The 285977-nt window shown below is 43.6% G+C and overlaps 1 protein-coding gene across 3 annotated transcripts; it reads left to right on the top strand.

Moving 5' to 3' along the window:
• The first annotated feature begins 67145 nt into the window (after positions 1 to 67145).
• Positions 67146 to 258531, top strand: EGFR (epidermal growth factor receptor). 3 transcript variants are annotated; one of them, XM_055293115.2, is made up of 28 exons: positions 67146 to 67657; positions 190869 to 191020; positions 191889 to 192072; positions 195202 to 195336; positions 199915 to 199983; positions 201158 to 201276; positions 202623 to 202764; positions 204446 to 204562; positions 205146 to 205272; positions 205372 to 205445; positions 206265 to 206355; positions 208772 to 208971; positions 210126 to 210258; positions 212363 to 212453; positions 213910 to 214067; positions 219150 to 219185; positions 220959 to 221100; positions 221899 to 222021; positions 222700 to 222798; positions 229963 to 230148; positions 240377 to 240532; positions 241420 to 241495; positions 247377 to 247523; positions 248948 to 249045; positions 249826 to 249993; positions 250376 to 250423; positions 251154 to 251262; positions 252199 to 258531. In XM_055293115.2, the coding sequence occupies exons 1-28, from the start codon at positions 67570 to 67572 to the stop codon at positions 252558 to 252560; spliced, it is 3630 nt and encodes a 1209-aa protein (XP_055149090.1). In that variant the 5' UTR covers positions 67146 to 67569; the 3' UTR covers positions 252561 to 258531. The 3 variants fall into 3 exon arrangements, with proteins under 3 accessions (XP_055149090.1, XP_055149091.1, XP_055149092.1); XM_055293116.2 differs by lacking the exon at positions 195202 to 195336; XM_055293117.2 differs by lacking the exons at positions 219150 to 219185; positions 220959 to 221100; positions 221899 to 222021; ... (8 more) ...; positions 251154 to 251262; positions 252199 to 258531 and adding an exon at positions 218285 to 219012.
• The last annotated feature ends 27446 nt before the right edge of the window (positions 258532 to 285977 follow it).

Genomic DNA, 285977 nt, shown 5'->3' with positions numbered 1-285977 from the left:
CAAAGGTATTATGTATAGAGTCACTAAACTCCTTGCCTCTCATGAGTGGTGAATCAGGAGTATCAAATGCATTTATTTTGCATAACTCTCTAAACAGTTTATGCCAAGGACTATCAGTGTTCTCCATACTATAAGTAGAGTTCTTAGCATTTTGGGGTGTAATCATATTAAACAGCCAACTCCAGAACTCCATCCTTAATATTCTGTTTCTCTAGAACCATTCCTGGTACCAAAATCTGTATTAGTCAGGGTTCTCTTAGAGGGACAGAACTTAAACTAACAGGATACATATATATCCTATTATATAGGATAGACAGAACTAATAGGAGATATACATATATAATATATGTTCATGGGAGTTTGTTAAGTATTAACTTACATGCTCACAATGTCCCACAATAGATTGTCTGCAGGCTGCAAGCTGAGGAGCAAGGAGAGCCAGTCGGAGTCCCAAAACTGAAGAACTTGGAGTTCAATGTTTGAGGACAGGAAGCATCCAGCAAGGAGAAAGATGTAAGCTGGGAGGCTAAGCCCATCTCTCCTTTTCATGCTTTTCTGCCTGCTTTATATTCGCTAGCAGCTGATTAGATTGTGCCCACCAGGTTAAGGCTGGATCTGCCTTCCCCAGACCACTGACTCAAATGTTAATTTCTTTTGGCAACACCCTCCCAGACACAGGTAGTATCAATACTTCGTATCCTTCGATCCAATCAAATTGACACTCAGTATTAACCATCACAACACCAGAGATAGACAATTAAAAAAAGAAAGAAAAAAATGATCAAAAAGATTTGAAATGTCACCCTAAATAATAAACAAATAAATACACATAAAAATAAGAATAAATACCAGGATTTTATTATTAAATTAGGAAACAGCTCTTTTTTCAGAGATGTAAGTAAATCTTTATTGTGGATACTCAGCGCTGTGTAAAACAGACAAAACTGCAAACTCCCCAAATAGATTAGCACAATCCAAGATGCGCAAATCCGAGATGACATAATAAGCAGCTGATAAAAATCAGGATTTTTTTGTAATCTTTGTAGGTATATAGTAGGTGTATATATTTATGGGGTACATGAGATATTTTGATACAGGCACACAAATGTGTAATAATCACATCATGGAAAATGGGGTATCCATCTTAGGAAATAATTTTAATAATAAGACACTCGGGGAGACAAGATGATCTTTGTACTTTGCAAAGTAAAAGAGCATGTTGCAATGCAATATGTGCAGAATATTTCATTTTCATACAAAATAAACACATGTGTATATAATGTTAATTAATCATAGGGTATAACTTTGTATATACAACATGATATACACTATAAGTGAGAAGGTATGTGCACACATACAGAAAAATATTTACATGCAGAAGGAAATACACCAAACTATGGATAATAACTGATCCTAGGCCATGAATTATGGATTCCTTTTCTTATATCTTTATGCTGTCTCTGTTTCTCAAAATGTCAACTGTCAACAGAAACATTTCTGGTGATCAGGAAAACTGCTATCAGATAAAAATGATTGAGAATAAAAATTCCAAAGGAATACACAGCTTACATAAGTACTGATAAAATTTTAGCTGAACATAAAACCAAGCAGCTATAAATGAGGCAACCAAAATTTAAACTTTCTACTCTAGCTACAAATAAAATAGCCCACAAAGGTTTGTAAGGATGTATAATTTCTTTGTGTCATTGTGATATTTATAAAACTAAATTTGCCCAGTTCTATAATATTGTAAGGACTAAATGTACAGCACTGTTCTATATAGAAATGCTAAAATCTGAAATAAATGAAATCGATAGTGATCTACCCAATGTGGCTATCCCTAATCCATGTCCTGCATCTCCTATTATTTGGGTCACTTCCTGAGATTACCCAAGGCAAAAGCACATGCCCCTTGGATGAGAAGGAGCGGGCCAGATCTCTCCTTTGCACAGGAATTGAATCAGCCCTTGAGCTTGACTGACTGGACCTGCAAAAGGGAAACCAGAGTGGGGCCTGAGGATGAACTTCAACACACACCCTGGTGAGGCACGACAGATAGAAACTCTACATTTATCTCCAGGACTTCCTGAAATCCCAAGACATTTTTCAAGAATTTTAAAAACTGATGTCGCTATCTGAATCTTTCCAAAAGAAAAATGGAAACGAAAGAAGGAAGATGGTAGGTGAGAGGTGGCAACTGTGTGAAGACGCCTGAGGCATGTGGACAGGCTTAGGAGGAAGAGAACGGAGGCCACCCTGCAGTGGGGTGAAGAAGGGAAGGCAGCAGAAAGAACAAGCTAGTCTAGGCCCATGGAATCTCTAAAGGCACCACAGCTGGCAGCAGAGCTACCTCTAAAGGCTGGGCTTGGAATGTGGCTGAAGGAAGGGGTGGATTAAAGGTCCACATGAAACAACAAGACCCCAGATGTCCAGTTCCAGCCACAGCACAAGAGGCCATCCCTCTCCATCCTTAGCATGGACCAGCCACCCATGCAGGCTCCTGAAGCAACTAAGAGCAATTTGAGAAACATTTCTTACTATAGATTTTCTCTTATAAGTGAGAATGAGTCCAAATGAATAAAGACATACAGTCCTGGGCTTCAAGATACTGAAATCTGTTGAGTATCATGCTGAGCTTTGATGCAGACTCATCCCTTTAGATCTGGGGGCGTAGACATCAGAAGGTTGTATGAAGGAGGCACCTATATGAGAAGCTTTGTGACCCCTTTTATTTCAAGAAGGCTTCTATTTGGGATGTTGAGCTTATGGTTAATCCACATTTTAGAGGGTATAATTGCATATTAGTAAACAAATCTCTAGGCTTTTATGACTTCCATGTGTCAAAATGAAGAGCAATCAACCAAATGAAATGACTCATGAATATTTTTTAATAAAATAGGACGCAAAATTGACTTAACATGCATTCAAATGCCCTAGAATTTATTTGTTGCACTTTGTAACAGAGGTCAACATGTGCCAAGATTGTTTTCATTTATTTCCTTAATACTAAATCAGCTTTAGCAAAGAGGAATAAAATTCCCAAGTACTTACTGTATCCGAGCCAAATTATTCAATCACCTTGGAACTATTGAATCAGTTTAATTTTTTTCACTGGTAACTTGTTATTCACAGTTCTAGATGTTTATTCATGTAGCTAAACTAAATACATTGAAAACAGCTTCAAATTCTGTGCAAGATTACAACAAGAGGTTGCGTGTGTGTGTGTGTATGTGTGTGTGCAATCTTATATCTGTATTATATACATAGATATGACAGAGAAAGAGAGAGATTCCATAAGTACATTTTAGTTTGTATTTGCTATCTGCTGTGGTCATGTGCAACCACATAGTTGGCACATAATATATGAACTACTTTTATGCCTGCTTTCCAGTCATGCCACCAAATTCAGCCCTTTTACAAATAATATTTAGACTATCTGTTGATGTATTTGGTATGGCTAGAAGAAAATGTTTTTTTATTTCCCAAGTTCTGAAAGCAGAACACCAGTCTCACCTCCTAGGAGCTAACTCTGGAGTAACTTTATAAAGTCAATTAACAGAAAGTTTGAAGGAAGCTGCATTTGCCACAGTGCGGAGAACAAGAAGCAGCAGGGAAATTGCAAATCTTGCCAATTGTGGGTTCTGCCATTCTGGGATGCAGAAATAAAAAAAAATTAGAAGGCCAGTGCTGGCCCCCGGGATTTCTTTTTCTCTGGGTCCAGCATTTTGGACTCCAGTCAACCCTGGCAGCTGGCATCCCAGACCAGTTTTAGTCGGCAGGTTGGAATCCTGGCCATTCCCACTCAGCGCCTTCATCTGTACCCACCACACATAAGGGGCTGTTTGAATGAGACCTTAAGAATCAGAGCTCTGCCTATTCTTCATTTTGGGCAAGATTCATCTTTGTTCCTCAAGAGACAATGGCTGTGCTCCCTTTCCTCTCAGTTGAACTCTTGGCAACCCACAAAGAGTAGGGCATCTGCTTCTGCGTGTTCACTTCCCACACTCACTGTTCGGATTGCACACACCAACTCTCCAAATGCGTTTGAAATAGATCGGTGGCTCTTGAGCGAGTTCCATGAGCTTCACAGCTGAGATGTGTGTCCCTCATCACCAAGTGGATGTGGGAATGGTGATGATGACTCAGAGCAGGAATGAAGCCGTGTTCCTCCCCCTGCATCCTGGAAGCCATGACATTTGATTATGGAGGAAATATGTGGTGGGTCCTCATGTGTATGAGGTCTACACAAGGTGTTGGTGGTGTAAAGTCGGGCGAAACATGATCCCAGCCCTCAAGGATATTTCAATTCAGAGATGAAGAATCTATCAGAATGAGATGCACGCTAGGTCATTCAACAAATACACATGTGTATCTACTACCTGCTGATCTTATGGGAGGTCATTTCAACCTTGACTCCCAGTTTTCCCTCCCACCCACATCCTACTTGTTGCAAATCCTGCCCCATCTTCCATGTGTATTCAGGATCCAACCCTCCTTCGACTGCCTCCAACCTGCCTGGAGCCATCAGGGCCTCTGCCAACTGGGTGCTCAGTTCTACTCTTTTTTTTTTTTTTTTTTTTTGAGACGGAGTCTCACTCTGTCTCCTGTCTGCCAGGCTGGAGTGCAGTCGCACGATCTCGGCTCACTGCAACCTCCGTCTCCCGGGCTCAAGCGATTCTCCTGCCTCAGCCTCCCCAGTAGCTGGGATTACAGGCACGTGCCACCACGCCCGACTAATTTTTGTATTTTTAGTAGAGGTGGGGTTTCGCCATGTTGGCCAGGCTGGTCTCAAAATCCCGACCTCAGGTAATCCACCCGCCTAGGCCTCCCAGTATTGGGATTATGGGCGTGGGCCACCGCGCCCGGCCCCCGTTCTACTCTTTACCTCTGCTATCTGTTCTCCAGGCAGCAGCCAACAATGGTTCTTATAAAATGTGAGTCAACGATGAGAGGTCCTTGCTCAAAATATTGCAAAGGCTCCCAAACAGATGAGAACTATGACCTGAATCTCCCCCGTTGTCCACAGGCCTCACAGGATTGAGGTCACCATCAGCCTGCAGAGCTCATCTCTGGCTCTAGCTGCACTGGCACCCGGCTGGCCGCCCAGCCTTCCTTGCTGTCCTTTGGATGTGTCCCTCCCCAGCGGGCCCCATGTTGGGGCCTGCCCTCCCTGGGGACCCTCTGCCTGCAGCTCTTTTCCCTCACAAGTGCACAGGGATCATCTCACTCAAGTCTGTGTTAGATGTCGCCTTCTCAAGATGGCCTTCTCTGACAGTTGAAAAGTCACGACGCCTCTTCATCCTCCCTCTCCCCTACTCATTTTCTCTCATTTCTCTGAAGTGCTTATGACATTTCAGCACGCTTCACAATCAGCTCTTGCATGGGGTTCGCATGTGCCTCCATGCAGTAAAATGCAAGCTCCCTAAGGAGCAGTTTTGTTTACTGCTCTATTTCCAATTTCTAAAAAAGTTCCTGCGTCAGAGGAGCATGAAAAAAATTGAGCAGGGACTGAGTGTTGGATCCCAAAGCACTTTTCAAAATGCTCACCCCCTGGTGTTGATGATTTAAACACTAACTGGTGCTAACAAGCCCACGCCCCTGTGTCGTGTTACAGGGATGGACATCTTGCAGTGGGGCATGGAATGCACTCGCCCAACTCAGCCTGATGGGATGAGGAGAGTTTCTGGAGGAGGTAGCATGCAGGCCAGGTCTTGCAGCAGAAAATGGGGCTCTTCTAGGAGATGGGGTGTGGGGGAAATGCTGACAGGCAGAGGAAGCCCCTTCCTCCCTCCTTGTCAGTTCTCCTTTTCTTTCTTGCTATAAAGAATGAGAACATGGCAGGTCTGGTGATGCAGCCAGTGAACCAGACATGCAGGATGCCACGCAGGGACAGAGCAAAGCTCCCTTAAAGGTGAGGTCGGCAGAGGTTCCTAGCGGAGATGACCCTGAAAACTAAGTTTTGAAGAATAAGTATGGAATGTTTGGAGGTTCTGCAGGACCTCAAGTGAGAAACAGTGAGTGGCTGAGCTAGTCCAATGATCATGGAGTGAGGAGGACAAGGTTGATAGGAGACGTATTAAGGGGATGGCATCACCGGGCATGGTGGCTCATGCCTGTAATCCTAGCACTTATGGAGACCGAGGTGGGTGGATCACCTGAGGTCAGGGGTTTGAGACCAGCCTGGGCAACATTGTGACACCCCATCTCTACTAAAAACACAAAAATTAGCCAGGCGTGATGGTGGGTGCCTGTAATCCCAGCTACTCATGAGGCTGAAGGAGGAGAACCACTGGAACCCGGGAGGTGGAGGTTGCAGTGAGCTGAGATTGCACTACTGCACTCCAGCCTGAGTGACAGAGTAAGACTCAGTCTCAAAAAAAAAAAAAAAAAAGAGGAGTGAGGGGAGGGATGGAATCTGAGGAGGTGGACACTGACCGGATGTGGTGGGGGCTGGAGGAGGGAAGCCACTCAGATGAAGCCCTGGGGTGCTGCCTGGGTGGCTGGAGGAATAGCAGTGCCATTAGCAGAAGAAACAGAAGCCAGGCGCTGGGCAGAGGAAAGGGCATCTAGAATCAATGACCTGGAGGTGCCTGTGGGAAATAGAAGTGACATCTCTGTGACTACCTGGTGTATGGTTAGATGGGTCTGGAGCTCAGATATGGATGATGTTTAGGTTCATTATTTGCTGATTTATTCTAAAACATTTAGACATATGCTGAGATTAGGAAAATAAGATAGTGGACCCTATATGTATCCATCACCAAGCTTCCAATGTTGTCATTCCACTGCCAATCTGGTTTTATCTATGCCCTCACCTATGCCCAACCTTAACTATTTTGAAGTAAATAGCAGACATCACATCTTTTCATCCTTAAATGTCTCAAGAATGAAGATTTTTTTAAACACACAATACCTCTATCACACCAAAATATTAGCAATAATTTCTTAATATTACCAAATATCCAGTTATGTACAAATTTTTCCCATTGACTAACATGTATTTTTAAAGTTTGAATCAGAATCCAAACCAGGATGTCTCTTAAGGCTTTTGCAGACTCCAAAATCTTTCTCTCTCTCTTTCTTTCTTTCTCCTACCATCTTTCTCTCTCTCTCCCTCTATTTTTTTACCTCCCTTCTTCCCTTACTCTTTCTCAATTTATTTGTTGAAGAAAGTGAGTAGTTTGTTGGTAGAATTTATATAGTCTACATTTTGCTAATTGTATCCCAATGATGCACTGTCTCCTATATTTCCTGTTAACTGGTAATTCATCTAGATATTTTATCACATCCACGTTCAAATTTTTAGCAATAAAATACAAGCAACCCCACATATCTGTGGGTCCTGCACCCATGGGTTCAAGCAACTGCAGATAGAAAATAGTTTTTAGAAAATTGTGTCTGTACTGAACATGTATAGACTTCTTTTTTCTTGTCATTATTTCTTAAACAATAAAATATTATAACTATTACATAACATTTACATTGTATTAGATATTATAAGTAATATAGAGGTGATTTAAATCATATGGGAGAATGTATGTAGGCTACATACTAATATGAAGCCATTTTTTATCAGGGGCTTGAGCATCTGTGGATTTTGGCACCCACGGGGACCCTGAAAGCAGAGCCTGCAGGTGCTGAGGGATGCCTGCCCTCACACAATGCCAGCACTTCCAGCACTAGGCACAGAAGCCTGCTAGCCTCACCTTTCTGGCATTAGCAGACACTGGTGGTCAGGGCCCAACCTATTATTTCATTAGATGTGAAAAGATACTAACAGTCAACTCCACCAATCCTTCCTTATTGCTTATCAGCTGGAAGAGATCACCAGAAGTCACGAAACAGCAGTGCCAGGCCGGGATGAGGACATCCAGGAAGAGGGTACAAGGTGAGGCCTGGGGACCACCAGCACTTCAGGAGAAATGAGAAGCGGGGGATGCTGAGAACAGCCTGGAAAGTGAAGGTCCTGCCAGAGGGGAGAATGCCTTCAAAGAAGCCAAGGTGGAGGAGCGTCATAAGCGATAGGGAGGGCCACAGTACCCGGCATCCTGGCATAACACAGAGATAAAGCAGGAGAATCGCATGGAAACGACAGTTCCCTGACCACAATTTCCATCATTGTATTTGAAGGAATGAAAGGCGATTCACCTTGATTTAGTGCCCTATATAACACTAAATCCAAAGCTGGCTCCCACACAGCCTCCAAAGTCCAGCCTCCATAGCTGGCTTCCACGAAGGAGGCATGACTTTCCCCGGCATTCCCGTTCCCACTTGCCTTCCTCTGCCTGTGGAGAGCAGTCAGGATAATCTAGGCTGATTTGCTTGAAGAAGCAGATGATACATGATTGGGGGAAAAGCAACAGCCTGTCCTTGTTTTTTTTTTTTTTTTTTTTTTTTTTAAGTCTAGTCTCTGAATAAAAGGAAAGTCTCATAAAACATAGTAGCAACCCATTTAGAAGCTGTGATGAGAAATGGCAGTTTCCTCATTGGCCAACCCAGAGAAAGGTTTTCCTCTTCAGGGGGATGGCACAGAGTTGGAAAGGAAATGAAGACGATGCAGGCAGTATCGGTGGACTCCTGAGAAAATGATGACTCAGGCAGTTGGTGGGGAGGCGTGTCACATTGTCTGACGGTGTTCAATTGCAAGGGGGAATTATGCCCCTTTAGTAGGTGGAGCCAAGAGAGGTAGCAAGAACTAGTCCAAAAGTATATATGGATGTGATTAGTCAGATGGCTGTAACAGTCACACAGGGCTCCCTTCCCACCATGGTCCAGGAAGCAACTGACTCCAGGGGCCTGAGAATGGTACTGAAGCAGAACGAAATCCTCCTTGACCCTAACAATACTGAAACAAAGTGTGATTCAGCAGCAAGCCACCCTCAGGAGCCTAGGACCAAGGACTAAATGGATTTTCAGCCATTGTCAGAGTGGATGGGTAAAGTCAAGAACCTGCCTACACAGATGACCCCCACCTACCCGGCATCATGACGACCATGATCTGTGCTGCTTCTATGCAAGCCCCTGACTGTCTGCGAAACACCGGGGATGGAAGCGAGACACAAATCCAAATTAGGTTTCTGTCAAATAGCAAGATGGAGTTCAAAAGGAAATTGAGTTAGTGTTTAAAATAGAGAGGACAGAGGGAGGGAGGGAAGGAAGAAAAGAAAACAAGAAAGTTACAATTCTTGGGAGCGGGGAGGAATAGCATTAGGAGATATACCTAAAGCTAAATGACGAGTTAATGGGTGCAGGAAATCAACATGGCACATGGATACATATGTAACAAACCTGCACATTGTGCACATGTACCCTAAAACCTAAAGTATAATAATAAAAACAAAAAAAAAGAGAAAACAAAAAAAAAGAAAGTTACAATTCTGTATATACAAGTTCATGGCTAGATGTTTATGTATTACACACTCTCCTGCCCACACACACCCACCTCTAAAATTTGGAAAACAATAATTTTGAAAGCCCAATGTTTGCTAATTCTTAATTTCTTCTACTAATAGCAACAAGGAGTTAAATTTTCTTTCCTTCTATTAGGAGGCATTTCTGCCCCTAGAGACCAGCCCACATCAGGTAATAACACGGCAGCCTCAAATTCAGACCCTTCATGTTTGTTGTGCTCATTTCATAATCATTGCCATCTCTGATGAGTCATTTCACCCTCACCGTAAATCATTTATGACACTTGAATATAAATTTGAAAATAGAAAGCTTTATTTTAAAAGTGTAAGCAGGCTGGGCACGGTGGCTCATGCCTATAATACCAGCACTTTGGGAGGCCGAGGTGGGTGGATCACCTGAAGTCAGGAATTTGAGACCAGCCTGGTCAATGCAGTGAAACCCCATCTCTACTAAAAACACAAAAATTAGCCAGGTGCAGTGGGGGACACCTGTAATCCCAGCTCTCCAGAGGCTGAGGCAGGAGAATTGCTTGAACCTGGGAGGCGGAGGTTGCAGTGAGCCCAGATCACACCACTGCCCCCCAGCCTGGGTGGCAGGCTGAGAGTCCTTCTCAAAAAAAAAAAAAAAAAAAGTAAGCAACAAACTCCAAGCTATAAAACTTTTGAAAGTTTTGCATCCCTGAGGCCATGTAGCCAGGCAATGCCTGGGCAGTGAGCACTTGGGTTGTTAGCCTGGTGTTGCTGTTTGTCCTGGGCTCAGAGTTGGGGCTGACAACACATACAAACAACCCACATCTTGGCAAATACATGCCGCCATTGTCATGTTTCCACCAGCTTGAAAGTGAGGTTAAAAAAAATAATCCTTACCAGCCTCAAGCTCTAGGAAGGGAGACTCATTGCAAAAGGATCAGAAGGAAAAATAAATAAATAATTTTATTCTCTTCTCTATAGCTTATCCACACCCTAATTAGCAGCAAGATCCTAATCCATACCCTGCTAATACATATCCTATTGGTTCTGTTTCTTTGGAGAACCCCTGACTAATACATCAATACTCTGCAGAGATTTCTTGATTTAAAATAACATTGATATTTTGGGTGAGAAGTAATTAAATGATTCTAAAGTTTAGAAGAGTTAGAAAAGGGTGTTTGCTATTGCAAATAGTGCTGCAATAAACGTACATGTGCATGTGTCTTTATAGCAGCATGATTTACAATCCTTTGGGTATATACCCTGTAATGGGATGGCTGGGTCAAATGGTATTTCTAGTTCTACATCCCTGAGGAATCGCCACACTGTCTTCCACAATGGTTGAACTAGTTTACAATTCCACCAACAGTGTAAAAGTGTTCCTATTTCTCCACATCCTCTCCAGCACCTGTTGTTTCCTGACTTTTTAATGATTGCCATTCTAACTGGTGTGAGATGGTATCTCATTGTGGTTTTGATTTGCATTTCTCTGATGGCCAGTGATGATGAGCATTTTTTCATGTGTCCTTTGCCTGTATAAATGTCTTCTTTTGAGAAGTGTCTGTTCATATCCTTCACCCACTTTTTGATGGGATTGTTTGATTTTTTCTTGTAAATTTGTTTAAGTTCTTTGTGGATTCTGGATATTAGCCCTTTGTCAGATGGGTAGATTGTAAAAATTTTCTCCCATTCTGTAGGTTGCTTGTTCACTCTGATGATAGTTTTTTTTGCTGTGCAGAAGCTCTTTAGTTTAATGAGATCCCATTTGTCAATTTTGGCTTCTGTTGTCATTGCTTTTGGTGTTTTAGTCATGTTACTGGGTGCAGCACACCAACATGGCACATGTATACATATGTAACAAACCTGCACATTGTGCACATGTACCCTAGAACTTAAAGTATAATAAAAAATTGGATAGGGGGGAAAAAAGAGTGGTGACCTATATTAGTTGTCTATTGTTATGCAAAAAGTTAATCTCAAACTGAAAAGCAACCTTTAAAGGCATTGGGCAGCAGTTTTGGCAGAGTGTTCATATTGTCTTTGGAAGCCATGCACTAATCTGGAAATCATTCCCATGTATTTATCAGGAAGTAAGTCAAGGGTAAGCATAAAGAGTTTCCAAAGTGTTGGAACGTGGTGTTTCCAAAGAGGCAACACATTTCTGCCAAGGATCATAGACTTTGCCAGAATTCTGAGGACAACAGGGCTCCAGGTGTAAACAGAACACCAGTAATTCACATGTCAGGCTGGGAGTTAGAATCCATCACAATATGAATACGGCTAAAGTTTGTTTTCTAATAAAACATTTTCTGTAAGGCAAATAAAGATAACTACTAAGGCCTCACAGCTGATAAATGGCAGAGCAGGAATTTGAATCCTGTTCACTTTGTTTACAAAGCTTGTGATCTTATCACATGTGATGATTAATTTCATGTATCAACTTGACTGAGCCATGGGGTGCCCAGATATTTGGTCAAACATTATTTTAAGTATGTCAATAAGAGTTTTTCTGGATGAGATTAGCATTTGAATTGGTAGGCTGAATAAAGTACCTTGCCCTGCCCACTGTGGGTGGACCTCATCCAAGCTATCAAAGGCCTAAATAGAAGAAAAAATCTGAGTCCGAGTAAGAGAGAATTTGTGCTCTTGGTCTTCACTTGCCTTCAGACTCGGAATTTGTCTAGAACTTAGGACATTAGCTCTCCTGGTTCTCAGGGTTTTGGCTTCCTGGGTCTCCACCTTGCCAACTGCGGATCTTGGGACTTCTTGGCCTCCACAATCACATGCCAATTCCTTATAATAAGTAAATAAATACAAATCCTGTTTCTCTGGAGAACCCTGACAAGTACATCAATACACTACAGAAAATTCTTGACTTAAAGTAACAATGATATTTTTGATGGGGAGCAATTAAATGATACTGAAGTCTGTCTATAAGCATAAATAGAAGAGCTAGAAAAGAGTGGTGATCTATATTCTTTGTCTATTGTTGCATAAAAATCACTCCAATATTTTGACACAAAACAACAAACACTCATCATCTCATGATTTCTTTGGTTTGAGGGTTTGGGAGTGGCTTAACTTAGTGGTTTTGGTTGAAAGTCACTCAGGATATTTGGCAATGATGAACATTTGATTAATGTCCTAAAACTGGGTTGTGAGGTTGGTTAAAATTTACTAAAAATTATTAAATGGATCTATGGTCTGAGCGTTTGTGTCCCCTTCAAATTCTTATGTTGAAACCTAATCCCCAATGTACTAGTATTAAGAGGCAGGGCTTTGGGGGTGATCAGGCCATGACGGTGCAGCATTCATGAATGAGGCTACTGCCTTTACAGAAGAGCCCAGAGGGCATGCATGCCTCTCCCATTTGGGAGGCTGCAGCAAGAGGTGCCATCTATGGAGGGAAGAGAGAGCCCTCACCAGACACAGAATATGCTGGAGCTTGAATCTGCAACTTCCCAGCCTCTAGAACTTCCCAGCCTCTAGAAGGAATACATTTCTGTTCTTGATAAGCCAGCCAGTTTATGGAATGTTTGTTATAGCAGCACATGAGGGTTGAGACAAATGGTAGACTTATGATGGGTGAGTAAATGAATTCTATCTCAGTAAAGCTGTTAAAAAGAAAAAGAAAAACAAAGCTAAAGGTTGTTTCCTTAAAAAAATTAGTGAAATCAGTAAAGTTTAGCAAGACAGATCAAGGAAGAGAAAAGGAGAAAATACAAATTACAAATATTAGGAATGAAAAGAGAAACATAACTGTATATCCTACAGATATTAAAAAGGTAACAAGAGTACAATATAAACAACTTTACAACCTTGAATTTGACAATTTAGATGAAACAGACAAATAAATTCTTTGAAAAAAATTCCAAAGGTAATAGGAAAAGAAATAAAGAATCTTAGGTATTTTATGAAGCCAGAATAACTTAGATACCAAGACTTCACAAGCACCTTACAAAATACATACATGCAAAACTCTTAAATAAAAGTTAGCAATCAAATATAACAATATACAAAAAATACATTATTACCAAGTAAATTTATTCTGGGAGGTTAATAGTAGCTTAATACTTGAAAGATATTCATTATAACTCACCACATATGGTGAAATTCAAATACATCCACAAAGGCTTTAATAATTCCCCTTCAATACTGTGGTAGAACGTAATTCCCCTGCCCTTGAGCGTGAGCTGGACTTACTGACTCCTTTGTAACTAATAGAATGAAACATAGTGATGATATCTAACTTCAGAGACCAGTTTATAAAGGACACCGTGATTTTCTCCTCTCTCTCTTTCTTGGATTATAGTCAACCCTCTGTATCTGTGGGTTCCTCATCCATGGATTTCATTGACCCCACATTGAAAATATTCAAAATAAATAAATAAATAACAATGCAACAATAAAAATAATACAAATAAAACATACAGTATAACAACTATTTACATAGTGCTTACATAGTATGTGGTATTATAAATAACCTAGAGTTGATTTAAAGTATATGGAGGAGAAAGGTATATGTGTGTAGGTTATATGCGAATACTATGCCATTTTATATCAGGAACTTGAGCATCTGTGGATTTTGATATCTGCAGAGGATATTGAAACCAATACCCCACAAATGCTGAAGGATGACTATACTCACCTTGAAGTAACCAAACAGCTTTATGGTAAAATATATATAACATAAGATTTGCCGTTTTAACTATTTTTAAGTGTAAAATTCAGTGGCATTAATTACATCTTCACTGTCTCATTCCAAAATTCTTCCCATACCCCAAGCAGAAACTCTGTACCCATTAATATGTTACTGATTTTAAACAATAAAAGTTTTCATTTTCTTTCATTATCTCATTGGACATAAGATATAGTCAGCAATAACTTAGTTAAAGCGTTTTCTTATATTTAAATTTAATTATAGGTTACTTCTCTTGGGAAGGGAGGAATGACAATTGATTCTAACCATGGTCTAATAACTTTAACTGTTCTGGAGCTAACTTTACCTGTCTTTAGAAGGTTTGGAATCATGGTATTAACTACATCCTCTATTTCATGAACAGCTTCCTTGGGCACAATAGTTATGTTCTACCCATTGAGATAGATACAAAACAGGGTGAGATGTGTTCAGGAAAATAAGCTTGTTATTAATACTTTTAATATAACAAATACTGTTATGGTCCAGACACCAAGCTGAGCAATTTACAAGGTTTACCTCATTTAATCCTCATGACACCCCTATGACATGTTTACTATTTCTATGTGCATTATTCAGAATAAGCTTGTGACATCTCAGCAATGTCACTGAGCCACTAATCCACACACGCACTGTCCTTCAGATAATACCTTCACTACCTAAGGGAGGTGAAAAAGGAAACATAACCATGAGAGCTAGGTCAGGGGACAGAGTGGAATCAAGACACTAGGGTCACCCTTGTGAGAAGAGCATATGAACTATCATGCTAGGATGCTTTGACATCTGACTTGAGTTTTCTTTGTTTGTGTTGGGCACGCATCACATAGCATGGTGTTAAGTACATGGGTTGACTCTGAAATAAAGCCATCTGAGTTTATATGAGAGCCATGGAATTTATTAAGTCTTAGAATTTACTAAAGCTTTTACTTATGAAGGCAAGTTAACAAACCTGTGCAAGTCTCTACTCTGAATAATGCACATAGAAATAGTAACCACGTCATAGGGGTGTCATGAGGATTAAATGAGGTAAACCTTGTAAATTGCTCAGCTTGGTGTCTGGACCATAACAGCAGTTGTTATATTAAAAGTATTAAATTAAAATGAAACAGACCAATAAGTAATTGTCAGTAAGTGAAGGTTTATGTGCTTCTTTTGAGATTCATAAGCATGGCTGAAAAGAGAAGGGGTTTAATGAACAAGACTGTTCAAAATGTCAAGTTTACAGATTATCAAAACTGTTTCTTTAAATAGTGTTTTGATGTCAAGTTTTGGAATGGAACAAATTAAATATTCCTTTCACAGTCTTTCTCTTCCAATTCTAAGATGCCAAGTTTCAGACAAGTGCCTGAATTCCAAGTGACATTCCAACATAGCCCTGTTATAAAGTGCTTTTATGCTCATTCTTCTATAACCTTGATTTAGTCCATTTGTTTTTTAGGGGAGGAGGGTTTCACCTTCAATAGCTACGTGAGAAGTCTAGAGACACATTCAAGTTTATGAGAATTTTGTACTTTGCATTGTTTGTGATTATTCTGACTCAAGCTGAACATCCCATTTCTCTGTATTGCGACAGCTAGGGCAATTGCACACCTGAGCATGTCCTTGGAATGTGTGAGACACAAACATTCCAAATTGTAGGGATGCCAACTATTCCAACTATGTATCCAGAGTTCCCCACACGTATCATAGCAAACAAGAACAAAACAACCTGATCCCATCGCTTGAACATGTTGGGCCACCTCATGTTCTCAGGCCACCATCCTCCACCTCAGGTCACATGGTGAACATCCGTAAGTAAGGATTATTCAGACCGAAGGCTAACAAGTAAATAAATAAATGACCCAGGATAAGCCATGGTATCTAGTTCAGGGTTTTATTAGAGATAGTGGATAGAACAGTTATTGGGTCTACTCTTGATCAGGTCAATGATTTCCCGAAGTCTAAATACATCCAACAGATGTGACACACTAGACTGCCATGGTCTCGGTAGCCAAGGAATTTGCTCCCAAGTGGAAGAGAAGGGAGCAGTGGTGGTTCTCGATATCCTGTGGGCATTCTCAGCCCAGAAAAGGGAGGCTCTTATGAATCCTCTGAGGAATAATACATTCTTTTAAACACAGAAGAATCTAGCAGAAGCTTATACAGGGAGAGGACTGCAAGTGCAAACCAAGACCTAGCACCTGGCAGGCCAGTCATATAACCTGGCCACACTTGGTGGTGGGGAGAGAGGAAGCCGGCCCAGTGTTCCTACAAGCACTGCACAGCTCGATTCCCAGGCCTGTTGCAAAGCACCACATGCAGTCTTCATTTCACTCTGGAAGCTGTCAGTACAGCCCAAGTGTTTTTATTGCAGGCTCGAAAGGGCTGAAACTGCCGGTGGCCATTTGGGGTTGGGGTTGAGAGAGAGGGACTGACACTTGCAAAGCCTTGAAATGCCACCACTACTAATCATAAGGAATGAAAGTATTGCCATGTTGACTATGCAACATTTTGTAACAATAGCACATTTTAAAATTAATGTTTGCTGAATTGTTGCTCAATTAAATTTATGCTGCTATCCCAAAATGCCAAACTATTTCCATTTTTCTGTTGCAGAAAAAAGAACGTCACCTCTATAGTTATAACCTTGACATGGAAAATAAGTATATATTTTGTTTTTGTATTTATGCTAACGTTGAACATATTTTATGTTGCATAAACTCTACAGTTATTATTATAGTAAGTTCTGCATTTTAAAATTTATTTCCATTTTTATCTTATGGTAGAATATTGACGTTGATGCCAATATTTTGCTATTATATGTAAATACTACAGTGATCATCTTTTTACTTTTAGATAAAGTCGCAATAGTAGGATCCTGATCAAAGGTATTTTTACTTGTCAGTATGTTTGTCTGTCAGTTTTCACAGGACAGATGCTGCAAACCTGGCTTCAGTAACACTGCATTCATTACATCAAGTATATCACGGAGGGGACACTTCCTTTACTGCTGACACCTCATTAATCATAAAAGGTATCTTATCAGTCTTTTAAATATAATTGCATTCACACATCACAATGTTAATCATCATTTGATGTTTTCATATTAAAAATATTTCCTACTATGCAAATTTTCTGTACTTAAACTTGAAGCTCTCATTCAATTCTCAATAGTTTGAATAACAAATACATTTTCCTATATAAGACAAAAATATTTTCCAAGTTATCTGTTTTTCCTTTTGATAGGTATTTTTCTTATATGTTTCATGATTTGTATAGTCTCATGATTGGGAGTCACTGGGAGATCTCACCTCTTGCAGCACCCACACTCCCACACTTGACACAATCCTAAAACTAATGACAGCATCATCTCACTTACACACAGGATATAGCAAGGGTGGACTCACTCACGTGCGTAGAGAGCAGAATGGAGGTGACCAGAGGCTGCAGGGACAGGCTGGTGAGGTGTTGGTCAAAAGACACAAATTTCAGTTAGACACAGGAATAAGGTCAGGAAATCCATTGCAAAACATGATGACTATAGTTCCCAACAATGTATTATATTCCTGAATATTGCTACAAGGGTAAGTTTCAAGCATTTTCACCACAAAAAACGATACGTTTTTGAGGTAATTCACATGTCAATTAGTTTTATTTCACCATTCCACAACATACATACATTTCAAAACATGCTGTACTTTATAAATACATACAATCTTTGTCACTTAAAAAATAGTATAAAAGAAGCCACTAAGAGGAAAAAAAAACTCATGCCAAATGACTAATATGATGAATCATTTGAGGAATATTGGTGAAATAAGATTAAGAGAAGATTACATGGAAGAAAGAAAGACCCACAATCCGTCTAGAGGAAGGACAGTCACCAAGGGGAGCTAGCGGGGTGGGGCTGTCAGGACCGCCAGGGCCACGCGTGGAAGGAGGGGATGTGAGGGGCTGCCAGAGCTCACCCTTCTCATCCCTGCACTTGTCGCCCAGGAGGGTGGGCTCCGGGGCAGGATCCTCCCATCAGCCTGCTGAGGATGGGGTGTGGAGGTGTGAAACTCAAGTGTGTACAAAAGGTTACATTTGTATGAAAGCTTGTTTTTGTCTTCTTTTCTGATTAGATTTTTTCTTTCTAAACTGAGCTATCATTGACCTGGTTGTGTAAATTCGGTGAATGTCAATTTCCCCTCCAAGCCAATCTCTATCCGAAGGTTTTCGGTCCTTACTCAGTGTGGTGTGGAAAGTAGGCACCATGTGAACCATTTATTGGTAGATGCTAAATGAATCTGGCACAAGCTGGAGCATGACGTTAGAAGACACAGAAATGTCTTCTTCCCTGTAGTAGTGAAGAAGATATTGATGCTGAAGATGCATGTGAAAAGACTGAATAAATTTTCTAACTAAAAATGAAAGCATCAAAGATATCCTGCAATAGAGTCATAGTTCTGAGAAAAATTTAATGTATTCTGTAACTAAAAAACCCTAAAGTGCAAGAGAGGCAAACTATGTTGAAAAGAGTAAATACTTTTTTCCTTAAATAGACTTACTATAAATTATAAGAAAAAACTTTTAAATATTTTTCTGAGGTTTATTCTACATATTATTAAAAGATATAGAACATCTACGAAACATGTAAGCAATACTAACAAAGAAGCTACAACATACACAGCTCCACTGGTATGGAGAGCCAGATGCTCTGGTCCACACTCACACTCTGAGCAATGCCGCTCCTCTGGAGACTCCTCAGCAGGAGGGACGGCCTCTGGTGTGCTGGGGAAAGAGCCAGAGGCAGACGAAGGGCAAAGGAGATGGGAGGGACTGCCCTGAGGGTGGGCACCCAGTTTCAGGGCAATCAGGACACTGAGCACAGGGCGACAGAGCCATGGGAGTGGGCTCCGGACAGAGTCGGGCTCTCTAGGTGGGTAGCAGAGTCCCTGAACTAATTTCCTGTTGCTGCCACAACAACAAACTACAAACTTGGGCCTCAAAACAGCACACGTTTATCACCTTACAGTCCCAGAGGTCAGAAATCCAAAACAAGCCTCACTAGGCTGAAATCAAGGTGTCAGCAGTGCCGCACTCCTTCTGGAAGCTCTGGGGAAGAGTCCATTGTCTCATCTCTGCCAGCTTCTGGAGGAAAGCCACCGTCACGCCCTGGCTCACGGCCCCTTTTTCCAGTCAGCAGTGTCAGGCTGCATCTTCCTCATGCAGCCATCTCCCATCCTTCTGAATCTCTTGTCCACTTCTATAGATCCCTGTGATTACATGGGGCCCACCTAGATTATACAAATATTTTCGGCATCTGTAAGTTAATCACATGGGCAAAGTCCCTTTTAAAATGTAAAGTTAATGCATTCATAGGTACCGGAGATCAGGATGTGGAAAATATTTGGAGGGGGTCAGTATTCTGCCTGCCGTAGCCCCTATACCTGTGATACTCCCAGGGCTTGATCAAGGCAGATGCACAACCTCTCTGGACAAACACATCCTCCGTAGAGGCCTGCAGGATTCACACACATGAAGATCAAGCAGCAAGCCCACAACCAACACCAGCAAAGACCAAGGAGGCGAGCCACAAGAGAGGTGCAGCAGCAGGCACAGACGGCAGACTCTCACCCTGCAGGAAGTGGGCATAGATGATCAGAAATGAGCATGAAGATATTAGAAAGATCAAAGACACAGACAGAGAGAAAGAGAGAGAGAGTGAGAGACAGACACAGAGAGAGACAGAGAAAATGAATGAAGGAGTGGCAATATTTGAAAAGGAAATGGGGAGAATTTTCAGAAATTATGGGAAAATATACAGATTTATGATGCAAAACATATGTTAAACTGAAAAATAAAGTAAAATGTACAGGACACGTCTTCTGCCCTGCCTCACATCTTCTTGGCCACTGTTTACTATAATAATTGTTGCAGCAACCATCTTTCTGCAGGGACAGCTGGCAGCATCATGCCTCAGCTGCAACTCACATATCCCTTGCTTTTTGTTCCGGTACTTCTCTGATGTACATGGGAACCTGATAGACACCCACACATGCACCTAACCTGAAAATTCAAGGAGATTAGCATTTAATAGAATAATCCTGACCACTGGGGAACAGAAACTGGTGGATAAATGCTCCCTCCCCTAGTGCATGCCCACACAGCCAATTCTGGGGCACATTCTAAAAAGCACTCAGAATATCCCAGAGGGCTTGAGCCCCAAGTTTCCACAAAAGTGATTAGACCAATAACGTACCCTTGCGTCGGGTCTCCCTACATCCTTATTCTATTTTTCCAATATCATTTTTCCTCTCCCTGGCCTCAATTTCCCCAAAATAAACTACCTGCCTTCAAGACTTTGTGTCAGTTAGGCTCTGATTTCTGGGGGGAATCAGAGCTAATTTTAAAAGGTGAATTTCCACATATGTTGGAGAACAACTGCAAAATATCAAATATAATAGAAAGTCTTAAAATTATTTAGAGAGAAAGAAGGAAACATCCAAAAAAGACATTATTGTAAGACATAGCAGACTTCTCAACAATAAGAGAATAAAAACAATAGAAAAATATCTGAAAAGGGTGAAAGAAAACAACTACTAATCTAGAACAGTGTAACCAGCAAAAACATATTTTAAGAGCCAGAGTAAAATAAAAAAAAAATTCTAGATAAATAGAAACTGGAAAGCTTACCATCAATACACCTACATTAAAGAAACTTCTAAAGAATGTTCTTCAGGACGTAGAAAATAAACTTAGAAAGATGTTATCAGATACAAAAGAATGGCAGGAAAAGAAATTGGCAAACATGTATAAATCTAAACAAGCAAAACCTCTAAGATGTAATAAAAATAATGTCTAATTTCAGAGTTAAAAAGTAAAACACACTTAAATCTTGGGCAACAATAAATGTAAGGAAAAAAGAGCATTCAAAGTTAAAATGTTGCAAGTATCCCACAGCAGTGAGTAGAGAGGTTGAGATATTAATTTTAGACTTAGTTCCATATACAAGGTAACATTTTAAAATTTAGCCTGCAGAAAAAGAGAAATAGAATTTTAAACTTCCAAACACACTGAAGACTAAACAGAATAAAAATGAGGAAAAAAGAAACAGCAAAGTAGAATAAATGAAGAGCAAAAAACATGAAATGAGAGAAACAAATTCAAATATATCTGTGACCACAATAAATATAAATGATCTAAACTCTCCCACTAAAATATACAGAATGTCAGGCTGGCTTAAAGATAAGAATAAAATGGGTCTATCTCTATGTGGCTTGCAAAAGGCTTGCCTAAATCATAAGAACACAGAAGAGTTGAAACTAAAACAATTGAAAATTTTACCAAGCACATACTACCAGAATGTATATTTCTAAATGCTTACAATAAAAAAGAAGTACAAAGAAACTTGAAAATAGAAATCAGCTAAATAGAAAAGAAAGATAAAATAGAGAAGATAAGTACAACAACAAAAAGTAGGATCTTAGAAAAGACTGTTTAATAAAAGAGGTAAACCTCCACTGAGATTGCCAAGAAAACAGACTCTAGTATATGATAGAACTGAACAGGGAGGCATGCCCACATGTAGAAAAGAGACTGAAATAATGAAATTACTAAAAAAACCTTATTCCAACACATTCGAAAACAAGTAAAATGAACAAACTTCTAGAAAAATACAGCTAACCAGAAACAAGTTCAAGATGAAATTTTAAAAACTTTAATACTCCTATAATTATAAAGAAATTAAAATAATGTTTCCAAATGTTAGGCTCAAACTGTCTTGCAGACAAATTCAACAAACTTTTCAGAAGCAGATTATTTCAGAAAATAGAGGAAAAAAGAAAAATATTTCATAACTCTATAATTCATATGAAGCCAATATAACTTTATAATAAAACTAGAGAGAACAGTATAAAAATGAAAAAATCCAAATTAATTTTTCTTTACAAACATACGTAAAATAAATCATAACTAAAATTTATAAATATTAATTAAAATCATAGCTTAATCCAATAATATATAACAAAGATAACATATCATGAGCAAATTGCAAATGCCAGGACTTTCACATTTAAAAAAAACTATAAATACCATTCAAGACATTAAATACTTAAAGAGTAAATATTTTATAACCACCAATAAATGCAGAACAAATTTTGATAATTCATCTCTATTCATGATTTTTTAAAAAAATTTCTGGCAAACACAATAGAAAGAAACTTTTTTAGCCTGATGAAGAGTTATTTACAAAAAGGTTATACATAAAACATCAGTCTTGATGGTGATACCTTTGAAATAATATCTTTAAAATCAATAATGTGCCAGGCATGGTGGCTCACACCTGTAATCCCAGCACTTTGGGAGGCTGAGGTGGGTGGATCACCTGAGGTCAGGAGTTTGAGACCAGCCTGGCCAACATGGTTGAAACCCCATTTCTACTAAAAAAATCCAAAAAAATTAACCAGGCGTCATGACGCATACCTGTAACCCCAGCTACTCGGGAGGCTGAGGCAGGAGAGCCGCTTAAATCCGGGAGACGGAGGTTGCAGTGAGCCAAGATCGCACCTTTGCACTCCAGCCTGGGCAAAAAAGTGAGACTCTGTCTCAAAAAAAAAAAAAAAATCAATAACAAGTTAGGGTATTCATTATTACAATCTCATTCAACCTTGCACTGTAGATCTTCCCCAGAGCAGTAATGCAAAATATAGAAATAAAGCCATAACAATTAGAAAAAAAACAAAGCTGTCATTATTTGGATATAACTTTCTGCATATGAAATCCAAAAGAATGCATGAAAAAATTATTAGAATAATGAGAGCGTTTACTAAGTAGCTGACCAGTAAATGCATTATATATGTCATCAACAATCAGAAAATGTATTGCTTAAAAAATACAATGCCTATATATGTAACATATATGTTATATATGTTACATGTATATGTATATGTACATATGTACATGTTATATGTATATGTTACATATACATGTAGAGCCAGATACATATACACTTAGCCATATACATACTTATAATAAAAATAATAACAAAATTTTTAAGTCACCTAAGAAAAAGTCTAACATAAATCATGTTAGATCTCTGAGAAAATTTACAAAAACTTAGTTTACAACATTAAGAAAGACGTAAGTAATTACTGTATTTTGGATTAAAAAACTCAATATTGTGAACATTTTATTTCTCTCAAAATTAAAATATAGAGTGGAAGAAATTCCAATCACAGTTCTCTAGAGCTTGTCCTGGAACTTGACTAGCTGCTTTATAGTTTTACGTGGGAAAAAAATGTGAAAATAAACCAATCAACACGCTCCTGAAGGAAGAGGATGAGAAAGAGAAAGAAGGAAAGGTGGAAAAGGGGTGACTTGGCCATCAGATTTCAAGATTTTCTATAAGGTTTCTCTGGTAATTAAGACAGTGTGGTATAGGTGCAGGAGCAGAAACATGGATCAGCAGAACACAATAGAGATCCCTGAAACAGACTAATGAATACATGAAAATATTATATATGATAGAGATGGAAGTATAGACAATTAAAAAAAAAGGGACTATAGAATTAATGAAGCTGGGAGAAATGGTTGGAAAAAATAAAAAAAAACTTTATCCCTACTTTACACAAAAACAATGTTGATATACTGATAAATAAAACATGAAAGGCAAAATTTTAAGCTTTAAGATGTATATATCATAAAAAAAGAAAAAAAATGATGGGAAGTTGCTTGGCAGGTACAGTGTGCATTGCTCCAGTGATGAATGCCTTATTGAAGGCCCTGACTCCACCACAATGAAATCTATCAATGTAACAAAATTGCACTTGTACCCATGGTTACATACACCTTTAAAAAAAAGTTGAAAGAGAAATACATGTTTTACTAGATCTTACAAAAAAAGGAAAAGAAAAGAAAGAAATTCAAGAGACAAGCCACAGTCTGGGAGAAGACATTAGTGACAATATCCCACAAATAATTCACAAATTGAATATATGAATAACTTTATAAATCTACAAGAAAAAGACCAAAAAAATAGAAAAATGGACAAAAGACATGAATAGATGGAAGACTAATGGGAAAAAGGAAACAAAAGAAAGGAAGCAAGCAAAGAAGGAAGCAAGGAAGAAAGGAAGGAAGAAGAAAAGAAACCTTTCTCAACTTCATTAGTAATTAAGGATGTTTTATTTTCAAAATAAGGACACAATAAGACATTGTTGTCAAAATAAGAAAATAATGATAACATTCTATACCTACTCAAAATTGGTAAAAATTTAAAAGTCTAACATACCATGTGTTAGAAAGAATGTTGATTCAACAAGAATTTATACTTTTACAGTGGGTACATAAATTGGTACAATCATTTTTTGAGGAATAACTGGTATTAATCAAAACAGCATGGTACTAGTATGAAAAGACTCAGAGATCAATGGAACAGAAGAGGGAACCCAGAAATAAAACCACATATTTACAGCCAACTGATTCTGACAAAGTTGACAAGAACATACACTGGGGAGACACGCCTTTTCAGTAAGTGGTACTGGGGAAATTGGATTGCCTTATGCAAAATGATGAAGCTGGATCTCTAACTCTCCATATACAAAAACCAAGTCAAGAGTGATTAAAGACTTAAATGTAAGACTGGAATCTAAAAATAGTATTAGAAAACCTAGGAAAAACTCTTCTGGACATTGGCCTAGGCAAAGAATTCATGACAAAAATCTCAAAAGCACAGGCAACAAAAACCAAAAAATAGACAAGTAGGACTTAATTGAACTAAAAACTTTTACACAGCAAGAGAAATAACCAACAAAGTGAGCAGACAATCTGCAGAATGGGAGAAAATATTTGCAAACTATGCATCCAACAGGGGACTTCCTTGGGAAATTCCAAGGGAATTTCAACTCAACAACAAACACCTCAACAACAAAAAGTCAATCCCCTTAAAAAGTGGGCAAAGGACATGAATAGACATTTTTCAAAAGAAGATGTACAAATGGACAAAATGCATATGAAAAACTGCTCAACATCACTAATTCTCAGACAGGTACAAATTAAAACCCCAATGAGATATAATTTTACACCAGTCAGAATGGCTATTATCAGAAAGACAAAAAATAGCAAATGTTGGCAAAGAATGCAGAGAAAAGGGAGTGCTCATACCCTATTGGTGGGAATGTAAATTAATACAATCTCTACGAAAAACAGTATGAAGATTTCTCGAAAAGCTAAAAATGAAACTACCATTTGACCCAGCAATCCCTCTAATTAGTATCTACTCAAAAGAAAAGAAATCATTATATCAAAATGATACCTGCACTCATATGTTTATTGCAGCACTATTCACAATGGCAAAGATATAGAATCAACCTAAGTGTCCAATAGCAGGTAATTGGATAAAGAAAATGTGGTACATATATACAACATTATTCAGCCATATTAAGAATATTATTCAGTCATAAAAAGAATGAAATCATGTCTTTATAGGGATGGAACTGGAGCCCATTATCTTAAGTGAAACAACTTAGACACAAAGACAAATACCTCATGTTCTCACTTATAAGTGGGAACTAAACATGTGTACACATGAACATACAGTGTGAAATGATAGACAGTGTAGACACAGGAGGGCGAGTGTACAGGAGGAGAGTGGATGATGGGCAATTGCTTCATGGGTACAATGTTCATTATTCAGGTGATGGATACAGTGGAAGCCCTGGCTTCACTATTACACAGTCTATCCATGTAACAAAATTACACTTGTACCCCATAAATTTATACAAAAAAATAAATTTAAAAAATCCAAACATTCACGTACCCTATAACACAACAATTCAATTCTTAGGTGTATACCTAGAGAAACATTTGGGCGTGTTTTTCAGGAGACATGTACCAGCATGTTTATACAGTACAATACAAATGTCCTTAGACAGAAGAATAGTTAAATAAATATCAGTGTATTTGTACAATTAATATTACACATCAGTGAAAATGAATAAACTATAGGTACAGGAAATGACATTGATGAGTCTTAAAAATACTGAGTTGAAAAAGAAAATCAATTCTCAAAAGATTACATACAGTATGTACTGTAACATTTATATAAAGCTCAATAAACAACTATATATATATAAAATCCCTAATATGTATGTATATCACTAATATTTATCTCCCTAAAAATATCCCATATGCATATAGGGATATACCAACCTTCCAAATAACACTTCTTAACTTCTTTCATTTTCTCAGTTAGATTCCTTGGTCTGTCATGTCACTGGCACTCCTGTTAGTACCTTGAACTGTCTTTCATTATATTCTACCCACCTGGAAAAATCCCTTTGCTCAGGCAACAAGTACAGAGAAGGTCCAATAACAATTCAGAGGTTCCTACATAAACTCCAACTGAGCAGTCTTCACGGGCCTCAGTCGTTCTGGCTCCTCCAATCTCACTCTTCACTGCTTCAAATCTGTTTCACTGTTACCCAGCTTACAGCGCCACCCTCATCCTCAGCACTTACAACAAATGCTTACAATTTTTACTTTAAAAATAAAACACACCTTTGTCACCTGGACAGGAAACTGATAAAACTAACCTGTGTACTCACACTTCCTTCCTATTACAAAAGAAACTGCCAATTCTCCAACCTCTTCACCTAGGCTTTGGAGCTTCTCCACCCCACTGATTATTATAGAAGCTTTTGTCGCGTTTGTGTAGTAAGCTTTTCCCTCTCAATAATGCAGAACCAGGCACATAATTTGTGGGTCCCAGTGCAAAATGAAAATGCAGAACAGCTGACTCAGAAGTTATAAAGAATTTCAAGCTGGCAGCAGCAGAGCCTTAATCCAAGGGCAGGGCCTTGTGAGTCCAGGACCACCGCAAGTCAGCTTTATGGCAGGATCCTTCCCAACAGCTCAGAGAGGATCCATTCGAAAACAGCAAATCCACCTCTATCACTGTTCCTGTCCTGCTATGAAAGACCCTCTCCTCCCCCTTAGAAACGTACCTAGCGTTGTCTCTATTTGTTGTACCTCACACCTGCCCACACCTCAATGCTTCCAAGCTGCCTTCACTCCAGTGGCTTCACGGAGAGCATTACGTCCCAGGGCCGCCACGGGCTGTGGGGTTGCCAAGTCAAACAGTTGTTTTTCAGTTCTCTCCCCCTTCTGAAAACACTTTTCTTAGCTTCCATGAGCCACACTGTCTTGTTCTTACCTCTGCAAGAGATTCTTTGTCTTCTTTGCAGAATCATCCTCCTCACCTAGACAGTCAGTGAACGCTAGAATAACTTAAACAAACCAGCCCTTCCCTCTTGCAAATATACCTTCTTCCCTTGGTGTTCTCATTGGAGTCCACATCTTTAGTTTAACTTCTTTATGGTGTTTACGTGATGGTATAGGATTGGCATATTTTTATGTAGCTAAAACTGCCATTTCCCTCCCTTTGTAGTAGATTTACTGGCCTATTTAGGAAGACTTCCTCCCCCAAATCCTAAGAACAACCTATTTGTTTCTTACCACTTTTATGTTTTTTAATTTTTTAAAACACAATTTTTGAATACTATTCCAGCAGCATCTATTTTATATGTGGTGTCTACATTTTAAACCAATTATTTGAGTTTCCAACATCATCTGCCTAGTAATTTGAAATCTCACTTTATCATTTTTTGTAATAAACAAGCATTATTTTTATGATCAGAGAAAGTGACAAGTTTTAAATAAGAAAATAATATTGTATACAATGAAATCTGTTTTTTCTTCACAATTTATCAGAGTCATAAATGATCAAAACTAAATAATTCTTTATCACATTTTCTGATAGTTTTCCAATCATTTCATTTTCTATTCAAATTTTAAATAAACTATAATTTTTAAATTTTTTTTTCTCACTTCAGAATATAAGCTCTGTGAGAGCAGGGGTTTTGTATCTATTGTTCCATGCCATATCCCTACCCCAGAGCTTTGAACAGACTGGCAGGAAGTGTTTAATACACATTTGTCATTAATAGCTAGATAAGTAATTGAATGAATGATTTGGTAGCCAGTTTCTCTAATCTTGTACTTATTTATTTTTTCAAGGTGTTTTAAATCACCTTGAATAATCATTTTTTTTTTTTTTAGACAGGATCTCGCCTTGTTGCCCAGACTGGAGTACAGTGGTGCACTGCTACCTCGGCTCACTGCAACCTCTGCCTCCAGAGTTTAAGCGATTCTCCCACTTCAGCCTCCCAAGTAGCTGGGATTACAGGCATGCAGCACTATACCCGGCTAATTTTTGTATTTTTTGGTAGACACGAGGTTTTACCATGTTAGTGGGGCTGATCTCCAACTCCGGACCTCAGGTGACCCGCCCGCCTTGGCTTCCCAAAGTGCTGGGATTACAGTCATGAGCCACTGCAACCAGCCCGAATAATCAATTATTAAACTCTAATATGTCATTGGTCTATAATTATAATTATAAACCCTATTGGTTCCATTGATTTAATTGTCTAGGGGCATGCCAGTATGACTGCATTCCAATTACTGTGCCAGTATGTTACGTTTGTATATGTTTTGGCTACAATATCAGAACTTCCCAGAATAGTTTCCAACAGTCTTATATTTGAATAAATCGGATAATCATTTAGTTTTGTCAAACAAACATTATTTTGTGACTTCTAGATGACTCAAAAACTATTTATTAATTTGCAAAAGCTTGTTTTTTAGCCTATCCATGTACATAGTTTGCTTTCGGGGATCCAGGGTGTGTGTCAGGGAGGAAGCAGCACAGGCCCATCCCCAGGAGGCCTCTTCCCCCAGGACGCCCTCGGGCGCCGTGGAAGAGAACTGGAGATGCTATGAAGGCAGGGCCACCCCATTGGCCAGGAAGACAGAGGCAAGCGATATCCACGGGCAGAGGGAGCGCAGACATGGGCGGAAGAGCAGCGGCTTCCAAAGGCTGCAAGCAGGGAGGAACTGGCACCAAAAAGAGGGGCTGAGAAAAGGAGCCCGCAGAGGCGGCGCCGGGACCCCGTGCTTAGACAGGAAGAGAGAGAGGCATATGGAGGAAGGACCCAGGAAAATGGAGGAGTACTTTATTTCCTTGTATTTCCTGATCAGAAATTTGACGTTCAGCATAAGAAAATTAGAAAGCAAAAATTTATGAAAAAGAAAATAACATTCACCCATCATGTGAGAAATGAGGACTAATAACTTTTACTTTCTAATGTTTTACTTTGTAGCCAAAAAAAGCTAAATATTTTATAGTTTCACATATATGTTTTCCCCTTCCCCATCCATTTCCTGGACCTAATACTTTCATCTTTTTTTTCCCACCTTTTTTGATCATATTTTAAATCTTTCTTTCAAACAGACGATAGCTGGATTTTATTTTTTAGTTGAATCTGGTACGCGGTCATTTCTAAGCTCACGGGGAGGACCCACAACCAAGACCCCTTGCTGGGTTGTTTCCAGGCCTTGGATCCTTGCTGGCTCTCAGTGGTGAGAGACTGAGTACACAAAGGGACAATGGCCAGAGCATCTAGAATGGTAGAACTCCCACCCACCCCCTGCAGCAGCCAGCCCAGGAGGCTAAGTCGTCATCTACGGGAACCAGCCCAGGAGGCCAGCCTGCTCCAGGCCGGGCTTGTGGGAATTCAGATTGCTCTCTTTAGAAATAATATGCAAAATTAAACATTGCAGTCTGTAATAATCAGACCCAAACAGCCAGGACTTGATTAATAACTCACAGTTTCCTAGATTTCATTCCTGCTTCCAATCTAGGGCCAACCAGAGAAAGCCCAGTATGTCCCCTAGCCAGTCCCATGGGATGCCCACTTCTCACCAGCCGCCCCCGGCTTCCTCAGGCCCACAGCCCCTGCAAGGGCCCCCGAAGCCTCCCCTTTTCCACAGTGAAGCTTCCCCACTCCTTGCCTGCCTGAGTCTGTCAGGATGCAAGTGACGGCCATGGACCCCCTTGCTATAGCAGCTGCGAATAAACCTTTGCCTGCTTATTTGGGTGGTCTTCATTTGTTTCCACAGTGGGAGACATCAGTTCCTTGACACGTGACCCTCTCCACAGGGCAGCTCAGGACATGGCAGCCAGCTCCCCTCAGAACAGAGACAGCAGCCCAAGGCTGGAACTGCAGTGTTCATGTTGCTAACCTCAGCAGTGACAGCCATCACTTCCGCTGTGTCTCATTCTTAGAAACCAGTCATTGGCCCAGCCCACACGCAGGGGAGGGCATTACACACAGGTGCGCTGGCCAGGAGGTGGGGATGACCTCCACCCACCCCACCTAGCGTAGTGACGAATGCACTTGATGTTATCCAATCACAACATGTATGTTATTTATGGCTTATTTTATACGGTTGTCTCTTCCTTTTGTTTTTGACTTTTTTTGATGTTTGTCATATGATTTTCCACCTGGTTATTTTGAATGTCGTCTGTACATTTCAGTTTCATTAATTGTAATTTTCCTTTTCTCTGCTCTCAGAGATAGATGCATTTGATGAGACTATTTTTTAAAAGAAGAGACCTACTATTTTCCCTCCGTGAAATTGGTTGTATCATTACAACGAGACTGTCTGATCATACAATAAGAGGATGCCTCTGAAACAGATCCACCCCTTAAGTCTTTCATCCCGTTGTGATCTTTAAAAGTTGTTCACACACTGCTCTCTCTGTGCTGCCCTAGGCAACTCCAGCGCCTTGCTAATATGTTGGTCATTTGTTAGGATTCCCTTCACATGTGTCTGGGTTTCAAGAGTCCTCATTTCCTACTCCTAAGATGTTTAGTCTTGTCAATTTTCATATACAGACAGACAGAGGTCTGTTTTCCACTGCTATTTCCTCTTCTGTTTCCAAACTCCCATGTTAAAATCTGTCCTCTTGGTTTGTTTTTACATTATTTTCACTTTTTACTGAACAGCAAAGTGCACACATCAAAAATGAACAACTTGATGATTAAATGTAAACACACTTATGTAACTTTCACATGCCAGGAACTAAAACGCAGCCAGCACCCAGCAGCTCCGTGCCCCCTGCCTCAACCCAAGAGTAGCACCATGCCAACTTCTGATGCCAGGGGTCCATTCTACCTGGCTTCAAACTTTCTGTCAAGGGAATAATGCATCATTCATTAATCTGAGCCTGACCTCTTTCACTGAAAATTACATTTGTGGATTGATCCATGTAGCTTTAGTTAATTCTTTTGAATTAACAGATAGCTTTTACTCATATGAATTACCATTTACTCATCCATTCTACTCGTGGTGGACGTTTTTGTTGTTTCTAATTTGGAACAATTACAAAAATGCAGCTATAATCCTTTGTAGGTGCCTTTTGGCACATGTGGGCTTGAATTTGTTAATTCTATATCTAGAAGTTAAATTACCGGTTTACAGGAAATAAATTTTTAATTTTAACAAATAGTTTCCAATACTTGTACGTCTTTGATTCCCACCAGCAATGTCTAAAGGTTCCCTGTTCATTTGTTTTTTTTTCTCTTTTAACTCAGCATTTGTTACGTTTAATAAAGACTTACTTGAATATTGACAACTAAAACAAAAGAATTTCAGGATTCTAAACTTTACAATTATTTACCACAACTTTATCAGTATCTTCAGAAAATCAGAGCCCTGATGTCCTACCCACATTCCCAGTCCCATGTTGAACACTAAGAACAGGGTCAATCAGAAAACTTATAGAACGAGATGCTGTCGTGGCCATAGAATACTTGCTACCTAGAAATTCATTTACTTCTTCTTACCTTTGAAATTCCAATAGTAATTGTAACAGCTAAAATCTGGCAGACCCTAGAAACTTAATGAAGATAGCTATATTCTTTATAGCTATATTGTTTATTTGTTGCTGCTGTTTTAATTTTATTTTTATTGAGGTAAAATATATATGTAAAATTTACCATCTCTACTATTTTTAAATGTTTTATTTTTTATTTTATGGGTACATGGTAGGTGTATATATTCATGGGGTACATGGGACGTTTTGATACAGGCATACAGTGTGCAATAATCACATCAAGGTAAATGGGGTATCCATCACCACAAGAATTTCTCATGTCCTCGTGTTCCAAACAGGCCAATTATACTCTTTTAGTCATTTAAAAATGTACAATAAATTATTGTTGACTGTAGTCACCCCATTATGGTGTCAAATACTAGATCTTATTTATTCCCTCTAACTACATATTTTTACCCATTAACCATCCCCACTTCTCTAACGTCCCCACTACCCTTCCTAGCCTCTGGTAACCATCCTTCTATTCTCTATCTCTGTGACATCAATTGTTTTAATTTTTAGCTCCCACAAATGGGTGTGAACATGTGAAGTTTGTCTTTCTGCACCTGGCTTATTTCATGTAACATAATGACCTCCAGTTCCATCCATGTTGTTGCAAATGACAGGATCTCGTTCTTTTTTATGGCCGAATAGTACCCCACTGTGTATATGTACCACATGTTCTTTATCCCTTCCTCTGTCGACAGACATTTAGCTTGCTTCAAAATCTTGGCCATGGTGAACAGGGCTACAATAAACATAGTAGTGCAGATATCTTTTTGATACACTGATTTCCTTTCTATTGGGTATATACCCAGCAGCGGGATTGCTGGGTCATATGGCAGTTCTATTTTTAGTTCTTTGAGGAACCTCCAAACTGTTCCCTGTAGTAGTTGCACTAATTTACATTCCCACCAACAGCACACAAGGGTTCCCTTTTCCCTGCATTCTCACCAGCATTTGTTATTGCCTGTCTTTTGGATAAAAGCCATTTTAACTAGAGTGAGATGATATTTTATTGTAGGTTTGATTTGCATTTCTCTGATCAGTGATGTTGGGCAACTTTTCATATGCCTGTCTGCCGTTTGTAGGTTTTCTTTTGAGGAATGTCTATTCAGATTTTTGCCCAGTTTTTCATCTGATTATTAGACTTTTTCCTATACAGTTGTTGGAACTCCTTATATATTCTGGTCATTAATCCCTTGTCAGATGGGTAGTTTGCAAATATTTTCTCCCATTCTGTGGGTTGTCCCTTCACTTTATTGACTGTCTCCCCTGCTGTGCAGAAGCTTTTGTAACTCGATGGGATCTCCTCTTTACCATTTTCAAGAGTACAGTTGAGTGGTAATAACTATGTTCAGATTCTTTTTTCTCTCCCTCATCTCTCCCTCCCCATGTACCCTTCCCAGCGTCTGATAGCCACTAATCTACTCTCTATCTTCAGGTGATCCAGTTTTTTATCTGCACATATGAGTAAGAACATGTGATATTTGTTTTTCTGTGCCTGATTTCTTTCACTTAACATCCAGTTACTGCAAATGACAAGATCTAGTTGCTGCACATGACAGGATTTCATTTGTTTTCATGGCTGAATAATATTCCATTGTGTATATACCACATTTGTTTTATCCTTTCATCTGTTCACGGACACTTAGATCGATTCCATATTCTTGCTGTTGTGAATAGTGCTGCAACCAAAATTACTGGACCATAATGATCATTTTATTTCAGCAATTTTCACAATGAGAATGGATAACAATGAATCATTTACTGGGTTTGTATGTGGGCAATTCAGGAAATGTTCAAAAATATTAAATGAGTTCTTCATGACTCACTCAGTCACAGTTGTCGGAGCCAGTCTTGGTGATTTCTTTTAGCTGATTGCAGCCACTCTCACCTTCGATGACTCTTCTTGGTGCAGAATATCACTTGTGCATCTGCTCATTTGTCCAAACATTCCATAAGGATTATCCAGCTCTGTGTCAACACCGCCGGGAGCAGGAGGAGAGCGAGGTGAAGAGGGCCGGGCTCTTCCTATTCAGATGGACCTTGTCATTTTGTTTTATTCCCCCTCCTTGAACGCTTCATAAACAATTCAAAGAAATGTACAAACCCATGTGACAAGCAATGAAGCTCGCCTGTCAGCCACTGCCTGTCTGCGGCCAAGACTCATGTGTGGCTGAGCAGGACAGAGGGTTCCCAGTCAGGAGGCATCAGCCATAGGTTGAGCTGTAAGATGCCCTGAGGTCTTGGGGACAGTGAGTGTCCCCTGAAGACCACAACAGCACCATGGGATGCTAGGGAGAGCTGTGTCAAATGCTGTGCCTATGGACTCCCAGCCAAGAGGGTCTGCCAGAGGCTAAATGAATTGTTATTTCTTATGAAGAGAACAGGAAAAAGTAAACAGAAAATATTCAAAGCTACAAGAAGGCTTTTCTGGAATAAGGAAATATTTCACAATGCAGATTAACCCGCAATAAACACATTCTGGAGAACACACAGCAAGGCACAGCCCGTGAAATTGCTGTATCTCAAGGATGAAGAATCATGTAAGTATTCAGGGGGAAAAAAACCAAGTTACATTTTGGGGAGGAAATAGGGTTCCCTGTAATAACCAGAAATGCCAGAAGATAAATGGAACTATGCCCACCAGAATTGTTACACAGTCAATTTGTCCTTCAGGTAGAAAGACCACAGATGTTCTCAAACACATAAGAATCTAGAGAGATTATTGCATCAATAGTTTTTTTAAATAAGATTTTTAAACACAAAGCACAACAAAAGTGCTTCATAAGATCCCTACACTAATCAAAACACAGCATTTATGGTACTGAGTATTCAATCCATTTAAGTACATAACTATGGAAAGAAATAATTGTGGTGAATAGTGATTATGGAAAAGGATGTAACTGTGATTACCATGAGCACTTAATATAATACCAAACATTTGTAAGGATACAAAGAAATGGGATGGCTCACACATTGTGGTGGAAATGCAAAATAGTCCAGTGATCCCGGAGTGGGGCAGTTTCTAAAGACTAAACCTGCGCATATCATACAACCCAGAAACTGTACTCACATGTATCTATTCCAGGGGAGTCCCTGAAAATCACTCAAAAACCTGCACATGAGTGTGCATAGATGCCTACTGGCGATACCTTAAAACTGGAAACAACCTAAATATCCTTCACCAGGTGACTGGTTAAACAAACAGTGACACATTCATGCCACAGAATAGTATTCAGCAATAAAAAGGAATGAAACATTGATACATGCAACAACATGGATGGATCTGGGGGGATTATGTGGAGTGAAAAAAGCCAGTATCAAAAGGTTAGTTACATAATATGCGAATCCATGTATGTGGTATTCTTGAAATGACAGAATTACAGGGATGGAGAACACATTCTTGGTGCCAAGGCTTGAAGAATCCTGGTGATAGAATTATTCTGCGTCTTGGTTTGTGGTAGTCACACAAATCTACCATGTGATAAAATTGCATGGAATTAAACACATACACATATAAGTACATATAAGGCTCATGAAATCTGAATAAGGTCAGTGGATTGCATCAAAGTTGATTTCCTGGTTGTGATTTTATACTATATAATGTATATATGCAAGACGCTATCTTTGAAGGAAACTGGATGAAGGGTAAACAGAATCTCTGTACTATTTCATATATTTCTTTGTAGATGTGAATCTATAATTATCTCAAAAGTTTTAAAATTAAATAATAATATAAATAAGAAAAATGGAGAGTTATAGGATAATAAATAACTAAAGCCTAATGCTAAAATGCTTAGTTAATCAAAATAATGGTCTTTTAAAGGTTTTATAACCTTTGCTTAAATTTAAAGAGATAATTTAGAATCAAGATAAAAATAAATTTCAGTTGTTCTAATTTCACTTCAGTTTCTTTTAAGTTCAAGTAAAATTAAATGTAATGTAATTTATTTCAAAATAACACATGTAATTTGATTTTATTGTTCTACAATTATTTCTGCCCATTTTTTCTTTCTTGATATCTGCAACTACACATAGATACTAGACTTAGAAAATTTTGCACCTAATGCCAAGAATGATCACTTCTTGTTAATGGGATTTGATCTAAATTTTTAAACTTTCTTTATTATACTTTTAAATATCTGATTTTTATTGTGGATATGTGTTATGTTTAATCCTAAATAAACAACAACCAGGAAACAAACAAACCACCAATAAAAAAGCAGCCTCTGACCTTGAGGAGATCATTGTCCAGAATGATGACAAGCATGTAAACAAAGATTTACAAGGCAGGTCAAAGTCTTCACAAACACACAGAGAAGGAAGAAGCTCAAGCAGCCTGAATTCAGGAGTTAAAGAAGCCTGCCCAGGGGTGATGAAGCATTTACAATATTGTTTTTTAAAACAGTCACTCTTGGTAATTTTACAAGTTCTGACTGGAAAATCACACCATAGTAAATATGGTTTCAAGTCAGACTTTCTGCTATAAAATCCATTTTGGCAAGTTTTGATAATTTATTGACACAACTTTATAAAAGGTAAAACCTGTAAGTAGAAAAGCATGGATTTCAAGGCCAAAATGTGGGCTTTTGTTTGTAATAAAGAACAATTTTCATACGCAGAGCTTTACTTGAATAAGACACTTTTCAAAAATTCATTTCTATTATTTCAAATATCATTTATTTTTATCTTTATAAAGATGCTATTAAGGCCAAACACTGCAGTATACTAGTAACCTACTGTTTTCACTTATACATACAATAAAAGAGCTTACAGATTATTAATTTTCATAATTAGTTGGCAATTTTTCTAATCATTAAATAGCAGGTATTAATTTGGTCCTTATCTTCTTAATCTCTGAATATATAATTCACATATTTTTCCTCAGGACTTGACACCACACCAAAAGCTCTCGTACTTGCAGGGATACATAATCTAAATCTTTCACCAAATCTATGTCTAATATTTGTACAGTTGACTGAGCATGTCCCCATCTATTTACAAGGCCTAATTGTGTAATAAGCTAATTGGCTATCATAAAATCATGGAGGTGGACATTCATCAGTCCAATCTCACCCACAGTCCTAGCTCTCCTGACATACGGTCCCTCAGCTACCGAGTAAGCAGTAGAGTAGGTTTAGGAAACTAGTTCTTCACAATCTAGACAGAAATGTGCTGGTAGAATTGATCTCGTATCTCTGTAGACATACCTTGTGTATTTCATACTATCACAATTTGTGTTCAGGAAGGCTCTGTAGATTGCAAATGACAATAACCATCTCAGTCATGTGAAAGAAGAATGGGGTGGTGAGAGTTCTTTGCAGGGGTGCTGAATGAATTATAGAATCTGGGAAATACTGCCACCACCACCACCAGCAAACGTGAAACAGTCCTTGGTTTTTTTTGTTGTTGTTGTTGTTGTTGCCCCAAGGACTTCCACATCAGTAATTCATGGACCTTCCTTTTGCAACACAGCCATCAACACCTGACAACAAACTTGTCTCTGTGTTTTAGTTCAAATAAAACAGAGAGATTTAAATAATTCGCCAGCCTCTAGGGAGCTGGTGCTTGAGCAGTGAATACCCAGGGTGGAGTGTGAGTTCTGCAGGAGGAGAGTGAGAAGAATACATCAATATATTGTGATGCCATTAATATTGCTAATTCCATTGATTTCCCTTTGTTCACTGAATTGCATATTGGAATGTTGGCTAGACATAGCCATTGCTTATGAACTGTAGCACTGGCAATGCCAACTTTAGTTTCACAGTTCTTCTCAAGTGTCTGCAATAACACATCACACATGTGGATAATTAATGCCATTTTTTATAACAATGAAAATATGGTTTGAACCACTTTCACAAGTTAATAATCCACAAGCAACATATAATTGCAAAATTGTCCACATACTACATAAAAGAAATGTCATTTTTGAAAACCAGATGTGATGACATTTGTGTAGTATTTAACTCAGAATACATGTCACATAGCTGAGTAATGTTTATTAAAACCTCATGTTGTATCTCCTGATTGTATATGTAAATGTGTTTTTATGGGTTTTGGAACTTATGTGCTTCTGTTTTTTTATGGTTCTGAAAATGAGTAGAACAGGGTGGGGAAGAAAACCGAGACCTGTCTCACCCCTTAGTGACTGGTTGTAAAAACCACATTTTTGCACAAATATTATGACAGAAAGTTGCCATGTTTGTTCATTAAGGAATAATATTTGAATTTCATCATGACAAGCAACTACTGTCTCTCAGTAGAAATTCAATAACAACTTGCCATTGGGGGGTGGAGAATTGGAAATTAAGCCAAGATGCCGAGGTTCTCTTCTTAGACAAGAAGTAATTGTGCTGTTCTGTGATGTTGAGGAAATTACTCTGTGTCTCTGAGTTTTACTTTCTTTGTCAATAGGAAATGAAATCGCATATGAGGGGACTAAGACTCTACTGTATGACAAATGATTCACTTACATTATGTCTAAGCCTCAGAACAAAAACGCAGCCATCCCCAGATATTTAACAACTGGCAGATAGAATTGAAAATCAAATTCTAACAGCCTCTTATCTTGCGTGGGCTCTCAGCATACACACCCCTACCCAGCCCTGCCTAAGAAACTCACAGAGGATCCAAGCCCAATGCACGCTCAAGAACAAGCCTGTGTCACCTGGATGTCCACATCTCTGTGACCTGGCACCTCTGCTGTTACTTCCAGCTATCCCTTCACTCCTCCATCTCCCTGGGTCTCACAGGCTCTGCGAGTCCTCAGTCCCTACTCTACTGAGAGAATGTGCCCTACCCAAGGCATTTTTCCCAGGACTTCCAAAGCTGCAAAGCCTTTGCAATAACCCCAGGCATTAAATACTCAAGCATCTCCTTCTGCCTGCTACCGTTTACACTGCCAGCAAATTATATTTTAGAGTTACTTTTTGGAGTTAGAGTAAATATTTATATTTCCTTCTTGCAGTGGCAGTATCCAAAGAACATACAGAAAGCCCTTAGCAAGGGCTATATAATGCCCAACTCAACATGACCCTTGTCTTCCTCTCCAGCCTTATACCCAGCAAATTCCTTGTTCCTAGAAACTCACGTTCTAACAGTAGTGAGCAGCCCATAGGCAGCTTCATACCTCTTTGCCTTGCGTAATCTTGCTCTCTCTCCAACTCCATTCCAACATGGTTGAAAATGTGCTTCCTCCATTCTGAGAGGATCTGGGCAGCAGAGTTCATCTTTGTGTCCTCTGTACCCTATGGTTTGTCCAAACACATTCTGCTATTACCAAATCAAGTTCACAGTTTTGCTTTGTTTTGTTTTAATTTGGATCTTCTATACTAGTCTGCTCCTCAGAGGTCCAGCCAATGTTTACATTCCTTTGGACATCCTTGCCACTTAGCAGAGTGTCTGGCCCATAACTGATGTCCAACGAACAATTGTTAGGGAATGAGTGAGTGAAAAATGAATAAACAAATTACAGTCTTCAAAGGACATGGTAGCAAGGGATCACCATAGGGACCTTCATGGATTGAGCTGAAGGTTGCCCTTGAGAATGGCATGGAGCTCTCCAAGCATCATTGTATTGGTGTAAAAAGTAACATAAAAGGTAAGAGTGCATGAAGAAATGCAGAGAGCACGACCAAGTTCCAAACAATGGCAGCTGCTGGCTTTCTCATGAGAGCCTCGGAGAGCTGAGACACATTAGGCAATGGCCTCTGCTAGGAGCCAAGGGAACCACCAATGGCAGACACACTAGTGATGCTGGTTCGGGAAGGGCTACAACTCCAAGGGCCACTGGGTGGAAGGTGATGGCAGGCTGCCTGCTGCCAGCTCGCATCAGGAGAGCGTCCACCCAGCGGGAGGCATCAAACCCAGGCCACCCAGGACTGCCATCTCTGCCAGAAAACCAAGACCCTCTCCCTCCCACAGGGCATCCTCTCCGCTATCCCAGTGGGCAGGGCAGAGATTGTTTTCAATACATTCTCCTGAAAGAGAGAGAAAGCCATTTTCCCAACAGAAAGCCAGGGAGCAAGAAGATCTCAGTGGGCCTTTCAGCCAGCGACTGGAAGCTTGAACGGACCCAATCTTCACATTTTGGTAGAGGGCAAGGGGCAGGGAAAGGGGTCGGAGCTAGAAACAGGATAACAAGAATTGATGTCATGTGAAATCTAGTGAGAGAAGTGTTCAGTAAAAACCAATACAAACACACACACAAAAGAGAGGAATTTCAAACCAAAATGAGGGTTTAATAATTCTTTTATTGCTGGAAAGAACTGAGTTCTTCCAATTTCTCATCGTGATGTGCCTGATGCCGAAAGTCCAGCAAACCATTTCAATTGCTGAGTTTTCCAGGTAATGGAGTATTTCTTTTGTAAAAGCTAACATTTCCTAAATTTTCGTGTTTTCTTCCTCTGTTGCACCTGTGGCGTATGAAATTCAAACAAGTCACCTAGATTAAAATATTTCTGTGAAGGCTATTAAACAGTGCTGCTCGTGCCTCCGTTTTTTTCTTTCTTTTTTTTTTTTTTTTTTTTTTTACTGAAAGCAAGTTTGTGGTATAGAAATTAAATATCTAATGCAAATTTTTAGAAATAGATGTGAAGTTTTTCTTAAAATTCACTAAAATGTCCAGGGTGCTGTAATAATTTTGCTACTGTGACTGTTGGATCTAGGAAGAAATTCACCTTATGCTTAAATACAAAGTATTTCAAAATAAACTAGTGTTTATTGATCATAAAGCAGTAAATACTCTTTAAACAAAAACATAAAAATGCAGAGAAGTAGAAAAAAGAAAACAATCACTTCTTAGTGCCATTATACAAATACAACCATGTTTTTAAGCGTACATTTCTTTTCAGCGTTTTCCCTCTCTGTAAAGGGGTCTTGTTTTCAAAGTTGTCATCAACTCTATGTACAATTTATGTGATGACTTTATACAAAATGTCAACTTAATTATAAATGTCACAATAGCAATAACAAGGCTGGGAGTGGTGGCTCATGCCTGTAATCCCAACACTTTGGGAGGCCGAGGCAGGCAGATCACCTAAGGTCAGGAGTTCGAGACCAGTCTGGCCAATGCGGTAAAATCCCTTTCTACTAAAAGTACAAAAATTAGCTGGGCATGGTGGTGGGCGCCTGTAATCCCAGCTACTTGGGAGGCTGAGGCAGGAGAATTGCTTGAATCCGGGAGGTGAAGGTTGCAGTGAGCCGAGATTGTGCCATTGCACTACAGCCTGGACGACAAGAGCAAAACTCTGTCTAAAAAAAAAAAAAAAAAGCAATAACAATGACTACCATCTGTGGAATATTTTCATTTCATAGCTGCTTTATATGCACCATCTCTAATCCACTCAATCTAATGCAGGAAGTGAAATTCTTTCTCATTGTAGTGACTACAGTAGTCCTATGTGAAATATGTAAGTGTATTTTCAGGGCCTCCACAGGTTCACTTGTAAACTTACACTAGCCTTAAAAATGCCTTATTTATACACAAAGACAGCACTTCCAAGCTGAAAGAGTCCACAGCAGTTGCTGGTGTGCAATCTCATTTTTAAAAAGAGGGAATTAGAGCCAAAATAGGTTATGCAATTTGCTCAAAGCCACACAGTGACTCAAGGTCTTGGAGTCAGCCTGCCCTAAGCCTGTTGATTGCTCTCTAGGGCCTTCTACAACTTCCACCACCTTCCAATCAGTGCCACTACAATTAGCTTTCAGTAGGGGAGGCTGTTTGGAGCTTTCTTGTCCCTCATACCTCTTCCCAGTTCTTGCTAGGGAGCTCTCTGGAAAGCTATATCTGGAAGGCTGTAACAGAAATATAGTATACATTATGTAAATACTACTTCTCTGTCTTGAATTCATACATAGTTCCTGCCAGAGAGATGCAAATTTGTCCTAAGGCTCTCTTGAGCCCTCTTTGGGGCTGAAGTCTTTGTTTTCTGAAGAGAAAGACATTTTCTGTAATTTTACCACACAACGAGAAGAACATTTTAATAACAAGAGCAAAATCATCTCAAACTCGCATCTCTCCCGCCTTCTTCTGTCTCTCCAGTAGGCCCTGGAGTGGAGTGATCTGAAGCAGGGTGGCATTCTTGGGGTAGAGGATGTAATCTACAATGATAAAAAAAGGAGTCCTGTGTTAGAGATACTATAACAAAGAGGCAAGAAACACAATCACTCTTTTTTTTTTTTTTTTTTGAGATGGAGTCTCGCTCTGTTGCCCAGGCTGGAGTGCAGTGGCACCATCTCGGCTCACTGCAAGCTCCGCTTCCCGGGTTCATGCCATTCTCCTGCCTCAGCCTCCCAAGTAGCTAGGACTATAGGCACCCGCCACCATGCCCGGCTAATTTTTTGTATTTTTAGTAGAGACTGGGTTTCACCGTGTTAGCCAGGATGGTCTCGACCTCCTGACCTCGGGAACACAATCACTCTTGATTCTCTTTAAAGACAAAATCATTTTAGAATTTGCTTCCCTTTTACCCACCATCGAACTCTCTTGTGGGAGGGGAGAGTTAATTTCAGTTGCAACTGTGACATCCCTGGAAGATAAGTTGCTATAAAAACATTCTTTTTCTGCTCCTTCTCCTGTGTGCCTGGTCAAGCTGAAGTTCAAATACATGGAAAAGATCTCCAAGTTTCTAAATCAGTGCTTACCAAGCAGCCATGCACTTGACAGGAGAGATGAGACACTTGCATATTTTTCCACCCCATTTCTTTTTACATCAAACACAATTCTCCTAAGCTGGGGTGTCTGTCCTGGAGAATGCAAAGATAGAGATCCTTATTTGGGTGGCGAGGGAGGAACACCTTATCACATGGGAGAAGTGGCAGTCATCAGTGGAGGGACAGAAAACGACAACATCAGATAGAGAGCTAGTCAGTCCATTTGCCCAGGGCTCTCCCAGGTCTACAGTGAATCCCTTACACCCTAGGGCCCTACAGACCTTGGCCACCTAATTTACAAAGGTAACCTGTGTCATAATTGCTTAGGATTGCACAGCAACACCTCTCTTGCCCAGAGGCCACTTACCTAGAACCTCACTTGTCCAGAACTTAGCCAAGAACTCAGGAACAAAACTGGTCTCTGAGAAGTTTAATGAGTGCACTAGTACACAGCTCAGGCTCTGAAGTTTGGTTTACGACACTCATAGGAGAGACCTCATCCAAAGCCAATGTCATCCTTATGTAATTCTAACCAGCACAATTGTTAGATTTCACAGCCACAAATAGATTAGAAATCTCAAGTGTTTAAAAGGTGATGATTGACTTGCTCACCTGGCAGATGATGAAAAGGAAAGAAAAACATTAAAAGTTAGTGAATGCATAGCCGCCCAGATGTAGAATCAATGTAGAGGCGAATACACTTGCACATCAGTAGCTTCTCGGGGGTCTCCACAGATAGCTCCATCTATCAATGAATGCCAAGAAGGACAACTGTCCTTGGTTCCATCATGCCTTTAGATAGCAGCTTATACATCAAATTTTCAGAAAAACCTTCCTCCATGACCTCGCTTGAAGCATCCCAAGGCCCTCATTCTGTTTCTCAGCCCCTGCTGTTTCCTTCCCAGTGCCTATCACAGTTCATAGTCATGTTCTTCATGACTCTCCTGTGTTCCACACTTGCCTACCTCCTGCGCACGTGGCACATGGCTGTGTCCTTCTTGTTCATGGCTGGCTGCCCATCCGAGCTCTGTGCTTGTCACATGGAAGGTGATTGATAAATGTTGGATGAATAAAGAAATGTCACTGAGAAGCATTTACATTCCTTGACTACAATACATCACTTTAGAAATACTCATTTCAATCTACAAATGCTCCACAGAAAGATAAGTACAAGGACATTCATTTCTCAGATGGACAGAAAAGGTGGAAGGAGGTAACCAACATTGATTGAGCAACCATCATGTACCAAGAGCTTTAATTTTCACAATGATATAGTAAAATAGGGGTTTTAGGTCTCACTTCACTGAGGAAGAAACTGAGGTTGAGTAACTTTCCAGTTTTATGCAATTAGTGGTCAGCTGAGCTGAAGCCTGAGCCCCACATGCCATGACTTAGATGGGTAAGCTTCAATTACCCTCACTTAAAGGCTAGCTCATGCGTTGTCAGGGTTGCTCAGTGGGCCAGAACCAAGAATTGGGTTCCAAAGGGAATAATTAAGCTTGTAGCAAAACCTTGTAGATTGGGGCTGAGTCGTCTGAACATCAAAACAGAGCGACCAGGTTCAAAGAGCAGACGTGGAATCATAAAAAGATAGAATCAAAAGACAAGAGTCCCATAAAAACAGGATCTGAGTCAGTCTTCAGCCCACTTAAATCTGTCTTCCACCCCCAAACTTTCCCAAAACGGCACTCACTAAGGTCACTAATGACTCCAACGTAATCAAATCCAATGGGTAATACTTTGTCTTTCTCTTCCGTGGCTTCTCAGCAGCATTGGCATTCTGAGCACTTCCGCCTTTGTGAATCATTGTTTACCTTGGGCTTCCCCGTCTTCCTCTTACCTATCTGTCTGCTTCATCTCAATCTCATTTGCCACTTCATCCTCCTCCACCTCAGTCATAAATGTGGGATTTTCCAAGATCAATGTGAGACTTCCTCTTTCTCTTTCTCTCCATCTCTCTCTTCTCCCCCTGCATCCCCCCTCCCCATAAACTCATTCATTCCCCTGACTTTAAATATTATTGACAGATTGATGACTTTTTAAAATTTTATTTCCCATCCTACACCACACCTCTGAGCTTCAGACTTGATTTTCCTACTTCCTACTTGGCATTGCTTGCATATTTCAAGAGAAGCCCAAATGTAATGATTTCCAATATAAATTCATCATCTTGATCCTCATTTTCTTCAGTAGCCCAACTTGAGAATGACCCCATCTACCCACTTGTGCCAGCCAGAAATGCAGTATGCATTCTCATTAGCTCCCTCTCCCTCAATCCTCAGATGTAAATCCATCCATTTAAAACTTCTAAGCATCTCTAGACTTTGCCCATATCTCTTTCTCTCTAGCCACAATCCTGGTTAAATAAACTATCTGTTTTGTTTTTGTTTTTGTTTTTGTTTCCAGCAGAACCACCCCTGATTAGCCTCTCTACCTCCACTCTTGGGCCCCCCCAGTTCATTCTCTATGTTGCCAGGAGAGACATCTTTTTAAAATATAAATCTGATTACATGATCCCACTAAATATAGAATAAAATTTCAAGTTTTAACATGGTCTATGTGTCCCTGCATGATCGACTTCTGCCTTGACCCCTGCTCAATCTATGAGACTGGAGAGTGACAGGTGGGTCCCCAGCTCCAGGGGTAGTGAGTGACCCACTCCTGGACCATCAGAGCACTCTGTCATGGAGACAGACCCCACATCCAAGCCAGACCAATGGGACTCAATCTCAGTTCTTTGTGCTGAGTGGGAAAGAGAATTTCTCCTTCCCCTTTCCTCTGCTGAGTGGGCCGGAAGCTCACGTGTGATGCTGCCACCCTCTTGCCCACACAGTATGAAAATGGAGCCAACACACAGGAAGGCAGTGGGGGCAGGTAGAATGATGCCAGTGGATGTAGCTCAGTGCTAGCACCATTGAGCTTCCAGGGCAGGGCCACAGACTTTCTCTGTAAAGGGCCAACTAGTAAATCTTCTAGACCATGTGGGCCATGCAGTCTCTGTTGTGACTCCTCAACTCTGTTATCCTAGCATGAAAGCAGCACAGTGTGTAAACAAAAGGGCATAGCTATGTCCAATAAAACTTTGTTTATGGACGCTGACATTTGAATTTTCACATGCTCTGAAAGACTGTTCTTCTGTTGATTTTTTCCCCCAACCATTGAAGAGGTGTAGGAACCATCCTTAGCTGGCTGGCCCTCCATCAGGCAGAGGCCAGATTTGGCTCACAGTCTGTCACAAGCTGCACCTGCCACTTGCTCTGGGCTTTTAGAAATGGAGCCTGTAAATTCTCTCTCTCTCTCTCTCTTTTTGGCTTAAGCCAATTCTGGATATTTTGTTTTTCTGTCACTTGTAAGTGAAAGAGTCCTGAACTTCTTATTCTTCATGTTTAGTATCTGGGATTTAGTTTCTCTCTTTTCTTTGCTTAAACAGCCAAGAAATCTAAAACAAACAAACAAACAAAAACTAATAGAAATGAGTGCTTAAGCAATCTTTTCACATTTGCTAAGATTAAAAAAAAAAGTTTGATAATACCTTAGCTGGTAAACTGTGGTGAAGCTGGGACTGAATGCATGTTTCAACACTAATATGAACAATTCATACATAGAAACACCAAAACAGTTACTTATAAATTTACTAACTTAAAAGCCTGAAGTGTGATAAAAAGAATTTATTTTAAAATGCCATATTTGTGTTTGACACTTTCAGGGTGAACACTCATAACTAGAAAATATATTAGACTTTACTAGTAATATTTTTGTCATTGCCTTAGGTGGAATTTATTACCAATGCAGAATACATAGTTAAAAGTGTTTTCAACAATACTTTCATTCATTTACCCCAAATTCAAGTTGTCTGTATCAACTCTCCATTTATCTTTCTTTCTATCCATTACCTCTTTTTTGGTCATTAAGTTGGTTTGCAGTATTTTAAAAACTGATCTTTTAGTTTAAAGTAGCAACAAAGGAAAATGAACAAATAATTCTGATAAATTTATCTCTATGCCAATAATTAACCTAATACAATCTACAATATTGAAACACATGCTTAAAATTACTTCTGAGAAAAGAAAAGTTATTTTCGTTGCCACAGTGCACATCCTGAAGTGAATTCAGATGTGCAAACTCATGATGAAAGGAGATTTAGGTCATGTACTGAAAAGTTAGCAGAGCATTAACTTTAGTATTTGGACTACTCCTATATAATAGCTTTAATAGTATACTCAGTGGGCCCAAGGATACATTTTTGTGGATCCTGAAGTTTTTTCCATATTGGTCTCAAAAATTTAGAAAGTTACCAGCAAGGAGTATGTCCAGTTTCATCTTGACCTCGCCAGCATTATATAAACATATATTATATATATAACATATTTACATATTTATATATACATTACTGAAAAGTAATTTAAGTTTCCTCTTCTCTGATTCCTAAGAAAGAAAAATATTTTTAATCTCTATTTGTCTTACTCCTATTTGAGTTAAACATTCACACTTTTTGTCCATTTTTTATTACGATTATTATTGTTTGAGACAGGATCTCACTCTGTCACCCAGGCTGGAGTGCAGCAGTGCAATCTCAGCTCACTGCAGCCTCCACATTCTGAACTCAAACCATCCATCTTCCATGTCAGCGTCTCAAGTATCTGGGACCACAGGCACCCACCACCACACCCAGCTAATTTTTTTGCATTTTTTGGTTTCACTATGTTACCCAGGCTGGTCTTGAAGTCCTGAGCTCAGGCAATCCATCTGCCTTGGCCTCCCAAAGTGCTGGCATTACAGAAGTGAGCCCCCAGCCTCGTGTCCATTTATTTTAAGGCCTTTTGCTTCACTCTTCACTGTCATTTATAATTTGGTTTAGATTATTCTCTAGTTGTCATTCTCTGCTATCTTTTTCCATCATAGCTTTTTAAAATATATGAATTAGGCTCCATTTAGTTTTATATTTTTATATTAGATAGGTGTTAAATATCTTTTAAATACCACATTTACTTTAAGCCCTCTCAAATAGATTACTGTAATTTATATGCCTAACAAATCAAAAATATTAAGGCTCCTATTGGGTTGGTAATTAACATTGTATTATGTGTGCACTTTTTCTAATCTCTATTAGTTTAATTGTAAATTCTGACATCTCTGTGATTTTTATTTCAACTACAGCTAAACATTTAAAGTAATTTAATTAGCTTTTTTATGAGAAATAGGCAGTGCAATTTCATTAGCATTTAGTCTCCACATGGTTTTCCAAGAAGTCTGAAAAAGTGCCCCCATCCCCACCCAAGAAGAGAAATTGGTATCCAATTTTAATTTACTAATTAATACCATGGTTTCCATCTTAAGTAGGATGTAGGCAAGAGATGTACACTTCTCATAAATTCTAGGTGACTTGTATTCTTTATCAATCAAATATATTTGACTACAAAGTGATACCCACTAGGAAATAACTTTCTGTTGTTTCATTTCATGCAGGTTTAGGCACGGCAAGGAGATGGCAGGGCACACACCCTCCTGAGGCACACCACGGTTATCCAACCAAACCTACTTCCAGATCTTACCTAAAGAGAAACTAGTCAAGGCCCGAAACACTCAAGAAAAGCATCACTGTGCCAAGGTTTTAGAGTCTGATGAGATAAAACACTATTTAGAGAAATGTGTCACCACCTTCTTTTTTAACTAGTGGTGAATGGATAAACAAAAGGCGGTATAGCCACACAATGGAGTACTATGCAGCAGTAAAAAGAAACAAACTACCAATAAATGCAGAAACATGGAGGGAGATTATTGAGCTGAGTGACAAAAGCCAAACACAAAATGCTTCATACTGAATGATTCTTTTTGAACTTATAAAAAATACAAACTATTCTGTAGTGACCTAAGATAGATCAGTAGTTGTGTGAGGCCACGGGCAGAGGCAGAGAGTTTTGCAAAGTAGCATGGAAACCTCTTGGGGTGATGGAAACATCCTGCACCTTGATTGTAGCAGTGCTCATGGTGTCACAGCACAGTGAATGGACACTCTAGATAGTGCAGCCTTTTGCTTGTAAACTATACCTCGATTAAGTTGAAGATAAATGTCTAATTAGTACATGAACAAAGCTTGATGCCATTAGACAATAAAGAAATGCAAAAACAAGATAAAACCATTTCACGCCTGAATTTTATTGCATAGAAATTTATCTTAATTTTAAAGGTGCAGATCTTTTAAAAAGAATATAAATAAAAAATTTTTAAATTAGAAACAAAACACTCAGAAATTCTACTTGCAAATATGTGAAATTGTATTACAGGTTATTCGGTTAGCATTGTATGGAAATGCTCTAAGTGTCCTTCAGTAGGAAGCCAGGTAAATAAATTAGCTTCAACTTAATGGAGGTATAGTTATATACAATAAGCCAGATCTATTTAGAGTGTCCTACATAGATAGATAGATAGATAGATAGATAGATAGATAGATAGATAGGCAGAGAGAGAATATGTGTGTGAGAGAGACAGAGAGAGAGAAAGAAAGAAAGGAAGAAAGAAAGAAAGAAAGAAAAAGAAAGAAAGAAAGAAAGAAAGAAAGAGAAAGAAAGAAAGAAAGGAAGGAAGAAAGGAAGGAAGGAAGGAAGGAAGGAAGGAAGAAAGAAAGAAAGAAAGAAAGAAAGAAAGAAAGAAAGAAAGAAAGAAAGGAAGAAAGAGAAAGAAAGAGAAAGAAAGAAGAAGAAAGAAGAAAGAAAGAAAGAAAAAAAGAAAGAAAGAAAGAAAGAAAGAAAGAAAGAAAGAAAGAAAGAAAGAAAGAAAGAAGAGAGAAAGAGAGAAAGAAAAGAAGGAAAGAAAGAAAATACTGGGCAATAAATAATGAGTAACACTTAAGTATTGATATGGAATGAGCTCCAGGATATACTATTACATATTTTTTTAAGTGCAGAAAGAACACTGTATATATAGAAACTATCTCTGGAAGGACCCGTCTACGGTTTGAATGTCCTCTCCAAAACTCATGCTGAAACTTAATTTCTAATGTGGCTGTATTAAGAGGTTAATAGATTAGATTAATGAATCAATGTGTTATAATGAGAGTGAGGCTTGTGGCTTTATAAGAAGAAGAGGAATCTGAGCTAGCATGATATGTAGCACGCTCAGCCCCCTTACCATGAGATGCCCTGCACCACCTGGGGACTCTGCAGAGGGCCTCACCAGCAAGAAGGCTCTCAGCAGATGCAGTTCCCCAACCCTGTACCTCCCAGCCTCCATAAATGTAAGAAATAAATTCATTTTCTTTATAAGTTCCTCAGTTTCAGGTATGCTGTTATAAGCAACAGAAAGCAAACTAAAACCCCCAAGGAGCTGATGAGAGTGATCATCTCTAGTGATGGCCGGAGATGGGATGGGGCTTTTCACTGTACAGTTTTAAAACTAATTTTGAACCAAGTGAATTAAGTATTCAGATTTTAAATGAAATTAAATTAATAAAACGTGGACATAAACAGAAGCAGGTGACTTTTCTCAAGGGTCCATCTCATTCACCGTTTCTAACGCAAGCCTTGGTAGTGATGCCTGCCAGCCACAATGTTTCCTTTCTCCTCCTTCCTGGCACCCTTAGACACTCTGCTTTGATGCCCGCCCCTTCAGTACCCTCACTCCCCGTTGCAGTTGCCTGAACGATAAGCACTATCCTGCCATCCTCCTTCCACAGACACCTTTCAGATCCCTGGCACAGCAAACTTTTCTCTTGATGTCTGCCTAGGAAATACATGAAAAAAAAAAAAGACATCAATGGGAAGGCAATATGAAGATTTAATATTATAAGGAGGTACAGAAAATATTGTAAAGATATCAATACTTCCTAAATATTCCAATAGATTATTAAAATTCCAACTAAAACCCCACTCAAATCAGACTCTTTCCTCATCACTCTCATGAATCTTTTCCTTGATAAGGACACCAAGGATATTCCATTTGCTGGAATCCACTGACTTATCTGCAGCTTTGGATAAGGCTGATTAATGGCTGCTCTTCCCCTTTCTCTAGGACAATCACATCCCTCCCTTTTGGTGCCTCTGCTCCTTCCTCATCTCCTGGGTCTCTTCCCCTTGCAGGGCTCCAGGGCTCAAGACTCGATTCTCTTCTCCATGTCCTTTATATTCTCTTCTAATCTCTTTATGATCTGGCTTAATCTCAAGACTTTAAATAGCAACTGTATATTAATGATCCCAATTTTTACCTCTTGCCTGGGCCTCTCTCCTGAAAACCAAGCTCATGTATCCAATCCCTTGCTCAATACCTCCACTTGAAAGTCTAAACAGTACCTCAAACACAGGAGACTCTTGGGTTTCCTCCTTCCAAACCTCTCCTCCCTCTCTGTTTTTCATCTCAGTGAAGTCTCATCACCAAGTTGCTGATCAAAACCTTGGAGTCGCCCTTGACTTGTCTGTCCCTCATGCCCCAGATGTGATCTGTCAAGAATTCATGTCAGCTCTTTCTCCAAAGTACAAGCAGAATCCAGTCATACCTCTCTGCCTGCTCCACAGCTGCAAGCCAGTCCTGTGTCTCACCTGAACTATTGCAGCAGCCTCTTACCTGCCTTCCTTTCCTGTTGGACACAACTGGAAGAAGGATCCCATTAAGACCAACTTGATGATGCATGACACTTGTCTGTTACAGTCTTCCAATTTTTTCTCATCTGTTTTTTATTTGTTTGTTTTTTGAGACAGGGTCTTAGCTCTGTCACCCAGGCTGGAGTGCAGTGGCATGATCATGTCTCACTGCAACCTTGGCCTCTGGGGTTCAAGCAATCCTCCTATCTCAGCCTCAAGTGTAACTGGGACTTCAGGAATGTGCCATCACACCTGGCTATTTTTTTTTATTTTTTGTAGAAACAGGGTCTCGCTATGTTACCCAGGCAGGTCTCAAATTCCTGGGCTCAAATGATCCTCCAGCCTCAGTTTCCCAAAGTGCTGGGATTACAGGTGTAAACCACCTCCATCTATTTTTTAATAGAAGCTGAAAACATTACAATAGCCTACCAAGGCCCTACAAGACCCCTCCCCTACATCATCCCCTTTCCCCCCTCCCGTGCCCTCCCCCCCCCCCCCCCCACTGAGCCACATTGGACTCCCTGCAGTTCTCTAGGTAAGCAAGGTAGAGTCCTGCAACTGGGAAGGCTGCTCCTCCCAGACACACACAGCCTTCTCATTTAGCCCCTCCCTGAGCATCTTATTTAGAAGGTATCCGTCTCTGTGCCCCTTCCTTACTTCATTTTTCTGCATAGCACCTATCCCATAATATCTATGATTACTGGCTGTTCACTGACAGTTTTTTACCCACTGGAATATGTGCTGGGCACTATTTTAATAATTTGGGGTTTGGACTGCAAGCAATGCCAAAGCCCGTCAACCAAGTTCACGAATGCACCTACAACCGAGGCGTTCGTGACACAAACGAAACAACTTCACCTAGAACTGGAACGAGCTAAAGGCCATCTCCCACTCATTTTTCTCCCTAACCCCAAACAAGGCCTGGAAACAAGGCAAAGGTCTATTCTGCACGGGTCCACGCCCCACATCTCCTGTGAGAGGTGACAGATCAATGAGCATTCACGGCTTTCTTGAGTGGGACCAGAAGAGAATCCAGGCTACCTCTGGAGATAAAAAGGACTTAGTGGCTTCTGTGAATGAACAGCCTTGAGGACACAGCCTCCTGAGGTGGCTCCTGGGTCAAGCTAACAGTCTGTTCAAGGCAGAGGTGCAACTGCTGTGCCCTGGGTCAGGCAACATGTCAGAGCCAGAACCCTAGGCTTGGAGATGATGGGGGAGGCGGTCCCGCAGGGGATTCGGCCTGCTGGAGTTCGCCAGCGAGCAGAGGGTCTGCATCCCCAGAACAGGCTTGCCACTGTTCCACCCCCTGAGCAGCCTTCGGTCCTGTGCAAGATCCAGCACTGACCAGCGCTGGTCCTTGAAACCGTCCCATGACACAGAATTTATCTTCATATTGACCTAGAGCTTGGGGTCTTTAAGTCTCCTAAAGCCAAGTAAAGGCCTTGCCTGAGTGAACACAGCCAGCTGAGCTCCCTGAGGCCCTGCAGTGTGGAGCAGCCAGCGTGGGTGTGGGCAGCTTCCCTTCGCGGCCCTGCAGCTTAGGAGCGAGTGTTTCCTCTGGAAGATGGGAGCTCCTCGGAGATACTCGAGCCTCCTTGAGGTCGCCCTCGGATCAGATGGGCTGTGGAACCGGGTTTCCGGGCTCCTGTGGGGCACTTCTCTGAGGACCTCTTAGCACTGTGTCAAAGGACCAGGTCTGCCTATTCACACTTCTTGGAGAATGAGTTAAATCTGGTGGCCTGGAGGGACGTTGATGTGTCCCCTCCTGCGAACCCAAGGATGGCATTTCCTGGATGCACTTCTGTGAGCCCCGCGCAGCCAGAGCAGGGGGTCCAGGTTCGCCGCGGCCGCGGGGAGCAGGGCGGGCCTGGTTGAGGCCCGCGCGGAGGCCCCGAGTCCGCAGGAGGGACCCCTGTGCCCGGGCGGGCTGGCCAGGCGCCGTCGTTCAGTCCTCAGAAACCCTAGCTCAGAAAGACCCATTAGAGAGAAGAAGGCGATCTCAGGGCTTGGCTGCGGAGTCACCGTGTCAGAACCTGGCCCTGACGGTGGGGCTGGGCGCTGAAGCCGCTACTGCCTCCTGGCCCCGAGGGCTGAGGCATCTGCCCTTCTCTGCCGCCCACGGAGGGGAGACCCCAGCCAGATTCCAGGGCGACTTGTGCGACCGCTCGCTTCTGTGCCAGGTGCTGGGCAAAGCCACTGCAGACCACCTAATAATTAGAAAAACAAATTCTAGAAACATCCCAAATTCAGAAAAGGAAAGGAGGCAAAAGCATCCAATACCCCTGCCCCATCCCGCAGAAATCAACCCACCCTGGCCAGTGAGGCCTCCAAGTCCTCAAATAAGACAGAAAGATTTAAAATAAATAAACAAAAAAGTTCCGGGGCGGGGGGAGGGGGAGAGCCAAATTGGTAAGACAAAGCAGTGAGAAACCGAAGCTTATTAGCAAAGGCCGGGTAAAGAGCCAGGCAATGAACTCTGGCCACATCGGAACTCACTGCCTCCCGGAGCACGGCCTCCGGAGGCTGAGAGGCCTGGGAGGCAGGGCCGCGTCCTGCGGGCTCCAGCAGAGCCCTGTGAAATGCCAGTCAGATCCTGGCCCACTGCCCGAGGTCCTCCTGCAGCCTCGGCAAAGCCCACCCCCGGCGCTGGAAATCTTCCCCTGCCAGGCGCGAAGGCCGCGCGCAAGCACGCAGCTCACAGTCACCGCCACCTGCTCTGAAACCCCAGGTTCAGCCCAGAATCAGAGTCCCCCATCCCCATCCCACGCGAAGGGAGGCAGGATTGACAGCGACCCTGAAGAAAATGCAGTCGGGAGCTATTGTGAAAGGGCGCTGGCCCTGAGGCCCCCCAGCCCGAGCAGGACAGGCCAGTTAATCGCCTGGGTCCCAGGCCCCTATTAGCGTGTCCATCTGCGACAGCAGGACACGCCTGCCCGTGCCAGCCGCTTTGGGGCCCTTGCGGCCCCTTTTCCCTCGCAGCTGCTGCAACAAATAGCAGTTCTTTTGAGGGAAGGAACAGTGTGGTCCTCAAAGTTCATAATGAGTAATCTCGGAGAAAAGTCATAGTTGCTAAGCTGCGCCATTGGAGGCTTGAAGGGTTCTTCTTAAAAAAATTAATGACTAATTATATGTTTTGATTGTTCATATGACGACTAATTAAAGAAGAAATCTAATGGGCTGGACTCCACTTCAGGCTTTTTTTGCTCTGTCTGCATATATGGAGCTGCTCACACAACTTCCAGGGAAAAGAAAGAACAGTAACCCTTTAAGGGGTTTATATAGGCAAACTTTCAGCTGGAAAAAAACGCCTGCGCAGAATGGTTCTGTCAAGAATTCACAACGTGCCGCGTGCTGTCCCTGCATTATTTCAAGCCAGAGCAATCCTGTGTACAAACACGTATGCCAGTCCACAGAAGATCGCACAAGGCCGTTGCTTGGAGAGATTGAAAAAATATCATGTGCTCAAAGCCACAGTTAATGGCAAATGGCCCTGGCATTTTTGGGTCCCTGTTCATTTGGATACTCCATGTTATCTCTCTCTCCTCGCCACAAATACATAGAATGAGTGTGTGTACAACGAACATATTATAGAAATATATAATGTATGATAATATAACGTATGTTTATATATTAAACAAAGTAATTTAATCCTAAGTATATATAAAATATACCGTTTAAATATTTAACAAGGGGTTGACTACCTTCTTGCATACATTCAGGTGTGCTGTGATATGATGAGTGACAAACAACCTGCACCTCCCGTGAGCCTAATGAGGGGGTGTTTCTCTCTCTACACACCCATCGTTAGAATGCCACCTATGAGTCCAGCCCAAGGATCTGCTCCCCTCCCTCTGGTCCCAGGCTGAGGAGGAGGTCGCTGGCCAACAAGAGGCAGGAGGAAGTGACCTGGGGAGGCATGGCCTGGTTCAGGGAGCCTCTGCCCCAGAGTGACAGGAGTCCTATCATCAGCAGATTATGCAAGCCTATGGTGGACTTCCAAGGACCGCCGAGAACCATCCACCAAAGGGAAGAAAAAAACAGATGCTTCTGATCACAGAAACAGTCTACACTTCTCCTTTAGGCTACAATTAACTGGCCTTGGTGAGATTACTTAGAAGGAAAGGCAGCGCACACCTGCCAAATGATCTTAGCAGGTGACAAAACTAAATGCCACAATGTCAGAACAACTCCCTAATCTCCAGTGACACAGCAATTACCCTAAATGCAGGCACTGATAATTCTAATGCTTGTGTCACCACTAACTAGTTGTGTTTGACATTTATTTTAACAGTGGATAGCAAAACATCCTATTTTTTATGGTGTTGAGAAACCAGTGAAATTATTGATTATGGAAGAGTAGAAAGACTTCTCGTGTTACGCATACACACACACACACACACACACACACACACACATCCCTGGTTAGCTTAGGTGACCTTTTGTAGATTGACTGTAAGTTCCGCAAGGGCAGGAACTAGTGAGTGACCTCATATACACTGCCACCTCTGGCTCTTGATAAATGAGTGTTGAGTAAATGCTATTTACTCCAACTCTGAATTTTAATCAAATAGCCAACAACCCTGAAAACTCCCAATGTGTTTTATTTTATTAATAAAATATTATTTATTAATCCTTTGTCTCTTTCTGAAACAAATAATTTGGACAAGGTGTTTACCTTGTCATCTAAAAAATGGCGAAGAACTATCTGTGAGGTCCCTCCCAGGTTTGTTTCAACGACCGAGGCTTTGTAAGCTCAGTCCCTTAAAAGTAACAACTGCAAGAATTTCTGCGGATTTTTTGGAGGGGCCCTAGAAACTCTAATTTTCCATTCAATTGCAGAAATAGAACACCAATTTGCTTTGGATTTCTCTAGCCCTGTCATTTTTAACCTACTTTTTTTTGACCTTGCAGACCCTCCAGATTTTCTGCCATTTAAAAATGCCACTTGAAATCTAACTTCTGGAGACCTCCTCTCAAAAGCGATTTATTTCCTTCTATAGTACAGGTGGAAGTTTCATTCCCTCTGTTTATATTCCTTGTGAAAAAAAAATAAAGTGACACAATTTTCTCAGTTGGTGACCTGCCTTGAGTTTCTCCTTAGAAGAATATAAGCTTGAGAATAGGTCTTTGCTCCAGGACCTTTACTACATAAGGTGAGACATAATTACAATAATTAAAATAATGAAATCAGACATAGCTAAAATGCTTCAAAATGTCTCTTTAGTTGTGTCCTAATAAGCACTCATTCTCACTTATTACACTTTATAGACAAATTAGCCAGACAAAATTTGCTGCTTTGTAAGATTGGCAGTGAAGTTGACCCCAGCCACCTTCCTAAACCTCCATCTCCTACCCCTGATTACCTGCAAAGCCAATTCATGTTCAACTCATGGAACATGGTCATTCCACATGTACCATAAATTAATGGATAGATCTTTTTTTCTCTGTTCTGCAGCAGAACTGAACTTGCTTCCAGAAATGTTTAACTGGTTTTTAGAAAGTCTGCCTATAAGGATAATCATGAGCTGTGATAAACATTTGTGCTTGAATATTACTCCATATTTGAAATATGCAATTTCAAGAGATGTCTATCATGATATATAATGTATTATGGCATCTGGACAAAAACCTGTCAACAAAAACATATGTACACATATATGAGATGAGAGAGAGAGATGAAGAAAGAAAGATAAGGAGAGGGGAAAAGCAGAGATAGGAAGCATACCTATAAAGTGGCACTATCATGATTTAACCACAGGGGATGAGCTGCAAACTCTAATGCTTACAGTGACCTCACAGACCCATGAACAAGAGAATCAGGATGGCAGCTCCAGCGTGAACTGGAGATCAAATGTACCTCCTAAAGGGAACAGTTACCATTTAGTCACTTGCCATCTTCCATGAAAGCAAACACAGTTGGCCAACAATTCCCATTTTTCGAGAGAAACACAAAATCTACAGTTTAAATGTAAAATCTTCTGATTTTTAAGTGTTGTCATTAATTAAACTAAAACAAACATTGAATGAACTTCACAAAACTACATCTGTACCCTGAACTTGGTTTGCAGACCACCAGTTACAATCTCCAGGCTAGTGTTTCTAGTAACATCTGTCCCTGAAACAAGCTATAATACCTTGAACAAAATCATTTAAGCTCAGTTGTAAAATTGTCACTAGGGGAGAAGCATTGTGAAGGATACAGAAACTTTCTACAAGATCCCTCTGCAAAGTAATTAACAAACATCTCAACGATGCCGAAACTAGCATTCAAACATGCAGTCATGCTTTTTTATTGTTGCTGTTAATTCATAAACTTTATTTTTAGAGCAGTTTTAGGTTCACAAAAAAGTTGTGCTAAAAGTATAGAGAGTTTTTGTATACCCCTGTGCACACACATACATAGCATCCCCCAAAAAGTGGTGTCTTTTTACAACTGATTACCAGCATTGACGCATCATTATCACCCAAGGTCCATAGTTTATGTTAGGGTTCCCTCTTGGTGTTGTACATTCAATGGGTTTTTACAGATGTAAAATGACAGGTATCCACCACTGAAATATGGTATAGAATGGTTTCTCAGCCTTAAAAATCCTCTATGTTCTGCCTATTCTTCTCTCCTTCCTGCCAACCACTGGCAGCCACTGATCACCTTACTGTTCCATAGATTTGCCTTTTCCAGAATGTCATATATAGTCATGCATCACTTAACAATGAAAATATGATCTGAAATGTGTGTCATTAGGTGAATTTGTCATTGTATGGTCATAACAGAGTGAACTTACATAAGCCAAAATGATATAGCCTACTATATGTCTAAGTTATACGGTATAATCTATTTTTCCTAGGCTACAGACCTATCTGACATGTTACTGTACTGAATACTGTAGGCAATTATAACATAATGGTAAATATTTGTGTATTTAAACATAGAAAAAGCACAGTAAAAATATGGTATTATAATCTTATGAAACCACTATTGTATATTGGTGCCATTATTGACTGAAATGTCATTACGTGGCACATGACTGTAGCAGGAGTCATAAAGTATGTAGCCTTTTCAGATTGGCTTCTTTCACTTAGCAACATGCACATAAGTGTCCTCCATGTCTCTTCATGTCTTGATAGCATATTTCTTTTTAGCACAGAATAACAATCCATTGTCCACATGTACCATGGTTTATTTATCCACTCACCCACATGAAGTCGTCTTAGTTGATTCTAAGTTAGGGAAGTTATGAATAAAGCTGTTATAAATATTCATGAGCAGATTTATGTGGACAACAGTGTTCAACTCATTTGGGTAAGTATCAAGGAGAGAAATCATTGGATCATATGGTGATAGTATGTACACTTTTATAGGAAACTGCTAAGCTGCCTTCCTAAGTGGCTGTACCATTGTGCCTTCCCATCAGCAATGAATGAGACTTCCTATTGTTCCACATCCTCATCAGAATTTGGTGTTATCACTGATCTGAATTTTTTCCATTGTAACAGATGTGTAGTGGTATCTCACTGTTGTTTTAATTTGCAATTTCCTAATGACATATGATGTTGAACATCTTTTTATATGCTTACTTGCCATCAGTGTATCCTCTTTGATGAGGTGTTTGTGTAGGACTTTGGCCCATTTTTAAATCAGGTTATTTATCCTCTTATTATTAAGTTTTAAGAGTTTAGTTCTTTGCATATTTTGGATAACAATCCTTTATCAGATATTTCTTTTGCAAATTTTTCTCCAGTATCTGGCTTGTTTCCTTCTCTTGGCATTGTCCTTCTCAGAGCAGAAGTTTTTAATTTTAACAAACTCCAGCTTATAAATTATTTATTTCATGGATTGTGCCCTTGGTTTTGTACTTAAAAAGTCATTGTCATACCTAAGGTCATCTAGGTTTTCTCCTACGTTATCTCCTAGGTATTTTATAGTTTGCATTTTACACTTATATGTATGATCAGTTTTGAGTTAATTTTTATGAAGTGTGTAAGGTTTGTATCTACATTCATTTTTTACATGTGGATGTCCATTTGTTCCAGCAATATTTGTTGAAAAGACTATATTTGCTCTATTGTGTTTTGTTTCTTTTTTGTCAAAGATCAATTGACTAAATTTATGTGTGTCAATTTCTGATCTCTCTGTTCCACTGATATATTTGTCTATTCTTTCACCAATACCAAATAGTCTAGACTACTGTAGTTGTCTATGTCTTGAAGTCAAGTAGTGTTGATCCTCCAATTTTGTTCTCCAATATTGAGTTGACTACTGTGGGTCTTCTGCTTGCCCATAGAATCAATTAGTCAATATCTACAAAATAACTTGCTCAAATTTTGACTAGGATTAATCTACAATTCAAGTTGGGAATAAGTGACATTTTGACATTATGGAGTCTTTCTGACCATGAACACAAACTATTGATCCATTTATTTAGTTATTTGATATCTTTCACCAGAGTTTTTTTGTTTTTTCTTGTAGATCTTATACATATTTTCTTATATTCATACCTCAGTATTCCATTTCAGGGTGTTAATGTAAATGGTAATGTGTTTTTAATTTCAAATTCCCTTAGTTCTTTGCTGGTACATAGGAAAGTGATTGGTTTTTGTATGTTAACCTTGTATCCTGCATACTTGCTATAACTGCTTATTAGTTCCAGGAGCTTTTTTATTGGTTCTTTTGGATTGGATTTTCTAAGAGATAATTATGTTATCAGTGAACAAACATAGATTTATTTCTTCCCTCCAAATCAGTATTCATTTTATTTATTTTTTTGTGTGTTATTGCATTAGCTAGGACTTCTAACACATGTTGAAAAGCACTGGTGAAAGCAAACATCCTTGCTTTGTTCCTGATTTTAGCTATAGGTTTTTGTAGCTGTTCTTTATTAAGTTGAGGAAATCCTTCTCTATTCTTAGTTTACCGAGAATTTTTATCATGAATGGGTGTAGGATTTTGTCTGTTTTCTTCTGTATCTATTGATATGATCATGTAATTTTTCTGTATCTATTGATATGATCTTTTGATGTGATGAACTACATTAATTGAGTTTTCAAATGTGGAACCAGTCTTGCATATCTGGAATAAATCTCAGTTGGTCATCATGTATAACTTTGTTACACTTTGTTGCATTTGATTTTGTAATATTTTCTTGAGAATTTTTACACCTATGTTCATAAAAGATATTGGTCTACGGTTTTCTTTCTTTTCTTGTAGTATCTCTGTCTGGTTTTGCTATTAAGGTAATTCTGGCTTCACAATATTAATTGTGGAGACTTCCCTCTACTTCTAATTTCTTGAAGAGATTGTAGAGAATGGATATAATTTCTTTCTTAAATGCTTGATGAAAATCACCAGTGATCTCATCTGGGCTTGGTGCTTCCAGTTTTGGAAGGTTATTAATTATTTATTCAATTTCTATAGTGGATATAGACCTATATTTATTGTCGATTTCTTCTTGTATGACTTTTGGTACATTCTATTTCAAGGAATTCGTTTATTTCACGTAGGTTGTTAAATTCGTGAGTATAGCTGTTCATAATATTCATTTATTATCCTTTCAATGTTCATGAGATCAGTAGTGATGTTCCTTCTTTCATTTCTGATATTCATAATTTGTGTATTCTCTCTTTGTTTCTTAGCCTGGTGAGAGGCTTATAAATTTTATTGATTTTTTGAAGAATCACCTTTTGGTTTTGCTGATTTTCTTGCTTAGATTATAGGCGTGAGCCACCACTCCCTTGCTCATTTTTTCTATTTTTGTTTTCCACACTTTTTCTGCCTCTGTGGGTTTTACATAGCATTTCGTATAATTCGATTTTCTCTCTTTTCTTAGCATAGCAATTACTTTAGTTTTTAACTTTTTAAAATCAGTTGCCCTAGATTTTTTTCTCCCAGCACTTTGAGAGGCCAAGGGGGTTTGAGACCAGCCTGAGCAACATAGCAAGGCACTATCTGTACAAAACATAATTTTAAAAAGTCCAGGCATTAGCTAGGACTGTGCCTGTAGTCCCAGCTACTCAGGAGGCTAAGATGAGAAGATCACCCGAGCCTAGAAATTTGAGGCTGCAGTGGGCTGTGATCGTGTCGCTTCACTCCTGCCTAGAAGACAGTTAGACCCTGCCTCTAAAATAAACAAGCAAAAAAATAAAAAGGAAGAAAAGAAGAGCAAGGGCAGCAAATAGAAAATAGTAATAAATATGGCAGATATTAATCCAACTATGTCAATAATTACCTTAAATGTTAGTGGTCTAAATATACTGCAGTGGACTGAAAGTTTATGTCTCCCCAAAATGTATATGATGAAATGTAAATTCCCAAAATGATGTTATTAGAAGAGAGTGTTTTTGGGAGGGGATTATGTCATGAGGGTGGAGCCCTTACAAATGGGGTTAGTGCTATAAAAGAGACCACGGAGAGCTGCCTTGTTCCTTCTGCCATGTGAGGGCACTGTGAAATTATGGCCATCTATGAAGAAGTGGGCCCTTATCAGACATTAAATCTGCAAATACCTTGATCTTGGATTTTCCAGCCTCCAGAACTATGGGAAATAAATTTCTGTTGTTTATAAGTAAATCATTTTATGTTATTTTGTTACAGAAGCCCAAAAATATGAAGACATACACCAGATCACTCCATTCTCTTCTTGCTTGCATGATTTCTGAGGATACGGTGGATGTAATTCTAATATTCTCTATAGGTATTTTCTTTATGGCTCCTCTACAGGTAAGGTGTTTTTTCCGTTTGGCTTCATTTAAGAATTTTTCTTTAACCTTTGATTTTCTGAAGTTTGAATATGTTATGCCTAGGTATCATTTGTTTGTTTGTTTGGGTTTTCTTGGCATATATCTTCTTGATGTTCTCTGAGCTTCCCGAATCTGTGATTTGTTGTCTGACATTAATTTGGAGGAATTTTTGGTATATTGCTTTAAATATTGCTTCTGCTCCTTTTTCTCTTTCTTCGACTTACAGTATTCCCATTACATGTAATTATCCCACAGTTCTTGAAAGTTTTGTTTTGTTCTTTTTGTTAGTCATTTTTCTTTCTGTTTTTCGGTTTTGGCAGTTTCTGTTTACGTATCTTCAATCTCATAATCTTCCCCAGAAATTCTTTCCTCAAGCATGTTCAGCCCACTAATGTGTATTTCAAAAGCATTCTACATTTCTTTTACAGCGTTTTTGATCTCTAGAATTTTTAAATTCTTTCTTAAAACTTTCATCTCTCAGGAATTCAAGACCAGCCTGGGTAACATAGTGAAACTCTATATCTATAAAAAATTAGCCAGGTGTGGTGGTGCATGCCTGTAGCCAGAGCTACTCAGGAGGCTAAGGTGGGAAGATCACCTGAGCCTGGGAAGTTGAGGTTGCAGTGAGCCAAGGTCATGCCACTGCACTCTGGATCGGGCAACAGAGCCAGACCCTGTCTCAAAAAAAAAAAAATTCCATGTCTCTGCTTATATTGTCCATCTGATCTTACATGTTGTCTATTTTTTCCATTAAAACTCTTAGCATTTTAATCATAATTTTTTTTATAATTAATATCCCTGATGTGATAATGTCTTAGTCCAGTTACTGTGGTTATAACAGAATGCCACAAACTGGGTGATTTATAAACAAAAGAAGCTGATTTAGAGGCTGGGGAGTCCAAGAGCTTGGTGCTAGCATCTGATGAGTGCCTTCTTGCTTCATCATAACATGGGAGAGGGCATCACGTGTCAAGAGAGCTTATTCTTATAACAGCCACTCCCACAAGAATTAACCCACCGCCATCATAGCCATGTGAATTCATTCATGAGGACATTGGGTTAAGTTTCCAACATATGAACTTTTCGGGGACACATTCAAACCACAGCAGTTAGTTGTAACGTTCCTGTCATGTCTCATTCTGGTTCTGATGCTTGCGCAGTCTCTTCAAACTGCGTCTTTTGCCTTTTAGTGTGCCTTGTAATTTGGTTGTGGTGGACATGATGTACTAGGTAAGAGGAGTTGCAGTAAAGAGGCTTCTAGTGATGTAGTGACAAGCTGTGGGGAGTGGGAGTGTTGCACAGTCCTGCCACATGTCACAGTCTTGCAGTAAACCTGTGTCCCTGGACTGTGAACTTCATGCTTGCTTCTCGGGTTCCCCAGCCCCTTAGATGGTACAGAACAGTTGGAGGGGGACGAAGTTGTATATTTCCCTTGCTCCGGGTAGGTCACAGTCTGGTAAAACACTAGGTTAGGCCTCTGGTGAAGTAATTTCTCTTGAGGGCAGACCTTCTATTAATAATAGAATGTTCCCACCTATTTCAAAATGGTTCCTCTTCTCCTTCCACTGCCAGAAGCATGATAAGATATTCCCCCTAATATTTGTTGTGAGGACCTGGCAGAGCTCCAGGAGGTAACACTCTCAAGTGTCTCTAACCATCCTGCCCCATGACTGGGCTCTGCTGGAGTTCTTAATTCACAGAGCTGCCCACACTGAGCCTCCCACAATTTCTCAATTACAGGGCAAACTTTCCCACCAGGCACTGGGTCCTTGGAGGTTTCTGTCTGCTGGTTTCTGCCCCTGGAGGTTGTGCTTCTGTGTTTGCCTGTCTCTCCAATTTGGGGAGCAGTGGTTTGCCCAATGACCTCAATTCTCTGAAAGAGCTAAGAAGAGGTGTTAATTTTTCAGTTTGCTCAGCTTTCTACTTGTTGCTAGAATGGAGTGCCAATAGTGCCTCCTATAGTGACATGTAACCCTCAACTCTAGCGATGATGAAGCATACTAATGACAAAGGAGAAATGCTTCAGCAGTTTTCTGTCAGCACGTTACCCCTTGAAAAAGCTGCTTCTTCCACATTCTGCAAGAGATGGGTCTCAACTCAGAGCTCAAGGCAAATGACCTCCTTCAAGGAGAAGGAATAAACAGCCTCGGAAACCATGAAAGCCTGCCCCCAGGAGTGTCTCTGAACCTCAGCAGGGGCCACACTTACCTTGCAGAAATAGGTGCAGCATGCTCCCGGTACAAAATCCCAATGGTATAGAAGGACAAATAATTGAAAAACAAGTCTCCCTCTAAACCCCTGACCCGAGCTACCTAGTTCTCCTCCAAAGAGGCAAATCTATTACCAGGGTCTTGTATCTCCTTAACATATATCCTTAGAAGAGCTGTCAAGTGAACATATCTTTCAGTGAAAACCTATTTTAGAAATGCATTTTCTTAAGGAACTTTAGGGTTAGAAGGAACCTGTGTCAGTCCTTAATTCACAACCTCCATTAGTACTTATTGTTCTTGCACAAAAATCTTTCTCAAAAAACCCCCTTCCACTCTGACATAGCTTATCCTACTTTTACTTAGCTCCAGTAGTTTATAAAACATATTTTTGAAAGTCTAAAATCTGCCACTATGTTTTTTTTCCTAATCAATCTTTACTTTGACCTCTAAGCCAGGAAAACAGGTGGTCAAATGCCTTTTGCCTCAGATGGAACTTAGAATATTTGAAGACCTCAGATCTTCACCCTGCCAAATAACCTGTTTCTCCTCTCCCTTTCACAGAGCATTTGGTTTTAGGAAATTCAGAGCCACATTCCTTATGGACGAGACTAAACTCTTATTCAACACACTCAGAAACTTCTTCTAAGAGGATAACCACTCATCAGAGGAAAAAAAAGTTTCTCATGTACAGCTGGCAAAGGGATGGAACCATCTGTGTTATTAAAATTGACAGACACTTATGAGACTTATAAGGGAAATACTAGAGTCTTAGTACATACTTGCCAATATAGCATACATGAAGGCTTTATCTATAATTTTTTTGGCCAAGCAGAAATTTTAGTATTACTCACCCCAACAAATTTCCAAGATATTATGAAATAGAATTTTAGGTCCTGACATCACCATTTGTCTCAGGTTTTGAAGCATTGCTGGACAAGAGAGATAAAACACGGCTCTGCCTTGGGTTCAAAATTGGCCTCTCATGCTAGCAAGTATACTTTGGGATCCTGGTCACTTCTCCCGGCCACAGCATCACATTGCTATAAAAAGAAGATGCAAGTATTAACCAGCTCACAGGTTATTAGATAAGCTTAGTCTGACCAATGCTTAGCACAGCAACTGGGCCACTATTGTCATTCCTATGGTGGTGGCACACAGCACCCAGCCTCTGTCCGGACCATGGTCTGGGACCACCCTCCACAGAGGCTGTAAGCTACAGCCCTAACTGTGCAGGGCCCTAACTGTGCCAGGCTCCTTATCTCCCTTAAGAGGACATCATTACTGCCTGCTTGGCCATACAGTTTTTTTTACTTACCAAGTAACACAGTTATCAGCACACTCCAGGTACTAGCCAAGGACTACAAAATCAACATGAATGTCAGCTTTTGTATCAAAAGCTCAAAGGAGAAACTCAAACTTTACATAGATGTCCCAGGAGGATGTTCAGCAAACTCATTCTTCTCTGTTCCCTGGAATCCATCTCAGTATTGTGCTATGTGTGTGTCTAGTAGCTCTTTACAAAATGCTCTGTTTCTTGTGATGCCATCAGATCACATCGAAGAATATACAAGCTGTACTTTGAAGGCTGTTGTCTCATATAGTCCTAATGTAGTGAGAACTGATGTTCTTACATACTGTCTTTTTGGACACTCAAAGGAGAAATTCCTGTGCAGTCTTACAAATCAGTTGTAGCTTAAATTGATTTGTGTTGTGACTTGTGCACACAGGTCACATTCCCTTGACAGAAAATATAGTTTAAAACCAAATTTGCAGCCCTTGTTAAGTGAATGCACAGGACTTTATCGTATTCAGGTCTTTTATTGTAAGACTCACTCCTGTCTTCATTTTATGTTCCACTGTTGTGCTTCCCATTTGCCTTTCTCTAGTTTTGTTTTCTGTCTCTGTGTTTCTATGGTCTGCTCTCAGCCCAGGTGTGCAGGAAGCACACACATGCCTGCAGAGCCTTCACGGCCTCTGCATTCAGGGCCTGACTTCAACGCACAGTGGCTGTACTGATTTGTTAAAAGAAAGGAACAGATTACTTCTCCTAATTCACAGGGAAGTTCCAGGTTGTGCGGGCGGTGAGGAGACCTGTGTCTGTCTGCACTTGCCCTGGTGAAAACCCCACCTTTCAGGCTGCAGGGTGCGAAACCCAGGCACAAACACTTTGCTGGATGCGGAGGAAAGATGTAAGGTTGCTCCCCTTCAGAGACAGCAAAGGGCAGGTCTGTAGCTCCACTTACTTCAGGATTGTGATTTTTGACAGAGCCGGGAGATCAGGGTTGTTGAACCAGGCCTGAAGGTCCTAGTGAATCTCGTGAAGAGAGGAGGGGTCTGGCTGTAACATGGACCTAGAGGACATTTTTACTGCAGGAGAAGGAAGAGTGGGGATGGGGTGGACTTGCCAAAGGAATATAGCTCAAGTTCCTGCAGCCCAAAGAAGCTCAGTTTCTTTTGGCCAAAGCTTCCGTGAGTTTCCCTGGCATTTCTCCTGCGGGAGCTACCAGGGCAGTGGGACACTTAGCCTCTCTAAAAAGCATCTCCACGGCTGTTTGTGTCAAGCCTTTATTCCAAGAGCTTCACTTTTGCGAAGTAATGTGCTTCACACATTGGCTTCAAAGTACCCATGGCTGGTTGCAATAAACATTAAGGAGGCCTGTCTCTGTACCCGGAGTTGGGTGCCCTCATTTCAGATGATTTCGAGGGTGCTTGACAAGATCTGAAGGACCCTCGGACTTTATAGCACCACCTCGGACGCCTGGCACCCCTGCCGCGCGGGCACGGCGACCTCCTCAGCTGCCAGGCCAGCCTCTGATCCCCGCGAAGGTCCCGGAGTGTTGCAGGGGAGGTGGAGACCAGAATAAAGGAGCAGTTTCCCCGTCGGTGCCATTATCCGACGCTGGCTCTAAGGCTCGGCCAGTCTGTCTAAAGCTGGTACAAGTTTGCTCTGTAAAACAAAAGAAGGGAAAGGGGGAAGGGGACCCTGGCACAGATTTGGCTCGACCTCGACATAGGCTGGGCCTGCAAGTCCACAGGGACCGGGTCCAGAGGGGCAGTGCTGGGAACGCCCCTCTCGGAAATTAACTCCTCAAGGCACCCGCTCCCCTCCCGCGCGCCGCCCCCCTCCCGCCGGAGACCGGGTCCCGCGGGGGCCACCGCTGTCCACCGCCTCCGGCGGCCGCTGGCCTTGGGTCCCCGCTGCTGGTTCTCCTCCCTCCTCCTCGCATTCTCCTCCTCCTCTGCTCCTCCCGATCCCTCCTCCGCCGCCTGGTCCCTCCTCCTCCCGCCCTGCCTCCCTGAGCCCCGGCCCGCGCTGGCTAGACGTCCGGGCAGCCCCTGGCGCAGCGCGGCCGCAGCAGCCTCCGCCCCCGGCACGGTGTGAGCGCCCGCCTCGGCCGAGGCGGCCGGAGTCCCGAGCTAGCCCCGGCGGCCGCCGCCGCCCAGATCGGACGACAGGCCACCTCGTCGGTGTCCGCCCCAGTCCCCGCCTCGCCGCTAACGCCACAACCACCGCGCACGGCCCCCTGACTCCGTCCAGTATTGATCCGGAGAGCCGGAGCGAGCTCTTCGGGGAGCAGCGATGCGACTCTCCGGGACGGCCGGGGCAGCGCTCCTGGCGCTGCTGGCTGCGCTCTGCCCGGCGAGTCGGGCTCTGGAGGAAAAGAAAGGTAAGGGCGTGTCTCGCCGACTCCCTCGCCGCCCCCGGATCGCGCCCCGGACCCCGCAGCCCGCCCAGCCGGGCACCGGCGCACCGGCTCGGCGCCCGCGCCCCCGCCCGTCCTTTCCTGTTTCCTTGAGATCAGCTGCGCCGCCGGCCGGGACCGCGGGAGGAACGGGACGTTTCGTTCTTGGGCCAGGAGAGTCTGGGGCGGGCGGAGGAGGAGACGCGTGGGGCACGGGGCTGCAGGCCGGGCGGGGAACGGCCGCCAGAACCTCCGGCGCCCCGAACAGTTCCCAACTTTCTTCCCTCACTTTCCCCGCCCAGCTGCGCGGGATCGGCGTCAGTGGGCTAAAGCCGGGTGCTGGTGGGCGCCTGGGGCCGGGGTCCCGCACGTGCGCCCCGCGATGTCTTCCCAGGGCGCGGCGGGGTTCTGGCGCGCACGCGAGGGGCGGGCGCTGCCCACCCGCAGAGACTGCACTGTTTAGGGAAGCTGAGGAAGGACCCCGAAAATACAGCCTCCCCTCGGACCCCGCGGGACAGGCTGCTTCCTGAGCGGACCTCCCCGCCTCCGCCATCCGCGCAGGTCTCAAACTGAAGCCGGCGCCCGCCAGCCTGGCCCCGGCCCCTCTCCAGGTCCCCGCGATCCTCGTTCCCCGGTGTGGAGTCGCAGCCTCGACCTGGGAGCTGGGAGAACTCGTCCGCCACCACCTGCGGCTCCCGGGAAGGGGTGGTGCTGGCGGCGGTTAGTTTCCTCGTTGGCAAAAGGCAGGTGGGGTCCGACCCGCCACTTGGGCGCAGACCCCGGCCGCTCGCCTCGCCCGGTGCGCCCTCGTCTTGCCTGTCCAGGAGTGCCCCCCTCCTCCCGGGGACCCGAGCTCCCTCCTGGGCGCCCGCGCCGAAAGCCCCAGGCTCTAGTTCGATGGCCGCCTCGCGGAGACGTCCGGGTCTGCCCCACCTGCAGCCCTTCTGTCGTGCCTGGGCTTCGCGGTGGAGCGGGACGCGGCTGTCCGGCCACTGCAGGGGGGATCGCGGGACTCTTGTGCGGAAGCCCCGGAAGCAGAGCTCATCCTGGCCAGAACCACGGTGTTTCAAAATGGGGCTCACAGCAAACTTCTCCTCAAAACCTGGAGAGTTTCTTTCTTGGATGTTTCTTTTTGCTGTTTGAAGAATTTCACATTGAGCCAACCAAAATATTAAACCTGCCTTACACACACACACACACACACACACACACACCGGATTGATGTCCCTGGTTCAAGTGTGCCAAGTGTGCAGACAGAACATGAGCGAGTCTGGCTTCGTGACTACCGACCATAAACCCACTTGACAGGGGAAACATGCCTCGGAAGGTTTAATTGCACAATTCCAACCTTGAGCTGCGAGGGTTCCAAGAGCCAGGCCCGTACTTGCTGTTGATGTCACTGGCTTGGGGAGTTGGGGTTTGGTGCCCAGCGCGGTTGTTGGGGGAGGGGCAAGGCATAGAACAGTGGTTCCCAGACTTTGCTGCACATTGGAATTACCTGGGATTAAAAAAAAAATCAAAACAAAAACCAGTGTCTGGCTCCCGCCCCCAGACATTCTGATTTAATTGGCATGGGGCAAGACCTGGACATGAGATTTTTTTTAATGCTCTTCATGTGACCTGTTGGGCAGCCAGATTTGGGGATCACTAGACGGAAGAAGGATTGTTAAAGTCTCCGGAGAGATTACTTGCCAATGCAAAGAGCTCTTTGAGGACATCTGGAATTGTTACAATATTGCCAAATATAGGAAAGAGGGAAAAGGTAGAGTGTGATTCCAATAATAAAGGATTCCTCTTTTCATTGAAGGAACTGGTGGAAAGGTTTCTTCTCTGCTGAGCCTGCAGGGTCCCTCCTGCCTGCCTGGGGTGCCCGGGAGACGCGAGCCTGCTCCGGAGACTGCTGACTGCCGGTCCTGTTAGTCAGGTGTCAGCCCTGTCTCTGCCGAAGAGACTCTTCTCTTTATTTTAAATTAAACCCTCAGAGCACCTCCAAAGCATCACTTTTCTCCCTCCAGTGGTGTTCTCATTCTTTGATGTTACTCGCTTGAACACCACTATTAGTGGTTGGAGATTTGATCCTGAGAAAAATATAAATACCACTTAATTTGCCTGTTTGTCCCGTATTCACTCAAAACAATGTTCCTGAAGACAAGAGAGAGAGTAGGTGAACAGACGCTATTCCATTACAGTAACATAAAAGACTGGATTTTCAGGGGCAAATTATTAAAATAGGAGATGGGCTCTTTAACAGAAATTTGTTTAAGGCCTGTGTCTATCAAATTCAGTGCATTTTATTCAAGATGCACTTTGTTTAGTGGGGGTTTTGTTTGGTTCTGGGACATGCTAACTTCTGGACTTACTGCTCTTAGAGGTAATGACTGCCAGACACCATTTCATGAGTCCTAATCCCCACATTAAGCATAAGAGGTGCACACTCTCCTCCTATGGGGGAAACTGAGGCACGAAGAACTAAAGTGACTTTCCCACAGCTGGTAGGAGGCAGAAGGGAAATTAACACCAGAGGCTTCTGACTCCAGATCTGTCTCTCAACTTCCAAACTCCACTGCCTTGTCCGAGTTCTGGTTTCAGGAGATCCAAATCAGGTGTGTGCAAATGTCTAATGTCAGAGCTGGCAAGGAGAAAGGGCCCAGGGAGCTGGATCATGAAGATGAGCCTGTCTGAAGCTTCAACGCAGGCTGTCCGGCAGTCTGCATTCCTGCTGAGGTCCTCAGCCCTCTGCTGGGTCACCTTCCATGGAGGCAGCTTAGTCCTCAGTTCAGTGAGCATGGAGTGGAGACTGCTTGAGGGGCGCTGAGCAAAGCCCTGCCTCTTACGGGATGAAGGTGCTCTGCAGAAGGGGCCCTGGAAAGTATTGCAAGGCGAGTCAGAATTCCCAACTAAGGGAGCTTTGTGGAAATAAGCCTGCCCAGCCCCACTTCTGGAGACGTTCCCATTCAGTAGGTCCGAGCTGTCTTAAAGAGAAACCAAAGTGGGGATATTAATGGTATCCAAAGTGGAATCTACCCCACCCGCCCTCCTCAAAGGAGGTCAGATCAAGACAGCCCAAGCCCGGCCTGGCAACTGGGACCTTTCTTCTCACTCCACCCGGGGGTGAAGGTGGACAAGTCACTTTGACCCTTCAGGCTTCTGAGCTGTTGTTTCTGAATTCAGTGAATATTTACTGAGTGCATAGAATATGCTAGATATTCTGGGCTAAAGGGTGAAGGGGGGTGAGTTTTAAGGGTTTCTGCTCTTGCTTCCAGATTGCTTTCAAATCTGGAAAGAAGACCGGTGGTTTCTGTGTTAGACCCACACTGCCGTAGCACAGAATACGAGAAACTGGCTGAGAGCTCCAATAGGCTTTTTACAGTAATTTCTGGCTTCACGTATTTAGTTTCATAACTCATAATTTTTCAAAAATTTCTGGTTTGAAGACACCGACTGCCAAAAGTCCATTGTGCTGCATAATTACACTTGGTCCACGTGACAGCACTAACATGTTCTGAAATGTTTTTAGAAGTAGGCTCAGCAAAGATGAAGGACTCCTCCCTGTTTGAAAAGAAAATATTCTTTGTTTTTTCTTTGATCTAAGCTCCAAGACTAGCAGCTAGCATCTGAAACTTTTTTGATGAGAGTGACAAACCAACTCTAATATTAAAGGCAATTGATGATTATGGGCACTGAAGGGAAGGTAACCCCAGGCTGGTGCCCCGGAATAGGGATGGGTCACAATGTTGAGGACATTTCGCCTGTTGCAGAACCCACCTGCAACACAATGTGGCCCTTGCCATGTGACTTGTGTGTGTGTCTGTGTGTCTGTGTGTGCACGTTTTAATTTTGACTTCGTAAGTACTCTAGTTATGAGCTTATTTAACATTAGGTTTTACTAACAGGGGTATGTTTTAAGAAAATTTCAAAGTTTTAGAATATGGTTCACCCACATGTTGCTTCCCTGTAAATATAATTTTTAAAACCAGATTCTGGGCCAGGCATGGTAGCTCATGCCTATAATCCCAAAACTTTGGGAGGCCGAGGCAGGCAAATCATGAGGCCAGGAGTTTGAGACCAGGCTGACCAACACGGTGAAACCCAGTCTCTACTAAAAATACAAAAATTAGCTGGGCATGGTGGCAGTTACCTGCAATCCCAGCTACTCAGGAGGCTGAGGCAGGAGAATTGCTTGAACCCGGGAGGCAGAGGCTGCAGTGAGCCAAGATCACGCCATTGCACTCCAGCCCGCAAGACAGTGTGAGACTCCATCTCAAAAAAAAAAAAAAAAAACAGATTCTCTTCCTCAGATCCATTCCATTTTTGTTTTCTTTTATCACTTATGAACATTTGAAATTATGGTAATAAACATTGTTAGTCTCAGTTAATTATTACTGGTTTATTCTTGAACCACTAACCCGTAGAGAATAGAGTATAAATCTTAACTTGTTCCTGTAGGTCATCCCCACTAAACATCATAGTGTTTTCTCATTCGTTCGTTTTTGTTTTCCTCCTACAGGGCTGAATTTTCTAAGAAAATTCCAGCAGTTGGCTCTTTGGACGACATCTCTAGATTGTCCTCCATTGGGCCCATAGGCACAAGCTGGCCAGTTTGAATTTGGGCGAGAATGCAGGCATTGGAACTTATTCAAATAACTAGTTTGCCTGTAATTTTCGCTTTTTCAGCGTCATCTGGTAAAGCTTTCTTGCTACACATTTAGATAGATACACTCAATCCAGTTGTCTAGAAAGTTCCCTGAGCCAGCTGGGAGCAGGAGGGGTAGTTGGGGCCAGGAATATTGGGGGCGTGTTTACTGAGCCCCTAGAAAGTAAGTGCTAGATTTGACATTTCAATCCCTGAAGGCCCTGAAGTTCAGTATCAAATGACTGGTCCTGTGGACTGAGCATCTGTGAATTGCATATGCTTAGAATAAATTTTACTCCTACCAGTTTCAGCAGCTTGCTTTAGCAAGCAGTATGGAAACACTAACATGGGGGAGTAGAATTTCTCTCTCTGATCCAAGTTTTATCTCATTCTGGTGGGTTTTCAGGGAGAGACCCGGAGTCCAAGTGTCCTTTCTGAATATATCTGGAACTTCTCATTAACAAAAGACTCAAGTTATAATTTAGGGGACAAGGCACCCAATGAGAATGCCTTGCAGGCAGCCCTAAGTACACCTGCAATTACACCATTACTAGCGGGGCAGCACACATGGCCCTGACTTAGTTTAAATAATTACGTAAGTCAGCCACAATTGTTTGCCCTTTGCATAGAAGGGCAAGTATTGGTACCTGTTACAACTTAGGCTTTTTTTTTCTTTATGTTTGAGCCATGATGAGTGATTTACACTGTTCCATCCATATGTTGAGATGTAAGAATAAATTAGACTTGGTACTTGCCCTTAAGTGTCTGGAAGTCAACTGGGGGAAGAGAGAGCTAGAGACAATGTCACAGAATCAATGACAGAACTCTTCCCAGGACAAAGGATGACTTTTGAGTTCAGTCTTTGCCTTTAATTCTACATGGGGAGGAGAGCACGTTTAGCCATAAACGGAAGGGATTACTCGTTTGAGCTATTTGGTTATATGGTTATTTCCCCAGAGAATAGGATGTGCGGGGTATTACACAAGCAGTGCCAATAGGAGCAAAGTTCTTGAGTGTGCTAGTAATTCAAATGGTAGGAAGAGAAGGAATAAATGGTAAGGCTACCTACAGTTTACAGAGAGCTCCATCCTCACTGTGGCTTTGGATTTTGTCCTGTGTGAAAGAGAAGTGACTGTGAACTGACATGCTGTGTTTGGTGTTTTAGAAAGATGGCTGCAGCAGCGGTTTGGGGAATGGACTGCAGAGGTGGCATTGGAAACAGGGAGGTTCATGACTATTGCCAGAGACAGAGGATGGAGCAGGAGCAAGGAAGATTCAGGACAGGGGACTCCGGGGCTGATCAGGAGGCAGAACTGGTTGATAAGTATATGTAGCAGCATAAGAAAGAGAGAATCCCAGATTGACACCCAGGCTTCTCACTTGGAAGCCTGGATAGATACTGAATGCAATCACAAAGGCTGGGAAGTCAGTGGGACTGCAGGGAGGGGAAGGGCAGGAGGGTCCAATATGAATATTCAGCTTTTAGATGTGTTGAGCTTGAAGTGCTCAGATGGAGAAGTCCAGGAGGCAGTAGAATATGGTGGTCCAGAGCACAGGAGAGCAATGTGGCTTGAGTTGTCATTTGCTCACATATTTCCACGTCAGTCACTTGTCTTAGGTCACAGAACAACTTCTCCTCTCACAGTTTCCTGACTCCACCTGTCTCATGCTCACCATCAGCATCGAAATTGAGCCACACCAGGGGTTCTAGATACCAGCTTCTCTCTAGATGGGGCTGCTATAGTCAGCAGCTGATTAGTTGCAGTTATCAGCAACTGGTAATATAATATATTGTGCATATAAGTGTACAAAAGTCATGTTTGTATATTGCTGCAAATCCTCGGAATGGGGATCTCTTGTTCCATGCTCACGACGGCATCACATTACCTGGTTTTGTATGTTAGTGACTGAACCAAAAAAAGTAGGAGATGATTTTTTTTCTCTTTTCTTAAAGCAGTAGCTTTTGAACCTTGACCATGCCTTGTAACCAGCTGAAGGGCTTTTGAAAAAGAGGGTGCCTTACTGTGCCCAGACCAGGACAATCAGTATTTCTGGGGAATGGAGGCTGGTACACACACATTTCTTAAAGCTCCCTTGGCAATTCTGAGGAGTGGATTACATGTTGTATATAGCTTGTAACAGAAGAAATTTTGTCTTTGCTCTCAGACCCCCATTTCTTACTCATCTCATGAGCTCCTTCGAGATCCAGAAACAGTTGCATATGTCATTAGTAAATCAGTTCCAGAGTCACATTTTATTTCACAAGTTAGTCCATTAAAAGTTCCCTGCACTGAGGTAGTAGCCAGAAAGAACACGCCGCCCCTCCTCCTTTTTATAACTATAGGGTCTGGCTCGACAGAGCAGGAGCATCGCCATCTTGGACAAGCCCTTCATTCTAAAGTTCACCTTAATAAAAAACTGCCTAAATCCAAAGGGCATCAGCCTAATGGCTAAGGTCAGCATGACCATAAACCACAAATAACATCTCCAGCCAGAAACATTCCAAACTCCTCCCCGACCAGAGACATGCTAACCCCCCATCAGAGACATGCTAGTCCCGGGATAACGCCCCTCCAGCCAAGAAGATGCCAGTCTCCAGATAACCCCCCTCTGGCCGGAAAGATGCTTGCCCCAAGATAAACTCCCCTCCTCCCAGAAGAGGAGGGGACTCTGATAATCTTCCTCACCCTAAAACCAATATATACTCCTAGTCTGTAAGAGAAAGCGCTCTTGACCAAAATTGGCCAGGAGTGCCTCTCAGGTTTTAACTAAAGAAAACTTGTCTTTAACTGACAAAAAAAAAGAAAAAAAAAGTTTTCTGCAGTGGCTCTCAGCAGGCCCAGCACAGCAGCAGCACCTGAGAACCTGTTGGAGATGCACGCTCTCGGACCCCACCCTGGCCTCTGAGTAAGATACTGGAAGGGCAGGCCCCGGTCTGTGCACACAAGTCTTCTGGGAGATTCTGACTGATGCATGCCAGAGTTTGAGAACTACTGACATACTCCAGGCACATCGCATGCTGGGATCTAGATACACCAAGGGAACAAAATAACTGTACTTGTCCTCCAAGGACCAACTTACCTTTTGGAAGGGCTGAGAGAGAGAGAGACATACATGATCACTCCCTGTAACGCAATGTTTTATAACAGATGAGATTTGGGATTTCAGTGGGATCCCAGAAGAGGGACTGACTAATTCAGCCTCTGCTACAAGGGGAGTTTCTCAGAAACAGAATGCTTAGCTGGGCCTCCAGGCACAGGGACAGGAATGAGGAAATACTTGTAGGTCCTGTGTTCCTTCAGCAAACCCTCAGTTTCTTGTTATTTTTATAAATGCAAACATCTTATTAAAGTAGATGCTAAGGTGTTAGAATTTCCTGCTTTGTTTTTCTAAATGACCATGAGGAAACCTGGAATGTCAAAGGTAAGGTGCAACACATTCTGCATTTAAAAATTAAAATGATCCTTTTTTAAAGTAGCAACCAGATGTGAAAAATTGGACTAGAGTCTAGGTTATAGTTGATAGCTTTAAGTTTCTCCCCAACAGCATGATTTCCCCTAAAATGTGTTATGAATAAGTAAAATGACTGCTTCCCATCCTTTAACTCTTCCTACAGAAATCTAAGAGAGAAATGAAACAAAAGTTTGCACAGGTCTAGACGCAATAAATACATGTGAAACCACACAACTCAGAAAATGCCCCTTAAATTAATTGAGCCATTGGTACTTGTGAATTAGAAGAGACATCTATGTTCTGATTCACTGTTGAAAGTTGTACAATGTTACCTACTTATTTGCAGAGATCATTTGGAAACAGACAGGTAGATTTGTAACAAATTAAGAGTAGAGGCCGGGCGCGGTGGCTCACGCTTGTAATCCCAGCACTTTGGGAGGCCGAGGCGGGCAGATCACGAGGTCAGGAGATCGAGACCATGGTGAAACCCCATCTCTACTAAAAATACAAAAAATTAGCCGGGCGTGGTGGCGGGCGCCTGTAGTCCCAGCTACTTGGAGAGGCTGAGGCAGGAGAATGGCGTGAACCCGGGAGGCGGAGCTTGCAGTGAGCTGAGATTGCGCCACTGCACTCCAGCCTGGGCGACAGAGCGAGACTCCATCTCAAAAAAAAAAAAAAAAAAAAAAAGAGTAGAGTACAGCTGCTTATGTTACCTTGTATATTCATGCCTTTATGCAAAAATACATATGGAGGTAAAGACCACTCCTTGCTTTGCAGCTCTTTTAAGAGCATTCATGAAGGATTTTATTTTATAAGCAGAAATGTGATATCTGACGATTTTACCACTATGTACTTGCAGGCCAGTGCACAGCAGATTACGTCATGATCGTTTTAGCAGTCCTACCGTTTTACTTATGATGTCATTACAACCTTTTGCTAAAATTTCTTTCTTTTACTCCAGGTTTTGGATAAAATTGATGCATTGCACATAATCTCTCTGATAAGACAAACTGGCATTTGTATGTGAAAAACTGTGCATGTTTTAGTGTCTCTGCTGATACTCAAATTATCCATTATTTTAGTGCCTGGAATAAAAACAAACCACTTAGTGAATTTGTGCAGGTCCTTAAGGACAGGAAAGGTGTCCTGAGATTTTCTCATCATTGTATACCAAATTTTAGAAACTTTTTCAAAAACATTTTTTTAATTTCAGAAATCTGGTTTTGTTTATTTACCAGCAAACACTGAATACCTGAAAGCTTTCAGGAGATTTTATTACAGTGGTTTCTCTTCACTTACAAAATTATCTCCTAGTTCATTCTCATACACTGTAAGCCATTGTAAATGCTTTAAATTGTGCCGAACAAGATAAGCTAGACAAACTATTTTAAGTTTGTTCTAGTGCCAACTTGCAAGATCTAATGGCTCCAACTAGATTTTTAAAATAAAGTATATTTTAATATATTATTAGAAAGTTAAGCAATTATCTGTTTATAGGTAACAAAAACCCCGGAACCCGCAATGTCAGATGTCATCCACTTTTGATTAAGTCCAAATATATGACAGATAAACAAAAGGTGGTTGGCTGGGCTCGGTGGCTCATGCCTGTAATCTCAGCACTATCAGAGGCCGAGGCAGGCGGATCACGAGGTCAGGAGTTCGAGACTTGCCTGACCAACATGGTGAAACCCGCCTCTATTAAAAATACAAAAAAACTTAGCTGGGTGCAGTGGCACGTGCCTGTAGTCCCAGGTACTCAGGAGGCCGAGGCAGGAGAATCGCTTGAACCTGGAAGGCAGAGGTTGCAATGAGCTGAGATCATGCCACTGCACTCCAGCCTAGGCAACACAGCAAGACTCAGTCAAAAAAAACAAAAAAACAAAAAGGCGGTCATTGGAGAATTATTGTGTCACCGATTGTTTTTTAACGTAGTAATTTTGAGGGGCTTTTAAATAGAGTGAACTATAGAACTTTTTCTTGGCTTCAATTTGCTATAATGTTAATACAGAATCAGAAACCTTATCCTTATAGATGCTTCTTGATTATTTTAATTTCTGGTGACATCTATGAGTGAGAATAGTGTATTGCCCTGTTTTCTTTCTTTACTCCCCTTTCTTCTTCCTTCCTTGCTTTCTTTCTTCTTCCTTCTTTCTCTTTCTCTCTCCTTCCTTTTTGCAAGCTGTTATGAATTAGCCTTCATAGAGAAAGAAAAATTTTTTATAAATAACTGGAAATGAAACTTCTCAAAGGACTGCAGATGAAAAACTTTGTCAAATGACTGTAAAAATATACTATATAGTTTTTGAAAGTTAGAAAGTACCAAACACACTCAGTATTCATGGTTATACAAGTATGCATACACATGTATTGTTCCCTGAAAAGTGGTGTTGCTAAGGGAGTTTCTCTTAGTACATGGCTTAACATTTTTTTCTGTAATTTGTTGTTAGTTATAATGGGGAGAGAAAAGAGGTTAGAGTCTCCCCTCTCAGTTTCACCTTCCATAAAACAGCTAAACTAGACGATCCTCAGACTCCTTCCAGCTGAAAACATCTGTGAAATTAAAAACAAATCTAAATGTATGCAAGATATGTATTTAAACACGCTGGTAATAAGTGTGCTGTCCCTATAATTTAGATGCTAAAACATTGGTGTCATAATAATAACAACACCTCGCATTTGTACAGCACCTCATAGTTTACACAATGCCTTAACATTCTTCTCTCTGAGCCTCCTACAACCCCACAGGATTGGGATAGCTTTCCACATTGGGAGGTGAGGGACCCAGGCTCAGAGCGATTCTGCTGTTGTCCATAATCACCAGGCTGGTGAACACTGGGCACTGGGTGCTCTCCAGCTACACAGCACTGTCTCTCAACATGCAGCTCAAAGTCACTTATTCCTCCTTCAAGATGTCATTGGGTTTTTTAGCTATTGATGCCCCTATCACTTTTAGTTCTGTTTGTGAATCAAAGGCTAAATAAAATATTCCTCAAAATTTGTTATACTTCTATTACTAATGCTTAATGTCCCTGACAATTTCTGTATATTTCTGTCAATTTCCGCTCTGTTTTGGTTCCTTTCCCAGGTTTCTTTTCTGTTATGAAGTAGTTTTTAGACTCAAGTCTCTTCTGTATGTGTTATAACTGCCCATTCCATAAGATGCAGGGCAGTGAATTTGTGAGCCTTGAAAATATTTACTTTAGAAATGAGAAGTATGACTTTTCAACGTCATGTCATTAACTTCTGTAAATTTTCCAGACCTATAAATACTTGCAGAAAAAAAATGAAAGGAGAAGGCAACTTGACTTAGCAGTTGGGTCAGTTAGCAATGCCTATGGCAAGCTGCAGTAATTCCCTTACATAGATCTGTAAGACTCATTTCTATGATTTAAATGAAGGCATACACTTAACCTCTTTAGGGTGTGAAACAGCTTTTACAAAAAGAGACAAACTTAAGAAACAGTGTGGCCCTCCAAGAGTGTTCATTTTCCATATCATACCATTTGTAATCAGCCATTCTGGCTGGGATTTACTTGCAAGCATTGGCTTTTAAGAAGAGATGGTTTCACACATCAAATTATTCACTTGGAGGTACTTTCTGGGTTGAAGGAATGGAATGGAGAGTGCAGCAGTGAGTAGATCTCTCAGTGACGGTGATGTGCCTCTCCCAGAAGAAATTTCAAAATGCAGTGTTCATTTTCCTCCACAAGAAAGGAAGAAACTGTTTTGTTATTGTTTATTCCTAACATAGTGGAAACTTTTCAGTAATCTGGCAGAAATTTCCCAAAAGCAATTTTCTATTTCATGATTATAAAGTGGCAAAGGAAAAAGTCCCGCACTCCAGCTGAGCAATGGATCTCCAGTTGTTATCTAGGTGCTGCAGGTTTAGAGAGTATTGCCAGGAGAACACATCGATTTTTCAGGCCTGTGATGATGTATCTCTTGTTGAATAAGTAAACCCTTCCAGTAAACAAACAGTTAGTATATTGATTTCAGGGTGGCTTTAGTCACTGAATCTCTAAGTCTTGCAAAGGTTACTTGGGCAAAAGTGTCATTATTTTACCTGTAGTCAACAAAAATCTACCTGGCCAAGGCAGGAAAGAAAGTCCAGCAATTTGATAAAGTGGGACAACATGAAGAATCAGGTGAGTTGCCTACTTTTTCACTTCACTTTCCACCTTTAGAGATTCTTGTTTAGATGCAGAGTAGTGACGTGCCTGGTGTCGGGGAGAGATAGTTGAATGAGAAAAGTTCCAGAAGGGCAGAAGACTTGGGTGATTATCTGAGTCCATCTTTCTTTATCGCATGACAGAGTTCTTAAAGTCTTGGCTAGGAATGCTAGGCTTTTAGATTTATTGGGCAATGGCTACTAAATGTTCATAATGTTGCTCAGTTGCAAAAACAAGACATTCAAACTATAGCCAGGGAGATAAGTAGTCACGAACTCAAGGCCTAAACTCTGCTGATGGAGCCAATGAGAATTGGGTGCTAAGGCGAGGAGAGTTGCCAATATTATATTCTTCGGGGTTTTGTGTTTTTATTCTCATTTTGGAAAAGGAAAATATTAGCATTCCTCTGACTTAATATTGAGAAGACGTTGGGCACTCTTTTTCCTCCCACACTTGTCTTCTTTCACTAGGTGACAAGGGAAGAGGTAGCATGAGGTGGTGGTCACAGGTGAGAGAGGCTGTTGTGAGCACAGGCATGTTGACTGCACATTGGTCACCTAGTAGAAGTTTTACAGGCTTGGTGACTTCTGAACACTGTTTTCAAGGTTGATTTTTAGTTGAGAGAACCTCTAGGTACCACGCACTGTTATAACAGTAGTACAGATCTCACAGCTGCCCTATGTCCCATTCACAAGATGTTCCGCCAAGCCATAAAATGCCCAGTTAAGTTTAAGAGAAGTCTCAAAAGTAACAGATAATAATTAACTAATACCCAGTGATTTTGAAATTTAGACATCAAACTACCAATTCAGTGGTATCATCCTTAGAAGCAGACAGGGGATGATTAAATCATTCAGCCAATCTCTGTCTGAGGACGCAGCTTAGCACAGCATGGTAGAGGCTAAATGGGCCTTAAGGGAAAAAATGATGTCTGAAGATGCAATTTATTTCAAAAAGAGTTTGCTCCCGTGAAGTTTCACTCTCGCTGTAGAACAGCACCAGCGCACACTTTTCCTGGGCCTCTGCATGTGTGGCAAGCAGCGGCCTGGCGTCCTGGGGAACTGAATGAGGACGCAGATGACCCAGACGTGTTCACAGTTTGACACATCTGACTCCCAGATCAGGGACAGCTAGCTCTGCTGGCTGGTTAAGCTGATGATTCCATCTTTGCCTTGTTCTCTGACTGTCTCATGCTTTCTGTTATTATTATTTTGCAGCAGATATTTCTGCTCATTTGTCAATCATATATGCATCCTGGATGGTATAGAGTTGATTCTCCTAACGAATCAGTGTCCTTTGGTATTTTTTTCTGGCCATAAGATAGAATATATATGTCATTTATTAAAATTGGAGAAAATGTTCAGGATTTTCTTGACTCAGAGAGGGAAAAGGGATACTCAGGGCACTTTTTCAGCCAGGAATTTACTACGTTTGTAGGGTAAAGGGGACTCACCACCCTGGAAGTCAAAATAAGCCACCAGTACCAAGTGTTGAAAGCCCTTAGAATCATAATGCTCTTAAAGCAAAGTCTTCAATGCTTGAAAACTTCCACTGGTTCTCAGTATGTCCAAAATTGTCAAGTCTATGAATGATTCTCTCAATCTGAAAATTTTTATAGCAGGCTAAAGAATGTGATAGGTCAGTGTGATTCTAGAACTAATCATTAACATTCAATAGATGACTATTTTGTTCTAGAAAAAGCAGCAACTTTCTATTTACTCTCTATTTTGATGGTAAATTCTCTGTAAGTAGAAAAAGCAAAATGTGGACATGGACTAACATATGAATACACAAAGCAAATGTACCAAAAAAATCTTAAGACCTACCTTGTGGTGTTTTTTGTTGTTTTGTTTTGTTTTGTTTTGTTTTGTTTTGTTTTAATTAAAGTGACTTGTTAGCCTCTCGCTCCCTGTGAAGCACAGGGAGGTGACGTGATGTGCGCAGGGCAGACTCTGCCACATGCCCTGGCCTTGAACTCAGGCCCCGCTGGGGCTGCAGGGGATGCTGGCCATGCTGAGCAATGCCTGTGGGTGTCAGTTTCCTCATCTGCAGAATGAGGGTAGGCCTGGTGCTTATCTCATATGGTCGCAGAGGGGATTCAGTGACAGGGTGGTGTAGAGGCTGGAGCGCGCCCCCTGTGTGCACGACAGCCCTCCCACTAGGGGAGGCGGGCCTGGACTCTCACCAGAGAGCTTGTGTTCTCCATGGCTACATGACTTTGCCCCAGATGTCCTTCCTGTGATCTGGACCCTAGGAAGTCGCCAAGAGCCAGACAGAAGAAAGGTTCCACTTGGCTCGCCTCTTTGGTGACCATCCCTTGCCTCCATGGCGGGACTCTCAGGTGACATCCCACCAACCCTCACTTTCCTTCCCTGGTGGGTCTCACTTTCCCTCAAGAGTGTTGCTTTTTTGTTTCCTGCATAGTCCTGGGCCAGTTTTGATAACCCTCTTCATTTCATTTCAGAAACCTTGATGCTTTCTTCCTGTGCTCTTTTTACCTTAGGACTTTTACTATGACGACTGTGAATGGCCAATTTCTTGTTTTTTCTCTTGCTCCGCTTTCTCCCCCATCATCACTAAAGCAGATGTGGCAGTGATGACCATGCACACTTTCCAAGGGTCCAGCTGTAGATCTTCACGGTTCCCCAGGTGCCTGGACTGTCTTGCAAGGAGGGAGGCAAACACTCCCTGCCTGGAGCACTTGGCCCTTTCAGAAATGTTTTGGCTTCCTCAAGTGAGAAAAGAATGGATTTGTTTTCTCCCTCTCCATTATTGTTTTTGTTTTGTTTTGTTTTGTTTTGTTTCGTTTCGTTTTGTGACAGAGTCTCACTTTGTTCCCCAGGCTGGAGTGCAGTGGCATGACCTTGGCTCACTGCAACCTCCACCTCCAGGGTTCAAGTGATTCTCCTGTCTCAGCCCCCCGAGTAGCTGGGACTACAGGTGCCCGCCACCACGCCTGACTAATTTTTGTATGTTTTGTAGAGGCGAGGTTTCACCATGTTGGCCGGGTGCCCATTATTATTTGATCTGGAATTAATTGAGCTACTGCAGGAATTGCTTGATTCACTGATGACTGGTGTTGAGCCAGTCCACACCCACACCCAAGGACTGTGACTGTCATCTGGGGTCCATCCTCAGAAATTCCTGTCTCTTCACCTAGTGTGTAATAAGGCCTGCACATGTTATACGGAACTGTAAAAAATGCGCCAACCATCTGTCCTTCCTCTTTATCTGATTACTTATCATTGTTCTCTAATTTGCAGATTAATAGACTGATCATAAATTAATGCATGCTGGAGACTTGCTGTTTCCTACTAGCAGCATATAAAAGTTATTTTTAAAGTTGTTTTAAATCTGTGAGTAAAAATAAACTGCTTTGCTGCAAGAAACACCAAAAATGGAAAAGCTAACAGTTTAAAGTTAATAATTTACCTTATGGACATCACTGGTGGCATAGTTGCTTTAAACAGTGAGAAGATTTAATAGATATTTGATTTGCAAGTGGGATGAAAGGTGGTCTACCCTTTGTCCTGTGTTTACCTTCCATGAGATCCTAGAGGTTGTACAGCACAGTAGTGGCATGTGACACACTTGAGAGTGCCTGTTCTGTTTGGAAACCTGGAAGCTATGAAGGGAAGTGGCCTTCGAGCTTAACACATACGCCTTGGGAGGCAAAACCTTTTATTCTCTTTAAATATTCACTTTAGGATAAGCATTTTTTTAGGTGTCAGGAACAGGGAAAAATGTGTGGTTACGAAGGAAGAAAGAAGAAAGTTAACTGTTGTACATTCCCTAGGTAATGTTTTTAAGCATTGTTACTCACTTTCAAAACACATTTTATTTATTTGAACTTAATATTTTGATATTATTTTTTCAATTTCTCTTAATTTAACAGACAGGATGAGTTTTTTTTTTTATAGTTGTATTACTTAGAAATTATACTAAAAATGGCTGAGTGTGGTGGCTCACACCTGTAATCCCAGCACTTTGGGAGGCCAAGGCGGGTGGATCACTTGAGGTCGGGAGTTCAAGACCAGCCTGGCCAACATAACAAAACTCCATCTCCACCAAAAAAAAAAAAAAAAAAAAAACTAGCCACACATGGTGGCAGGCGCCTGTAACCGCATCTACTAGGGAGACTGAGACACAAGAATCACTTGAACCCAGGAAGCAGAGGTTGCAGTGAGCAGAGATTGCACCACTGCACTCCAGCCTGGGTGACAGAGCAAGACTCTGTCTCAAAAAAAAAAAAAAGAATAAAGAAGTCGTACTAAAAACAAAACAGAGTGCTGACCACCTTATAGAAATAGAAATAGTGGTTTGCTGTGATAGCAAATTTTCTTGTTAACTTTTTATTTTTAAAGAATTGCACATTCACAGGAAGTTGCAAAAAATCTACTGGGAGGTCCTACATACCCCTTCCCCCAACCTCCTCCAGTAGTAACATCTTAGTAGCAAAGTTTTGTATATTTATTTTGATATCATTATCTAAGTTTGACATCATTATCTAATATTAACTTAAGCCAAAAGCCCACTATTTTAATTACCTAGTGATGCAGTGGTATAGAACTCATAGCCTTTCACGATATTATTTGGAAGTTAATTTTCTTAAGTGAAATGTTTTTGGTCTTTAAGGTTTGGAGGCCATGGAGGCATGAGGAGAAACGGGAGGAGGGAGAGAGAGCTAAGACGGATAAACAGAGAGAGATGGAGAGATCCATTGATTCGCTGAACAAACCAGATACTTCCTTGTAGTTTTTGGATTAACTTACATGAGCTAAGTTTATATTCTGTTCAGATCACAAGTGGTCAAGTTTGTGTGTGTGTGTGTACCACTCTACCCATCCTATATTTATTGTCCTGTATTTGGTCTGTTCTGCCTTCTTTATTTTCAGGATAGGTGTCCTAAATGAGGGTCTTTGGAAAGCTGGTGAGGCTATGTTGCCCGTTTCAGGTGCTCCGTGCTCCAGTGTATTCATTTCTTGAAAAATTCAGGGAGTGCACACTTTTGTACATTTTCCTATGTGTATATGATACCATTATAAAAATCTTAAAAATATATATGGTTCCCCTGAACCCCCAGCCATTTGGTAGAGAAGATAGAAAACCTACAGAGGAGGCTAAGATTTTATTAGAAAATTCAGCTTCTCGACAGAGGTATTGGACTTTAAAGTCAAGGCAATGCATCTATTCTTTCTTTTGATATAACTAGCTAAAAGATCTCTTAAATTCAAAGTGGCCCTCATCTTACTGTTACTGCAATTTACTCTTAATTACAAATTATATAAAAATAGGTTTTGAAATGCTATAGCAACAAAGTAACATACCCCTTCTCCATTACATGGATAAAACCTCTAAGGAAGGCGCCTCTCTTAACAGGTATTAACCAACAGCAGAAACTGCAGAAGGACAGGGTTATTTGGGAATAACTACAGCTCCCTTCCTTGTCTGTTCCCTCCCATTGTCAGGCTTCTGTGGAGCCATATTCAGGGCAACATAGGGAGGGGGAAGAGAAAATCAACCCCTTGGTGAAGGAAAGCTCCCAATTCACAGTACGTCCCTATACTGGAGTCCAAAACATGGGTACTCTTGTTTGTGGGAGCTCCCAGGGCCTCCCAGCTCACCGAGCATTCTGAGCCCTGATCCTTACACTAATTGTATTATGCAACCATAAATGATGTTTGCTGTACCAGCGGGGACAGTTTATTTCAATAGATTGGTATAACTTGGCAGAATCTTATCTGCATGTTTCATCTTGGATTTTTAGCTCAGTTCAACTCAATAGGCATGTGTCAAATGTCTACTGCAGGCTGCACACCGAAAAGCTGCTGGGTACAGGGTTACATGGATAGAAAACATAGCCTCTGCCCCCTAAGGAGCCGGTAATCCCGATCCCCATTCTTTCCATCCCATTCTCCCAAGCAAGAATTTACCTAATGTGGTTTGTGAGAATTTAATAGCTGAAAAGGTGGTCAGGAGAAGCCAGAATGGGTTTGCTAAAATGTGTCTATATGATTAAGCGTAATGTAGCTTTGCAGCACACTTCACAGCTTCCTCAGGGCCTTCCACACACGGTGTCTCATTTGAATACTTGTGTGAGGAGATAGCCTTATTCCCCTCTGGGAGCTCTTCATGGAGTGATGCAGTAGACAGCAAGCCTCACACTTCTATGCTCACAGAGGACCAAATTTGCCTTGAAAAATATGTATAGTCTCTTCATATTTCTAAGTTGACATTAAAAATCAGTTACCATAAAATCCTAATAGTTGAAGAGATGTAATTTCAATTATTTGGTAAAGCTGACCTTCATTGTCAAAGCAATTACTCAACTCAGATTTACTTTCTCCCAGATAATAGATTCTGACTTCTTTTTTCCTGATTAAAAAACTTAACACCTTCCTCAGGAGATCTATCTCAGTTCTGAATGCTGATTCTAACTAAGAAGGATATTTTGCTACATGCTGGGAAGAGGGGTACTGAGGCACGCTGCGATTCCACTCCAGCGTTTCCAGTTAGTCGGGTGCCTCTGCACTCCCGGTGTTCCAGCGCCCAGTTAGTTGTGTACTCTGGGCTGTCCCTATACTGGAGTCCTAAAACACTTACGATTGCAGATAGGGGGCAGGATTTTCAAAACCTTGATCTGAAAAGCCATAGAAGGGAGGTAGAGAAGGGGGAAGATGGAGCCAGGGTACATTCAGATGGATCAGTTTTTGGAAACAGTACAAACTGGAGGTGAAAACCTGGAAATTGATCTGTCATTCCCATACTTCATGCTGAGTCCTTGTGGACCCACAGAGACACACTAGCCCCAGTTTGAAGGCTGCTAACTTGATTCCGAGGACACCAGTGAGGTGGTAGTGTGCAAATGACGTGTGAGGAAACTTTGGAGGAGTCTCACCCTACCTGGAGCATGTGGCCCCTACAACAGTGCAGCCTCCCAAAGACAGAAGATGTGGACTAGTGAGAAGCCAGGTATGGTGACTGCTGCCGGATGAAGCTTGTCCCACCAGAGGCTCGAGTGTTTCATTGAGCACCTACTGTGTGCTTGTGGGATGCAAACACACGTGTGGTCCCTGCCCTCAGGTTAATAGGTAGGGGTGGAACAGTTATGAAACTGCTCTAAAGTCATTTTCTCAAACTGGGAGTGACAAATGTATCCACTGGGAAAAGACTGAGAATTTTATAAGATTTTTGAATTTTTGTTTATTCACATTGAGGAGAACCTAAATTCTTTTGAACTTATGTATAGCTTTCACCATTTTATAGTAATAAATCAGTCCTCGTGTGTTTGTGTGTGTGTGTGCGTGTGTGTATGTATGTAAACCTCACCTTACAATATTATTATTTTAAATAGCCACTTGCATCTTAAGGAAATTAAGAGGACAAAAGAAAAGCTGCTGTTTTATATGTATCCACATATTTACCGGGGGCTTCCCTGCTGGCAGGTGCTCTGGTTCTGCACTGCCTGTTGTCCCTTGCCTGAAAACGGTTGCCTCCAATATTTTGCTCAGTTTTCTGATTGTTTACAGTGGCAGAGGAGGGTAGATCTGGTACCAGTTAGTAATGGCCAGAGGTGGAAGTCTGTGGATGAAATTTGCATAACGTGGAACGTTAGTTCCACAGTTAATGCTACTCACATTGGAACCCATGGAAATAATTTTTTGGTGAAAAGGGCCCATGCATTATGAAATTTGAGATCCATCACTATAAGTGAATGTAGGCCCTGGATACAGTAGGAGCTCAGAAGAGCAAATCAGTTGGTCGCCTTGCTCAACATATTTTACTAAGGGCATCAGTAAGGCTTTCTATGACCTGCTCCTTCAATGCTTGGTTGACATTTGGGGAGCAAAGATAAACTAAGGATTCTAAGTTCTGTCCTGTGATGCTGTGAGGGGAACCTCGAACCTCCAGGTGGAGGAGCACGGAGATGACCAGGATGGTGGAAGCCTGCAGGAGAGCTGAACACCTGAGGACACCCAATGGGAAGACCAGGACCTTTAATGCCCATATCTGCTGCTCAAGGCTGGCAGAGAGAAGCGGGTTTGTGATGAGAAAAGGTGGTGAAAGGCACAAGGAGGCACAGAGCATGTCAGGTCCCATATCCCAAGAGGAATGTGCTTGGGTGAGGGAGAGCTCCTCCAGGGCTGGAGGCGTTCAGAGACCAGGCAGTCACTTGTGGGTCTGTGATGAGAGTGAAGTTCTTTTATAAAGGGAGTGAGAAGAGAAGGTCTGTGGATATGTGAGTATATCGGTAATTAAGAAATAAATTGTGAACATCCCATTTCTTTCCACATTTTCCTGGGCTGTCACAGTGGCTGCAAAGAAAGCAGTCTGTGAACTGAACTGTGATCCCAAACAGTCAAGCACACCAGGAATCTCTTCTCAGCTGTTGAAAATGAGGGAGCGCTGGGGAGAGAAATGGGGTCCTCTTTGACTTTCCTCTGTGCCGATACCTTTCTGTTTGTTAAAACAGCTAATTAAACACTGAAGCAGTATAGCTCTCTTACTATACACTGGTAGTCATAGTTCTCTTACTGTTCTCTTCACTGACTGTTCTCTTACTATACACTGATGGCGAAGCAGAAATTCAGAATTCCCTGCATGTGTCCCGGTTTGAAAGCCGCTGTGCTTTGCTGTGGATTAGGATCAGAGAGTTGAGTCTTGTTCCAACAAGGAAAGTTGCTTATTGGAAAGTTTTGCTGCAGGGAGCCTTGAGTCTTCTGCATCAGGCTTGGAAGTGGGCTCTGTGGAGGTCAGAAGGAGGATCCCCCACCCGCAGCCTCAAGAAAAATATGAAAAGTGGATTACGCCTCTGTAGCTATATTGCCTGTAAACTTTCTGCAGAATTACTGTATTCATATCCTACATTTTTTCAAAGCGATATTAATCCTGAGACCTGCAGCTAAAGTCAAGTAGAATTTAGCGATAATTAATAGGAGAAAGGTGGGGTTGGAAGATCTGCATTATAGTCCTCTGATATAACTGGAAAATTCTTTCCATTAGCAAGAAGCTTTGGTTAATATAAAATGGACAGATTAGACCTAGGCAATTTATTTTACTCATTGCTGTATTTTTATTTCAGAGCTGGTGAAAATATTACAAAGTAATATTTTAAAGTGCTTATCTAAACTCTTTACTCTGCATTTTATCATTGGGTTATGAAATGACTGGAGAAAGACTTTTCTTGCTTTTATTTCTCAGTGTCTACTTGTAAACATGTTTTTTGAACTGCTGTTTTTGTGACATGCCTTTTTCCCAGAAAATCTCAGGTTAACATTAAATAGGCACTGGATGTTTATCCGATCTTGTTTATAGAAACACAAGAAAATTTTAACCTTGTATACACTTTACTCAATTAACTAGGTAAGAGGTCATTGAAACATTTAGAATTCCACTCTACGTTTCAATAATTATCAGGTGAAAGCTACTGCATCTACATCAGAAGATGTTTGTAATTTATTTAAGAATAAAATTAGCTATGCAAGAAATAGTATGTGGCGTCCTATGTGGAAATCACAGAAACCCTGACAACTCGATGATCTTTCCGCAAGCTAAAAATATCACTCTGGATCACAGCAGTAGAGGACTCTGTAAATTTAATCTGTGTGTCTCCTGTAAATAAGTGCATTAGCAGTACACAGGTGGTGTCAGAGTCAGTGATGATGGATAGAAGTTCTACATAAGATCCAGGCGCAGTGGCTCACGCCTCTAATCCCAGCACTTTGGGAGTCCGAGGCTGGTGGATCACCTGAGGTCAGGCGTTTGAGACCAGCCTGGCCAACATGGCAAAACCTCATCTCTACTAAAAATACAAAAATTAGCTGGATGATGGCACATGCCTGTAATCCCAGCTACTCAGGAGGCCGAGGCAGGAGAGTCTCTTGAACCTGGGAGGTGGAGCTTGCAGTGAGCGGAGATCACACCATTGCACTCCAGCCTGGGCAACAGAGCGACACTCCATCTCAAAAAAAAAAAAAAAAAGAAGTTTTACATAAAAACGTGGAGTGAGCCCAAGGTGCCATTCATCCAACCCATACACATCATACCATGTACAGAGTGGACACCGGATAAATACATTGACTGCATGCCACAAACATATGTAGGCACCGTTGCATTCAAATAGACATCTGCAGTCCTAACACGTCTTTATTTGCTAACAAGCATCAATGTATTTAAAAACAAACAAGAAAAGACATGTTTAAACTAGTGAATGATTAGATTATAATGATCTTAATTCATAAATTTTCTCATTGGCCTTTTGTATACTTCAATTGTAATACCGAGAAAAACAGTTATGTCCGAAGGAGTGAATAGGCCTTATCTGAAACAAGTGAGCATGACAAGTGTTTTCTTACTTATTTTACTTTTCAGATAATTCATCTTTAAAGTATATTAGTTTAAAAGTACTTTTAAGGAAATAGTCTTGGATTAAAACTGGAATCATTGTTAAGGAAAACTATACCTTAACTTCATGTAATCACAATTAAACCTCTTCATATAGAAGGATCTAAGAATTTTCTGCAGCATTCACCAGCACCAAAAAGCTCAGAGACATATATTTCTTTCTCTGTATCTGTATTTTAAATTCAAGTTAGTACAAATTGACAGGCAGGTCAGAGTAATATATGATCTTCTGAGTCCCCTTAGTAATTAAAAGAAATGATTATTTTTGCATGAAATATGATAAAGTGATTTTAAGTGCCTGATAAAAAGTTTTCACCATGACAACCATTAAAGATTACATCAAAGAAAAATAAGTTTGACTTTCATTTACCTTGGAAACAGCTATTAACTGGTAACCTCAAGAAACACCATGAAGAGTGAGTTTGCTCCACGCATGTCTTGTAAGAGTCAAATAACTGGTGGTTATCCAGTAATGACAAGAGGTAGAAGTCACATCCTTGCTGTCTGATTGAACCTTCTCAGAGCTGGCACAAGGTTGGGAAGACCATAGCTGCTAAATGAGGAACTACTTAAAGAAATAAAATGGAATTTCACAGACAAGAAAATCTGTGTCCATTTGGTTCTGTGACCCGTATCCTATGTATCCTGTGCTTTTTTACACTTGGTACATGGTTGCAAGATTGCCCTTGTTTTCTACCTATAGTTCCGTGTGGCACAGATGTGGGGAAAAGTCTCCTCTGCAAAGGGGGTTAATGCAGGTCACTCTACATATGTGCATGAGGTCATTAAAAAGCTCAAAAATATGGACTCACCAACCAGGTGATTTTTTTAATTATCCAACCAGAAGACATAACATATAGGGGAATCAAAAGAAATCTCTGAATAAAATAATGATAACAGGTCAAACTTTGCTGTCCCACGTGAGGCTGGAGATGCGTATTGTCTTGACTTTGCATCCACAAGTTTAACAAATGATACTTTCCTAGTTTACCTCTGGAAATGGAAATTAGCATTGCAAGTGACTTCATGAGGAGGTAGAAGCTATCTGTGAATTTCCTTTCGCTGTGTTTATGATAGACTCTCACATCTAGATGTGTCATGTGTTATGATAAATTGATATCTCTTGAAGATATAAAGCACAGCCCTCTATAAGTATATATATTCCACCTCTTTCAAATCGGATGGTGTCTATCCTTCAAACTGCTATTTAATGACTGTCTGCTATGTTCAAGGCACTGCTCTCAATGTTAATACTTGATAAGATCGGGTGCGTTCAAGGTGGCGTGGCCGTAGACTCAATGTTAGTACCTGAAATATGGCCTACGAGCTGAGTTGTGAATCAAGTGAACAGATTTTCGGAATGTTAAGGTCTAAACCAGTAGCTCTTAACTGAGACAATCCTGTCCTCATCTCACCTGGGAGACATTTGGCAATGTTTGGAGAACCTTTTGGTTGTCACACTGGGGCATCTAGTGAGTAGAGGTCAGGGATGGTGGTAAACAAGTTTTTTTGTTTGTTTGTTTTGTTTTGTTTTTGAGACAGAGTCTCACTATGTCACCCAGGCTGGAGTGCAGTGGTGTGATCTCAGCTCACTGCAACCTCTGCCTCCTAGGTTCAAGCAATTCTTATGCCTCAGCCTCCCAAGTAGTAGCTGGGATTACAGGTGTGCACTACTACACTCAGCTAATTTTTGTATTTTTAGTAGAGACAGGGTTTTGCCATGTTGGCTAGGTTGGTCTCGAACTCCTGGCCTCAAGAGATCTGCCCCCTTCTTGGCCTCCCAATATGCTGGGATTACAGGTGTGAGCCACCGTGCCCAGGCTAACATTCTTTAATGCATAGGACAGCCCCCACCACACAGAGGAATCCCTAGCCGGGAATGTTAATAGTTCTAAGGTTGAGAAACCCAAGGTCAAGCCAAGTCAACTTATCTATCTTCTTTAAAATTGCAAAAGAATGCAGTCCTGTTCTTCATTCCTCTTGCTTTGCAGTTAATGATCCTTTGCCTGGACTTTCTAAGTGCCCAGAAGAGCAACAGCCAGCATGCAGGATGGCATTCCTGACCAGTTGCACTTGGCCTAGCATTCCAACCTCACCTGCCTCAGCTTGTTCAACCTGAAAACCTACCAAGTGAAAGCAAGAGCCACATGAAGATGCCTTAGTTATATGCACCCACCCATACACTTGCTCAGCAAGGAATCAGTGGGGCCCTGGCCTTAGAAACTGGCTCCTTCACTGCTGTAGAAACAACATAAAGTTAACATAAAACACGTGCTTTTCTTTTTTCTTCTTACTTTTTCCTGTCTTGGCAATGCAAGGACGCCATTAGGTAAAGAAATCCTTCACCACACTAATCCTGCAGAGCCAGAAGAGAAACCAGCTTGTTCTAACCCAGCTTTGTCATGGAGAGAAGGCAGCTGCTCCATTCTGAACTATTCTTTCTTTTGGTAGCAGCCTGCCCAAGGGTGAAAGTGTGTTTAATAGTTTGAATTACACAAGTGAACAGTAAATGTATGCCTGTTTCTGCTTTATGGGACTTTGAAATAATGTTGTTTGTGCCAAGGTTTTAGATTACTACACCTAACAACCTAGAAAAATAAATGAAAAGGAAGCCTTCTGCCAGGCAGAGGTCACTAAGGGCCTGGAGCTGGGCACCTGACTCAGCAGCTGCCCAGATCCCCAGAGGGCTGAGAAGTCACCATGCATTTCTGGTGCTTCGAGCGAGTTACCAGAGTCCTGGAACAGAGCAGCACACCTGTGGGGTGTCCCCTTGGCATTTGGGCAGGGCAGGTGACCAAGGGTCTTGTTGGAACTGAAGTCCAACTTGAAAAGCAAATCTGGTTGTGAGCTAGAGTCAGTAACACTTGTTTCCCACCGCCCCCCGCCCCACCCCATAACTTGTGTGTGTCCTAAAACACAATAATTTCTTGAACTTCAGTCACTTACGCCTATAAGCAGGCATACAACAGGGGCACAATAAATGTTTGTTAAGTGAATGAATTCTTTCAGAACTAGATGGGATCCTAGTCCAACTCTCTTATTTAACAAGGTCCACAGAGGTTCTAGGATTGTCTAAGAAAGAAGGCTGTGTTCATGGCCTTGTTGTTTACGTGGCCCTGTGATTCTCTTGGCTCCATGAATGTCCTGATGCAGACACTCTGGCCATCTAGAAAGGCATGCAGACAAGCCATCCAGCTGGCGTGATCCTGAGTCCAGCTTTCTTTAAAAGAGCTTCCAAAACTGCTTAAGCTTTGACTGCACAAAACCTGCATCACCTCTAGTTGAGAAACTCAAGAGAATAAAGAAGTTATGGAGTTGGAGACCCCAGATTAACTGCTAGTTTTAAAATAGTGAAATCAACATTTTCAAATGTTTGACTTCATTAAGATTTAATAAAGTTTATTAATCATATATTATGAGTTATTGCTCTCTCTATATGTCTGTAATGCAGTTGTTCCTTTCTGTATAAATTAATAAGTTGTAGAGACCCAAAATGAGAATTTTAAAATAAATTACATATATTTTAATTAAGTTTAATTTGACTATATCTGGCTAAATAATTGATTGAACTTCACTTGATTTTCTATGATAGGTTTTTTGTTCTTAGTAAAAGACCCCAGTTTTCTCACTTGTAAAAAGAAGGGGTTAGACTTCATGATAGCTAAGGTTCCTTCCATCTCTAACAAAAGTGGCCTGAAGAGAGGCTTCTAGACTATACTCATGGTGGGTTCTTGGGACCCCAGAGTCAGCTCCATCACTTAAGTGGCTGTGCGATTGAGTGGAGACACCTCAATCTCTTTGTGCCTCAGTTTCCTCACCTGTCGAGTGTCAACATGATGGCACCTAAAGCTGTTGAGGCTTTGGAAAGGTAATGTGTGAAAAGTGAAAAGTGCCTGGCATCCAGGAAGTACTCAATAAATACTAACTATTTTATTGCTGCAGCTATTCTTATAGATATGATTTCTAGAACATTGCCTTCTAATAGGGTAGCCATGGGCCACATTTGTTGGCTGTTGGGTGTTTCACATATGGTTAGTCCCAACTAAGATGTGCTGTGAGTCTAAAATACACACTGGATTGTGAAGACTTAGGACAAGGAAAACAATGTTAATAAAATCTCGTTGATAATTTTTAAATTAATTACATGTTGAAATGAAAATATTTGGGATATATTGAGTTAAATAAAACAGGAAATTAATTTTTTCTGTTTCTTTTACTTTTTTTTATTAGTGTGGCTACTCGAAAATGTGACGTTATGTATGCATCTTGTATCACATTTCTACTGGACAGCAGCACTCTGGACAGTACTATGGGTGGTATCTGTGGGGAGGTTCTCAGAAACATGCCACATTCTCTTTTAGAACCTTAAAGTATTCCGAGTCTCCTCCACTTCCAGACCTTGGCTCTTGGGCCTCGGTCTTTTTACTTTTGTGGCTGTGTTTCTCTGAAGGATTGGCATTGGTAGATTGAAAAGAATAACCATCTAGGGAAATGTGAATTCAGTTTCTTTCTGACATTCTGCTCTCGACAAGGGGATATTATGTACACATAAACCTACTTCCAAAATAATGAAGTGAGGCCTAATTCCTTACTCTTCAGAGAGCCCACTGTGGAAGTGTCACTGACCTTGTGTATGGGCTGCCCTTCACGGCTCTGGGAGTCATTATAAAGGGCAGCATTTGGCATGGTGCGTCCTAAGCCAGTGTTTCTCGGCTCTGTTCCTTAGACATGTGTTAGTGTTAATAGATGTTCTTGGAAAAAAAAAAAAAAACAGCATTCTGAGGTCAAGCATGCTCAGAAAGCTTGGAATCTGCACTACGCTTCTCATGCACATTTCATGTTAAAGATTTTGTAAAGTCCTATAATACAGAGCCCTGCCTAATATTGCCACAACCCACAACTGCTCAAATTTAAATAGATTTGAGTTTATTTACATTCAGATCACCTCTTAAGGCCCCACCTCCCAATGCTGTCACAATGGCAATTAGATTTCCACGTGAGTTTTGGAAGGGACATTCAAACTACGGCAGAGGAAAGCAGGGTACTTGCTGCTTTGCAAGTGTCCACGTCTAATTAATAGTACAGGTCTTACTCTTGTTGTGTCCGGTGATATTAAAAATTAATGTGCCTTATTTAGATAAGTAACATAAAAATCACAAAATGTATGCCTTAGATTTGTATTTATTTATAACTAGTCTATTTCCTGAAAATAGTTGAGACAGCTTGTAAAAGTTACCAGTATGATAGGGCCATTCCAGCAAAGCTGTAAAGTGGTGATAACACAGTCATAAAGAAGAGGAGATAGCTCTGGGAGAAAACGTGGCCCAGAAACCATCTCTGAGCCTCATGGCTGCAGGCAAGGTCTGCAGGTTCCTGGTCCTGATTGCAGGCCATTTGCTGCCTTGAGTGGTGGTTACACAAGGCCAGCCCTGGGGGTATCACCCAGAACACCTGGTACACAAATTTCAATTTAGAGGATGAAGCATTGCTGGAGTATTGTTATGCAGGAAAACTTTTTCCTAAAAATGCCCTGAAAAGAGAGTAGCCTAATGCATTCAATCAAAGTGTTTTTAAGTGGAAAACATATTGTGTGTACTTGATCTGGCCTGCTGCTTTTAAAAGATTAAAACTGGGACTGGGCACGCTGGCTCACACCTGTAATCCCAGCACTTTGGGAGGCAGAGGCGGGTGGATCACCTGAGGTCAAGAGTTGGAGACCAGCCTGACCAAGATGGTGAAACCCCATGCCTACTAAAAATGCAAAAAGTTAGCCAGTCTTAGTGGCGCATGCCTGTAATCCCAGCTAGTTGGGGGGCTGAAGCAGGGGAATCACTTGAACCTGGGGGCCGGAGGTTGCAGTGAGCTGAGATCGCATCATTGTACTCCAGCCTGGGCAACAAGAGTGAAACTCCATTTCAAAAACAAACAAACAAACAAAAAAACACTGGGGCCAAAGAAATCTGTGTGCTGTATCACCTAACCACATTTCATGACACAGCTAGAAAAGAATCATGCAAATAAAAATTTCCAACATGTTCATAAACTAGGAAAGTATTTCACTGGGGAGTGAGCAGAAAAGTAATACTATAACCTCTATATCTAGGCAATTGTGAATTCAGTTTCACATATAAATACATAAGTGAAAAAATATATAAATATAAATAATATGAAATAATGGTTATCTCACCACTTTCTACATCTTTTGTGAATATTTTATTGTGCTCAAATATATTAGTGCACTAGTATATGTACATTACAGTTAAATAACTAATCATTTATTGGGAGGATGTGCTTGTTTTTTGCTAATAAAGATGATAATAAAAAAATCCTTAGACCCCCCGGTCTTGTTTTCAGTTAGTAATTAGGGGTATTTATAAGAATATTTTTAAATGACACATGCCTTGCTCTGGGACGAGGCATCTGCATGGGTGACACTTATGTGTTGTGTGTACAGGCTCCCAGCATTTCCAGGGCCCTGCTCAGAATGTAGGCCTTACTGATTCTTACAGAGTTACAAGCGCTGGTGACGTTGGTGAGGTTTAGGTAAACAGCTGGGAATGCCCCATGGCCTCTGGGTGACTTTGGACATCACTGAACTTTACCCTTAGAGAGGCAAACATGCATCTTTTTTACCCTAATAGGGCCTTCCATGATGCTTTCAAAGTGTTTTTGTCTGCTTTTTGGTTAATAGACTTTCACGGTAGCCAATTGAATATAGTGGTTAAAGGCATCTCTTTATACATAGACTGGATTCAAACTGAGGTTGTGTCTCTCCCTGGCTGTGTGATGTTGGGTATGATCCCAGTGTCAGATTACTCAACTTCAAAATGAGGACAGAGCCTTTCCCTTCTAGGGCTGCCGGGAACACTGAATGAGAGAATGCTGGCAGCTTAGTACAGGTGTTCATTGCTCTTGTATGGTACTGTCTGTGGCACAGCTAGATAAAATACAGTAGCCGCTGATTCAAATTTCAACTGAGGAGTAAAATAAACTGAATAACTTAGAAAAGTTTTCTTCTTTTGAATGACTCTAAGAATTTAAGGAGCATGTGAGTGTTGATGGCTCTAAAAGGGTAACAGAGCTCAACTAGCTCAGTTCTCAGCATGAAGATAGTCATATGGCACAGACTCAATGGAGTGGGTGCACTTCAATAACTGGAAGCACAGATGCCCTACAGCAGCATCAAAGATGGCACTCTAAACTACTTTCAATCCTTTAAAATAAATGGAAATGCACATTTAGTATGCATATGACAACATGAAGGACTTCAATTTTGCTGATGCAATACAGTTTTACAGTATTTTTTATACTCAAATTAGTAAAATTCTGTATTCCATCCAAATTATAAATGATAATATCATCTAGATTGGACATAGGAATAATGACCACTGGTATCTGCACAGAAAGCTCTACCCCTGTTTATAAGCTCCTGCAGGAAACACAAAAAGAAGAGAATTTGAATATAACTTGAAATGACCGTAATCTCTTGCCCCAACTCATTTTGTTACCAAACCGCCTCTTCATTATTTCTCCTGAAGCACAAATCTATAGAGAACTCAGCTGCCCAGTCTCTCCCACCCCACTCAGCAGTGAAAGGGTTAGGCCTAGGCTTTTCAAACAGACCAGTGCTTATATCAGCCCTTAAACATCTCTAGAGAAGGCAATGGGATCCTTCTTTGGTAATTCATTTTTGACAGTTGGGGATTAGGTGTTCTGTATCTGGGGGGCCTTGCTGTCTTCTCTCCTCCTCCTCCCACTGCAGACCCTCTCCTCCCCTCCCCTCTCCAGCTCTCTGATGACTGCTTCATGCTCCTTCCACCGGAGGACTGCCAGCACAGCCTATTGCAGGAACAGCCAATGGGGGGCTGATTGTGCTCTTTTATTTATAAACTTATAAACTCAAGCAAAACCTAGACTATGTGTCCCCAAGATCAGAGGAGCACAAATCCCTTGCTTACAGATTGCACGGGGGGCACGTTCTTTAAAATTAGTCCCTGATCTACACTCTAGCCTGAGAATCATCTTTAAGTTCAGAATTTCCACTCATGACCTCACATCTGTGGGCTCCCACATTGTCTTCCAAAACACACATGGCATCTGGCATCACCTTCACCCCCACCCTCAGAGCCTCATCTCCCTGCAGGTAGGTAGTCAAGACAACCTCTTCACTCTTCTGCCAAGCCTCCTCTCCTTAGCTCTTCCCTTCCTCTCCCTTTTTGAAAATATTTTTAATTGTGGCAAAATATACATAACATAAAATTTACCATCTTAATCATGTATAAAAGTGGAGTTCAGTGGCATTAAATACATTCACGTTGTTCTATAGCCATAAACACTATTCATCTCCAGAGGTCCTTTCATCTTGCAAAGCTGAAACTCTGTCCCAATTAAGCAATGGCTCTGTATTCCTCCGTTCCCCCAGCCCCTGGCCACCATCCTCAGTTTTCTGTCTCTGTGAGTTTGATTACTCTAAGCTCTTATAAGTGGATCTTGATTACTCCACCTCTTATAAGTGGATCATACAATATATCCGTCTTTTTGTGACTGGCTTGTTTCACTTTCCGTGATGTCTTCAAGGTTCATCCATGTTGCAGCATATGGCAGAACATCTGTCCATTTCCAGGTTGAATGGTACTCCTTTGTACGTGTGGACCACATTTCATTTATCCATTCATCCTTGGGAGGGCACTTGGGTTGCTTCTGCTTTTTAGCTATTGTGAATAACGCTGCTATGAACATAGCTGTATGCCTTTGTCTTTTAAAGCCCAAATCTGATCAAGTCACTCCCCAGCGTAAAACCTTCCACTGCTCCCCAGCAGTGGGATAAACATCAGTCTCCCCTGTAGGTCTCTCCCACCAGCCCTGCTCAGTCTTCTTGCTCGTCATCCTTGGCTAGGCCTTGCATTGCCATAGCCCTCTGCCTCTGTTCACGCTCTGTCATCTTGGAGCATGAGCCTTCCATCTTCTCTACCCAGTGAACTCTCATTTCTTCTTTCAAAAAATAAAAAACCCAAAAAACCCAGAGATCCCAACTGTCCTGGTGTCTGCATAGCCTGCAGCACACACCCCCTCCATGGCCCCTCCTCCATAAGCAGAATCACTCCTCACTGTTCCTGCAGCACCTCTTGTGTGCCCACATAGCTGTCCTGGGGTGGGCTGTGTGTGTGAGTGTGCCCCCTCTAGGACCTGAGCTCCTTCCTGGAGGGTGGGCACAGCATCCATTCATTCTGGGAATCCTGGTCGGCACCATGCTAGAACATCTCCAAGTGAGTGCCTTTGGTGCTGGCCCATGGGAGAGCTGTTGGCAAGGCATACTTTTGCAGATTCCAGTTGCTGCTGAGGTTGTTGCTCTTTGCACAAGTTTCTTCTAGTCATCAGTGAAGTGACATGTGTGGCAGGCATGGCCCAGGGAGGCTTTTTCATATAGAAGAGGTTGAATCTTTGGGGCTATGGTTTGAATACGTCCCTCAAGGTTATGTGTTGGAAACTTAATCCCAAATGCAATAGTGTTAGGAGGTGGGGCCTAATCACAGGTGATTAGGTCATAAGGCTCCACCCTCATGGATGGCTTAACATGTTTAGTGAGGCAGTGGGTTAGCTATTGTGAGAGTGGGCTTGTTAGAAAATTGAGTGCAGCCCCCTCTTGCTTGCTGGCTACCATGCTCTCTTGCTTTTCTGCCTTCTGCTGTGGGGTGACACAGCAAGAAGACCCTCCCCAGATGCCGGCACCATGCCCTGGGACTTCCCAGTCTTCAGAACCACGAGCCAGACAAATTTATTTTCTTTATAAATTACCCAGTCTGTGGTATTCTGTCATAGAAACACAAAATGGACTAAGACAATCTTCTTTCATCAAGTTAGGGTACCAACCTTTAAAGACTGCCAGTCCAAGGTTAAAGGAAACTTTTCAAGAGCAGACCAAATATGATCTGGCCCTCAGCTACTCTCCAGGTTCATGCCACCCTATCATCCACTGGCTCACACAGATGCTGACCACTGCTTAGTTTCTCAAACTGAAGTATTCCTCCTCAGGGCTTTTGTAAAACCTTTTCTTTGCCTGGAAAACTCCACCCCCAAATCTTTAGTTGTAGGTTCCTTCTCATCTTGCCAAATTATTAGTTTGCTCTTCAAATAGTCTCTCTAGCTAGACTATCAACTCCAGGAGGGCAGAGTTCTTCTCTGCTTCCTTCACCCATGTGCCCACTGAATCCAGAACTGTATAGCAGTTTGATTGACAAAATCCACAGGGTGGAAGATGAGAGGGCCCTGGATCCCAGCCTCACAGCCTCTTACTTCAGCTGTGTGGTTTTTGTCAAGTCCTTTATTCTTCCTGGGCTTTAGTTTTCTCTTCTCTAAAATATCAGAAAAGTTCCCCCCTCCTGGGTATTCTGGGAGACTCATGTAAAAGGCACTGAGCCAGTGCAGCACTTCTATGACCAGGAAAGGTCAGCTTCCTGCCTTGCATTGAGACACACATTCCCTTCTTCATGCACAGTTATTCATGAGTTAAATATGTATTGAGAAGTGGGTTCTCAGGAGATGATGCATCCACAGTATTGTTTGTATGCCCCTGTCTTTGATGTCCCTGCCTGAGTCCCCCACTTTACAGCCCTTTTGTTCTTCAGAAACCAGACTTTTCTTTCAATAGTTTCAGTAATCAATCAATCAATCAACCAATCAACAGTGATAATAATCATGAGTGAGCCCCTGCCGTGCTGGCTGTGTCCTGCTGAAGGCACACTAAGTGCTGCCCTTCCCAGAAGCCTCAGGAAGCTTGTGAAGCTCAGGTGCATGGGTGCCTGGTGGAATGAGGAAGGGATGCAGCCAGGTAGAGAAATGCCCTGCCACCACTTGCATCAGCATCTGTGAAGAGCTGGCCAGGCTTTTGCTCACAGTGGTTGACACAGTCAAGGAGCAAGGGCCCCGTAGGAGAGGGGAGTCATGGGCTCCTGGTGGGAATGGAGCTGGGGGCTGATGCTGGCTTCTGGGGCACTGTGATGTGACTGAGAAAGGTGAAGGAGCTGTTCTGAAAAAGCAGAAGTCAGGAGCTCGCACAACTCTTGACTCATCTTGACTTCTTTTTCCTGCTTCACCCAAGCAGGTCGACTCTCTCGTGATCTCAGAGACAGAGTGAAGTCATGAGTGGGAGGGGAGCACAGAAAAGAAGACCTTGATTCTCAGCATTGGGAGACTCCCTGCTTCCCTGAGTCTCAGAAAATAGCACCCTTCTAATGTTTTAGGGATCCAGGTTTGATGAAGAGATGTTATTTTGGCTTTTAGATTCTTAGGAGAGATTTGTCTTTCTCAGGTCAGGAAGAAAATGCTGCCCGCTGCACATTCTTCAGGACAGACTCTTCTAATTATTACTAGTTTAATGTATGTTTTGCTTAGTTAAGGAAAACCTCTGTGGTTTCTTGACATGCTTCAGTGTTCTAACTCACAGCTGATTCAGTTCAGGGGGCTGGGGAGATGTCCTCGACCTCTGGAAAGGAGGGTGCATCTCTAGAAATAAGGCTAAGGATGCCACTGACGCTGTCTGCATAAACATGTGTGATCTCAGGTCCAAAGGATGGGGCCTGTTCTATGCCAGGGCCATGGGAAATCATTTTCATGTGGCAACTTGTGAAGACCATTCTGTGACCTTGGTGTCTCTGGGCCTTCTCTTAGATTTTCTAAGTTGGCTAGTCAGTGGAGCTGCCATCCCTCCCTTGCCCTTGTTCTACTCCCAGAGTTCCTCCAAGAAATTGCAGAGCAATGCCTGTTTCATGAGAGCTGAATTTGCTGTGTCCTCCACTTAGAAACAACACTGTGGACCAGGAGGACACACAGCTCCCAGGGCCATCACCACACAGAGTGAAGGCTGGTGAATCCGAGGCTTCTAGCCCTTGCCGGGCCAGGCTTGCAGCACTCCTCTCCCCAACCCAGCCGCTGCTTTGTCGCAGGAACCTCAGCGGGGCAGGGTGTTTCCTCGGATGACATTTGATTCCCAGCCATTCCCTTCAGTGAATCACCTGAGCTCACATTCTTTTTTCTTTTATTTTTGAAGCTCTTAGCCAATCTGCTTTGCGATGAACTAGTTTTGCCTGAAGCAGACAAACCCAATTCTCAGGAGATAGTGATGATTTCTTCAGTCTCTGAGGAAGAGTTTTCATTTTCCCCAACTCGCAAAAAAAGTCAGGTCCCTCTCTCCCTCTCTGTAGAGTATTTTCCATGTGTGTTAACAATGGCTGAGTGTGGTAGATGCCAGGAATTTCTGTCAACCCTCAAAGAGGAAAGCCCTGCCTAATGGTCTGCCCGTTCTTGTTCACTCCCCGCCCCAGGCTCCCCCCGCCTCCTCCCCGCCTTCTTTCTGGAAGGTCTAAAGGCTCCTGCTTATACCTGGCACTGCAGGCTTCGCTCCTTCTGATCTCCTGACTGTCATGCCCAGTGTCTCAGCCTATCCTTCTACCTCTAACTCGACCTTGAGTGACCTTGAGCAAGTTTCTCAGGATTCCACCTCCAAGTCACTCTCCCTTTGGGATGTGCAGCACTAAGTTAAGCTTGCCTGGAAAACATCACTTGAAGCTTGAAAACCACTTTTAACACAGTGGGAAAAGCTATTTGTTCAGACAGGAGTGGGGTGGGTCTGGGCAGAGCACAGCTCTAACTTGGCCATGGCATGGTAGCAGCTCCTTTAATGCCACTTTTTCCTGGCGCGCCGGTGGGGCCTGGAGCTCAGAAAGAGGGGAACACTCCCTCATCTCTCAACAGTTGCTTCAGACAGGTCAGCAAACATGGAATTCAGAATGTTCATTAAACACTGACTGTGTCTTTTGTGTTCAAAAGCAAGACACTGTCTCTGAACCATGGCCCCACAGAGAGTGCAGAATGTGTGAAACCTGCCGGGAAGGTCTGGACCCCTTGCGGGGCAGTGGGCAGCACCGTGCCTCTGTTCACACCACTCACATGGCTGTGCCTCTGCTTCCTTCTGGCATGGCTGCTTCTCCCTCAGGTCTCAACCATCTCCCTCAGATGCTCTTTCCCATGTTTGTGGCTACAGGTCCCCATGACCTGCAATGGCAGAGCACTCACCAGCAGCCCAGCCTCGTTGAGCACCCGTGTTTGCATTTGCAGGCCCTAGAACCACTCCAAGCTCCGTGTAGCGAGATGCACCCTCCTGCCCTTCACTGGGGAACTGCCCTCCTGTTCACAGCGGCACCTGAGTCACACATCTGGAGCCATCCTGGACTGCCTCATTTCCCTGACGAGGGTTTTCCCCGACTTCATCCAACCTGTCTTTTGAGTCCCCGTAATGACTGACATGGGTCGGCCCTTACCAGCCCCTATGAGAAGGGCTTTAACTGCCCTCCCACCCCCTGCTCATCTTAGAGTCTCTCTATAGTGCTGCTGAAAGAATCTCTAAATCAGTGGTTCTCAACCTCAGCTGCACATTGAGAATCACCTGGGACCCTTAAAAAAAATCTTAACTCTTGGTCCAAGAATTCTATTACAATCGGTCTGGGATGGGGCCCTACAGGTATTTTTTTAAAGCTCTCCAGTTGGTAATGTGTAGCTAGAGTTGAGTATCGCTGTTCTAACGTGCAGATCTGGTCATGTTACCAGCCTTTTAGGTGGTCTTCTTTGGCTTTCTCTATCTAAAGTACAAAACTGAACATGTGTGCATTCAGTGCACCCATTTTCAACTGTACATTAACACATTCAGCCCACCGGCAAGATTTATGAACCATTTTCTGCAGTTGTATATAACATGTCATTTGCATAATGGCATAGGTTATTGTTTTCTTCAAAATGTATGAGATGTGAGTCCTTCTACGAACTGACCCACACTGATTGTCCAACTTCCTCTCTCAAGGTCTCATCCTGTTTCCCTACAGCTGTCCCCCTCACGCACACATGCACACACACACACACACACCAGGATTGATGCCATCTACCCTGGACTTCATCTTGAACTCCTTCGAGTGTGAGTTATTACTCCCTTGTGCACCTCTGTTTTCTCTTCTCGAGATGTTCACCTGCTTGAGGTCAGTTCCTTGAGTGTCTTCCACTTGCCGTGTTCACCACAGTGCTCAACATGCCTGAATGCATGGACGGTGACTTCCCAGAGCCTCAGTCTCCTCATCTGGGTAATAAGGCATTGGGTTGGTGGGTCCATCTGGTTTCTTCCAGCTCTGAGAGTGCATTTGCTCTGTGATTCATTCGTTCCACAACACTTCACCAATTAAAGAGAGGGTACAAAAGGTGAGCATCCTTGGCTCCCAGCAGATGCTCCTCAAAAATCTGAAAAACCAGATAGGTGAGGGAAGATTGAATGAAAGGCCTCTTATGATTCTGCAGCAATTTTGGTGGTTTAAGAACTCTATGGAAAACTCATCAGTATTTCTGGAATTTAAGTAAAATGGATAGTGAGCCTCTGTGTATGTGTAGGCCCGCATCTGGAACATGAAGGAACCTGTCTGATGTGTTCTAGTCAGGAAAGCAGCTAGCCAATATTATTTATAGAATTTACAGAAACTGAAGATTTTATTTCTACTGATTTTGAAAATAGTATTATGTCTGATTTTTTTCCTCAGAAATATACTTGTTGCTCTTCTCAACAAACTCATTTGAAAATATGATTAGAACATGATAGAATTTTACTCACTTGCCAACTGCGGTTCCCATTTCACATATCATTAGAATTCTGCATGGTGGCTTTGCCCTTTAACCACTAACTGATAAATGATGTAGTTAGCTTTTAAATGTGTGGAAAAATATTTTCAGGTTCAACCATAGGTCAGAAGTACATGTGTTTTGTTAGTCTATTTGTCTCTCAACCATCTCATGGAAAATTCTCAGCTTTTGGTGTGGAAATAATTTTCTTGAAGGCAATATTTGTTGAGTGACTGATGGAATGAAAAACGCCAGTTGCGTAAGTGTGAAAAAGATCTGGGTGTTTTCGTTGGATCCAAATTCCACATGAGCCAACAACAGCGTGGTGTGGAGGCTGGAGCACATTAATAAGAACAGTGTCCTGAATTCAGGAGGTAATGCTCACGATGTGTGCAGTGCACTGTGTAACCCAGGGCACATTTCAGGCGCCCACAGGGAGCTGCAGCTTGTAAGGTGGAGTGCGGCCAACAGAGCAGAGAGTCGGAATCCCCGCAGAGCGGTGGAAGGCACAAGGATGTGCAGCACGGAAGACAGACTTATAGGTGGTGCGACTGCCATCCTCCGGTACTGAAGATGCTATCGTGGAGGGAAGGAAGTAGATTGACCCTCCTGGCTCCAGAGTACAGAACTCAGACAAATGGACAGAAGCTTACAGGGAGGCCAATTTTGGATCAACTTTAATATGAATTTTATAAACAGCTAGAGCAATCCTAAAATGGAATTTGCTCTTTATAAAGTTGCGAATGCCTCACCCTGGAATCGCTTAAGCAAAGTTGGGACAGGCAGTTGTGAGTAATCTCCTTTCCAACCCATACCCGCAATCACCAGAAACGCGGACTTCCCTGACACTGAGCACCCTCTTAATTAAGCATCTCATAAGTGAACAAAACCCAGCCCTTCACAGAAGTCACTTTATTTATGTGAGGGTCTGCAGCTTGGATTTCTTGATAAGGTTAAATAAAACTCCATCTACTCTTCCACAAACACTTCAAGAAACCTAAGACTTTTGGCTAGAGTAACACTGAAGTTTGAGAGAAAGGATATGTGTGTGAGAGGTGTGGTTTCATTAGAACATATTATTTGACTTCATGTTGAATCAACACTTCTGTGCAAAATGCAATTTTACCAGCCTCCTTCCTTTTTTGGTCACATAACTTAACATTCTCAGTACTTGATTTTCTAACATAAAATGGGATTGAAAGGGGAATTTTGAAGTTCCCATGGTCTGTCCTCTACATTCTGACAGCTCATTATCTGTGTAGTATTGTTCTCACATTTAAGTGAGGCTAGTGGATGCAGAGGCCTCTCAGGCCTGAAGATAGCCTCTGTTTTCAGGGAAATACTAGACTGTGAGTTCTGTGACACCGAAGCACTAAGTTCATTTCACAAAAGCAATGTGCTCTTTTTAAATGGTTAATCAAAGTTACTTTCAAAAGAGTTAGTTTTTGTTATTAGCCAAATCAAGAGCCGCTTAAATGTAGTATATTTAAAATCACATCTCAATTAAGATGTTATTCAAAATACTATTTGACCCACCAATCTCATTACTGGATATATACCCAAAGGAATAGAAATCATTCTATTATAAAAACACATGGCTGGGCACAGTGGCTCCCGCTTGTAATCCCAGTACTTTGGGATGCTGAGGCGGGTGGATCACGAGGTCAGGAGTTGAAGACCAGCCTGGCAAGATGGTGAAACCTCATCTCTACTAAAAATACAAAAATTGGCCAGGCATGGTGGCAGGCACCTGTAATCCCAGCTACTCGGAAGGCTGAGGCAGGAGAATCGCTTGAACTTGGGAGGCAGAGGTTGCAGTGAACCGAGTGAACACTTTAGCCTGGGTGACAGAGCAAGACGCTGTCTCAAAAGAAAAAAAAAAAAAACACATGCATATACACTATTCACAATAGCAAAGACATGGAATCAACCTAAATGCCCATCAATGGTAGACTGCATAAAGAAAATATGGTACATATATACCATGAAATACTATGCAGCCATAAAAAAGAACGAGATCATGTCCTTTCAGGGACATGGATGGAAGTGCAGGTCATTATCCTTAGCAAACTAATAAGAAAGAAAACAAAATACCACATGTTCTCACTTATAAGTGGGAGGTAAATGATGAGAACACAAGGATACACTGGGGCCTACTTGAGGTTAGAGGGTTGAAGAGAGAGGAGCAGAAAAAATAAGTATTGGGGTACTAGGCTTAGTACCAGGGTGACAAAATAATCTGTACAACAAACCACCATGAAACAAGTTTACCTGTTTAACATACCTGCACATGTACCCCTGAACTTAAAAATTTTTTTAAAAGATGCTATGCAATAAAATTCTCAATTAAGAATTTAACTTGGTAAATGTTCATTTAATGATCTAAAAATATGTGTCTGGATGGCTCTAGCAAAAAAACAAATAAATAATAAGTTTCTCAGAGATGGTGAGGCTGAAATAAATGGGGAAAAATCTGAATTGTAATCCTTTTTCTGTTGGACCTGGTGTTGGGTTTTCATACTTGTGGGTGAATGTGGGCCTCCTGTGAGCACCAGCATAAAAGACTAAACTGAACAAAGGATTAAATGTCACCTCTAAAATTCTGTGCAACAAGACTTCCAGCCACAGAATGTGCAACTCAGATTTCCAAGTAAAAACACACCAGGAGGCAGATCTCAGGTCTCTGTTATCTCCTTGGCACCAGCTGTTATTCATCCTCAATGCTAGATAGAGTTGAAATAAAGAGTGAAAGAACTTTCTCTTTTATTACTTAATAAACTTTCTTTTTTGAGCTGTTTTAGGCTTACAGAAAAATTGAGTGGCAGTTTCAGGGAGTTCCCGCACGGCCCCTGTTTCTTCCTCATGGTCCCTGCAGGTTTCCCCTATTATTAACATCCGTCATTATCATGGCACATTTGTTACAATTAATGAGCCAGTATTGATACATTATTCACTAAAGCCCACAGGTTGCGTTAGGGTTCACTCTTGGTGGTGTACATTCTTCAGGTCTGGACAAATCTATAATGATATGCATTCACCATTACTGTATCATGCAGAGTCGTCTCCTGGCCCTACAGGTCCCCTCCTTCCCCACCTGCTCACTCCTCCTTCCCACCCTCCGCAAACTGTGGCAACCACTTAACTTTTGACCGAATGGATTTATTCTTATTCTGCCTTATTGTATGTCTACCATATTTTAATAATATAAAATAATAGTCTATAGTAGGCTTCCGTAAATATTCAATGAATAAATACTTGCATGAATGCAGGAAAAATCAATCCGTCTTGCAGGATTTCTTATGCATTACATCGTCCTTATAAGAAAGCAATCATTCTCACCGAGATGTGCTGAGCAGACACTGGACATGTTCTGACCCAGATGAGGGCTGGGTGGAAGTAGGGCTGTAGACACAGAGAGCCAGTGCCAACTTCCAGGACCTCGGAAGAACCGAAGGCAGAGAGGTCCTCTCAGTGTAGACTGGGCCTCTGCTGGCAGCCACCAGCGGGCACAGAGCTGATGTGTGTTACGCCACGTGGGGAAAACCTACAGATGATTCTGAGAAAGGCTCACAGGGACACCCTCTGCCCCTAAAAGAACAATTTAACTCTAATTTATTTCTGTCACTCTACATTTTCTGACCTTTCCCAAGTGTACAGTTTTATATGCATTTAACTGCCAAATTGTCATGTGAGATTATATGGTTATATTTCATTAATATATTCTAGTTTGTTCAGCTCTTCTTATTGGGTGAATTTGTGTGGTTTCCTGACATTTTTGTTTTAGTAGTGCCTCAGTAGTTTTATACATAATTATGTTTCCCTTCTGGATTATTTCCTTACTATCTAGTTCGAGAAGTGAAATCGCTGGATTCTTGTGGTAAATTTTTGAATTTCACAGTATAATGCTGATTTTTTCCAAGTCTCACATTCTAAGAAAGTATAATGAGGCAAAACAAAAAACAAACATCTTAAGTTGATTTTTTCCTAGCGTCTTTTCCTTCTGTCTTTGTTTGTAGAATCCAGACTATTTCATGAACCCAAGATATAATCAGTATCCTTCTTAAGTATGGCCAAAGTGAGTTTCTCATTATTTTACCTCCCCTTCAGGAAATGACTTTTCATCTTGTGTTTTGGGAGCCATAGATGGTTCTGTGCAGGAGACTGGCTCTGGATAGACCCAGCATGTAGATGGCTATTTGGCCTTGCTCCCAGTATAACAATGCAGTTCCCTGTGAAAGGGTATGAGTAGGTTTTGGGGCTCTGGATCCCGTGTGGCCTGAAGAGACAAGGGCTCAATGCCAACTCTGCCTGTTTCCAACTGTGTAACCATGTGAACATCAAAAATCATGGACATGCTCTGGTTAACACAGAGTGGGAGCTCAACAAATTATTATTTTTAATTGTTACTTGGACATGGCCAAGTTGACTACACTTTATGTTCTGCTACCTACCAGTCTGAAAGTGATGCCACAGAAGGTGAAACGCATGTTGGGAGATGCTCCTCATCTGCTTAGATGAGGTGCAAACACAGCCTATGTGCCTGCTCTTCATGACTGTATCTGTACCAGCAATATTTGTATTGGCAAATCACATGCCCCAGTGGGAACTACTTAAGGGGAATTCAATGGATTTCATTCCTTTTATGTAATTGGCCACTTAGTAATAGACGTGTAGGTCTCTTGTGTGGATGAGGATTCTGCCTTTTATGTAAGATATGTGTTGCAATTCAGCTTTCAGGTCCCAGCCCCGGGAAGGCTCCAGGCCTTCACAAACTGGCCCACCCACGAGAAGGAAAGCAATTGTCCAAATGTGGGTAGCTTTTCTTCCCACTGTTGTCAGCTGCTTCCAATTAGCCCCCATATACATAATCCCAGTTTGTGTCTGTATCAGTACAATTCTCCCATGTCAATGTGAATTTTAAGCCACAGAGGGAAAGAGGACAGAGAATATGCTTTCATTCTGCTCTCCTCGTCTCACACCTCTTGCCCTGCATGCATTTCTTTGCTCTGATTAAACGAGCATTTTCTAAGCCACATTTGCTGTGTGAAAGGCAAAGTTTTCCCTCCCACGGATGACAGTCTCCAGGGATGTCGTGTGTGTGTGTGTGTGTGTGTGTGTGTGTGTGTGTGTGTGTGTGAGAGAGAGAGAGAGAGACTGTAAACATATATCTCTGTGAAACTTCATTTTCCATATGTGAATTTTTGGAACCGAGACAAATGGAACTTAGCTAAAAGATGGGAAAGGTAGACTGACTCTGACTTAATCTACTTAACCTACCAGGCAATTTATAACTTGATGGCCTAATTTTTGCAGCACCCAGAAACAAGCCTGTTTCAGCACTGCAAAGGCTCAGCTGCTAAGTGGGCAGCATTGTTGGAGGTGAGCGGCTTAGGCTGACTGTTCATCAAAGGACAAAGTGCTTGAGGTTCACTCACCGCTGGAGGCCAGAGCGGGGAGGGCCATTTAACTGTGCAAGGCCATGGGACTCTACTGTCAGTTTCAGGGAAATTTGGGACCCTGGAGCAGAAACCAAAACTCCAATTAACCAGGAGAGGAACTCGATCCCCAGGAGATAAGTGAAGAGTAAGAAGTCTATCTTTAGAAACAAGAGACGTCCAAGGCTAGAAAGATGGGGAAGGAGGGCGGAACTGTTCTGGAAGTGGGTCTCAATCTCAGCACCAGCAACTCTCAAGACTTTCTAGAGAAGGAAACTTCATTTCTGAATTAAAATTAGTCTCCAGTGACATGGCGGGGATGTCAGCACACTCTCTTGAGTCATAGTCCACTGTGTTGGAGGCAGGCGTGTTGGCTTTGGAGGCATAGAGATTAAAATTAGAGTAACACATGAGCACTGAAAAGGTTAAACAGTAGAGACATGGAGGACTCCCGACCCTCATGTACCCCTTTCTTAACCCTTTAATTCAGATCACAGCCCTAGAAATAGCTTGCAAAATAATTAACTACTGATCATTTATACCTTAGTGCTTCTGTGAGCATGTTTTCTCTTTCATTGCTGCTCATCTGCATGGGAAAGTGTGCATGGGTTTCTGAGTATAACTCCTTGGTGCTTGCTTCCATTATATTTATGCCATTTGGATCATAACTGATAAGCAACCAAAGAGTCCCGTATTACTGCACGTTCCCATCACTATTTTACATGAAGGTGGTCCTGGGGGCTGTTCTGAATTCTCAGTTGCCTTTTTCCCCCTCCCCAGTTCTTTGAAAATATCAGAAATGGACTTGTGGCATCTTTGAAAAGCTACTTAAAATGTGCTGCTGTGCTCTGAACTTGAAAATGTGCTTTTAATACAAAGTTTGGGCAGCCCTTGCTGCTCATACGAGATGAATCTTATCATGTGGTGGATGCCCGTCTCATGCCAGGCACTGTGCCCTAAGCCCATTGGTTTATTTCAATGCTTGAAATTGGCTTTCGAGAGAGGCACCACGGTTCCCTTTTTACAGGAGAGGAAACGCCAGAGGATCAGAGATGGAGAGTCTTTCTCCACAAACTCACAGACCCCAAAGGCAAGCTCAGGGTTGTCAGCTTCCAAAGTCTGCCTGCTCCAGGACCTCACGTTGCATCTCCGTTCTCTTCACTGAGGGTCAAATGGAAAGAACACATGGGGGTCAAGTTTCAGAAAATAAGAGAAATTAAGAAATATGTGCCCGGAAGCAAGAACGACTGACCTCATTAAACTGGCTCCCTTCACCTCCTCTCACATCTTTTTCTGCCTTTTGGCCAAGTTTTCTCTCCCCCGCGTTTCCTCCTTGATCTCATTTGAACCCTCTTCTCTGGTGAAGTCATTTAGGTTCAGGTTCTTATTTTACTTTGGTCCATAATTTAGATTGAACTACATGTGCTGATGTGATTGAAACGATGTGGAATTCTCTGGACAGAGATAGAATTATGGAGGGGTTAGTGTGTGTGTTTAAGATTAAAAGACCAGGTGTATGGGAGGAAATATAATGAACAAAAAATAGTATTTTAAGTGAATACTAAACTTGCACTCATGGAAAAAGTTCTCTTCCCATGAGGTTCTCGCAAAGCATTTTACCATCAGCACATGCAGTTTTTCCCAGTTTTCTGAGACGGGGCCATCTTGAATCCAACAGACAACACACAGCATCAGCCAGACTAACACAAAGGACGTCATGGGCATGGACGTAAATACTGGTGTCAACGCTAGGTCTGCGCCTCGAGAGGAGCGGAGCAAAACGATGGAGTGGCAGATGAAGGTATGCCATTCAGAAAGGAGGCAGAAATGAAAGGAAGACCATCAGTGCACCCCACAGCTTGAGGACTGTCCTGGAGGGCAAATGCCAGCTGCTCGCTTCTGAAACGAAAAATTCCTGTGAAATGAGTACAGTCATTCTTAGGATTACTCACTTGATACTGTGTATGTTTCTTCTTGGCTTCTCATCTCCACACGAAACCCTCAGGTGGTAAAAATCTAATAGAAAAAATTATATAAAGTCTTTAGATTTATTAGCCTGAACATAATAGATTTTTTTTAAAGCACGTTAAGTCTTCCATGGACTAAAAGAAAACTTCTAAACCTAAGAGAACCTCAATTTTTGATATACAAAATAATACATTTCCTTAAACTATGATCTTGATACTAGAATTTTAATTAAAAAATACCTGCAGTTTATATGCAAAGTTATAGATTAATGCTTAAAAATAGGTTGCATGTAGTATCCATAGGTCGTGTTTGACTGTCAAAAAGATGTAATTTTAATTCATAATAATTGTGTCGTGTTCTTCCGCACTAGAAGCCAATTATGCAAGCTTCGCCATTCACACGTGGAAAATAATTTAATGGAGTACTCATTGCAATTTCACTTATCCAGAATTGGCTGTTGTTCTCAGAGCAGCTTGTGTTGCCTTGTTAAGGAAAATATGTTAGTATCCAGACATCCAGAAAGGATCCTTTACTGTTTCAGAGTCCATTTTCCCCACTTTTGAAATACACACACAAACACCCATTCATGCAAACCAAACAGAGATTGTAAAGTGATTCCACCGACATTTATGCACTTCTTTTTTTCTCTTCGGTTCTTCAAACTCTCAGTCAGTGCCCATTTACTCTTAATTTAGATATGGTTTAAATCCAATTAGAAACCAGAAGCTTTTGTATTTCAACAAAGGATTATGACAGCCCCAAGAAAAGATAGTGAAACCACTATATAACAAGATAAAGTCTTCTTAACAATACAAGGATGGATTTTCTCATTGATCTTAGCCTTCTGAATTTTAGAAATTGCCATTTCAAAGTCTAAAACAAAGGAAAAGTCAGAGAATAAAAGAATGGCAAGTAGACACAAACCTACTGGCTTCATCATTTCTGTTTTAGCAAATAACCTGCCACATATACCAATAGCCCAAGAGATGGGCACGTCCCTGCATTTCCTGGTCAAGGTGACAACACTGCGTCCTCCTGGAAGAGGTCTGCCACACACCATACCACAAACCAAATATAATAAAATCAGAAGGCACACTATAGTGAATTTTTTAGAGGCATGTATTGAAAAGCATCTCAAAAAGCATTCTCGAAGCTTCCAGAAGTCAACTCGAGTTATCTGAAAAGTGACACTTTTGACGATTGCTCGCTTGATACTGGGAGAGCCAGATGAAGATTCCTCCCCACTTCCTCAGATGTGCAACTCTGGAATTTCTTAGTCTTACTGGAGATTCCTGCTGCATTCTGGGCCCTTAATGCATAAACACTGAGATGTTCTAAGGAAATTACTCCCTAGGGAGGAGAGGGGTGGACGAGGAGTAAGCTTTGCTGGTGACTCATGCGCTGTGTGGAAACTCCCTGCACAAGTGAGCTGCGCAGGGTGAGTCTAAAGGGTTAATGCACTTTCAAAAGCCTCTAATTTGTTATTCTGGAAGAGTAATTTACTCACTGGAAGTATCTGGGTGGCTACTAACACATTTGTGTCCTTAAAAAGATCAGTTTTATTTTAAGATTAAAAATATAAAGCAAGATCTGGAAAGTCACTAAAAACTGACAGCCAGTTTCCCATTTTCAAGAGTATTTATTAAAAGGTTCTGGTTGCAGAAGGAATAAGAAATGGCTTGAGATCATGACACAGTGAATCATATTGTAAACATGTTAGCTCTGGCTGTGAATTCAACCAGCGATGAGATCAAGCATCCCCAGAAGGTGTTGGGGGAATTAGGGACATGGCTGTGTTTCCCTAGAGAAAAGTGGCCAGTTTATTTTCCCTCTTCACTAACATGCTTTTGACATGCATGGCAGAGCTGAAGGCAAGGGGAAGGGGACAACATAGTAAGTGACTAAGTGGCATTTTTTTTTTTTTTTTTTTTGCCAAGTGAAGCTGAGTCATATGGCCTCTGTCATTCCAAAACTATTCTCTACGGCTGCATTCCTTTCGCTCTTGCCTTCCTTTAGAACCCTGGAGAGGGCCTCCTGAAGCCTGGCCCTATTATGTATCCTGACAAAGATAAACTTTTCCAAAAAGCTGCATGTTGTTTCTAGCACAGTTTTTCCTCGCAGTGACTACGTGATGAAAGTACCATGCAGAGGAGGTGTCTGACTGAGGCGCTCGTGGTGTATGACAGAGTCCCCTGCACGGGACGGCCGCACTCCCCTCTTGCGTCCTTTCCCCCCACGCGTTTGCAAAGGCTCTTTCCCTGTCAGCAGGGGGTGTTCTGGCAGTTGACATTTCTGAAAACCACAGCCTACATTTTTAAAAAATCCAGTAAGTGAAAACTAAAAAATTAATACCGTGGTCATAATAATGTGGCATTTGATAACTAATGAGGCATTGTCATGCCACCTATTATTTTCAGACATTTACAGTCCTTTTTTAAATACAAAGAAATATTTGGTGTGAAATGTTCCCCGGGAGCTGGTGCAAGCAGAGGCGACAGAGCAAGGGAGCTTGGGTTGTAGCCTCAAATTCCTCCTGGCCAGGGCTACCGTCAGCCTGCGGCACACAAGTAAATCAAATATAAAACCAAGATTTCTATAAGCAAATCAGTTTCTAACTCACTGTAACGAATTATCTTTCGCACATCACAGAGGCATCTCTTTTCACTGTCGAGTTTGGTTTGCTTGGTTACATAAAGGGCAGTTCAAAAGCTTTGGTTCTTAGGTTGCTATTGTGAAAGTCAGCTGAATTCCTTCCACCGTGCTGGGGTGGGGTGGGGTGGGGCTCACACAGATTCTCTTTTGTCACCAGGGGTGCTGTGGATTCACAAGTAAGCAAGAGGCTCCTCAGGTCAAGCCTCTGGCTGCTCCCTGAGGTCAGCTGCCTAGCTTCTCCTCCTCTGAGATAGACAGGAACAAAGACTATGATGTGTGCATTTCTCAAGCTTGACAATGATATAGCTACATAAAAATCCATGATTTCATATAGATATTCCAAAACGTAAAAGTAAACCATGCATCCGCAGAGACACGGAATTACAGAACTGGATGCTGAGCTGGTCACTTGGGAGGCAGGCGTCCTTGCCATTGGTTTATGCCTCAGCCCCACCATGCAGTGGCTGGCCAGGTGACCTAAGCCGGTCCTGCATCCTCGGCTCCTCACCTGCCTAGTGGGGCAGTGACATCTCTCCTGCAGCACTGCTGTCAGGGTGAGAGAGGTAGGGTGCAGTTTCAGAAAACCATCGGGCTGCACCTGCGTGAGCACAGCTGCAGGAGCAAAGGTCAGAAAGGTCAGCAAAGGATTTCAGGAGCAAAGGTCAGAAGAAACCCTCAAGGTGGTTGTGTCTGCAGGAAAGTGCTGTTGTCTCCTACAATGCTTTCAAGACTACTCAGAAGCACAGTGTGAAGGGAGAGCCGGAGCCCCTGGGGAAATGACTCCAGAGTGTTCCACGTATTGGAAGGCGTCTGTTGGAAAACGGACGTTCAAGCAAATAGTTGCCGGCATAGACACGCAGAATGACTGGGAAAGCCCCAACAAGTTACCTACTGGTAAATGAGGTGAGAAACTTAAAGTGAGAACCCCATTGCTGCCTCTTTTTCACTTTAAAAACATTTAAGTTTTGAATTATGGTAAAATACACATAAGATTTACTATCGTAACCATTTTTAAGTGTACAGTTCAGTAGCGTTAAGTATATTCACATTGCTAAGGAATCAATCTGCTACTTTTATTTGTTTATTAATTTTTTCCTGAGGGGAAATATTTTTAAATTTTAAAATATTTAATTGACAAATAAAAATTATGTATGTTCAAGGTGTAAAACATGATTTCATATGCACGTACGTTGTATACTCATTACCACAATCAAAGAAATTCACACATCCAACCCACCCATAGTTGCCATTGTGTGTGCGCGTATGTGTGTGTATGTGTGTGTATGTGTGTGTGTGTGCGCGTATGTGTGTGTATGTGTGTGTATGTGTGTGTGTGTGCGCGTATGTGCGTGTATGTGTGTGTATGTGTGTGTGTGCGCGTATGTGCGTGTATGTGTGTGTATGTGTGTGTGTGCGCGTATGTGCGCGTATGTGTGTGTATGTGTGTGTGTGCGCGTATGTGCGCGTATGTGTGTGTATGTGTGTGTGTGTGCGCGTATGTGTGTGTATGTGTGTGTGTGCACATGTGAGCCTGTGTGTGTCTGTGTGTCTCTGTGTATACGTGTATGTGTGTACCTGTGTGTACGTGTGTGTTCCTGTGTATGTGTGTCTGTGCACATGCGTATGCATGTATATGGGTATGTGTGTACGTGTGTGTGTATGTGTGTATATGTGTGTCTGTGTGCACAGGTGTGCCTGTGTGTATGTGTATATGTGTATGTGTGTACGTGTGTGCATACATGTGTGTATGTGTGTGCACAGGTGTGTATGTGTGTGCCTGTGTGTGTGTGTGTGCATGTGTGATGGGGACACTAAAAATCTCTCTTATCACCTTTTTAGTCAAAAGAACAGTTGTTTTGGTTTGGCTCTTCTGTTTTAAAATATCAGAACAATAATAATTTCCCATAGACAAAATCCTCAATCCTCACCATCCTTCTATTTCCTATATTCATCATAAACTTCATGCTCGATGTTGAAATTGTTTTCTGAAAACAGAGAATACAAAGAGGAGATTTTAAAATGTCAGTGGCAGCCCCACACTCCTTTTTAATCTTATTTCCTGATACCTTGAGTTTACTTGGACAATGGTCTTCTTCAGAGATAGCGTACAGTGAGCCCCAGGACAAGGTCAACGCGAAGATTGCTTGTGTCTGCGTGTCCAGGGCACAGTGATCCTCATCACTAGCCGGGGGCTCCGTGAGGATCTGCTCCTGGTCGTTTCTGTTCTGTATCTACTCTGCAGCCCTTACTGAAGCCGTTACCAACGGGCACAATTCAATTCCTACTGTTCCCATCATCCACAGATGGCTGAAGTATTGAAAATGCTCCAGTGACCGGGAGGCAATAGTCTGTCCACATCTGAGAACACACTTGGAATAACCTTAGAGAAGAGAGAGAGAGAGAATGCATGGTTAGTGGGTTATCAAACTCCTATGACTTTTCACAGGAAAAGGCCTCATCCGCACCAACTTTAGAAATGTGTAGAAAGAAGGGTCAGGGACAAGGGTGAAGTGGTGGGCAGAGCAGTTGGGGGTCACAGGGAAAATGCATCTGGTCACGTATTTGGAGTAGGAGGTCTTGCTTTACTATTGAATTGCAGGGACACTTTGGGAACAGTGTTCACTTCTTTTTGCAACCATTTCTTCAGAGAAAAGTCATGAGACTCAAGTTTTCTTACAAAACAGTTTGAGGCTTTGAGTACCAGACTGATTACAGAGATGAGTATGAAGCATGATTGTAGTATTTTTAAGTGAAATTCACTAAGTGCAAATAAACCTAGCAAATGCTCTATGGTTAATTTTTTTCTAAAATTCAGATAATTAAGACAATTCATTCCCCTGAAACTGCTGTTCACGTAAAAAGGAACATTTTATCGAGGTGGTCCTTGAGTGCCAAACAGCCTGTCCTCAGCTGCAAAATGAGTCGTTGATGATCCTCCAGCAAGGGATACTTTTTAGCTCGTGTGGTGACTGCTGCACACGGGATATGTCCAGCAAGTATCTGCTGAGCTAGTAATAAACAGCCTCAGGCAGAAAGACAGTGGGCACAAGGTCATGTTTAAAAAGACCCCTTGTTCTACTGCATCCCAGCTCCCCACCATGGGGCCTCACAGACCCTGGTGACCAAGCACATCAGACCTGGTTCTTGCTCAGTCCTAGGAGCCACAGAACCCAGCACGTACTTTACCCCCAAGACCAGACTCCAACTTGGCTTTTGTCCTCCTCTCCAGGATTGGTGACCTCCTAGGTCATGATGCTGTGATTGGCAAAGACACACTCCTCTCCCTCCTCCCAACTTCGGGTCCCTTTGACAGTGTCAGCAGGCATTTAAATAGCAGACCACCCACAGCAGGGCTGGTAGATGCGGTGAACTCAGGAAGGTGCCAGCATAGACTCCAGTGTTAAAGACAGAATCCTCACAGGGAACCCCCATAGTTACCTAACTGCTGTCTCCACTGGTCATAGAAGTGTGATAACCCACTAATCATCATTCTCTGTCTCTCTCATACACACTTACACACACATACACACAACCTCGTTGCTTAATTTTTAGAGAGTCTACTTTCAGAAAAGCCTTCAGGAATATATCATGTACAAAACTGAGAAATTACCTGAAGTATCTTTCGATTTAGTAAAAAGTCGCATTATTTTTTGAACATCACACTTGAAAAGTACATGAATACAAAAAAAAGCTTAGGAAAAAAAGCCTTAATTAATTTAAAAAGGAGAACAATGCTATATGCTGTATCCCACCTTTCTCTGAATGTTACGTTTTCTCCCCTATCCCAGGCTGCATCTAAGAAAACTCAAAGGGAATATGCTATCTATCTTTTCCAAGCAGTGAAAGCTCTGGGTTTCTCCTGCTTTTCAGGCACAATACTTCCCTTTCTTCCTGGTTAGACAGGATAAGTTCTGAGTCCCCTGGTATCATCAGCTTACTTCTTCTGTGTTAAATATTCACAAAAAATCACTAACTTTCATGCCTCAGCAAACCTCCACTGCCTAAAATATAGTGAGGTCATTCATTTTCGGAGGAATTGCCCCAACTACAGTGGGAAAAGAACCAATGTGTTGTACTATTTATCTAATTTTTGTTTAGTTCTGGGACATAAATAAATGCGTAGATAACACACAAACATACGTACATAATAGCAGCAGCAGCCTGTGAAACATTGACAAGACCTGGAGTAGGAAGAGGACTTTGCCGTCCTCCAGTCCAACAGTTTCCTGTCACAGATTAGAGGACTGGGATGTGCTCGGGCGATTATTTGCAAACGGCCCTGAGTCCCCCAGTTAATGTCTTAATTCGCAGCCAGTGCTGATTGTAGAAGCAAATTTGCAAACATGTGCAAGAAGAAATCACAAATCCTACAGCTTGGATTTCCTCCTCTCTTGCTATTTCTATCCGTAGACAGAACCATTGCTGAGCTGTTAAATTTGTCTCCTTCCCCTATACCAGTCTTGAAAAAGGAAAGGAAGTGGAGCAAAGAAAAAGAAATTAGTAAAGCCGACAGATCCTAGGAGAATCTTATTTAATCCCAGCTTTGTAAAGTTTTGCTTTATTCCATGGCAACATGGGTATACACATCCCACCGGATGTTTCAGTGGCTCAGAGCAGGTAAGGCCTGTGCCAAACGCCGCTAGCAGGAGGAACAACGTGGAGACAGCCCCAGAGGTAGAACATCGGCCCTTCTGTGGCTCCGGTGTCTCAGGACCTCCCTAAAGCCCAGCCCTGACACTGAGCAAGGTTCCGCCACTGTTAGGAAGAAGTAGAAAGGAATTTGGAGAGTTGGTGTTACTGTTCAAGAGCTGCAAGTCTTCTACCCCCATTCCCATTCCATTAATTGCGTGAGGTAGAGAACTCATAGAAGATAGGAACACATATGCTGATGTCCAAAATTGCCTTTGTATATTTTCACGTGAAGACTTTAGGGGCAAAAGAAAAGAAGCAAGCATTTTGAATATATGTTTCAATTTGCCTTCTGTTATATAAAATTGTTTTGCCTATTCTTTTTTCATTATTCAGAACCTTCAAGAAATAAATTAAGTTCTCTCAAAAATGTGTTTTTTGAAAAGAGGACTAAAACAGATGGCCTGACTGTGTTATTAAACACAGGGGCCAGACCAGCACCCACCTCTCCACCTGCCCTGCCTTCACTGGCAGAATTGTGATCCATCATGTTCTCTGTTCAATGTCATCATCCCTTTCAGAGCATGGGTCTTTTCCTTTCTAGGCAGTCTTGCCAGGATGCATGGGTGTGCCTGCATATGCACACGCACAGCTCCCAAGGACTTAAAATAAGATATTTTTCTGCTTATATACTAATAATATGTTAGAGATTTATATTTCAAATTAGTACAGAATCACATGGTTCTCTCCAAATTATATTCGAGAGAGAAAGAAAAGAACAAAATTTATTTTACAAAAATACTCAGTACATTTAGGGCACACACAAAGATGTTCCAGAATGTAGCTTATCTCTTTAAAGACAATTAACACAGTTTCTGGGCAAGGCAAGGCAAAATATTCAGTAACTTAGCAACACCAACGGAAGACAGCCAATATTGCAGCACATTTTTCTCTTGGATTGGGTCAGAGAGTACTATAGAGAAAATGGAGTAGAGAGACCTGAAATACTTTCGCACTCACTGTGGTCAGTGCAGCGTCCAGTGTGTGCCACAGTAATACTAGAAACTCCCTGGCCAGGCCTTGGAATCCAGCTCTCATTTCGTATGTGACCTGCAGGGAAGTAAGTTAAATGCACATGTTTTATCGAGTTCAAATGCAAACTTAATTTTAAATGTATGCAACATCAGTTTAAGCATTGTAGCTGTTACTAGCAATTGTAGCTATTACTAGTCTGTACTCTGTACAGACTTTGGAGCATACTGCCTACTCAAGGTGGATTTTAGAGCTCTATTTGTGGCATCATATCACGGACAAAAGCACGTTCATCAGAGTCAGAGGAATGTGGTGCAAATCCCAGCTGTCCCACTTACCAGCTGTGGGACTTGAGTAAGCTCCTGAAGCAGCTGCACCTGCATTTTCTCCATGGTGGGCACCATGGAGCTGTCAGCAGTGCTTTCCTCAGAGGGCTGCGGGCTGGATGAGGTTTGCTGGTGCATGTGAAAGTGTCAACCATTGCTCTCATGAGTGGTGATGCTGATGCTGTTCCCTTTTTAAGGGAGGTGATTTTCCCTTACAAAGCCACCGACAGTTTCATGTTGGCCCATTTTTCTATTAATTGTTTCCACTAATAGGACCAACAGTGGTCGTCCCATCATTTTATTACTGCTTGTCGTGCCACAAGCAGTTGCTTCATTGTGTTTAGATAAATATTGATGGCTGCTTTTAACAGTCTGCTGTTTTGTCTCCTTTTGAGGTCCTTAAAGTAATCCTTAAAAAGACAGTGCAGATGGAAAGATGTCTGGAGTCAGTGAACCTACCTTCTTTCCTGTGTGCTTGTCAGTTTCTAAAATGCCATACACAAAGGACTTTCCTGATTTCTTTTTAGGTACATGATTACAGTTCAATTCACTTCACTGTCTGGAAAATTTCCTTATAATCAGGATGAAATTTCTCATGTTAGCCTTTCACATGTCACTACTTTTAGATAAGGAATTCTCAGGCTTTGCTATATCTGACTGCTCTTGGAGGCTGAGCTTTTGGCTAACTACCTGACTACTTTGTCGTTTCTCTTCCCTTGGAATGAAGCGAATATCTAACTTCTCACTCATTGTTTCTGCTATTTTACCATTTAGTCATCTGTGATTTTTCTAAATACTGAAAGACTTCCTTCAATTCAAACTATGTGCCGGATCAAGGAAAGGGCAGTTGGATATTGCAGACAGCATAGTGCAATTGTTAAAAGTGCTTGCTTACCAGCCATGCTGCCTTGCACAAGTTATCAAGCCTCCAACCCACTTCCTCAATCTGTAAAATAGGTATGAGTGTAGGACCTTCCCAGGGGATTTTTTTGTGAGTATAGAATGAGTCTCAGAAAGACTTTCAGGCAGTATGTGGGTGAGGCACACGCTGGAAAGGCTTCTGCAGGTGCAGTGATCATTGCTGTTTTCAGTGTGTACATCCCACAGTAGAGACACGTTACCAGAAACTCCCTCGCCAGGACTTTGATTGAAGCTCACATTTTGTATATGGCCCATAGGGAAATGAAGTGTGTATTTTTTATAAAGTTCAAGTGTGAACTTAATTTTGAATTTACTATCAAATCTCAGTTGTTATGGGCATTTATAGCTATTAATACTTCGTCCCATGTGTCCCATGAGGAAACCAAGGAACAGAAATTAAAGTTCTTTCTGGAGTGCCCTGAATCTCATTCCTGTTCTTTTGCCACCCTGTTAATTACATAGAGACATTCACAGCTCTTCTGACGTTATCAGCGTTAAGGAAAACAGAAAACCAGTGTGCTATTTGTTCTGTCCCTTAGTCAAGCCTTCTCAACATATATTTTTCTTCCAAGACTTTGCATACGCACAGGGATGCCTATCCCCTACAAGAAACACATTTTAGGCAAATTATAATTAAAATGCTGTTTACATCTCTTCACCTTTAGAATTTAAAGCATGATCATTTCTTAGATTTGCGTCTCAGACACACCCTTTCCCTAGTCTGGAGAGGGCGAGGCCCATGGGTACTGCAAACAGTCTGACGTGGTCAGGGGCGGTCTCAGCGGCTCATTCACCACATCTGCCTCGCGAAGGCTAAGCCACGTGCTGTTACCCCTGCTGCACTCTGGCTCATTCTAAGGTACACGCTATTAACCTTGTGAGAAAACAAAGAGGCCAGCCCCACCCTTCCTGCTCACTCTGAGTCACGGTGAAAATGTTTCAGGATCTCTGTTTCGACCATGAGTCCTGTCCAGGTCCAGGAGGAAATTCGGAAGGACCACATGTTCACTCTGAGATCCCACTTTCGTTTCCCTCCTGGTTGAGCAGCGTTAATACTCTGGCTAGATTTAAATTCTGGCTTTCTCCAGTTAGAACTGAAAGTTATGACAATGTAATCAAAGTAGAATGTGGGTTTACAGCTGGCCCCCTGGCCTGGTTTGTGTACATAAAACAGAAACAGAAAGTGTAAGTGGTGACATCATATTCTCTCATTCAATGTGAAAGGCCACCGAAGTCTTTCCAGAATTATTTTTGAGAATAATATGAATTTTTTAAAAATACCTAATTATTTTAAATATCGTGTTGCTTGCTCCCCAAATACCTACTGTTTTCAACTTGGATATATGACGTGATTAAAGAATATCTGATATTTGGCAATGCATACTTTAGCCTTATGAACTACAACTGTAAATAGACAGACTCATTAAAGTGAAAGGACATTTTAAATCAATTAGTAAGCAAATCAATTAGCTGGCAAAGTCAAGATTATTTTTCCTTATGGTAGTTGAAGAATAATGCTTAACCTGTCATTCTAATTACCAAGCACAGTGTTCTCTTTGGAAGATCATTTCAACAAAACATTATTTTCATCCAGAATTTGAACCTTGAGATTGTATGGTATTTTAGAAATCTATTTTCGAAATCTTTGGCAAAGGTTACTATTAAAACAATCACATTCATGGAAAATCAGTATAAGAGCAACTAAAATAACTCGCAATACCAGTAAAATCACTTTGTCATCTTCTTAAGACTTTTAAAGAGCATTTGTAAGTAACTGAATAGAAGGCCAAAGTGTGTGTAGGTAGCCCAGAACATCAGTGGGCAGCCAGGGCCAGGACAGGGGCCACGGTTGCAGTCTGCATTCTTCTAAAGGGCAGAGCAAATTAAAGTTGAAGCAGGAGCTAAAAAAAACAAAAAACAAACAAACAAAAAAAAACAAATGTTTCAAATAATTCCACCAACCAGAGGATACTACCTAGGACAGTTTGGGCCTCACTTATCTGTGAAGGCCTCCAGCTTCCTCCACACCGGTGGCCACTTTTCATTCACTCTGAACCCTTCTTTGTATAGAGGTCATTTTATCGATTGAGCTGTGACCACCACTACAGAATTTCCTGTTTTAGGGCTTTGATAATATAGATAGTTTATATCTAATTTCAGAATACATTCACTGGGGAGTGGACTTAGCAATCACTACCACAACAATGCAACAATGTGTTTTGGAACAAATATACCAGTCTGAATTTCCCCCTAGATTAGGTCACAGGAACATTGCAGCTGATGCACAGCTATGTTCCTCCTGAAACTTGGAGACACATCCTCTTGAGCTGGGTTATAATGGGCCACCTGAAGCTCGAGTTCCTGTAATGGATACAGTCAGGCAGCGGAACCTACCACCGTAGTGAGGACAGCGCCCGGAGCCCTCAGAGGCCATCACAAGTGCACCACAGCTGCCTTCTCTGGCACGCTCGGAGCTACACAGTGTACTCCGGGATTGGAACTCTTTATTTTTTTTCAGTTGATTTGTAAATAGGATTGCACAAAAATCCATGCACATCAACTCTCCAAATCAGAATTTGCTGAGCTAAAAAGAGCATTAAATTAGATGGGCTGGCTTTCAAGTGGTGGGGGTGCAATAGTGGAACTCTGCACAACAGTTCTTTACAAAGAGACAGGCAAGCACATCGCGTGGAAATTTCCATTCAACTGGAAATGTCCAAGCCTGTTTACCTCAATTAATTGTCCTTGTTCACTTGTCCAGCCTAGCAATTGTCCATTAGTAATTTGTTATAAATGAGACATTTGGTATTAAAGCATCTCCTTTGGGATACTGGTATGGTTTATTATAACATTCTGTTAGTAGTGTTGTACCAGCTTGAGATGTATTAATACTAAATCCAAGCTGCACAAGGGCTTTATTAGTTTTTCAAGCACTACACCTTGCTGAAATTCTGAATTAAAATATGATTCTCAGTACAAATGAATAAATCAACAGAAATGGTAATGCATGTCAAGTATTCTTAAAACCCAAGAAAGCCTTGTAACTTCCTTCAATCTAATGGGAAATGCGGGCAAATACAAGACTGATGTCCTTGAGTTTTATTATCAAGACTCAAGGACACCAGTAAAATCTAGTTTCATTTGTTGGAAAAAAAATCCTGATAAGCACTGTTAGGCATATTAACTTTAATGATTACAATTTTTAGGACACTGTGTGGCCTAGACTTAGGAACACAACTAATGTCCAGAAAAAGACTCCTCTTTTTATTCCATCATCTGATAGGCCTATTTTTACATATACACACCAACCAAAAGTAGCCAAGCAAACAAAACACACATACTCACACTCCTTCGCCTGTTACCATCTAGGTGATTTTCAATGCTCATTGCAATAAAACCTACTTAGTGTGCATGGCACCCACCCTCACTGAGGAATACTGTAGTTTCTTTCCCTTTGAACTTCATTAGTAGAGCACGTGGTTCATTCACTCCTGAAGAGTTCTTTGTATGTCAGAATATATATACAACAACATAATTTCCATCAGAGCTCTGACCACCCCCTTAACTATTTTCATAATGCCTGCCACTCCATCATTAGCTGTTGTCATGTAGGCTATCAATAAATACATGATAAATAAAACAGTGAGGGAATGAGGGAAATTGACTAACAGCCAAGGACCTAAGCCATCCTCTGCTTGGACATTAGAAAATTGAGTTCACTACAGTCATAAGATATACAAAGGCAGAATGTAAGCCATACAAAAATCCATGTCAATCCCAATATGTGAGTACAACTATTGAACACCATGTACTAATGGATGAGTTGGTAAATCATTCAATGTCTTGATGAGGTCAATTACAGATTATTATTTAGACCCCAAAGATTCCAAAGACGATATTTCTATCAGATCTTCATCCTTTGTAAGCCAAGCAGAAAATATGGCAGTTTTATTGACTAATATTCTTTGCTGGGTGTGGTATTTTTAAACTGAGGCATCAGTGTGCCTAGCACAGAACCTCAAGCACACAGAAAAATTCCTTGATAATAATTAAATAAAATTTCAGCAAAAAATGTCATCTTAAGGCTGTGAAATTATCTTCCTGTGTGGCTAAAAGAGTGAATAAAATTCAGCACAATATAAATCATAGTACAATTTCATCACTAAATTTTCTGATCTTGATCTTGTCATTTTACATTAGAAGTAAAAATGTGTCCTCCGTTTTTTTCTCTGACAGTGAAAAGTGTGTGTGTGTGTTGTGTGCCCTTTTGCACACCCTGCCTCACACTTGCCGGTCTAATTCCTTCCAGCATGATTATGATATAATTAAATGACAGAAATGTTTACTTCCAAGTGGAACTAAGCCAGGGTAACTCGGTAGGGCAGCTGCTTGCACGGAAAGACCAAGACTGCTAGAGAACTAGGAAACAGGCGGTGCAAGAACTCCACGCCCTCATGGAAGAGCGGGAGGCTTCTATGGGGCTGCAGAAACTGTTTGGTGCTTGGGGAAAAAAATGAGTTAAATGCTCATAAAAAAGAAACCTGGGAGAGGTAGTTTCCAGATGCAGGCCCGTCTTTTCTTTTAAACAGAGGCAGCTCCGAAGAGCTGGACATTGAACCCTGAGCAGGAACTGGAGGCCGTCAGCGCGGCTTTGTTTGGTGAGCGGAGCTTTGCAAGGGTGTAATGCTGCACCAGGGAGACGCTATCTGCAGGGACCGGTGACGCCGTGGGTGTGGAGGGGGAGGCAGTGGCTGGCTCTCTTGGGGTAAAGTACGCCCAGGAACAGTTTAGAATAATGCGCGTGAGTCAAAGGGAAGAAGCTCCTGCAGACCTTCTGGGCACTGTGCAGGGTTTCTCCTGTCCACCGTGCCGTGTTCCTGTCCTGGGGTATTTGGGTGTGTGGCGTGTGGGAAGGGGAGAAGGAACAAGGCTGCAGGGAGGGGATGAGGACCACCCTGTCCATGGGACAGGCCCTGGGCCCCGCACACACCCCAAGCCCCGTGTCCCGCGTCTGCACTGTCCTGGGACACCCCCCACCCCACCGCCACAGCCCAGAGCGGTGCCAGGAAGCCCCCTCGACACAGCCGTATCTTGAGGCTCCAGCCCCACCCCCAGGGTACCATGCCACGTAGAGACACTATTTTTCACTTTGTGTTTGTCACTTCTAAAGCATGTGTGCTGGCTGCACCAACCCTGGGATGCCTCGGTGCATAGGGTTTATGTGCGTCCTCCTCCTTCCCTCTGAGCTGGTCCTCCGTGGGGAACTGCTGCCCAGACTGACCTGCGTCCTTCCGCACGTGCAGGAAAATGTCCATGTGCACTCGTCAGTGTGGGGGCCACACGGGCACCACCACTGATCATCTGTGGGGTCGAGTCACTGCCCATACAGATCCCACGTGCAGGGCCCAGTCGCTTTGGTGAAAGAGTGGACGCTGTGGTGACTCCACGGCCTGTGGCTGTGCTCAGGAGGACAGAGAGGGGACATCCTGATACGGTTTGAGCAGCCCGCGGATCCTGTACATGTCCCCAGAGCCTGCGCCTTCCCCATGGAGCAGTGGAGTGGCGTTGCTGAGACAGAGGGTTCAGGTTCTGTACTGCCCATGCAGCCCCCACTCCCCTATCTCCGGCCAGGCACGCGTCTGAGGTGGAGACTCCCGGTGCCCGGGGCCCTCCAGACCCCTTTCCCCACCCCAGGGAGCAGGCGGGTGCTTCTATTCCGTTTGGCTTCAGAAGAGAAAAGAGAACGTAAGTTCAGGGAGTTCTCGTCCATTCCTCTCCCGTGGGCCGGGCAGGCAGCGGGGACATCCTTCAGGAGCCAGGAGGGACCCGAGCTGCGAGGCCCTGGAATGAGGCAGGCACTGGCTGAGGCTGGAGGGAAAGCCCCGCTAAGGCCGGGCGGGGGCGGGAAAACTTCCCACCAGAGGACTCGAGACGGAGAAGGAAAGGTCAGAAGAGGAGAGGCCAGGCACGGGGTGTGGGAGGCCTGCAGAGCTGGAGCAGGTGCTCCGCCCAGAGCCAGGCATGCACACTCAGAGTAGGTGGCCTGTGCAGCGGGGAAGAGGGGCGGGTCGGCGTGCTGCTAAAGATGCACCAGCTGCGGCCTGCTCTGTGTGTGCTGGTGTGGTGAGAAGCACTTACAAAAAGAAATGGACTGTGTTAGGATTGCACATTTTACTTTGTTTCTCCCAAATACATGTTCTTTGATTTTTTTTCCTTCCAGGGCCAGGATTTGAGTGATGGTTGAGACAGGCACTCATTGGGTCTCGGCCGCATTTACATTTTGAGATTTTGTTCAGCATGGATTTTATGGCATTTGTTTGTTTGTTTGTTTGTTTGTTTTCAAAATACTGCACGGTTTATCGGGAAGACAGAGTCCTTTGCTGTCCCCTTAAGTTTTAGGCCCAAGAATGTGCCCCACCCTAGGCCTGGGCCTGCTGGCTTAATAGTTCTGGTCATTCCCAGGGAACCTTAAGACCTGAGGACAGAAAGGAAGGAAACAAGCCCAGTCGTCTGAAAATCCAGGGTCCCGCCACCCCAGGCGTCTGCAGCAGAGCTGAACACATGTAGGCTGTTACCAGGAGGGGCATTTGTATGTTCTGAGCATTCCTTATATTCTTGATATGATGCCTTTGAAAGATCTGTGGTTTGCAAATATTTACTCTCAGTCCATAGCTTATCTCCCAACCTCTTACCAGGCTCTCTTGCTGAATAAAAGTTTTAAATTTTGAAGTCTAATATATTTTTAATTTTTTTATTTTATGGATCATACTTTTTGTGTCAGGTTTGAGAAGTCTGCACCAAATTATGTCCTGTGGTTTTCTCTTAGGTCATCTTCAACAAGTTTCATAGTTTTGTGTTTAGATGTAAATCTGTGGCCCATTTTGAGTTAGTTTTTGCACAAGAGTTGAGGTCAAGGCTCTTTTTTTGCCTGTGATGTTCAGCGGCTCTGGCACCATTTGTTGAAAACATGGTAGCCAATGTCAAGACTTAATAGTTATAATAATCAGGAGCTTTTGTTTCTTTTTGTTTTGTTTTTAGTAACTGCCAGTCACTGCTTGTGGTATACATACACAATGGAATACTGTTCAGTCTTAAAAAAACAAGAAGGAAATCCTGTCATTTGCAAACCTGGAGGACATTATGTTAAGTGAAATAAGCCAGCACCAGAAGAAAAACATTGCATTATCTTACTCTTTCATGGAATCTAAAAAATTGTATTCAGAGAAGCAAAGAGTGGAATGGTGGTTACCAGAGGCTGGGAAGGTGTGAACTTGGGGAGATTTGGTGAAAGGACATAGAATCTCAGATAGGAGGAATAAGTTAAAGAGATCTATTGCACATCATGGTAACTGTAGTTAGTGACAATGTATTGTATACATGAAAATTGCTAACAGAATAGATTTTAGGTGTTCTCACCATACCAAAAAAAGGTATGTGCAGTAATACAGTCATTAATTAGCTTGATGTAGCCATTCCACAAAATGGATACATATATCAAAACATCATGTTGTATACCATAAATATATACTGTCTCTTTATGTAAATTTAAAAATAAGATAAAATAAATGTTATTCACTGTGTCATGGATGTGGTGGGGACAGGTGTGGGATAGCCCCCCTTGTACAACTAGGACCCAGGGGTGATTTAGTGACACTGGCCATTTATCAGGAGGTATGGGTGCCAGTCAGGATGACAAAGCTTCCTTTTTGCCACTATACTACTTAGAAATGCCCTGCAAATGGTGCACATCAAAGATTGAAAGCTCAATCCTGGATTTTAAGTGCTTCAAAAGTGCATTTAATTGCCACATTTTTGCCAAACATTTTCCCAGGTAGTATTTTTCCTCATGTAAAACAACAGCAATTTAATTTGAACAGAAAGCATTTTGAAACATACTTTTGGCAGGGTTCCTTGCAGATCACAGTGGAAATGATTAACAGGGCAATTATCAATCATGGACTTTTGGCAGCAGAAGGAACCGTATTATTTGGTACAGTCTGGGCCAGGGCCACACACCCTAACTGAGATACTCGATTCTGTGGACGGTTGGAGGGGGCTGTGCTGAGCGGGGTAACTGCATCTTTTCCTGGGCTGTTCACACTGTTGCCACGAAGGAGTCTTGCTTAGACTGGACCTGGCTTTCTTCTTCGAAATGAGTGTTGCAGACTCCCGACAAAGGCCAGGTGGTAAAGTGTGGTGTCTGTGAGCAAGAGCCTGAGATGCCTGAGCTGACCTGTCCTCAGCCACCTGCCATCGTGCAGAGATGAGAGCAGCCCCTGAATTCTGCCCCTCGGTCTCTCCATAGCTAAAGCAAAAGCATCCTTCCGTGCTCCCAGGACAAGCAGGCTATTACCAAATCACCCACTAACCCTGGATGAGGAGGGGCCATCACTGCACAGTTGGTCAGTGTCTGTGGCAGGAAGAGATTATTTTAGAGTGATATTTTTTTTTTTAATTTGCAAGCTTTTTTCTCTCTCCAAAACGTGCTGTCAGTGTGTTCTAGTTTACTCTGTAAGGAATTCTGGAGCCAATCATAGGCTCACAAAAAGCCAGCACGGGAAAGTTTCCCAGATAACATCTATTTCAGTGGCTTTCAAACATTTTGACCTTACCAAAGTAAGAAATACATTTTAATATCATGGCACACATGCAGCTGTATCTAAACTTTCATAATACTGCCTTTACGATATCAGTCTGATATTGTCTATTCTTTTCTGTTTATTTTTCTTTCTGTTCCTTGTTATGCTGGTCGCGACCCACTCCAGTGATTTCACAATGCAGGCTGGGTGGTGGCCCACAGTTTGAAATCCCAATCTAGGGCCTTCCTCTCACTGTACAAAGTAGGTAACTGGGGACATTAGTGGATCAGTGATCAAACCAAAGTTATTTGATCTTACCAAGTGACATCAAGATGAGAAAGCTGTTAGAGTGTCGGATATGTGAAGGAACTTGGGTCATTCCTAATACCTCAAAGAGAAAAAAGGTAGTCCTTGAACACCTCCTACCTGTAAAGGATGCACAATCCTACATGCCCCTCCCTTTCCTTTCCTCCCCTCTGAACCCCACCCCTGCCCACCTTTTGTTCATAAGCAGCTTTGGTGTTTTGGTTTGTTTGTTTCCCTTGTCTCCTACCTGGGACTTTATAGCCTTTTGGAGACTCACAGCAATAGTTGTATTTAAACCAGTGGGTGGCATCCAAGGCTAAAAAGGAGATTGCCTAGACACAAAACCACCCACAGGAGAAAGCAGGACAGCATCTTACTATGATTGTTTCTTGTTTCTTCCTGTTTCATGAGGATTGTTATCCAGGGTTTTCATTTTTTTCATTTCATGGTTCATTTTCACTCCAGTGTAGACATACAATAGACTACTCGTCCCTGTGGCTCCAGGCAGCAGCCTCATCTGAGACCCTCCTGAGACATCTCGTGCAGGGCAGCCATAGTGTGTGGCTTTCCCAGGGCTGCTCTAACAGATCAACACCCTTGCCATGGCTTAAGAAGCTGCAGATTTATTTGCTTACAGCTCTGGAGGCCAGAAGTCCAAAACTGAGGTGTCAGCAGGGCCTCCCTCTCTGAAACCTGCTGAGGATGATGTCCCTGGCCTCTCCCCAGCCTCCGATGTTCCCAGCAGCCCTTAGCATTCCTTGCCTTGTAGATGCAAAACTCTGATCTCCACCTCTATCCTCACAGTGAGTTCTCCTGCATGTCTGTCTCTGTGCCTTCACATTCCTCTCTGTGTGTCTGTGTTTCCATCTCCTTATGAGGACACCCGTCATTGAATCAGTGCCCACTCTATACCAGTAAGACCTCATTTCAACTCCATTACATCTTCAAAAACCCCATTCTCAAATAAGGTTACTTCACAAGTGCTGGTGGTTAGGACTTGAACATACCTTATTGAACAATTCAACTGATGACACATAGTAATTTATGCATTCCTTCTTGGAGACGTTGACTTTATTTAGTAGTATTAACCATGGCAATGTCACCAGCATTGCTGACAGCCTGAAGCATATGATCTCCAGAATGTATTTCAATCATCATGTTCACTTCCTTGGGATTCTTTAGACAATAACTCAGCCTTGAACTCCAGTAAAGGGTTTCCCTGGGATTTTCTTCTTGACTCACTCCACTGTGGCCTCCCCCGTCCAGAACTGTAACAGACGCCTGACGTCAGTGGTCTAGAGCTCTCTGCTGAATGTCATCTTTGGTGAATGTCTTATGAGAAAAACACATGGTAGGTCACTCTTAGAAGGGCATGAAAGCCTGTCTGCAGTATAACCAAAACAGGCACATGGGGAGGCACACTGTGTGCATGTGTGTACAATTAATATCATGGTTTTAAATTATTTTCAGGCCAAGTGGAGATCTTTGCTGCATCTACTGAAGAAAGTGAATCTTTTTCTTCCTGAAAAAAAATGGCTACTTACTAGTCGAATTTGTGTTTTAAAAATATGTGAAGTAATATAATGCAGACATGCATTAATGTTTAAATATACCGGAAGTTTTTGGTAAAATGAAACCCAATGTCTCTGTTGATTACTTTGATGAGTCAAGAAGTAACATCCTGGGAATGATTGGCCGGTTTAAATGAGTGCCCCAGGTTTTTGGAATACAGGAAATCAAGAGGAAGGGATTAGAACATATAGTTTAGCAAGATTGGGATCCTAAAATACAGACCCAAATGAATGGAACAAAATCATGGAATTTATTAATAACAAGGTCAAGGCCAAATCAGTAACAAATATCCTGAGTGGAAGAAAGGTAGTTTAACAAATGCCCCTATGACAGATAGAGATTGGCTTACCGTGATGAGATATAAGCCCAAATTATGAGGTTGTCACACATAACCACAAATGTCATAGCTTAAAACAATGCACACTTCTTATCTCTGTTTCTGTGGGTCAGCGTCTGGGTTCTCAGGGACTCACAAAGTATGTTTTCATCTGGAGCTCCAGGTCGTCTTCCAGGCTCATAAGGGTTCTTGGCAGAATTCAGTTTCTTGAGGCTGTAGGACTGAGGTCCTGGCTCCTAGAGGCCGCCCTCTCCATAAGCAGTTCTTAGCATGGCCACCTGCTTCTCCAGGCCCAGTGGGAAAGCATGTGCCTCCAGGAGGGCTCAGTCCATTCTTCATGTCTTTTACCTGATTAAGTCAGGCCCCCTCAGGACAACTTCATTTTGTATTAAATCAAAACCAGCTGATTTGGGATGTTAATTATATCTGCACAACTTCGACTTTGCCATATAACCTAACCATGGGACTGATATTTATCATGCATTTGGGTCAAGTTGCATTAGAGATATAATAAAGCTGGACAAGCTTCTGTTGATTAGAAGTGTTCAGTTACAAGGCTACACTTGGGAGGAATGTTTACAAACTGGAATGGTCAGAGGATGGGGAAGGCACTTGAGAAAAGTCAAGTGACGGATGAAGGCAAATGTGGATATTTATCTGGGAGAAAACTAAGAGGAGTTATAATAGCTGTCTTCAAATATTTAAAGGGCTTTTATTAGGAAGAAGAATTTGGCATATTGGATTTTGCCTTCAGAGAAGTGGAGTCCTGAGACGCTCTTAGCCATTCATTCCAGCCTCCAGGGCTCACCTGCTGTCTTCTGTCCAGGCTCTCGGTAGCAGGGCAGTACAGCCCCATCCATGATCTTCCATAGTCAGGCATATTGTCACACTCAGTGAGTGGAGAGTCAACCGGGAGGAAGTCACAGTTTCGCTGGAATGACCTACGGAATGGTACGCTCAAATGCAAATTCTCCTTCCCTTCCCCAGTCCTTGCCCTTCAGGTGGTAATTTAGGAGCTGAAGGTCAGGGCACCAGCAGCCTTTGGAAGCCTACAGTACCTCAGAGGACAACAGTCAGCCTGGCTAGAAAAACAAAAACAATGTCACAGGCATGTTGTGTTTAATCACATGAAGGATATTTGCCAAGTTGGAAAACAATGCCAGCAGACACATTGTCAGTGGTATCATGCCTGGGATGCCAGAGTTGACATTGAGTTGCCCCTTCTCCAAGGCATTCATGTAAATCCTTTTAATTTTATAAAACCTCCTTGTGGCTCCTGCGTGCTTCATCATTTGCATGTGTCTCTTTCTCCAGGGGAGGCAGCATGGGGAGCGGGATGCTGGTGGGCTCCAGGTGCAGAGAGCAGGGTGGGCTTCAGACCACAGATCCACTATGCACACCCTCTTGTAGAGCCCGTTCCGTTGTCCATTAGATGAGGAGGGTTCTTATCTCTCAAGTATTATCATGAAAACCTAATAATATAGAAAGAATAAAGCACATGGGTGGTGCTTCATAAATAATATTTCTCCCACTTTCTGAAAACTCCTGCTGAAGTAACTACACAAGAATCCTTGAACATTTAGAATTCTAGTTTTAGCCATACCATAAAGTCAGTAGTGTGTGGTGGAATTCTGCTAACGAAATTTGCGAAGGATCAAGGCAGAGTACAGAGCTGATGTGTAGCGGGTACCTTCTGTCTGCTGGCACTAGGTATTTTACACATTAAATCAGCTCATTCTCACATCAGCTCTTCTAAAAATAAGGAAATAAGGAGCCACAGTGGCCCAAATGATGCAGTGGCAGAAGTAGAATTTGAGCTTGTGCAGATGTGCCTCCGTGTTTCGTCTCCTGAACATGCTGCCCCAAGTTTGACGATACCACGATTTGTACTGGAACATTCCCTCCCATCCCCACCCCCTAGAAGCCCCTCTTCCTCTCTTAGATTTGATACATAGTTTGAAACCACTATTACGTACCTTATGAGAGCCAGTGTTTATGAAATGCTGACTATGTGCCAGGTCCCGTGCCATGCAATTTTTGTGAATTATCTTGTGTCTGCAGTGCCTCACAATTTCTCTGCTCAATACCTCCATGTTACTGCCGAGGAAAGGGAAGTTCAGAGAGAGTAAGTAATTTGTTCGAGTTAAAGAGCTGGCCAGGACAGCCAGGGGCTTGCACCCCGGAGCCTTCATCCACTTCACTGTCAGCTGGTATCTCAACCAGCCATTACAGGCTGTAAAAAAAATTATTTAAGATAGTCTATGGTAATGCAGAAAAGTGAGGTTATTTTGCTCCCTTTGAGGAAAAAAGCCCTGGAAAGACATATCACTTGAGTATGGGAAAAAATGAAGCTGTGGCTTTTCTGTGAGCCAATTCTTTCCTGGCAGCTTCTTGGAATAAGACCAAGTATAGCAGCAGAGTTTTCTGTTTTAATTTGAGCTGCAGGGTGACTTTTTTTCTTCTATGCTTTCATCTCTCCGTGGCTTCTTTTGCCTCGTTAATTTCATGCCCTGCCCAGGCGGGCTACTGTGCTGCCCAGTCACCCGGGTCTGGGGCGGCCACCGCTGGCCAGCACGCAGGTCCTCCAGAGGCAGAGGTGGCCACGCTGAGGTCGCTCCCACTGTGGGGGCGGCACACTCGGGTGGCAGCACAGCTGTGATGTGGCGGCAGCTGGCGGCCCCATGGGAAAGATGTGTGAAGTGTGGGGTTTGACAACCCATGGGAGAACAGACTTTCTTCCTGTTTGTTTTCCCTTCAAAGCCGTGAGTCAACCTCAAATTCTCTGTCCTTTTTCTCCACCCCCTTGTGCCTCTCTCCCTCACTCTCTGCATCTCTCATTGCAAGCTTGCATTTTTTTGCACACAACACTATCCTAATATTTCTCTTCTCTACAGGCAGGAAATGAGAAGTCATTTTTCAGGGTCATTCAGGAAGTCGTCCAGAGTTATAATGGCCCATTATCTAATGGTCAGAGTTTACTTAGGCTTTCACTACTTCCACTGCCCACTTGAAACAGGGAAAAATATTTTCCCCCTGCGCTGTGAGTGTGCTATTTAGAGCTGACCACAAGCGGCGGGGAAGAGAGGATGGCTCGGATGCTGCATTTCCACTGGGAACACAAGGCTGGCAAAGCTTGCCTGCTGCCCAGCAAGCACTTCAGGCTCACACCATTTTAGGTTCACTTTAAGTTTCTCAATTATTAAAAAAAAAAAACAAAACCTGTACTCTGAGCATATGCTTATAATCCCATAGCTAACCCAGAATTTCTTAGAGAACTGATCAACATCAGCAGTGGCACTTACTGAAAATGCACATTCTCAGGCCCTGCGTGGGGCCTATTGAGTTAGAATATTAGAGAGCAGGTCTCAGAAACATTCGATCCGGCAGTCTTATTCCATGCACCCGAAGGGATAAGAGCCATGCTCTCATGAAACATGGGTTGTGTGTAAAATGTTTAGAAGGTATGGCAAAATGTGTTTGATTGGCACCAAGGATTTCTGGTTCCTCCTAGAGTCACTAATCAAACTTTGAAGGAGAAATAAGAAAGCCGGCATTTTCTTGCACATTCTTTGTGATGTTGTGATGAGTTGGAAACTTCCCAATTGGGTTTATTAGAGCATGAACACCCAGGCACCCAGCTTCGAGCCAGCCCTGTCAGGCACAGTCTCCTTGAAGATGTGGAAAGGACTGACCAACAGCCGAGGCTTACAGGAACCTGAGCAGGCAAGGGGAGAGGCACCCCCAGAACCAGGAGCAATGGCCTTCCCGCCCTCCCTCGTCCTCTCCTCTTCTCCTTTTGGAGTTGCAGGCCACAGAAAGGAAGTGACATGAGTCACTTTGGGCCTTCTTAATTCCTTCATCAAAGGGGACACAAGTGTGTATGCGTGTTGGTGGCTAATTGAGGTAGGCCCACAGAGGAGATAACAGATGGACATACTATTTCCTTTCTTCCATTCTGATATAATTCAGGGTATAAACACACACACACACACACACACACTCTCACTTCTTTGGCGTCTACCACACCTACCCCAGTGCCCATTCTTCTCCCACCTGAATAAAAAGCCCCCACAAATCCTGAGGTACATAGAAAGGAGCAGTGGTCTGGCTCCAAGGAGTGTGAGAAGCAGCCATGTTTTCAGAGGCTGCATTCCACTTGGACTTGGCCCTACGCTGAAGGTAGGAGCAGATGGGGGAGGCCCCCTTCGCACAAAGAGCCCCATGAAGGAGTGCACAGTCCAGTCTATAAAACAGATGCAGAAAATGTGTGTAGGACTTCTTCCTGAAAAAGAGCACGGTGCGTCCAGCACCTTCATGCTCATGGAACTTCCCAGTCTGCAGTTTACCCTTTTGTGCAACTCCCTCTTGGTAAAGCCCTGGTCACACTTCTGGTTGTTCAGATTATACAGGGATAATTCCAGAGTTATTTTAAAGGCAACTGCCAGGCATCCACACTTGCAAATTAGATGCCTGGCACATGCTTGTATTAAGGTAGTAATTCATTACAATACAAATTACAGGGGAGTTCCTCTGGGCATGTGACCTTTCCCGTCATTTGGCTTTCCCTGTGATTATCAGGGGAGCCTCCATCGTGCTGCTAATGGGACCTTAACCATTTGTCAACCCATGGCTGTAATGCTGACACTGTTTTCTTTCTGGAATGAAAAGCCTTCGCAAGTGAAACCAAAATGTTACCCATCTCAGTCCTGTCCCTTTGACGATGAAAACATCAAGCTCTGGAGACTGGCCATCCGGCCTCCCTGCCTCGTCTCCCACGCCCTTCATCATTTTTTGTCTCTACTTACTTATTTATTTGGCTGTATTTTACGTACATCATGCAAAAATATTCCTCTTTGTAAAAAGTATAATGATTTCAGGAAATTAGAGGGTAAAAAGCAAGAACCATGCTTTCACTCCACTGTCAAGAGTTGTGGAAGAATCCTTCCAGCATTTTTTCTGTGTATTTTATATACATAAAAATACATGTACAAATAAAGGTCGATCATTAAGGTTTTGTTTATATTTTCATACATATGAGCTTATATCATTCATACATATTGTTTTGCCTCTTGCTTTTTTTTTAACTTAATTTTACTTTGCTTGAGAGCTTTTTAAACTGAAGTACGTGTAACTCAGCCCATGTGTGTAATGGCTCCCTCATCTTCTGTGAGGCTGTCACTAAAAAGGGGATTTAGCTTGTTCTGGGCTTTGCAGCCCGTACACTGGGCACTGTTCATACGTGCTTCTCTGTGCACACAAAGGAGGGCTTGCTAGGGAGGCCTGGCAGAGGGTGCCATTCAAATAGGATTTTCAATGGAGGAATTTTTAAATTTTCAGTTATGCAAAGAAGTTTTAATACACATCCGGAACCCCAAATCGTCGATTGTTTTCTTCCACATCTGTCCTTCCATTTCTGAACTATTTTAAGGCCAGTCATGTCTCATCCAAGAAATCCCATCCTTCCACACAACACTATCTCCTTTTCACGTTATGAATCTCTAAAAGCATGATTTTTAAAACATAATCACAATACTGTCATCAAACTTAAAAATTAGCCATAAATCTCTTATTTACCCAACAACCAGCCTACTGACACATCTCCAGTTGTCTCAAAAATGTGTTTTCCATTGTGGTTTGTCTGAAACATGATCCAAAAGTTAGGCCCACCTCTCACCCTTCCCTGACCTGCCAGAGCCCATATTTCTTTCCAGCCAAGCTTGGAGACCACCGTGTGGGGTTTGGTTCTTGGGGCCTCCCTCTAACCAGCTATGCAGGATGCCCTCTTTCCTGTCAGTACAAGCTGCTCAAAGGACTCATTCAGTTCAAATTCACCTATGTGAGCCTAGGTGATGCTCTCTACTTTATTTATTTATTTATTTATTTATTTATTTATTTATTTATGTATTTTGAGACGGAGTCTCACTCTGTCACCCAGGCTGGAGTCCAGTGGCATAATCTGGGCTCACTGCAACCTCTGCCTCCCGGGTTCAAGTGATTCTCCTGCCTCAGCCTCCTCGGTAGCTGAGATTACAGGCACGTGACACCACGCCCAGCTAATTTTTATAGTTTTAGTAGAGACGTGGTTTCACCATGTTGGTCAGGTTGGTCTCGAACTCCTGACCTCATGATCCACCCACCTCGGCCTCCCAAAGTGCTTCATGTTTTCAGGAGCTGTACATGCATTTTTAGTTTTGATGACCAGGTCCTTTTTCTGTTTTTTAAAGAACTTCAAATGATTTCCAGGGTACACAGCACTTGTTTGCTGATGAAAAAGCTAGCAGTACAAAGGCCGCCAGCCAAGGTCACACAGCCAAGAAGCCCCTGACCTTGGGCCCCCTCCCAGACCCTGGGTCTTTTGCTGCCACATGAATCTTCTTCAAGGTCCTATGTGCAGATTTTCTTGACTTGGCCATATTATTTAGGATTCAGATATAATAACAAAATAGATGATAAAGTATAACATGAAGGCATTTAAAAGGGTAGAAAGCACATTATTTACTAAAACCATAAATCTTATGACCTGAAAGGTTCACCTAATTTCTTAAAAAATACCGTACTAAACCCTGATTGGAAATCAGAGCTCAGACATACAGCCCGAGATGCCAAAAAATGGCCAGCCTTGTCTGTTGAGAAAGCCATATGTAACTAACTGTCTGGAAATTCAAAATATATCTTATCATTTTAAAAACATATTTCTTCTAAAGACAATCATCTTGGCTTAAGGAACGAGGCTAGTAAAAAGTGAAGTACTCCTACTTGTGAACGATATCCTCATTTTAACCATGAAGAACTGAAAAATGCATTCTGATGTTGATGGACCCAACCTATATTTGGGTATTTTATGATGTACACAATATACTTTTGTATATGAGATTGTTATTAAATGTGACTTTGCTTTTTCAAGACATATAATGTTCCTCTGGGGGTCAGGCACTGTGTTTAGCACTTTGTCCTGACCTCATCTGACTTCTCAGCTATCCCTGAGAGGTACCAGTGTGTGAGATCACTGAGTTGGCAAGTGATAGTGGCAATATTTTCACCCCGATTTCTAATTTAAAGACCCCGATTTCTAGTTTTGTTTTGTATTGGATTTGCACAATTTCACGTTCTGAAGGAGGATGCCCTCAACTTTGCAAAATGGGCCTTTTGAATGAAAAGGATCAGTCATATCAGGAAAAGTGCTATGATCATGAAATATGATAAATAAGTCTTTCATCTGTAATTATCTACTATGGGGTAAAAAGTGATGAAAACTACCATCTTGAAAGGTTCTGGTGATGGTGGTTCCTAATGCAGTGAAAGATGTGTAAGCCAAAGATTTGTAACCAGCCAGGGAATGAGAGGCGAGGCCACAGCCAGCGGGGAGGCCACATCTGGGTGTGGGGAGGCCACAGTTGGGTTGGGGGTGGGGCCTGTAGTCATCCACACCCCTCCCACCTCCCTTCGACAGTACAGCCTTCCTGGTTACCTTCCAGAGAGTAAGGCCAGGGAGAGTTGAATAAGTTGAGAAATGTCGAAGCTGTTGGTGGAAAGAGTTCCATTAATTGACAATACAAGTCCCTACTATGTTCTAAAATCTGGTCCTGACTAGTGGCAAGCGGAGCCCAGGAGTAGCACTTAAACAATGGCAGCCTTGTGTCGCTGGCAGGATACTCCAGCCTCAGAGGAGCTGTGTGCAGCTGGGGAGACTCACGCTTAGAGGATTTCAAAGCAGAGGGGATCTCGTACAGCAACTTATCCAAACCCTGACCCACTGTAAACACATACGCACACACACACCCTGAGAGAGAGAAAGAGAGAGAGAGAACTAAAGAGAGAGAACTAAAGTTTGGCAAAACAATACATACCCTAATGAAGGTTTATTCATGATTAATCTACTACTAGCATTTCCTAGTCCACTCTATCTCCTTAAAAAAAAAAATTCTGGTTGCAGCCCACTAACTTAATTGTACAGCTCCTTAATGGATAGCAGGCTGTAATGTTCAGAGAACTGTTTAATGCGGGCTACCTCTGTTCTTCCATGCTACTTGTGGTTCCTGCTCTGCTCATAACAGAATGGGGAAGAAAACAGGCCCTGTGGCCCAATATTGGCAGGTGAAATTTTGTAAACCGGCCCTCCCTTCCTTTTGCATTTGCTCTGAAAATTCACTTAGATGCTGAGTCCTACAATGTATTTGAGGAGCCCAGGAGTGCCCTAGAGGATGAGACTGGGTGGCTCCCTGTCAGGTTGAACATTTGCCTTAATTACTTTGGCAAGATTTGCATCAGTGGTATTAGTCCCTGCCTCACTTGGAGGCCTGCACTTAAGTGGCCACATTCAGGCTCCAATTTCCTGGTGATTTCATAGTGTAGGGCATTTGCAATCAAAACTAGGCTTAAAGCCCAACCCTCTTACATTTTACCCACCCCCACAAATGCAGCAAATATAATGACTCTGATTTTCATTCCCTAGAACTCTTTTCTATATTTATTACATTATTGTTAAGACAGTTTTTGAAGAAAGCTGTTTTATTTAACAAAATAGCTTTATGGAATCAACTTCATATATCTTCTCTGTCAGATCAAAACAAGCTCGTAGTATTAGATGTCACCGAGCACCATGACAGGCAGATGCGCATCATCCCTGTGCCTGGCTAATGATGGCTCAGCCTGCCTTGGCGTCAGCCGCTCCTGGCAGGGCCAGCGGGCGGTGTGGGATTGGCACCGTATCTCCAGGAATTCGCAGATAACAAATGTGGTTCTGATGATGTTACTAAAGATCTGTCCCTTTCAAGATTGGATTAGACATTACAAATTTGGAGGGCTTTTTATTGCCAGCATTTTTAAGAATAACCAATTAGAGTATTGATCCTGAAGTCTGAAAGCCACATGGACAGAGTTCATGTAATTGGCTACTTTATGTGCCTCTTCCTAGATTGCCCTGCATTTTCAAAACAAGAACCTTTCTATTTTAATCAAAGGAATCCAGAATGAAATGAGGCTTTAAAAACTCAGCCTATCTTTGTCTTGATTTCCTTAACTGACATCTAGAAGAAAATATGAGCTCAGGGGTCCGCTGGGTTCCTTCCAGCACCTAAGCCTGTAAGCTCTTCCTGCTGGAACCAAGCTTCGAATGCACTTGTCAGTCACATCCCATAAGAATAGATACTGCCTTCCATGTTTTTTTGTTCTGATTTCCATGTTTGAAATAATGAAAATCATTTTTCTGTGCTTTTTAAAAATGGAATTGCTTTTGTGTTGGGAATTGTGCTGCTCATTTTTACTCTACCTCGTTTTGGAATCACTAATGTGGCCAATTTATAGCCAAAAATCAGTATTGTACAGTGAGCAATGAATGGCATGGTGACAGTGTAAGCAAATTCACGCCCTCCCTCCCCACCACTCGCCCCGTGTCTTAGTCCTCAGTGATGGTAAACAGAATGAGGACCTTCTCGCGACCGTGATGTGCCTCAGCCCTACTTCCCTTGTCCTTTCCTATCATAAAATCTTCTTTCATAGAAGTGGTCATTTCTGTTCATATCTGTGGACTGTAAATAACAAGGAAGTAATTTTTTAGGTGAAAACTGCACTTAGATTTATTCCAATTTTGATGAAAACTTTAACTGGTGGATGGCATTTTGTTTTGTCTTGGTTTTGCAAGGAGTTGTCTTAATTTAGGGAGATGAAACTAGTCTATCATCTGAGGTCTCACTTCCATATATTTCTCTCGGGCAGTGTGGCGGCCTGAATCATGCTTGGAAGCCACAGGTGCTTAGCCAGCCAGTCCTGTCGTAACTGTCACTGGTAGCTCAGGGAGTGCAGAGGTGCCAGCAGACACTATGAAATTGGCCTCATAAAGCATCAGTTATGTTGTGATGGTGGCAAAGCTGCAGGCAAGATGGGAAGTGCAGCCACTGAGAACTCACAGTACAGCATGTGTAACGTAAAAAGATGAAACCCGTTGTACACAGCTGTGTACTGCCTCCTTGAAGTCAAATTTCCCCCATTACCAAGGAAAAGTTTTTTTCTGAAGGGGGCTGCTTGACAGGATGACATCTGGTGATAACATTTATTCCTTTGGAAATCAATCTGTGGAAGCGAATTTCCACTGACTGATGAGGAGAAAAATGAATTGGCTTCGCCCAGCATCTAGCTTCTTATCTTGGGAGAGATAGCTCTTGGTCTGTCATCCACGCAGCTGCCTGGTGCAAGAGCCAAGTTTGTGCAGTCTGCAGAGCACTCTTCCTGAGCTGTGGGCTGCCAGGTGGGGGGGCAGGGGGGGCCTCGCTGTGCAGCCTCCTGCCACCCACTGATCATCTGGGGAGACTGGCCTATCCTGTCAGGAGACCCAGTTGCCCAGACGTTTTCAAGGGCCTAAGATGTAGGCAGTTGATCCACGGATTTTTGGAGAGCCCTTGAGTTGGAGATTACAGGTGACCTCAGAGGAAGGAGTGAGAACATCTGGATCATGGGTTTCTACTAGGAGTCCACAGTGAAAACAGGAAGAGGAATTTACGACAGGGCAGTCTAGCAACTTCCTTTCTAACTTCGCCTCTCACATATGCTGGAAACTCCAAGACTTTGCATTTACATGGACATCACAGATCCACTTTGAGAGAAGTGGGGTAAAAAGAAATAAATACATAGTGCTTTAGGTGTATTTCTATACATCCTAATTGATATGAGATTACATTTTCACCTGTGTTTATTGTACAGACTCTAGACAGATCCTGCTCTTTTGCAGGTAAAACAAGTATTTTTTAAAACCTAGAAAGACCCAGAACAATTTAACAGAAACACTTTGGACCATTTTGGACCTCGGCAGTTAGGCCCCAGTGCAGCAGCGGCAACCATAAACCTCTCCATGGGTGCTGAACCCAGGTGCTCCCTGGCACCAGCAGCCTTATGTCAGGGCTCTCTAATCGCTGGTTTTTATTTCTCCTAATAAAAGTGATAAAAAGATTCATCTTTTAAAGAAAGCAAGGACACAGAGGTGGATTCTCCCTGATGCTAGCACAGCTCACGCCCAGGCCACTCCTGCAGGGCTCTGCTCTAAGTGCAAAAGCTGGAAAAGCTGCAGGTCCCGCAAGACACAGAGCAAACCTGCAGGCCAGGTCACCTTCCCTCTTCTCTGCTGTCTGACTGGCCCTCCACCATGTGACATTCAAAAGCTCAAGTTACTTAACCTCTCAAAACTCAGCGTCCTTTTCTGTACAGTGGGGAAGATACTGGACTGTTGTGAGGATTAAGTGAGGAGAGTGGCCCAATGAGGTTGACAGTTATTACTGTCATTGTCATTATTTGCCCTCTCACAGGCAGGCATGCCACAGTCATTTTACTGAAGCTGCTTCAGTGGGTCCTAAATTAGGCCCTGTCCTTTGGGAAAGACAGTCCTGGTTCAACACACAGCTCCCTGCCCAGGGCAGATTGGGAGTGTGGGCCAGTTTCGCCTTTAGAGCCACAATTCTCTCTCTGATACGTGCAATGAGAGAATTAATTATTGACTCAAAGGATTGCATGCAGACACACACAGATACAAACACGTACACACAACACACAGAGTTACACACAGACATGCTCACAACACACAGAAATACACACAGACACAGACACACACACACACACAGCACACAGAGATACACACAGACACACACAGACACACACACAGACAGACATACACACAGACAGACATACACACAGACAGGCACACACAGAGACACACTCACAGAGACACACAGGCACACACACACAGAGACATACACACAGCCCACAGAGATACACATAGACACACGGAGACATATCTACAACACATAGAGATACACACAGTCACACACACAGAGATATACATACAATACACCAGATACACACAGAGACATACACACAGCACACAGAGACACAGAGATACACACAGACACAGACATACACACAGACATGGGCACACACAGAGACACACAGACACACACAGGCACACACATGCAGATAAGGTAATATGAGCTAGTTCAGGAGGAGAAAGAGATAAAGATAAAGTAATATTAGCTAGTTCAGGAGGAGTGAAAGAAGCCTTGTTTTTCTCCACTTTTTATAGAAGAGAAAGTGAAGATTCGATTCTAGGTGAGTTCGGCACAAAAGTGTATCCCAGGCCCTCTGGCTCCAACTGCACCCCTTTCTACCTCATTCCCAGACCCCACCTAAGCCTTTTCTCTTCTAAATCTTCTCAGGCACACTGATACACATACCTCAGATTTTTAATTCTCTAGTTGTGTTCACCATGTGCTTGGTCATGATTAAGAATCCTGTGACGTGTACCTCATGTGTTTAAATTTGCTGCTGAGTTAACTCTGTGGCGGCCTGTGGACTAGACCTCTGAACATGCAATGGGGAACGGCAGGGCCAGATTTGAAATCCTGCTATCTTTTCGGCTCCCTTGTAAAAATAACATCAGGCGATGGGGATACGATGCCAGAGGTCACCTGTGATAAGTTCTGTTTATGGCCATTTTACTTCTAGGAAGACAGGAAGCATCAGGATCTCAGGGATCAAGGAAGGCAAAATGTTTTTCCACTCTGAAATAAAATGACTGACCAGGAGTTCCCTGCCATGCAGCCCTGTGGGAACCGCTGCAAGGCCACTTTTGTGAAGTGGACACATGTTGGTCCCATTGAAAAGAAACTCCCCACCCATGGCTCCCTCACAATGCAGCAGAGGCCCTGCCACAGCACCTGTCAGCCCCTGCCAGCTTGCAGGGGCACAGGCGCAGGGTGGTTTGTGCCCTTGCTGGAGCCAGGGAAGGGCACGGGGTCCCTCCTAGAGTCATGGGAGGTGCTGCCGAGGTTCTATATTAAAATACAGAGGCTACCACACGTGCTCGGGGAATGCAGCTACAGTAGTGGAATGAACGTGCTGTCCATTCCTTACCCCAGCTCCTCACCCATCCTCCACACGCATATCCCTGGCTCCTTTTCCCTAGTAAGGAGACTGAATTGAAATTGTGGCTTGCCCAAGGCTGCATACCTGTGCTCCTTCTGAAGCCCCAGTCACTGGCTCTAGAATTCTAACCTGTGAGGAAGCCAGTGAGGATGTTTGTCAAAATACATATTTCTCTGCCTTGCCCCAGTTCCATGGCCCAGGAATCTGCAGTTTTCACAAGCACCCCCAGGTGATTCTGGTGGTGTCTTTGATAACCACTTCTTCAAGGCGGTACTGCCTGGAATGCAGAATCCCAGCCTCCTCCATCCTCCTTGCCTAATGGCCTGGATGCTCTCAGATCTACAGGGGAAGGGAAGGTCACACAGCCATCTCAATAGTAACCTCAGCTGACAAAGCCTCCCCCATAAAATTTATTCCCCAGTGTTTTTTAATAGGAAACAATAAAACTGTAAAATAAAACTGTAACCAGCCCAAATACCCATCAAAGATAAAATGGAGAAGTAAATCATCGCACATTCACCTGGACCAGATCTATTGTAAAGCCAATAATACTGAAGCCCCTTCCAAGGCCGTGGGAGTCCTAACAGTGCACTGGCAGTGTCTATAATTTATATTATGAAATTTGCATGAGGAAAACATTTTGTCTCATTTGTGCGATTTCTCCTTCTAAATATACATGTCACTTTGTACCTGATTTCTATAAGACCCAGGACCTCCAAACCCTGTGTCTGCCCCTGCAGCCACCCGGGGAAGGACTGCACAGCAGCAAGACAGATTGCCATGGAGCGTGTTGTGCCCAACTAGGGACAGCGCAGATAGATTCTGTAATTTGCCCAACAATGTCTATAGGATGATCCCATTTGTCAAAAAAAAAAAAAAAAAGGAACTGGGCTTTATTGATGTCACCTAAATGCACCTAAGCTTCTTTTTTGCCCCATGCTCTTCTGTACTCTTCATCTTTCCCCAAATTTTTAAAAACATGACACTCATTCCCTTATTTTTCCTACTTAGAATAGTGTAGATCGTTTTATCATAGGAAGTTCAAAAAAAATTAAAATATAATGAAAAAATACTCAAATAGTGCCTCACAGCAGTAACTACTGCTAACATAAATAAAATCCATATTTCTTCTCATACAGACCCCAGAGTTGCTTTGCCTGACAGTGTAGTTGATGGAGAAAATAATCTTTATCCTTAGCCTCCATCTGGTTACAGACCATGAAGACAGGGAAAAAATGAGGGTGTTGGTAGCTTCGTTAGAAACTGAAAGCTCATTGATTTTTTCAAAAGCCTGTGTTTCTCCAGATAACTAATTTGCAGCCTTTGGCAGCCAGGACTGGCAGGGATGGGACTAGGGAGACTGGGGAGAACTACTCTCTCCTGAGGGTGGGCTGACCCGACAGCATGCATGACCTTCCCACTGTCAGGGACTGCTCAGAGACGTGATGGCAACTCCATAGGATGAAATACTCTTCAGCCAGTAAAAAGTATTTTTGGATAAATATTTGCTTTAAAAAACTTTACTATACGTTGTGAAATGAAAAAAAAAACCTTAAGGCATCAAAAATTATGTGCAGTAAAATCTCACTTTTGTAAATAAATATACCTATTTACTATGTATGCACAAAAAGAATCCTGAAAAATATAAGTACTGTATGCATATTGTTAAGTATTTTTTCTGTTTGCTTATCTATAATTCTAATTTTGCTTCAAATAACATGTTACTCCGGCAATATAAAAATAAAATAATTAATTTGTCTTGTCATCAAACAGATAGTAAGAACAGGCAAACCTGGCCCTCCACACTGCCAGCCTTTTGTGATTCAAGGCTTCAGTTTCCTCCACTTGTTAAAAAGATTCAACAAAGTAGTTGAAATAGTATGTGAACCAGTAAACCCTAAAAGGTGTCCAGTGTTGTCTGTGAGCTAATTAAGTGATTTGATTCTGACTCCCAGAGTCTTCTGGTTTCGAGACAGTGCGGAGTCAGACACGAGCCTCAGGTGGCCTCTCCCGAGAGGCCCTGGAAAGTGATGAGAACCTGGCCTCTGGCAGCTCTTCGTAAACGTCCATGTTTTCCCTCTACTCTCTCACTCCTTTCCCAGGGCCTCAGACGGGAGATGAAAATCAATTTCTAAAACAGCCCTCTGTGTGCTCTCTCATATCTCTCCTTTTCACACATCGTGGTGGCTTTCTCTGTGCTCCTCTGTTGATTCAGTCTCTGGAATTAGCGGATCAGGATTCCATGCCCAGAATGCTACAAAGACTGTGCTTGAGTTCTCCCACATCTCACTCAATTACACAGAAGTTTCAGATTATGTAACAGATGCTGTGCTGGATTAGGCAGAGCCATCTGACTTGTTTTGCTTTATTTTAGACCATGAGATGGGTGAGTTTTTCTTTTTAATGCCACATTCTTTTAAGAATTAAAAACCTCCACTTGGCTGTCAGCGTTGGAAATCAGAATGATGGTGCAAGCCCTGAGGAGGACAATGTCCCTGTCTATGAAAAGGTGAAATAATTGCTTGAAATCGCTAAGCAGGACATGCAGTCCCAGATGGAGGGGGGAATTCGGGAGCTGGTTGGAAAAGAGTATTTGGCACTGTGCAGCCTTGAGAGGCACAGAAGAGACACCAAGGGGTTCACCACCAGAGCCACCATCGTCAGAGAGGCTTCCAGCTGTGTCCACCTGGGACTCTGCCTTCAGGGCTTCTTGCCTGGCTGGGAGATGCACAGGCGGACTCCTGGGACGGTGTGCCGACAGCTCTGGGCACCCCCTTCCAGGATCTGATTCCTGAGGAATCACAATGTGGATTTCACAATCACTTCCATTGTCTTTTGCCAACCTCTGTGAACAGATGTGCAATTAAAAAAGAAAAAAGACAAAGGAGTCCAATTCTCAACATTATAAGTGGAAACTTTTTAATGGAAAAGGATAGGCTAATGAATTGAATTTAAAATCTGAGACAGAACCAATGTATCAAATATGCTGGTGTTTACAGATAATACAAGGGGGGCTGCATCTTAAGGTTTCAATCCTTTTTTAAATTTTTTTTCTGAGAGACCCAGCCAGCAGACTGCTAGTCTTGTCAGAGATATCAGTGGTGGCCACTCTGAATGGAAAGCAGCATCTCTCAGCACCTCTGAGGCGCTGCTCCTCAGCGGAGACTGTGGTGGCTTTGCGTTTCAGCACACATCCTTCATACGTCGCCTGACAGTGCCCAGGGAATGGGCAGAGCTGGGAGCTCTGAAGCCCTTTCACCTAAACCACCCCGGGTCGCCTGACCTAGTTTTCCTCCCAATTTTAATTATGTCAAGTACTTCACAAAGGCCTCCTTGGGGACACCATGAGCTCACTGTCATCAGATTGCTCCAATCACAGCTGTGGCTTGCACACAACCGCCATCTCTGCCCCAGCAGATGCTGTGTGTAAACAGTTGTACTAATTACATCTCAAAAACATGGTTCTTGCCAGATCCTCAGGATTTGGGTGCAGCCTCTGAGGTGGGTGGGAGGCCCTCAAGGGAGAAATGTCTGCAGGAAATTCTTCCCCTCCGAGAGGTCTGTTTTCTAAGTTATCTAAGAGCTACTGCAGCTGTTTACTGCAGAGTGACCCTGCTCAGAGCTGTGGTCACCCGAGGCTTTGAAAGGGAACCTCCGCTTCCGCCCTGGGTGGGGCACCATGCTGGAGACCCACGCCTGCCAAGGCCTCATTGTCATCTCCACACGCCGTCCTTGGGGAGGGCCGCTCCTGGGACACGCAGACAGGAAGCCGGCCACCTGAGCCACTCAGAGGCTCTAACCAGAGTCAGCTGCCAAGCCTCACGTCACACATCACTGTTAGTCTTGGAGGGCTGGCGGGGCCCTGAAGTCAATTGAACACTCGGATGACAGGGAACTTGCCACTGCCAGAGGCAATATGCTCCATTTTTTGACAGTTCCAACAATTTTTCTTTAAACTGTCATAAAAAATTGCTGCTGTGAATACCAGTGTCGGCGTCCCTGCCTCACCTTCACCTGGTGCTTTTCCACCACACGAGACTGTTTCTCCTCGTGCTGACCTTGGGCTTGCAGACAGCTGATTCTTCTCCTCCCAAGGCTAAGCAGCCTCCTCCAAGCGACCCACTGACAACTCTGCTCCTTCTGACAACCTCTGCAAGGGCTGCCAGATGTGAACAAGGGACCCCGGTAGAAGGTATCCAGGAAGGCTGGAAACTCGAGGAAGCCTGCCCTCTCCTTCCACCAGACTTCACGCTTGCATCATTGGGCTTTGGGACCTAAGTCCTTGTCATTTGTTCCTTTTGCAGTTCCTACTGTTCTCAGCACGTCCTTCCAGCTTACTGAGGTCCACTCAGATGTGATATGCCGTCGCCACAGACACAGTTCTGCTCCAGCGTTTCCCCGTGTTCTTTCTGTCGCTCTATTTACTGAATCACCATGAGGATGTGGAGCGAGGCTGCGTTCTGTATTTTAACACCATTTTAATTCTCACCTACTGAGAAATCCATCCTCTTATCACTGTGCTTTGTTTAACCGGTCACGAATCCATGAAATCCTATCAGCCAGGCTGCATACTTCCTTTTAAGGTGCAGTTGGATCAGGAGAAACTTGCCGCACACGCTGCGTCCGGGCACAGCATTGGCTGAGGCTGCTGCCCTGACCTGTCCGCTTTGTAGTGCTGCCCAGCTATGAAACAGGTTAGCCACACATGACCTGCATTTAGGAGTAACAAGTCTGTCTGTACATGCACATACGCAACTTTTTTAAACTGTCTGTATTTTTTCCTGAGGTAGGTATTTATAATATCTCCATCTCCTTTCCCATTTTGAAACTTAGAACAAGTTTGCCTGTCAACAGTTCTCCACAGCATACTGTGTTTTCTAGGATTTTCTAAGGTTGAGCAACGGAGGTTCAGCAATTTTGACTTAATTTCTTCCCATCCCTTTTCCACACAGCCCAGAAGCTTTGGATCACGTGGTGAGGGGAAGAGGCTGTGCTATATTGGGAAACTCTGTACCAAAGCTCAGCTCAGATCATGACATTCTCTTGACTAAAACCCTCAGTTTCCATCAAACTCATCACTCTGGCATTAAAGCCTGTCACTGTGTGGCCCTGAAAACCTCTCTAAACGTGTTCCCTGCCTCTGCCCTGCAGGTCCCTGTGCTCCACAGAAGCCCACTTCTGTGACCCACCCCCACTCATCACCACCTTCCCTCACCCAGAGCCTCAGCTCCCCACTCCCACCTGTAAGACTCCTACTGGAAAGATTCCCACCTGCCCCTCAAGATTAATCTCCAAGGACATTTCCAAATGCCTCTCCCCATCTCTCAGCCAAATGGCTTTGCTCCCTCCAGGAACTCCAGCCACCTTCGACCTCCAGCAGGGCACTCCACTCCACCTTCTCCTGGTCTGTCTGGCTCATCTTACCTGAGCCATGCTCTCCAGGTGAAGGACTATGTCTAACTCAACTCTGCTTTAAAAGCAGCTAACACATTGCTCTGTGCATACTGTTCACTCATTAAGTTGAACTGGACTTGGACATGCACACTGAACTGCAGCGTCTGCTGCTTCTTGGTGGCCCAGCTCTTCAAAAGAATAGAATTTCAGCAAAACAATGTAACAATTTTTTTTACCAAAAGTAATGTTAACAATATATGGTTTTCCCCTGATGTTTCTATTAAAATGCTTTCTGGAAAAAACGTTTTTCAACTTTTAGGGTCAGAATTAAGCAATGAAATTTATATACCACATGTATAATGTGTATGTTTATCTAAGTATCTGTTCATTTATATATCTTAAATTGAAATTTTAAAAATTATTTTTAAAACTTCTGATAAACATTCTCAGGAGGCACACCATGTAACTGTTGGTTGATATACCTAGCTAGACGGTAAAATCAGATTTTATTTAAAGCATGGAGGAGAGGGAAAAATTAAATCTTGCAGATCTTACAGTCTTTAACACCTTTGAAAGAGGAACATTTCAGACAATGTAATAAAAAGGCCGCATGCTTTGACTTCTGTAGATTTTAAAAATACTCCTGTATAGTTTCTTCTTCCTTTGAAGAAATTAGGAAGTTTAGGAAGATGGAGAAAGATATAAGAATAGACTCCCCATATGGGTCATGAAGTATCTTTTTGCATCAGAATTCTTAGTGCAGTTTCAGTATTTTCTTCCTCAGGAGGGTGAGCTGCTTCCGAATGTCCTCCCCTTCTTTGAGGCATCCTCTGTTGGTGAACTTGGAGAGCATCCATTTATGAAGTAGATGACCTTTCCCAGTCTCTACAAGCCCTTCAGTATGTGTCTTCTCTGAGCAAATCTGAATTGTGTGCTTAATACATGGAAAGGGATTTGGGAGGGGTTGCTTTTTAAACTGATTCTTAATTAATATTATGGTTTAGTTAACTAGACAGCCTCATTGCAGAAGTGTATAACCATAGTATGTCTTCAAATATATCTCCCTTCCTAACACCCTGTAGTATGCTTTTGTAAAGATACCCTTACAGAATGTGATCCACCATTTATGAACCTGCAGCATTGCATTCACAGACTAAGTGAAAAGCTGGCAGCTTTTCATTTAAAGCACAAGCTAAGGAAGAAAGCTGGTCTAGACAGAGCTACAGAAGGGTAATGCTTAGGGAGGGAATGATGTGCCTGTGGGTGGTGGTAGTTAAATCTGACCAAAGAATGATGTTGCGGGTATTTGGATATTGGATTGTCCACATTGGGTCACATTCTTTCAAACAAACACAAGAGTCTGTAGACATATGACCTGTAAAAGACTCTTAAATATTCTGGAAACTGTCTCTTCCTTTTCACATCATTATGTATACTTGAACCTATGCCTACCAGACATGACATGTGACTATTCATACAGATTTCATCGTCTCTGGTTTAAGAATAAAGGATGCTGCATAGAAGGCTCATATCTTTTAATTCACAAGAGTGAAATTGTTTTGAAATGACATTGTTTCTAAAAATTCACTACTTGCATTATATTAATTTTTATTTTTCCATGCCAGAAGGATAGAAGTTCCTGTCCTCATATTAAGAAACAGCAATGTCAATAGAGGCCCAACTCAAGCCCAATTTATAGGAGTTATAAAGGACGTGTGCCTGTTCTGTCTAGAAGCAGCCTTGGGCAGCACTGAGTAGGATAGACCACCTGTTGCTACCGATAAAGGAGCGGCTTCTCGAATGCTCCTGTCTGGTAGGCACTATCCCGAGTGCTTTGGACCCTCATCTACAATCTGTGTGGCAAAAGGCATTGCAGGCAATTCAGCGAGGAGAACGAGGCATGGAGAGCAAGTGCCATGGAATTCCCTAAGGCCGTGCAGCAAGCAGGTTGCCAAGCTGGGTTGAAACCCTCCTCCGTAGGCTCCCAACTCCGCGTGGCCGCTACCGTGCTGGAGGATGCCTGGTAGATGCAGATGTGGAGCCCTGTGGATTCTGAGACAGGCCGGGTTTCAGTCCCGTCCCAGCTGCCTATTGGCTGGATGACCTTGGCAAGTTGACTTCCTTGAGCCTCATTTGTCTCATCTCTCAATTAAGAAAACCAAGAGCCTATCTTTGAGGGTTATCTGAAGGATTCCAGGGATGCATATGGCACTGTCTACCGCATGCAGTAACTGTTTCACAAATGATGAGAAACAATTTATATTCTTAGTGGAAATATGTCGGCGTGTGAATTCCCAAAGCTCTGCCCTGCCTGGCTTGATCCAGTGCCTAGACACTGCCCCCATCTCCCCTCTCTCCCAACCCACTGTAGGAGCCTGGGCTGCCTCAGTAACTCTGAGGGGCATTGACTCTTTTCATCCAAAAATTCATGTTACTGCCCCTCATTTTTTCTGTTGTTTTACAGTGCAGTAGGAAGTGGGCAGACTGTCAGGAAAAGTGATTTATAGTCATGTATTGCTTGTGCTTTGGCTTCATTTGATCCAATGCAGATCAGCTGCACTCAGAAAACTGCTCAAGTGAAAGAGAAAAAGTAACTGAAAGGAGAAATCTGGATGAGTAAGAATTCCAGGGATAGAAATATTAATAGCAAGCTTTTTGCCTGATATAGTCACTTTACGCTGCAGGGGTGCCCCTTTATAAAGTGATTGTACAATGGATGTTTGCTTTTGATTTTGAATTTGGAGTATAATGAATGTTCTAAATTTTTATTAGAGGAGCTTGTGCTTGTTACATCTCTGCCTTTATTGCTTATTTTTAGCCATCTCCCCTGGCGTCAAATGCTCAGGCAAGGATGATACATTCATTTATAATGTGGCTCCTTCAGAAATATATCACATACCTTTTGGTGTGGTTTGTGGCTGAGAAGAGTGGGGAATGCACAAGTGGGAAACTGCAGAAAGATTATGCCTTCATCACTTCAAGTATTTGAGATGAAACTAGATCATTTGCTGTTGCTTTTTATTCTCATTCTAAGTGCTTTTCAAAGTCAGCGCTAAGATTTTAAAATGGGTTTCTGTTGTTGGGAGAGAGGGAATTACTCTATTACTTTCTGATAAAACAGAGTCTTTCATGATCAAAGAGAACCAGGCTCTAGTAGTTCCAGTATCCTAACGTGGACACTGTTTCCCTCCTTTTCTTCATGAAAACAGCTTCTGCACAAATGATAGCCTTGTGAACTAGCCATGGGCACAACTGGAGAAGCATTTAGGGAGCTTTAGTGCAAACTGAGACCACCTACACATCTGACTCTACGGGGTTTGACAACATCCAGGGTGAATCACAAAACATCAGCGTAATTAGGGCTTATATAGAAAGAGTAAAAGAACTCTGATTTCATCCTAAGGATTATTTATATTAACCATTGTTCCAAATGCATCAATTATTTTAATTTAGTTGTTTTGATTGTTAAAAAAAAACATCTGTTTGGTACATAAGACATAATTTAAGACAAACATTCTATTTGATAAGCTTTTAGAAACAACTTATTTTTATTCTTTCCTGTGAGATAACTCAGATGTGGAGAATGTGACAAAGTTTTAAGCATAAGATGAGAAGGGCTGACACACATAAATTTCTGGGTTTTTACTTGAAAACAACAAAATTTAAGAATTTGGTAAAGGAGGTGTATCAGGTAGTGCAGAGTCCCCAGGAGACCTAGAGATCCAGGTCTGGGAGCCTAGCAGCAAGGGCTGGATGTGGGATGACATCAGTAGAAACTCACAGCCACTGCTATTCCAAAAACCCAGCAGCAGCTCAGTGCAGGGCAATGCTGATAGTACAGTGCCTGCAGCCCTCGAGTGGAGTTGGATGTGTCAGGTACGCACACGCTCACTGCTCCCCCAGCAGTACATGGAACAGTGTGCGTCCAGGTGTCTGTAGGGCCCCTCGCCCTAACTCACAAAACCGTTCTGGGTCAGAAGCCACCAATATTGTCATCCTCTTCCCTTTTCTGAGAACCCTAGCAAGTCCCTCCAGTGGGGCAAGCCCACCTTTTCCCTTCATTCTGTGGCAATATGCCTTCATTTCCTAATCCGTTTTACCCTACTCATTCAATGCAAAATGGATCTGCTTTCCTTGGGCACCAATATGTCCAGGGGTTGTTTATCAATCTTCAGTTCTGTTTCCTTTACACATCCCTCCAAAAATCAAGCCTGCACTGCCTGTGCACTCCACAATCCACAGGCCTGAAGGAAATGTTATCTTCGATGTAGAGACTTAAAGTAAAACTATTCAAATTAATTATTTTATGCAAGAGGCTAGTCCTGACTCTAATTCTAAGACATGTCTCCTAAACTCTGGAAGTTTGATGTATCCTATTATCAACATGTATCCTTAATGTGGTGGTTTATCATTTATCCTCAAAGCTGCATTGTAAAATGTACACTGTAAAGTGTACATTTTAAAGTCAGTTTTAAAAAATCATCTTTAGAGATCCTGGTAAAAATCTATCAAGTAAAGACATTACCTTATTACCCATGGAATTGTCTTCAACTCTTACAGTTCAAATGTTCAGATATTCCTGAATTGGCTTTCACAATAAACATCCTAAATATGTAAGTAGAAACATATATATTGCCAACTTTGTGCCTTCTCAAGCAAAATTAAAATACAGGAAAAGTCAGTCTGTTTTGCCCATAAATAAACATATGTGTGTGTATGTGTGTGTGTGTACACATACACACTCAGAAAAAATAGAAGCAGCAGCATATTTTGGCAGCATCTGGTTTATTGGAACTCAAATGTTCGATTGTGCATACAGACTAGTTAATGTGGTAACAATTATGTATTTCTTCCCTGTTCCTTGCCTTCTTTTCCTCCCCATTTTTTTCTTCCTGATAATAGGTGTATACTTTTTTCCTATTTCCATTGGCAAGTCACATGACAAGCAAAACGATCACTAGAAGAATATTGTTCCCTCAATCAAGAAAAATGCCCACTGGGTTTTGTTATTTGATGTACTTGACGACAGAGACCTATTGTTTTTCCATTTTTCGTTTTTTGTTTTCCATGGCACCTATGGAATTAAGTAATATAAAAAAATCTATTATTTCAGATGTTCATGTCTAATGAACTTCATGTGAAATACTGGCAGTATAACCCCAAATAAAGGAAATTTGTGAGGAGTGGATGCTGCAGGACGTGAGACATCTGCACAGAGTTCATCTCTTCCAGCATCTTGCATGTCCCAAGCACTGCCCTGCCAGGCACGGAATACTGCAGATCATGGCAGTGAATTCCAGTTGTTCAGAGCGCATTTGACTTCCAAATTCTCAAGGCCACAGATTTGAGGACAGAACAATATTTGCATTTGAAATTGGAAGATTATTTTTTGCACAAGTGCCTATGTGCTATATAGAGTTTGCCCACTCTGCATTATCTTCCCCCTGTTCCCCTGTTATCTGGCACAAGCTATTCAAAAGACAGGCCTACTTGTAAAATAAATGGTTTGCAAACTAAGGAAAATATTTAAATCTCATGTAAATGGTACTATACTATGTATAAAAATGTCAAGAAACACAAAACAGCTCATGAACACCTCCACTGCTGTATAAAAGAACCATCTTTTTTCTGGCTCTTATTGGATGCCTTAGAAAAATCTGTATTTCCTCTTTAGTTATTGTGTTTGAAAGATGAAGTTGAGACAAAAGTTCTATTCTTTTTAAGTTGGCAGAACTTCTGAAAGGTGCTTTTTAGCTGCAGTGTGACTCATTCCAAATGCAGAAATCTCTGACCCTGAGTTAGTCTATTTGTCATGCAAGAGCCTAGAAAAGCCCTGAGTGATAAGAAATGGCCATAGGCCGTTCCCACAGAATTTTCAACAAAAATAGAATCATGCTCATGTTCTAGTCATGACTTAGAGCTTATAACTCATGTTCAGAACTGTCCATGTTCACACACAGGGGCCGTAGCACTCCGCCAGAGGTGCCCTGGGTGCTGGTGTGCAGAGGAGTCCGAGGGTGACTGTCTCTTCCTCTGTTGTTGGAAATGTGGGTCATCTCCATAAACGGTTGCCATGAGCATCCTTGTTCACGCATTTTTAGGTACTTGAGTGAGCGTCTGTGGGATAATTTTGGGAAGTGAAATCTGTGGTCAGAGGTTTGTGAGTTTTACATGCTACATTTTCAGAAGTTGAGAAACAGCAGTAGGCTGAAGGCAAGTCGCCATGCCTGGAATTCATGAATACTAGTTGAAAGAACTGGTGTGATTTAGTCATGACAAGAGAGATGGGGAAGGGAGTTGCAAGTAGGAGGGCCATCTTCAAATTCTCAAAGCACAGTCACTCCAAACCAAAATTCGATTTAATCTGTAGGACTCCAATCTCAAAGCACAGTCACTCGAAACCGAAATTCGATTTAATCTGTAGGACTCCAGGTGGCAGAATAAGAGGCAATGAACGGATGGAAGTGAAACAGGGCCAAAGTTTGACTTCATGTGCAACTTCCTAAGGAGTGATTTGAACTCCACAAACATGAACTAAGCACCTTGACACAGGCTGGGCAAGTTGCTGTTCTTTCGGAGCTTACATCTTAGTGGGGAAAGAGAAATGCACGTGTAAACATATAAATCAGCAGGATACATTGTGAGGACAGTCATTGCTCAGTGAGACTACAATAGAGTGATACGCTGGAGAGGGCTGCAAGGGAGAAGGTGGGAGGGACAGCATTTAGTAGAATGAGCAGCACAGTCCCATAGGAAGAAGAATTTATTGCCTCCTTAGGCAATAAATTCCAAAACCTTGAACATTAGAAAGGAAATAGATTAATGCGCATAGAGGATTAAATTATGTGATCTGCAAAGTCATTTAAAATCTATTTCCACCTAAAACATATTAATGCAATCTAAACAAAAGGGGTCTGGATACCCTTCTTCCCAAGCATGAAGTCTTTCTATAGTTAAACTGAGACGCTTTTATTCTTGGAAACTTTAAGGAATATCTACAGCAATGGAAGAATCGGGTGTTGGGATGTGTTCCCAGGTAATAATGACTGCAGGCCGATTTGGCCCTTGAGGTGTGGCCTCATGGCCCTCTCCAAAAAAAATCAAGGACCTGCTACAAAGCACAAAGCCGACTGCAATGCTTGCTGCTTACTGGTTAGGCCAGCTCCTCTTTGCCAGGGACCAAGCAGAAAGCAAGACAAGACAGGTTCTGAAGCAGTAATTCAAAGCCTTCCTCACTTTCCCATATGAGTCATTGCTAGTCAGAATATTACCTTTGCAGAGAGGCTTAATTCCAAATTTGCTCTTAAAGGGATATCCTCTCCTGGTTTAGGTATAAACTTTTGACTCACAGGACAAATTCTATCATTCCTTTGGGCCTAGGATTGCATTTATTTCCATGACAAAAGGGCCTGTTTGGTATTTCAGCAAATGAAAGCAAAAATATAAAGCCCATCTCCTTTTGAATGAGTTCCAAAACAGTTCTCCACTGGACTTCAGAACAAGAGGGAGCTCTGGGCTGCTGGCTGGTTGTGCATTTGCTGTGTGTTCCCTCTGGCAGGCGACCTTTCCACGCTGAGAAGGTTATCCGGATAACCAAGTAAGAAAGTACATGAGGAGGCACAGAAAGAAAAATGTGAGAGATAATAGCATAAACACACAGTGTATGTTGTTATGAGGCATCACATGATGAGATACTGCTGGGGAGGAAGAAGTGAGGAGATTCCTAGGAATCTTATGAGAATTTCCAGAGAGAACAAGTTTTGAGCTTTTTTTTAATTTAGAAAGTTTACTTTATTTTTAAAAGAGTATGTAATATATCCCATGCTATAAAATTCTAGACATAGTAGATTTAAAAGTAGCATAATGGAAAATATAAATATCTATTTTCTTTTCCTATTTATTTATTCTGTGCCAGTAGGAATGTAGCCAAAAAGAGAGAAAAGGGGTCTCTGCAGACATAGATGTCTCTGTGACTTGATCACTGCTAACCCGAGAAGATAATAAAGCAGAAGCGTGTATCCGGGTTGCTGCAGCCAAGCCTGCCCAGTCTGCGGGGCGTCCTCGCACATGGGGCAGCCCTCCCACCCCACACACTGGGAAAGGCGGACAGAGGCTGGGCAAAGCCCCCAATTTTCATTGGCACTGACCCCGATGATTTTGTCTTACGATCATTAAATTATTTATAGCTCAATTAGCATGTGTCCAAAACCAGGAAGTTCATAGGAGACTGTGTGACTGGGAATTAAGGAGCAAAGCAACTTTCCAGTCTGTGATTTACTGGGTTTCCATTCTGTTTCCTGTTCGGATCCGGAAGTAGAATTTCAAATATTGCTTTTCATGCTTTATTTGGGACCGATTTTAGCCCGGCTCTCCTTTCTCTTGCCATTTGCTGGCCATTAGCCACCAGCCTCTGCACAATGACCAGCTGGCCCCTGGCAGATCTTGGGCCCAGGTGTGAAGTCGCTGGAGAAGCATTTCAGGGCCAAGATGGGAGTGATTTCATTTTCCATTGACACTATGCAGAAATGAAGGGGATTCAAGTGCCTTCAGAAAAGCTTCCTTCCAGCGAATGGAGTTTTGGGGGTTTTCCAGACTTGCAACTGCTTTTATTCTTGGAAGCATCATTGTTGCTTTTTCCCCCCTTCCATTTATATCCCAGGAACTGATTCAGAAACCATAGAAATTGGATTTGGAATCGCTGAATGCTAGCAGACAGCTGACTGCACTCTTCCCAAGAAACCTTGCCAGCTGGGTTCGGGTATCGCGCAGTGTGTGCTCTGTCTGCCTGGCCCACTGAGTCCTCTAACTCTAATGGACTCCTTCTTACACCAAAGTGCACTAGAACTAAAGTGTTTTGCTTCATTCTTTAGACATTTTGTGGTTTAGGGCTCAATCAGCCAGGGTATGATTTGCAATCCACAGTAACCGGTTTCAGAGCAGCTGCCCAGCAAGGCAGGTTTCATCTCGCTTGCTAGACGTTTTGTTTTTTTTTTTTCTAAACCTCACACCTTTTATTTATTAGACTTGGATTCCAGTTTCCTGAGCCTGTTTGTGCCACTGATTAGACAGGCTTGAAGCAGAACCCACCAGGCTTCTTGAATAAAATGCAGCAGTGACTATATTAGGAGGTTTTAAATTGCTCAAAATACTGTCTAAAAAACACTAAAAATCATGTTACTTTCTAGATTGAATAAAATCCTATAGAAATGAATTCCTGGACTTGACATGTAGCAAGCTGGCATTGGCTCAGGAGTGAGTGGGCTCAGTTAAGTGAGCTAAGATGAGATGGCGCACAGGCGAGCACCCACCTGAGGAGCGTTTGGACGTTATGATAGCCAGCTCGTCTGTAAAGACCTGTCCTTCTATGTCAGCAGCCCACCAGATAAATGACGTATAAATACCACATTTAGGAGGGCTTATGATGATGCCAATTAATGGAGACCTTTTTGAAACAGGAAGGAGGTGAAACATATTCCTTTGCTTCTACATCACTATGTGCCGGGCACTGTTTACAGCATCTTGTTTAACCAGCAGTCACCACCTGACGGACAGCTGATGTGGGGTGGGGTCCCAGGGTAGGATTGCGTGATGGGCTTGAGGTCTCCGGCTGATGGGTGCCAGAGCTGGGACTGGAACTCCTGGCGTGACTGAGGCAGACACCTGGGCTACCCAGCCTCACCCACGACGCCCTCGCTAAGTGACACACAGGACTCACCGGCAGCAGGGCAGCAAGGTCCCCTTACAGAGGCCCCCACTGCTAACTGATACCTAGCTTAGACAGCAGGTTCTGCAGTCAGCGTCTCACCCCTTCAGGTCTCATCGTGACTCACTTTGATAGCCACACGATTTAAGGGTGGTTCAGTAATGATTTGATGAGTGCTGTGGCTCAGGGTCATTCGCCTGCCCAAGCATTTCAAATTCTAGAAGTTCATGCCCTTCATGGTGGGTGAAAAGTCTCAGGCCAACCATGAGCACACAGCAGCCAGGCGACTGAGGCAGCTGCCCAGGGTGGCACGTTGCTCAGACCCATAATTTGGAGTCAAAACAAACAGATGATTAGCTGGGGTGGTCACTTTCGATCAAGAGTTTTCACATCGCCTAGACATGGCCTCAGAATCAGGCCTGGTGCGGCCAGGGGCTGATCTCGCAGTAGACCGGAAGTGTGGCCCGAGGGCCATGGCTGCCCCCTCAGAAGGCCCTGTGGAGTGGCTGGCTGAGCCTCAGCAGCCTCCCGTGAAGCGAGGAAGGGTCTTCCTGCCGGCCTCTGGAGATCAGTGTTGGAATGCACAAGTAGGAAATGCTGGATGGGACTCCTACTGCCCTGTGACACCAAGGCAGTGCATTTGTAGACTATGGAATTGCTGTCGGAGGGCTCTGTAACTGGCCAAGTTACAGGTAGCCATTGGTAGAGCAGGGACTGGAATCCCAGACCTCCGACTTCCAGGACTGTGCACCTTCCTTTATCCCGTACAGCCTTACAGTCAAGTGCCAGTGCAACCCCGGATTCCCGGGTTCCAGACTTTGTCTTTTATAATGGGAGTCAACCTTATCTTGATGATCCAGAGATAGTCATCAAGGAAGATTAAATTATCCCCATAGACTCAGAGTGACCATATCATTTTCCCTCCACACAAGGACACTTTTGAGAATGAAAAGGAGGAGATGTCTGTACCAGACGCTGGATGACAGGCAGCAATAGGCTGTCTGCCAGGGGAGCAGCGATTCCTGTACGTTGTAGAAAGTTTTTCAAAAATCACCTTGGAAAGAGGTTTTGTTCCTTAACCTTCTGTTAAATAGGAAGTTTTGTGAGTGAAAACAACTCCCTTCCCTAAACATTCTAATAATGACCCAACGCTGCCAAGCCTGCCAGCTCTGCCTCATGGTCATGTTGACTGCGTGAGTCTATGTGAGTGCCTGCTACACAGCACGCTTTCAGTAAACATGCTATTGCCTTGATAATCCCACAAAAATGTCCTAGTCAAATCACCTGGCACCCAGGAAATTTCCTTCTTTTTTTTCCCAGGTGAAATATACAGTTGAAAACACCTGACGGCTCTTCCCCTCTCCCATGTGTTTGCAGGAGGGTGGTTTTGGTTCCTCCATGTTTGATGTGTACAAATGTGATGTTTTCCCCCACAGACAAGTAAACCACATTCTCTTCACATTCCCAATGATTTTTCAGTGTCCCTTCTTCGATAGAGGATCGATAAGGAAAAAAATCATTGACAGTCTCAATTAGATTCACTATTTGATCCAAAAGCATAGCTTAGAACTCTAGTTTTTGTTCAACACTCTTGCCCTATGAGTGCACAGAACTTTAATTCTGATACAAACATCCTTGAATGTTTAGCTTTGACAAAGATTCCAAGGTGATTTGATAAAACTCGGGGCTGTGTTTGGGCTCTGGGAGTTTTTGATATGGTTTCAAGTCCCATCCAAAACCCACAGACCTCTAGAAAACAGGTGCCTGCCTTCCTGCAGCAGCCCTGGACTCTGCTGGGGGCTTTGAGCAGCTGCTGCCAAGCCAGGCCCCACCCGACACTCTGATGGGCACAGCCATGGTGGCAGGGGCTTGGATGCTGCCAGGTGACTCTAAAGTGTGGCCAGGGTGGGAAGCACTGCTCCACAGAGGTGCCAAAACCAGGTTCCTCCCTGTGTTCTCGCATTTCACAGCCTCAGTGTAAAAAGTAAGACATGGGCACTCTGGAATATTACAAAAATATAGAAAAGCATGTTATAGTAAATAAAAGGCTCACAGAATTTTGTCATTCAGGAACAATGATTATTAATATATTATATGTGTTTTTATTCGTTAACAGTATATCCTGAGATATTTCCTATACCATTTAATATTTTAAAAGATGTTTACACTGGCCACAGTAGCTCATACCTATAATCCCAACACTTTGGAGGGCAAGGCAGGAGGATCACTTGAGGCTTAAAAATTAGCCAGGTGTAGTGGCACATGCCTGTAGTCCCAGCTACTCAGGAAGCTGAGGCTGGAGGATCGCTTGAGCCCAGGAGTTCAAGGCTGCGGTGAGCTGTAATTGCACCATTGCACTCCAGCCTAGGTGACATAGTGAGACCCTGTTTCTAAAATAAATAATAAATAAATTAAAACATTTAAAAATACATGATGTTTAATTATTAGAGTACTCGATTTTATATCTATGTATACTATAATTTTTAAGTTTCTTAATATTGGACTATTAGCACCTTTTTAAAAGTACTATTTTTTAAAAAATCTGTATTTCTAACTTTTTATAACAAGGAACCATTGGCTTTGAGATGACGGGGGAATCCATTCTCTCCTATAGTATCCATGTCCAATAGACTTAAAGTATTAATCAATGTGTTTATGTTTTGTTATTTTTCTGGCATTACAAAAAATTCTAAATATATTGTTACTGCCTGTATAAATATCAGCTTTTGAGAGAAGGACGTTGTGTAGAAATAATGAAACACTGCAACTTTCATTTGTATTCTTCTTCTTTTTTTTTTTTTTTTTTGAGATAGAGTCTCGCCCTGTTGCCCAGGCTGGAGTGCAGTGCTGCAATCTCTGCTCACTGCAAGCTCCGCCTCCCGGGTTCACACCATTCTCCTACCTCAGCCTCCTGAGTAGCTGGGACTACAGGTGCCCGCCACTGTGCCAGGCTAATTTTTTGTATTTTTAGTAGAGACGGGGTTTCACCGTGGTCTCGATCTCCTGGCCTCATGATCCGCCCGCCTCAGCCTCCCAAAGTGCTGGAATTACAGGCGTTGTATTATTCTTAAAGTTCACATGAGAATTTAGTATGGCTTCAAAAAATACCACAGGTTAAAATATCACCAAGACTCTGTTCAGACAAAGGTATCAGAAAAGAGAGCCAGGCACTCACATAGTTTATAGTTTATAAAAGTGAGACAGGCATGATCTCTTAACCTCACTATAGTCCTGTGAATAAGGATTATTTAAATTTCATTTTACCTGCCAGGATTATTGTAAAAACGCCAAGCACATTGCCCACACAAAGTAAATATTCAGTCAATGGCTGCTATTTTTATGAGTTCGTTTTAACATATATTTATTGTCCTGTACTGGATTTAAGAAGTTATATTTATTATCATCTAAGATTTTAGCTATTCCTTCCCTTAAAAATAGATTCTATAATCATGGCAGTATGGGAGAGTGACTCCCAGGTCTCTGAATCTCAAGGGGTTCCTGGAAGCCTTCCTGAAGGTATAGTGAAACATTGGCTTCACATTCCCATCCACGAGCTCCCTGCAAATATCCCGGTCTACTCTCAGGACCCAGTGACTTACCTACGTGGAAGCTGTAGATAGCGCCTGGAGCTTCCTCTGTACCCTCCTCAAACTCAGCCAATGCCATCATAGAGTAGCAGGCAGGTGTCTTTGCTGGGTAGTTGGACTGGATGTCCCTGGGATTGCAGAACTGGAAAGGGGAGTGACATCAGGAAACTTTATAATCATCAGGACAACATGGATTGCCATAACTTTAAGTTTTAAGCGACAGCAGATTATGCGGAGGGAGATGCGTGCCCAAAGCCATGCTTCCCATGTAACTGGAGAGGGGTCTGAAGTTTGAAACAAGTGTTCCTAGGCACTGGTCACAGTGTTTGTTATCATCATACTTGATTTAGAATGGGGCACAACATGTGGTTTCATGGTTACTGTTATAATCTTACTCATTTTAATACCTGAAAACATGCTTTCCCCATGCTAGGAATCCAAAGATTCTCCTTGGAAAAGAAAGGCTTGGCAACATCATTTCAAAAAGCGCATGCATTTTCCTCATTTAAATAATTCTAATGTGCAAGTAGATCCCCTGACCTCAAGCTCAGAAGAGTCCGGGACTTCGTGCTTTCTCTGTTTCTGCTCTGGGGCCAGCTACTGAGATCCCTGTGCACACACAATGCACACATCCCACCCCTGGCCGCTCTCCATAAGAAATCCAGTTGCACCAAGCACCCTACTTTTTGCAACTCTCATTTATGTACTCCTAAGAGCCTCAGCACAACTCCCTTCTAAAAACATGAGTTCCTGACTGGGAATTCGTTGCTGCCCAGGCAGCTTTGCTCAGAGGGAGCAGCTTTCTAGAAATGTTTCAAATAAACTTTCAAGTATAACTAAATTAAAAAAAAACACAGACACACACACACACACACACACAAGTCAACGGTGTGCAATTTGGCCAATATCACAAACCAATTAGCCCCTTGTAAGTGACACCCAGATCAGGACAGCTGACCACACCAGCACCCTGCAAGCGCCCTGTGCTGCCTCCTGGGACAGGGCTACCACCACCCTAAGGCCAGCACGATGGGCTGGCTTTGCCTGCTGTTGAATTTTGCTTACATAGAATCATCCAGTAGGTACTCCTTTGGGTCGGGTTCTTTCGCTCAACATTATGTGTTAATATTTTTCCATGCTGTGCTGCAAAACTGTATTTCTTGCATTCCATAGCTGGACAGTTCCATCATAGGAGAATACCACACCGCGTTCATCCATTCTACCGCCAATGGACATATGGGTTCTTTCTCTTTTCTTGCAGTTACAAGTTTATGAATATTGTCCCACATGTCCCTGGTGAACTTTTGTATGCACTTCCGTTGGGTACCTCAGAGTGGCATTGCTGGGCCAGAGGGTACTTGTCGCTTTAGTAGCTTTGAAAGATATTGCCAAAACATTTTCCAACACAGTTATAGCAAATTATACTCCGCTAGCAGTAGAAAACATTTCCAAATTGCTCACAATAAACCCCCAAAGATTGCCACATACATCTTCCATATCAATTACTTAACTACTCAGCAAATTTGAAGGGAAATATGTTTATTCTTTTTATTCAAATAGTTTATAAAGTGCAATAGAGATGTGGGTAAAAGTTGTCTTGCCACCTTTTTAGATCAGTAAATGTTTGTTGAATGAAGGCAAGAAAAGATGAGAAATTATGGTACGCAATGAAAGACGTAGCAGTCTAGAAGGAGGGGCATTTCCCGGTTTGGGGGGGACCCACACTCTGTAACTCCCACATTCGGTTAGCGTGTTATAGGTAAGCTGCAGAAAACGAGGCAGCTTGTCAAAGAGGAATGGCTCTTGGCCATGGTTCCTGCCCTAGGAGCATATTTGATACTAGCAGAGCCAGGGCAACCCTGGAGGAAACCACCAGGAATGATGGGAGAACTCCTCCAGGGAACATGGCCCTTTAATAGATCTCTGTTACGTAAAATAATACCAAAGCAGCCACCAGGGCATACTGCTGCGATCAAGTCCTAGGCAGTATTCCCTTCTGTGCCACAGACCCCGTGCAGAGTGCCCTCAACGAAGGAGCAAGGAAGACCAAGTCTCCCAAGGGTTTGCATATGTGTATGTGATTCTGCAGTCATGGTGAATGACACAGTCAGGGCTGTGGAAAAGCATTGGTAAAGTGTATATTTGAGGCTTCAGAAGTTTGAAAAGACTAGATTTCCTAGGCCAAAAAACTGAAAATTTGCAATTAGAACTTCAGTGCTGATGCCGGGAAGACTGGAGTTAGCTTGAGACATGCACCTGTGCAGAAATGGGCCCCCAGAAAAGGAGAAGGAAGGGAATCTGGACCAGAGTAGGGCCTGACACCACTCAGACTTGGCGTGTCTATAAATTAGAATTGCGTTACAATTACACTTTGACATTTTAGTGGTTTTTAAAGTGCCTAGCACAAGTTAATTTTTCATTAATGAATCCTTTATTCATAAAATGCTTTGATGGAGATTACCCTTTTGAGCATTTTGCCAGTGCTTCTGAAACTAACAGGGACCTCCTGTTGGAGGACACAGTCTGTTGCAATAGGTGACCACCGCTCCGAATCTGTGTCACCTCTCCAGGGCTGCGGGCACAACCATCACCTGAAGCATGTTGGAGATGCAGATGGTCAGGCCCTCTTAGAATCTCAGAATCTGCATTTTAGCAAAGTCCTGGCTAATTCCTATGTCCTTTGGAGTTTGAGAAGCACTGGTCATCTCAAATACTTTAAAAGATTACTAGAGTAAGATAGGCTCAGTAGGTACCTGAAAGCACCATCCCAAAGACCAGAGTGGTAGGAGCAGGTGGACCAGCCTCTGAACGCATTTCCCCCCTACTCCCCGGCTGTGTGGAAGGTTGCCACTTTTGGAGCCATCATTCAACAAACACTTGTCAACTGTCCACTATGTGTCAGGCCACCACAGGGCACTGGCTGTGGCTAGCTGGATAGACACCATTTCTGCCCTCCAGAAATGTCATGTCCACTGGCACATGACAAGTCACTAAGTCATTCAGAGCCATGGGTGACAGCTCCAGGGGCCGACAAAGGAGCTGTGATCTCGCAGGTCCACAGAGAAGTGTCCCAGGGCGGGCGGGATGCAGGGCTGCACAGGGAGGGGTGAAGCGACACATAAGAAGTCGGCCCATCAGCCTGAAATGCTCCCCCAAATCTTCCCATTCAGTGCTTTCTCAGTAGCAAACTCATGGGAAAATTGGTTGTTTTACTTAAAAAACTCATACTAGAAAGCTAGTTTAACTTCAAAAATAAATTTTAAAAACATTTTTGTTGCCGGGCGCGGTGGCTCACGCTTGTAATCCCAGCACTTTGGGAGGCCGAAGCAGGTGGATCACGAGGTCAGCAGATAGAGACCACAGTGAAACCCCATCTCTACTAAAAAATACAAAAAATTAGCCGGGCGTGGTGGCGGGCGCCTGTAGTCCCAGCTACTCGGAGAGGCTGAGGCAGGAGAATGGCGTGAACCCGGGAGGCGGAGCTTGCAGTGAGCCGAGATTGCGCCACTGCAGTCCAGCCTGGGCGACACAGCGAGACTCCATCTCAAAAAAAAAAAAAAAAAAAAATTTTTGTTAACAAGTCCTATCTTTCCTCCAAAGTCAAGGAGAAAAGAATAGGAGTGAACAATGGACCAAGTAAGCCTAAAACTCTGCTCTTTCCCCTGCTCATTTTACAGTTCAAGTGCCATTCAATTTATCCTGCCAAGAAGAGGAAGGCATAATCAAGACCTTAATTTTCTAATATGTCTGATCTGAGAAGAATGTGAAAGCTATAAAATTAATTTTTGATCAATAACTACAGGCCTTTTGAGAGAGTGCCCTCCTAATGAATTGAGTACCTATTTCTCCGTACACAGTGTCTATCATGACCTACAAACCCTTTTCCCATGAGGTGTAACAGAGAGAGATTACAACCTTGGAAATGGATGTCAGGCTCTCCTGGTTTAAGACAATAAGCCATGACATAGTGCCTGAAACCAACACAACCTTCAGAGTGGTTCCAGAAACATATAGGGGACAATGTTGGCTCCGATTCTGTACATCCCCAACAACCATCAACTATTTGGAAACTAGAATTTCAGCATAATTGGAGTTGGTGTTATCCTAGCAAATGCTGTGGGAAGAGAGTCTCACTGTGTATCTTCTCCTGTTTAAAGCCTGAATTTGTTCAGAATGTAATATCTCTGTTTAGCCACTCTACTGAAACTGATCTAGGAAATGTTCAAAAACAGGTATCACAAGGATCCCTTTGTAGCTACATCTGTGGGATTCCCCTCGCTCTGGCGTGGCCTGGCCCCTCTGCATTCGACAATACGGTCCTCTGCTTTTGTCTTCCTGGGCTGCGTGACTCCCCCGCTGCCCTGGTTCTCCTCTCCTCTTGATCCCTCCTTATCAGTGTCTTGAAAGGTCTCTTCTATTGGAGGACACATTCTGTTGCAGCAGGTGACCACTGCCCCTAATCTGTTTCACCTCCCCAGGGCCATGGGCACAACCATCCCTGGAGTGTGTTAGAGATGCAGTAGGCCAGGTCCTCCAGAATCTCAGAATCTGCATTTTAGCAAAGTTCTGGGTAACTCCTATGTCCATGAGAGTTTGAGAAGCACTGGTCTCAGTTCCTGACATACAAATAGTGCTGAGGTCAGTATGCTGACTGGGTAGCCACATACAAGTGAAAACCTTCCTGTTTCTTGCAAACCTGGATGGACCTGAGGCCGCTGATGTGGGCCAGGACAAGCTACTCTTTTTCAGTGTTTCTGTTGCATTGCTGTGTCTCTCTGTGATTAGGTGCTGCCCTCCCTGGCAGGAGGACTGCAGACAGGATGACCAAGAGCACTCTACACAGCCTGCTCTCCAATGTTCGGGGACGCCACCCACCCTCATGGTTCCTGTTCATCTGCCTACACGTGGAGGGCCCAAGAGGGCTGATGTGTGACTATCTCCGCTTCCTGGTACCCTGTGTGAATAACTTCACTTACTAAAGGGATGTTGAGCAACTTTATTAATAATGAAGAAAGCACTTTGGTTTGACAAATAATCACTCCATTTTTTCATTTGAAAGTTAACTCCTGTTAGTAGAGAAAGCAATGTATTACAACCACAAGGACGTTCACATGGAAATGAACCATCTGCAAAGCATCCCCCATTTTCCTTTTAAATCAGCCAATGGGTGGTGGTGGGAGAAATATTCACCAGCGTATTTAACATCTATCCCCCTTCCTAGACTGTCAGCTCCATCCGGGCAGAGACTGTTGGTATCTCCACAGCACACACAGGGCCTGGCACACATCCGGGGCTCAGTGAGCACTTGCTGAATGGTGAACAGATTAGTTCTCCTGGGAACGTTGTTGACACATCTCATAACACTCGTTTGAAGTGGAGGGCATTCATCGGGCTGCATATTCCTATTTTTAATTGTATTCTCCACTGGTTACAGTGCCTACAGATATAAAGGCATTGTTAACATTGCTTATAGGAAGACATTTGATGGAAATGAGTTCAAAGGCATTATGGTTAGAAACTGGCCAGGTGTCATTTTTGAGAGATTAGATAACTGTTTTCTGGTAGAGTGAATTGCCTGTTAGTTGCAAGTTGGGACTTTGCTGGGCGGGTTTACAGGGCCAAGGGGAAAGAGATAAGTGGATCTTCTAGTGAGAGGTCATCTGTTTCGAAAGCCTGGAAGATTCCATGAACTAAATCCAAGTCTTACAACACAGGGAAGTGTGTCATACTGTGCAGGGATGAAGTCTCCAATTTAGCATGAAAACAAGAGCTCCTCACACTGTCCTCTTCAGAAAGCCCATACAATCCAAACTTCTGAATGCTTAGCTGCTTACAACCGTACATAGATTGAGGGATAAAACTCTGATGTGGAAGAGAAGGTAAACCTTTTTTGGCAGACGTTCCCAGGAAAAGGCGGCTCTCTTCTCTCATTGCCGCTGCTCTTTCAGAATCCATTTCAACAAAGGAGGAGTCAATGGGAGCCTCGTGCCTCTGGCAGATATCATACGGCATTTCAGTGGCATTGTGTGTTGCCCTTCTTAGGTAACAGCTCAGCCATTAGGAGAATGTCCTACACACCTTCTCATTTTCTGTGATGAGAGGAATGTGAGGTACTGCCCTTCGAGAGTTGTCATTTGTCCTAGTAGCCAGCAGCGTGACTGTGCTGTCTTCTGCTCTGTCTCCCTCTCAGCCTTCTGCCCAGCCACGACCACTGTAGTTTCGTTCTCTCCACTGGAACTCCTGGTTCAGAGAATTACCGTAAAAAACAGACCCCTAGACATACAACACTCTGCCACATAATGGTGGCTTTGTCTTCTATTTTGGATTACTGAGCTTTCCTGGGTAACTTCCACTAAATCGAAGTTAATATTAGAAGAACTTCCTCTTACCAGAATCGAAAAGCATTTAAGTGATGCAGTCAAGTTTGTACCATAATTAATTCAGTCATTTAACAAATATATATGGCCTCTGTGCGACAGTGACCTTGACTGGGAGTGAAGCTGTCCCATGTGGGGCCTGTTCTTCAAAGCTGCCCAGTTCAGTCCAGTGGATCCGGCCATCTCTCTTTAATCCGCATTAGGGGCTCTTTACTGATTCTTCACTATCCAAAAAGGACTTGGAGGGGAGACCTGAGCCCACTTCTGGAAGGAAAAGATAACAATGTATTTAGATAATCTTTGTGCAACGAGGCAATTCACTGAAGAGATCTGCTCTCTAGGAGCCTCTGCGACCCCACCATAACCGGGAAGGCTCTAGCTCTCCAGTCTTCAGGGCCACATTTCTCTCTGGCCTGCTGTCTTCCCAGCACTCTCAGCCTTGCTCATGGAGCACTCTAGTCCTCCATCGACCTTGGCCTTTGGTAACGTGATTTTTCACCTGGCAGCTCCCATCTGGTCTCACTCCCTCTTTTTGTCCAGCCTGCATGACACAGCCTCACATCGTTAGTGTTCCCTCACTCCCCTCTTACTGCCCAACCTGCAAAGTCCATGCCTGCGACAGTGCAGCATGTGTCCTCACTGGGCTGCTGGCGGCAATAGGGGGAACGGCACAGCCATGCTGTGTGCTGCTGAAGAAATGCACGGCCTCCTGCCCTCGCCCTCAAGAGGCAGCCAGGGCTGCGCATTCCTGCCCTTCTGAGCTCCGCTCACTTTTGGCAGCAGCCGTTCCAACCTGCATGGGATCCTCACTCTCTCACAGATGTGCTGACTCCTCCTGCTGCCTCCCCTCTCTGTGCCTTCTCACTCTCTGTTCCCTTTGCCCTTTCTCCCCTTTTCTCCTCTGCCTACCTCCAAGCCATCCATCACAGGACAGCTCAAGCATCAGATCCTCTGGGACACTTTCCTTAGTTGTTCAGTCTGATGACGTGTCCCTCATCCTCTCTTAGCTGAAAATTAGCAGCTGCCTCAACTTCTTTTCCAGCATGTCTCGTGAGTATTGCCGCAACAGCATCTGTCACAATGTGGGGTAATGGCTGACTTGCTTTTCTGCGCTTCAGCTGAGTTCCTTCAGTGCTGGGGCCAGCATGCAGTGTCTTGTATTCAGTATATAGCTGATTAATTGATGAATTGATTAATTAATGGTTTACACTAGCACAGTGCAACCTTCAATGCAAAGATCTCATCAAAATAATTCACATGGTGGGATATTTTAGAAGGATGACCAGCTAGTTTGTAGTAAGAAAAAATCAACAAGACTAGATCAGGAATTCTTTTTTTGTCTACAGGCTTGCTATAGAAGATATTGAAAATCATCTACTTAATTACCTTTATTTTATCAGGTTGTGTCTTAAATGTCATGTCTGGGGGAAGAAAATGTGATATGTGATTACAGACCTTTCCTGGTGCAACATAGTAAGTTTCAGATTAACTCAAGGAATTGTGATATTGCGGTCAAAGCCAGGTGATTAAAGAGTCATTCTTTGAAACAATTATCTGTGCAATCAATTAAGAAATTAATTTGCAAATTTTATTTGCTTATAGTAATTGATATATCATTCCTTTTACAAACAAATATAAAGAAAACTTAACTAAAAATACTTCATATCTCTTTCAGATTATATATCCCAGAAAGGATATATTTTTCTCCTTTCTGGTCTTCCTTTTTGGTGTAGCATCTGTAGGAAATGCATTTCTTCATAGCTAAGTGTACCTCCTTGTGAAATGTCTTCAGAGTCTACTGGTGCACATAAGTAATTGCAGGCAGCAGCTTGAGGGTCTCCATCTCACATTTATCATATGCCTTATTGCATGAGGCTTTGCAAGAGGAGGTCTAGAGCTACAACATCTCATGGATATGAATGTCAATTCAAATCCCAGAGGCAGTTTATGAGGGGGAAAGCCTAGAAGAGAAGAAACCTAGAGGAATCAAGCAGGAGGGGAGAGTAATAAAAGACTAGAGCAGCAGGTTTTTCTTAACTCAAGCTAGAATTAAAGTTCTGTGTGTGTGCATGTGAATGTGCCCGTATGTGCATGCATGCATGTGTGTAAATGGATGTTTGTGTGTGTGCATGTGTGTGCAAGTAAGTGTGTATACATGTGTGGGCATGTATTGTGTACATGTATGTGTGTTTTATGCATCTGTTTGCAAGTATGTGTGTATGCACATAGAAGTGTGAATGTACGGGTGTGCTTGGTGTGTGTGTGTATTAATGTATGTGTGTAGTTCTAGAGTCTAGAGAAAGTGCATAAAGAAATAGGGAAATTAACAAGAAAGCTATAGCTTAAATTATAGGAAAAACTTTGCTCCCTATCAGTCATGGTTTTAAAATGTTCAGATTTGATATGTTTCCCAGTACTATTGTCAGAAAATGTCCCTGTGACATTCCATACTACTTCAATCAAATCTAAAACCTTTGTTCCAACAGGTTTTATTGATATCAGTATATTTCAAATTTCTACCTGGTTTTTGTAGAGGTATTTTGGCCATAAAATTGACTAAATTATTCAAAATAAAAAATGAATAAGCCTGGGCCAAGGCTTGGAGACTTGCTTAACTCAGTTCTTAAATTTTCAGATTTTCAAAATTACAAAATTTAAGCTCTAAAATCATGGTGCTGTTTATGATATTCTTTGACTGCAACTTATGGTTGAAAAACTACAGAGGGCTTTATGCTAACAGTTGTGGATCTTAGAATTTTCATGAAATCTGCATTATCATCATCTGCAAGTTTAAATGGGGCATAACTGATCCAAAGGATGGATCCCTCGGGGGCAATTCAACTGGCTGATTCCAGCCAAGATGACAACAGTCAGGATCCGTTCCCTTCTGATCGTCCATTGGGTGCCTTGGTTTCCTCTGCAGCCCTAGCTGAAAGACCAGATGCTATCTCGGGCTGGCTGCCCCACATGCCTCGCTCCAGACCAAATTCACAGTTTATAAACCTGAGCCTCCAATGCTCCTACTACCATACTCACTCAAACATTCCCAATTCTGACCTGGAGATGTCAACAGCTGCTTGATGCCACTCTTTTCTATCTTTCTGTAGCTAAGCCATCCCCAAGTCTGTCGATTCACCCTCTTTAACCCCTGTCGGAGTGTTCATTGTGCCCCTTCACCCTGCCATCTCCCTGGTGCGCTGTTTCGCAAAGCTCGGCATACATGAGCATCACCTGGGAACCTTAATAAAGTGCAGATGTTGATTCAGCAAATCTGGGATGCGCTCAGGCTGCATTTCCAGCAGGCTCCCGGGGATGCCCCCGCTGCTGTGCTGCAGATGACACTCTGAGTGGGGGGACTCCCGGCTCTGCTGTCGCCTCCTAGGGGTTTCTCCACACTCCCTGGAGGCCTAATGGGCCCTTCTCCACATGGCAATAAGATCTGTTTTTGTGTTTTTGTTTTAAGTTGGGAGAAGGAGATTATTTAATACTAAAAGGTGCAACATGGGATTGAGAAAACTATTAGTCATAAGTCAAGTATGCACCATTGAAACCATATGCTTTAAAAAATTATAAGAAAAAAAATCATAGTATTTGAAAGTTACAAGCTATTATGGCTAACTCCATTTATCTCAGTTAGAGAAGAAGAGTCGCCTGTCACCAGGGCACTGCCAGAAGTGAAGCTCATTTCCAACAGCACTGGGTGCTCCAGCTTTGGGGTGCCAGCTCCTCCCATAAAGCAAACACACACCTATGGATGATATTTCTTTGCAAGGGCTCTGCCCTACAGCTTGTACATCTCAAGAATTTATGTAATTAAACTGTCTGTTTTGAGAAAATTGTAGATTCACACATACTAGCTGTAAGAAATGATGCGGAGAAATCCAGCGTACCAGCTTTCCCCACGGAGACATCTTGCAGCGTCACAGCCAGGATGAGGCATTGACCCAGGCAAAGTCCAGAGCACCTGCACGCTACAGGGCCCCTCGCATTGTGCTTTCACAGACACGCCCACTTCCGGATGCCATCTAGGACCCCCTCCAAAAAGCAGAGACATTCTTAAAAACACGCATCTGCACATGTTCCTCTTTGTTTGAAATCTGTCAGTGGCTTCTCAGTGCCTTTCAAATGAAATCTACAGTCCTTACAAGCCTTGTAGCAGGAATCTCTCCCTCCCACTTCCCCTCACACTCTCAGTTTCATCTCTGCTAGGCTCTGTCCAGCCAAGCAGCCTTTCACAGTCCCTCTCCTCCTGCCCTGCCAGGAAGGTCCCCTTCCCTCAACTCTTCCCACATGTGGCGGTGCCCCGCTTGTCCTTAGAAGCCCAGCTGAACTGCTTCCTCAAGGAACCCCTCCGGAACCTCTCAGACCAGGTCAGGTTTCTGCACTCTTAGATCATCCCCATGGCATAATCACAGTTGCCATGCTATGATGATTCAGTGAATGTCTGTCTCCCCACTGGATGGTAAGCTTCCTGAGGGCAGAAACAGCATTGGTTCCAGTCAATGCTATGTCCCAGGACTGTTCATTTTTGCACATACTAATCCTAAAAGGACGATGACAACAGCAACCACTTACATGACCTAGAGGCTCTTCTGGGTGTTGTGCAAATATTAACAATTTAATCCTTGCAACAATCCACGAGGGAGGCATTCTTCTACTCTCATTTAACAGACAAGGACAGTGGAGCTAGTAAAGAGAAGTCATTTGCCCAATGGGACCCCACTAGTGTTGGCAGAGCTGGGTGCAAACGTAGGCATGTGAAGCTGGGACCCATGCATTCAAAGACTATGCCAGGTGCCCCCACTGCACACCTCATCTCCACATACCAGTGAGGGGGAGAGAAATGCTCCTACACTGCCTCTGACTAACTACTTTCATAGAAGTCACATATATACAAAGGGATTTAATTCTAGTGGGATTGAATCTCAATAGTTTCCTTATTAGGTTGATTTCTGTTAATAGTTTAAGTACTGGATATACATGAATTAGAAAATCTAGATTATTAGCAAATGCAAACTATAAAGCATTTTATAAATGTTATTTTGTTTGTCAGGGGATGAGTGAGATATTCATTATACAAAAAGTAGTGTGGATTTTGAGGTAGAAGGTTTACTAAGGATTATACCATAGTATGAAATAGCCACAAACATTCAATGAAACCAAACACCCCCACTTAACCTCAAACTAACACTAAATAACAAGGAATAGACTTGGGGGCAGTGCAAGTGTATTTCTAATGGTGAAAACCATTCCCCAGTGAAAACTAATGTACCGTCTAGTTAATAAGAGCTCCTCTGACCCACACACATCAATACTTACATCCCGATGGTGATGTGACATTTTGGGTTTTGTATTTCTTTTGCAAATTGAGCTAGCATTTTTGATGAGTGGCCGGGCTCTGCTACCCAACCTTTGGACAGTTTCCAAGCATAAAATCACAATTCCAGATAATTCTGTCACAAAGATCTGGGTCTCATTAGGAAGGAGAGGAAGCTGGGAGATGATCCAGCCCAACCTCCCCCAAACCAAACACCACGGCCTTCTCAGTTGTTTCACCAACCATCTAAATGTTTTAGTAATTCTAAAAATTGATGCGCTTTTTCCATGAAAGGAAGTGTTACCACATTTTCCAAGTGGGAGGCATCTACATCCTTACTCCTTCATCCTCTCCTTCCCACCCCCTCACCCCCCACCACCCACACAACATCTGCAATTCTTAAACTAAAGCACAAATTGTTACAAAAGTTAATAGCACTTTCAAAGGAATGCTTGTATAGAAACTTTCTCAGCTTCAAGGAAAAATAATACGCTTTGAATGGCTGTTCAACAGCATAGAAATTAGCTGAGTAGAAGGCACTCATATAGCCCTTAGGACCAATCCTTTCTGCCACCGACACCCCCCTTATGAAGACTTGACAGTGGGCCAGAATAAACAACTTCAGGATGAATTCAGTTGAGACACAAAGTACACACTTCCAGTTTTTCCCTTCTCTGGTTACTGGCCTCAATAACCGGGCAGTCAACTTAAAAAGAAAAACAAAAGCTTGCTTCAGATTACAGATTACAGACTTCTTATAATATGTCCATTTCACCAGGCCCCACTCTCAGCCCCGGGAAAGGCCACTGGAAACCACCTCACATGGTAGGGGCCTTGCAGGAGCCGATAATGACCTTATCTCCATCAACATGTTCTGTCAGATTGAATGGGGCAGCCAGAGAAGCCAGAGTTGGCACAGGAACCAAAACGAAGTCTTCCCATCCTCCTGGAGTGAGCAGTTGAGCCTGGATTGGTGCTTAGACCTATAATGGGTGCAAGCGGCGTTCATTCATAGTGGTTTTCTAGACCCAGGGACTTGGCCCCAGCCCTGCTGCTCCACTCCTCTTCTCGCTTCATTACCGTGAGTCTTCTAGACCACCCAACGATGCCTGCATTTGAAAGACACTTCTGCTGATGAAAGCAGCTGACGTGTCCCCTTGCGGTTCATTTCTAATTGTCCCCAAGGAGGAGAAATTCAAATAGTTTATTACTGAGAGTTAAAGAAATCCACTGAAATATTCTTTGGTCTAAAATCACTGTCATGGCGGAGCAGCTTCACCTTAGTCATTGCCCTTAAATATGAAAGCTATTTAAGAAAGTTTGCCCTTAAATATGAAAGCTATTTAAGAAAGTTTGCCCTTAAATATGAAAGCTATTTAAGAAAGTTTGCCCTTAAATATGAAAGCTATTTTAAGAAGTTTAATGAAAGAAGAGAATTCCAAAACGTTTTCAATAAGCAAAAGAAAACCTAAGAGAAAAGTTGAAAGTAGGAATTTTTTAAAGAATATACGACGCGTGTTCTGTGACTCACCCATGAAAGTTATTTGTGTGTATTCTCTTGCAGAGTAATTAATAATGAAGCAAAGCATGGCAATGATATTTTTTCTTCTCTAGTATTCTAGAAGACTCCATGTTTTTGGAAAATATCACTCTAGTTAAATCTCAAATATATTCAATCAGAAAATGGGTTTTCTACAAGATTCTATATCTGTAGTCAATAGCAAATATAATTCTATTAAGCTAGTAGGATGTGATAGGAAACTAAAACCTAGGGGAGACCAAAGCAAGGAAAAATACTTCCTCATCCAAACTTGAGAGCAATTTACCGTCAGGCCTCCTATTAATAGATGGAATACAGATTCCATTTTCATTACTCAACTGCCGTATTCATTATTACACTGTACAGAAAAGGGAATCACGTCTGTTGAAAACTTACATATGATGTTCATGCATGCATTCCAGTAATTCAACAATTTTTATTTATCTTTTTATTGCTTGCTAATTTTTCAAAATAATAAGCTAAAGAAAACAAAATGTGCTGTTCTCAGACGACTTATTATCTCTTTAAAGGACAAAATGTGCTGTGAAATAATAGAATGCTTTCAGCACTCAAGTGTGAGCGAGTGCTCATACATGAGAGAAAGCCGTGGGGACTACAGAAGCCAAGAAGCAGATCTAGCTGGGGAGGCCTTTGCAGAGGATGTAGTTGTGTGGGGAGGCCACACACGTGGAATTCCCAGGAGGGCTGTGGAGGCGGGGAATCTGCAGGAAAGCACTGGGGTGAGAAACGTGATGAGAAACAATTATTGTCTTAAAATATCTGCAGGGCTGTAAGGTAGAGAAGCAATACGTTGCATCTGTGTTAAGCCAAAGAAAATTATCAAGGGACTGGTTTCAGCTTAACGTAAGGAACAATTATGTGATAGGGTTGTCAAGAACAAGAGTAGACTGCTTCTTCACACACTCCTAGTCACTCAGAATGGTCCAGGAGGAGTGGACAACCATTGGTAGAGTATGGGAAGGCAGGGGCCCTGGGTGGGAGTGGCGAGGGTAGGGAGTGAGCATCCCAATCTAGAAGTAAATTGTGCCCAGCACGGAGCTGCAACACTGCCCTGCACACAAACACACACAAATAACAATCCCCAGCCCCTGCATTTCCCTCTCGGGTTTCAGGACCTCGTATCTTACTTCAATTCCTTTATTTAGCTGATGATGAAATAGTAAGAGCTTAGCACTAAGAAAATCCTTTTGGAGTTTGGCCTTGGGGGAAAATGAATCACTCCAACCAGGTCTGTCTTCTAGAAAGTATAGGATGAAGGGGCTCCTCATCATGTACTTCCTGACCTCTTACTAGGCCTTTCCCTAAAACAGGGGCTGGCAAAGCACAACCTGTGGGTCACTCCTAGCCTGCCACCTGTGTTTGCAAATAAAGTTTTATTGGAGCATGACCATATGTATTTGCTTACGGTCTGTGGCTGTGTTCACACTATCCCAGCAGAGTTGAATAATTGGGACAGAGACCATACGAAGGATGAAGCTGAAAACATTTACTCTCTGGCTGTATTCAGAGGAGGTTTGCTGAGACCTTCTCTGAGACATGGCAAGCGCTGCTTCAGGCTCACTCTTCACTAGATTCAGGCCTGGGGCAGTAAACAGCCAGCTCAGGATAGCACTCCCAACTCACTCATTTTTTCAGGCAGGGGAGCCATCTAATGTCAAGTGTCTACGTGCAGGAACTGGTCTGTTAATTAGCAGCTCTCCTCAGGGAAGGGATAATATATTCTAGAAACAGGAGTACGGCCCTATTGCAAGAATGTCCTGAGCCAAAATTAAGATTCTTCAATGGCAGAAACTTGGCTGGGGCTTCTTCTGAGTTAACTTGGTAGTTGTTAGTGATTTTTTGAGTCAGTTTTTCCTCGTCAACGACCCCAGGAATGAGTTTGGGATTACAGGGTAGCCAGGGAAAGGGAAAGCTTCACGCCCGCCCTGGGACAAGTTCTGTCTTCACACTGCTACATCCCTCACCCACTTTAAAATGAAACTTAAAAGGAGGATTTCAGTTAAGTAGGAAGTGAGAAGAGGGTTCATTTTAAAACAAGCGTTAAATGAAAACCCACACACACACAGCACACAAATCCAACCATGCTTACAAAACCATCACAGGGGGTCAGGCGAGGCCCTTTTCTAAATGAAAAAGAACAGGGGTGGAGACTGTTCTGAGAGCATGCTGGGTTCCCTGAAGGGAATTCTCAGCTGTATGTGCCCCGCACAGGATCCCTGCTAGACACAAGGCCAGCTGCCTTCCTTTCAAGCCGCAGACGCATCCCTGTGTCCAGGCAGGCCAGTCAGCTGCGGTCAGCACCAGCTGCCCCGCTCCGTGGTGAGGTCGCAACATGTGAGCAGGAGGGCAGGCTGGCAACCTCTGAGTGCTTGGAGAGAGGGACAGGATTCCTCTTGTGCGACCCCTCCAGTCTCACTCAGACTCAAGTCTGACTAAGGGGCCAGGTGCTTTGACCAGGGACTCTCCCCTCTCACTTCCCTCCCAGGAGTCACAGATACATGAGTCCTTGTTTTACAAATGAAGAAAACAGACCCAACGTGATTAAGATGTTGCCTTCATAGGGGTGGCACCAGGATTCCAAACCGTGGACTCCACTGAGCCCAGTGCCCACTGACATGCACCAGTAACAGTGCAACTGCCTGTGGTTCTGTCGAGTAAACTGCCGGCGGGGGCTGGCTTTCCACCTTCTTCTTTTTTTTTTTTTTCACTCTTCAAACAGTTTATGACATAAACATGAACTACTGGCTGCATCGTTCTGCTGACAACATGACATGTTTCTATAAGTTGAAAAAAGCAAGCAGTGGACTGCTCATTGGCAAAATTGAGTCAGTAATTTTTTAGAAAGATTATTTTTCTTCCTTTTACTGCTTCTCATCTGTTCCCCGCAGTAAAAAGGACAAGATGACGATGACTCAGGGAACGCCTCCAGCCTGAAGCAGCACCATGCGAGCTTAGACCGTAGGGTGGGCTTGGAAACCAAGGCAGGGCAGCTTGGGCCCCACGGACACTCCGTCTCGAAGCTGCTTCTCCCCAAGCTACCCCAGAGGCACCGAGCGCCCTCTGCCCACCAGCAATTCAATTCACTGGCTGTCCTGCTCCTGTCAGTACTGAGAGTTGCATGTTTGACCCTCAGGGGAAAACTCCAGAGACCCTTGGGTGTCCAGCATGCTCTGAGGTCCCTGCTGCTGACCCCTCGCGCTGTCAGCATTCAGAGGCATTCACACAGCACAGCCTCCCAGGCTAACAGCTGTTGTGGAACAGCGGAGCAGCTAGACGTGGCCATTCTGTGGCCCAGTGCTGTAGAGGTCAAAGGGAAAAGCGCAGGGAGCATCTTTGCTTTCAGAAAAAAAAAAAAAAAAAAGCACACTGGTGTAGTGGCCTTCTCCTGATGTCTTAGTGATTGTTCTTTTCTTTCGATTTTTGGTTGTCTTTTTTTTTTTTGAAAGAGAGGCCTTTATGCTTTTTTCCTAATGTTCATGGGTAAACCAATGTAAATGTGTGTATGTTTATAGAGATGGCTTTAAATTGCAATTCTGCAGTAGAGATTGATTTTTTTAAAGACATGGGTAAAAATTGAAGAAAAATTTTAAAAGAACATTTAAACCATCTTGGGCTAAGGGTGGATATGCACCTCCCCAACGGAAGCCAAACAAAATCTCTCTGCAGATAAACATTTGCAAAAAAGAATTTCCAATCCCAATTTTTGAGTCAGAGATCTTTTATTTCCTTGCAAATTACATATCTGTTTCAGGATTTTTGACTATAAGAAGAATGAATGAAGATGTGTTTCTTACAGATAACTATGAACAAATCAGGAAGGATAATAACTTGTACCCCCCAATTCGAATCCAGAGAAGGGGAAGGCATAAAAAAAAGAAATGGAAGAAACTTTATTTTTAGTGGTAAATGGTGGGACTATGTATTTTACCTATGGTGAAGTCACCAAGCCCAACACTTTGCACTTGTAGGCAATGTAGTCTTCTAATCTGAATGTGAAGTATTATGTTTTCCTTTGCTTGGTAATGAGGAATATTGGTGCTTTCGTCCCCGTTCTCAAGCTGACTGATTTCTCTTTCTGACGTGTGTTCCTTTAGCACACCTCTACACTGCATGGCTCTGAGATGTCCTATGACTGTTTCATGTGTAAAGTTGCCTCCCCAAAGGAGTCACGTATTCCTTCAGGGCAGTGAGTACTTCTGATTCATCCTTAGCAGCTGCCTTCGCACTACCTTACTAGATATGTTGTAGTTGAATTAATGAACAAAAGAACAAGCAACTTCTGGTGCCTGGTGTGGATCTCAGAGCAGGGTGGAGTGAGCCTGACCAAAGGGTCATCGTGCAACCTCTGTGGCTGACTCCACCTGGCCACGGAGCTTCTCAGCCATGCTCGGTATTCACATGACTTCTGGAGCGACAGCACAACTAGCAAATAAACAGCTCCATATGGGAAATATTACTCAGCCTTTGTCATCAAGGAGTGAGTCATGGGCCTGAGCTGAATAGAAGATAGAGGAGAAAAGGTGTGTGGACTGGGTGGGACTGCGCCCAGCGAGGTGAACTCCCGGCAGCCCTGCCTCTCTTTACCTGCACATCACCTTGCTAGGATGCCTTCGGTTGTGAGGGCCTGTCTAGGAAGAGAAGAGTTGCACCCTGGCAGGCAGCACTGAGCTGTCTCATGCAAAGCTGAGGAAGAAAGAGTGAGCTGCCCAGTGAGCCTGCTGGGGTAGTGGAGGCTGGGCTGGGCTGTGCAGTCTGCAGCCCCCAGCAGCCCTTGGCACCTTTCTACTGCCTGGTGCTCACAAGCTCTCCAGTAACAAAGAGGGACGTGAAGTTAGAGGGGAAGGGAGGTAGCACAGGGCAGTCTTGACTTTGAACAAAGAGCTAGCTTCCTGAAGTCAGCTGGCCGGGTTTTGAAGCTGATTTTGAGCAGTGGTCTTTGATGCCAACCCCATTTAGGAATTCTGTATCACCCCCTACCTTCTACCAGATGTCTCTGAGCTCACCTTCGGTGATAATCATGCAATCCCCGTCGTCCCCACGTCCACACTGCCCCATTCTGTCCCACCCCGGTTTCCGTGGTGCTGTCGGCTCCCCAGCGAGCCGGGAAGGGAGAGGCCAGCTCTGCTGGGGCTCCTGCTGCCCTGGCTCTGCACTGCCCTTCCCTGGCAGGTCTGAGGCGCCACTGGAGGAGCCACATGGCCCTGAAGCAGCAAGGCAGATGCCCTGGACACAGTGGAGGCACAGGGTGCAAGCACCGGCCTGGCCCACAGACTTTTGGTGGGGAAGTGGTATTATTCACTTCAAAAGTATGCCCATGTGTAAAGAGAGAGCCCCTGAACATGAGTAAGCAAAAGTCCCAGCGAAGAGATTAAACAAGCAGAATGCTGGCCTGAAGGGAGGCGCTTACTCACGCTCTGTCTAGGAAGCAAAGCCAGGCCCAGCACGCTCACTGCTGTCTGTCCTCTCACACAGAGGGATTTTGAATCCAAGCCAGCAGCCTGTCCTTTCTCCAATGTCCCCTGCTCAGGAGTCAGGACTCAGCAAGTCCCACCCCAGCCACATTCAGGTCCAGTTCCAGGATTCAGGACACAGTGAGACCCACCCGAGCCACATCCAGGTCCAGTTCCAGGACTCAGGGTTCAGTGAGGCCCACCCCAGCCACATGCACGTCCAGTTCCAGGACTCAGGGTTCAGTGAGGCCCACCCCAGCCACATGCACGTCCAGTTCCAGGATTCAGGACACAGTGAGGCCCACCCCAGCCATATCCAGGTTCAGTTCCAGATAAATCATCTGCTTTCCTCCATCCAAGAGCCTTGTTCCCTGTGTGTCCTTGTGTTTAAAATGGAAACATTATGAGAAACTGCCTGCCAGGGCAAAGGGCGCTGCCAGGCACACAGTAGGGACTCAAAATGAATTTATTGTATTGAATACATAACAGATCAACAGGTATTGCTTTCTGAAATCTTTTTAGCCCAATTTTGTTTCTTTTAGTCCAATAACAGGTCAAATTCATTTCTGATTTACTAGCCATTCAGTTACCCATAAAAAATGGAACGTGATTTAAGATTATTAGTTTAAAAATCAGTGAAAGTAGAACAGGTATCATTGAAGACACATAGGCAGAAATAGATCGCAATAGTTGCTGCCATGTGAAGCCTCAGTGTCATGCTTCATATTTAGAGAGATCTATGATTTCTGAGGCCCTTTCATGTCCATGATCTCAGTACTGCTCACAACTGCCCTGTGAAATTCACAGAGCTGGTCCCATGTTAATCAGGGTACACTGAGCACTGAGACCCAGCGTGTTGAGATAACTGGCTAGAGATCATCCCATAATGGTTCCATCACAATCTTCACACTGTAGAAGTTTGATGATGTCACTGGAAGCGTATTCCACAGTCCCTCGTGAACTGGCCTTCCTGTGATCAGAAGCATCAGTGAACTCCCAAGAGGGTGGGGACAATCTACAGAGTTATTCTCACTCTACTTAGTGTATATTTTACAAATCACAAGCTTGGCTTGGGATTCTTTTAATGGCTAGAAGGAGAATCACGGGGTTGGAAGTCCACCAGTTTGGGTACTCTGTTCCCTAACTCAAAATAAAGAGACGTTATTTTCAAGTCTTCTGCTTGTTAACTTAATTAGAGATACGTTAGTTTGCAGCTGTGTTGGGCATGCCACAGCTTGGCATGTTTAGTCCAGAAGGCATATTGTAATGAACATGGCAGATTGTCAGAAATTCAAAAGGACTTTTTGAGTATCACATGTGCATTTTCAAGTTCCAATATAGATTCAAATTCAGTTTGACAGGTATCTTTGGATGCCTATCAGCTAAGAACTATTTATTAGTTGTGAAATAAAATAGGGTAAAATAAGGAACAACTGAGGAAAAAACATAAAATTTGTTATGTGAATTAAATTTTGGATAATTTTTTAGCATAAAGTAATACATGGTCACTATGGAAAATTTAAAAAACACAAAAACTATGTAGAGTAAATAAGAAAAACACCCAGAAATTTGCCATTCAGAAAAGGTCATTGTTAACAACATGGTGTATCTTCCTCCTGTCATGCTTCTGTGCATTTGAGCACATTTGAGATGTGTATACATGTTCATTTTGAGATTTTAGTATAGCAAAAGAAATGACCAATCCTGATTCAATGAAACCTCTGGCAAACTTGCTATATTTTCCTTACATATTTTTAAGTTCATCCTATAAATGAACTATCGATCCATCTTATTTGAGATTTTCTTAAATCTTTCAGCAAGAAAGCAGGAAAAAAAATCCTCCTCTGGCCTTTAAAGCCTAATTAAATATATGACTAAGCTAGAAATATTTTATAATGACCAACCAGAAAGTGGTGAGGACTGTCACTCATCCCATACAGCCTGCCTCTTCCTCTGTCTCCCTCAGGCACACGGAAACCAGAAAGGCAGAGAAACCCAGGATAAGTCATCCAAGACTTTGGTCACATGGCCATCCATTGCTTTCACCACAAAAATATAAATGCAACGTGTGTGTGCATTTCATACCAGTAGGTCCAATAAGCTATCTATATATACACATATGTGTACACACACACACACATCTGTACAGATACTCCCCAGCTTACTACAGTTTGACTTACGATTTTTTGACTTTATAATGGTGTGAAAGCAATGCACATTCAATGGAAACCATACTTCTAATGTTGAATTTTTTATCTTTTCTCAGGTTAGTTGATGTCTGATATGTTACTTTCTTGCGATGCCAGGCAATGGCTGGGAGCCACAGCTCCCAGTCAGCCATGCAATCAAGAGGCTAAACAGCAGATACTATACAGTGGATTGTGTCGCCAGCATTTTGGGGATATTGTGTTTTGTGTTTTTGAATCATATCATGTCTACAAAATGCCATTTTCGACTGCTATTTTCAATTTAGGGTGGGTTTATTAGGACATAACCCTGTGGAAAGTTGAGGACCATCTGTATATCTGGTAGGGAAAGATGGATAACAAATTCATAGGCAAATAATAATTTCATGATTATTATTAAGTTATTCCTACTTAATAATAAGTAGTGATCACTGCCAGGGAGCAGAGAATGCAGGATAATGTGACAGAATGTAATGGTGGGTACTTAAGCTAATGTAGTTGCAAAACAGGCTTTTCTAGAGGGTAGGCCTTTAAGCTTACCTGGAAGATGCAAAGGAAGCAAATATGCGAAGATCTGGGCTAGGGATGGAAGCAGAGACAACTTCGAGGCCAAGGGGAGAGACTGACAAGAGCCCAGCTCATACCTCAGCAGTCTTTAATGCATAGCTGAGAAAACAACAAATTAAAACAATTATACTTTTACTTAGACAATTCTAAGTATCTAAGTGGATTTGGGCAAATCTGGAGAAACTTGTTCTAATACTGTGTCTTAATAAGTAGTATAGATTTGCCCAGGCTTGTGGGCAGAGAGGTATACACCCCCATAATAGCAGAGGAAGGCCATAGGGCCTACTCTACAAAACCAAAGGCATTTAAAAACTTCAAGGAGGCAGATTGCTTTTATTTTCAGTTAAAATAAAGTGAGGATTTTCTTAAGAAAAATAATAATGAGACCACTGACCCCCCCTAGATGTCCAACAAGAATGCACAGATAACTTCCTATATCCACTTTCTTGAACCTGCCCCTGACAGCCAAGTGGAGCACAACAACAGAGCTGAACCTCAAAACTACTGTGCTGTGACATAAGGCTTGCTCAAGAGGACAGTGTGGTGTGAGTCCGTCTATGTTCTAAAGCAAGCAAAGCTATTCTGTAGTGAAAATGGATCAGGACACTGTTGCCTCTGGTGTATGGGGGCAGGGATCGACTGAGAGGGGCATGAGGGATGACAGGGTTTCGATCATGACAGGAATTCAGATTACTCCAGCACGTGCATTTGTTAAAGCTCATCAAATGCTACACTTAAGATTAATCCTCTCACAGTTTGTGGATGTTACCTTAAAAACAACGATGACTGCAAACTAATATTGAACTCTGGTTAGTGATATGCCAATGTGAAGTATAGTGATATCTCTACTTTACTTTAAAATGCATCCAAAAGCAGACTAGAGGACCACATCTGACAGAGAGATAAATAGATATGTGATAAGGTGAATGTAGTAAAATGCTAACATAAGGATGTTTTCGGTACAATTCTTTCAGCTTTTCTATACATTTATAAATCTTCATAATAAAATTTTAGGACAAAAAGTTAGTGCTTTGAAGACCTAAGTCATAGGGCCTGCTGCTCTTGATGCAGTAGAATTTGTCTTCACATTTGCAAAGGGTAGGGCAAACCACTAGCATTTTGTATGGAACTTGATGCAAACACTTCTAATTATCTGGTTTTCAAATGTATAGACTTAAAGTAATATCAACTCTTTCTTTGAATAAACTATTAAAATACCTAGTTTTAAATAAATATGTTTATGTAATTCTTAAAGTACTATGTATTCATTTTTCTTTCTTCTTTCTTTTCTGATTTGATAAATATTCTATAAAGTAACTGTGTTTAACGGCCAACATTTGAGTAAGTCCATATGCAGATCAAAGCAGCTCAGTTTAGACAATAACTTAAGACAACATAGAGTGGCTGACATCCCCTAACATCAGTCCAGATGCATGTTATGTTATGTTACTGTCACATTCTCAATAGTTAACTTTAATAAAAGAAAGTCAAAAGCTTATATATTTATTCAATCTTCAAAACATTTCTGGGAGGTTGTCTTAGTTAATTTTATGTTGTTGTACCAATATCACAGACTGGGTAATTTATAAAGAAAATAAATGTATTTAGCTCATGGTTCTGGTGGCCGGGAAGTCCAAGCACATGGCATTGGCATCTGCTTGGCAGCTGGTGAGGGCCTTCATGCTGTGTCAAACTATGGTGGAAGGTCAAGAGAGCATGCATGTGAGGTGGTGGGGAAGAGAAAAAGGGGATTTAACTCATCCTTTTATCAAGGACCCACTCCCATGATAGCTAACCCACTCTTACATGAATGGCATTAATCCATCCCTTAGGGCACAGCTCTCATGACCTAATTATAATACCTCTTAAAGGTTCCACTTCTCAACACTGTTACATTGGTGATTAAGTTTCCAATAAATGCGCTTTGGAAAACACATTCAAACCATAGCAGAGATCAATGTTATTGTCACCATTTTCATATTTGAGGAAAGCGTGGCACAGAAGGCTTGGAGAAGTACTTCAAGGTCACACAATAAGGAAGTGGCTAAACAAAAACCTTATCTTAGATTAATTAAAAACCTCTTGCTCTTTGCAGTTTTGTCTTAAATCTACCTAATTTGTGACTGTAATTTTTAAGTAACTTACTCATATAAGTGGTCTCACATTAAATTTTCTCATTGCTTTATATTTCTAACATGAGATATTTGGTATAAGGATGGAACCAAGATAATACCTTGTTTTAATTAGAAAACCTAGACCAAGTCATTCTGATCTTCATCCTAGATTTCACTTAAATGCTGCTGTCTCCTTTAGGGTATGTGACAGGGGAAAGCCTCAGAAGAAACAACCTTATGTGTTTTCTTTTGATACTTTAGTAATTAACCCAGGATAGTATTCAAGATTGACATGCCTTATATTGAATCAAATAGCATACCAACTGCCTTCTTATTCTCAAGAATAGACATGTTGGGTAATTGGGCATTTAAGTTTCTTTGCAATTTTTTCCATTATTAACAAAATTAATGAGCAGCATTCTGCATAAGGTCTGTTTCCTCAGAATACGTTTCCCAAAGTGGAATCATCATGATGTAGAATTTAAGCACACTTACTTGTTTAAACAAATTGTCCAGTTGCTTCCCAAAATGTTTTGTGAATTAAGATTTACATCAAGAATATGTAATGTTGTTATTGTCTCCCAAATACAGGATCTTTTTCTGAATATAAAAGTTACTCATGCTAATTGTAGACAATGAAGAGTCATTATCTTCATTGATAATGAAGTGCTTCTAATACTTGTGTTTTTATTTATTTATTCAAAAAGTGCTAAATAAGCCCTGAAGGGGCTTTCGGGGGGTCATTTGGGGCTTATTTAGCACTTTTTGAATAAATGAATAAAAGCACAAGTACAGTTTTTTTAATACTGTTTTCTATAATAGATTAATCTTAAATGGCATGTTTTCCTTTATTTTACTGACGAAAGTTACTTATTCTTTGATTTAATAATAAAAATTCTTTGGTTCAGCTGGGAGAAACTTGCAAGCTGACGTCCTTGATTATTTAAAATGAAAGCAGCTGCCTGTTTTCATCCCTCTGCATCCTGAAGAAACTCTTCTGCAACGTGTTCCAGTCCTAGGTTCTAGTTGACCCTGTTCATCTGTTTGGCATGAGGGGCCCAACTAACACTTGCAGCTACCTGGACCACAGCCAATCTAGTTGGAATGAGAGTTAAGAGGCCATAGTCTGTCAGCTGGGAAAGCAGCTTTTATTCCAAGGTGTGCTAACTGAAAGGCCACATGTTATTGTCACAACCTTGTACCTACATCAGTGCTGACATCTTTAAGGACCTTAGAATTGGGAAATCAGTTTAGCCCTATCTGCATGTGTAGCAGACAACCATACAATTATTCCAACTTGAGGTTGCATTAACAGCAACCTCATTTCCCCCATACTCCTGGGGAAAAGCAGACCAGAGACACTGGGTCAATCCAGAGTTATGGTTGGAAAAATGATGGAATAATTCTGCCCCTGGTGACAGGAGAGAGGGACTCCATCTTGTCAACTGTCATGGTTCCTATGTGAAGGTTATCGTTATCACTGAAATTGAATGAGAACACAGAAGCGAAGAACAGGGAAATCCCCACAGAGTTAAAGAGGATGTGAAGATTGCTTCATATTTAATGTTTGTGTAAATGCTTTGAGTTGGTTATGTGCTGTCTGAACATGTGCTCATTTCCATGGCTCATTGCGAGGGCAGATAGTCCGATGATACTTTTTAGAATCATTCCCATGGGGAAGGAACAAAGAAGCCTGTAAAATAGAAATGCACATGTAAAAAGCGTTGAAGAAAGTGCCAGTGTATTGATTTTGGCCATGGTTTGTGCTCTACCACCTGGTTACTGTGATTGCAGAAGTGCCTTTGCAGATGAGGAAGAAACTGGCCAAGGCTCAATCTAACATCCAAAGCCAGAGGCCATATTTCTTCACTCTTAAGATAATTTGGGTTCAAATTATAGTCCCTTTACACACTCTCTGCCTCAAAAGCCCCAAGACTCTGTTTTGTTATGCTTGCCTAAACATGCCTTTCAAAGAGCTAGTTCTGTAAATACAACTTTATTATAATCCTCTCCTTTGCTTTTAAAAATGGATCACCACATCCATTTCTATGGTCCAACTTTGTCCCTTAATTTAAAATTTTTTACTGGATTAAGTTTGATGCCTTGAAGCATTAGGGACTCAAGCATACAAGATTGTGTGCTGGTGGTGAGGGAAGTAACTGTGCCTCCACCTGTGCTGGGTGGATCAACAGGGAGTGTGGATGAGCATAGGGATGTGTGGGTTTCTCACTAGCTGAGAGTGTTTTTAAATGTTGTATTTTGATGTTTGTTACTTTCTGAATATTCTACAGTTAGACCTTTGATTTATTCTTTGATGCATTCATTTGAATAACATTTTTAATCTCCAGCCAGTTAGGTTTTTAATTTACACTCTTGTCGCTGATTTTAGGTGTACAGTGTTGTGTACACTACTGCCCAGTGTATGTTATGTTTGTAAACATTCATTGCACGCACAATGTGACATACTATGTTTTTGAGAAGTAAAAAGTTCATTATATAGTTACTAACTCAACTCTGCAGTTATATTAGTGAAATACCTTGTGAAATTTATTTTTTGCCTAGTGGAGCTCTTACAGGTTAATCCTGACTTTAAGATTTTCATAGAATTTTCATCTACCGCCCACCCCTTTAAATTTCAACATTTTTTTATTTTGGCATTTTAATGTAATTCCATGCATTATAGGGACAAGCTATCTCTTATTATGAATTGCACCTTATATAAACTTAAAAATCTTTTATGACATTTGCTTTGCTGTGTCCTTTAGTGAGAATTTGTATTACCAGTCACTAAAGCTCACAAAGTTAGTAAGCTTTGTGAACAGATGACCTGGGCAGGAGTGGGTGAGTCTCTGTGTGGAGGGAGTGAAGAAACTGCTAGCCTTATTACCTGGACCTTTAAGGACTGTTTTATTTTAGTTTTTCTGCATTTCTCAGTATTTCATGTGATATCTGTCTTTTTCTTCCAGTTTGCCAAGGCACGAGTAATAAGCTCACACAGTTGGGCACTTTTGAAGATCATTTTCTCAGCCTCCAGAGGATGTTCAATAACTGTGAGGTTGTCCTTGGGAATTTGGAAATTACCTACGTGCAGAGGAATTACGATCTTTCCTTCTTGAAGGTTGGTGACTGATTTTCCTACACAAATAAAATTGGAGAAAATCTAAGTGGAGAAAGGCCTGGGCAGAATTCCACTTGAAGTGTGTTTATTTTTGCTATGGCAATGACAAGTCTTACAGAGCTACAAATGAGAGTTTTATGAGAAAGCCATTTTACCAGCTAGTGTCAAGTAATAGCTAGAAAAGAATATCAAATAGAAACAGGCTAATCTGGAGTTCCACTGTCATCATAGACACTGACCTTTATCCCTGACCATTGCCTCAGTCATGGTGTGCTGCCATACTAGCTCTTAAAAACTTTTTTTAAAAGCCCTGCTTTGCACCATTTGCCTATTTCCTTTGTGTAAATACTCCTACCATAGCTGATTTCAAGCTATCGAGAGTTTCACCCAGCTGGTCTCAGAATTCTTATTTCACAATAGGCGCTAATGACCCCATAGGAGCCAGCTCTGAAAGCTTCAGAGTTTCACTGAACTTTGGATGGGGTTTACTTAGCCTTCTTCTGTTTTTCTTTTACCTTTCCTTTTTAAATAAGAAATAATGCAAGACAGATACAAAGTAATTCTTTTTAATTTCCATTTTCACTGGAGAGTGTTGAACCCCGTGCGGCATGAGAGCACAGTATTCCAGAACAATGCTTACTGCTCGTTATCACAGGGGTCAAAGGCTAACGTGCAGGGATTGTTGCAGATCGTGGACATGCTGCCTCCTGTGTCCATGACTGCAATCATCTACCTGTTTTACATTTGTTGAGCACTCGTGTGCATTAGCGTTCAACTGGGTGTCCTAGAGCTCCCTGGACCCATTTTAGACCTTGAGTTCTGGAGTTCCTCAAAAGAGAAATCACGCATTTATGTTTTCTCTTCTTAGACCATCCAGGAGGTGGCTGGTTATGTCCTCATCGCCCTCAACACAGTGGAGCGGATTCCTTTGGAAAACCTGCAGATCATCAGAGGAAATATGTACTATGAAAATTCCTACGCCTTAGCAGTCTTATCTAACTATGATGCAAATAAAACCGGACTGAAGGAGCTGCCCATGAGAAATTTACAGGGTGAGAGGCTGGGATGCCAAGGCTGGGGATTTATAAATGCAGAGAGCAGTTCCAATGGCTCCCAGTGAGCTTGTCACTCAATTCCACCTCAGAGAAGACTTTTATTTTTATCCAGTACACGTGCACTGAGTGCCAGCTGTGTGTAAGATACTGCAGGGGAAGTTACTGAGAAGATGGCAGATACTGGAATGGGAAGATTTAAGCGGGGTACCAGTGTTTCCATGGACATGAAAAAATACGGAGAGATAGTAAGAAATCGTAAAGATTCTGAGTAAAAGAGAGTATGACCAGACAAGCTGGGCAGGAATCATGAATCTATATGCATAGGCAGTGAATAAACTGCCGGTCTTATTACCTGGACCTCAAGGATAAAAGACATACAGTAAAAATCAACCCACATTGAGGACAGTCTTGAGAGTCGCACTGCTACACAGAAAGCCGTGTGTAAGTTAAGGATAGAGAATGAGGTGTTCTAGAACTTTGAATTTTTGTGAGCAGGACATGTGAGGTTTCTGTGAGAGGAAACAATGAAGGATGACAGAAGAGAGGGGAAGTTGATTTTTAAAAACTGGAGACAGCAGTGATTGTGCCTCACTGTGCAGTAGGTTTGGGGCCAGTAATGTTAAATCAGTAACTTCATTTAATGCCCACAACCTTTCTTCAAAGTAGGCATTGTACAGATGCCCCTTGACTTATGATGGGATCCTATCTGGCTGGACCCCGCTGAAGGTCAAGGCGTCATATCAGGTCGGATTTCAGGGCTAATTGAATGTGTATTGCCTTCACACCATGGCAAAGTCGAAAATCTATGTTAAATCATGGTAAGCCGGGGACTGGCTGTGCTCTGCCATTTTACAAATAAATAAATGGCAGTCAAGTAACTCCCTTGAGGCCCCCAGCTAGTGAATGGAGAGGCCAGCTATGGCCACCAGTCTCTGCCCCAGGGCTCTCAACGCCCCTCCTTTGCCATGAAGTTCTGACAGGGAGGCAGTGCTGGTAGGAAAGGGGTGTGATGAAAGGGGTGCCCAGCAGAGGGGGTCATATCGGGAGTGACAGGAGCCCAACAGGGGTGCAGCTCTGGGACCCAAGCCAGCACCTCCGGGCATGGCTCCTCGGTTCACCAACTATAAAATTGTGTGGTTCCCCACACCCCCTGCTGCTCAGAGCAGCCACGCACATGCTTGTGCTGTGCGTGCCTCCTGTGAGATGGCCTGGTACACCGGTTCCTACGGTGTGCCTCACACGCTATCTCGGAGGGAGGCAGCCTGTGCAGGTGCCTGGACCTCGGAGCCAGACCCTCTGGGTTCCTGCCCGGCACCGTCCCTCAGCAGCCAGACGGCTCCGGAGCGCATTCTCCAATCCCTTCGTGTCTCTGTTTCCTCGTCTTCAAAAATGTGGATGGCATGGCTGCTAAAAAATGGTGACATACTTCCTAGGTGGTACAGAAAATTAAATGACTGTAAGAACAGGCCTCAGCAGCTCCTTCCACTTCCTTGGTATGATTGTTTTTTAAACCAAGGCTGGGATTGTATAGATGCAGATTAATTAATGTGATACCATTAACAGCTAACCTAGTGCCTGCTGCAGGGTGAGCCTCCGTTACACCTGGGTGCTTGCCTCCTCCACTAAGCCACCGGGAAGAGGCTCCTGCAGCCTCCCTCACCTGTGCTGGCCCTCCCCTGGCAGTCACTGCCTGGGGTGTGCTGAAGGCCCGGCTCTGACTCTCCCTCTGTGCTCTCCTCGCCCGGCCCCCTGCTCTCTCTCAGCTCTTTGGTCTGTTGTCTGAGCTGCCACAGCAGCCTGGACAGCCCTGTTGGTATTTCCAGTCCTGTCCTGTCCTGAGTTCCATCCACTTGTGCATGGCTTTCTCATGAGTGTTTTCACAGATGGTTCTGCTGTCATCTCCAACCTGATAAACAAAGCACCACAATTCAGCCCTCATGACCCCAGGCTTCCTCCCTCAGTTCCTTGTTTCTGCACATCCACTGAAGAAGCCTGTTCCACTGTTTCCCTGCACTGGGTCTCCCGTCTGCAGGAAGCCTTCAGCCCTCACTTCCACACTCCTCTAAGATGTGTGCCCGTCCCCTCCTGGGGAAGCTCATTTTTCTAGCGCCTCCAGGATCTTCAGGGCTGAATCCCTCCTTTCCCACGTTGGTACTCTGTACACACAACATGCCCATTCCCTACCTGGGGCGCTGGGCATTGCTTCATGAATCAAAGGTCGATTTTCTCTCTATTAAAGTCACAGATGGTCATTGCACCATTGTGAGAATGAATGAAGGTAGTGCTTATAAATCAGCCAGCGAGGTACCCAGCCTCACTGTGTCAGGGTCTCCTTGGGCATGAGGTGGTTACAGTGTGTGACATGTCTGTCCCCAAGCCTGTCAGCTCCCAGATTGAAGCCAGTGGATCCAATTCATCCTCGCAAAGCCCACAGCACTTGCACAGTACACATCAGTCGTTCTGTCAATGTTCATGTTTAATGTCATCGATGGAACACTCCCCCTTTGTAAAGGCTTGAATGTGTTCATGCCTGACTTTTCCACATCTTCTTAGTTCTTCCTTGGAAACAGCTACACAGTTTCACCATCCTGTGCATCCCTGGAGTCTACCTGACTCGGTCATACATTCAGATTCTTCTTGCTTCATGTCACTCTCATATCCTTTTCTCTAATGAAAAGCTCCGCCTGGGCATGCAAGGTGGAGGCTGACCCCTCACCTGGCATCCGGGGCTGTAGCACTCAGGACCTGCCTCCCTGCCCTGCCTACCCCCTACATCATGCGACCATTCCAGTCCAGCTGATCAGCCCCTCGGGACCCCCAGCTTACCACATGCATATCTTTTATGCTGTGACCACTGACTAAACCATTCTCTTCCTTCCTTCCCATATTTCTGAATTTCTAATCATTGCTCAAAGCCCAATTCGGAGAAAACCCTAGTTCCTCCATGGCGCTATCATTAACAATTTTATCTGGCCGCCCCCCGGGAAGTCCAGTGGGCTAATCGTGGGACTCTTGTTTGCGCCATGGCATCTCTTAGCAGAATATAAATGTGAAGAGCACATACATCCTTCATGGGAATTTAAAGGAGCTGTAAAGGGTGCTCACCGCATTTCCATTCTCCCGCAGAAATCCTGCATGGCGCCGTGCGGTTCAGCAACAACCCTGCCCTGTGCAACGTGGAGAGCATCCAGTGGCGGGACATAGTCAGCAGTGACTTTCTCAGCAACATGTCGATGGACTTCCAGAACCACCTGGGCAGCTGTAAGTGTCGAATACACACTATCTCTGCCTCCAGCTCCTATGGGGGAGAGCTCTACAGCACTGGGGTGGGGGGAGAGAAGCCATGTTTAGTAAGTCACATTAATCAGAAACAAAAAGTAGTAAGCAAAATATCTGACCACTAGAAGAGCATGTATTTACCACAGACATAGAGATCGTTTTTTTGTGGCGGGTGGCAGTGCAGCCCAGCTGGTTGGCAGTGCAGGCCACCCGAGGCAGATCCCCTGCAGGGACAGCAGAGCACTTGTGTCCTAAGAAGAGCTGCTGTTCATGGGGCGGGCAGCACCAGAGTCTCTCCCAGCCTGCCCTGCTGAGACTGGCCAAACTCCTGCATGCTGCTGAGTCTCCAGAGGCTCCCCGGCCCTCCTAAGGCACCAGGGCTGAATCCGCCCCCAGCTGAGGTCGTGAACACTGCCACATGGAGTCACACACACAGCTGGGCACTGCCATGGAGAGGAAGTCTGTCCATGTTTCTTTGAATACTGGTGGCCTGGTCCCTGTCCCGTTCACAAGTGAGGCAGCCTGTGGGGAAGCCTGGCAGGGAACAAGGCAGAGGTCAGTGTGGCGCCCCGGCTGAAGCCAGCGCTGTTGGGGGACTGAGACCCAAGCTCACACTCACCCAGCTCCTCTGGGCTGTACCCGTTCCTGATCGCCCGGCCTTTCTGTTCTTTAGAGTAAGAAGTGATCACCATTTCCTGCTTCTCTGTTTCTCCACAACTGTGCGGTGGATGACTGTTTGTTTTCTGCCCTCAAAAAAAAAAAAAAATAGGGCTGACATGAATCTTCAAAATCATCTAGAGGGCTTTGGATTTTTGTATATTTGTTTTATTTTTTATTTTATGGATAGATTGTGATGAAATGCCCATAATACAAGATTTTCCATCTTAACCATTGTAAGTTATAATGTCAGTGGCATTATAAATCCACATTGGTGTGTGGCCATCACCACCATCCACACACAGAACTCTTATCTTGCAAAGCTGAAACTCTACCCATTAGACAGTAACTCCCTACTCTCCCTTCCTTCCCAGCCTCTGGCCCTGGCAGGCAACAGTCCACTTTATGTCTCTATGAATTTGACTGCTCTGGGGCTCTCATACAGGTGGAATCATGTAGTATCTGTCCTTTTGTGTCTGGCTTATTTCACCTAGCAAAAGGTCCCAAAGGTTTATCTATGCTGTAGCACGTGTTAAGAATGTCCTTCCTCTTCACGGCTGAATAATATTCCATTGTATGTTGACACTACATTTTGTTTGTCCATTCACCCATCTACAGACACTGGGGTTGCTTCCATCTTTTGACTGTTTGAATAATGCTGCTGTGAACATGGGTATTGAGGCTCTTTGTTTTATAGATATATTATTCCACCAGCTACCCATCCTGACACCTACTATGTTTGCAAGAGACTGAAAGGTTTATTTCACATTGCAAAATTTCGTATTATGAGATCAAGGTTACCATTTCCTCAGCTGTCTGGTGGACAATGGGGAGGTTAAATTGTGCACATTTTATTTTTTTTTTAATGAACCTGGAACGGTTATGGGGCAAGTGTTTGCCATGAATCACATCAGGCAGCCCACAAACAAGAAGCCCACAGGTCTCCATGTTCTATAAAACAACTGTGGGAAAGACCCACAAAGAAAGTGCTGGAAAGGGGAATGAAGGGTAGGTTCATGCAGTAAAAAGATTCAAATACTACAGGGCTTGGAACTATAGGCCAATATAGCATTGCTTTAAGAAACAAAAAATAAGACAATAAGAATAAGCCTAGAAAATCAAAAGTCTATAAAGAACTGACATTTCAAGCCAATAAGGGAATAATTCCTTATTCAATAAATTGTCTGGAATGACTTAACTATTAGGGGTGAAAATATCAAAGTGAAAGAACTATAAAGGGTTTTTAAAAAGGAATTAGGTATGTTGGGTTAGTTACATTGGAGAGTGCAAATTCACCATCGACCTGATACCTGAAATTTCCTCCTTACCATCTAGAGGCAAGTTGGGAATGCTGCCAGGCTCCTGTGGTAAAGGAAGCCCCTCTCTTGACTGGTGCTTTATGGCTACACATTCCTGCTCAGAACGGGTCTCATTTAGTCTTCACCAAAAAAAATCTCACGAGATGATTTAAGTGTTTTATGGACAAGATGTCTAAGACTCAGAAAAATTTCACGGTGTGCCCAGCTTTTATGTTTATGTTGAAGTTGGGCATTAGAAGTTAGAATGAATGGGTTTACTTGAGAGAAAATTAAAATAAATTCATCACCCACTCCATGAAATATAAATTCCAAATACATATTAAATACGTATAATAAAATATTTTATATATTTGTAAGTGCCAGAAGGAAACATAAAGATGAATATTTTGTAATATCAAGTTGAAGAAAAGCCAAAATTTGACATCATAAAACAAAACTTTCATGTAAAATATGGTAATGGCTACCAGGAAAATATTGTGCCATGTCTGACTGCCACAAAGAGGGTTAATATCCTTGCTATATCACTCTCTGAAGTCATCTTTAAAAGACTAAGAAAAAGATGAATCTCTTAATAAAAACCTAGCTGAGAACATGAGCAGCCTCTCTCTCTCACTCTCCCTTTCTCTCTTTCTGTCACACACACACACACACACACACACACACACAAATATGGCAAAGAGATAAAGTAAAATGTTATTTCTAGTGTAATAAGAAGGTCAAACTAAAATAAGAAAGCATCACATCTTCCTTTGCAAAGTATTTGGGTTCCTTTTGCTTTTAAACACCTGGGTCAGCTGGGGTGTGGAGAAACAGAAATTCTCATGTTCTGCTTGTGGGCATATATGTTAATAAAATCAAGCTTGGCAATACTCCTGCAATATGTATCTAAAGCCTCAAAGTATGTATAGCTTTGACCAATGAATATCACATTTAGGAATAAGAGAAAAAGAAATAATAATGAAAGTGAAAATCATAAGAGATGTAGAAACATATTCTTATACAAGAATTCCTTGCAGCCTTATTTATAATAAATTTTGTGAACAAATTATATATCTAAAAATAAGAGATTGGTTGAATAAATTATGCAGCAGCCATGCTATTGATGCATATTTATAGGCATGGAAAGCACAGAAGCACATGTAAAAGCATGGAAAAATTGCCATGTTTTATCTGGGTTTTTAAGGTTATAACACAATGTACAGTGGGATTCCAATTCCTGTATATACATAGATTTATATGTCTATATTGATTAACTCTGGATGAGTCTCATGTCTTCTTTTTGCTTTCTTCTATTATCCATATTTTATATGATGTGCCTGTATTTCTTTTTTGTAATAGATGGTCAATACTAGAATCATAAACAGATCTTAAGTTTGTTTATTGGCAAATGTTTCCCCTGTTAGAAAAAGATGCATTTTTCTTTTAAACATTTTTATTTTATACAATGATTACATGCTTATAATAGAAATTTGAAAATTATATGTGAGTACAGGGTAAAAAGTAGAAAGAATGGGATTGCACGCTACAGATCTAGCTGCTTTTAGCATGCCTCCATATGACCTTGCTTTCTCTAGACCTCTGTCGCAGTCTCTCTGCCTCCCTCCTCACAACGTCCATCCCCCGCTGTCACTGTCGTGGTGCCAGCCTCCCCGGACTTCATGACTCTAAGGACCACCAGCGCGGCATTAGCGCCCTTTGCCCTGGTGGTATCCTGGCTTCACAGTCACATGGGAGATCGATCGTCAGCTTTTCTGTTTGAAATCTAAATTCTTCCTGACTGCAGGGGACCTCAGGACCCATGAACACCTCTAGTTTACTATGTCTTCACAGTAAAAGATATCTGCATGACTGGACTCTTTAACAAATTTGGTAGTTAACCTGCTGTTTCTATATAGATATAGCACTTCGACCTTCAGACTTCTTAATACTGATAAAAAGAAAACACGACAGATGAGAGGAAAACCTTTGCAGCTGTAATTTGTAATCGGCCAATTATAAAAATTGCAAAAATTGACCAGATAGCTAAGGTTTTACACAGTCATTGAAGTGATCTGCACTGTTAACATTTCACCCTCTGTGCACCATTCTGTGCCTCTCTCTGGTTTGGAGTCTAGAAGGTTTTATTTACAGGCCATGACTTAACAATCCCAGAACGGCTGACACATGCAGTCACTCAAGACTGGGCACAGCAAGGAAGTAGTGGGTCCGTGCCAAAGGCTCAGCCAGACGAGACACTCTAGCTGTGGCGGGAGATGCCAGGAAATGCTCCAAGCCTAAGCAGATTGTAAACAAGGAACCTCAAATTCATGAAAAATTCTCATTTATGTGGCCCGTGTCAGTAATTACTCTCTACCTCAGTTTCCACAGCTGACATGTAAATAAAAGCAGTTCATGGTTCATCTTCTTTTCTTATTAGGGTCTCTTAAGTGATTCTACAAACCAGCCTGCCAAACAATCAGAGAATAAGTTGAAAAGATTGTCTTCATTTATTGCACATGCTTAACTCAGGCCTGGGAAAGGGTGTCATCAGTTTCTCATTCCTTCCCTTTCACTGAGATATGCATCTATTACTTTTACATTTCAGGCCAAAAGTGTGATCCAAGCTGTCCCAATGGGAGCTGCTGGGGTGCAGGAGAGGAGAACTGCCAGAAACGTAAGTCAGTGAACAGCCTCAGACACATGTGTGACTGCCCCTCTCTTCCTTCACTTACTTAGGTGATTGGATTTGTTTTCCCTTTGAAGACTCCAAAGAGTTATTTCATTACAGGGCCAGATGTGAACCAGTAGGTGAAGGACAGTCTTGCAAATCTCACCGCATGCGGTTAATCCAGGGTGGGCTATTTTGGGCGCTTAAGCCTGTCACAAATAAGTGAACATCAGCAGGGGCTGGGCGCAGTGGCTCACGTCTATAATCCCAGGACTTTGGGAGGCTGAGGTGGTCAGAGCACGAGGTCAGGAGATTAAGACCATCCTGGTTAACATGGTGAAACTGCGTCTCTACAAAAAATACAAAAAATTAGCCGGGTGTGGTGGCGGGTGCCTGTAGTCCCAACTACTCGGGAGGCTGAGGCAGGAGAATGGCGTGAACCTGTGAGGCGGAGCTTGCAGTGAGCCGAGATCGTGCCAATGCACTCCAGCCTGGGCCACACAGCAAGACTCCGTCTCAAAACAAGAACAACAACAATAAGTGAACATGAGCAGGTACCCCAGCCCTGTCCTCTGAACACAGCACACTTTCCCAGGAATGGAAGACTTGTCCCTGTTGACAGCAGTCACCAGGTTTCTTGTTTCCTCTCCCTCCCTGGCTTTCTTTGGTACCCACCTACACAGAAGCCTGAGCACGGGTTCTCATGGGGACTTTTCCATGAGGACCCTGCTTTACGATGGAGAGGGCCATTCTCCCGGGTATGGCTATCTGGCTCAGCCGCCAGTGGCCAAGGAACCTGGGGACATAAGCTCAAAAACGGACCCTATGTCCTTAAGCTGAATTGTGGGGTGGCTGTTAGGCCCTGCTAAACACTACTTCCCAGCAGATATTTTTGTTCTTTGTATGTGCTTCCTGCATTGCCCAAGATGTATCTCATTATTTAGTAGGTCTCAAAGTCTAGACTTGATCTGATGAATTCTCTTAAGTGATTAAAAATAAATCAGGAGAAAAAAGAGGCAATCAGAAAAGGGCATGGTTTGACTTAGCTTGAATGTGGTTTCGTTGGAAGCAAATGTGTCTTCACTTTTTCGTGAAAAAGTCTGCAAGCGCTCTGCAACGTCCCTGGGAAATGATCCTACCCTCACTCTTCAGCTGACTGGGGACCTTTGCTCTTTTTCAGTGACCAAAATCATCTGTGCCCAGCAGTGCTCCGGGCGCTGCCGTGGCAAGTCCCCCAGTGACTGCTGCCATAACCAGTGTGCCGCGGGCTGCACGGGCCCCCGAGAGAGCGACTGCCTGGTAAGATGCCCCTCTGGCAGCCTCCCTGGAGCAGGCTGTGGCTGCATCCTCCCCACCCACACCAGGACAGAGGACTTCCTGTGGGGGAGCTGTCAATTAGCATTTGTAGTAACAGACAGGATATTGCCCTCTGCCTGGTGACAAAGTATCTTTAGTATCCTGCCTCCACCACTCACTGAGACCTTGGGAAAATGATGGGACCGCCATGCCTCCATTTCCTTACCTGACAGTGATGCATAACAAAGTCTCTCCCAGTTGAATGCTTAAATGATGTGATGCCTGTGATGTCCATCATTAGGACCTGGGCACAGAACAAGCACTAAACACTACATGCAAGTATTTGTCATGAATGTGCCTTGTTGCCAGCAGCACACTCTCTTTATTGTTTGACTTCGGCTATACCTCTAGAGACTTGACACTGTGAGGTCCCTAAGAGATCCATGGAGAGCCACACAGGTCTTGCTGGCTGGAGCTGCGTTAGGGCCTCCTGACACGGATCTCTCGGCTCCTCCACCACTGCTCAGGCACCTCCTGAGCTGCACCCTGCCCTCAAGGGGTCCTGAAGTACTCACTCCCGCCCCATTACTGCAGAAAGTGCCAGCAGAAGCCTTGCTGCCCCAGCGGGCTCTGGGCAGCACTGGAGGGTGCAGGTCAGAAGCGTCTTCGAAGTCCTGGAGATGCCAAGGCTGGTGGATGTGACACCTGGAGTGAGAGCTGGTGTGACGAAGCCCTCCCTAAGACTAAATCCAGAGCACTCTGTGGTTTCAGAGAAGATTCCTAAATTCCAGAGGCTGGACCCAGACCCAGGAATTGTGACTTGGTTGGCCTGGGCTGTTTCTAATGTGAGCCCCAGGGAGAAGACTGTGCGTGGGGTTGATCCTAGGAAGAGCCCCCCACTGTATTAGGTCTGGCCCCTTTACAGGGCATTGTTCTAGCAAGGTTTTCTGCCATTCAGCAATACATTATAAAATGTACCCTCAATTGTACTTTATAAGGGAAGCCCAATGTACTTTATAAGCGAAATTAAACATAATTTCACTCCATAGTCACCACTATAATGTGTGAACTCCATCATCTGTACGTTAGTAAAGAGACGTATTTTTATCATAATCCATAAATTATGATAGGTGGGACAGTACACGTAAGAAAAAAATGGACTTTTTAGAGAAGGGTCTTTCTGACTCTGCAGAGGGCGCCAGCTGGGTTTTCCACACTAGTTGAACACTAGGCTGTGAAGACGGTAACTTGGGCTTTCTGACGGGAGTCAACGCAGTGCTGCGCTTCCTCCGTGTGTGGCACTGAGTGTACTTACCTCACTTGCCCAGCGTGTCCTTTCTCCTCCACAGGTCTGCCGCAAATTCCGAGACGAAGCCACGTGCAAGGACACCTGCCCCCCACTCATGCTTTACAACCCCACCACGTACCAGATGGATGTGAACCCCGAGGGCAAATACAGCTTTGGTGCCACCTGCGTGAAGAAGTGTCCCCGTGAGTCCTCCTCTGTGGGCCCTCTGACTGGTCAGGCATCTTTGTCTCGCTCTGTCTCCTGCTGAGCCCTGGAGTATCCCGTCTTGGAGAGTCTTTGCGTGTATGTGTTTGCCTCCCTTTGGGGAGGCGACCCTGTGCCCGTCCAGGCACAGAGGCAAGGGGCTGGCTTGCTACTGAGGAGTGGGCAGATGGTGGCCATCTCCACCCATGGGGGCTGCTAAGTGCACAGGGCAGATCTTGGTGGCCAGGCCACCTCACAGGAGAAACACCTGCTGCTCAGCCCTCACCACTCATCCAGCAGCCACAGTCGTGGGTATTCAGTTGTCTGCTGGGCACAAAGCCGTGGGCATGTCACGGTTTAGTGCTTGTGCCGAGCAGGTATTTAATAGACTGAAATCAGAGAGTCTATCAGAAGACTTGCCTTCTTGAGTTGTTAAAATTCTAGTGAAAGTTATGCCTCTTAGTAGTATTGTATCGTAGAGGTTTTGTTTGATTGTTTTGTTTTAATGGTTTGGGTTTGGGTTTGAGTTTTGCTTGTTTGTACTTACATTTGTACTGGTGGCTCCAGGGTTTAGGGAAATTGTGACATAAAATACTTCCTGACAGAGAAAGCAAAACTTTGTCTAATGAAAGAGTTTTAGAAACCAGTCTTGATCTCTAGAAGGGGAAATTAACTGAGAAAAAAAAAATTGAAAGAATAATTATGAGGGGGAGATTTTACCCTTCCAGATTTGTGTACATGAAAAATTTTACACTCTGTATGGGAAAAAAAAAACACAAAATAATAAGCCATTATAAGGTAAATGACAAATGAAGCTAAAGAAAAATGTGCCACAGTGATGACACAGATATAGTCTTTGAGATAGGGCTTAATAGAGCTTTAAAATCCATAGGAAAACACTTCAAGCCTGAGATACCAAGAGCAGACGGTTCACAGAAGAATCACCAAGGTCCTATAAATATTTTCGAAGATCTTCTTGGGGAACTTAAAACAGGAACAGGCCAGGCACAGTGGCTCATTGTCCCATGCCTGTAATCCCAGCACTTTGGGAGACCGAGGGGTCCTGATTGCCTGAGGTCAGGAGTTTGGGACCAGCCTGGCCAACAGGGTGAAACCTCATCTCTACTAAAAATACAAAAATTAGCCGGGCGTGATGGCGCATGCCTGTAATCACAGCTGCTCAGGAGGCTGAGGCAGGAGAATTGCTTGAACCCGGGAGGCGGAGGTTGCAGTGAGCTGAGATCACACCACTGCACTCCACCCTGGGTGACAAAGCAAGACTCCATCTCAAACAAACAAAAAAGGAAGACATAGAGCTCCTAAAAATAACACAGAAGTCTGCTATTAACACAAATGAATTACTTTAAAGGTGAGAGCAGGTGGAGGAGAGGGCTGAGGTGCCTGCTGGGATGCAGAACAGCTGGCCCCTCAAGGGACCCAGTGTTTCCTGCCATGATGAAACACCTGTATTGTCCACATTGCGGCCTAGAATGTTATTAAACTCTTGAACGGGATTCCTTTTCTATTTGCAACATTTCATTCTTTGTTCTTAAAGTAAATAAAGCCAAAGGAGGATGGAGCCTTTCCATCAGCCCTCGAGAGGAGGACCTGGACCGTCTGTGTGAGGCCCGAGCACCTGGCGCCACCGTCGTCACCTTCCTTTCATGCTCTCTTCCCCAGGTAATTATGTGGTGACAGATCACGGCTCGTGCGTCCGAGCCTGCGGGGCCGACAGCTATGAGATGGAGGAAGACGGCGTCCGCAAGTGTAAGAAGTGCGAAGGGCCTTGCCGCAAAGGTAGGAAGCCTGCCGGTGTGCAGACGAGGCTTGTTCTCAGCTGCTGAGGCTGCGCTCTCATGCCACCTCCAGATGAACACATCTTCCTCTTCTCATTAAAAAACAACTATGCATATTGTTTCTTTAAAACAGAAGATAAAGCTGCAAAGCCAGGTTAGGCAATGGGAAGGCACTGAAGGTTGTGACGGGGTGGGGGGCTCTGATGAGAACAGTGCACAGAGCCAGCCCCTCAGCGGCTGCCAGGTGCCCAGCCCTGGGGAGAATCCAGGGGATGCAGAGCTGGAAGCAGTCCAGCTCCACGCGGCCCATGGGAAATAATGAGGAGAACGCAAGGTCGGTGTGGGGTGACAGGGATGGCATCTCCTACACCGCCGTAGCCCCAAAGTGTGCTATAGGTCCTGGTGTCCCCCCTTCCCCCGCACCCTCCCCAGCCCCGTCAGAGTTCGTTGAGTCAATGAAGGATGATGTGGCAGTGGTGGTTCCCGCGACCGGAATTCCTTCCTGCTTCCCTCTGCCTGTGGATCCCTAGCTATTCTTAATCCACCAAATGTGAACGGAATACACGTCTCTGTTATCTCTGCAGTGTGTAACGGAATAGGTATTGGTGAATTTAAAGACACACTCTCCATAAATGCTACAAATATTAAACACTTCAAAAACTGCACCTCCATCAGTGGCGATCTCCACATCCTGCCGGTGGCATTTAGGGGGTGAGTTACAGGTTCAGTTACTTGTATAGAGAAAAACAAAATCTGCCTTTTTAACTGGTAGAGATTGGTGATCAATAATCACCCTGTTGTTTGTTTCAGTGACTCCTTCACTCACACTCCGCCTCTGGACCCACAGGAACTGGATATTCTGAAAACCGTAAAGGAAATCACAGGTTTGGGCTCAATTATCACATGAATATAAATGGGAAATCCGTGTTTGAGAGAGAACTTTTCGACATATTTCCTTCTCCCTTGGAATAAAAACATTTCTTCTGAAATTTTACCATTAATGGCTGATGTTTAGATACTTTTCAAAAGTGCAGTTTCCCCTGCAGGCAAAAGGGGACACGTTAAGGCCAGGCTTGGGTCATTCACTGCGCGTGTGAACACGCTTTCTCCCTGCTGCCCGGCCCCAGCCAGCTGCCTTGGTGGCCCATAACCCCTGCGGGTAGAGGGAGGGGACAGGGGTAGGTGAGGAGCAGCCTGGGCCTCAGGCTTTTGAAACTGGACGCCAGAGCCCTGTGGGGCCACGGGCAAGCCTCGGGTCCATGACTGCCGCCTGAGCTCCGCTTCCTTCCTCTCTAAAATGGGAAGATTACACCAAAATAACAAGGTTGGAATCAAATAAGGAAAATCTGTAAAGCTCCTTTGTATGTGATACCAGATCCACAATTGGCAGATCATCGCAGCAGGAGCCTCTTCGGGGTAATCAGATACCCGGCGCAGCAGGGGTCCCAGGGCCGCAGCCAGGGGGGCGGCGAGAGACACGCGGAATCATTGTGGGAGGCGGGAAGCAGCTGTGAACCCTGGCTCGGCCTGCGTCCGCCCATGCGCATGTACACTCAGAGAAGATGGTAATGAAAAAGAAAGCAAATCCAATTTTCCCACTCACTGTTCATATAATACAGAGTCCCTGAGAGTCTAGAGTAATGTCTCATACAAAAAAGAAACTCCTACGTGGTGTGTGTCTGAGTCTTTCTTCTGCCTTACAGGGTTTTTGCTGATTCAGGCTTGGCCTGAAAACAGGACGGACCTCCATGCTTTTGAGAACCTAGAAATCATACGCGGCAGGACCAAGCAACAGTAAGTTGACCACAGCCAAAGCCTGGTAGATTACATTTGCCTTTTTAGTTGGAAATGAGGCTTAACAGGAGAGTTGCTAAGATAGGGCACAGAGCTCCTACACCTCTCGCCGGCATTCCCGAATGCTATCTTACATGAGCAGGCACAAGGATCAAGATTGAACGACCATTGGCACAGGCTGTCCGCTAAACCACAGACTTCTCAGCGTTCGCCAGTGCTTCTGCTTCTGTGTCCACTCCAGATCCCACATTGCACTTAGTTGTCAAATCTTCTCAGTCCATTTCTAACCTATATTAGCTCCTGTGTCTTTCCTTGTTTTTCATGGCCTTGACACTTACAAAACGTGTGGGTCAGGTACTTTGCAGACTGTCTAACCATGACTGTTCAGCTGGTGTTTTCTCAGGATGCAGTTGAGGTTATACACATCTTATCACAGGGACCAGAGAGACTTTTTAGCACCACTCTTCAAGAATTTTCACTTTTTCAGCTTTGACAGTGGAATAAACATGCAGGTGCTCACACACAAGCATCTTTAATATGGTAATGGTAATCATCAGTTTAGTGGTGTGGAGGAGGGAATGGGAATCTCTTAGTGAAACCCGCCTTGGAAGCAGCCTCGTTATGAGAACTGCTGCCCCTACTTGACTCCTAAAGCACTAGATAATACTGTGCAACATTAAAGATAATAAGAGTGCATGAAATATGCATTGCCTCCCATAAACTCCCTTGGCTCTGAATCTCTGATACTAAATATGTGGCTACCTTTGCTTCCCAGAAAGGCCTTTTTGCTCTGAATTCTCTGGAATCTTTCTTTGACCAAGATTCTTATAAAAATAAGAGATTTAGAGCAACTTTCTTGGATGGCTGGTATGAGCCAGTTGGTTTAGTTGTAGGGATTTAAGGAAGATAAGGGTTACTTACTTTTCACACTTAATGAGAAGTCTGGTGATTCCAGCTCCTACTGAGACAGGTTGGCCACAGGTTCCAGGGCGTGACTCACTGAGGCCCCAGACCTGCCCTGCAAGGAAAACCTGGCTCTGCCCTGGTGTCCTGGCCTCCCTGGGCATATATGGGGGAGAATTTCTAATGGTATTGGTTACAGGCTCCTATCCAAGACGACTCATCTGTGTAGGAGAAAGGAAAAAGATGGGGGAAAGAAAAGCAGCAGGGAGAGGAGAAGCCTCTGGATGATACTCTAACCCCCTGCCATCCAACACCTGAACATCAGTCTCTTCATCCAGTGCTCTCAGCTGGCCCAGCCCTCAGCCTGGGGTCAGATGAGAGCTTCCTGCAAATGCAGATCTCTTTCCTGTGGCTCCTTCTCAATTACAGACAGCTCCTGCACAAGGTGCACTCTGGCCTTGTGCTCCCTCCCCAAACCAGCCCAGCCCTCCCAGCCTGCATCATCGTGGTCCTGCAGGTGCTAGAGGTTCTCACACCCATCGTGGTCTGGTGAGGCTGGTGGTTCTCACACCCATCATGGTCCAGTGGGGCTAATGGTTCTCACACCCATCGTGGTCTGGCTGGGGCTAGAGTTTTTCACACCCATCATGGTCCTGCAGGCGCTAGTGGTTCTCACACCCATTGTGGTCTGGCCGGGGCTAGTGGTTCTCATGTCCACCGCGTGCCTTCCTGCTCCTCCAGGTGGCTGACGACATCCCCCCTTCAGTCTGAATGACTTCCATCCAGTCATCTGATATACACATTGGACCACCCAATAGCATCCTAGTGTCATGTTGGGTGGTGAAGAAAATGCCACAGTTCCTGCTCTCAGGGCCTCACAACCTTGGGCATAGCTTTTTGGAGAGAGGCCCCACTTCCCAGGCATCCCTCCCAGACCTGTTCAGAGGCCCCTGCTCTTTGCTTCCATACTGCGCACACTCACTGTGCTCTTCACACCAGCTCAAAATGATCTGCCTATGGGGTTGTGTCACCACCAGATCAAGGGTCCTTGAGAGGAGGAAACGTATTTAACCTGCACAGAATTTGGGACAGAGAACCTCAAGTGTTTGTTCAATAAATATATGAATGGATAGAGGGACAGGCTGGTGGTGGATAGATGGACGAACCCACACCTTTGAAGTGTATTTGGCTGTTTGAGAGGTTAGAATATGTTCTCAATTTCCAGGCAAAATGAAAATGGAGAAAATATAATGACATTAAGGCATTTTATTCATCCTCCCCATCTGCCACTGGGTTAAAGATACTAAATAAACAAGGAACTAGCTTTTGCCTGGAGGAGCTTAAAAAACACCTGCAGTTTTCAAAAGTTGCAGTGTGTGCCTCCCACAGCATGACCTACCATCATTAGAAAGCAGTTTGTAGTCAATCAAAGGTGGTCTGGAAAAACAAAGTTTTCAGGGATACATCGTTTTTATAATTTTTCACCACATGATTTTTCTTCTCTCCAATGTAGTGGTCAGTTTTCTCTTGCGGTCGTCAGCCTGAACATAACATCCTTGGGATTACGCTCCCTCAAGGAGATAAGTGACGGAGATGTGATAATTTCAGGAAACAAAAATTTGTGCTATGCAAATACAATAAACTGGAAAAAACTGTTTGGGACCTCCGGTCAGAAAACCAAAATTATAAGCAACAGAGGTGAAAACAGCTGCAGTAAGTCACCGCTTTCTGTTTTGTTTATGGAGTTGGTTCTAATGGGTCCTTTATTTTTATTTAGAATATTGAAGGGCTATTCCCATTTAAATTACTTTTTTCAGTTCCTTAAGAAGCAAATTAAAATCTTAAGATTCCTAATTGTGAAATTACCATGTGAATTCCATTAAAACTTTTTCCAGATCATTGCCATTCAATAGGATAAATTTACCCTGAGGTTTAGGCTACCAATTATTTGTAATTTAAGTAACTAAATTTAGTATTAGTTATATTACCTTTTAGCTGTAGGTCTGCTCATTTCAGCCTGTAAAGATTACAGCTACACACATACACACACAGAGGAATGGAATGAGCACTTTACATCAACATTTCCTGTTCTGACTCTAGAGCCTCAGCTTTTGAAGCTGGTCAGAGCCTGGCCTGTGCTGGGCCTTGGCCACGGGCAGCGTCAGCTTTTTGTCAAGTGCTGGTCTGGCCTTCCTAGCTTTGAGGCCCCTGTCAATTCCCTTAATCTGTTCAGGCTTTGGCTTCCTCATCCATAAAATGGAGATATGAATGATTCCTACGCCGTAGTGCTTTGAGAGAATTCAGTGAAATTCTGTGTGTAAAACCCTTCCATGGTGCCTAGCACACAGCACACAGCCAATGGCCCAATGGCTCCTATCGGCTGTAGGATTTGTCATCAGAACACCACCAGCTCTGCTCCAGGCTGCCCTGGGCACCATCAAAACACACCCTGTGCCCAACAGCACCTGCCCCTCTACACGCCGGGCCCCTTCAGCAGGGGCAGTGGCCGTGGGAGCACAGAAAACAAGGAGTCCCATCTGGTTTAATTGGTGCCATTGCCAAAGGGGAGGACTCACGGCACCCCCTCTCGGGTGCCAGCACGCCTGGCTCCCACCAGGAGGAAGACCTGTCCTCCACTGTCAGGCACATTTCAGTCTTCCCAGCAGCCAGCACAACTGCTTTGTCCTTCCAGTCACGGTCGGCCTCTGGGAAGCCCAGTCTGTGTCCTCCTCCTTCAGGGGTACCCAGCATGTCTGTGTCACCCAAGGTCACAGAACACAGGGCCCCTCCCGGGAAGGTGCCGTCTCCTCCGGCCCCTCAGGTCCCTGCTCCATCACTGACTGCTGTGACCCACTCTGTCTCCGCAGAGGCCACAGGCCAGGTCTGCCATGCCTTGTGCTCCCCCGAGGGCTGCTGGGGCCCAGAGCCCAGGGACTGCGTCTCCTGCCGGAATGTCAGCCGAGGCAGGGAATGCGTGGACAAGTGCAACATTCTGGAGGGGTAGGAGGTTATTTCTTTAATCCTCTTGCTTTGATCAAAAATAAGGCTCCAGGTTGTTGTTATAGCTTTACAGGCATTCTGTTTGATTTTCTTTTCCTTTTATTCTTTGCCCTTAGCTTTTGCAGGTTTTGGGGTTTTCTGTGGGGAGACGGGAAGTTGTTTGATTGCTTTATTTTTGGCAAATTTAAGCACAGTAGGAAATAAGCAAGTATTATTACCTAATTTAATCAAATAATTTATAGAATCTCTTTTCCTAGAAGTATCTTAAATTTTTCTAAGCTACAAAAAGTTCCTAAGACAAATGAGACAGTCATCAATGGTTCATCTAGCCAACACCATGGCCATTTGGGCTTCTCTTTGTAGTGCCCGATTCCTGGTGTGTGAAAATAAATTAACACAAATTATATTGCCAAGTTAATATCTGTTTTATGTGCCCCCAGCATGCGTTGAACATCAAACAGTACCAGGAACTTTAAATATACCCACGGACAAAGAAATAATTCATAATGATGCTTGTTGAGTGTAGTTGCAATCAATAAAAAGTGCAGTTTGTGAATGCTCTGAGGCTCTTGATATTGACGTAAGGCTTTGAACGACAAATGAGGACAAAACATAAATAGGAAAGTAAAACTGAAGGATAGAGGCCAAGGCCATGTTTTAGAAGATGTAAAGAAAAAGGGAAATTTGGTGAGCACCATAGGAATTACAGATGGCTGTAGGAAATCTTCCTGTTTTACTCTCTGGGCATGGACTACAGCTTGGATCCAGAAATATTTAGGAGCAGGATAAGAGGACCAAGTTCAATTCTATAGGAATCCTTTAGCTGATAGGCTCAGAACAAATCACATAATTAATAGTGCTGCTTCAACTTCAAGTAAGGAATATTGATGCAATCCTTACGGCTACAAATGGACAGTGGTCTCATGTTTTCAGTTTTCAAGTGTTTCTTAAGAGGCAAGGTGATGAAAATACGCACGTGGGGAGCCCCATGTCCTTCCATTAGTGTAGAGAAACCTGGTGTCCAGCAGCACCTGCTCCCTCTGCAAGCCCAGCCCCCTTCAGCAAGGGCAGTGACCCAGAGAAGCAACACAGAAGACACAACCCTGTATCATAGTTTGTTTAATTGGTGCCATTGACCAAAGGGGAGGACGAAAGGCACACACTTTTTTGTTGTTTTTTGAGACAGAGTCTCATGCCGTCACCCAGGCTGGAGTGCAATGACGTGATCTCAACTCACTGCAACCTCTGTCCCCTGGGTTCAGGCGATTCTCCTGCCTCAGCCTCCCAAGTAGCTGGAATTACAGGTGTGCGCCACCACGTCCAGCTAATTTTTTGTAGTTTTATTAGAGACAGGGTTTCACCATGTTGGCCAGGCTGGTCTCAAACTCCTGACCTCAAGTGATCTGCCCACCTCAGCCTCCCAAAGTGTTGGGATTATAGGCATAAGCCACTGCGCCTGGCCAAGGCACACACTTTTGAGAATAAACACTCCTTGTTCGCTGCTGGAGGGTAGAACTATGCTTGACTACCAGGCAGAGTCCAGTCTTACTGACAAACAGCCGCACATCTGCTCTGTCTTTTCAATCAAACATCAGCTTCTTGCTTAACATTGATCTGTACATCTTGAGGGATGTCAAAATATTATAAGCTAAGTTTTTCACACCTGTGTTCCACACTCACCATTTTTAGTAATAACCATTGAGCAAGTTCATTCTCCCTGCTTCCTGTTTCTATCACTTAACCTAAAATTATCATTTTTCCAGCTTAGTTTTGATAACCATGAATCTGGTATTAGAGGCAGGGAACACCTCCTCAGAACTATCTTTTCTTTTATCATTTGGCTTGCTTACCCAATATGCAAAAACTATGCTGTAGAAAAAGCAGAAAAGATGTCTTGATTATGAATGAAGCTCATGTGTTTACTCAGAGAGAAGATGACCCAGGATTCAGTTAACAAAAGCAGCTGATTATATTACTATATAGTCCTGGAGTCCCAACTCCTTGACCATTACCTCAAGTTATTTGGAATTTTGGAGAGGTGATTTGCGTTCCTGCAACAATGTCTCAGAGGCGGGGCTGACGGGTTTCCTCTTCCTCCTCTCAGCGAGCCAAGGGAGTTTGTGGAGAACTCTGAGTGCATACAGTGCCACCCAGAATGCCTGCCCCAGGTCATGAACATCACCTGCACAGGACAGGTAAGAGCCCCTTGCTGCTATCCACGTCCACTTCATGGTAAGGGCCTTCACAGAAGCCGAACCGTGACGATAGCCCAGGGCATCCTGTGTGGGCAGGACGGCCATCAGAGCCACTTCCCAGAGGAGACAGTGGGCTCTGACAGCGCTGTCCAGGCAGGGTGTCAGTGACATTAGCACATACATTAGCCTGCAATGAACATTCACTCTTTCTGCTGACACCCCCAACCTCATCTAAGCTTATTAAATCCTCACATTTAACGCCAGCTGTTTTCACCTGGTGTCCCCCATCCCTGACCTAGTCAGCATTGCTTTATCGCTTTCATCAAACATCTTCAAATTCTTAACATTAGTTTATAATTAATTGAAGAATTTTTAAAGAAATTCCTAGCAAAACTTTTTAAACTGCATAGTTTTGTATCTATATGTTCAATAACATATAGATAAAATATTCTTTACAATAATCTTGTAAAGAATGTGAGTGAGAATTCGGGCCCCTCTCACACCAAATGTCCTGATATTGTTAATTCTCAATGTTATTATATAGGGAGCTCTGTTTTTATGTGAGCTTCAACAGCCAGTTCTAAATCTACTAACTGAAAACATTTTTTAGACGTTCTCTAAATTGGGCAGAAGATGACAGGACCGTGTTTTGAGGGATAGGCTGCCAGCGTGGCTGGTTACAAAGTAAAGCCTTGGTTTATAGGTTTACATGGTGTTGGGTTAAATTTCTGTCGTTAAAATAATTGGCGATATTGACATAGTCATCTAATATTGCTGGCTCTGGGCACACGCAGCCTTTGGGTGGACAAAACTGACATTAGAGAACTTGGCCAAGGGGAAAGCCTTTCCCTGTTGGTTTTATTTCTGCTACTTCTGAAGTGTGGGGCACACAACCTGAGCAGTGCTTTTATTTGAGTCCCAATGCTTTTATTTGAGTTTTGCAAGGTTATTCCAAGTTTTGCCAACAGAAGGTAGCGTATGACTCAGTCCTTGATATGCCAACCACTGCAAAGAGACTTGCCACCTTCCTGTCACTGGAGAAACACCCATGTGGGTTTTCTTAAATTTGCCTCCCTCTGAGCTTCCCTTTAACTTCAAACATAATATGCAAGAAAGACTATCTGACCATAAATACACATTTGGGCCAATCAAGATGGTTTTGCCAAGGAAAGATGCCCACAATGGTTAAGCAGAATGCAATAATGTAGAGAATATCATTTCTTCCATGCTGGTGTATATTATATGCATTCAAAAACAGGGAGAACTTCTAAGCAACTGACAGTGACCATATCAAGCAGGTGCAACCACAGAAGAACTGGTTTTCTCCTTTAAGAATTTTTCTATCATTTGGCTTTCCCCACTCACACACACTAAATATTTTAAGTAAAAAATTACTTCCATTTTGAAAGAGAAAAGAAAGAGACATGCATGAACATTTTTCTCCACCTCGGTGCAGGGACCAGACAACTGTATCCAGTGTGCCCACTACATTGACGGCCCCCACTGCGTCAAGACCTGCCCAGCAGGAGTCATGGGAGAAAACAACACCCTGGTCTGGAAGTATGCAGACGCCAGCCACGTGTGCCACCTGTGCCATCCAAACTGCACCTACGGGTGAGTGGAAAGTGAAGGAGAACAGAACATTTCCTCTCTTGCAAATTCAGAGATCAAAAATGTCTCCCAAGTTTTCAGGCAACAAATTGCTGAGGTTTGTGTTGGAGTCAGTTACTTAAGGTGTTTTGGCCCCCACAGCCTTGCCAGTAGCAACTTGCATGTGAGCAGGCCTCAGTGCAGTGGGAATGACTCTCTGCCATGCACCGTGTCTCTGGCTGGGCCGGTGTCGTGCAATGCTGCACATCACAACAGGAGGGTAGAGGGACAAAAGAGCACAGGTCCTGGCAGCTGCCACCTCGGCCTGTCTCCAGGGGCTTTTGCGTTTCTCTCCAGATTTCTAAGGTTAGCATGGGGATTAACTGTTTTGCAATGAATAAAAGGTAACATTGCCTGGAATGTTGCTTAAAGACACTTTTTTAAAGCTAGTTGATTGTTAAGCTGTTGCTACTTAAATTAAAACTACTTTGGGCCAGACGCAGTGGCTCACGCCTGTAATCCCAGCAGTTTGGGAGGCCAAGGCAGGCAGATCACTTGAGGTCAGGAGCTCGAGACCAGCCTGGCCAACACGATGAAACCCCATCCGTACTAAAAATACACATATAGTCCCAGCTACTCAGGAGGCTGAGGCAGGAGAATCGCTTGAACCCAGGAGGCAGAGGTTGCAGTGAGCCAAGATCGCGCCACTGCACTCCAGCCTGAGCACCAAGAGCGAAACTCTGTCGCAAAAAACAAAAACAAAAAAAAACTACTTTGACTGGAATTAGCAGAAGCACTCTGATTGTGTGTATCTTATTTACTGGAATAATAAAGCTGTCAATCAAACTGGATCCCACTCAACTATCAGAAAGAGAAGTTGAGCTGTCATATAGTAGTTCACACTTACTTCTGTTTCTCAAAATCCTCAGCCTTGTTTGGAACTGTTACTCATTCTTTCTCTGAATCCATCTGTATGAGCTGTGTGGCCTCGGGCAAGGGTCTTACCTTCTCTGTGCCTCACTTTCTTTTCTGTAAATTGGGATAATAATGCTGCATAGCTCACAAGATTTTTATGACCATGAGTTAAGATATGTCATATACTTAAAATGGTACCTGGAAAATGGTGAATACTGAGTCAATGATACCATCATTGATGGTGGGATGGTGATGAGGAGGTGGGAGTCACAATGATGGTAGTGTTGATGGTGGTGAGGAGGTGGGAGTCACAATGATGGTGGTGTTGATGGTGGTGAGGAGGTGGGAGTCAAAATGGTGGTGTTGATGGTGGTGAGGAGGTGGGAGTCACAATGGTGGTAGTGTTGATGGTGGTGAGGAGGTGGGAGTCACAATGGTGGCGGTGTTGATGGTGGTGAGGAGGTGGGAGTCACAATGGTGGCGGTGTTGATGGTGGTGAGGAGGTGGGAGTCACAATGATGGTGTTGATGGTGGTGAGGAGGTGGGAGTCACAATGGTGGTGTTGATGGTGGTGAGGAGGTGGGAGTCACAATGATGGTGTTGATGGTGGTGAGGAGGTGGGAGTCACAATGGTGGCGGTGTTGGTGGTGAGGCTGTGGGAGTCAAAATGGTGGTGGTGATGATGGTATTGATGGTGGTGAGGAGGTAGGAGTCACAATGTTGGCGGTATTGATGGTGGTGATGGTGATGAGGACGTGGGAGTAACAATAGTGGCAGTGACGGTGATTGAGACATGATGATGATTTGTGAACTTTCTAGGAAAACACTCACCTAATCTCCAACAGTGATATCTTAATACCTTTTCCAAAAGTATCAGATCATGTTATAAGGGCCAAGTTTCCAGAGTAATATCAGACATAATGACAGTGGATATCAGAGCTTGGCATCTAAAGGTGATGGGAGTAGCTTTAATGTCGCAGCGTGAAAAACATTTGCTATTAGTCTGAGATACTAATTACCTAGTTAAGGAAGTACTCACTTATACCTAGTTTTTAACTGTTTTTTTAAATCTGGAATTGACTTTGAATTTTAGCAAATATTTCCCTGGGAGCAATGATTTTTCATATTTTCGCCTTTGGGTATACCAACATGCCAGCTCTGTTGGCCGCTTTGTGAGCTCGATGAAGCATGGTATAAAAGATGCTTTGCTAGTTTTTCACATAATCTATTTGTATAAGCAATTTTGGAGCTAAGCCTCTGAAACAGAATTATATTATCTGTATAGAATAAATGTTTTATCTTCCCCCCTTTTCTCTCTTCTGGAATAGATGTGCGTCAGTATCTCTGCGTCAGTATCTCTGTGTCAATGAGCATATGTCGCTGGGCTTAGGGGAGGTCCAGAAAGTGATTGGGTGTTGGCATTTTCAATATACTTACTTTGTATAAGAAACAGTTTGCCAAATATAGAAAGAGGGGATTTAGTCAACATTTAAATTAAAAATGTTAGTGGTCATTTTTCTAATGTCTTTCTATTTTTTCCCAGGTCCTAATAAATCTTCACTGTCTGACTTTAGTCTCCCACTAAAACTGCATTTCTTTTCTACAATTTCAATTTCTCCCTTTGCTTCAAATAAAGTCCTAATGCTATTTATTTGGCATATGGAATTTTATAAATATTTTCTTTAGTATGTGTGATTACATTCCTGATTGTGAGCCTTTTTAGAAGAGTATATAGTTTGATACAATCTTGTTATTGCCACCTGTGTCTTCTCCCAAAGCCATTAATTATATAGGAATTGCACGATAGAAATGGATTTAATTTTTTAAATATGGAGAAATGTTGATGAGAGTAAGGGAAAATTTTTTAAATTTCTTTCACTGAGTATTTAGGATGTGCACAACATTCCTGAATATATTGCCTCTCTCATTTCTCAGATGGGATGTATTGCCTTCTCCATTTCTATTGTTAAAGAAACACTTACAGGGGTTTCTTTAACAACTTGTGAACAGCAGCATCAGAGCCCAGACTACAGCATAAGCAGCTGCTGATTCCAAAAGCCCCACCTTCCAACCGGGCAGGCACAGCCACCCAGAGGAGGGGGAGGGACCCTGGAGGAATAGCTATTTCTTTTTTTTCGAGATGGAGTCTCACTCTGTCACCCTGGCTGGAGTGCAGTACAGTGATCTCTGCTCACTGCAACCTCCACCTCACAGGTTCAAGTAATTCTGCCTCAGCCTCCCGAGTAGCTGGGATTACAGACACCTGCCACCATGGCTGGCTAATTTTTGTATTTTTAGTAGAGACAAGGTTTTGCCATGTTGGCCAGGCTTGTCTTGATCTCCTGACAGGTGATCCACATACCTTGGCCTCCCAAAGTGCTGAGATTACAGGCGTGAGCCACTGCACCCCGCGAGAATATCTATTTTTAAATGGAACTGTGTTTTCATAGTACACAGTGAGGAGAAAGTTGCTTTGAAATCTTTATCCTAATAAACCAAATAATATGAGTTTGCCTATTTTAATTATATGTAACAAAGTTTAGTTACTGCTATAATTGCAAATATGTATAAATTCCTTACCAAAAAAAAAAGAATCAAGTGGGGGACAGAGAATAACTTTTCTGACAGAATTAAATAACATTCTATAGCCTGCTTGACTCCATACCCAATAGTCATTTCTGCAGAGTTACCGAGGGCCTCATCAGCGTCAGCAGGAGCCCCTCGCCTTCTGACGCTCTCACATCCTTCTCTGCTGCAGCCCCGTCCTGCCACTGTCCTTGTCCAGCTTCTCTTCAAGGGTCAACTGGTCTACCTTTCCCTACAAGTTTGTTTGTCACAGCTTCTTGTTAGCAATCCCTATGGTTGCCCAAAAGTATTTTCAGAGGCTGCATAAGATTCTGCATCTTGTAGAAAATTTGCAGTTTCAATCTGCCCTCCCTCTGCAGGTGTTCCCATTGTATTGCATTCAGCAGACAGGGAGAGACTGCTGTTAGGTCCGTTCCTGAGTGACTGCTTTCTGTCTCAGACTGTTTGGTGTCTGTAGGAGGTAGTGGGGTGGGCAGTAACGAGGCCTCCTGTATATTCCACCTCTACGAAGCCTGTGTGTTTGGTTTATGAACTAAGCTCAAAGGCACCACAGAGGTAAGACTGCACTACATGACACCATGGAAAAGAGGGAGCACCCAGACCCCCAAATTAAGAAGAGCAGTGTAGAGAACAGAGACCTGAAGAGCAGAGATAGAAACTGTTAGGATCAGATTATAGTGTTAAACCAGGGCTCCCCAGGCCTCTCACATATTGAAATGTACTTGTCCATCTTTCCCCAGGCCAGGAAATGAGAGTCTCAAAGCCACGTTATTCTGCCTTTTAAAACTATCATCCTGTAATCAAAGTAATGGTGGCAGCATGTCCCACCAGAGCGTGAGCCCAGCTGCTCAGGAGTCATGCTTAGGTTGGATCCCATCTCTTCTGCCGTTAGAGTTTCAGCTGGGTCGGGGTGGATGCAGCCAGTTCCATGCCTGGCCTTCTGCATCTGTGATCCTCACGGCCTCCTCCTGCCACTGAGCCTCATGCCTTCACTCGTCTGTTCCCCCCACTTTTCCTTTCTGCCACCCCTGCACGTGGGCCACCAGGTTCTCAAGAGTATCCTACCCATTTCCTTCCTTCCACTCCCTTTGCCAATGCCTCTCACCCCAACTAGTAGCCTAACCATCACCCCCAGGACTGACCTCTTCCTCCTCGCTGCCACATGATTGTTCAAAGCACAGAATTTGCCAGAAACCTGCAAGGACTCCATGCTGCCAGCCTTCTCCGTAATTAGCGTGGCCCCATTCCATGCTTCTAGCCTTGGTTCCTTCTGCCCCTCTATTTGAAATTCTAGAGCCAGCGGTGGGACAATTATCTGTGTCAAAAGCCAGATGTGAAAACATTTCAATAACAAACTGGCTGCTTTGTTCAATGCTAGAACAATGCCTGTCACAGAGTAGAAACTCAGAAATATTTGCTGAGTGAATGAACAAATGAATAAATTCATAATAAATAACCACCAATCCAACATTCAAACACATTGTGATTTTAATTATTTAAGAGTAGTTTAGCATATATTGCCTTATGATTTAATTAAAAATCTCCAAGAAAGATGTCAAAGAAGTAGAATGAGAAAAATGTATATCTCTCTTTCACTTCCTACAGATGTGCTGGGCCAGGTCTTGAAGGCTGTGCGAATGGGTAAGTGTTCACAGCTCTGTGTCAAATGGACCTTGTCCAGAATGACCATGGTGCTGTGGGTGAAGATGATGCTTTCCTGCGTTTCTGACTGTCCTCTGTCCTGATCAAGTTTCTATGGCTCTGGGCCAGGCTACCCCCAGCCAGGATTTCTGCAGAGACTGCCCAGCTGGTTCCACATGGCTCCACGTGCCAACTTTGTCCTCAGTGGAGGGAAGGTTGGACACGCAGTGCTGGGGCTGCTCCCTGCTCCGCCATTGCTCGATGCATGGCCTGCCTCTGAATTCCTTGGTTCCACTGGTTTTGCTGGGTCCTTCTCTGCCTCTAGCTCCCCTTCTTTTCTGTCCACTTACCCCATTGGTCCCATCACAAGCCTGTATGTGAGTGGCCTTTCTGTTCGATGACACCCTCCAGCATAGGGGAGTGTTTCTCCTCGCTTTCTTTCCCAGACACACTGCCCCGCAAAGGCAAAAGGGCTTCCTTCAACATCAGCTTTGGCCAGTTTGCCAGAGGGAAGCCCTGAGAAAAGCAAAGTTGAAAAATCTTGTTCAAACTCACCAGGAAAGAGTGGTGTTACCCTCGACGGTGTCTAGCCGGGAATCAGGGAATTATACACTGAGCACCTGTTTGCCGTTTTGGATGTTTCCAAACACGAGCCAAACTTCCAGGCCCCTCTGCCATCTCTGGTAACATCTACAAAGTCCCTTCCTCACCACTGCCCTTCCTTCATTTTGGCATGCTCCTCCGCCCCTGAGTTGACAGCCATAGCTCTCTCTCCTGCCACCAGTGTCACATGATCGAGGAAGAAGGCAACTTCGCAGAGACTGGGTCCCCTTCCACTCCCGTCTCTTCAGTGAGCTGCTAGGACACCCAGCAGAACTTCCCCACTCCACGCTGCAATCTCAGGGATCTTAGTCACGGGGCTTTCCACCATGTCTCCACCTGGAAACCAGTCACGGCCACGCCTTCTTACATCTGCTCTTTTCCATCTTTTTCTTCTCCTCCTGTTCACCCACCCTTACTCCTGTGGCGCCCTACGAACATGCGCTCCATAGCAAATGATTCTTTATATCTTCCGGTATTCTAGTGAGCTGGCACACATAGCTTCTGGTTTCCTCTATCTGGAACTAGACATGACCTTTGTGGGAGGGAGGATTAAATGCACCCTACAGTCTGAGGCTGCATGATGACATCACTCATCACAATGATGCTTTCTATGTCTGAATCCTATCCCTTTATAACCCCCTTCAAGCTCGTTCAGAGAGTATTTCACACAATCCGTGTGCTCGTCTTGAAAGCCAAGGACCCAGAGGAGTCTCAGCATTGCCAAAAAGTCCCTTCACCCACCCTGGCCAGAGGCAGTGCCTGGTCTATGTGTATGGACTACGGCACTTCAACTGCATGGAAATACTCTTGGAATGAACACAATACCAATCCATGAAAAAGCATTATTGAAGTCTTAAGTTATTATTTTAATTATATTTTGTTAATCAACAAATTGAAAAATACTCATCATATGGAGAGGTCCAGATAAAGCCTCAATTTTAAAAAATGAGGAAAAGTGGACCTGGTAGGGGACTGGAGAGAGCTTGAGAAAGTTGGAAACGTTGCCCTAGAAGCCTGTTTTTTCTCCTTTTAGAAGCTACATAGTATCTCACTTTCCGAGATCATTCTACAAGATGTCAGTGCACCGAAACATGCAGGGGTGTGTTGAGTGCCAAGGCCGTAGAATCTGTCAGCAACCTCACCTTTCCTTGTTCCTCCACCTCATTCCAGGCCTAAGATCCCGTCCATCGCCACTGGGATGGTGGGGGCCCTCCTCTTGCTGCTGGTGGTGGCCCTGGGGATCGGCCTCTTCATGCGAAGGCGCCACATCGTTCGGAAGCGCACACTGCGGAGGCTGCTGCAGGAGAGGGAGGTGAGTGCCAGGCCTGGGTGCACTCAGGAGCCCTCGCACCCCGACGGGAACAAGGGCCAGCCCCAAGAATGGGCCATTAGCAGTTGTGTATGTTAGATACATAATTGTATTATGATGCAGAAAGAATCTCTGAATGTGCAGTTATACCCAGTTAGTGACATGTTAGTATATCCATCCGAGGAAATGACAATGTTTCTAGGCTGCACCCTTCAATGCCCACAAAGCTGTGTGGCATCTGCTTAGGACCTGGTGCCTGTGTGTGCGTAGGAGGGAGGCCAGGAAGCCTGGCTGTTGATCCCATGCCAGCACTGTGGCGAAGGCAAGAGATTCCTGCTTTGGAGAACACCATTGTCCACACAGTGACTTTGTCCATGATGGACTTTGCCACAGCCCAGTCCTGTGCTGGAAGCCATGTTCTCTGGAAAGAGAAACCCAGCGGCTCATAAGCATAAGCGCATGTGATGTGCCCCAACCAAAATGACCGCCATACACGACTTCCCTACCGGAGTTTTTCAATCCAGCTAGTAGGCGTGGAAACAGAAATAGAAATTGTGTTTGTTGAAAGGTAGCTGTTCACTTAAAGAACACCTGTATCAGAGCCTGTGTTTCTACTAACTTCTGTCAAGCTCTGTAGAGAAGGTGTACATTTGTCCTTCCAAATGAGCTGGCAAGTGCCGTGTCCTGGCACCCAAGCACATGCCATGGCTGCTGGTCCCCCTGCTGGGCCACGTCTAGCACTGCTTTCCAGCGTGGTGAGCACTGAGGGGACCCTTTTCTCTGTGTTCTTGTCCCCCGCAGCTTGTGGAGCCTCTTACGCCCAGTGGAGAAGCTCCCAACCAAGCTCTCTTGAGGATCTTGAAGGAAACTGAATTCAAAAAGATCAAAGTGCTGGGCTCGGGCGCGTTCGGCACTGTGTATAAGGTAAGGTCCCTGGGACAGGCCTCTGGGCTGGGCCTCAAGGCCCCTCACGGTCTGGTGGGGAGCCCAGAGTCCTCGAAAGCTGTATATTTCCATCATCTACTTTACTCTTTGTTTCACTGAGTGTTTGGGAAACTCCAGTGTTTTTCCCAAGTTATTGAGAGGAAATCTTTTATAACCACAGTGATCAGCGGTCCTGTGAGACCAATTCATAGACCAAAGGCATTTTTATGAAAGACGCCATTGACCTTGCCATGGGGAGCAGCACAGGGCGGGAGGAGGGCTTCCTCTCACCGCACGGCATCAGAATGCAGCCCAGCTGAAATGGGCTCATCTTCTTTTGCTTCTTCTAGATCCTCTTTGCGTGAAATCTGATTTCAGTTAGGCTTAGATGCAGCATCGTTAAATTCTGGATGAAATGATCCACACGGACTTTATAACAGGCTTTACAAGCTTGAGATTCTTTTATCTAAATAATCAGTGTGACTCGTGGAGCCTGACAGCTGCAGGGCTGTGGGGGCGTCATAGCCCTCAGCAATATCCACCTTGGGTGCCGCTCCACAGCCCCAGTGTCCCTCACCTTTGGGGTGCATCGCTGGTAAAATCCACCCAGCTCACTGGGCAGCATGTGGCACTGTCTCACAATTGGCAGTTAACGTCTTCCCTCTCTCTCTGTCATAGGGACTCTGGATCCCAGAAGGTGAGAAAGTTAAAATTCCTGTTGCTATCAAGGAATTAAGAGAAGCAACGTCTCCGAAAGCCAACAAGGAAATCCTCGATGTGAGTTTCTGCTTTGCTGTGTGGGAGTCCATGGCTCTGAACCTCAGGGCCCACCTTTTCTCATGTCTGGCAGCTTCTCTGCTCTAGACCGTGCTCATCTCCACATCCTAAATGTTCATTTTCCATGTCTTTCCCTTTCTAGCTCTAGTGGGTATAACTCCCTCCCCTTAGAGACAGCACTGGCCTCTCCCATGCTGGTATCCACCCCAAAAGGCTAGAAACAGGCAATCACTGGCATCTACCCAGCACTAGTTTCTTGACACGCATGATGAGTGAGTGCTTTTGGTGAGCCTGGAGCATGGGTATTGTTTTCGGTATTTTTTTGGATGAAGAAATGGAGGCATAAAGACATTGGCTGACCCTTATATGGCTGGGATAGGGTTTAATCCCCTTGTTATTTCTGACTCTGAAACTTGCATTCAATTCACTCCACCAAGTTATCTCAGCTTTGAAATGGCTTTTTTTAAAGGTGCCTAGAATATGGTGGCGTGCGGTCTATAAACTGTTGCCCACCTTCTGTACTTTCTGTCAAAATAATTCACATTTTTCTCCAGTGTCTGTTGATTGTTACTTTGTGGAATACGTTCTTGGAAAATTCCACAAGATTATTGTTATCTTCTTACTACCAATTCTATTGAACTTTCTCTACCTTCTCTGGGCCTTCCCCAGCCAATGGTGGGAAGACACTGGCTGGAGTCTGACAGAGCCTCTACTACACTGGCCTGGGCTTGCTGTGAATTGGTGGAAACCTTTGCTCTTGTCCCAACACAGAGCAAGTGAAAGAGGAGGTCGAGGGGCTCAGGCAGTGGACTAGGGAAGCAGAATCAAGGAAAAGGAAAAATGGCTGTCCTAAGTACCTCAACACTCTAGAGAATTTAGTTGATCTTACAGCCAAGAAGGACAAAAGCCAGAGAGTAATATCGCCCGCCTCATGTCTAACCCACAGAATACATAGCAAGTGAAGAGAACATGGGCCTTTATAAAAATGTCTTCAGACACAGTTTTTTAATTGGAGGAAATCTATAGTTTAATTTTCTCTGGACAGCTTTTCTTCCTCTTATTATAGTAGGGGAAATCCCATGTTGATATACTTCTAAATGAAAGATGATGAATTGATATAGTACAATAAAAAATCTGTAAAATTGATGATATACTTATCAAGAAAAATTAGCTTTCATTTTAATGGTTTACAAATTGAGTCAAATCCTAGTAACAAAATGTTAAGTCTATTAACATAACCACAAGAAGTACAGGAAGATGGGCAATCTGTGCAGACTTTCACTTACAATCTCTAGCCCCTCACCTGTGCTGTGCTGTGTAGGAAAATCTTTGTGCACAATTTGCTTCCTTAATTCATTTTTTATTCATTCAACACATTCTAATAAATTATACAAAATCATGTTGAAATGTGAATTTCAGTGGTATTTATAATGCAGTGTGAGGAGGGTTTGGATGTATTCTAAGACAATAGGTGGGCTTTGGGAAGGAAGCAGTGTTTACTGAAAAGTGCCCCCCAGGACCTTTTAATTGGAGGAAATATGCTTCTGCGGAGTTGGAAATGGGATAGAAGATAGATAAGGTCAAGGCTTAAAAGTTAAGCGCACCCAACATCTGAAGCATCCATGGGCCTGGCGTGGTCACTTTCGCCTGTAATCCCAGCACTTTGGGAGGCTGAGGCAGGAGGATCCCTTGAGCTTAGGAGTTTGAGACCAGCCTGGGCAACATACTGAGACCCAGTCTCTACAAAAAATAAAAAGTTAGCTGGGTGTGGTGTCTCATGCCTGTATTCTCAGCTCCTCAGGAGATGGGAAGATGGCTTGAGCCCAGGAAATCTAGGCTGCAGTGAGCTAAAATCTCACCACTGCACTCCAGCCTGGGTGACAAAGCAAGACCCTGCTCAGAAAAAAATTAGATATAGATATTAATACAGATACCTATATATATCTGAATATAGCTATCTAGATACATACTCTTTATATAGTTATGTAGATATATAAATATATCATATATAATATCATATGATATATCATATATTTAGAGAGATATATGTCTCTAAATATATTAAATAAATAAAAGAAAGGCTCAGTTTAGCCTCCTGCTCGTCCTGTCTCCTCATCCCCTCTTCCCCCTCCATCATTTTATTTCCTTGCCCCATGTTTCTTCACTGCGGCCATGTCCCCCCTCCTCTCCAATGATGGATGTCATGTCTGCTGCAGTCAGAGGGCAACAAGCCTGGAGTGTTCCCTGAAGCCTGTGGTTTGTGCTGCAGCTCAGGCTGCCCAGGCCTCACCAGCAATCCTGGCAGGCAGGGCACCACACTGGGATGGAGAGGGGGAAGCTGGAGGAGGCACTTTCTGGTAAAGAAAGCAAAAGCCGCAGTGCCCAGGCCAATTCCAACAGGGAGTTAAATAGCACCTTAATCCTGTGGCAGGACAGCTCATGGGGCCACGTGTGCTTTTAGAAAGACTCGCATGCACGTCTACACGGCAGCAATGACTCCATACTCACGTTCCCCTGCAGACACCAGGCCCCGCGGCCAGCACACACACTGCAGCCCCAGTTCCATGTTGCTAGCAGTGGCTTAGTGAATGAGTAAAGTTCTTAAAATGCAGGGGACACCTGCCCTTCATTCATAAGGCTGAACATACACCTCTCCTTAAGGAGTTCAAGAGGTAGTGGAATCCCAATTCACACAGTAGAGCCGTTCACAGATGAGGGAGACAAGCCAGAAGGAAGGAACCAAAAGTCATGTCAGCAGTTAGGACAAAATAACAGGCTTTCAAGGTCACAAAGCCTCAGAGACACTCCTGCGGTGGGACTGGGCCAGGAGCCATGGGGGCTCCAAGTGTGCGCTCTGCCTGCCAGCCTGCGGGCGCTGGGGCTCCGCGGAGATTGTTGTGGAATACCAAGCATGCTTGCTGTAGGTCACGGTGCACATTTACCACTTCCAAGACAAACAGCCGAGAACAAAGCTCGCTTTAGCTTCTGCGTACACCGAACAGGACACACGACTGAACAGCGTTCCCATTGTGCCTGCTGGGTGGGGAGGAAGTGATGGCCCAGTGGGTCTATCAGATTTTAGTAGGATGGGGCCTGGAGGGGCTCCAGGCTCTGTGTGGCCGACACCCACGCCCCCCGCTCTGCTCCCCATTCCCAGCCCCAGGTCAGCCCCACGAGGCCCTGCAGCAGATGGGCTGCTCAAACTGCTCTGGTTTGCAGATTTTTCTTCCCTCTCAAATGAATACAATATGTTTTCAAATCTCAAGCAGATCTTGAGAAAATAGGAAGAGCCAGAGGGTTTCTTTGGTGTTATGGTTGTACAGCTTCCCAGACTCGGGGGGAGAGATGTGATTTGTGCTTTCTGGCAATCCCATAGCCTAGTAATTTTTCATAGGCTTTCCAGTTTAAATTTAGGGTAGGCAATGGAAAGGGAACGCAAAACAGATTTCTACGTGTACTGTGTGTGTGTCTCTCACGTTTAAAGTCTGTTAACTGGAGCACCCAACAGGCCCCACAGGCTGCCTTCACACAGAGGACCTGGGACGCCTCCGACCCACTGGGGTGAGCAGTGGGCCATGGAGGGAGCCGGGGTCAGGAGACCTGGCTGTGGGCCCAGACCTGACCCTGCGCAGGATGGCCTCAGGTGGGCCATTCACCTCGTCAGCCTCAGCTTACCCTCTGACTACAGTGACCTCAGACAAAATATGCTTCCTGGCCCTGCCCAGTTCTGACTTTTTATAAACAAGCACTTCTCCGAGTTAAAGGGATATTTTCAATATCTACTGAGTCCACAGATACTAAACATCTCCTCTCTTCTTTAAAATTGTGACATTATATAAAATGAATATAAAAGGAAATATAAATATAAAAGGAATATAACAGAATATAAAAGGAAAATAACACACAATCTCCTTGAAAATAGAGAGCCTAAACACTGCAGGAAATATTTAAAGCTATAGTTTTTGTTTGTTTGTCTTGAATGAAAGTGGCCTGGACTTTGACTTGCTTTGAGTCTTTGACCCTGCATGACTTCAGTACAGTTCAACCCTGACAGTTTTGAAGTAGGTATGTGCCTAGATCTGCCCTAGTCCCTGCTGGAATGTCAAAGAAACAAAGGTCCAGGCCCTCAGAGCACTTGCCACATACTTGCCAACAGATACAGGGCGGAGGCTTGAGGCAACATAAGAGCAAGTTTGTGCTGGGCGACCTGACACTGCAGAGCGCCAGCTAGACCCTAGGCCTGTGCTAGGAGCTGACCAAGCTGTTCTTTCCTCAAAAAGCTTGATGGGAAGGGCATTTTTTAAATCACACAAGTATTTAAGTACAGATTATAATGAGTGCCCCAAAGCAGTGGCTCTTCAGCTTCATAAGCTTCAGAATCCAGAGGGTTTGTTCATAGGGAAGGCTGGGCCTGTCTCCTGCATTTCATGTCTTGGCCTGGGGCGGGACCCAAGAATGTGTGGCTCTAAAAGGTTCCCAGGCAATGCCAAGGCTGCTTTCTGAAGGAAAAACTGCAAGATACCAGGAGAGTTTCATTTAGATTGAAGAGTCGAGGAAGGCTCCTCTGAGAAAGAGTCTGCTAAAGAAGGAGGAGGTGGAAGGGTTCTGGGGACAGAAGTCTTCCCGTGGGTAAGGGCGGAAGGAAGCTCTCCTGGGGAGAAGGTGGGGAGGAGGACCAGAGCCTGGAGGGAGGAAGGCAGGCAGCCTCGGGGCTTCCCAAGAACAGGGAAGGCCAGGGCAGGGTTTAGGGCAAGGAAAGTATGTGAGCATATTTGTATTTTAGTAAATATTTACAGTTTGCCCTCCATGTCTGCAGTTTCATATCCATGAATTCAATCAACCACAATCAAAAACATTGGGGAAAAAAACTGCATCGGTACTGAACATATACGGACTTTTTTCTTGTCATTATTCCCTAAACAATACAGCATAACAATTATTCACATAGCATTTGCATTGTATTAGGTACTATAGGTAATCAAGAAATGCTGTAAGTAGATGGGAGGATGTCTGTAGGTTACACACAAATGCTGTGCCATTTTTTTTTTTTTTTTTTTTTTGAGACGGAGTCTCGCTCTGTCGCCCAGGCTGGAGTGCAGTGGCGCAATCTCGGCTCACTGCAAGCTCCGCCTCCCGGGTTCATGCCATTCTCCTGCCTCAGCCTCTCCGAGTAGCTGGGACTACAGGTGCCTGCCACCACGCCTGGCTAATTTTTTGTATTTTTAGTAGAGACGGGGTTTCACCATGGTCTCGATCTCCTGACCTGTGATCCACCTGCCTCGGCCTCCCAAAGTGCTGGGATTACAAGCGTGAGCCACCACGCCTGGCCTGCTGTGCCATTTTATATCAGGGGCTTGAGCATCCTTGCATTTTGATATCTGAGGGAGGTCCTGGAACCAATTCCCCAGATACTGAGCGTCGACTGTCTGTATCCCTCGCCCCACCTTGCCTTTGTCTCCTGTCTCCTATCTCCACCCTGCCTCCTGCTGGCCTGTTGCTCCTGACCTGCCCAGGCACCCTGGAGCAGCACCCTATCTCAGATGCTGGCCATGTGGGTTCACTTCAGCAGAGAAACTAACTTGCCCAAGTCCACACTCAAAACACAGGCATTGCTGAGATGTGAAAAGCAGCTCTGCGTGCATTCTGCTGCAGTCCGTGTGTTCTTTTCCATATCTGAATAAAAGGTCACCACCATTTGTATTTTAAAAGGAAAGAGAATTTATGGGTGGAAATTGGGGATTCCCTCATTCTCAGTCAGACAGAAAAGAGGCCCCCATTGTGTGCATGATTGCCAATAAATTTAGCTTCCTCAGCCCAAGAATAGCAGAAGGGTTAAAATAAAGTCTGTATTTATGGCTCTGTCAAAGGAAGGCCCCTGCCTTGGCAGCCAGCCGGAATTAGCAGGGCAGCAGATGCCTGACTCAGTGCAGCATGGATTTCCCATAGGGAGCCTGGGGGCACAGCACAGAGAGACCACTTCTCTTTAGAAATGGGTCCCGGGCAGCCAGGCAGCCTTTAGTCACTGTAGATTGAATGCTCTGTCCATTTCAAAGCCTGGAACTGGTCCATTGAAAGAGCTTGTCCAGCTACTCTTTGCAGAGGTGCTATGGGCAGGGTCCCCAGCCCAAATGCCCACCCATTTCCCACAGCACAGTCAGGGCCAAGCCTGGCCTGTGGAGAAGGGAGGCCTTTCTCCCTGCTGGCTCGGTGCTCCCCGGATGCCTTCTCCATCGCCTCTCCTCTGCAGCACCCACAGCCAGCATCCCTGATGTGCAGGGTCAGTCATTACCCAGGGTGTTCCGGACCCCACACAGATTCCTACAGGCCCTCATGATATTTTAAAACACAGCATCCTTAACCTTGAGGCGGAGGTCTTCATAACAAAGACACTATCAGTTCCCAAACTAAGAGATCAGGTGACTCCGGCTCCTCCTTTTTCCAATGTGCTCCTCATGGCCACTGTTGCCTGGGCCTCTCTGTCATGGGGAATCCCCAGATGCACCCAGGAGGGGCCCCCCTCCCACTGCATCTGTCACTTCACAGCCCTGCATAAACGTCCCTGCACTAGGTCTTTCCCAGGCACAGCTTTTCCTCCATGAGTACATATTTTTTTATTTTATTATTATTATACTTTAAGTTTTAGGGTACACGTGCACAATGTGCAGGTTTGTTACATATGTATACATGTGCCATGTTGGTGCGCTGCACCCATTAACTCATCGTTTAGCATTAGGTATATCTCCTAATGCTATCCCTCCCGCCTCCCCCCACCCCACAACAGTCCCCGGAGTGTGATGTTCCCCTTCCTGTGTCCATGCGTTCTCATTGCGGCACTATTCACAATAGCAAAGACTTGGAACCAACTCAAATGTCCAACAACGATAGACTGGATTAAGAAAATGTGGCACCTATACACCATGGAATACTATGCAGCCATAAAAAATGATGAGTTCATGTCCTTTGTAGGGACATGGATGAAACTGGAAATCATCATTCTCAGTAAACTGTCGCAAGGACAAAAAAACCGAACACCACATGTTCTCACTCATGAGTACATATTTTGAAACTCAAGATATTCATGCGTTTTCATCTGGAAGGAGTCCATGTGCCCCTCCTTCTGGCCACCATGGGAAGCCACACTGACGCGCCTCTCCCCCCCTCCAGGAAGCCTACGTGATGGCCAGCGTGGACAACCCCCACGTGTGCCGCCTGCTGGGCATCTGCCTCACCTCCACCGTGCAGCTCATCACGCAGCTCATGCCCTTCGGCTGCCTCCTCGACTATGTCCGGGAACACAAAGACAATATCGGCTCCCAGTACCTGCTCAACTGGTGTGTGCAGATCGCAAAGGTAATCGGGGAGGGGAGATAAGGGGAGGGGAGATAAGGAGCCGGGATCCTCACATGCGGTCTGCATTCCTGGGATAGCGAGAGTTTGCCGTGGGGATATGTGTGTGCGTGCATGCAGCACACACACATTCCTTTATTTTGGATTCAATCAAGTTGATCTTCTTGTGCACAAATCAGTGCCTGTCCCACCTGCATGTGGAAACTCTCATCAATCAGCTACCTTTGAAGAATTTTCTCTTTATTGAGTGCTCAGTATGGTCTGATGTCTCTGTTCTTATTTCTCTGGAATTCTTTGTGAATACTGTGGTGATTTGTAGTGGAGAAGGAATATTGCTTCCCCCAGTCAGGACTTGATAACAAGGTAAGCAAGCCAGGCCAAGGCCAGGAGGACCCAGGTGATGGTGGTGGAGTGGAGCATGTGCCTAGCAGGAGGCCCAGTGAGCAGATGCAAGGAGCTGACAGAGGGTGCAGCTGCTACTGCTGTGTGGTTGGGGCCTTGGCTAAGTGTCCCCCTTTCCACAGGCTCGCTCCAGAGCCAGGGCAGGGCTGAGAGAGCAGAGCGGTCAGGTGGCCCCACCTGGGTGCTGGAGACAGGCACAGAGCAACAAGCCAGGTATTTCACAGCTCGTGTGGACCCAGAAAGACTTCTGCTTTTGCCCCAAACCCCTCCCATCTCCATCCCAATCTTGCATCAGTTATTTGCACTCAACTTGCTAAGTCCTGTTTTTTTCTGACAGTGGGTGTACATTTCACCCCATTGACTTTAAAGAATTTGCAGGCAGGCCCTGTCTCTGAGAATATGTCGTTGCCCCTCATCTCCCTCCAACAGCAGGGCAGGGGGTCCAGGGATGTGCCAGGGACCAGAGGGAGGGAGCAGACACCCACCCGGCCTGGGCAGGTCCTCCTCATTGGTTGCATCCCCCTGGTTAGCAGTGGCAGTCAGTCCTGCCGAGTCATTCGTGAGGCCCTTGCCCAACTCCAGGCAGATGTAAAACGTGACCTACAAGAAGACAAAAACATCTGGAGCGCTCTTATGCCAACAGCTGCCCTTGACACCACCAGGCAGGCTCTTGCTGGGAGCCGTGGTGCTTGGGTCCGCTCTTTCCCATCGCAGAGCTCCTGGGCCACATTGTAGAAGCAGGGACCACCTCCCAGGATAACCAGATAGCAGCACACCCTGCACAGCCCCTTTTACTCCAGCACCATTGGACATTGATTTCTCAGCTGCAGCCACAGGGGGCCCCCAGCAGCCCAGGAAGTGGGGAGCCCTCATGCTTCTCTGAGCAGAAAAATCACTGAATATTTTTGCCTTCTCGTGGTCATAACCCGGGCCACAGAGTAGAACACTCCCATCACCGTTGTTAGGCAGTGGTCCTGGGAGAGGGTCTTGTGTGCCTCGGATGCCGGGGCCTCTTTTTATTGGGAGGTGCTTGTTATTTCTGTGTGTGGCTGCATTTGTTTCCCAAGACTGCCACAACAAATTATCACCAACTTGGTAGCTCAAAATAGCACAGCTTTATTCCCTCTTGGCTCTGGAGGCCAGGTGTCTAGAAGGCCATGCTCCCACAAGGGTTCTGAGGAGGATCCTTTCTGCCTCTCTGGCTTCTGGTGGCCCCAGCATCCCTGGGCTGTGGCTGCACCTCCCCACGTCAACCTCTGTCTTCACACGGCCTTTTCCTGTGTCTCTGCAACCACAGGCCCCTCTCCTTTCTCTTAATAAAGATACCAGTCATTGAGCTTGAAAACTGCTAAGAGAGTCTATTGTAAATCTTCTTAGCACAAAAAAAAAGATAGATATGTGAAGTGATAGATATATTAATTAGTTTGATTTGATCACTCCGCTATGTGTATAAATGTCAAAACAAACATTGTACTCCATAAATATATATATTAAAAAAGATCCCAGTCATTGCATTTAGGACCCACCCTAAATCCAAGATGATTTCATTTCAAGACTTTTAACTACTTAGATTTGCAAAACCCCATTTCCAAATAAGGTCACGTTCTGCAGGTCTGGGTAGACGTGAAATGTGGGGACACTGTGCAACCCACTGTCTTGGGGGGGCGGGTCAGCCTGGGGCAGGTGTTGCTGGGTGTGGAGCTACATCCACTCATGCCCTGACCTGGAACCCAGACCTGCTTCCCCAGCTCTCCTCCTGGTTATCTGAAGCAGGGAATGGAGAGCACTGCCCACCATGCCCAGGCAGTCTCTATCACCTGGTTTTACTTTCCTCTTAGCACATATTGCCCCAGAAGATCTGGTTGGTTTATGGCTTACTTAAGTTTGTGCATACCTGTCCCAACCGGGAGGTGAGCCCTGGCTGTTCCCCGAACTCGGCCCTGCATGTGGGAACTGCCCCTCCCCCGTTCATCAGAGGAGGCCAACAGTCCACAGCTGTTCTTAATCGTCTCCCAGTAACCCCCAGCTCCACAAAGGTGACTCCTCACATGGTGGAGAAGTGGTCGGGCCATCCGTGTGAAATGTGTATGTGACCGTTTTCCTTAAGGGGCAGGTAGTCTTGGCAGGTTTCGTCCAATATAGGACGAGCTCAGGACTCCAGTGGACTGTGGATTCAGATCTGGATTCTGGCGCATTCACCGTGTGAACGTGGGCACGTTGCTGGCTTCTCTGTGCCTGGTCTCCCGGCTGTGGAGTGTGTTCTGCCCCTTGTCTTTCTGGGAGGTAGGGAGGGCAGTGAGCCCCTTCACGTCGCCCATCACGGGCCCAGCACATGGCTGATCCCCACTGAGTGTTCTTTTCCTCCTTTGATCCCCTTTGGCTGACCTAGGTTGGAGCAGCCACTAAAATATACCCAGAAACATCTTCCTAATCTACATCTGTGCCAACCCTCATTCCCCGGTGCAGCATGACCATCACATGCCCGCCATTGCTCCCGAGCTCCACTGCTCATGAGCTGCTCTCCGGCCCTCCTTCTCATGCTCACATTCCAGTCGGCCTGGCCTAGATAAATGGAGGTTTATTTGACCCCGAAAAGTAGCCTTCTGTAAACGAATATAATAGTGTCCATTACAGAGAATAAACTTAGTGCGGGTCCCATTTAAGCAGAAGTTACTGAAAGCCTGAGTTTAACTTTCCAGGGCCTGAAAGTTTTCCATGACAGTTTTCTGCATAATGTTACCTACAATTTCAACCTGTTATTTAAAGCCATTCTTGTGTTTGTTGTACTTTGATTAGCTTTATTTTGATTTGAAGTCCTTTTACATTATGGGCAGTTAACGCTTTGTCTCTGTTAGATTTGCTTTTTAGTTCACAAGAGAAACCTCATTCCTCTGTATTTGAATAGTTGCAATGATGGAACAGCTGTCCCCGGAGGGAAATGAAAACAATGATTCCCCAAATTGTGACAATAGAAATTTGTTCTTGGGTTACTTACAATGTATCTGAATATTAAAAAATTTTCTTTTTAAACGTTTGAAGTAAAACTACCCAGAAACACTTAGTGGCTGACCAGAAACTAAACTCCTGACATCCTCAAAATGGGATTTATTGGCTTATAAATGTCCTGTGTTGATTCACAAAGGCACAAACTATCTTGGGAAGTTTTCTTCTAAATGTTGATGGGAGAGCTGGCCACTTTTATGCAAGTTTCATTGTCCTGACTAAACTGCTAAAGAGATTACATAAAATTATATCAACTGGACAAAAGGAAACAGAAAAAAAACAGAGGTGTCCTGGGAGGAATCCGGATGAGACCAGTAGACTAAGAGAGACATCCCTTCCCATCTACAAGGAAAATGGATTTTGCTCTCCATGTGCAAAACCATCTCAGGAGCTTGCGGAGACACCACTTGCTTACTAGCCAGAAAGAGCAAGTGCCACCTAAATTCCCCACACAGGAGCTCACAGTGGCTTTCACGTACTGGGAGTAAGTTAGAGTTAAGAAAGCCTGTCTACTCTTCCTGGGATTTACAAGCCAGCTAGTAAATCCCAGAATAAATCACACGGCACAGTCATCCAAAGATCCCACCATCCGTGCCGTTTGGAAAGCCCTGCTCCTGCGCCACCCTCTCCCCGTGGAAGCTCCCATGCCCAGGACTGCAGAGTCCTGCCATTCAGACTGCAACTCATCTCACATTCTTCCAGACTATTTGGACAACAGAGCTTTCTCATCACCTAATGCAGATTACAGTCTCACAAAGTTGAGTGTTCAGGCAGACACTGATGTGGTTCTGTAGTACAGCAAACAATATCAGTTTACAGTGCTGAGGCCAGGCCTGGTGAACAATGCACAGTAGCGGCAGGGCAGGGCTCTCAGAATGAAACCGGCTCACGTGTGGCACTCTCTGACCACAACTCTATAAGCACCGAACTATACTTAGTTCCATCTATGAGGTAAAATTTAATACAGATAAACATCAAAGGAAACTTCAAAGGCTCCTTTTTTCAAGTACATGGGCTACTTAATTTGGTCCCAGTCCATTTTAAAAAGCCCTAGGTGCTTTCACGGCTCTGCTACTGACAAGAGGCCCCGGTGCCTGTGAGCTGCTAATGGGAGGGAGAGGAAGATGAGCTGAGTGGGCCGGGCTATCCCGTCCACACCGGGAGACAGGGAAGGAGACTCCAAGCTGGTGGCGCCAGCACATTCCAGACCACTCAGGCCTATTCCTAGGTGCCAAGTCACGAAAACCACGCTGACAGATCGTGCTGTGTATGTGTCATAGCACACAAGCAAGACTGTGAGAGAGTGAAAGTGACGCTGGGCGGAGCGCTGAGGAGAGGCCACAGTGTGTTGGTGGAGATAGGCTGTCATGGAGAAGAGACCCTGGCTTGCTCTACATAGCTTCCAATGCAACTGCAAGGCAGGTCCCAGAGGGCTCCGGTCTTCTTTGTCCAGGTCTGCTCCCTCCCCTCATGGCTTTCCCATCCTCAGATGAGAATTCCGCAGAGCCTACCCCTGCTGACCAACTGTGGCCCCAGGGTGGTGACTCAGCCCTGCACCTCCTGCTCCCATCTGCACTGGGCCAGAGAGGATGACTTACCCAGCACGTTCACATCACACAGCTTTGTGGGTTCCTAGGTCCAAGGACCAGAGATTTCAGTTATGTGAGTTATTTTTTTATTTGTTCTTGCATATTCCACAAAGGGTCGCAGCTAAACTTAACCTAACGATCACTTTAGTATATCATTAAGAAGACAAAGCTCACAGTGCTGTTGAAGCACATTCATCATCTTTAGACGTTTTGACTAGTTATTTCTTAAGCACTTACCTGCTGGTGTTAAGCATCACATGAAATATATATAGAAGTAAGACAAAATTTCTTATCTCCCCAAGTTTGCCAACGAATACAGAGCAGGAAGGGAAGCAGGTCAGAGCAGGAGGCACAGGTGTCATGAGGCCACCGTGCAAGGCACAGGGAGGGTGAGCTCCAAGTTTGAATGGAATGGGTCTGTCAGCCAAGCCCCCCGGCTCTGGGAAGATAGCAGTGAACAAGCCAGATGGCCCCTCACCTTCCAGAGCCCTGAGTCCTGCAGACCAAACAGGGTGACAGGTCCTTTCCCTGTTCCAGAGGCTTCTGTGGGTGAGAGTTGGCTGCAGAGAGGGCGTGAAGGCACTTGAGGGTGGGGAAGTGACTCTGACTGGGAGATGCTGAGGACAGGGAGGAAGCCACCAGATAAGGGACACTAGGGAGGAGGGGTGGACCCCTCAGGCCCATGGACCTCATCACAAAGGCAAGATGGTGGCCAAATTCAAGGTCACTGCAAAAGGGATGGAAAAGAGAGAATAGATTTGGCATTTGGAGAGAATGTTGACAGTGATGAGCACCTGCACAGGACTCTCCATGGGTGCTATCTAAGCAAGTGCTGTCTCTGCATAAACTCATTCCACCCTCTGATTAATCCATTCTACGTATGGGGAAACAAAGGCATTCAGTGTTTATGTCACTTGCCCAGATCTCAGGATTTGATCCAGGTGGCCTGGTTCCATGGTGCAGCCTCTCAGCCTGCATGGATGCCCCAGCTCAGAGCATGACTCTCAGGACAGGGGTCCCAGTAGCCCTCCCTCCCAGCACAGCAGGGTGCCCATGCTGCACCACTTCTGTCTGGGAATAGGACATTCTGACACTTTCCTGCCTCTTCCGAGGTCCAGCACTTGTTCTATGCCCGCATGGGAAGGTGGCAAGGTGGCCTGAGGAACAGACTCTTCCATTTTTGGGGGAGCTCAAAGCCACAGATGCTCTGAGATCTGGAGTCCAGAGACAGGAGCGGAGGCTTCTCCTGGTGACCACTCTGCTTAAAAACTTCATCAGAGGTGTAGCTTCAGAGCCCCCCTGAACCCCATCCCTTACCTCTACCAGCTGCAGGTGGGTCTCTGGGGTGGGGCTGCCCTCCCCACCTGCACCCCAAGGGCTGAAAGGTTGAAGGGAGAATACCATCATTTATAAAGGGGGATCCTGGAAGATGAGGCCTGAGAAAGCCCTGTGGGGCCTCTCACCTTCTCCTTAACTGTGGCCAGGAGTGTCTGGCCTTGCCTGCCTCAGGACCAGCCCAAAGTGGAGATGAGGGGTGAGCCCCAGCCCCCAGGGGAAGGGTGATGGTGATCTTTGTCTCAGCATGGTTCTGGTAGAGGTGGGTTAATTTGAAGATGATGAACCTTAAGCCTCTTTCTGATCTTGCTTTAAATAAATACTTCTGAACAACAGCAACAACAAAATGGTGTTGATAGGAAAGCCCTCCACTCCACCAGAACCACACGACCTTCTGGTCCTCCCCTCCTCCACTTCCTTCCTCACTAAGTCACTGCTCCATGAGCTCTTCCACAGGAGATTTACAAAATAGAACACAAACAATCCAGTTCCCGCCTCTCACTCTGAACTCCTCCCAAGACTTGTGGGGTGCGGCAGCCCGTGGGAACACCCAGCCCTTCAAGGTCAAACACAGCCCCTGCCCCCTGGCTCTGGGGTACCCTGCCAGAAAAAGCCCCAACAGCCATTTGGGGCAGAGCCTTCTTTTTTGTAAGTGGAAGTTCCAGGCTGGCTTTTCAAATCCCCTTTTAACCTCAGTGCTGTATTTCAAAATTCATTCCAGCTTTCCTGTAGTAATTAACAAAAATAAATACTTTAATTTCAATTAAAGTGAGGGTCTTGGAGAAGAAGCAGGAACTGAGTTTCCCGAGAGGCCCCGCTGAGGCTTTGCTGATACTGCTTCCTGCGGCCTCTGCTCAGACCCTGGGAGCTCACAAGCCATATCGCGGCTCTTATCTTTGGGGACCGGTTAAAGCATAACTGCGGCAGGCACAGAGTTGTCCTTTCAAATGTGCTGGCAGTGGGACGGAGACCCATGTGTCAAGTCTCCTCTAAGTTCACATGGGATTCTCTCCTTGTCCCAAAACTGTCTCTGATTTAAAACCCTCCAGCTGATTACCTGAATTCCAGAATATGTCCTGTGCTCTCTGCCTTTTCCCATACCTTTGCTGAAGACTGGTGTTCTAAGAAAACAGACACTGTGTGGAAATGGCTCAGGTCCTTTAAAGCCCTGGCCTGAGGAGCGGGGGAAGGGCTGGGCCAGAGGTCAGCGGGATTTGTTAGATTGACGGAGTGTCGCAGACTTCCCCAGAGGCACGGGACCAAGGTGTGTGCTCACGCTGTCTCATGCTCTTACACATAATATGTGTGTGTGTGTATACACACACACACACACATATATATATAAAACGCCAAGCAGCCTCCGGCTTAGCAGGCGCGTTTCTCAGCAGGGGAATTAAAGCCATCATCCCGGTAGTGGTATTGGGGGCTCAGGGGATTTGGTCTGTGCAGCCACATGCTTCAGCCTCTGGACCCCAGGTAATCTAACGAGGTAGTCGTGTGGGGACTGGGATGGAAAAGGCATCTGCATGGACGTGTGTGAAATGGCTGGCACATTGCCAGTGATCAGCACCATCAGCTGCTATCACCGATCATTCAGTCATTCATTCGATCATTCAATCTTTCATTCCTTCATTCATTCAGTTGTTCATTCTTCAACAGGCCATTTTAAAAATGTGCCCAGTATACCAAAGTCTCCGCTAAGCATTTAAAGAGGCAGAATGGAAGTTAGCAATTGTGGTGAAACAAAGCTGGGAATGTGCTCTGAAGGCCTCCTTGTGGGCTTAATGAACATGTAGAAACCACACATTTTAGAAAGGGAGAAAGGGAGAGGTTCCCGGTCCCCTGCATAGGGACTTGTGTGTGGCTCTTTACTGTAGGCCTGTGCCACTCCTGCTCAACAGCTATCGCAGAGGACGCCTTCAACAAATGTGAAGAACGAACAAAAGAGATACAGGGTAGAAAGAAAGGAGAAAGCAAGGGTGAAGGTGAGAAATCAAGGGACAGAGAAGAGAGAAGAGGAGACAGCCTGGGAGTTCACACAGCCAAGAAGGTAGACACTCAGTCGAACCGGCAAGAGGCTGAGCCTAACTCTCCGTTTCGAATGGGCAGGAGTTCATGATATTTAATAAACAGAGGCCTTGCTCTGCAAGAGACAGGGTACCAGGCAGAGAGCAAGTCAGCATCCCAGGAGTCAGATGAGGCAGACAGTGGGGGCAGGGAGCTTGCCTCTGAAGGAGACCCAGGCTGCCAGAGTAGCAGAGAATCTGGGCCAGTCCTCTTTTGAGAAGCACTTCATCGGCTTCTCTCCCTCCCTCTCCTCTCCCTTTCCACCCACCATCCTGACATAATACTTCCTAATTTGGAAGCGTTGTTCCGTTTAAGAACCTGCTCATTTCCTCTTAAGTAGGCAGGGAAGCACTAATGTCCAGCAGCATCGGAAACCCATAGGAGCGTTCTCGGCAGTGCAGGGTGAGGGGACAGTCCATGCAGTCATGAGATGTGGGTGTCAGGCAAGCATCTCTTTTCCAAAAGAGAAAAACATTAAAGGCCTCACAAACGGTGCCCAAAGACTAATTCTGCATAGCATCTTTGCGAGACCCTACGTTCTTATGATGACTGGTTTTGCCTGAGAAAGAAAAAATTTTAATTTTGCTCTGACATGCCAATTCAACGAATCATTTTCACATAACAGTCATGCAAAAAAAAAGAAAACAATTTGCCAGAAAACTTGGGAATCCATCCACATCTACAGCTCTTGCCTGCAGTCACACTACAGTGGGATCCCTCCATACAGGAGCGACAGAGTGGAGCAGGCTGGGGATGCCTGTTTGTTTCTATTTGCTGCACCACAGCAAGCATTTCTGTGGAGCCCACTCTGTACTAGAAAGTACATGAACATCAGCCATAAAGGGAACTAGAAAGGTGGCCCACCCTCTTGGTGGAGAGAGAAGACAGTGTGGTAGAAACAATATAAGAGGTCTGCAGAGCTTGACCCCTCCCAGCCTCTCCCACCTGCCAGCCTGGCCCTTGCAGAGAGATGCAGGCTGCCATGCTCATGCCAAAGCCCGGGGCAGTTGGGCTCAGCAAGGTAGGCATCCGTCGAGCAAGGAGGCGCAGGGGTCAGCAGTGACCCCAGCAGCCGGCAGGGAGAAAGGTGCATGTGACAAGGACACCAGAGGCTGTGTGTCAGATCAGCCAGGGTCAGGGTAGCATTTCTAGGAATTCACTCTGTTGGGCACTGTGCTAGCTGCTTCTCACATATTCTTTCTTTCTTACTCTCAGAGCAGAGATTTCAATTGCAGCGAGATTGTGGAGGCAGCCAGGGAGGTGGGGGTAGTGGTGTCTTCTAAAAGCATATTCAGTATCCACGTGGTTTCAGTAATAACAATAATAATAAACCAGTGAAAAGTAAAACAGGACAAAAATCTTCATAGGCAGTGAACCATGTTGGAGGGTCCAATAAAGCACAATGAGAGTGTGGCTTAAAAACCCTGACAGACATTCCTTTGCACCAGCTCGGTGAAGAGGGCATGGTCCCCGTCACCTCCCATCCCCGCTTTGCAGATAAACCACATGCAGGAGGGTCAGCCTGGCAATCCAGTAAGTTCAAGCCCAGGTCTCAGCTGGGCAGCAGAGCCCCTGCTCTTCTTTGTCCTCATATACGAGCATCTCTGGACTTAAAACTTGAGGAACTGGATGGAGAAAAGTTAAAGGTCAGCAGCAGGTTACATCTTCTTTCATGCGCCTTTCTATTCTTTGGATCAGTAGTCCCTAATGTTCACCAGCCGTAAGTCCTCGACATGGAGAGGCTCAGAGCCCGGCATGAACATGACCCTGAATTCAGATGCAGAGCTTCTTCCCATGATGATCTGCCCCTCACAGCAGGGTCTTCTCTGTTTCAGGGCATGAACTACTTAGAGGACCGGCGCTTGGTGCACCGCGACCTGGCAGCCAGGAACGTACTGGTGAAAACACCGCAGCATGTCAAGATCACAGATTTTGGGCTGGCCAAACTGCTGGGTGCAGAAGAGAAAGAATACCATGCAGAAGGAGGCAAAGTAAGGAGGTGGCTTTAGGTCAGCCAGCATTTTCCTGACACCAGGGACCAGGCTGCCTACCCGTATTGTTTAACTCATGCAGGGGAGGACGCTTTCCAGACATTCTGGGTGAGCTCGCAGCAGCTGCTGCTGGCAGCTGGGTCCAGCCGGGGTCTCCTGGTAGTGTGAGCCAGAGCTGCTTTGGGAACGGGACTTGCTGGGACAGTGAATGAGGATGCTATCCCCAGGTGATCATTAGCAAAGGTTAGGTTTCAGCCTCTCCCTGCAGGATATGTAAGCCCCCTTCAATAGCGCAATTGGGAAAGGTCACAGCTGCCTTGGTGGCCCACTGCTGTGGAGGACACCTAAGGAACAGGAAAGGCCCCCATGCGGGCCCGAGCTCCCAGGGCTATCTGTGGCTCGTGGCTGGGATAGGCAGCGATGGAGTCCTTCTCTCCCTTCTCTGGCTCAGGTTTCCCTTAGGGACCCTCACAGCACTAAAGGATGCACGTCCCCTGTCAGGCCCTCTAATGCCCTCCCACAGCCATGCCTCTCTTAGGTTTCACTCTGGCCTGCTTGGCTCCTAGCAGCCACCAACCCCGTGATGCTGGGCCCTGAAAACACACACAGACCTGGATGAGTGAGGCCACTGGGCACAGCCAGGGCTCCCAGCTCACCAGAGCAGCCTAGGACCCAGAGGGTGCTCAGAAACCTACCAGAGCAGCCCTGAACTCCGTCAGACTGAAATCCCCTGTTGCCGGGAGGAGGCGCCAGGCCTGGGGGATGGGTCGTGGGGTGATCTGGCTCCTCTGTGTGTGTCACTTGTAATTAGGTCCAGAGTGAGTTAACTTTTTCCAACAGAGGGAAACTAATAGTTGTCTCACTGCCTTATCTCTCGCCATCCCAAGGTGCCTATCAAGTGGATGGCATTGGAATCAATTTTACACCGAATTTATACCCACCAGAGTGATGTCTGGAGCTATGGTGAGTCATAATCCTGATGCTAATGAATTTGTACTGAGGCCAAGCTGGCTTTTATTGTTAGTTAATTTACATTATATCCTCTGACATGCAAGTATTTTCTTTCGAGATAATGACTAATGATAATGTGATCGTTGCTGTCTATCTATTGTACTGAGAAAACACGACAGAGGAAATGGAGTCCAGCTGCCGTCCAAAAGTCACTGGAGATTGCGATGAGCTGGTCTGGCAGGGTGGGGGGTATGGGAGGGAAAGAGCTTAGGAAACAGCTCTCCCTGCAAAGTCCAACCAAACTTTAATGTTAACCAAACCATTAACGTTGCCATGAATTTGAAGTGAACCAGAGGGAGGTGACAGAAGCAGCTTGGTGGGGAATAGTTCCAGTAGAGAAATGAGGCTTAAGATGAACTACCGTGGCCCTTATGTGTCAGAGAGAACGGCTTGACAAACACACACTGAGGATGTCTGCAGGGATAAAAGAAGAAAGGGAGATGACCCTTGCATCTTGCTCTCAGGAGGACCATCTGGTCCGGCCCCGGGGGATTCTCTGTTTCCTCTTCTGAATCCCAGTGTTGCCCAGCACAGGCCTGTACCCATTCTCAGGAGGGCCCCTCTCCTCATCCGGCCCTAGGTCCCTGCCCTGTCCTGAGCCTACAAGGGCCTCCCATGTTGAGAAAGTGTTGCTGACACATTGTCTCTGACCGCTGTGCCAGGCATGTTCCGCTGCGTTACCGCACTTGGTCCTTGAATTTCACCCAGCAACTTACTGAAAGGCTGGAACCCATGAACCTACCCCTTTACTGAGGAAAATCAGTTACCCCAGCCATCTACAGCAACAGGAGCAAGGGAGGAGTCGCCTCACCTCTCTAGAAATGTGTATTTGAGGAGAACACTATTGAAAGGAATTTCCAAGAATAATCTAGTCAGTACCACAAAAGCAAAATTATTCAGGTTATCGTCCTTTGTTACTTAGTATTTTTTCTTTTTCCTATAGCATTATTAACTTTCTGATTTTCCAAATACATACATATTTTTAAATTTCCTGAGTCTTTATCTTTTCTGTTAAAATGTAAGATTTATGACACAAAGGCAGAGATTTGTGTCCATGAATAAGTGAAGTTTGGTGTGCACCTGTGAGCTGAGCTGCCTCAATTAATGGAACAAATAAGGAAATAAAGGTCTGCTCATGCATCGTTATTTTCAGCCATTTTCAGAATGTATCTCCTCTCCACAAGGGAACCCCGGGGTCCTGCCCCAAGCCATTTATTTTGTCCCCATGCAGCCGGTCCCTCCTGCCCCAGGCACAGCCCTGTCTCCTGCTGGTCTCCCCTCTTCCCACTTGCTCTCCCTCATCTATGTTCCAGACAGCAGCCACATATATTTTTTAACTTTTTTTTTTTTTTTGAGACAGAGTCTTGCCCTGTCGCCCAGGCTGGAGTGCAGTGGTGCAGTCTCGGCTCACTGCAACCTCTGCCTCCCGGGTTCAAGCAATTCTCCTGCCTCAGCCTCCTGAGTAGCTGGGATTACAGGCATGCACCACCACGCCCAGCTAGTTTTTTGTGTCTTTAGTAGAGACAGGGTTTCACTATGTTGGCCAGGCTGGTCTCGAACTCCTGACCTCATGATCTGCCTGCCTCAGCCTCCCAAAGTGCATATTTTTTAACTTTATCAGACTTTTCATTCTCTGCTCAACATCTTTCTTTGGTCCTCCAGGTATGTTCACATAAAACCGGAGCACCTGGCCATGACTGATGGGTTGCTGGGCCATCTGGCCCTGGCAACTCTCCCGTCCGCCAGGTCCCCCTCCCCTCACGCTCCAGGCACAGCCAGTGTATGCCAGTGCAATGCCCACACTCCGTGCACAAGTGGAAGCCCTCTCGAATTCAGGGGCTTAGTGCCTTGATGTGGTCACACCCATTCTCAGGAAGTAGGTTCCCACTGAAAACATTGTGTGTTTTCAACATCATTGAGGCTGCCACGGCAGATTATAATCACTGGCCTGGGCAGCCCACTGGAACTACCAGACCATGAGCCTGAATTTTCAGTTTAAAAATCATATCCTGTTTTCTCTACTCTCTAGTCTCTAGTCAAGGCAAATTATTCAATTTAATAAATTAGGGGCCTAGTGTGTTGTACCAAGGAGCTAAAAAGAGAGAACTCGCAACACCTTCCAGTCCATTCTCCACCTAACACTGGCTACACTAGCTCTCCTCCCTCTCGCTGTTTGTTCCAAAATCTAATAACCTGTCTTCCCACTAGAATTCATCATACATGTTTAAAAACCTAGTTAAATAGTAGTTAAACTGACTGCATAGATCTGGAAATGAGACAGTCTTTCTTTTACAAATCCATATAGACTATGGTGTTGGGAGCAGGGGATGACACAAGAATCTATTTTCTTGCCCCCAAACCATTGCTTTCCTTCCATTGTTAAGCTTGCATTCTGTGTATTAATTCAGGTGGTTCCATTTGGGAATGGCCTCTGTTATCCAGAGATGGGAGGGCCATCAGAACTCGGGGTTGTCTGAAAAAACACTGGTTCTAAAATTATCACTGCTTTCACTTGTTTTTAACCATCATAGTTGTTTGCTTTTGAAGGAAAAATATGAGGGTTTTTATTCTATGCTTGTTATATCTTTATTGTGGTTTTGTATTTTTTAGATTTTAGTACCTGACTTTTTTTAACTTTTAGGTTCAGGGTACATGTGCAGGTTTGTTACATAGGTAAATCTGTTCATAGGGGTTTGTTATATAGATTATTTCATCACCCAGGGATTAAGCCTAGTACCCATTAGTTATTTTTCCTGATCCCCTCCCTCCTCCCATCCTCCACCTTCCTATAGACCCCAGTGTGTGTTGTTCCCCTCTACGTGTCCATGTGTTCTCATGATTTAGCTCCCACTTATAAGTGAGAACACACGGTATTTGGTTTTCTGTCCCTGCATTAGTTTGCTAAGGATGATGGCCTCTAGCTCCATCCACGTTCTTGCAAAGTACATGATCTCATTCTCTTTTGTGGCTGCCTAGTGTTCCATGGTATATATGTACCACATTTTCTTTATCCAGTCTGTCATTGATGGGCATTTAGGTTGATTCCATGTCTTTGCTATTGTGAGTAGTGCTGCAGTGAAAATATGCATGCATATGTCTTTATGGTAGAATGATTTATATTCCTTTGAGTAATGGGATTGCTGGGTCAAATGGTAGTTCTGTTTTTAGCTATTTGAGAAATTGTCACTCTCTTTTCCACAATAATTGAACTAATTTACATTCCCACCAACAGTGTAAAAGCATTCCTTTTTCTCCACAACCTCACCAGCATCTGTTGGGTTTTTTTGTTTTTTGTTGTTTTTTTACTTTTCAATAATAGCCATCTGACTGGTATGAGATGGTATCTCAGTGTGGTTTTGATTTTTATTTCTTTAATGATCAGTGATGTTAAGCTCTTTTTCATATACTTGTTGGCTGCATGTATGTCTTCTTCTGAAAAGTGTCTCCTCATGTCCTTTGCCCACTTTTTAATGGGATTGTTTGATTTTTTCTTGTGAATTTGCTTAATTTCCTTATAGATGCTGGTTATTAGACCCTTCTCAGATTTGTAGCTTGCAAAAATGTTCTCCCATTCTGTGGGTTGTCTATTCACTCTGATGATAGTTTCTTTTGCTGTGCAGAAGATCTTCAGTTTAGTTAGATCCCATTTGTCAATTCTTGCTTTTGTTGCAATTGCTTGATGTGTCTTCATCATGAAATCTTAGCCCATTCCTATATCCAGAATGGTATTACCTAGGTTGTCTTCCAGGGTTTTTGTAGTTTGGGATTTTACATTTAAGTCTTTAATCCATGTTGGGTTTATTTTTGTATATGGTGTAAGGAAGGAGTCCAGTTTCAATCTTCTTCATGACTAGCTAGTCATCATTTATTGAGTAGGGAGTCCTTTCCTCACTGCTTTTTTTTTTTTTTTGTCAACTTTGTCAATGATCACATGGTTGTAGGTGTGCAGCCTTATTTCTGGGCTCTCTATTCAGTTTCATTGGTCTGTATGTCTGTTTCTGTACTAGTACCATGCTGTTTTGGTTACTGTATCCCTGTAGTTTAAAGTCAGGTAGCATCATGCCTCCAGCTTTGTTCTTTTTGCTTAGGATTGCCTTGGCAATTCAGGCTCTTTTTTGGTTCCATGTGAATTTTTAAGTTGTATTTTCTAGTTCTGTGAAGAATCTCATTGGCAGTGTGATAGGAGTAACATTGAATCTATAAAATACTTTGGACAGTATAGTCATTTTAATGATATTGATTCTTTCTATCCATGAGCATGGAATGTTTTCCCATTTGTATGTGTCATCTCTGATTTCTTTAAGCAGTGTTTTGTGGTACTCATTGTAGAGATCTTTCACCTTCCTGGTTTACTGTATTTCTAGGTATTTTATTCTTTTTGCGGTAATTGTGAATTGAATTGCATTCCTGATTGGGCTCTCAGCTTGACTGTTGTTGGCATATTGGAATGCTAATTATTTTTGTACATTGATTTTGTACAACCGAGTCTTCACTGAAGTTGTTTATCAGCTTAAGGGGTTTTTGGGCCAAGACTATGGGGTTTTCTAGATATAGGATCATGTCATCTGCAAACAGAGATAGCTGTTTTCCTCTCTTCCTGTTTGGATGTCCATTATTTATTTCTCTCACCTGATTTATCTGGCCAGGACTTCCAATACTATGTTAAATAGGAGTGTTGAGAGAGGGAATCCTTGTCTTGTGTCAATTTTCAAGGGGAATGTTTTCAGCTTTTGCCCATTCAATATGATGTTGGCTGTGGGTTTGTCATAGATGGCTATTATGTTGAGGTTTGTTCCTTAAATACCTAGTTTATTGAGAGTTTTAAACATGTTGAATTTTATTGAGAGCCTTTTCTGCATCTATTGAGATGATCATGTGGCTTTTGTCCTTAGTTCTGTTTATGTGGTGAGTCACATTTATTGATTTGCATATGTTGAACCAATCTTGCATCCCAGGGATGAAGCCGACTTGATTTTGGTGGCTTAAGCTTTTTGATATGCTCCTGGATTTGATTTGCCAGTATTTTGTTGAGGATTTTTATGTCTATGTTCATCAGAGATATTGGCCTGAAGTTTTCTTTTTTTGTTGTATCTCTGCCAAGTTTTGGTATCAGGATGACGTTGGCCTCATAGAATGAGTTAAGGAAGAGTCCCTCCTCCTCAATTTTTTTGGAATAGTTTCAGTAGGAATGGTACCAGCTTTTTTTGTACATCTTGTAGAATTTGGCTGTGAATCCATCCAGTCGTGGGCTTTGTTTTGGTTGGTAGGCTGTTTATTACTGATTCAATTTTGGAGCTCATTATTGGTCTGTTCAGGGTTTCAGTTTCTTCCAGAGGTTTTTATTTTTATCAAATGGAACTTAAGCTTTTTCATTTCCAATTTTTTTATGATGTAAAAATGTGCAGTTTATAGCCCTGTTCAGAATCTACATCTTCCTCATTCTGCAGATACAGGTCCCTCAGAGCAGGTGACTGAGTGTGTATCCTGTCTGGAGCATAATACTTATGCTAGTAGAGTTACTGTTGTCTTTATTGTTAATTACCAAAGTTTACCACTTATCAGTCACTTACTACTTGCTGGGCATCACGCTAAGCATTTCAGTTGTATTATCTTGTTGGGTCCTTACAGCCATCCTGTGAAACAGATACTGTTATTATCCCACTTTATAGAGAGGTAAACTGAGGCTTCCAGCACTGAAGCAAATTGCCCAAGACTACAGAAATGTAGGTTTCTAAACATCAGGAAACAGTAACCAGCAATGATGAGTAAAGCAAGGGATTGTGATCGTTCATTCATGATCCCACTGCCTTCTTTTCTTGCGCTATCCTCTCAGGGGTGACCGTTTGGGAGTTGATGACCTTTGGATCCAAGCCATATGATGGAATCCCTGCCAGCGAGATCTCCTCCATCCTGGAAAAAGGAGAACGCCTCCCCCAGCCACCCATATGCACCATCGATGTCTACATGATCATGGTCAAGTGTGAGTGACCGGTGGGGCTGTCCACACTGCCTAGCTGAGCCTTGGTGGCTGCTCTTAGCCAAAGACCTGAGGCCTTTGCATCCCTGGAGAAATGTCATCACATTACATAAGGCAGGCACATAAATCCAGAAACATCTGTAAATACCCCTTCAAGCATTCTTCTAAAGACACTTCTTGACTCATTGGGCAGTGTGACCTGACATTTGCCCATGTTTGCAAGCAAATAAATAAAACTAAAGGCTTCTGCAAGTCATTACACCAAAATATTCTATTCACTGAGTTACTCAATGAAATACCGAGTTGCCCTATATTTTGAAGCCTGTTACCAGGGAGACTGAATGTTTTTAAATGCATGACAGTGCATAACAACATAAGGCTAATAGAGTCAACATTTCTGCTTTGACTTAAACCTTTTAAACCAGTGGATTTATGTGAAGTCTCTGCAGTGTGGCATTTAAACATTTTAATCTAAATAAGAGTGTGTAACTTGATTGATGCTATTATTCTACCAGATTCATGAGTGCAGTGGGCTCTGGAGGTAGCATTACATGCATGGGATGAGCATTTGCAAAGTAAAGTTGTACAGGGAATATGACAGAGCCAAGTTAATGTGAATATTAATGCCTTTCTGAACTCTAGACCACAGAGTTAATCTTTTTTAACTTCCTTGGTTTGGGCTAAGGAAGCTGTGATCCAGAGAAGCCACGTGATTTGTCTAAGGTCACATAGCAGTCTGGCCTAAAATAGCTTGACATCTTGTGGATGGAAAATAAATGTGATCCCTCAAGAGGCATGAGGATTTCCAGGCGTAGCCATACCTCCAAATTGTTTCATCTGGATTTAGATTGTGGGGTAGTCACAAGAAGCAGCACAGTTAACAGTGTGTCCTCCTGTGGAAGTTGCCAGCACAGCCAGCCCTCTCACTTGCATGCATGCCCACTGGGTCTGCGCTGTACTGGAGACGCCGGGGGCAGAAGCCCAGTCCCAACCCCAAATTCTTTAAAGCCTATTTTTCTACGTTGCATCTGGTTTCCTACCTGAAGGAATGCTAAGGGTGGATGTTGAGTGAGGACCTTGGTGCAGGGCACCCTGTAGTCAGGATAGTTCACAGAGAGCAATTGCACAGACCCACACTGCTCTATCCCCCCAGGCGACAACACAGGATGCTGACCCCAGGAAGAGTGGGCATAGAAAAACTAGAGGGCATTATTGTTATTCTGATTCAAATGTACGATGCTGGCATGGTCTTTAAACAGTAACCAGTACTGGTTGGCCAAGACAGAAAAGTCTACCACAAAGACTTCGTTCTTTCATCACTTATTTGACTGGAAGTGTCGCATCACCAATGCCTTCTTTAAGCAATGCCATCTTTATCATTTCTTCCGGTGTTCTAATTGCACTGTTTTTTCTCATTCCTTCCCCAGGCTGGATGATAGACGCAGATAGTCGCCCAAAGTTCCGTGAGTTGATCATCGAATTCTCCAAAATGGCCCGAGACCCCCAGCGCTACCTTGTCATTCAGGTACAAATCGCAGTCTGTCCTTCCATTGGGAAGAGTCCCTCTAATGAGCATCTCACGTCACTGTGTTCTGTCACATGCAAACCTGGCCTACCTGTGTCCCAGATTGCATTATTAAGCCCTCCAACGCATTAGAGCAAGCCTCAGTAAGGCGCAGGCCACATCGTGAACTAAGCAGCGTCCGTGAGTGGGGCCCACCCAACTCCATCTCCCCCTCCCCGTCTGGACTCTCCTCCCGCGCTCATCCTCACTGTCCAGCTAGCCAAAGCCTCAGCTGGGTCTAACAGAGAAGCATGGTCTATCGGGCTTTGGTGTCAGGCAGACGTGGCTTCACACCCCTGACTCTCCACTTCTTCCCGTCACCCAGGAAGCTGATCCACCTATCTCCTTCCATAACACAGGAATACCAAAACCAAGCTCACAGGATTGTCTCAAAGATTGAATAAAATATGTTGCAAAATACACTCCCTAGCACCTCACAGCAAGGTGCACACTCGATGAATGCTGCAGCTTCTTCCCTTTCTGTTTCCTCAGAAGCTATTTGCATCTCATGTAGGGGCTTTCAAGCATCAAAGCATGGTTCATGTTTTATTTTAAGGCACCCACATCATGCCATGAGGGGAGGCAGCTATAATTTAGAGAACCACGGGGGATTTCATTTTCATTATAACAAAATTGGCAAAGACACAGGCACCTGCTAGCAATAGACCCCTGTTCCTATAGCCAAGAAGTGGAATAGCATCTCTATGGGCCATTCTAATAGCCTCAAAATCTCTGCACCAGGGGGATGAAAGAATGCATTTGCCAAGCCCTACAGACTCCAACTTCTACCGTGCCCTGATGGATGAAGAAGACATGGACGATGTGGTGGATGCCGACGAGTACCTCATCCCACAGCAGGGCTTCTTCAGCAGCCCCTCCACGTCACGGACTCCCCTCCTGAGCTCTCTGGTATGAAATCGCTGTCTCTCTCTCTCTCTCAAGCTGTGTCTACTCATTTGAACAAATTGAATTTTAGGGAAAATAACAACCATCTAGTGAAACTCACATGGAGATGAAGTCAATTTTAACCAAATGGTAAAATCAAAATAAAAATAAATTAAGTGTATTAATTATTTTGTTGCATTGCAACAGCTTGATTGTAAGCCTTTTAGGTCCACTATGGAATGGAATTAAATCAAAACTAAACCTAGTTGCTCTAAAACTAACGATTAAGACAAAAATTAAACACCTTCACGATATACCCTCCATGAGGCGCACCACCTGCATTCAGGAAAAGTGGACGAGATGTGGTACAAGCAGTCCATGGGCAACTGCTCTGTTTCTTTTTCAGAGTGCAACCAGCAACAATTCCACTGTGGCTTGCATTGATAGAAATGGGGTATGTACGAACACCTTATAAGCCAGAATTTACAGCTCTCCACTATTGCTCTATTTTACGTGGAAAATGCCTTAACCTAAATAATCTTAACCCAGATAATCTTGAGTTTTCTTCCTGTGTGGGTTTTTCCCTGCATAGCTGTCACGCCTCACAGTGCCATTCAAAGCGTGACTCCTGGACCAGTAGTAGCATCGCCTGGCAGCTTGTTAGAAACTCCATTTTTCAGGCCACCGCCCCAGTTTGACCAAATCAGGACCTCTGGGGGTGGCACCCAGTAGTCTGTGTTTGAGCCACTTTCCAGGTGATGCTGATGTCTATTGAAGTGTGAGGCCGTGGTCTAGACCGCACTGTGCCATGCAGAAACCACTAGCCACATGTGGCTACTTCAACTTAAATGTTAATAAGTTAAAATTAAATAAAATATAAAATTCAGTTTCTCACACATGTGAAGTGTCCAGTAGCCACATAGTGGTGCCCCTACTGAAGAGCACAGCTCATAGCACACCTCCCTCACTGCAGAAAGTTCTGCTGTACAGCACCCAGCACAGCCCTGCTGCCCACCCTGCAGCCTGCGGCCCAGTAGCACCGGCACCCGCTAGGGTGCAGACTCTCAGGCCTGCCTGACCTACTAATCAGAACCTGCATCTCAAGGAGATCTCGGGTGATTTTTGCAAACACTGAAGTTGGGGCAGCTCTGACTGGAGTAACCTTCCCTCATTTCCTCCTGCAGGTGCAAAGCTGTCCCATCAAGGAAGACAGCTTCTTGCAGCGATACAGCTCAGACCCCACAGGTGCCTTGACTGAGGACAGCATAGACGACACCTTCCTCCCAGTGCCTGGTGAGTGGCTTGTCTAGAAACAGTCCTGCTCCTCAGCCTCCTCGACCCACTCAGCAGCAGCCAGTGTCCACCACCCAGTGTCCAAGCCAGGTGCTCCCTCCAGCATCTCCAGAGGGGGAAACAGTGGCAGATTTGCAGACACAGTGAAGGGCGTAAGGAGCAGACAAACACATGACCGAGCCTGCACGAGCTCTTTGTTGTGTCTGGGTTGTTTGCTGTACCTCTGTTTTAAGAATGAATCTGCAAAATTTCTAGCTTATGAAGCAAACCACAGACATACACATCTGTGTGTGTGAGTGTGCATGATGTGTGTACATGATGTGTGTATGTGTGTACATGTGTGTACATGATGTGTGTGTGTGTGTGACAGATTTGATCCCTGTTCTCTCTGCTGGCTCTATTCTTGACCTGTGAAACATATATGTAACTAATTAAATATTAGTTAATATTAATAAATTTTAAGCTTTTTCCAGACACTCACAACCTGCTAAGACACACACACATACATACACACACACATACACATACACATATATACACACCACACACATACACAGACACCACACACACACACCATACACACACACACACAGCACACATACACACACATATACATACACCAGACACACATACCACATACACACCACGGATACATGTACACATGCATACACATACGCACACACATACACACACTCCCCTCAAGGCAGTTTATCCTGAGAACTTTAAATTTACAAAAGACACACATGTCCATTACTTTCAGAAGTACAGGAAAGAACCCACTTTCTTTTGCAGCAACAGCAAGAGGGCCCTCCCAAGGCTCCTGCTCCCCGTCATAAGTCTCCTTGTTGAGGACATTCACAGGGTTCAGAACCCGGGGATCCTGCATGTGATGGTGCATTACTGATTACTTCACCTCTGATTTCTTTCCACTTTCAGAATACATAAACCAGTCAGTTCCCAAAAGGCCCGCTGGCTCTGTGCAGAATCCTGTCTATCATAATCAGCCTCTGAACCCCACACCCAGCAGAGATCCACACTACCAGGACCCCCACAGCACTGCAGTGGGCAACCCCGAGTATCTCAACACTGTCCAGCCCACCTGTGTCAACAGCACATTCGACAGCCCTGCCCACTGGGCCCAGAAAGGCAGCCACCAAATTAGCCTGGACAACCCTGACTACCAGCAGGACTTCTTTCCCAAGGAAGCCAAGCCAAATGGCATCTTTAAGGGCTCCACAGCTGAAAATGCAGAATACCTAAGGGTCGCACCACAAAGCAGTGAATTTATTGGAGCATGACCACGGAGGATAGTATGAGCCCTAAAAATCCAGACTCTTTCGATACCCAGGACCATGCCACAGCAGGTCCTCCATCCCAACAGCCATGCCCGCATTAGCTCTTAGACCCACAGACTGGTTTCGCAACGTTTACACCGACCAGCCAGGAAGTGCTTCCACCTCGGGCGCATTTTGGGAAGTTGCAGGTGCATTCCTTTGTCTTCAAACTGTGAAGCATTTACAGAAACGCATCCAGCAAGAATATTGTCCCTTTGAGCAGAAATTTATCCTTCAAAGAGGTATATTTGAAAAAAAAAAGGGTATGTCAGGATTTTTATTGATTGGGGATCTCAGAGTTTTTCATTGTCGCTACTGATTTTTACTTCAATGGGCTCTTCCAACAAGGAAGAAGCTTGCTGGTAGCACTTGCTACCCTGAGTTCATCCAGGCCCAACTGTGAGCAAGGAGCACAAGCCACAAGTCTTCCAGAGGACACTTGATTCCAGTGGTTCTGCTTCAAGGCTTCCACTGCAAAACACTAAAGATCCAAGAAGGCCTTCATGGCCCCAGCAGGCCGGATCGGTACTGTATCGAGTCATGGCAGGTACAATAGGATAAGCCACTCTGTCCCTTCCTGAGCAAAGAAGAAACGGAAGGGATAGAACTCTTCCTTAGACTTACTTTTGTAAAAATGTCCCCACGGTACTTACTCCCCACTGGTTGACCAGTGGTTTCCAGTCGTGAGCGTTAGACTGACTTGTTTGTCTTCCATTCCATTGTTTTGAAACTCAGTATGCTGCCCTTGTCTTGCTGTCATGAAATCAGCAAGAGAGGATGACACATCAAATAATAACTTGGATTCCAGCCCACATTGGATTCATCAGCATTCAGACCAATAGCCCACAGCTGAGAATGTGGAATACCTAAGGATAGCACCGCTTTTGTTCTCACAAAAACATATCTCCTAATTTGAGGCTCAGACGAAACGCATCAGGTCCTTTGGGGCATAGATCAGGAGACTACAAAAATGAAGCTGCTCTGAAATCTCCTTTAGCCATCACCCCAACTCCCCAAAATTAGTTTGGGTTACTCATGGAAGATAGTTTTCTCCTTCTACTTCACTTTAAAAGCTTTTTACTCAAAGAGTATATGTTCCCTCCAGGTCAGCTGCCCCCAAACCCCCTCCTTACACTTTGTCAAACAAAAAGTGTCTCCACCCTGAGTCATCTATTCAAGCACTTACAGCTCTGGCCACAACAGGGCATTTTACAGGTGCGAATGACAGTAGCATTATGAGTAGTGTGGAATTCAGGTAGTAAATGTGAAACTAGGGTTTGAAATTGATAATGCTTTCACAACATTTGCAGATGTTTTAGAAGAAAAAATTCCTTCCTAAAATAATTTCTCTACAATTGGAAGATTCAGCTAGTTAGGATCCCACCTTTTTTCCTAATCTGTGTGTGCCCTGTAACCTGACTGATTAACAGCAGTCCTTTGTAAACAGTGTTTTAAACTCTCCTAGTCAATATCCACCCCATCCAATTTATCAAGGAAGAAATGGTTCAGAAAAATTTTCAGCCTACAATTATGTTCAGTCACACACACATACGAAATGTTCCTTTTGCTTTTAAAGTAATTTTTGACTCCCAGATCAGTCAGAGCCCCTACAGCTTTGTTAAGAAAGTATTTGATTTTTGTCTCAATGAAAATAAAATTATATTCATTTCCACTCTATTATGCTCTCAAATACCCCTAAGCATCTATACTAGCCTGGTATGGGTAGAAAAGATACAAAGATAAATAAAACATAGTCCCTGATTCTAAGAAATTCACAGTTTAGCAAAGGAAATGGACTCATCGATTCTAACCTTAAAACAACGTGACAAATGCCAGACAGGACCCGTCAGCCAAGCACTATGAGAGCACAGAGCAGGGAGGTTGGGTCCTGCCTGAGGAGACCTGGAAGGGAGGCCTCACAGGAGGATGACCAGGTCTCAGCCAACGGGGAGGTGGAAAGTGCAGGTGCAGCAGGGGCACCCTGACCAAGGAAACAGCTGCCAGAGGCCTCCACTGCTGAAGTCCGCGTAAGGCTGAGGTCAGTCACCCTAACAACTTGCTCCCTCTAAGCCAGGGGATGAGCTTGGAGCATCCCACAAGTTCCCTAAAAGTTGCAGCCCCCAGGGGGATTTTGAGCTATCATCTCTGCACATGCTTAGTGAGAAGACTACACAACATTTCTAAGAATCTGAGATTTTATATCGTCAGTAAACCACTTCCATTATTCATTCACCTCAGGACATACAGAAATATTTCAGTCAGAACTGGGAAACAGAAGGACCCACATTCTGCTGTCACTTATGTGTCAAGAAGCAGATGATTGATGAGGCAGGTCAGTTGTAAGCGAGTCACACTGTAGCATTAAATTCGAATGTTTTTGTAGTTTGAAACAGTAACCTAATAAAAGAGCAAAAGCTATTCTAGCTTTGTTCTCCTTCATATTTTAATTTTCCACCATAAATTTTAGTTGCTAAATTCTATTAATTTTAAGACTGTGCTTCCCAAAATAGTTCTCACTTCATCTGTCCAGGGAGGCACAGTTTTGTCTGGTAGAAGCCACAAAGCCCTTAGGCTCTTCACAGATCTGGCTACTGTGGTGGGCAGGTCAGGAGAGGAGCTGCCCAAAGTCCCATGATTTTCACCTAATAGCCCTGGTCCGTCAGTTCTCAAAGCTCGGACTCCATCCCTGAAGGTCTTCCTGATTGATAGCCTGGCCTTAATACCCTACAGAAAGCCTGTCTGTTGGCTGTTTCTTCCTCAGTCAGTTCCTGGAAGACCTTACCCCATGACCCCAGCTTCAGATGTGGTCTTTACAAACAGAGGTCAAAGGAAAGTAAGGAGCTGAGAGCTCACATGCATAGGTGCCGCCAGCCTTCGTGCGTCTTCTTGCATCATCTCTAAGGAGCTCCTCCAATTACACCATGCCCGTCTCCCCATGAGGGATCAGAGAAGGGATGAGTCTTCTAAACTCTATATTCGCTGTGAGTCCAGGTTGTAAGGGGGAGCACTGTGGACGCATCCTATTGCACTCCAGCTGATGACACCAAAGCTTAGGTGTTTGCTGAAAGTTCTTGATGTTGTGACTTACCACCCCTGCCTCACAACTGCAGACATAAGGGGACTATGGATTGCTTAGCAGGAAAGGCACTGGTTCTCAAGGGCGGCTGCCCTTGGGAATCTCCTGGTCCCAACCAGAAAGATTGTGGCTTGATTTTCTCGGGTGCAGCCCAGCCGTAGGGCCTTTTCAGAGCACCCCCTGGTTATTGCAACATTCATCAAAGTTCCCAGAACCTCTAGCCTAAAGGAAGGGCCTGGTGGGGTCTGCTTGGCACTCGCTGGGGGGCCACCCACCCAGTGCCACTCTCACTAGGCCTCTGATTGCACTTGTGTAGGATGAAGCTGGTGGGTGATGGGAACTCGGCACCTCCCCTCAGGCAGAAGAGAATCATCTGTGGAGCTTCAAAAGAAGGGGCCTGGAATCTCTGCAGACCAACTCAACCCAAATCTCAGGGGCTCTTTCATGATTCTAATGGGCTTGAAATAAGGGTTGAAAACCTTATTTCTAGGGTCTTCAGTTGTACAAGACTGTGGGTCTGTACCAGGGCCCCCAGTCAGAGTAGAATAAAAGGCTGGGTGGGGTAGAGATTCCCATGTGCAGTGGAGAGAACAATTTGCAGTCACTGATAAGCCTGAGACTTGGCTGCTAGTGGCCATTTCAAAAGCCTCCAATTCATTGTCACCAGCAGTTCAGCTGAAAAGGGGCAAATACCCCCACCTGAGCCTTGAAAAAGCCCTGGGACCCTCTGCTTTCTCTAAGTAAGTTATAGAAACCAGTCTCTTCCCTGCTTTGTGAATGAGCTGCTATTCCACGTAGGCAACACCTGTTGAAATTGCCCTCAACGTCTATTCTGCATTTCTTTCTTGTGATAAGCACACACTTTTATTGCAACATAATCATCTGCTCACATTTCCTTGCCTGGGGGCTGTAAAACCTTACAGAACAGAAATCCTTGCCTCTCTCACCAGCCACACCTGCCATACCAGGGGTACGACTTTGTACTATTGAAGACACAGACAGGATTTTTAAATGTAAATCTATTTTTGTAACTTTGTTGTGGGATATCATCCTCTTTATGTAGCACTGAACTTTGTACAATATATTTTTAGAAACTCATTTTTCTACTAAAAGAAACACAGTTTACTTTAGAGAGACTGCAATAGAATCAAAATTTGAAACTGAAATCTTTGTTTAAAAGGGTTAAGTTGAGGCAAGAGCAAAGCCCTTTCTCTTATAGAAAGGCACAACCTCATTGGGGAGCTAAGCTAAGTCATTGTCATGGTGAAGAAGAGAAGCATCGTTTTTATATTTAGGAAATTTTAAAAGATGATGGAAAGCACATTTAGCTTGGTCTGAGGCAGGTTCTGTTGAGTCTGTTGGGGCAGTGTTAATGGAAAGGGCTCACTGTCTGTTGTTACTACTAGAAAAATCCAGCTGCATGCCATACTCTCATCATCTGCCAGTGTAACCCGGTACATGTAAGAAAAGCAATAACATAGCACTTTGTTGGTTTATATACATAATGTGACTTCAATGCAAATTTTATTTTTATATTTACAATTGATACTCATTTATAAACTAGACATATCTGGAGAGCCCTAATAATGTTCAGCACACTTTGGTTAGTTCACCAACAGTCTTATCGAGCCTGGGCCCAGCCACCCTAGAGAAGTTATTCAGCCCTGGCTGCAGTGACATCACCTGAGGAGCTTTTAAAAAGCTTGAAGCCCAGCTATACCTCAGACCAATTAAACGCAAAACTCTGGGGCTGAAACCCAAGCGTTCGTAGTTTTTAAAGCTCTTGAGGTCATTCCAATGTGCAGCCAAAGTTGAGAACTACCAGCCTAGGGATTAGCCACAAGGACATGGACTTGGAGGCCAATTCTGCAGGTGTATGTGATTCTCAGGCCTAGAGAACTAAGACACAAAGACCTCCACATCTGTCGCTGAGAGTCAAGAACCTCAACAGAGTTTCCATGAAGGTTCTCCAAGCACTAGAAAGGAGAGTGTCTAAACAATGGTTGAAAAGCAAAGGAAATATTAAACAGACACCTCTTTTCCATTTCCTAAGCTTGCTGTCTTTATTAAGGGTGGACTAGTAATAAAATATAATATTCTTGCTGTTTATGCAGCTGACATTGTTGCCCTCCCTAAAGCAACCAAGTAGCCTTTATTTCCCACAGTGAAAGAAAACATTGGCCTATCAGTTACATTACAAAAGGCAGATTTCAAGAGGATTGAGTAAGTGGTTGGATGGCTTTCATAAAAACAAGAATTCAAGAAGAGGATTCATGCTTTAAGAAACATTTGTTATACATTCCTCACAAATTATACCTGGGATAAAAACTGTAGCAGGCAGTGTGTTTTCCTTCCATGTCTCTCTGCACTACCAGCAGTGTGTCCTCTGAGGCTGCAAGTCTGTCCTATCTGAATTCCCAGCAGAAGCACTAAGAAGCTCCACCCTATCACCCAGCAGACAAAACTATGGGGAAAACTTAAATCCGTGCATACATTTCTGGATGCATTTACTTATCTTTAAAAAAAAAAAAAAAGGAATCCTATGACCTGATTTGGCCACAAAAATAATCTTGCTGTACAATACAATCTCTTGGAAATTAAGAGATCCTATGGATTTGATGACTGGTATTAGAGGTGACAGTGTAACCGATTAACAACAGACAGCAATAACTTTGTTTTAGAAACATTCAAACAATAGCTTTATAGCTTCAACATATGGTACGTTTTAACCTTGAAAGTTTTGCAATGATGAAAGCAGTATTTCTACAAATGAAAAGCAGAATTCTCTTTTATATGGTTTATACTGTTGATCAGAAATGTTGATTGTGCATTGAGTATTAAAAAATTAGATGTATATTATTCATTGTTCTTTACTCTTGAGTACCTTATAATAATAATAATGTATTCTTTGTTAACAATGCCATGTTGGTACTAGTTATTAATCATATCTAACCAACTGTAGGTGTTCTTTCCTGATAACTTTTTAAAAAATCAATAAATTATTTTTAGAGCAGTTTTAGGTTCACAGCAAAACTGAGCAGAAAGTACAAAGAGTCCTCCTGTCCCTACCAGCCTCTCCCACCATCACCATCACCATCACACCCCAGGAACCAGAGAATTTTTTAATGGAAAAAAATCCAAGCTAGCTCAGAGGTTTCCTCCTGTGTCTGGGCCAGCCCCTCGGGCTCTCAGATGCATTCAAGCTCTTCACATGCCAGAGCCTTCCAGTGCCCTTGAGACCCCTCATTCCAAAGATCCCTTCATAGTTTTTCTCCTTCACAGAGTCAAGAGGGAATTCCCTGATGGAACAGATTTTTCTATGGCAAGCCCAGGTTTTGTTTCTTCAGAGCACCAAAATAAGTAGAAGTTTGCCCTGATTCTGCTAAAAATCAGAGGAATTAAGTGGGTCCCAGCATGGGTAAGGGGCCTCCCACTCAGCTGCCCCCACTCACCGCCAGCCTCCCTTACATGTGGCTGGTCCCACCCTCCACCCAGAACTTTCATGGCAGGGGCTTTCACTGCCATGTTTAATGTAATGAAGCCACTACCTGCACATCGGGAATAGCCACGGTGTGGCAGGGGAGGGTTCTAGGGAGACCAAGCTCAGACTGCAGTCAGGCTTCCTTAACACAGGAGCATGTTCTGAGAAATGCATCATTAGGAGATGTCATCACTGTGCAAGCATCACACAGTGTACTTCACACATCTAGATGGCACAGCCCAGCACACGCCTAAGTGATATGGTGTAGTCTGTTGTTCCTAGGCTAATGATCTGTACAGCCTGGGACTGTACTGAATACTGCAGGCAACTGCAGTACAATGGTAAGGATCTATGTATATAAACATAGCTAAATATTAAAAAGACACATTGAAAACATGGTATTATAATCTTATGGGACCATGTGAACATCGTTATGTGGCACATTATAAAAACCTAGGTTCTGTGTCTAAATGCTTAAACAGATAAATGAGTACAGAAAGTTTTCTCAGTTCTAGCTGTAAAAGTAGAGTTAGGGGATTTGAACTGAACACCTGAGAAAAAGCAAACCTGTTGATGAAGCAGATGATGCCACCAAAGAGGAGAGAACAGCTTCCCAAAACCCAGCATCAAGGGCCGAGCAGCCAGGAGGCTGGGTGGGGATGCACAGGGCGAGGAGGGCAGGCAGGGTGCCTCCTGCGGGCATCGGAGAGTGGACCAGCACCAGACGCAGCTCCTCTGGCCTGATGGGATGGCCCTGGGGCTCCTGGTGGCTCTGACTTTCATAAAGCCTCTCCATCCAGCACCTTTCCCTCCACCAGCCAGTGGCTGCACAGTGCCCTGCCTTGTTTCTTTCACACAGAAGTGAGGGCAGGAAGCAGGCTGTGCCAGCTCACACCACCCCTAATGCTCGCAGTGCTGACTCTAATTATTTCCAGGAAGATCGCAGCTTTGCTTTTGTGCTGTTCCTGGTGAATGCCATCCGTTGCCTACGCACAAACATGGGGCTGAGAGTAAACCACATTTCCATGTGGAAGCAGGACTTCAAGATAGCCAGGTCCACGAACAATGAGAAAATCCGGAGCTTCCCAGCATTCTGCTCAAGGCCCAGCATCCCATATCAGAACCCGCCGCACCCACTGCTCTCTCAGCTCCTGAGCCTCCACACCCTGGCTGCCTGGGAACACCTCAGGCACATGCAGGATAATCAAAGCCTTCAATTAGGGGGTTTAGTCCATATAGAGAAAGTCCAGATTCCGCAGATGAGAAAAGCATGGGGAGCATTCTGAGGTGCTGGCTTTCTGAGCCTGAAATGTTCCCCCGAGTGGAGGCCACGGCTGGCCATCCCACTGAACAGGGCAGACTCAGTGGCACCACTGTCTTGTCACTGACCATCACAATTCCAGCTGAAGCTGGGTGCAGATGGGGTTTCAGCTGGAAGAGATTTCCCCGTTGGGCCAATAATCCTATAAAAGTCATCATACCTGTCTGGGGAGAGGGGCAATTTCCCTAGAATGGAGAGTCCAACGTGCAGGAGGGAGCTGCTCTTCCTGTCGGGCCTTGGGTGCACCCCTCATAGGGCTCAGGTCCCACTGCTCCAGAAAGGACCTTTAAACACTCAGGTCAAGAAGCAGCAAGATCACATTTGGTATTTGCCCTAGTCTTAAAAACAATAAACAAAGCATGATAGGGAGCCCATGGACAGATGTCTGCAATTTATAAATGTGTGCCCTGAAGCACCCTCCCCCTTCTGTGCTCATCACCTCTGAGCCCCAGGGACATGCAAGCTGGGGAGGCCAGCCCTGCCCTCACTGCCTTCTGTGGCCTCTGCCTTCCATCTTTCTCTCTACCTGGATGCAGAGCTAGGAAACCTAGAGACTGGGTTCTAAAAGAAATAGAAACCTCTTTTTTATCCTGCTCCTGAGAGTCAACCCTTCTGAGCTCAAGCAAAGGGCATTCCCGGTCCTCAGCTCCTTGCCACCATGTAGATCTGAAGTGAGCCTGTACTGCCCGACTCTCGGTTCTCACCTGTCACTTAATCCTGCCCCACAATAGGCCACCCCTGGGCTACAACTTGAGCTTCTAGGTGTGCACACTGAAGGCTCTGAACAGGCTCACAGCCCGGGGACACTCGGCAAGGACTCCCCACATTCCCAGCACCTGAGCGTGGCCCAGAAAAGAGAGGGGCAGGCCCCAGATTGGCAGCTTTGTGTCCTTTCTGCCCACCCCCAGGGAAAGGGTGTAGCCCATGGATGGGGAAGTGGGGCTGGGGAGGCCAGGGGCTCTGCAATCCAGGGTCTGCATCACTTAGGACTGAAGGCGGCACTGCCCAGGCAAATGGCACCTGAAAACCCAACAGGAACCTGGAGGCCCAAAGCCTCCAGGCACCTAAAAACCCATTCACTTTTCTAAACTGCATCGTCCCTTATTTGAACCAGTAATGTCCTTAAAACCTCCAGTGCTGCTCTATCTCGGAGGGAGTGGAGGTGGGAGCTGGGAGAGCCGTCCCTCTCTCACTCCAGATGGCTTGGGGCCACCCCTTACTGACTATTTTCATTCTAAAGAGGTTGCTTCTGTCACCCTTTCAGCTTCTCCAGATCCCTCTCCTTCCATCTTTCTCCCTTGTATAATCTAACCTTTCCTGAACCCAAGCAGAAATGCAGTGACAAACCCGCAAGATATTCAGGTGCTGGCACGTTTCCCTCTGCAGTTGCACTTTGCCTGGGCTGACTGGCTTCTCAAGGGCAAGTCTAAGGGAACACTGGCCAGTACCGCATACAGACTTTAGGGGTCAGGGACAAAGAGATGTGATGTGTGATCTACAGCGTTTCTCCTGTAGATCAATGACACAGAAGACGCTGAAATGGCAAGCCCCATTGCTGAAACGTTTGCCAGGTCCAAATGGTTCTGGAGCATACTTGCAAACTTTCAAAGAACAGCTAATTTTTGTATTAAGGTGTTTCAGAGCACAAAAAGATGGGAAGCTTCTCAATTTATTCTACAAGGTCCGAATAGCACTAAAAATCAGAGAGATACTACAAAAAGAAAACTATAGCTTTATTTATTAATGTAAATGTAGAAATCCTAAATGAAATGTAGGAAATGGAATTATTTATTCTAGGAATTAAAAGATAGCTCATTTTGTTTATACACATGAGGAAAATAATAGGTGAAATGTTAATATTAACACATGTTCATAAAGCATCAATAACACCCAATCACATTGCTGTTAAAATCTCTTAGTCACTTGGGAATAGAGGACAACATGTTTAATTGGATTAAAGTATCTGCCAAAAATTAATAAGAAACATCAAACATAAGAGTGAAATACCAAGAGCCTAGCACCTTAAATCAGAACAAGACAAGGATAACTATTATCACCTCTATTATTCAACACTCCAGAAATCCAGTGTTTTGGGGGACAAGAGAAGATATATTACTTAAATATGATATATTTGCATCATTAGAATATAGTCAGAAAACCAAATCTAGTCAGCAGCCTGTTTCTATAAGGTTTTATTAGGACACAGCCATGCCTACTTATTTATGTATTGTCTGTTATGACTGCTTTTATGCTACAGTGGCAAGTTGGGTAGTTGGAACAGAGATCCTTTGACCTGCAAAGCCAAAAATATTCCCTGTCTGACTTTTTACAGCAAAAGTTTGCCTCTCCCAAAATAATTAGCTGAAAACAAAATTAAACAAGAAAATCAGTAGGGTGAGCACATAGAAATATAATCAGTAGTTTTTCTACATACCAACCATCATTAATTAGACAACATAATGGAAAAGAATTCCATTTAAAATAGCAACTAAAACAACAAAATATCTAGAATTAAACTTAAATGTGTGAGAATAATATGAAAACAAAAACTAAGAATCTTTGCTGAGGCATAAAAGGAGACTCAAAAAGATATATTACATTCATGGATATGTAGACAATGTTATAAAGATACCAATTATCCCTAAATATAACATACATTCAATGCAATTCAAATGAAAATTTCAGTGGTTATTTTGGGGAGTATAAGTTTTAGAATTTGGAATCTAGAATAGAAAATGTACCACAGTAGCCAACAACATTTGGAAAACAATTGAGTAGTGCAGGAATGATATAAAAATATACTATATAAAACTATAATAACTAAATCTGCACAGTAATTAACGGAAACATAGTTTGGAAGCAGACACGTGTGCACAGGAATGTGTCCATTATAAAGAGGACATCTCCGGATGGGGGAACGTGACAGACTACCCAGCAAATGATTTTGGAGAAAACGCCTATACATTTGAAAATTAATTATAGTTCTATTTCACATCTACCCAAAGACAAATTTCAGATGGACCGAAGATCTAAACATAACAGCCAAAAGAAAGTATTAGGTAAGATGTATGTGAATATTTTTGAATCTCAGGAAAAGGAGGTGATCCTAGTGCATAGCACAAAACCCCAAAGGCATAAAGAAAAAGATAGACAAGAAGGAAATCCAATGTTTTTCAGTTTTTAAAGGAAAAATAACTAACCACTGAAGAAAAGCCTATATATATACAGGGAGAAAAACTTTAAGATATATCAACAATTAATACCCTAAAATGTGAAGAATTCCAATGAATTTGTAAAAAAATTAAACACTCTATTAAAACTTTGACAGTGTATCAATGGACAATTTATGGAAAATATACAACAGCAAATAGTACTAATGAGTATATAGCCTACCTCACTAACAATGAAAGAAATGCCACTTAAAACCGAATGATAACCTTTCACCCACATTTTGGTGGGAATGTGAATTACTATAAACTTTTTGAAGGGCAAACAAAATTTTACATTTGTATATCCTCTTGATATGGCAACTTCACTTGTAAAGAGAAATTCTATGAACATATTCAACTATAGAAAGATATATAAATTAGAATGTTCACTAAACCACAATTTGTAATGGAGAAAAAATGGAAACTTTTAATGTCCATCGAAAGGGAAACTATCTCATAGGTCATGGAGCATCATAGTATAGAAGTCTGTGCAGCTGATAGGACAATAAATCCAGCCAGGCGCAGTGGCTCACACCTGTATTCCCAGCAGTTTGGGAGGCCCAGGCAGGCAGATCACTTGAGGTCAGGAGTTCAAGACCAGCCTGGTCAACATAGTGAAACCCCATCTCTACTAAAAATACAAAAATTAGCCAGGCGTAGTGGCAGGCGCCTGTAATCCCAGCTACTCGGGAGGCTGAGGCAGGAGAATCGCTTGAACCTGGGAGACGGGGTTTGCAGTGAACCGAGATCGTGCCATTGTACTCCATCCTGGGCGATAGAGTGAGACTCCGTCTCAAAAATAATAATAATAAATCCATCTGCAACAGCGTGGAGGTATATCTGAGAGAGAGAGAGTTTTAAATGAAGCAAAACAAGTTACTGAATAATATTTTTGTTTTGGAAAAAAGCTTCTATTTGTGTATATGTCTACGTGTGTGTGTGTGTGTGTGTGTGTGTGTACAATCTGAAAACCTCTTGGAAATATTAATGTCAATTCACTAATGGTGGAGACCTCTGGTGAGTAAGGAGTGGAATGTGAAATGACGAAATGACAAAGAGGAAATTTTACTTTTTATTGTATACACTTCTGTTGCTTGAATTTTTATAATGAATATATATTACTTCTGCAATTGTAATAGGAAAAAAATTATCTGTCAGTTCATGGCCTTTCCCCTTCCTTCCACTTGCAACAGAACATTTAGCAATTTCTTATTTAATTTTCTCTTCTTCCTGATCTCTCTCCCCCAGAACAAAATCGTTGCCGCACACCTCCCTGTGGGAGGAGCCCTGAGTGGAAGCAAAGCAGGCCTAGTGGGCCGAGGTGGTGGGGTGTGTGTTTCCTGTTGGGACCACTTCAGGTGGAATGCCCTGGCTCCTGGGAGACCAGGATGGCCCATGTAGGCACAGGATGAGATCCCCACTGGTGTAAGAGGGCATCAGCCAGCTGGCACTGCCCTCACAGAGTGCTGTGGGCCCAGTGGCTGACACAGTGGTGTTTACTTCTCACAGTCCTGGAGTCTGGAAGTCTAACGTCAAGATGCTCCTGGTGAAAGAGAGAGAGAGCACTCTGGTGTCTCCTCTTATAAGGATGCTAATCCTATCCTGAAGGCCCCACTCTCATGACTTCATCTAACCCTAATCACTTCCCAAAAACTTCATCTCCAAATACCATCACCTTGGGAATTAGGGCTCCAGCATATGAATTTGGGGGGCACAATTCAGTCCATAACAGAGAGGTGTCTTTATTTTAGGGTGTAAGAGAAAAAGGAATGATAGAGGACTTTAATCAAAGTATATGCACCCAGCCGCATAAGGGAGAGCCAAGAATTACCTAGAATGTTTGTTTGGGTCCTGTTTCTTTTTTTGAGATGGAGTCTCACTTTCGCCAGGCTGGAGTGCAGTGGCATGATCTCAGCTCACTGCAACCTCCGCCTCCCGGGTTCAAGCTATTTTCCTGCCTCAGCCTCTGGAGTAGCTGGGACTACAGGCACCAGCCACCATGCCCAGCTAATTTTTGTTTTTTTAGTAGAGACGGGGTTTCACCATGTTGGTCAGGATGGTCTCTATCTCTTGACCTTGTGATTCACCCACTTCAGCCTCCCAAAGTGCTGGGATTACAGGCCTGAGCCCCCACGCCCAGCTTGAGTCCTGTTTCTTGAAGTGAGATACTGATCCAAGTCTCAGCCATGATGGGTCAATGTTTCAATACAACACATTTTAAATCCTAAGAAACGAACAATATTTTTAAATGTATTGGCTATAGGAACCAGCAACAGAAAGAGTTGCAGTGTGCTTTTAAAAGGGAGTTGAAGCAGCAGGTTGTTGTGTGTTCTCAGTCCCACAAGAGAATTTATCCCTGATGCATGCAGGAATTTACTGAAAATAATTAACACCTTCTCTCCTACCCTTATAGAATTGTGCTAGTTATGCATCATCCTTGGGGGAATAGAGACAACGGTCACCTATTTATTTTTGGGGGGCTTAGTTCTCTCCTGGGACCTTAGTTGAGAAAGGCCCACTAGCATCTCAGAATAAAGGATGATTTCAAACTTCATCTACTACCTTAACCAAAAGAAAGACATATAACAATTTAGTAAAGTTCTAATTGAACAGTGAAAGAATTATAACTAAGGAAATAATAAGTGATTATATATAGACAGAGGGAGAGTTTTAATATAGACAAGACACTGTCCTGAGTGTACATCTAAGACAGAAATTACTATTTCCATTTTACAGATGAAGAAACATTTAAAGTGCAATATTACACTGCTATTTTGGACACAGTAGCATAGATCTACTACATCAGTGTTTTACCTTCCTAAGAAATTTATTAGGGAAAAGTCATGTCAACCTTGCTGGGGACCAATGCCTCCATAGCTGGATATTTCCTGGAGATCAGCTACCACATTGCCTGGACACCAACCCCAAACTAAAACCAGTCAGCTCTGGGGTAGACCAGGACCCAGGGCTCCCTGAGAGCGATCAGACCCACACAGTCTTATGCCAGCATGTGCTGAAGACACTTAGCCCACCGCAGCACACATTTACTGGCCTACTCTGTGCCAAGCCAGGTGTTTAGCACTGTGGAAATACCTAGGCCAGTTCTCCAAAAGAAAGCTTTACACCCGCAGACGTGCACACACGCACCTGCACACACACACACGAAAGTTGGCGAGGAGCCCTGGGCAGAGCCACCCTCAGCCTCACCTGACAGAGGAGGATTCTGGCAACTGGTGACCACCAGGCTGAGCTCCTGCAGCCTGGTAAACTGTCAAAGTACTGGGTAAAATGTATGTGAATATTTTTGAATCTTAGGAAGGGGAGGTGATCCTAATGCATAACACGAAACTCCAAAGGCATAAAGAGGAAGATTGATAAGAAGACCGTTTGACGTTTTTTAATTTTTAAAGAAAAGAATAACTAACCACAAAAGAAAACAAAGTAGGAGGAGAGGCTGACTCTTGCCATGTTAAAGAACGAATCAAAAACTCAGCATGGGTTCTAAAACAACATTGTTCATTATAAAAAGTACAGACATAACACAGAAGATAAAGCAGCATACTTCTGTGTCTAGAAAAATATAAAGATCTCCTTAATGAGGTCCTGGAAAACGTAAGACCGGGGAGGCAGTATAAAGATGCATGGTTTCGGGGAGCCAGTGGGGAGGGACAGATGAATCCGCTGAACACGGGGGATTTTCAGGGCAGGAAATTACTCTGTATGAGCCTATAATGGTGGATATATTTGTCCAAACCCACAGAGTATACAACACCAAGAGAGAATCTTCATGTAAACCATGGACTTTGGGAGATCATGATAGGTCCGTATATTGTAACCAATGAGCCTCTCTGGGGCAGGATATTGATAAGAGGGATGCTGTGCATATAGGGCGACAAGGGCTGTATGGGAAATCTCTATGCCTTCTGCTCAATTTGGCTATGAACCTAAAACCACTCTAAAAATAAAGAATTTTTAAAAAATCACTTTAAGAGGAAAAGGACAAGCATTGTAAACCAATTTTTTTGTACTCCTGGCAGTCTGCTAGAGCGCAAGCTTCCCCGCTGTGCCTCCCTTTCTTGCACATGGGAGGTCGCGCTTCCCTGCCCCAGAGTCAGGTGGGCCACATGACTAGCTCTGACCCACAGGCTGAAAAGGAAGTGACACAGGAAACTCCCAGGACACTGCAGTGCAGATGCCACCTGTGCCCTAATGACTGCTGGAGACTGTGTGCAGATGGGAAGAGAGAGGGCCCAGTTCAGGCTTCTGCCATGACCCATGGATGTAGCTTAAAGCCTGCGTTTTGAAGGGTTCCTCTTCTGGGCCTGCTCGCCGTCCCTTCACTCTGCTGCTTCCACTACATCTATACTTCTGCACAGGCTCGCATTTTCAGTCCAAAGCAGGGGGCTGTTGACTCAAGGGGTTGTCATCTTTCAGCACCCATTCATGATGGCAATTCTTTCTTTCCAAAAATAGCTTTAAACATCTATTTTGCTCCTTTTGAGCATTTTCTACAAAAGTTACTTAGGATATTAGCCAAGTCAACACTGCTTGTTCATATCTTGCCACTAGGAAGTTTTCCATCCAGCCATCAACCCACCCATCCATCCATCCACCCACCCACCGACCCATCCATCCATCCACCCACCGACCCATCCGTCCATCCATCCATCCATCCATCCATCCATCCATCTGTTCATTCATCTGTGCATTCTCTTGATGAGTATTACTAAGCACCTACATGCCTGCTACTATGCTAGACACTGGGAATTGAACAGGAACAAAGCCAGCAAAGCCTTGCCCCTACCAGGAAACTGCAGCTTATTTCTATGTCCCTCTCTTTCCTGGACACACAGATCTTTAGAAATGTCAGCCTGAAGTCACCATGGAGTTCCAGAATAGCCATATTGGTTTCTTTAGATGGTTCTGTTTTTCTCAGGTATATATTTACTTATTTTAAAAACTTCCAAAACTCCTCATTGAGCTTTCCTACAGAAGGTCACACCTCTCTCCTCTTGAAAAGAATTCCACCTTGCCAGGTCTAGTATTATCTAAATAACCCCGACTTCCCCTCGCTCTTTATCACAAACCAAAGTAATGCAGACCTTTTATCATCTTTCACTTGGACCCCTGGGTGAGCCCACCAACCTGTCTTCCTGACTCTGCAAGTGGTTTCCTCACATCCCTCCTCCACACCACCCCTTCCCAGATCTCACCACAGCTCTCACCTCCTTCAACTGCACATTGCCTTGGGGATAAAGCCCAAGCTCCTCAGGCAGACGTCCATTCCACACCTCAGTGTCCTGTCTGTGCCATACGCTAGCATCCTCCTCACCCCATCCAGCTCTTACTCGTCCATCAAGACCCAGCACAGGTGCCATCACCTACAGAAAGCCACCTCTGCACCCCAGGTTGGGCTAAGCCCCGCCTCTCAGAGCCTTCATAGCACCCTGTACCTCTATTCTCACACAACGTGTCAATATTGAATATCCCACTGTGCAGATTTTTTTCGGACTAGAAAAAGGCTCCTTGGAATCAGGGACTGTGCCATATTACTCTCTAGTTCTCTGGTGCCTGGATAAGCAACCGGCACAGAGTAAGTGCTCCATAAAGGGCTGATGTCTGAGCCAGCACAGCCACTGCCTGCACCCTCTGGCACAGCTCCTGCCTGCACACTTTTACTGAACAGGCAATCCTTCCACTTAGATCCAGAACAGGGAAGCTCCTGTAGTGACTTTCTCCTTGTTTTGTGAAATTAACTTCTCAGTGATCAAAGGGAAGACTTTTAGCAAAATGAAATGACCAGCACAACTCTAATTAAAACCCCTCATCAGGAAAGGGCCTGAATCCTGTCTCTGTCTGTTGAGCAGCATCAGGACCACCTCATTTACCCATCAGTACCCTACACCCCTCCCCAGTGGCAGGACACTCTCCTCCTTCCACTTTGTACTGTCCTAAATGCTGCAGTCTTGCCTACAGTCTTGGATATGCACATCCATGTAACATAGGCTGTACAAGGATACAGCCTTCTTCTTAACAACTGAAATGTCATAGATGCTACTGGATCTTCTTTTGGTGGAGAGGGACACCTACTCCATCATAATTCTGCATCTTGCTGTTTTCCCTCAGCACTGTCTTGGAGACCTCTGTTTACAACGTAAAACTCTAGGTTGTTCTTTGTAAATATCACATAGTACTCTACAGTGTGACTATAACTTTTTTTACACAGCTATTTCCCTGTTGATAGACCTTTGGAAGCCTTTCCCCTGTCTCCACTATTATAAATAATTTTGCAGTGAACATAACTGCATCTCCTGGGTACCTCCAAATGCTCTCTCGGAAACACCACAATGAGGACTCGCTTTGTCCAGGGGTATGGAGATGCTGTACTTTCAATAGATACTTTCAAATTGCTGAATGATATAAGGGGGCCCATTTCTTCACATCTTTGCCAGTCCTTAATATTATCAAATTTCGTAATTTGTGTCCCTTCAAGGATTTTGCTTTTGGTTTTTGTCTTGTCCTAGTGAAAATGGGCATTGTTTCTCATTTTTATATAAAAATATGCTTATGTTTACATAAAACATAATATAAAATTTAACATGTTGAAATATTTTTTTCTTTATTACCCATTGAAATTTCTTCTGTGATCTTTTCCTTTTGGATTTGTCTTGTCTTTTTATTTCTTTGATATTCCTCCTCTTGTGCTTTTTTTGTTCAACTTTTATTTTAAGTTTTGGGGTACATGTGCAGGATGTGCAGGTCTGTTACTTAGGTAAACGTGTGCTATGGTGGTTTACTGCACAGATCATCCCATCACCTAGGTATTAAGCCCCACATGCACTAGCTGTTCTTCCTGATGCTCTCCATCCCCCAACCCCAGACAGGCTCCAGTGGGTGTTGTCCCACCCCACGTGTCCACATGTTCTCATCATTCAGCTCCCACTTATAAATGAGAACATGTGGTGTTTGGTTTTCTATTCCTGTGTTAATTTGCTGAGGATAACGGCTTCCAGCTCCATCCATGTCCCTGCAAAGGACATGATCTCATTCCTTTTTATGGCTGCATAATATTCCATAGTGTATATGTACCACATTTTATTTATCCAGTTTATCATTGATGGGCATTTAGGTTGATGCCATTCTTTGCTATTGTGAATAGTGCTGCAATGAACATACATGTGCATGTATCTTTGTAATAGAATGATCTACATTCCTTTGGGTATATACTCAGTAATGGGATTGCTGGGTCAAATGGTATTTCTGCCTCTAGGTCTTTGAGGAATCACCACACTGTCTTTCACAATGGTTGAACTAATTTACACTCCCACCAACAGTGTAAAAGCATTTATTTTTCTCTATATCCTCACCAGCATTTGTTATTTCTTCAGTTTTTAATAATTACCATTCTGACTGGTGTGAGATGATATCTCATTGTGGTTTTGATTTGCATTTCTCATTGTGGTTTTGATTTGCATTTCTCGAATGATCAGTGATGTTGATTTTTTTCATATGTTTTTTGGCCACATGAATGTCTTCTTTTGGGAAGTGCCTGTTCATGACCTTTGCCGACTTTTTAATGGGGTTGTTTGTTTTTTTCTTACAAATTTAAGTTCCTTGTAGACTCTGGGTATTAGACCTTTGTCAGATGGATAGATTGCAAAAATTTTCTCCCATTCTGTAGGTTGTCTGTTCACTCAGATGATAGTTTCTTTTGCTGTGCAGAAGGTCTTTAGTTTAATTACATCACATTTGTCAATTTTTGCTTTTGTTGTAATTGCTTTTGGTGTCTTTGTCATAAAATCTTTGACCATTCCTATGTCCTGAATGGTATTGCCTAGATTTTCTGCTAAGGACTTTATAGTTTTGAATTTTACATTTAAGTCTTTAATGTATCTGGAGTTAACTTTTGTACAAGGTGTGAGGAAGGGGTCCAGTTTCAATTTCTGCCTATGGCTAATCAGTTCTCACAGCACCACTTACTGAATAGGGAATCCTTTCCCCATTGCTTGTTTTTGTCAGGTTTGTCAAAGATCAGCTGGTTGTAGGTGTCAGTCTTATTTCTGAATTCTCTATTCTGATCCATTGGTCTAAGTGTCTGTTCTTGTACCAGTACCATGCTGTTTTGGTTACTGTAGCCTTGTAGTATGGTTTGAAGTTGGGTAGCATGATGACTCCAGCTTTGTTCTTTTTGTTTGGGATTGCCTTGGCTATTTGGGCTCTTTTTTGGGTCCATATGAATTTTAAAATAGTTTTTTCTAATTCTGTGAAGAATGTCAATGGTAGTTTAATGGGAATAGCATTGAATCTATAAATTACTCTGGACAATATGGCCATATTTATGATATTGATTCTTCCTATCCATGAGCATGGAATGTTTTTCCATTTGTTTTTGTCTTCTGTGATCTCTTTGAGCAGTTGTTTGTAGTTCTCCTTGAAGAGGTTCTTCACTTCCCTCATTAGCTGTATTCCTAGGTACTTTATTTTCTTTGTAGCAATTGTGAATGTGAGTTCATTCATGATTTGGCTCTCTGCTTGCCTGTCGTTGGCGTATAGGAATGCTAGTGATTTTTGCACATTGATTTTGTATCCTGAGACTTTGCTGAAGTTGCTTATCACCTTAAGAAGCTTTTGGGCTGAGACAAAGGCATTTTCTAGATATAGGATCATGTTATCTGCAAACAGAGACAGTTTGACTTCCTCTTTTCCTATTTGAATACCCTTTGTTTCTTTCACTTGCCTCATTGCCCTGGCCAGGACTTCTAATACTATCTTGAATAGGAGTGGTGAGAGAGGGCATCCTTGTCTTTTGCTGGTTTTCAAGGGGAATGCTTCCAGCTTTTGCCCATTTATGATGATATTGGGTTTGTCATAGATGGCTCTTATTATTTTGAGGTATGTCCCTTCAATACCTAATTTATTAAGAGTTTTTAACATGAAGAGATGTTGAGTTTTATTGAAGGCCCTTTCTGTGTCTAATGAGATAATCATTGGTTTTTGTCTTTACTTCTGTTTATATGATGAATTACATTTATTTATTTGCATATGTTGAACCAACCTTGCATACCAGGGATGAAGCTTACTTGATTGTGGCAGATAATCTTTTTGATGTGCTGCTTGACTCAATTTGCCAATATTTTGTTGAGGATTTTGCATCAATGTTCATCAGGGTTATTGGCCTGAAATTTTCTTTTTTTGTTGTATCTCTGCAAAGTTTTGGTATCAGGATGATGCTAGCCTCATACAATGAGTTAGGAAGGAGTCCCTCCTCTTCAATTCTTTGAAATAGTTTCAGTAGAAATGGTACTAGCTCTTTTTTGTATTTCTGGTAGAATTCAGCTATAAATCTGTCTGTTCCTGGGCTTTTTTTCGTTGTAGGCTTTTAATTACTGCCTCAATTTCATAACTCGTTATTGGTGTATTTAGGGATACAATTTATTCCTGGTTCAGTATTGGGAGGGTAGATGTGTCCAGGAATTTATCCATTTCTTCTACATTTTCCAGTTTATGTACATAGTAATCTCTGATGGTTGTTTGTATTTCCTTGGAGTCAGTGGTCATATCCCCCACATTATTTCTGATTGTATCTATTTGATTCTTCTCTCTTCTCTTCTTTATTAGTCTAGACAGCAGTCTATCCATTTTATTAATTTCTTCAAAATACCAGTTCCACCCAGGCATGGTGGCTCATGCTGGTAATCCCAGCACTTTCTGAGGCCAAGGCAGGTGGATCACCTGAGGCCAGGAGTTCAAGACCAGCCTGGCCGAGATGGTTAAACTCCATCTCTACTAAAAATACAAAAAGTAGCCTGGTGTGATGGTGGGCACCTGTAATCCCAGCTACTTGGGAGGCTGAGGCAGCAGAATTGCTTGAACCCAGGAGGGGAGGTTGCAGTTAGCTGAGATCACCCCACTGCACTCCAGCCTGGGTGACACAGCAAGACTTTGTCTAAAAAAAAAAAAAAAAAAACACAGCTCTTAGATTTGTTTTTTTTTGAAGGGTTTCTCATGTCTCTAGCTCCTTCAGTTCTGCTCTGATCTTGGCTATTTCTTGTCTTTTGCAAGCTTTCAGGTTTGTTTGCTCCTGGTTCTCTAGTTTTATTAGTTGTGATGTTAGATTGTTGATTTGAGATCTTTCTACCTTTTTGCTGTGCGCATTTAGTGCTATAAATTTCCCTGGTAACACTGCTTTAGCAGTGTCCCAGAGATTCTGGCACACCATCTCTTTGTTCCCCTTAGTTTCAAAGAACTTCTTGATTTCTGCCTTAATTTCATTATTTACCCAGGAGTCATTCAGGAGCGGGTCATTAAATTTCCATGTAGTCGTGTGGTGTTGAGTGAGTTTCTTAATCTTGAGTTCTAATTTGATTGCACTGTGGTCTGAGACTGTTCTTTTTTTTTTTTTTTATACTTTAGGTTTTAGGGTACATGTGCACAATGTGCAGCTTTGTTACATATGTATCCATGTGCCATGTTGATTTCCTGCACCCATTAACTCGTCATTTAGCATTAGGTATATCTCCTAATGCTGTCCCTCCCCCCTCCCCCAACCCCACAACAGTCCCCGGAGTGTGATGTTCCCCTTCCTGTGTCCATGAGTTCTCATTGTTCAATTCCCACCTATGAGTGAGAACATGCAGTGTTTGGTTTTTTGTCCTTGTGATAGTTTACTGAGAATGATGTTTTCCAGTTTCATCCATGTCCCTACAAAGGACACGAACTCGTCATTTTTTATGGCTGCATAGTATTCCATGGTGTATATGTGCCACATTTTCTTAATCCAGTCTATCATTGTTGGACATTTAGGTTGGTTCCAACTCTTTGCTATTGTGAATAGTGCCGCAATAAACATACGTGTGCATGTGTCTTTATAGCAGCATGATTTATAGTCCTTTGGGTATATACCCAGTAATGGGATGGCTGGGTCAAATGGTATTTCTAGTTCTAGATCCCTGAGGAATCACCACACTGACTTCCACAATGGTTGAACTAGTTTACAGTCCCACCAACAGTGTAAAAGTGTTCCTATTTCTCCACATCCTCTCCAGCACCTGTTGTTTCCTGATTTTTTAATGATGGCCATTCTAACTGGTGTGAGATGGTATCTCACTGTGGTTTTGATTTGCATTTCTCTGATGGCCAGTGATGATGAGCATTTCTTCACGTGTTTTTTGGCTGCATAAATATCTTCTTTTGAGAAGTGTCTGTTCATGTCCTTTGCCCACTTTTTGATGGGGTTGTTTGTTTTTTTCTTGTAAATATGTTTGAGTTCATTGTAGATTCTGGATATTAGCCCTTTGTCAGATGAGTAGGTTGCAAAAATTTTCTCCCATTCTGTAGGTTGCCTGTTCACTCTGGTGGTAGTTTCTTTTGCTGTGCAGAAGCTCTTTAGTTTAATGAGATCCCATTTGTCAATTTTGGCTTTTGTTGCCATTGCTTTTGGTGTTTTAGACATGAAGTCCTTGCCCACGCTTATGTCCTGAATGGAAAAAACTACTTTAAAGTTCATATGGAAACAAAAAAGAGCCCGCATCGCCAAGTCAATCCTAAGCCAAAAGAACAAAGCTGGAGGCATCACGCTACCTGACTTCAAACTATACTACAAGGCTACAGTAACCAAAACAGCATGGTACTGGTACCACAACAGAGACATAGGTCAATGGAACAGAACAGAGCCCTCAGAAATGATGCCGCATACCTACAACTATCTGATCTTTGACAAACCTGACAAAAACAAGAAATGGGGAAAGGATTCCCTATTTAATAAATGGTGCTGGGAAAACTGGCTAGCCATATGTAGAAAGCTGAAACTGGATCCCTTCCTTACACCTTATACAAAAATTAATTCAAGATGGATTAAAGACTTAAATGTTAGACCTAAAACCATTAAAATCCTACAAGAAACCAAGACTGTTAAGATTTCAGTTCTTTTGCATTTGGTGAGGAATGTTTTACTTCCCATTATTGGATCAATTTTAGAGTAAGTGCCATGTGGTGATGTGAAGAATGCATTCTCTGTTGTTTTGTGGGGGAAAGTTCTGTAGACATCTATCAGGTCCACTTGATCCAGAGCTGAGTTCAGGTCCTGAATGTCTTTGTTAATTTTCTGTCTCGATGATCTGTCTAATATTGTCAGCAGGGTGTTAAAGTCTCTCATTGTTATTGTGTGAGTCTAAGTCTCTTTGTAGGTCTAAGAACTTGCTTTATGAATCTCGGTGCGCCTGTTTTGGGTGCATATATATTTAGGTTAGCTGCTTTTGTTGAATTGAACCCTTTACCATTATGTAATGCCCTTCTTTGTCTTTTTTTGATCTTTGTTGGTTTAAAGTCTGTTTTGTCACAACTAGGATTGCAACCCGTGCTTTGTTCTGTTTTCCATGTGATGGATAAATTTTCCGCCATCCCTTTATCTTGAGCCTACACATGCCTTTGTACATGAGATGGGTTTCTTGAAGACAGCATACCAATGGGTCTTGACTCTATCAAGTTTGCCATTCTGTGTCTTTTAATTGGGGCATTTAGCCCATTTACATTTAAGGTTAACATTGTTATGTGTGAACTTGATCCTGTCATGATGATGCTAGCTGGTTATTTTGCAGACCCTTTTATGTGGTTGCTTCATAGTGTCACTGGTCTGTGTACTTCAGTGTGGTTTTGTAGTGTCTGGTAATGGTTTTTCCTTTCCATATTTAGTGCTTCCTTCAGAAGCTTTTGCAAGGCAGGCCTGGTGGTGACAAATTCCCTCAGCACTTCCTTGTCTGAAAATGATTTTATTTCTCCTTTGCTTATGAAGCTTAGTTTAATTGAACATGAATCTGGGTCAGAAATCATTTTCTAAAAGGAAGTTTAATATTGGCCCCCAAAATCTCCTCTGGCTTACAGGGTTTCTGCTGAGAGGTCCACTGTTAGTCTGATGGGCTTCCCTTTGTAGGTGACCTGGCCTTTCTCTCTGGCTGCTCTTAATATTTTTTCTTTCATTTCAACCTTGGATAATCTGATGATTGTGTCTTAGGGATGACCTTCTCATGGAGTGTGTTACTGGGGTTCTCTGCATTACCTGAATTTGAACGTAGATCTGTCTTGCTAAGTTGCGGAAGTTCTCCTGGATAACCTGAAATATGTTTTGCAACTTGCTTCTGTTCTCCCCATCTCTTTCAAGTACCCTAATCAGTCACAGGTTCAATCTTTTTACATAATCTCATATTTCCCAGAGGTTTTGTTCATCCCTTTTCATTCCTTTTTCTCTATTCATGTCTGCCTGTCTTATTTCAGAAAGACAGTCTTCAAGCTCCGAGATTCTTTCCTCCACTTGGTTTATTCTACTCTTCTGTTAATACTTGTGGCTCCATTGTGACATTCTCGTGTTGTGTTTTTCACCTCCATCAGGTCAGTTATTTTGCTCTGAAAACTGGCAATGCTGGTTATCAGTTTCTGTATTGTGTTATTATTATTCTTAGCTTCTTTGTGTTAAGTTAGAACATGCTTTTTTAGCTCAGCAATGTTTGTTATTACTCACCTTCTGAATCCTACTTCTGTCATTTCAGTCATCTCAGCCTCAGCCCAGTTCTGTGCCCTTCCTGAAGAGGTGTTGCAGTCATTTGGAGAAAAGGCACTCTAACTTTTTGAGTTCTCAGCATTTTTGCATTGATTCCTTCTCATCGTTGTGGGCATATCTACCTTCAATCTTTGAGGTTGCTGACATTTGAATGGAGTCTTTTTTGATGTCGATGTTGTTAATATTTGTTTTTCTTTTACCAGCAGGCCACTTTTCCATAGGGCTACTGTGGTTTGCTAGGGGTCCACTCCAGACCTAGTTGCCTCAGTCCCTCCTGCACCTGGAGGTATCACCAGTAAAGGCTGCAGCAAATATGACAGCCTGCTCCTTCCTCTTGGAGCTCTGTCTCAGGGGGGCCCTGACCTGATGCTGGCCCAAACTCTCTTTTAGGAGATGTCTGGAGACCCTTCTTGGGGGGTCTCACCCAGTCAGGAGGAACAGGATCAGGGACCCACTTAAAAAAGCAGTCTGGCTGCCTCTTGGCAGAGCAGGTGCACTGTGCTGAAGGGAACCTCCCTCATGCAGACTGTCTGGACTCTCTAGAACCAGGAGGCTGGAAAAACTAAGAGTTGGCTGAATGGCAGAGACAGAGGTTGCTCCTCCTCCTGGGGGCTCCATCCCAGGGAGATCAGAGTTCTGTCCATACAACCCTGGCTAGAGTTGCTGAAATTCCCACAGGGAAGCCCTGCCCAGTAAGGAGGGATGGACCGGGGTCCCACTTAAAGAAGCAGTCTGGCCACAGTCTGGCACAGCAGTTGTGCTGCATTGTGGGGAGCTCCTCCCAGTCTGGACCACTCAGGCTCCCCAGAGCCAGCAGGCTAGAACAGCTGATTCAAACCACGGAGATGGTGGCCGCCACTCCTCCCCGGGGAACTCAGTCCATCTTAGGCAGTCTCAGCTTGCTGCCACTAGCTGTCTAGAATGTCAAGCCAGTGGGTCTTAAATTGTGAGGTGCAGCAGAGGGGCCACAGAATGATGCCACTTGGCTCCCTAGATTTAGCCTCCTTCCTAGGGGAATTCTGCCTTGCTAGAATTACCGGGGCTAGAGTATGCAAAACTCCTGGGTCTCCACATGTGCCTGAGTGGCCACTCCACTGAGACTCCACACAGCTCTGTGCTTTGGACCTAAGGCACTGGTGGAATGGGCTCACGAGTGGATGTTCTGATCTGCAGGTTTGCAGAAATCCATGGGAAAAGCATGGTTTCCCAGACATGGTCGCACAATCACTCACCACCTCCCTTGGCTCGGTTGGGGGCTCCCCTGGCTCTGCCACTCTCAGGAGACCCATACCCCATCCTGTACTTCCTTGCTCTCTGTGGGTTGAGCACTCCACCTCATCAGTCCCAATCAGTCCCAGTGTGAGAACCTGGCTGTGTCAGCTGAAGGTGGAGAACTCACTCCTTTTATTTATTTTCATTTTTCGAGACAGTCTTGCTCTATTGCCCAGGCTGGAGTGGTGGATCTCAGCTCACTGCAGCCTCTGCTTCCTGGGCTCAAGTGATCCTCTCACCTCAGCCTCCCAAGTATCTGGGACTACAGGCAGTTACCACCTCACCCAGCTAATTTTTGTAGTTTTTGTAAAGACAGGATCTCCTTACGTTGCCCAGGCTAGTCTTGAACTCCTGAACAATCCTCCCACTTGAACCTCCCAAAGTGCTAGGACTACAGTTCTGAGCCACTGTGCCCAGCCTTCTCTTTTTATTGACTTATAAAAGTTCATTATTTATTCTGGATTTTCATTTTTAATTTTCTGATCACATGGATTATACATTATAAATATTATCTTTGGTGAAATGTAATTTTAAATTTTTTACATCAACTTTATGTTTTGATAAATGTGATGCTTTGTACATCTTGCTTTAGAAGGCCCTCATTTTCCCCATAGATATAAATGTTCTCCCATATTCTTGTCTAGCTCCAGGGCACTTTCATTTTTGACTTCATGACTCCAACAGAAGACTGCCTCTGGCTGCCCCCAATGTAGCTGCCTCTCTCATTCCAGGCCCAATCCTCAGTTGGCATTTCCAGGCCCAAGTCCCAGCCTGCCAGGCCTGCCATCCTCATTGCCATCTGCTCACGTCCACCCTCACAATCGCCTATTGCTCCCAGCGTCTCAGCATGTGACAAAAGGTGAATGGAAGCATTCCCAGTGCCCCTGCCGCCTTCAGAGTTCAGGCCCTGACTTTCTAGCTCTGGCAAAGAAACGCCTCCCACCACCCATGGCACCTGGAGACCGAGGAGCAACCTGGGTCTTAACGGGTAGGAGATGCATGCAATCCCTGGACGGCTCTAAAAGATGCTTCTCTGGTGCTTCCAGGCAGAGCTATGTGTCCCCACAGGAACTAGCAGCAGCGGGTGGTTGCAAGGGTCTGGAAAATCTTGGCAGGCTCTGTCACAGCCTGCACAATCTTTCCTAGAGAATTGCCACAGCCCTGTTGGAAGAATCAGCCCCACCACCAGGCCTCTCTTCTTCCAGGGCCACTCCCTCACCCACCGTGGGCCTGGGAACCCCCTTAGGACTCCCCACTTCTTTGGAGCCTGGGCAGGCCTCTTTCTACTGCCCTTTTTCCACAGGAGAGAACTCTTTCCCCTGTCCTTGTCTGTCTCTGCTGCGCATCTGACACGTTCACCTGGGCTGCACCTTGAGGAACACTGTGCCTAAGTCCCAGGTCAACAAGGAAGGGAGAAGATCACTCAGGAATGAATCTGGCACAAATCGCTGAAAACAATGTGATTCCAAAATGTTCACGCTTTAAACAAAAAGGGGTTAATTTCCTTACTTAGGATAAGCCCCAAGGGAGTCAGCCCAGGGCAGATGGGAGAGCTCAGCATCGCCCAGAGGCACTGCCCTGACTGTGCCAGCTGTCATCATCGTACCAGCTTGCAAGGTTGCTGCTGCCCCTCAGCTGACAAGTTAGAATTCCAGGCAGGAAGATGAGGGATGAGGAGAGAGGAATGGCGAGTGAACCCAGTCCCCTTGGAACAGAAAACCTAGACGCCTGGTTGTGTATCATCTGCCAGGTCACTGGCCCCAGATAATGAGAGCTGCCCGAGTTTCGTAGGGCAGCCGCGTTCCTCTAACCTGGGCTGAGGAGGTCACCCTCCCGGGATTAAGTGTTTCCACCAATGACCCTAACACCTGGGGCTACTGTTAGCAGAAAATAAGAGGGAAGAAATGTAGCTGGGCAGACAGCACCCAGTGCACACACAGGAGAAACCCAAGGGAGAACAGGGCCACGGCAGTGGACACACTCTCTAGGGTGGAGGTCAGGGCCCCATGGCAGCCTCCGTCAGGCAAGGTGGGAAACGGAGGCTGGACATGAGCGTGCGCAGTGGGTCAGGGTACGTTCCCAGGCTTCTGGGGATGCCAGGGATGTCACACTCCCACGGTTCGGTGGGGCAGAACCCCAGGGGGCTAATGGGGGCCCGGAGAGCAGAGTCCAACCCATCAGGAAGGCCCTGGGAAACAGGTGCAGGAGGGTGAAGAGAAGGCCTAGAGAGCAGCCTCGGGGGGAAACTCACAGGCACGGGGCAGCCCAGGCAGGACTCCAGGCAGAGGTAACCAAACCCAGGGTCTGCTGATCGCTGCTGGAATCCAAACACATGAGAGAACTGGTGGGAGGAAAAGACTGCCAGCAAGCCAAGAAGATGGCCAACTAGCATCCTACAGCACCACCTCGAGTCGCTACAAACTTTAGGCTCTTTTATGTTAAGGGCAGGAGACAGAGGAGGGCGTTGGGATCAAGAGGTAATGGAAGACCGCAGACATCTGGGAGCCAGCACGGGTCCAAGAAGGTGGAGAATGGCTTTGTCACAGTGCTCTTGGTCAGGTCACAGTGCTCTTGGAAATCTTTCACAAAACATAGTTGTTTACATACTTCTCCTTTAGTCCCAAAGCTAGTTTTAAAAACTATATGATTGCTGTTAATTTTCTCTGTACTCTAAAATTATCTTCCCCTATGTGCAGGAATGGGTAAAGACCCCTTAAAAATGGAGTTGTGTTCTTTTGCTGTTTCACTGTGACAGCATTACAGAGGAAAGCCGTGACTTTGTAGACATAGAGGGGCTCCGCATTGCTCCCAGGTGCACCCCAGGAGTTCTGGGAACAAGATCAGGGCAGGAAGGCCGATTCTAGACACCACACCCGGCAGGAGCGAGCTCTGCCCTTACCGGAAGTGACCAGGTTGCGGTTGCGGTTGCAGCTGACCTGCACTAAGGCAGCGCGGCTGCAGAGGGAGAGCCTGGGAAGTGCGGGTAATGGAGTCCTCAGGCCTCCTCCTCACCCCACTTCAGTCATGCAGAACCCCAACCCTGCGGGGCTCTGTGCCAGGGGCTTCAGGCCTGTGGTGGCTCTAGCGGGAAGGTGGGGAAGAATACCCTCTTTTCTTGACTCACCATGACCCCCGGCCCAGCCTTCTGATTTGGGTTTGATTTTCTCCATTGTACCAGACTTGGGCACTCTCTGGCTTATTTGTGCATCATTGCCTCCACTCCATGTGGGAGTGCTGCACTCACGGGGGCAGCCTGGAGTGTGGAAGGCCTGAGAGCCCTGCAGATCAATCATGCTTCAGGCCCCACGGCCAGGACCTGGAACCCCTTTGCTTTTACCCTGCCCCCTTTTTCCCACCTAGAATTCTAACGTTTGCCTGGAGGTGCAGCAGCCATCTTGCAACCAAGAGGGATGCCAAGCACCTAGTGTGTTCGTTTTGTTACCTGGAGCCTTTCCTTAAGACTCCTTAGTCCTTCCCAGCTTGCTCTGTTTCCACTCTCTTCCCCGTCAGTCTCTTCAGCTCCTCCCTCTAGTAGCACAGAACAGTGAATAATCACAGTGGTCATTCACTGTAGAACAAGAAATAACGAGGTGCCGCAGCACAGAGCCTCATTTATTTTGGAGTTTTCATTCATAAACAAGGTAGAATTGAGTATCCTCTTGCTAGTAAATTATCTGAAATCATTGGCATAACGCATCTTGCTTAATAAAGACTGCAAGGCTGCTACAAAGTCAGTTCTGTCCAGAAGTTGGTTTGGTATCTTCCTTCTTCCCTACTTTTCTAACTCATCCCCCAATTTACAAACAACACCAATTTTCTGTGTCTCTCCTACACAGCATCCCCCCTGCAGCCCTCTAAACATGGCCACTATCCCAAATTGGGTGTCTATCATGTTCTTGCTTTTTAGAAAGTTTTATCACAAATGAATGCATTTCTAAACAACATGTTTCATTTTGTTTGATTTTTGTTGATTCTTAGTTTAGGTGGTCACCTTTCTCCACTTGAGACTATGCTGGTAAGATTACCCATGTTTTGTCAAAGTACATTGAATTTATTTCCTGGGCTGTAGTTTCGTATGCATTCAAACAAAAGACGATGAGAATTACAGGCCCCCTTCCTCCTGCTTTAGCCTAAGTGGCATTCTGTCCTCCACGGTGAATTTTGCAGATGGCTCACATCATCACAGGCACAGTGTCAGGCCTCACTCAAGGATAGTTTTCTCTGACATCAGGGTAGTTCCCCTGAGAGGGAAGCAAGGACTGCCACAGGTGTGAAGGTTGTTTAGGGAAATGGGAGTGATTTTAATAGGTCATAAAAAGTGTTATTGCTTCTCTCATTTGGAATTGCTCTGCAGAAAACAGAAACGATCATTTTATTTCTCAGGAATGCATTTCGTTAGCTCTAAGGTGGTATCATCATATCAACATAGCCTGTACTACTAAGAGAGAGGGTGACCCCACGATTTGCTCAGTGGCCCAACACAGAAGGATCTTGTGATCAATTGCATTTCTCTTGGTCTTGAATGCATGTAACTTCAGCCTCAACTCGCTTTCCATATGGTCTCAATAAACAAAATTCAGCAAAAAAAATGAGCACCCTAAGCACTGCAGGCACTAAGCATCCCCTGGAGCAAGAGCTGCGAGATCTGGCCTGGTCCTAGGTTTGTGAGCCATTCGCAGTGTGCCCTGGAGTGGCCCTTCCCCTCTGGCCTCAGTTAGCTCATCTGTAAAATGAGGACACTGGACCAGATGGTCTTCACTAATATCCCTTCCAGCTCCACAATTCCAGAATCTTTCAACTTAGAAAGAAACCCGGAGAGTAGAAACGTGACTGGCGAATTCCAGGGTGGGAAAAGCGTTCCAGCCGGCGGCCTGCACTGCATGCATATTCATGGTGCTCGCAGCAGCCAGAGATGCCCCATCGCTTTATTAATCTGCTTCACTGAGCCCAAGTTTGGGTTGGAGGTAGACCAAGACTAACTGGCAGGTGATGGAACTTCAGTTTTCCTTTCTCCCTAACAAAACAACAAGATCCACTGCCTGGTCCAGCCTGCCCACATGCATTTTGCAATAACAAAGACTCTCTGAGGCAGCTTCGAAAGTAGGAGCTGTGCAGACTCTCCAGATTCTAAAGTTAGAAGGTGAAAGCAATCATCTGCACCTGCCCTGGGATTGAGCATGGCCTCATCTCACAGGAGGACAGAAGCACAGCCCCTCCTCCTGATCCAAGGAACTCATCCGGGCTCTACTATTCACTAATGAGTAGGACTTTGGCAAATCCTGCATCCCCTGTACAATGAGATGTGGGACCAGAGGGTCCCTAAGGCTACCCCATCTCTAACGGATTGCGATCAGACAACCTGTCTATAATAAAAGAAACACACACAGATGCCTATTCAGAGAGATATAAATGTACATATAGGAAAAGAACTTGGAATCCAGATGCTGCCTTCCTCCGTGTCTGGGGTATTCATCAAGCACCTGCTCTGTGCTGGATTCAGGCTTTGTGTCCTTCAAATGCTAGGCCAAGGTTAAGCAGGCAGTAATATTACATAACATATGGAATATACAAATATTCCATTTCACAGATGAGGAAACTGCATCTTAAAGACAGTAGTAACTTTCTTAATAACACGCGTATTAGTCACACAAATACAAAATGTCAATGTTAGGAATTGAACCGGGGCCTGACCCAAAGTCCAAGCTACATAAACAATAGATCTTGGATGTTTTTGCTTGGTGGAAAACACCACGTGAAGAAACTGCTGAGCTCCTCACGGTGGGGCACCGCCCGCCGTCTAGGTGGAGCGTGTGCTCTGGGCTCGCACCTCCCAGCAAGCCAGCTTCTCTCTCAGCATCCCCCATCTAAACACTGTAATTGGGAGGAAAAAGATTGACAAGTGACTCAGTTATGGCTGCACTTCTGTGATGAGCTGCACACAGAGGGTGAAAACGAGCAGTTCTGCTTACTTTTGAATTTTTCTGAAAAAAGAAGGAGCAGAGATGCATTAAGCCTGTGGAAGCACTTCCTGGCACTGCGAGTTTCCAATTCACCACTGGAGCGATTTTTACACACCTACATGAAATAACGACCAGACAGTTGGGGTGGCTTCGTCACATGGAAAAATCTGTAACGATTCTGTGGAAATGAGGTTAATAATTTTTAAATAACTCATCTAGAAGGAAATTGGACTTTTTAATATGCAGGCACAGCTTTTTTCTCAGCAATTCAAGGTAAATACTTCATAGAATGCCCACAGTGCTCTCGCCTGTTCCCAAACATTAGAAAAACCATAAACCATAAGGGTCCCCCAGTGCCATGCACAGTATTATGTAAAATGCGAGTCTCTTTTATAAGTGGGAAAGAAGCATAAGCTGAAAAGACCTACAGCTGTTTGGATTTCAATTTGGGGAACCAAATGTATCTGCCTCATAGGACAACTCAGATTCTGGTGAAAAGCAATAACCGCATTATGGCAGCAGAACAAGGGGCCAGAAGGGAGAAAAACACAATGCAGTGGCTGCCTGTGTCTTCCCTCCCTTCCTTCTCCCTCAGTCCACTTGGTCAAGGAGTGGAGAGCAGGTGTCATGGGCAGTGCAGGGGTAGAAATAACCAGGTCCATGCACGTTTGTGTCTTTCCACAATGTCAGACTCTTCTACCGATGCTCTTTCAATCACTAAAGCCAGGAGCTCCATGGAGTTCCCAAGGAGGCATTCTCCTTAGTACACCTTCTTCACTCAGCAGTCAGAGCTATGGGCACACAGGCTCACGCCACTCCACAAGTCAGACAGTATTGCAAACCATACTTCATCAATCTATAAATATTACAGGGTCAATATTCTGCAAAAAACAAAGTAACATTTAACAGCTAGAGGAAAACGAGATAGTAAAAAGGGTTAACAAACCAGTCCAGGGGAAGCGAAGAAGACAAAAAGAGTCCTGTTCTGGGCCAAGTGGTCCATCAGTCTTGGAAGGAAGAGTCTTAGAGGTGGCAGAGCCTTCAGTGGCAGATGCCAAGTTCTCACCACGAGTGACTGCAAGACAGCGTCAGTTAAGATGACCATGTGGAGCTGCCAGAGGCTTAGTGTTTATGCCCTTATCTGGTTGGATGCAGTCTTTATTTTTTAATTTGTGTATTCATGTTTTTGTTTTATTTATGTTGTTGTTTTATTGTCTATTGTTTTTTATTTATTTATTTAGACAAAACATCTTATCCTTGTTGGCAGAGTGTTTGTGAAATATATAATAGAGTGTTTTCTAGGCTGGAGTTAGTTATGTCAGGGGTGCTCTATACAGCAGCGGGGAAGAAGCGGATGTCAGGCCAAGTGCCTTCCCAGGACAGCACTAAGCCACTGGCTTCCAGGGTGGTGCTAGACCAGCCACCTAGGGTTCCAGCTGAGACTGTGGAACAAGGCTGAGCTTTTATTAGCAGATTTTCTGAAGTCAGAAGTGTCTCGGCAAGGTGACAG

This window comes from Symphalangus syndactylus, chromosome 9 (assembly GCF_028878055.3).
Source record: "Symphalangus syndactylus isolate Jambi chromosome 9, NHGRI_mSymSyn1-v2.1_pri, whole genome shotgun sequence".
Classification (NCBI taxonomy): Eukaryota; Metazoa; Chordata; class Mammalia; order Primates; family Hylobatidae; genus Symphalangus; species Symphalangus syndactylus.
Note: the sequence above shows the minus strand (reverse complement) of the source record. Positions and strands in the feature narration are given on the sequence as shown.

Bases quoted from the DNA above. Each gene is read 5' to 3' on its own strand.
- EGFR (XM_055293115.2), top strand. From the start codon at position 67,570: ATGCGACTCTCCGGGACGGCCGGGGCAGCGCTCCTGGCGCTGCTGGCT. The intron at 212,454-213,909 runs GTAAGAGCCCCT...ACCTCGGTGCAG, and splicing joins ACATCACCTGCACAGGACAG to GGACCAGACAACTGTATCCA. The intron at 214,068-219,149 runs GTGAGTGGAAAG...CACTTCCTACAG, and splicing joins CATCCAAACTGCACCTACGG to ATGTGCTGGGCCAGGTCTTG.